Source organism: Sphaerodactylus townsendi, linkage group LG17 (genome assembly GCF_021028975.2).
Source record: "Sphaerodactylus townsendi isolate TG3544 linkage group LG17, MPM_Stown_v2.3, whole genome shotgun sequence".
NCBI lineage: Eukaryota > Metazoa > Chordata > Lepidosauria > Squamata > Sphaerodactylidae > Sphaerodactylus > Sphaerodactylus townsendi.
Genome location: NC_059441.1, coordinates 680,214 through 921,588, shown reverse-complemented (window position 1 = coordinate 921,588; position 241,375 = coordinate 680,214). Strand labels below are relative to the sequence as shown.

The 241,375-nt window shown below is 48.6% G+C and overlaps 4 protein-coding genes and 2 non-coding genes across 10 annotated transcripts; 2 read left to right on the top strand and 4 right to left on the bottom strand.

Moving 5' to 3' along the window:
- The first annotated feature begins 22,025 nt into the window (after positions 1-22,025).
- On the top strand, positions 22,026-124,088 carry ZNF609 (zinc finger protein 609). Of its 4 annotated transcripts, none has more exons than XM_048519651.1 (10): positions 22,026-22,267; positions 43,771-44,650; positions 101,166-101,391; positions 113,893-113,980; positions 115,169-117,566; positions 119,508-119,874; positions 120,778-120,953; positions 121,446-121,527; positions 122,035-122,113; positions 122,529-124,088. In XM_048519651.1, the coding sequence occupies exons 2-9, from the start codon at positions 43,907-43,909 to the stop codon at positions 122,106-122,108; spliced, it is 4,155 nt and encodes a 1,384-aa protein (XP_048375608.1). In that variant the 5' UTR covers positions 22,026-22,267; positions 43,771-43,906; the 3' UTR covers positions 122,109-122,113; positions 122,529-124,088. The 4 variants fall into 4 exon arrangements, with proteins under 4 accessions (XP_048375608.1, XP_048375604.1, XP_048375605.1 ...); XM_048519647.1 differs by having other exon boundaries at positions 121,317-121,527; XM_048519648.1 differs by lacking the exon at positions 22,026-22,267 and adding an exon at positions 24,159-24,285 and having other exon boundaries at positions 121,317-121,527.
- Positions 124,089-125,385: 1,297 nt separating this feature from the next.
- Positions 125,386-146,600, bottom strand: OAZ2 (ornithine decarboxylase antizyme 2). The gene is given in 10 exon segments (XM_048482042.1): positions 125,386-127,504; positions 127,844-127,929; positions 130,097-130,272; positions 131,821-131,901; positions 131,903-131,978; positions 138,460-138,481; positions 138,797-138,853; positions 141,125-141,200; positions 144,442-144,625; positions 146,572-146,600. Coding segments are annotated over 10 exon segments (918 nt in total). The 3' UTR covers positions 125,386-127,373.
- Positions 146,601-179,235: 32,635 nt separating this feature from the next.
- RBPMS2 (RNA binding protein, mRNA processing factor 2) lies at positions 179,236-220,255 on the top strand. Of its 2 annotated transcripts, XR_007243253.1 has the most exons (9): positions 179,236-179,602; positions 202,303-202,380; positions 204,667-204,705; positions 206,083-206,145; positions 207,307-207,457; positions 208,617-208,765; positions 212,555-212,715; positions 216,222-216,290; positions 218,906-220,255. XR_007243253.1 is itself a non-coding variant. In XM_048481922.1 (8 exons), the coding sequence occupies exons 1-7, from the start codon at positions 179,549-179,551 to the stop codon at positions 216,282-216,284; spliced, it is 597 nt and encodes a 198-aa protein (XP_048337879.1). In that variant the 5' UTR covers positions 179,237-179,548; the 3' UTR covers positions 216,285-216,290; positions 218,906-220,255. The 2 variants fall into 2 exon arrangements, 1 of the variants encoding a protein (XP_048337879.1); XM_048481922.1 differs by lacking the exon at positions 212,555-212,715 and having other exon boundaries at positions 179,237-179,602.
- Positions 220,256-227,503: 7,248 nt separating this feature from the next.
- Positions 227,504-234,287, bottom strand: RPS17 (ribosomal protein S17). Its single transcript, XM_048482175.1, has 5 exons — positions 234,142-234,287; positions 230,918-231,069; positions 230,397-230,502; positions 228,511-228,576; positions 227,504-227,630 (listed from the first exon to the last, which is right to left on the bottom strand). Exons 1-5 carry the CDS (start codon positions 234,142-234,144, stop codon positions 227,550-227,552), a joined length of 408 nt encoding a protein of 135 aa, XP_048338132.1. The 5' UTR covers positions 234,145-234,287; the 3' UTR covers positions 227,504-227,549.
- LOC125424785 lies at positions 229,843-229,980 on the bottom strand. The gene has a single exon (XR_007243286.1). It is a non-coding gene; the product is annotated as a small nucleolar RNA SNORA71 (small nucleolar RNA).
- Positions 230,702-230,834, bottom strand: LOC125424786. The gene has a single exon (XR_007243287.1). It is a non-coding gene; the product is annotated as a small nucleolar RNA SNORA71 (small nucleolar RNA).
- Positions 234,288-241,375: the final 7,088 nt, after the last annotated feature.

Genomic DNA, 241,375 nt, shown 5'->3' with positions numbered 1-241,375 from the left:
GCCACCTTCCAATGCCCCCTCAGCCCTTGGCTTTAACATGCACCCTAATATGCTATGCCAGTGGTGGCGAACCTTTGGCACTCCAGATGTTATGGACTACAATTCCCATCAGCCCCTGTCAGCATGGCCAATTAGCCATGCTGGCAGGGGCTGATGGGAATTGTAGTCCATAACATCTGGAGGGCCAAAGGTTCGCCACCACGGTGCTATGCCCATCGGCCAACGAAACTGGAATATTGGACTGGAATATTGTTCCACATTGGGAAATTCATGGACTTTGGTGCCGATTTGGAACTTTGTCCTGCCCTTACAAATTCCTCATGGACTGTAATGCACATAGGAGTTAAACTCCTAAGAAAGGTGGTGTGCGTTGTCATGTTTGGATGCACGTTAACAGCTGTCTGTGTTTACAGTCTTTGTCGTTTGTTATATGTTTCTGTTGCGCCTTTGTATAATAATGGAGCCCTTGCACCTTTCCCCTGTGCATGGTTTGCGAATTTATTATAAGTTGGGTTGGCCAATGGGCATAGTGTATTTTGGTATTCTGTAGTTCATCACATTGAACATAAGAACGAACCTGCTGGAACAGACCAGAGTCCATCACGTCCAGCACTCTGCTACTTGCAGTGGCCCACCAGGTGCCTTTTGGAGTTCCCATGCAGGAGGTGAATGCAATGGCCTGCTGCTGCTGCTGCTCCCAAGCACCTGGTCTGCTAAGGCATTTGCAATCTCAGATCAAGGAGGATCAAGATGGGTAGCCATACATCGACTTCTCCTCCATAAATCTGTCCAAGCCCCTTTTAAAGCTATCCAGGGTGGCCATCACCACCTCCTGTGGCAGCATATTCCAAACACCAATCACGCGTTGCATGAAAAAATGTTTCCTTTTATTAGTCCTAATTCTTCCCCCCATCATTTTCAATGTATGCCCCCTGGTTTCGCCCATTGCCCATATACTATATCAGTGGTGGGGAACCTATGGCATGGGTGCCAGAGGTGGCACTCAGTGTCCTCTCTGTGGGCACGCACACACAGAGTTCGTCATGTGGGTGGCCAGAAAATCACCCCCACACACACATCTAGGCTGGTCTGGCCCGCTGGGCACAACGTGAGCACACCACAGCGAGTAGGGAGGACTCGGCTGATAGGCCTGGTGCCTGTGCTCTGGATGGCTGCTGCCCGAGGTGGGGCAGAGGCAGAGGAGGCGGAGATGCTAGAGAGGTGCAGAATGGTGCGCGCGGGACTTGCTGGAGGCTAGAGCAGGCTGGCCCCTACTCAAGTGGGTGGGGCAGAGGAAGAGGTTGGGGCCGAGGCACTGGAGCGGCGCAGGGCAGAGCAGTGGGTGCACGCAGGATCTGCTGGAGGGTGGAGCAGGCTGGCTCCTGCTGCTCGAGGGGTTGAACAAACAAAATGTGTGCCTTTCCAAACACCTGGGAAACACTCAGACCCAAGTTTTTTGCTGATCGCCTGGGCAGATCAAGCCTAGGCTGGAGGAACCGAGATGCATTTAGGATTTTTTTTTAAAGCACACCAAGGTCTTTGCTACAACTGCTGGTATTTTTTTTTGTTCCTGTTGCATTTTGGGGGGAAGTCAAGTGTTGTGATGACCATGTGAAGGAAAAACCACAGATCAGATGGCTGCTCCACCAATTTAGGTTTCCCGAAGTTATCCCACCCCTTGCACAACATTCTTGCTTAGGATTGTCTTCCTTGACTGCCTTTTTACTTTTATTTTGTGGGGCGTGTGTGTATGTGTGTGTGGGGGGGGGGGTTATTGGGTTTTGGAAAGTGAAAGTTTTGCCCGATTTCCCTGCCAGGCCACCAGTGTGATAATAGTGTAATTATTTCAGGGAGATTATTAGCATTACACCTAAGAACTAGTTTTGGGGAAGCAGTGTAGGTAACCCTGTTAAGCGCTGTTAAACCCCACTGATTTTCATGGGAAGAACTAAAGCACAATCCTTTACCTGGGAGGAAGCTCGGTTGCTGGCAATGGGGCTTGCTTCTGAGTAAACCCTCCTAGGGTCATGATTCACCCGTTCAAAGCGTTGCAAAGTTGCTTCCACCAAGCTTACTCCCGAGTAATGCACACCTCAGAGCCAACCGGTTTTTTTCTAAACTAAAACCACAGTATTCAGGTTAAATTGCTGTGTTGGCACTTTGCGATAAATAAGCGGGTTTTGGGCACTCGGGCTCGAAAAGGTTCGCTGTCACTGTGCTATATTATAGCATTTAACAGGAGCACACCTGGATAAGACTCTGTGCAGCCACAGCATCACTTCAGTATCCTTTCCCTCACCTCTCCACTGAAGGATGCGCACCTTGCTGTGACATCTGGAGTTACCATGGCCACAGCAGCAGCCAGCCCCACCCCCGCTCCCAGCAGGTGTCCGGCCCTTCCAAGTCTGTGCCACCATTTGTCCTGGAGATGCCGTTTGTCAGAATTCTGCCTGCAGGCTCTCTAGTCAAAGACACTCCCCTGCTGTTAGCAATTGGCTGTGGTGTGTTTTGTTGGGTTTCCTTCCACCCCTCCTGGAGCGTGTACAATAGAAGAGGAAGGGGGCCGGTGGGGTTGAATGAAAGTCTGCCTTGGGCGCCACTTGGGGTCCCAGCGAATAAGCATCTGCCTTTTCATCTCCATCACAATCCCCGGGAACATCTGACAGCTTGTCTGCTCTGAGATCAAGGCCAGGGGATCCCTTTCTTTAACCCCCAAGAGGAAGGCCAGAGACACAGAACGGAGAGCTGGGAATCCAGTTTGAACCAGGGTGAGGCAGGGAAGGAGGCGAGCCGTGCCGGTTTCCTCTGCCTTGAAGGTTCCCGAGGGGTTCTTGCTGTCAGTGCCTACCTGCTTTTAAAGGTCTGTGTTAAAAAAAAGAGAATCCTCCAAAGCAACAGAACTGGCACAAAACTCCGCGCAGGGTTTGAAGTCAAAGGAGGCTTTCTTCTTCTTTTGACTTCCCCTGCACTGTACTGGAAGAGAGAACCTCTTCAGCGAGGGGAGCTGGGATTGCCACGTCCCCCGCTGCGCGACCTTGACACCGCCTCTGCTTCATCTCTGCAGTATCAAAGGCCGGCTGGATAGGGTTTTTCAGAACAGGTGTGTGTGGCAGGGGGAGGGGGAGGGGACTCGACTCCTTACCAAAGTAAGGGGTGGGGGGAACGTTCGAAGAGAGGACAAAGAAATACAAGGCGAGAATCTGTGCCTGACCTGATCTCTTTTCAGGGTGGCTTTTGTCAGAAGTATCCCTGTGACGGAAAACCGGCGCAAGCGTGGGCTAGCTTGGGGAAGCGCGAGGGCCAAACTGTACATCTGTAGTGTCTAGTGTCTCTTCTATATTAGTGAACGCTGGGGGTGGGGGGGTAGGAAACCACATTTTTACCTCTTTTATTTCTCCTCTGAAAAGTCGATTGTTCCTTTGATGTTCAAAAGGCATAAAGAACCTCTGTTAGCATCACGAGGTTTCCAAGCAATATTGGCAGCCTTCGCCAAAAGTCTTTTCAAAGAAAGATCAGCTTCCCTCTAATCCATTCGGTGTGGTTGACCAGCCCCAGTTGTTCTACAAAATACAAAGCCTTGTTTCAAAGGGCAGAATGTTTAGAGTTGGATGTCAGTCGTAGAATCATAGAGTTGGAAGAGACCCCCAAGGGCCATCAAGTCCAACCCCCTGCCATGCAGGAACGCACAATCAAAACACTCCTGACAGATGGCCATCCAGCCTCTGTTTAAAAACCTCCAAAGAAGGAGACTCCATCACACTCCAAGGTAGGGCATTCCACTGTCAAACAACCCTGACAGCCAGAAAGTTTTTCCTGATGTTTAGGTGGAATCTCTTTTCCTTCCCCTTGAACCCATGACTCCTGGTCCTAGTCTCTGGAGCAGCAGAAAACAAGCTTGCTCCCTCACCAACATGACATCCCTTCAAATATCTAAACAGGGCTATCATGTCGCCTCTTCACCTTCTCTTCAGCAAACTAAACATACACAGCTCCCTAAGTCCCTCTTCGTAGGGCATGGATTCCAGATCTTTGACCATTTTGGTTGCCCTCCTCTGGACCCGTTCCAGCTTGTCAATCTCCTTCTTGAATTGTGATGCCCAGAACTGTACACAACATTCCAGATGAAGTCTGTGGCCAACAAGGAGCCACCGTAGTGTAGTGGCTAAGAGCAGGTTGATTCTAATCTGGAGAACTGGGTTTGATTCCCCACTCCTCCACCTGAGAGGCAGAGGCTTATCTGGTGAACCAGATGTGTTTCTGCACTCCTACAGTCCTGCTGGGTGACCTTGGGCCAGTCACAGTTCTTTGGAGCTCTCTCAGCCCCACCTATCTCAAAAGGAAAACTCCTGGTGTCCTTTTACCGCTGCTCTATAGAGAGTGTCTTAACCTACTGCATCTGTGTATGGTTCTCCAGTTGCACAGTGGCAGATAGGAAGGCGCTCCAAAGGGTGATCACTACTGCACAGAGGATCATCGGCTGCCCTCTCCCCTCCTTGGAAGAACTCTATAATTCCCGAAGCCTAAAAAAAGCCCAAAATATTCTGAGAGACCCGTCTCATCCAGCACACTCTCTTTTTGAACTGTTACCATCCGGCAGACGATACAGGTCTATCAAAACTAGGACAAAGAGGCTTAGAGACAGCTTCTACTCTAGAGCTGTGGCTATGCTAAACTCTGCGGCTTCATGTTGATTTGTTTGGGACTGTGTAGGGATGGGTGGAGGAAGGGGAAAGTGAGGATGGGGTATGAGTCTGGAATTGTGTGCATCGAGGAATGCTGCTGTAAATTTCGTTGTGCGTGCACAATGACAATAAAATGCTTATGCTTAGGTGTCTGTTGTGGGGAGAGGAAGGGAAAGGAGCTTGTAAGCCACCATGAGTCTCCTTACAGGAAGGAAAGGCAGGGTATAAACCCAAACTCTTCTTCAAAACTATACTACAGCTGCAGCGCCAAGCACCCCAACCAAACTTAACACAGAGAGGCCGCTAGCTGATTTGCCTGAAGCAGAGACCTCTTGGGGAATGGAGATTCCCATCCAGTCTTCCGAACCTTGAACAGTATCTTTTCCAAGCAAACGTGGCTGGCAGATATTTTTCACACAATGCCGGAATGGCTGCTACAGAGCCAGCTTTTGGATTCCACACACTTCGGATATAGACGAGAAAAATCACTTAATTTTTTTCAGGGTGAGGGATAGTTCATTTATTTTGCCTCTGTACAGCTTTGGCATGTTTATGTCTCGTTTCTCGTCAGGTAACTCCAAGGGGGCCAAGATTACTGCGCTAAAAACACCGACAATGGATTTTTGAAGTGCAAATTACAGAACGTTTGGAAAGCCATTAAATAATACCCTCCCGTCATTTCAGAGGAGACAAGTTTTAAAGCTTGTTTTGGTTTTTGCATACGAAGGAGGGGGGTGGGGGGATTGGAATTCAGAAAAGGTTTTGTCAATTAAAGGCTGCTTCGACCGATCAAGGAAAAGTCTCCAATCAGACTGCAAAGTGGCCTCTCTCCACTGCATTCAGTGCTTGAATTCTTCGGCATTTGAATGACAGAACAGGCCTCTTGGTGACAGATTTTAAAAGCTAGGGGAAGAGATGGCTTTCCCCCTACACACTAACCACCTCTCCCCTCCGTGAGCGATTGCCTGAGGAGGTCTTCATTCCCAGGAATGGAAAATAGATTTGCGAGGATGATAAATGGATGGAGCCCCGGGGGCAAAATAGATTCCTGTGCAAAGTATTTTCACAGCTGGGAGCCAATGTGTAGGTATCTCGGCCTATCTTTGCACAGTATGAGGATGACACAGTAGTCAGAGACCAAAGTACTTGAAAAATCAGGAGCAGAGGAATCAACAGGGCCCTGTGCCTGCCAGGAAATATATATATATTGCTTTGCTGTATGATTTGCTATTCCTGATTTATCCAGGTTTTTTTTTTCTTCAGAAGTTCTTACTGGCAAGAATGCTTGTTGCTTATGTTCTCAGATGGCATTGAAAAGCACAATGCATACGAGTTTTAAGCTAGATCCTTGCCCTCTCTCTCTCTCTCTCTCTCTCTCTCTCTCTCTCTCTCAGAACATAAGAACAAGCCAGCTGGATCAGACCAGAGTCCATCTAGTCCAGCTCTCTGCTACTCGCAGTGGCCCACCAGGTGCCTTTGGGAGCTCCCATGCAGGATGTGAAAGAAATGGCCTCTCTCTCTCTCTCTCTCTCTCTCTCTCTCTCTCTCTCCCTCCCTCCCTCCCTCCCTCCCTCCACCATTATACTTCATTAACCACTCAACCCTCGGAGGGCTCTCAGCGGTGTACAGGGCCCATAAACAAGGCTGATAAAACAATAAATATAAACATTAAAACCCAGGTAGGTAGGTAGGTAGGTAGGTAGGTAGGTAGGTAGGTAGGTAGGTAGGTAGGTAGGTAGGTAGGTAGGTAGGTAGGTAGGTAGGTAGGTAAAAAGTTACGGTTCTCTGGCTTCTACGGTATGCTTGCCCTCCATTAGCTTCAGAGACACTCAGAATCATGTGTCATTTACAGTAAAAGCAAAAAGGTTATGAAAGTTCAAGATAGACTTCCTTATACAAAAAAACCCTTTTAAACATTACTTCTCAATCTTGCCAGCAAAGTCAACAACAACCACCTTTATTAGGCATATAAAATAGACTCTAGTACGTTACCAGACATTTGTAATGTACAAAGCCAGAGTAAGATCAAAGCGCAGACAGAGGAACTCTATCTAGCACTAGACGTTACTTACAGAGTTCCGTCACTTGCAAGAGAAATGTTGCTACTTTTTCCAATGCAGTGGTGGGATTCAGCCAGTTCACACCATTATGGCAGAACCAGTTGTTCAAACGATGCTTGTAAACAATCAGTTGTTAAATTATTTGAATTCCCACCACCGGAACCAGTTATTAAATTATTTGAATCCCACCACTGAACGTATGTATTATTTAACAGAAGCACCACGACGAAATTGTCAAGAGACAGATTTCTTTAAGGCCAACCAAGGAGGGAAATCCTTGAAACCCACATATCTCGGACAGTCAAGTGTAATGTGAGCAAGGGTCTCCACTTGATCTTTGCAGTGTCGACAAACCCGATCCTGGAGAGGGATAGATAAATAGCGACCCTTCGTAAGACAGCACGGTCCAGATCTTACATTCTCATCAGCCCCAATATTTTCACAAACCTATATCTAAAACATTTACATGTAAACATTCATGTTGTTCACCGCCCAGAGCCCTTCGGGGGTTGGGTGGTATATAAGTTTGAATAAATTAATAAACAAATAAACATTTTTACCTTCCACTTACAAAGCTATGCTTGTGCAAAACATAAAGCGCTTAATATATTTTTTCTCAGGATGCCATCTCTGCTAAATCAGACATGTAGTTCTTTTTTCTCTGGACACCCACAAGGGGTACATGCGGAACTTATAAGCTTTGGTTGCTGTTTAATTGATCTCCGCCCCTTCCCAAGAGTTGTGGGTGCTGGGAACTTACAAGACTCAAGGTGGCTGACAAGCTCCTTTCCCTTCCTCGCCCCACAACAGACACTTTGTGAGGTAGGTGGGGCCAAGAGAGCTCCAAAGAACTGTGACTAGCCCAAGGTCACCCAGCAGGAATGTAGGAGTGTGGAAACACATAACAGGGATCCACCACGTGCGACTCTTGGGACTAATACCATACAACTGTGTGGGTGTATGACATACATTTACAACATCTCGGGACTGTTTTCCTTTTGCAACAATGTATACGTTGTTTGCAACCATCTGTAAACAGTTGTTTGCAACCATATTGCCATGGCGTGTTTTCCTGTTTGTACCTCGTTCAAATTTGCAAACTGCTTCCAGCGAGCCTGGGAACAGGCGGCATAGCAGTACCCTGAGTTGCAAACGGAGAGGAAAATAGGCAAAAATAGGCCACTTCTGATTGGCCACTGCGAGTAGCAGTGCTGGACTAGATGAACTCTGGTCTGATCCAGCAGGCTAGTTCTTATGTTCTTAAAAAACCCCACCACTTCCTGCTGCAGAGAGTGGGAAATTCCCTTTCCGCCGCTTAAAAAGCAAAACAAACGTCCACTGGATGCCACACTCCTGAAGCCAGACAGAGGAGCCCTCTGTGCTGTGAACGAGAGCGAAGGGACGTTTGGGCACAGAGATGTGGGCCGACCCCGTCGCCCCTTCTCTCCAGAGGACAGCCCGAGCCAAAGCAGTGCCGAGTGCCAGTTCTGCCCTTCCAAAGCGGTGGTGCCAACCCAAAGCAGCGGCCAGCTTTTCAGGAGGATCCCTGCATATTCCTGTTGTTTTTCTTGGAAACTTCCCACCCACCCGGATACACACACACACACCCTTCTGCGGACAGCAGCTCATTCATGTTTTCACCCTCTGGCTCACAGAACTGACCTGTTCATATTTGCTACTGGAGGAGTGGGGGGGGGGGGCCTCAGCCCATAAATTACTGCCTGCGAATCCCTGCCGCGCATCATGCCGCGGGTGATTATTCTGCCGCTAGAATCTGGCTGTGATCCCTCCTGGCCACTTCACCCTGCTGTCTACTCTTGAAAGCTCGCAATTGTTTTGCCTCTGCGGCCTGCCCTCTGAGCAGAGCCGGCTGTTTCTTGCTTCCCCGTGTTTCAGCCGCTCGGCTCCGTCCGTTGCTCACTTCCCCTTCGTTGAGCGACTCGGCTCTGTTCTGAAGCAGATGTGCCCATCGCCTGCCGGCCTCGTTTTCTTCTGGCCCCTTCCGCACATGCAGAATTAGGCATTTTCAATCCCCTCTCACCATTTTTTTCCAAGTGGATTTGGCTCTTCCACACAGTAAAATCCAGCTGCAAAGTGGATTATTCTGTATGTGCAGATAGGGGCCTAGCAGTGGCGTAGCGGTTAAGAGCAGGTGCATTTAGTCTGGAGGAACCGGGTTTGATTCCCCGCTCTGCCGCCTGAGCTGTGGAGGCTTATCTGGGGAATTCAGATTAGCCTGTGCACTCCCACACACGGCCAGCTGGGTGACCTTGGGCTAGTCACAGTTCTTCGAAGCTCTCTCAGCCTTACCCACCTCACAGGGTGTTTGTTGTGGGGGGGAAGGGCAAGGAGATTGTCAGCCCCTTTGAGTCTCCTACAGGAGAGAAAACACAGTGTCCGGACACCATGGATCCCCTGACGCCTTTCCTGGTGGCCCCCAGGTGGGTAAGACCAGGTGGGGTTTTTGCCAGTTAAGCTTCTGATTGGCCGCTGGAGATCTGTGCGGGTTTTTTAAAAATTTGCTTCGCCAGCAGCTGCCACAACAGCACAAGGATCTTCCTTATGTGACTGGAGAACCGGGTTTGATTCCCCCACTCCTCCACCCGAGTGGCTGAGGCTCATCTGGTGAACCAGATGTGTTTCTGCACTTCCTGCTGGGTGACCTTGGGCTAGTCACAGTACTCTCTGAACCAGGGGTCTGCAACCTGCGGCTCTCCAGATGTTCATAAACTACAATTCCCATCAGTCCCTGCCAGCATGGCCAAGTGGCCATGCTGACAGGGGCTGATGGGAATTGTAGTTCATGAACATCTCGAGAGCCGCAGGTTACAGACCCCTTCAAACTCTCTCAGCCCCACCTACTAGTGGCCATGCTGACAGGGGCTGATGGGAATTGTAGTTCATGAACATCTGGAGAGCCGCAGGTTAGACCCCTGCAAACTCTCTCAGCCCCACCTACTACCTCACAAGGTGTCTGTTGTGGGGAGAGGAAGGGAAAAGGAGCTTGTCAGCCGCCTTGAGTCTCCTTACAGGAGAGAAAGGGGGGGGGTGTGCAAATCCAAAACTCCTCTCTTCTTCTGTTGTGCATGCACGGCAGAGGCTTCTCTGCTGGATCACACACCCCTCCCTGTGTGTGTGTGGTGCTTCCATGATGTGATTCATCAAACCCCTGCGAGCTTTCTTTAATGTGCAGCGCCGAAACACTTTGGTACAACCCACAGAGTGGCAAGGTGAAGAATCTCGCCTGCATGAAAGAGGGCGACGCGGTACACATTCCGCCCGAGGTCTCCAGACTGCTGCAAACCTCAAGTCATTCTCCGATTTCTATCACTCTTCTCCAGAGAGGATGCTTGACGTGCCCCTGAATTCTAACAGGCTTGCTATTTGAAGAACAACGGCATCCCCCCCCCCCCCCCCCCCCCCCGGAACACGCCTGTCGATCTGAGGCCAGCCCCGCCACAGAGCATTCGCCGTGGGAGGAATCAACAGAGCTCTTCTCCTGTCGCATCTTCCCATTTGAAGCGTCGCAGGTTTCGTGCTGACAATCTAATTCTGCCACTCTTGGGCTAGGCAGCGTGCGGCTGGAAGGGAAGTCTGGTTTATGAGCTGAGAGAGCCAGCGTGGTGTAGTGGTTAAGAGCAGGTGCGCTCTAATCTGGAGAACCGGGTTGGATTCCCCGCTCTGCCGCCTGAGCTGTGGAGGCTTATCTGGCGAACCAGATTAGCCTGTGCACTCCAACAAACACCAGCTGGGTGACCTTGGGCGAGTCACAGTTCTTCGGAGCTCTCTCAGCCCCACCCACCTCACAGGGTGTTTGTTGGGGGGAGGAGGGAAAGGAGATTGTAGGCCCCTTTGAGTCTCCTTAAGGGGGGGATAGACATCCAAACTCTTCTTCTTCTTCTTCTTGGACTCTGCCATTTCAGACTGCGGGTCAAGGTCTTCTTCTTGAAGGACCCCCTTTCCTTTTTAAACTCTCCCTGCAAGAAACAAGACAAAGCATAATGAAGAGCCGAGTCCACTCTGTCTGGCTTCCAGATTTTCCACTCGCTAGAAGGCCTGGTGCAAAAGAGCTCTTAAAAATGTTCTAGATTTGAACCCGGTGCCATCTTGGAAACCAACAAGATCTTTGGGGGAGAAGCTTTTGAGCAGGGGTCGTCAAACTATGGCCCTCCGAATGTTCATGGATTACAGTTCCCATCAGTCCTGCAACTCGGTCACGCTGGCAGGGGCTGGTGGGAATTGTAGTCCATGAACATCTAGAAGGTCATAGTTTGAAGACCCCTGCTTTTGAGAGACAAGTGTCAAACTCGTGAACCTCCAGATGTAATGGACTACAGTCCCCATCATCCCCATGCATGATGCTGGCAGGGGATGATGGGAACTGTAGTCCATAACATCTGGAGGGCCGCGAGTTTGACACCTATGAGATACAAATACCAAAATGTGGGGTCTGTCCGCTGCGTTCCGAACAGGCACAGTCCATTCGGTCTCCTTGCCACTTCGTGCCGCTGCTTGTGTGGACCAGACTGGCGTTACGTGTGAGAATGTTGCAAAACAAAAGAGACGGAATGTGGGAAAGAGGAATCTCTGCCAACGTCTGCTCACATAACTCTCTGCCAGGGCAGTCAGGGTGGGGCAAGAACAGTAAACTTAGAAACGGGGCTGTGTAAACACAGAAAACGGTACACGGTGCCATGGCAATCCAAATATTATGTTGAGAATGGCGGGATTTTGCGAGCGCTAGGAACTGCGCCACTTGAGCCTATTTGCATCTGTTTTGCATAATGTATTCTGCTTTTGTCAAGAAGGTGAAGTGGCAAAGGTGAAGTCAGCTGCAGCTGCCCCATAACATTTATTCGGGTTTAAGAATGCTTGCCAGAACTGTGCTGAATGTTCGCATGCAAATTCTTGTGGCAAGTAGACAGTCACTTGGGAGGTGGGGATTGCAGAACTTGTGAAGTTTGGGGCTGCGTCTTCCTCTCCCGCCACGTTGCCTTTCCCAGCCAATCCGGGGCCACGTTGAAAGCGTGATGACAACGATATCTTGTCAGGTAGCCTATCAAATGTGGTCACATGGCGGCATCACCGGAGGCAGAAGACTAGCTTGGCCTTCACTCAGAGTGGGGCCCAAGAGAGGGGAGGGGTGACCAAAGCATGGGCTCACAGGATGGTCAGCCTCGTTACCTTGGCAACAGAATGTCCTTGCAAACTTGGTTTTTTACATCCTTTCAAGGTCTTTTTTTGGGGTGCGGGGAAGTAGCACGTACAAGGGTCTCTTTTTTTAAAGGTTGCAAAAATGTCTAGGAAAATCTACCACTAAAATAAGTGGTACCACTAAAATAAGTGTTGCCAGATCTGTGGCTGTTTACCATCTCTCCAAATAGATCTCTCATCCAGCATTCAGTAACTGGAATAGTAATCCAGTGGCCACCTTGGAGAGATCAATCGGCATCTCGACAAAGGTAATCCTTAAGAACCAGGTCCATCGTTTAGGTCGACTTCTTGGGAATGTATCTCCGTGCTGCCTGCATAATCTCCAAGCATCCCTGCTTAAACCTCTCTTTATTCTTGCTGTTGCCCTGGTTTTAAAGGAAGAACGTATTGAGCAACGCCATGTAGGTGTGAGGGTCCAGTTGCCAATTCTTTCTGATGCTAACATCTATTCCCGTGGTGGTGAACCTATGGAATTCCAGATGTTCATGGACTACAGTTCCCAATTGGCCATGCTGGCGGGGCTGATGGGAATTGTAGTCCATGAACATCTGGAATGCCATAGGTTCGCCACCACTGATCTAGGGCCCCTTCCACCCGTGCAGAATAACACACTCTCAATCCACTTTCAGTGCACTTTGCAGTTGGATTTTACTGTGCAGAATTGCAAAATCCACTTGCAAACAATTGTGAAAGTGGACTGAAAGAGCATTACTTTGCATGTGCGGAAAGGGCCTAAGGTGGACCAAAGTTTTTTTTTTTTTAAAGGTTAGCTTAGGGCCAGTGTAGACACTAAAGAGCTTAGCTGTGCAGCTTTGGAAACAGGAAACTTGCCCTAAACAAAAAAGGAAACTGAGATTCTCGGATATATCACCGAAGGTACTTATTTCTATGTTTGTGAAGTGCAGCTGTAGAATATATGCCACGTAATCTACCAAACAGTTTCTACTGTGTACCTTTTACTCCTGTGGAGAGGTTTGTTTCCTTATATACATATTTTAATTATGATATGTAAATAGTAGGACGTTTTGGGGCGAGCTTGCACTGCTATTATTGTTCAGCCTTGTGGCTTTCAAGGGCGATTAGCCAAAGCCCGCCACAGGAAGTCAACTGGGGCGAAATGTTTCAGGTAACCGGGTACTCCATTGCTGGCCTGAAAGCCACCGTTATTCAAAGGAGGACTCTAAACAAATAGCCCGTATGGGATTTATCAGTAGGTTTGATTGTTTGAGCCAGGAGTTAGACAGAGCTACTGCAGGTAGTTCCATTGCTTATCAAAACTGGGTCATCACCTGGAGCTGTGGCGAATGGTCCTCGTGCTTATCTTGTGTACTTGGAAACTTTGCATAAAAATGGCGCCACCTAACCCTCCCCTCCCAAATAGAGATAACAGCCCTCAAAGCCCTTAAGCTTAGAAGAGTGGAATTCTGCTTCGGATGGTGCAACAAATCTTTTGTGTGCCTGTGTTGAAGTGGACTCAGGCTTTACACTTCAACAAATCTCTTTGTCTTTAACGAACCACAAGACAGCTGTTGTTGGTTGGGCTGCAACCGCCTTGATGCTGCAGACCTCTCGTGAAGGTAAAGCCTTCCAGCTGTCCGTCTTAGAAGAAGAGTTTGGATTTATACCCCACCTTTCTCTCCTGCAAGGAGACTCAAGTTGGCTTATAAGCTCCTTTCCCTTCCTCTCCCCACAACAGACACCTTGTGAGGTCGGTGGGGCTGAGAGAGTCCCGAAGAACTATAACTAGCCCAAGGTCATCCAGCAGGAACGTAGGAGCGCAGAAACACATCTGGTCCACCAGATAAGCCTCTGCCACTCAGGTGGGGAATCAAACCCGGTTCTCCAGATTAGAATCCACCTGCTCTTAACCACTACACCAGGCTGTCTCTCAGCATGCTGCTCGATGCGTTGATCTCTGGACGGATCTGGAGCTTCTCCAACTGGCCTTGCCAAGCTGCACCTGAAACCGCTGCAGCAACAGATTTTGGAGAGCCCATTTTCATGAAGCCAGGGGAGCCTTACCCTGTATCGCTCTCCCAGCACCTGCGAAAGGAAGCGTACTGCCAGCTGAAGGAAAGCCAGGCCCAGGCTAATTTACTGAAGTCTGATGAAGTTCTGGAGGGGCAATTAATCTCCCCCCCCTCCCTGCTACAAAGATGGGTCAGGCCTGCTGGCTTCCCTTCCCAGAGTAAGTGGTTTTTATTTATTGCCTCACTGGCCAGAGCAATCTAATCAGCAATCGGTCTTGTAAATCAGGCCATCCGAGATGGCGGGCAGTTGGAAAGAGCTGAGCCAGGGAATGCAGGCGATTGCTCTTCCCCTGCTCAGCCCAGGACCGAGGGGAGGGGGTGGTATTAGCAACAGTGAGAAGCGCGTGGCACAGTGGAACACAACCTTGATGTGGCAGCTGCCGAAAGACTGTGTGTCGGTCACTTGGCTGGGAAATCCAGGAGAGAGGGAGAGTTTGTTGAACTGCTTCCGTGCATTTTCATAGAATCATAGAGTTGGAAGAGACCCCCAGAGGCCATCAGGTCCAACCCCCTGCCGTGCAGCCACAATCAAAACACTCCTGACGGATGGCCACCCAGCCTCTGCTGAAAAACCTCCAAAGAAGGAGACTCCACCACACTTTAAGGCAGCATATTCCACTGTCGGACAGCCCTTGCCATCAGGTAGTTTCTCCTGATGTTTAGGTGGAATCAGAGGTGGGATCCAGCAGGTTCCCACAGGTTCCCGAGAGTAGGTTACTAATTATTTGCGTGTGCCGAGGGGGGGTTACTAGTTGGTCATTTTGCCACGTGATTTTTGCCTTAGTTACGCCCCTCCTCTCAGCAGTAGCGCGCAGAACTTGAAGCAGACTAGCAGGAGGTGCACTTTTGGCGTGGCGCGCGGCAGCTCGCTTCTGCATGCATTCAGCTTTCCTACCCAAGGACTGCATGAAGCGGCCATTCGCCCCCTGCTACAGCCCTACCTAGGGAATGCCCGGCCACGCCCCTGTCGTGCCCCGCCACGCCCTATTGGCGCTACGCCACTGTTTGAATCCCACCACCATGGGAACCTATTACTAAATTTTTTGGATCCCACCACTGGGTGGAATCTCTTTTCCTTCACCTTGAGCCCATGACTCCTGGCCCTAGTCTCTGGAGCAGCAGAAAACAAGCTTGCTCCCTCACCAACATGACATCCCTTCAGATATCTAAACCTGGCTATCATGTCACCCCTTAACCTTCTCTTCACGAAACTAAACATACCTAAGTCCCTCAGTCTCTCCTTATAGACCTTTGACCATTTTGGTTGCCCTCCTCTGGACCCGTTCCAGCTTGTCAATATCCTCCTTGAATTGCGGTGCTCAGAACTGTACGCAATATTTCAGGTGAGGTTTAACCAGCGCAGAACAGAGAGGTTCAACTACATCCCTCGATCTTGACACTATACTTTGATTGATACAGCCCAGAATCGCATTGGCTTTCTTGCGTTCATTCTGGAGAGCATTGTGCTCAAAGGCTTTGCATGCACAAACATGCACAGGTGTCCGATTCTGTCAAGTTGCAGCCAACTAATGGAGATCTGGTAAGGTTTTCAAGGTAAAAGACGTTCAGAGGTGGTTTGCCATTGCCTGCCTCTGGGTCAAGCTGCTACTGTTCCTTTTATGGCTTACGTTTAACCCCTTGTTGTCTGCTTTAATTGGCTGGGGACAGGAGATACCTCTACTTCCTGGTTTTCTGCGCTCAGAATGACTACAACGGATCACGATATCTGGGAGTGCCGGGCATGATGGGCAAACCTGTTAAAAGATAACTAAATCTACATTTGGATCTTGATAGCAGGCCTAATCGCATTATCCGGTAGCTCAAAGTTTATTTTGGAATGGAGTGGTGAGTCAACGTTGGCTTCTTAAGCAAACTGGTCCCCGGTTTTGTGCTGAATAAGGAACGGCAATTAAGGCCCGGCTTCGGCCTCACAGTTAATTGAAGGCCTCTTGTATGAGGTGCGTTTACTTTCAAATCTGTTGAGGATTGCACCTTGACAACCAACTTCTGAACGGGGTTTGCTGGGAAGCCGCTTCTTCTATTTTTAAACAAGCTTTGCTTCCAAGTCAGCATTCTTATCAACAGGCCATCTCCGATTGGGCACGGCTCAGGTTTGTTTTCTCTTGGTGCGGTCCAAATCGAACACTATTTGCTTATTTATTTCTGTTATTTATAGTCCACCCTGCTCAAGGTGGTTTACACATAGTGAGTCAGAACAATCAACATAGTGGGGAAGTCAGTAACCTATACGTCAGGATTTTAGAAACCTGGGACAACCAGAATGAACCGAAGCATGGTGTAAGTATTAACATGACACTCTAAAGTGGATTCCGCACAGCAGATTTATAACGAGTTGCAATTGTTAGAAATGAACTTGTTTTCCATTAATAAAAAGGGGAAATGAGTTCTGGGGTTCTGTGTGGTTTCCGGGCTGTATGGCCGTGTTCTAGCAGCATTCTCTCCTGACGTTTCGCCTGCATCTGTGGCTGACATCTTCAGAGGATCTGATGTAGGAACTCCACTTGCTTTCCTTTCCTACACTGTACTCCTGTACTCCACTTGCTTTCCTTTCCTACCATCAGATCCTCTGAAGATGCCAGCCACAGATGCAGGCGAAACATCAGGAGAGAATGCTGCTACCGTGTTTACCTGAACATAAGACAGTGTCTTATATTAATTTTTGCTCCCAAAGATGCGCTATGTCTTATTTTCAGGAGATGTCTTATTTTCCTGTGTTCTGTTCGTCGGGCATGCTTCCAAACAAAAACTTTGCTATGTCTTACTTTCGGGGGATGCCTTATATTTCGCACTTCAGCAAAACCTCTACTATGTCTTATTTTTCGGGGATGTCTTATATTAGGGAAAACAGGGTAGAACATGGCCATACAGCCCAGAAACCACACAGCACCCCAGTGATTCCGGCCGTGAAAGCCTTCGACAATACATTGAAAATGAGTTCATTTATGACGACTGTAACGTTATAAACACGCCGTGTGGAATGAGCCTAAGTGGTAAAGAAATTACATAGTAGGATCCTACTTACAATAAGCTACATGCAGCAGTACAGTCTCTAAACAGTCATCCAAGTAAGTTTGTGAACAGTTTTGTATAGGAAAAGCCTCATTTGTGCAGAAAAGCTCTTTTGAGTAGTTCAGTTTTGCATGCTTCTTTTTTTACATGCATTTGTGAATCCCAGTGGGGATGATATGTGGGCACAGGGTTGAGGTGGGAGGAGGAGGGTGCCTCATCTATCTAAATTACAGTCTTGGGTTACGAGACTTTTAAGAAGTTTTTGGGTTTGAGAAATGTTAATGTCAGGTTTTTGACGCAATTTTAAGAGCACATGAATGTGCATGGGTTTTAATGCGATGATTTTTAACGTTATTCTATTGTATCTTAGGAGCCGCGTGGCGTAGTGGTTAAGAAGAAGAAGAGTTTGGATTTATATCCCCCCTTTCTCTCCTGCAGGAGACTCAAAGGGGCTTACAATCTCCTTGCCCTCCCCCCCCTCACAACAAACACCCTGTGAGGTAGGTGGGGCTGAGAGAGCTCCAAGAAGCTGTGACTTGCCCAAGGTCACCCAGCTGGCGTGTGTGGGAGTGTACAGACTAATCTGAATTCCCCAGATAAGCCTCCACAGCTCAGGCGGCAGAGCTGGGAATCAAACCCGGTTCCTCCAGATTAGATACACGAGCTCTTAACCTCCTACGCCACTGCTGCTCAGGAGTTCGAGTTAAGAGCTTGCACTGCCACTCACACGGTCAGGAGTTCGAGCCCCCTGTGGGTCAGATATCCTGGCAGCTGGCTCATGGCCAACTCAGCCATCCATCCATTTCTTGGTCGGTAAATGAGTACCTAATTAGCACATAGCTAGGGGGTAAAGAATAGATGGGGAAAGCAATGGCAAACTACCCCACAAAAGAGGCTTGCCTATAAAATCACTGCTCGCAATGGTACCCCAGGGTCGGACGTGACTGAAGGGGAAATTTTACCTTTATTGTATCTTACTGTTGTACACCGCCCTGAGCCCTCCGGCGGAGGGCGGTTTGTAAATACAATGAATTAAACCAATAACCCCCGACATCTGGGCCATCTGTCATCTAAGGGGGGGGGGGAAGGGCAAGGAGATTGTAAGCCCCTTTGAGTCTCCTACAGGAGAGAAAGGGGGGATATAAATCCAAACTCTTCTTCCTCTTCTAACGAGACTCACCATTCCTCCCTTTTCGGGGGGAGGGAACTTTAAAATTAGAATGCTGGACGCCACTCATATTTTCATTTTATTGAGATTTATTGTATAATCATTAGAATCAATTCTTATGGTTTTTATCGCTGCTTTTAAATGTTTTAACTACCTTATATTGTTACTTCTATATGTTGTACACCGCCCGGAGCCTTTCAGGGATGGGGCGGTATAAAAGCCTAAGAAAGAAATAGAAATAGAAATAGAAATAGAAATAAATAAATAAATAAATACTTTGCAGAAGACCAGGAGAGATTTCTTGATTTTGGCCATTTGCAATTCCTTCTCCTCCCCCCACCCCCCATCCTAATTTGCAAAACTGATACCTCCTGGTAAAGAGAAACAGCAGAGGGTAGAGGAGGGGGGAGGGATTGCAGAATCTTAAAAACTAATGTGTGCAATTTGTAGCATAAGAGTCTCACAGTCTGCTTAATCAGGTACATGAAACTTTGCCCTAAACTGATGTGGGGTTTGGAAAATAAAAATTCAGGAGGAAATTCGCCCTCCCCTGGGCATCAAAGTTTACAATGATGTATTTCGAGAGAGGATCTGACCCATCCTTTCCCGCCATTCTGTCTGTGTGTATTATATTACACACACATGGCTGCAGCTCATAGTGTAGTTGTTATTGGAATTTCAATTGTTGTTGGAAGCTACCCTGAGCCCGTAAGGGGATGGGCAGCATACAATTATGATTATTAATAATAATAATAATGATAATAACAGGGATTAGCGTTGAACTAGGAAGTTTGCTATAAAACAGTGGTGGCGAACCTTTTCGAGACCGAGTGCCCAAATTGCAACCCAAAACTCAGTTATGTATCGCAAAGTGCCAACACGGCAATTTCACCTGAATACTGAGGTTTTAGTTTAGAAAAAACGGTTGGCACCGAGGCGTGCGTTACTCGGGAGTAAGCTTGGTGATAATCGGTGGCTTCGCTTTGAAGCAACCGTGCAACTCTTCCAACGGGTGAATCATGACCCTAGGAGGGTTTGCACAGAAGCAAGCCCCATTGCCAGCAACCGAGCTTACTCCCAGGTAAAGGATCACGCTTTAGTTGTTCGCATGAAAATCAGTGGGGTTTAACAGCGCTTAACAGGGTTATCTACGCCGCTTCCCCAAAATTAGGTCTTAGGTTTAATGCTAATAATCGAGCCCAGTGGTCCAGGCCAGCCTAGATGTGGGGGGGAGGGGCGCGATTCTTTTTGCATGTGCCCACAGAGAGGGCTCTGAGTGCCACCTCTGGCACCCGTGCCATAGGTTCGCCATCACTGCTAAAAAACTTGCTGTGGGCCTTGGGCTAGCAATTATCTCAGCCAGTCTTACCCTCCAGGGGTGTTGTGAGAATGAAATAAAGGAGGGAGAGCTGGGTGATCTTTTGCCCTTGATTCTTTCTGAGCCAAACCTACCCCAAAGGGTTATTGAGAGGATAAAAAAGGGGGGGGGGAAAGACTCCTGTGCTGCACTCTGGAAGAAGGGCAGGATTTTTAAAAATGCACGAAGTCGATAAGAAACAGAGGGGCAGAAATGTAAATGGCGCTGCCAGGAAGCGCTGAAATTGCAACAGGAGCTGAGCTGTCTATTGGGAAAACAAGCGTGTTGGGTCTTGGCACCAAAGCAAGAAAACTAGCATCACACCTGCCAAACAGGTCTGTCAGAGGGACAAGATCCAATAGTGTTAAGTATAGCATGATCAGGCACACCATCTGGGTTTGCACACACACACACACGCTTGGCAAATATCAATCAACAAAACAGGGCATCCTTCATCGCAAGGTGCCCTGCAGCCCCCTTCCCTTTGTGATGCAGCCTTCCTCGTTTGCTCGCACCCTTCTTTCGAACCCAGGACCTTTTCAGATCCCTGCTGTCTTTTGTGGGACTACCTGGCACAAGGAGACAAACATAAAACAGGAGTCCTGTGGCACTTCAGGGACTAATATAATTCATTGCTTCTGTGAGTCACAGCTCACTTCAGCCGATGCATGGGAGTGTACCTGTTGATGGCCCGGAAAACAGGAGGAGGGAAATTAAACAGGAGAGAGGGGGCTCCGTGTAAAGTGTCCTGAGTCAGAGGCTTGAATGCAGTACTCTTGGTCTCTTGATGTGACTCTTGACTCCTGAATTGGGGGGGGGGGGGGCTTTGGTGTAAAGTTAGGCTTAGGGTGACCCCATAGGATTTACAGGGCAAGAGATGTTCAGAGGTGGTTTGCCTCTACTTAGCAACCCTGGATAACCTTGGTGGTCTGCCAACTAAGTACTAACCAGGACCAATCCTGCTTAGCTTCTTTTTAAAATAACGTTTATTTATAATTTTGTCATAGAACAAATATACATATAAGACAAACAATTTTGAATAGGTCACTAATTCATAGTATGTTAGATACTGTTCGTTTCTTAGTAGAAACTATTGATCTAAGAACATAAGAACTAGCCTGCTGGATCAGACCAGAGTCCATCTAGTCCAGCACTCTGCTACTTGCAGTGGCCCACCAGGTGCCTTTGGGAGTTCACGTGCAGGATGTGAAAGCAATGGCCTGCTGCTGCTGCTCCTGAGCACCTGGTCTGCTAAGGCATTTCCAATCTCAGATCAAGGAGGATCAAGATTGGGAGCCACAGATCGACTTCTCCTCCATCAATCTGACCAAGCCCTTTTTAAAGCTATCCAGGTTAGTGGCCATCACCACCTCCTGTGGAAGCATATTCCAAACACCAATCACACATTGTGTGAAGAAGTGTTTCCTTTTATTAGTCCTAATTCTTCCCCCCAGCATTTTCAATGAATGCCCCCTGGTTCTAAACCTATATACAAGACAAATACAACATATAACTGAGTAACATAATAAACATTTAGCATTTAATATGACTTCCCTCCGTCTTCTAGCGTTAACTCAAAACAAAATTCATAGTATGGCAAACATACCAAGTCTAGGCTCACCATTACATTTATTCCTGCTTAGCTTCTAAGACAGGGGTCTGCAACCTGCGGCTCTCCAGTTGTTCATGGACTACAAATCCCAATTGGCCATGCTGGCAGGGGCTGATGGGAATTGTCGTCCACGAACATCTGGAGAGCCACAGGTTGCAGACCCCTGTTCTAAGATCTGACAAACCAAGCAAGTGTAACTGCTGTGTTAAGAATGGGATGACCCACAAAGGGGTGGAGACTGAAAGAAGCAGAAGGCTGCAGAGGAAGCAAGGCTGCTGGGCTGGGACCTAGATAGATTATTATAAACTTTTAACACCCTCAAGGCTTCTTGTGTCCAATTGGTGAGAGTTCTTTTGGGGACCTTCACCATCTCAAACCCAGCACACCAAGCCTCCGGAGTCCTCATGAGCCACCCGCGTGCAGGAAGAAATGGACTTGGCATTACTGGACTGCAATGAGCAGGGCTTGAAATGAAACTTAAACAGGACCTTGAATGGTTACGTCAAATATGAATTCTTGATGAGTTTCATACGTTGTTCCAAATGTAGTGGTTGCAAAACTCCTTCCAAGTTCTGCCCGCACTGAACCCACAAGCCGAGGTGACACGAACTTGGGCTTTTCCAGCTCCCCTGGGATAAAATTGGTGCACCCTCAGGATGTGGAAAGAGTCGGGTCGCCAAGGGTTCGAGAACGACTGAATGGATAACATCATCATCCTCAGGATCCGCACTCCGGGTTTTCCCTCCACTCTTTCTCCTCCCCCCCCCGCTCCTTCCTTCCTTCCAGGCGATCCTCCCTCCGCGTTTTCCTTCCAGCCTCACGCCGGGCCTCTGCGCCTGCGCCGCTTCCACGCTCCTCGGTTTGCCCCCTCCCCTTCTGCGCGCGGCCGGCGGACGGAGCCGAAGGGAGCCGAGCCGGGCCGAAGGCGGCGCGAGGACCTCCCTTCCCCCACTCTCCCCCCCCCTCACCTCACCTCGGGCGACGGCGGCGGCCGCTGAGGAGAATGGCGGCGGCGGCGGCGGCGGGGTTGTTGGCGGCGGGAGGGCCAGGCCCGTAGCGGGCGGCGGCGGCGGCTCCATGGAGGAAACGGCGGCGGCGGCTGAGGGGCGCGCCGGTGAGCGAGCGGGCGGGCGGGCGGGCGGGCGGGTCGTGCCGGGGTTGGGCTCCTCATGGCGTGTCAGGCCGGAGAGAGTCGGAGTGAGGGAAGCGGGGGGAAGGAGGCTCTCCCCTCCCCTCGTGGGTACCTCCAAGGAGGGGGGAAGAGTCGGAGTGAAGGGGGGGGGAGGGAGGGAGAGAGTTTTTTCTCCCCTCGTGGGTACCTCCAAGGAGGGGGGAAGAGTCGGAGTGAGGGAAGCGGGGGGGGGGAGAGGAGGAGGAGGAGAGCCTCTTCCTCCCCCTCCCTCCATGGGTACCTCCAAGGGGGGGGGGAGAGTCGGAGTGAGGCAAGCGGGGAGGAGGAGGAGGAGAGCCTCTTCCTCCCCCGCCCCTCGTGGGTACCTCCAAGGAGGGGGGAAGAGGCGGAGGGAGGGAAGCGGGAGGAGGGAGGAGGAGAACTCATCCTCGCGCCCTCGTGGGTACCTGCCTCCAAGGAGGGTGGGGGGCCCCTGCTGCTCCCCCGAGGGCAAATCCGTCCCCCTTTAAGGCAGGCAGGTAAATCTGTCCCCAGACCCACACAAAGCCCCGCCGTGCCATGCACGCCCGGACACCCCCCCCCCCCCCCCCCGCAGCACAGCAGCAGCCAGGCATGCGAGGGCCCCTCTGGAGGGAGGAGGAGGAGGGATGCCCGCCTGCGATGGTCTCTGCCTCTTTCCTTACAGGACACGGGAACGGGTGTGCACACGTGCATGGCGGCCCTGGGTTGCCTGGGGGCGCCCTGAGACATGTGGGGAGGCATGGTGGTTTGGAGGGCTGTTCGCAGGTGGGTGGGGAAGGAAGCCCCCACCCCCACCCCAGGGTTTAGTTGACATGCAGCAGAGCCGGGGTCCAGGAATGGGTTGGTGGGGAAGGCCAGACATCTGTTCCTGCAGGTGACCTCCCAAAGGCACCTGGTGGGCCACTGCGAGTAGCAGAGTGCTGGACTAGATGGACTCTGGTCTGATCCAGCAGGCTCTTTCTGATGTTAGTGTGGAGATGGACCTGGTGGGACCAAATGGCTGACTCGGCAGAAGGCAGCTTTGTGGGCCTCTGTAGCGGAAGGTCTTTGGGTTCGCTCCTTGGTGTCTCCAGTTAAAAGGGTAGGAGAGTGGAAAGCCTGGAACGGTGGTGGAGCATCCAGTTGGCGTCCCGATTCCATCCCTGGTGTCTTCGGTGAAAAGAATCTGGCCACAGACGTCAACCAAAGACTCTGGACTGGAGAGAGGCTGCCAGTCAGAGCAGACATTGCTGACCTTGATTGACCCAGCACTTGACTCAATAGAGGGCAACTTTATGGCCTCTGTAGTGGAAGATCTTTGGGTGTCTCCAGTTGAAAGGGTAGGAGAGTGGGTGATGGGAAAGCCTGGAAAGGTGGTGGAGCATACAGTTGGTGTCCCGATTCCATCCCTGGCGTCTTCAGTGGAAAGAATCTGGCCGCAGGTGATGGGAAAGACGTCAACCAAACACTCTGGACTGGAGAGAGGCTGCCAGTCAGAGCAGACATGGCTGACCTTGGTTGACCCAGCGCTTGACTCAGTAGAAGGCAACTTCAGCTGTCTTCAGGGTTTGAGTTCATGGTGTGGCGCTGTAGTTTGCACACTTCTTGGCCATTAGCGGCTTTGTAAAATTTCCCCTTTTTGTCAAGAAGCTTGGCGTGAGATATGTGGTTCTTACTTCTTTTTAACCCTTGTTGCAGCCCCAAGAGAAGAAGAGGAGTTTGGATTTATACCCCGCTTTCTCTCTTGTAAGGAGACTCAAAGGGGCTTACAATCTCCTTTCCCTCCCCCCCCCCCCCCCACACAAACACCCTGGTAAGAGACAGGTAAGACTGGGAGAGAATGACCAGCCCAGGATCACCCAGTAAAGCAGGGATTTGAGCTCAAAATCCAAGTCCAGCCCCTGGAGTCTTGAGAGCTTCCAGGCAAAGATTCTCTCTGGGCTTCCCCCAACCACATCAATCACAATGCTCAGATCCAACCTGACAGGTGATCGTATGAGGTGTGTATTCATGTAACGATAATATATAGTAATGGCAAAATATATTTTAGTCCTTGCAAAAGTTATGTAAAACCTATGACTATGATGGGTGTTAGCAGGTTCATGCCACTTTTGATTGACAAGCTAAATTCTTATTTTCGTGCTACGTTGTGCAAGAGATGTCATTCAAAATAAAGAGTTTTAAAATAATGCCAAAGAAGTCCAGCTCCAGCGGGCCCGGAGGTTGGTGTGGCCCTTCAGAATTCTGTGCCTCCCAGCAGTTGGGTGTTTTTGTTTCTTAACCTTTGGGACATCATTGCTTGGGTGCACCCTGGTTTGTGTGAACTGAACCTTTATGCTTGTGAGCTGTACACAGCGGCTGTTGTGATTTCTGCACCCCTGGGGTTTGCCGTGATGTATGAACCTGGCGACTTGTATTTGAACGTAGCCGTCAGATTCATTGCAAAATATTGCATCTCAGAGGATGAGATGTGGAAGGGAAGTTCTGCCTATGATATTTGATCAGTGATGGAGCATTCACACATGCGTGCCGCCTTTTGATGATCGTCCATTCATGTGCGTTCCTTGCATGCATGAGCTTCATCTGGCCTGATACTGTAAGTAAGGGGGATATATGTCAAGTTGTTGCAGGTGCTGTAGGCCTGCTTGTATGTTGTTCTTCAGGAAGCAAAGCCGTTTCTGTTCAGTGACTGATATCATAAGTATACCTTATTTAGCACGTGTGCTACTGGAAGGCTGAATATGAATCATGGGACTTTGGACAGAGTTATTTACGATGTGGACAGAAATGGGTAAATAAAGTATTGGTATGAATCATCTTGTTTTGTCACTGAACTCAGTCAACCTCATTGCTTCCTTCATACATAAACGACCCTGAGAACACAGTTTTCAGACGCATCTGTGTTTTCGAGTGTACTGCTGTTTCACATCGTATCAGCTTAGGAGCAGCAGTGGCGTAGTGGACACAAGAGCAGGTTGAAATACAATGCCCAGGAGGAACTGGGTTTGGAATTCCCTGCTGGGAGCTGGAGGAAACATGGAGGCATTGCTGGACTGGGGCACATGCCAAGCTGGAGACCTTGGGCTAGTCACAATTCAGCTGCAGAAATATAAGCCCTGCAGACCTAACAGGGTGTTTGTTGTGAGGGGGAAGGGAAAGGAGTATGTAAGCCCCTTTGAGTCTCCTTGCAGGAGAGAGAGGGGGATATAAATCCAACTCCTCTTCTTTTTCTCCATCTGAGGCATGCCCACCTCCAGAATGGGAGATGTCACACTCTCAGCAGTGCCATGTGAGGGAAGAGGGGAAAGCTACTTAATCAGTTGCTGACAGCAATAGGAAGAAACAGACAGGCAGGTTGAAATGTCCTGGATTATTTTCCCAGGATGGTCTGGGTTTGGCCCTTCAGCGTTAACATTTGCCAACATCTGCATTTGAAATTTACCCTTTTTGGAGTGGTCGCCATGCGCAAATGCATTCAAACCCTTCTCAGAATAGCAGCCGGCACTGCGTCAGAATAATTATTTCTTAAATCTGGTTTGTATCTTGTGTGCCTCATACTAAAGATTTTCCAAGCCTGCACACATCGTGCTTGCCACCTTGGGCTTCCACGGCCCTTAATGCATTGTGAAAGAGCAATCATGACAAATTGACCCTAGAATTTTGTTAAAGACTTCTTGGACCAATGCTGAGATGTCATCCACTAGTTTGTCTGCTGTTTCAGCGCTGCTGTTACCTGTTGTCATTCTTTTGGCTCTCCTTTGAGTTTAAACGTAAGGATTATGCACAGATCTCTCCGCAAATCCTAGGACTGCAACCTGCTTGTGAGATGTGACCATCCCTGTTTCCTGTCGCACAGTTTGTGTGTGATCTGTAAAAGCATACCTTCTCAAAGGTTCTTCCTTTGGCTTTTTTTCAAAAAGCCAGTGTGTGAATTCCCTTGTTCTTATTAATGCATTCCTAAAGGCAGTGAGCCCAATGTCTGTAGGCTTGGGACATCCTTAGTACGGGGCACCCAAAGTAGTACCCTGTTTCCCTGAAAAGAAGACCTACCCCGAAAATAAGACCTAGCATGATTTTTCGGGATTTTTGGAGGATGCTTGAAATATAAGCCCTACTCCAAAAATAAGCCCTAGATTCCCCCGCGCAGCAGATCTGCTTATGTGGGGGGCGCAAAATCGTGGGGGTGAGGGAAGACATCCCCTGAAAATAGTATTGAATGGTGTTCTATAACATCTTACATTTGTCCATAATCAGTCTGGGTTTCATCAGTTTGTCCAGAGGTCATATCAGGCATACTAGCCTTATAGTTTCCAGGACTGTGTTTGCAATTTTCTCGGAAAAAAGAGGAAATTTGCATTAAATATTGCCCAAGCCTTTGATTTAGAGAGAGGGAGAGAGATGTTATGGGTTATATGTTGGTGTCAGAAATTCATAAATGTTATGAACTTGCAGATTTTGAGTGAACACCATCTAACCCCATGGAAGTGCGAGAGGTGGTTGTTGGGCTTCACAGGCTGATACACGGAAAGTGTGAGGTTTGAAATGCAACTGTGTTTCTCTGCGGTAGATTAACTGGCATTTGGAACATACTGCCACATTTCCTTGTCATTTTCCGTCTTGTGTTTATGCAGCCTTAAACCTGCGCATACTTGGCTGCGTCGTGTGTCCCGGCTGTGTTTGGTAGATTCTTGACCTTGGAAGTGAGAGCAAGCAGAATAGGAAACCACCTTTCTGAATGCTGAAAGGTTTCTTGTAAACATGGTATATTTATGTTTTCAGGTGAATTGCTGCTGAAACTTACGAGAAGTGCATTTCTTCTAAGGTCCCTGTATGATGGCATCAGTAGCTGCCTCCTGATCACATGTATGCTCAGTAACAAAAAGAAAAGGAGGGCATGATGGGAACTGTAGTCTTGTGTCCCATGCAGAGGCAGGTGATAATTTCACTTGGATGCACTTCTCATACTCATTGAAGAACAATAGCAACATGCTGAAGGGCAGATCTGGGTTCTCATTTGGCTAGGGTTGAAGCCAGGTGGCTGTAGGGGAGGGTGCTTTATTGGACACTTTTTGGAACACAAAGAGACATATGGCTTTTCTTGTTCTTGGTCTCCTGTGATGCAAGGAAATAATTTACGTTGTTTGAGGGCTCACTGAAGTGTTAGGTCAGAGATATTCTGAGTCCTTTGTGAACCTTACCTCCACTGTTAGGATCAAATGTAATCCTGGAGGGTTTGAGGCTTGCCACTTGTGCTTTACTCTCTTGCAGTTTGCAAAGAATGAGATAGATAGATAGATAGATAGATAGATAGATAGATAGATAGATAGATAGATAGATAGATAGATAGATAGATAGATAGATAGATAGATTGATTGATTGATTGATTGATTGATTGATTGATTGATTGATTGCCCCCACTGCTCCTGCTTTGGCACTGGTACAACAGAGCTCCTCATATTGAGTGGCCTGCTGTCCCCCCCTTCTTGGGGTGGGTTTTTAAATTGAGCCTGGACGCCTCTTGTTTAATTTGCTAATTGTTAGCCGCTGTATAGAAATTGAATAAATAATAATAATGATAGATAGATAGATAGATAGATAGATAGATAGATAGATAGATAGATAGATAGATAGATAGATAGATAGATAGATAGATAGATAGATAGATAGATAGATAGATAGATAGATAGATAGATAGATAGATAGATAGATAGATAGATAGATAGATAATATTGACTGGAGCTGTCAGCTGTTAGATGAGATTTGCTAATGTGTTTTCACTTGCTTGGGCTACCTGTTCCGAAGTGTCACCTTAGCAGATGTTGTGTGGAGAAGACTATTCAATTCCCTGATAATGTCTTTCAAGTGGAGCTCTTGTCAGGGTCTTTTGTTGATCTGATGAAGCCCAGGTGCATCAGCCCTGATATATGCTGCTGAAAAAGAAAAAGATACATCAACATTGTGGGGGCACAAACCAGCGGGGCCAGTATCAGTCGGGGGTCTCCTATCAGCTGCAGATTTCAAACAACAGCAAAGACTTCCAGTGATTTTGAACAGTCAGTGAGTATGAAATAGATTCAGGTTCCAGAAGCTGGTGTTAAGACTAAAAAGAAGGGCGCCTGGGTGTGGAAATTGTCAGGCTGAAAGAGCACTTGACGATCGTTTGCCTGATCCCTGGCTTTTTCCTTCAAGAGCAACGCTGTGGTTTTTCCTCTGTGTGCTTTGCAGTTCGACTGCCAGCATTTCTTCTGTGGAAAGGAAGGTTCACCAGAGAAACAACCCACCCTTGCTGTCTGTGTTGATTCATACTAGGAAGTTTGACTGTTGGGGCAGTGTTTGTTCTGGAGGGCATGGCCTGCCAACAGCTTTTCCTCTGACGGTTGCAAAGGGATGGGCTGAGAGCCGTCGAATGAGGAAAAGGAGATCCCAGAAGATTTGGCAGATATTTTTTTCATGTCTGAAGTGACCAGGCAGATAACAGACCCAGTTTGCTTTGTGGGTTCTGCTTTGGCTGTTGTTGCGCACGATCGGCGTGCCACACAGCCGTTGCCTCTTCCAGTAATTCAGTTAACATTGTTGACGGTGTGAACGTTTTCCTTTTGACATGGGGAAAGGGAGCATACTTCCTTAAGAAAGGTTAAAAACTGAAAAGCGCCAATGAAAGTATAAATATACATTTTAGATTTGACATAAATATTTCCCTCTAAATCCCCTGGAAAGGTACAGGGGGCTGGCCATGAATATATTTTGTCTTGCAGTGATGACTTCAACTGTCTCCTTGCAGTTGAAACCTGGAGTAATTCCAGTGCAAACTACGGCTGTTATTTAAAACTTGTGCGTTCACAGGAACAAAACACATTACCGTCTATTAGTCTTCTTCAGACTGAAGCTAATGCTTAATACTAAGTTCGCTTTTAATAAGATTTGGTTTTATTTCATTATGCATTGTGTCGCAGACAAGCAAGCGTCTGCATTGGCTTTTTATGGTGAAGAAAAGAGTGGCCTATTTGCTTTTGAGTTTTTGCAGTGGATTTCAAGCATGTGTCCAAAACCAGGATTCTACTTCTTCGACTTCTTGTGCTGTGCTGGGACAAGACTTCCACTTCTGGAGTTTCCATTTTAGATAAATGGAATGTGTATCAATGGCTCTAGACCTGGATTATAAGAAGAAGAAGAGGGGGAGGATGATTTATATCCCCCTTTCTCTCCTGCAAGGAGACTCAAAGGGGCTTACAAACTCCTTTCCCTTCCCCCCTCACAACAAACACCCTGTGAGGTGGGTGGGGCTGAGAGAGCTCAGAAGAACTGTGACTAGCCCAAGGTCACCCAGCTGGTGTGTGTTGGAGTGTACAGGCTAATTTGAATTCCCCAGATAAACCTCCACTGCTCAGGCGGCAGAGCGGGGAATCAAACCCAGTTCCTCCAGATTAGAGTATACCTGCTCTTAACCACTACGCCACTGCTGCTCCTATTAGCTGCTGTTGATGTGCCTGTTATTTAACCAGTAAATTAATTATTGCTTATATTTGGTTTTTCTGACTGATGCAGATAAAACTTAACCAACAGCAACAGATTTAATCTGTAGAACTGCAGGCCAGTTTTTGAATAATTCTGCTTTGCTCTCCCCACCCCCCTGAAGATCACGTGCTTTCCATGGATAATTTAGAAGAATGAAAATCTTTTTGCCATTTTGCGTGAGTGTATATGTGTGCCGTCCAGGCATGGCCGACTGCATTTGCCCGCATGGCGACTTTGGTGGTCTCCCATCTAAGTACCAACCAGGACCGACCCTGCTTAGCTTCCAGGATCTGACCAGATCAGCTATTGTAAATGGTAAAACAGTATAGGTGGAAGGCTTTCATGGCCGGATTCAGCTGGTTCTGGTGGGTTTTCCAGGCTGTGTGGCTGTAGTCTGTTCCTAACGTTTTGCCTGCATCTGTGGCTGGCATCTTCAGAGGTGTATCACTGGGACATGGACAGTATATACCCCACTAAATATTCCCTTCTCACTAGACACAGTGTTAACAGACTTCCCTCTGTGATACACCTCTGAAGATGCCAGCCACATATGCAGGCGAAACATTAGGAACAAGATCCACCAGACCATGGCCACACAGCCCACAACCAGTTTAGGTGGAGTTCTCTGCTGAGGGTGGTGTTTTGGCAGTATAAACATTCTCTTGGTGAAAACTTGCAAGAGCTAGGTTACTCACACAGACAAGGGTAGGCTATCACTTGATGAAGTAGAATTATTATGCACATTTGGTGAGAGGCTTCATGTGTTTTGTAACAGCGTATTATTGGCGCCTGTTGAAGATGAGGCACATACCGTGTTTCCCCTAAAATAAGACCTACCCCGAAAATAAGCCCTAACATGATTTTTCAGGATTTTTGGAGGAGGCTTAAAACATAATCCCTACTCCAAAAATAAGCCCTACCGGTAGTTACAGATCAGGATGGTGTGATCCAGCAGGGTGCTCCCTGCCAATGAAGATGCGGCTTGCATCACACGTGACAGGGAAGCAACAGGGCTGCCGAGAGCCCGCCTTAATGAATTGTGAAGGTGCCATAATCCCCCTAAAATAAGCCCTACCCCGAAAATAAGCCCTAGTGGAACTTTTGGTGCAAAAATTAATATTAGACCCTGTCTTATTTTGGGGGAAACACGGTACCCTTCTCTCCTGGGGGATGCTGGTGACTCCTTCCTGCTGCCTAACGTACAGGAAAACTGAGCATGCTCGGTCAACAGGAGCAAGAGCTCTTCCTGTTTCTCCCAGCCTGGCTTGCAAATTTTCACCCTTTGTGCAATGCAAGTGGGTTCCTGGCTCCCACCATGGGTATTTATGGGGCTGCTAGCAAGCACCTGGTTCTGCTTGCGGCATTTATAACAGTGGTGATACTCCACAGATGTTGCCAGTGCTATGCGGTTTTCATAGCGGATCTCAGTCCTCTGACCCTACTCGTACGTCTTGATTTAGCAAGAGCTCTTAGGGAGAGAGCAGCTCTTGATGGGCTTGAAGAAGGGCAGAACAGTGCGCAATTCCAGTATTTGAGGCAAAGAGACATAATTGTGCCTCTCTCTGCCCATCGAGGGTCTGTATTTTTTCCCCCAAACACACAGATAAACTGCCACATTTGAAAAATGTGCAAGATGTGGAGCAGCAATACAGCCGCTTCCGCCAGCGGGAAAGGCAGGCGGGAGCTGCACCGTCTCTGTCTCTTGGCGCTGTTAAATCCAGATTAGAGAGTTGTTTCAGTGCTGCATTGCAGGGCGGACCTGCTGCTCTGGGGTGAAAGGGTAACGAGACCCATTCCATTCCAGCATCCCGGCTCTCACATGACAGCGGAAGAAAGATGGCGAGGGCAGGTAAGTATTCTGCTGTGGCGTACAAAACCCCGTCTAGCTCCAGCCTGCCTCGCTTAATTAGTTATTGAACGAGTGGAGCTGAAGCCATTATCCAATAAAGCAACAGACCCTTCACATCCAGAATTTGGTAATTGTGCTTGTGTGAGTGTGTGTCTGCGGAAGGCAGCGAGGCTTCCAGCGCTGCCCGTTTGTGATCTCCCTCAGGCAGCCTTTGGTCAGGCCTTGCCGCTGCCCGACGGCAGCCAGACCCAAGGCGGCGTGAGCAAGCCGAGCCAGCTTCCGGCAACCTGCGTGAAAGGCCAGGCCGTGAGGTCAGCACAGAGGCAGTCCCCCAGGCGGCCTGGGGCTCTCTTCTTGCAGCTGCCCCAGTCTGTGCTGTCTGCTGGCTGGAGCTGCCGGTGCTGCCCACATGGCTGATTTGGATTGATTCGTTCATTTCGGTCGCTTTTGCCAAGGGTGCTTTGAAGTTGGACTTGTTTGAGGGGGGGAAAAAGCTGTTCTCTGTAATAATTGCTTTTCCCCAGGTGCTCATTGGTGTGGAACAGGCATTTAGCTCCAAATCCGTCAACTGCACCAAGCAGCCACCCAGAATACTAAAATTACGGTTAGCTCAGATAATCTCCAGCACTTCCTTCTCTTCTCATCCCGTCCTTTTGACTCCGTTCTGGGAGCCGACAGAACAGCGAAGCGAGTCTTACTTTTTGTGAAAATAGCACGGGTGGGCGCCGCTGGTTTTGTCGAGCCGGTTTCCAAAAAACTAGGCTGCAGAGGCTTGCTGGATCGCACTCAGCCTAGGATCCTCCTGAGCAGGATTTCTTGAAGGCTGTGAGTCTTGATTCTGTGCTTGCTTCATGATTCCGGGCTTATGGAACCCTTACAGCAGTGAGGTCTAATGGCTCTGAGCCACTGCAATCCCCCCCCCCCCCCCCCCGGCTGATAAGTCACAGCTGACTTATGGCGATCCTTAGCACAGATGGGAACTAGTCCATAACATCTGGAGGGTCGCGAGTTTGACACCTGTGCCTTATGGTTTTCAAGGCAAGAGGCATTCAAAGGTGGCTTGCCAATGCTTGCCTCAGGGTCACGCCCTTGGACGTCCCCCGTCCAAATACTTGCCAGTATCAAAGCTGAGAGATTGGCCCAAGGTCACCCAGCAAGTTTTCATGGCAGAGTGGTGATTTATATCTGGGTTTCCCAGATTCTCACCTGACAACTTAACCATGACTACACCACACTGGCTCTCTACTACAATAATAAAATGTGGATATGTTCAGGGTGGTGTAGTGGCTAAGAGCAGGTGGACTCTAATCTGGAGAACCGGATTTGATTCCCCACTCCTCCACCTGAGGGGCGGAGGCTTATCTGGTGAACCAGATGTGTTTCCGCGCTCCTGAATTCCTGCTGGGTGACCTTGGTCTAGTCACAGTTCTCTCCGGACACTCTACCTCACCAGGTGTCTGTTGTGGGGAGAGGAAGGGAAAGGAGCTTGTAAGCGACCTTGAGTCTCCTTACAGGAGGGAAAGGTGGGGTATAAATCCAAACTCCTCCTCCTCCTCCTCCGAGCCCCTATCTTGGAGACTGCTGCTCTGTCCTGCCATAGCTGAGCACTGTGTTGTCCCCACACCCATCTGCTTTGCATGCTGGATGATCTTCTAAGCACACTTTGTTGAAAGGCCCGATTGGCCAAGTTAAGCCCTTCTGTGCTCGCATGCAGTGGTGATGGATCACGTTGCTCAGCGTTATATAGGTTCGCAAGTTGCAGCGAAAGCTATTTATGCCGTCAGATTCCTGACAGAGACGTTTGCTCTGCAGCGCCTCATCGTGATGCTGAGTTGATGCCGTGTTGTTGGCACTGGTTTTCCGTTGCTTAGGAAAGAGGGCCAGACATGCAAGTCGCATCAATCCGGTCATGGATCGGCTCGTTTGCCTGGCATGCAAACTGAGAGCAGTGGATTATTTTTGGAGGAGCAGGATAACTTCCCAGATTTCACGTTCTGTGCAATTTAGCGAGGTGGGAGGGGTTTGGCTCAGCGTCGCTCCATCTGCACGCAGCCCAGCTGTCCTTGAACACTTATCGAAGTGGCAGGGGACTGGGAAGACGAACCTCCTAACCGCGCGATGATTCAAAGCGCTGACTGGCATCTTTGATTCGAGAGAGCTCGGGCAGAGGGGGGATTACAGAGTTAAACCAATTTGAACGAGGCGTATTTCTCAGCGGACTCGACTTGGCAAATGAAGCCACCCCGGGTGATCAATAGATACCTCATGGGCAATATAAATGGGTATCATCGGCGTCGGCTGTTTCGGTTGCTCAACAGCCACCTCAGCGGTTCATTTTTGCATGGGGTTAGCAATACTTTTTTTTAAAAAGAAAGAAAGATTTCTTGCAGAGGCTCTTGAGGTAAGACCTGGAGGAACGAAGGTCTTTCTCAGCAAGTTTTAGGATGAAAAATGGCACTATTGATGGAGAATTTCGCTGTGTAGCTGCATCCTCCATCTCTGTATTTTCAGGCGTTCTTGACCCTCTTTGAAACAAGGCATTCACTTTGCAGGTTACAGCAGCATTGAGTGTTTCTATCCTTTGTTTCTATCTTCTTGTTCATACGATTGTTTTGCCATGGTGTTTATTTTACGGTAGGTACAATGAAAACAGTTTGTGCAATTGTAACCGTGTTGCTTTAAATTCTGGTGGATACAGATTTGGCCAATCGCAAACGGTTGAGCAACATTTAACTTTGGGTTAGTTGTCAGATACAGGACTTCCGTGCAGGCGCCAAATGTAATGCGCGGTGGCGTTAGAAAGCGCTGTCAAGCCGCAGCCCACTAATGCAATGTAAAATCAAATATACGTTACATAAAAGCTGTAGTTTTTCTTTTCAGACTTTATTGTAGAAAAACCCAGAGCTCATCTGTTCTTGTGATGTCTAATGGACAGCTTTCTTGGGAGGAAAATAAATTGAGTATTGAGCGTGAAGCTGATGGCGGAATTAAGAGAGGGTGGCCTGAGTGGCATGAAGGAGCCGGAAGAATACGTTTCTGCCTTTTAGCCTGTAATGCTAAGATTGGACCAGCTGATTGGATGGCGTGTTACCATGCTGCTGGAGTTCACTTAGATCAGGGGTCTGCAACCTGCGGCTCTCCAGATGTTCATGGACTACAAATCCCATCATCCCCTGCCAGCATGGCCGTCGTGCTGGCAGGGGCTGATGGGATTTGTAGTCCATGAACATCTGGAGAGCCGCAGGTTGCAGACCCCTGATTTAGATAATAACAATAAGGAGAATGATTACAGCTAGGTGTTTCATACAGTTTTATAGGGCTCTACTTGTGGAGTATTCAGTTTTGACCCTGTTTGTTGATGATAGCTAAATTTCAGGTTTCAACATCTGTAGAGTAGAGCCTGGTTAATAATGTTCAAAGACATCCACGCCACTTCTCCGGAGACCTGCTGAAGGCAGCATGCAAAGTAAAGCAGTGCAGCAAACTCTAAAAACAACAGCACACAAATTACCCACAACAAACCATAAAAGACAAGCCTGGCGTTTAAAACCAGCCTATAATAGCAGCCTAAAAATGATAGTCATAAAAGTACCCCCGAGGCTGCAAGCAGACCATGGACACACCTGGGAAACCCCTCAGTTAAAAGCCTGGGTGCAAAAAATGGTTTGGCCTGACTCCAACCGGAGTGGGGGTCAGGTAAGCCTCAAGGGGCATGGCATTCCAAGGGAAATATGCTCCCCCAGGAAAAAAACACACACATCTCTGGTCGCCACCCAACTCACCTCTGCAGATCAGGGCCAAGAAGGCGGGACTTGGGCACTGGAGAACCTGGGAGGAGATGGTTACTCACCTCTGCAAGTCAGGGCCAAGAAGGCGGGACTTGGGCGCTGGAGAACCTGGGAGGAGATGGTTCTTTGGGCATCCGAGTCCCAAGTAGTTCTGGAGTATAAAAGAGAAGCGCCGGTACTAGCATAGAGGAACCTACCGTATTGAGACGAGTCTTCACGCAAGATCTGTTCAGCACAGCAAATGAAACAGAGGAAGAGTCATTTAAGCGTAAGAAAAAAATTAGAATGAGCAAGACCGGATGTATGCCACGTTCCCAGTTGCAAACACCGTTATTCCAATGCCAGAATGTTCACATATTTGTTTTTGTTGGGACAGTTGTGTAACGGTGATGCTGACCTGCTAGGTTTTGGAGTATTTTTTTCCCTAGTCATGGGCACAAGTACATTTAGGCACATATTGCCAATGAACGATTTTGAATTGGGGGGGGGGGGGGGGTACTTTTCTTAAATGTATTAAAATATATTTTCTGAATTTAAGTCACGGTTTCATCTCGGCAGTGGTATTGCGTATACAAACAAATGTTTTTTCATCAGGAGTGGTGGTTGAAGTTAAAGGGTTAACTGTTGATATTCAAAATGTTTGCTAGTTGTGTTTGAACATTTGAACAAATTTGTTCACATTAAAAGAAGCCTGGAAATTAAGTGAGAAACAAACACCTTCTCTAATTAACATTTTTTTCAACAAACTCGTCTGTTCAATGCATGTTTGCATTTTTCCCCCCTGCTCATTTTATGTTTGCCTTTTTGAGCTATTCATTCATTGTCCAGTGGGTGAAAACCAATGTCCTTGGGTAAAGACCTTCATATTTAACATCAATCTGTAGATTATCAGCGGTCATCAGCTTATGCAGTTTATGAGATATCTCAGTTCCAGGGTACAGCCTTCTGAGCCTAAAGATTCCCACTAGCATTTCCTCCCTTCTTTCAAAGATGCGGCAGCACAGCATTCTGGGACCTGTAGTCTTTGTTGGGTTCACCTCCATATTGAAGGCAATAGATGGCTCCATTTTATTCCAGCTGTGTAGCCGTTGTCTCTTGCACAAGTTGCCGTGCTCTGTTTCCTGGGGAGACCCTTACTCAAGGTCTATTTAATTCATTAGATTAGAAGAAAAGTTACAGAGATATGCCCGGCTGCTGACCTCTTGCCCAGTTCTGCTTTTAGATATCTAGCCATTTGCTTGGTAAAAATCTGGCTGCAGTGTTGCAGCGTTTCAGACTCTGTGCCTTGGTCGGAGAAGAGCTTCCTTATTTGGACGGTGAGAAAATGGGGGAGGGCAGATCTGCTAGGATAGGGAGAAGCAGAGATTTCCCACCCCCCTTGGACAATTCCTTGAACCAAAAACAGCGAGTTAGGAAGCTCCTTTGTGCTGGCTGCTCCGTCTCCTGTGCTGGCTGCCAGCTGGCTTTCATTCAATATTGTTTTCATCACTGGAGAGAGAGAGAGAGAGAGAGAGCAAGCGCTACAAAAAGACATGGGAGTTGCTGCTTTTTTTTTTTTAATCCAAGCTAAACAAAGCAGCTGGAGAGAGCCCTTCTCTGTAGTGTGAAGAGCTAAGAGCACTGCAGTTTCCTCTGCAAACCGAGATGCATCCCCTGAGTTTCTTTAGTCGTAAAAGGAAACAAACAAAAAAAAAAGGATCCTGTATAGAGGAAAGCCGTGGGCTGCCTGCCAGCAAGAGAAGGCGGGAGGAGCAGCTGCTCGTGTTTTCATGCTGGCCTCTGGAAAAAAAAAAAGGGCCCTAAAGGGACCGGATGGGGTTAAATAGAGCTTGCAAACAGCAGTACTGGACTCCTTCCGGGCAGGGGTCTGCTCTGCGGCAGACATCTCTGCCCCAAGCTTGTCCTGTTCTGCTCCAATTGTTGCGATTGTCCCCGACTTCTCCTTCCCAAGGGCTGCCCGGAGCCAGAGGGCACGCTCGCGGTCTCGGACTGATCCCAGCAAAGCCGAGCGGTTGCCTCGCTAAAGCAGACCGCCCAGTGCAGGAGATTTTTCCACTGCTCCTCAGCTCGGGCATTCCTGGAAGTTAATCAGGTTGAAAATTACAGTCAGTCATGTCTGGAAGCGACCAGAGGCCAAGCCCACAGCTCTGCCGATCCGAACGCGGCGCACGGGTAGGAGACATTCTGTTTATGTGCTGCCTGGCTGCCAGTGGAATCGATTCACCTTTGAGTGTCAAATCATTCTTGATTAGGTTTTCTCTGCATCACGTTTCACTGCGAAAGGTCAGAAGTAACGCAGGCTGTTGGGGCCGGGCTCCGAGCAGCCAGCGTGTGTTAAAGACACAAAGGGACCTGGCTCCTTAACTGCAAGCGGATCTGTTTGCAGGGCTTTTTCGGCCCGGCCCGGTGAGATTTGTTAACGGTATTTTGATAGGGGCTGCTAGTTCAAAGCGAACTTTCAGATGCGGTGTCTAATGAGGGTCTCCTTCCCAGAACGTGGACATGGTTTATAGAGGTTGGAGCCCTTAATGGAGCTGAATGATTGATGTCTGGCCCTGGATGTGTGCAGCGTTCCCAAGTGAAAAGCCGTCTTCCTTCAGTTTTTCCGTCCCAGGATTTCTCTTAGAAATTCCTCGTTGGCTGCTTTCCAGCTGGACAAGTGAATGCATGTGCTTTCTGTTGTGCAGTGGATGGATTCTGTGTGGCGTGGTGGAAGTGGAGAAGAATGTTTGCCCTTGGACTGGGTTTTCCCCCATGTGCTTTTAATACCTTCTTGGTTTCCAGGTGCCTTCACTTCTCTAATGTATGCTTCAGAAGGGCACTGTGCCAGGAACTGGAGGGCTGAATGGGTTGTTTCAACCATTTTTCCAAGTTTACCACGCAGGGACCTGTTTGAATTTACTGCGTGTCCCAGCATGCAGTGCTCGGCTTGCTATAATTCTGAACAGAGCCATGCACTGGGGTGTGTAGTATACAAAAAGCCGAACTCTTGAATATAGTAGGAAGGTGACTGCCTGTATGGTTTTTCTCTCTCTGAGGTCACCAGATTGATTCGTGCGGCTGGGCCCTGGGATAATGCAGGCATTGTAAAGCAATATAAATTATGATTTTATAGAACTTGCCATCCTGTGAACTGTTTGTTTTGTACGTCAGAGTTTTTTCCTTGCCAGTGGAGTCTGATGTCCCTCTTTGGAGGAGCCTGCTGGATCAGACCAGTTCTCCAGCTAGTCTCGTATCCGGTTTCTCAGGAGCCAACTAGATGTCTTGGAGGACCAAATAAATAGAGCAGTAGAGTTCCTTGCTGCTGCCTCCTAGCATGTTTTTCTCCTCCTATATATGGATGCTTCCTTCTTTCAACATAGCTAGTAGTCATGGGGGTCCTATTTGGGCAGAAAGGTGACCTAAATAAATGTATTTCCCTTTCCTCCATGAACCCGTCTAACTCCCTTTTAAAGCTACCTGTGCTCATGGCTATCACTGGATGCCTGTGTTTGTGTGTGAAGTGCTATCAAGTTGTTTCCAACGCAAGGCGACCCTATGAATCAGGGCCCTCCAAAGCCTATAGTTCACAGCCCTGCTCAGGTCTTGTTAACCGGGGACTGTGGCTTCCTTGATGGAGTCCATCCATATCAAGTTGGGTCCTCCTTCTTTCCTGCTGCCTCCAACCTTTCCTAGCATCGTTGTCTTTTCCAGGGTTAGCAGCAGTGGCACTGCCATGGTACGTGAAAGACCTTCTGTCAGTGTCCCCTTCCACTACTTCTGCTGCCCAGTAATTAGCCTTCAGGTTGTGGTGGGTTTTCCGGGCTGTGTGACCATCGTCTGGTAGATCTCTGTGATACACCTCTGAAGATGCCAGCCACAGATGCAGGCGAAACATTAGGAACAAGATCTACCAGGCCACGGATAGCTTAGTGTGTTGTCTCAGCCGTGACCATTCCATCTTGAGTGACTCTGCTTGGAGTTTATCCTCTTGACAGAGTCTGGTCCCCTTTGCTCCCAGCTTCGCTGACCCACACAAACCCCCTGACCACATGAAGATGTGCATTCAAAAGTGGGGGGGGGGGGGGAGGCTGTCTTGTCCAAAGTAATACCATTGGTCAGTCAGGTTTCTTATTGTGTACTCTGGTGGTGGCTCTCCAGGGTTTCAGGTTGAGGTCTTTCGCATAAAGATAGGGGGGATAAAGGAGAGATGGGGGGATATAACTCCATACTCCTCCTCCTCTTCTTCCTCTAAAAGCTGTGGGGCAGTTTTTGTCTGCTTTTCTATGCAACTGAAGCCCTTGGGATTCTGCCTTTTACTTTATTACCATTTCACCTTTGATATTTGGCACTTCTAATAGGTTTGGGTGGTTTGTTGAAGTGAGCGTGGGAGGAGGCCCACTCGAGTCCAGCCTGGCAACTTAATTTGGTCAAAGAAAGCTTGTGTCTCTTTAGCTTTTAAGCATTCAGACGAAGACATTACTGTATTAGATAATTTAAGCACATTCTTCTGTTGTCAAGATGGTGAGTGACCTAGATTATAGCCTTCTGGAGTTCAGTTTAAGGTAGCCAAATCCTGGTTTAAGGAGTGTCATTGTATATTGCACTTTTGTTTATAAACAAGATGCAGTTGTGGATGTAGTGACTAAACTTCTGATAAATACCAATTTGGACTTTTCGTTGCAAAGTGTTTTTTCCCCCTGTGGAAACTGCATTTGTTTACCAGGAAGGTTTTTCCACCCACTGTTAATGTTGTAAATTCATCAGTCCTAGAATCTATATGTTCAGTCATGGCCGAAGTGCTACACGTCAACTCCCGTCAAACATCACACCTCCAGAAGAGCGCGGAGCCAACTCTTTAATCCGACTTTATAGCAAAGACCGAAGTCCAGGTTTTGAAGGGCCAAAGAGAATTAACTGCCGTTATTCAGAATGACTTGCAGTTATGCTACGATGGCTGGTCACTGGGTTCATTTAATTCATAGCATCATGCTGGCAGGGGATGATGGGAACTGTAGTCCATAACATCTGGAGGGCCATGAGTTTGACACCTGTGATTTAATTAGAAAACCTTACACTTTCATCAACATAGACCACTGCCTTCTGAAACTAGAAGATTTCATAGGTTTTGCAAATGTATCAAAGGAGGAAACAAGTGATTACCCTAAACCAGCGGTGGCCAACCGATGGCGCTCCAGATGTTCATGGACTGCAATTCCCATCAATCCCTGCCAGCAAGGTCAATTGGCCATGCTGACAAGGGCTGATGGGAATTGTAGCCCATGAACATCTGGAGCGCCATCGGTTGGCCACCCCTGCCCTAAACCATTCTTATATTTACAGAATCCCCGACAGTAATTATTGAATACCCTGATGAGCTTGCCCTGCAAAAAGTGGATTCTCTTTGAATATGGCACAGTTGTACTGTTGTGCCCTATATTCCCAATTGGCCATGCTGGCAGGGGCTGATGGGAATTGTAGTCCATGAACATCTGAAGAGCCGCAGGTTGCAGACCCCTGCCCCATCTTGATCCCTTCAGGGAAAAGGAATTCCACGAGGTTAGCGACGCTCCAAGAGCTCTCAGCCTGTGCCTGCTGGGGATTACTTGCTGTGTTTTGGCTCTGCGATGTGCCTCCCGCTTGTAGTTGTGACAAGAACAATAAGATATCAGTCATTCTGTGACTCTGACCTTTCTCCGAACTGGCCCACGGAAGGAGGGGCGGTTGCCGATGATCTGAGTGAGAAGAATGACTGTGTGTCTTAATGAGTCCGGCAGCCAGATCTTTTTAGGGCAAGTAGGTGGCATTAAGCTGCTATGGTTGAGTGCCGGGAGGGGGAGGGGGAAGAACTGCAACCTTTGAAATCTGTCACCCGACTCGGCAGATACGTGTCACCTCCCAGTTTTGCACTTTCTCTGCCGTTAAGATGAGAAGCCAGCCGGTGTATTTGATTTCGGCCAACCCCTCGGCTCACAGGTTCAAAATCTCCATAATGATCTGCCAGGGAGCATGGGGATTGTTAGCAGCGCATAACGGGGGAAGCATAACGGGGGAAGCGGGGGTCTGTAGGGGATTGATGGGGGAAAAAATAGCCTGGCTGCTGCAGTCCACTGCACGAATGGCTCCCTGGCGTTTCACAGCATGCCTGTCCCTGGATGCCCACTCTTGCCTTTTGTCTTCTGGGTTTGTCAAAGAAGGAAAAGAGAAAGAGCCGTGAGCTTTGAGTGCTTCCCCCTCCTGACTGCGACACGGATCATCTGCATCTGGTGCTCAGTGGGGAGAAGCAGAAGACAATAACAATACGGAACAGCCACAGCTGGACGCGCAGCCAGGGGTTTCACAGTGATACCTGACCCTTGGCTGGGGCTTGGCTGGCTATGGGGAATATTGTTTCATGTGCTGATTAGGAGCAGCAGTGGCGTCGTGGTTAAGAGCAGGTACACTCTAATCTGGAGAACTGGGGTTTGATCTTACGTGAGAATGTGCATGGAGACCTAGCAAAGAAACTTTCAAGGTCTTGCCTTGGAGAAGATAGACTGGTGGGATGTGTGTGGGGCCATGACCCAGAGCGGAGCCAGCTGAGCAGGGGAGGGGAGGACTATACTGGTGTCGTGGTTAAGAGCAGGTACACTCTAATCTGGAGAACCAGGTTTGATTCCCCGCTCTGTCCCTTGAGCTGCGGAGGCTTATCTGGGGAACCAGATTAGCTTGTGCACTCCATCATATGCCAGCTGGATGACCTTGGGTGAGTCACAGTTCTTCGGAGCTCTCTCAGCCTCACCCACCTCACAGGGTGTTTGTTGTGGGGGGGGGGGGCAGAAGGGAAGTGAGATTGTAAGCCCCTTTGAGTCTGCTTCCAGGAGACTCCTCCTCCTCCTCCTCCTCCTCCTCCTCCTCCTCCTCCTCCTCCTCCTCCTCCTCCTCCTCTCCTCCTACTCCTTCTCTCCTCCTCCTCTCCTCGTCCTCCTCCTCTCCTCCTCCTCCTCCTCCTCCTCCTCCTCCTCCTCCTCCTCCTCCTCCTCCTCCTCCTCCTCCTCCTCCTGTAAATGTACTTGCCACATACTTGTCTTCAGGGAAATATCCAGTATACAAGAACCTTCTGAGGATTGTGCTTTTGGACTCTTAATGATTGACAGGAATATGGCAGTGGGATCAGCCCTACTCCATTGGCACCGATTCATTTTGGTCATCGGACGCAGGCTATCTGTGCATCTCCGCTTCGCGCTTTTCTGTCTGCCTGCTGACAAACTGTACGTGCCGAATCAGGTTTTTCTTGACCGGTCAGCCTTGAGGTGGGAATAGCTTCATTTGTCCGTTGCGTAGTTTGAATTTGAACTTTGGCATTTTGATTTCATCACGGACATAATGTTGGTGCTCAGAAGGGTGCTGAGCTCAGGGACAACCGCATGGTGGCAATTGTCCCTGCTTGTGGCCACGTTTAACTCCCAAAGCCATTGGAGCACAGGCCCTGTGATGTTGGTAAATATTGCATGGATGCAAGCCTAAGGAGGCATATTTGGAGGTGCTCAGCAGAAGGCAAAGCAATAAGGGTGAAGTCAGGCAAGTTAGGCCACATCTCAAAAAGGATGTCGAAGAGACAGAAAAAGTGCGGAGAAGGGCAACGAGGATGATTGAGGGATTGGAGAACCTTCCTTATGAGGAGAGGCTGCAGCGTTTGGGACTCTTTAGTTTGGAGAGGAGACGTCTGAGGGGGGATATGATTGAAGTCTATAAAATTATGCATGGGGTAGAAAATGTCGACAGAGAGAAATTTTTCTTTCTCACAATACTAGAACCAGGGGGCATACATTGAAAATGCAGGGGGGCGGGGGCGGAGAATTAGGACTAATAAAAGGACACATTTCTTCACGCATCGTGTGATCAGTGTTTGGAATATGCTGCCACAGGAGGTGGTGATGGCCACTAACTTGGATAGCTTTAAAAGGGGTTTGGACAGATTGATGGAGGAGAAGTCGATCTATGGCTATCAATCTTGATCCTCCTTCATCTGAGATTGCAAAGGTCATAGCAGACCAGGTGCTTGGGAGCAGCAGCAGAAGGCCATTGCTTTCACGACTCCTGCATGTGGGCTCCCAAAGGCACCTGGTGTGCCACTGTGAGTAGCAGAGTGCTGGACTAGATGGACACTGGTCTGATCCAGCAGGCTCGCTCTTATGTTCTTAAGTCTAGGTCTGGACTGGTGGCTGCCTAGAACCCCTTAAAGTTCCCCCCTTTGGGTTCTATAGAAGAATGGTTGGGCATAAATAAATAATATGTGTGTTGATGCATGACATTTTTGGACACAGGTTTCCACATAGCCATGGTGTAACATCTGTTCTTGCTCTCCCTTTCAGCAATGATGCTGTCGCCTGGGCGCACCGTGACCTCAGGAGGTTTGAGGACTTAGCGGGAGCTGCTGCTTCATACCCCAGAAGGCTGAAGGAGCAGAAAAGAGAGCCTTGAACCTGGAGGTGGGTCGTTAACTCTAAGATGTCCTTGAGCGGTGGAGCTTCCGGAGGGAAAGGAATAGATGCGAACCCAGTCGAGACATATGACAGTGGGGATGAGTGGGACATTGGAGTCGGGAATCTGATTATTGACCTGGACGCGGATTTGGAGAAGGACCAGCAGAAATTGGAAATGTCGGGCTCCAAGGAGGTGGGGCTTCCAGCGCCGAACGCTGTGGCCACGCTTCCGGAGAACATCAAGTTTGTGACCCCGGTGCCGGGGCCGCAGGGCAAGGAAGGCAAATCCAAATCCAAGCGGAGCAAGAGCAGCAAGGACAGTGGCAAGGCCGCCCCAGGATCCGCTCTGTTCACTGCAAGTGAAGGGACCAGTGGCAAGAAGGAGGCGCAGGGGCGCCCTGGGGACGGTGTGAACTCTGGCGGCCTAGTGGCTGCCGTTGGCCCAAAGGGCTCAGAGAAATCGGCCAAGGCTTCTCGCAGCGTGGCTGGCTCAAAGAAAGACAAGGAGGGCAGTTCGTCCAAGAGCAAGAAGGAGAGGAGTGAGGGGGCAGGGGCTCCGGCAGAGAAGGATCCCGGTGTCCTCCAGCCCCTCGCTTTGGCTGTCAGGGTGGGGCAGTATGACGGGGGCCAAGGATCTGAGCCCGCTGCCGAGCAGCTTGGGAGTATTGCTATTGACACAGGATCCGCACTCAACCCTTTGGGAATTAAGTCGGAGCTGGAAGATGGTGACGGGGAGTGCCGGCAGCTCAAAAAGGTGAAATTGGAGAAGGTAAGACATGGGCTGATGATTGGGCCTGGTTCGAGTGGTGCCGGAAATAAGGGACAGTGCTTGGACATTAACCACCACCACCACCACCACCACCCCCGCCGCCCCGGTCCCTTCCCACATCATGCCTCTCTGTAACCGGGCAGAGGTGTTGCTCCTTAACCCGTGTTAAGCTTGGTTGTTGGCCAGGGGCCGGAACGCGAGGCTGGTTGGATCAATTTCACTGCAGGGCCTCCTGCATTGGTGTGTACAACGATGTACAAGAACTTGCAGAAAGGAACATTTTTCAGGCGGAATCTGCTGCAGAATCTCCTTTGGAAAATGGCTAAAAAGTGGTGTTGGTTTTTATTTGGTTTTTTGGAAGCCAGCAGCATGCCCTGTGGGGCTTTGGTCTCTCAGCAGCAGATTGTCTTAGCCTGCAGCATATATAGGACACAACACATCAGGCGTTGCAGTTTGTGGTTCTATATCAGGGGTCTGCAACCTGCATCTCTCCAGATGTTCATGGACTACAAATCCTGTCAGCCCCTGCCAGCACAGCCAATTGCCATGATGGCAGGGGCTGATGGGAATTGTAGTCCATGAATATCTGGAGAGATGCAGGTTGCAGACCTCTGTTCTATACCGTAAAAACCGGACCCTTTTGCGTCTTAGCTGAGGAGCACCATTTTTGTTTGTTTTGTTTTGTGCTGGTCCCATGCCCGTCCAATTATTCTGCCTGTCTTTTGGTTCGTTCTCTTTCAAAGCATTCTCAGTGGCTGCCAAATCGCCCCTCGTTCCTTGGATTTCAGGAGCTTACAAGTTTTTGTTTTTTTTACGCAGGTGTTAACTTCTGCACTAAATGCTGTATTGAACCCCCACCGATGTGCATGTAGAGAAGCTATGATTAGCTGGGTCCCCAATAACATGCACTTGCCAAAAAACAGACATTTGCAATTAAAACATGTACCTGTGTATATGTGTACTTTGTTGCATAGAGATTTATATCCGTGCAGGAAACTTGACTTCCATGAAGTGACCCTTAGAAGCGTTTCTTGTTCGTACCCAAAAGAATAAAGCGCCATTCTTTCTGACACTGTGCAAAGAACGTTTGGTACATTGAAGCCCTTTTGGTTTACTGGCCTTAGAGGTCTTGCATGATATTCCTTTTCCTTTTAATTTGCCTTTTGGGTTTTTTTTTATTTTAACTGGGGTTTTGTCATCTGAGTGATTCTGTTTTTAACTAGAAGGGGAGGAAATCTTCCTTGGCCTTCATCCGGTAGGCATGGCCATTCTAGCTGCTTCCCTGGGAAAATGTGGTGGAAATGTGGTCCGACTTGCATTCGTTCTGGTTCAGCGGCACCGTGCCAAAAAGAGTGCTGGGCCGGAGGAACTGACCTACAGCTGAAGGATAACAGGGAACAGTTGAGAGAGCCCCATTGCTGGAATCTCTCCAAGATCTGGGAAGTTCGTCTAGGGACAGTTAGAGTTGATCCGATGAATTTTGGTGGGATTCTTGGATATTTGAGGAGGGTCTGGTGACCGCTAGAGCAACAGCCACAAATTTCTTCCTAATTTTGGCTAATTCTGAGATGTTAAAAATTGTGTTTTTCCTTCTGTCATTGTAACCTGCTAGTTGCTCTCCCCATTGATGTGTGAATTCTCTGCCATGTTTGTGGTAGGGTTTGTATGTGTTGCTGGACCGTAGGGATATTTATCTGCTTTGTGACAGTGGCTTGTCTTCCTGGTTGGGGGTTTGGAGGGTACAGAATGGCTTTGGCTGAGAAAAACAGAAGGCATGGACAGATACAGCAGCTTGGTTGCATCACACGTTGTCAAACCAGGCTCCACTGCATCTTTCCAGCACACCTGCGATTTACCACCTGTTCGTACTCAAGTGCTTGTAATGAGGCGCGTAATGAAAGAGATTGATATATTGCACGTCTCAGAACTTGAACAGTGTTTCGTTAAAATATTTTGTCCTCGTAATGTATTACAGTTGCTTGCTGTTGCACATCTTTCTTGTCCATGAGTTCTGTTAATATTGTAGAAGGAGCTGTTCTTTGAAAGGTGGAACAAGCGGCACGCCTAGACTCACCTTCTCTAAAGGTGAGCATCGACAGAGCCAGGTGAATGCTGATCCCCCCTTGCTGTGATCTCACTGTGGTTTCTGTATTTTGGAGCTTTCAGGTTGTAACTTGTTTGTTTGTTTATGTTATTCAGTTTGATATCCCACCCTCCCCTGTCTGAGGCTCATGGCAGCTAACATCCATGTCAAATTCACAATAATAAACCAATACATTCCATAAATTATATAATCACAGTTGAAACATTCTCATAACTACAGGTAGGACCACTGACCATTTGTGTTTTGGCTAAAAGCTGTCATTGAGTCAGATCTCCAGCTTTTATGATGCTTTCACCAAGTTTATTGCTGTTACTTCCAGGATTCAGGTAGGATGGACCCTGGAGACAGATTAGTAAATGCCTCGTCTGACTTTTGCAAGGATTTATTGGCTCATACTAAGCAAGGAAGCTTCAATCTGGAGACATAAACTGGACCTAAAGAAAGCTGTAACCTTCGGTTGCCTATGTGGCAAGAAAGTGACATCTGTCTGCGTACCTCATACAGAATGGACAATACAGGAGTTGAGCCTTTATAGTGCGCAGAGTGGAATCTGGCAGGGTTTTTGAGTACTTGCTTTTAAGCTATGGAGGGGAATTGAAGCCTGGCTTATGCTTTTAGAAAGCATTCCCTTTCTCCAAAGCGCTGTCAAGATTCATCAGACAGGTTCTGAAGGCAAGAGAAGATGGCAAAATGGAGCTGTACACCACTGCAGGTGCTGCAGGAACCTTTTCAGAGCTCATAACTGAAATATCTGCATTTCCAGGGTGCTGGTGTTAGAAGGAAGCTCATTCTTCCTCTTCCATGTGCATTCTATAGACAGCAACACTTTGAGCCGCGTAGCACTTAGGTGGGTAACCTACATGGCACAGTGTAGAGAAGGGGGTGGCGGCACTTGTTGGGATGTTCAAAATAAGGTATAAAAGAAAATGTCCTTTGTATTGTTGAAGGCTTTCACAGCCGGAATCACTAGGGTGTTGTGGGTTTTCTGGGTTGTGGAAGGGAGACTTGGAAGGCGAAAAGGAAAGTGGCTGGGAGGGGGAGGTTTGGAGTGGAAGAGAAGGTAGGCTGTAGGTGGATTACTTGGAATCAGGGTAAAAAGGAGAAAGGTAGCTGAGGAGCTACTCAGAAGCGCTGCCGTCCCTGGTCAGGCAGGAAACTAAAGGAGAGGGGGGTGTCCAGCCCCGCCCAGGAAGTGACAAAATTCTTCATCCTGCCTCCCTGAGCAGCAGCTGGAAAACACCCACACACACACCCCTATTCTCCAGTAGAAGGCCCCTTCACGGTAAGTATCCAATGGACTGTTCCAGTAGCATTTTCTCCTGACGTTTCACCTGCACCTGTGGCTGGTCTCTTCAGAAGGTCCTCTGAAGATTCCAGCCACAAATGCAGGTGAAACACCAGGAGAAAATGCTACTGGGTCACGGCCATACAACCCGGAAAACCCACAACACCCTAAAAAATGTCCTTTCTTGAATTGTTCTTTATTGACATATGACAGAACCAGTTCTCTTGCCTGTCAGGTGTAAGTCCAGGCTCCCTTGCATTTGCATAAAAGTATATTGTCAACTACTTATGGAAGCAACAACCAGGGTCCTTGCCTCTCTCCTTTCTCCAACCAGCCAGCATGTAAAGATAAAAATAGCCCCAACAAATGAACAGTGTGTGACGTCTAGATTCTGAGAGCCTGTTCCAGCTTCTGGAACTAATCCTGGGGCCTGACCGTGGTTAGCTGGGTCTAATTAAACATGGCGCCCAATTATCTTTCATAGTGATGAAAACTGCACAGTAGGAAATATTTGACGAATGGAAGCATCAGTTGTTGCTACTCTCACGTTGGAAAAGTGATATCTGCAAGGTCTAAAAAAATGACTGCTCCCTTAGCAGAAGATGCTGGGCTATTTTGAGTGTTCTTGGGAAAATCCCGGCTCAGATGAAAACCTGCTGTCATCTAACCTCAAATTTCTAGCGATCCCCGGCTAACCTTTACTGCGCTGTGAAAAGTCGGAGGGGAAAGGTTGCAGGGATGGACCGCTCAGATCAGAGCACAAGCTGGAGAAACACCATGTTAAAAAGCCAATCAGGTCACAAACACTTTGTTTCATTTTTTTCCCCCCAGACACCTTTCACCCTCCTTTCTTCCATGCTGAGGACCACTTACAAAATATGTGCCGTAAGGTGTACGAGTAAAAAATTTAAACAGTGTATAGCAGGAAAGTCTCTAGATATAAGCTGACTTTGCCATCCCAGACCTCAAAATCTCACCGTCAGTAATAGCCGCAACAATTCAAGTCTCTTCCCCCGTGCCTCCAAAAAGGGAACCCTGCTCCCAAGAAACAGCCCTTTTGAGATGGGCTCCTAGAAGGTGTTAACTTGGGAGGTTAATTTGACTGGGAGGCAGTTAACCCCAGCGAGTTGGGGGAAGAATCCTGGGATGTGATGAAGAAGATGAAGAAGGTGGTGGTGATGGTGGTGGTGATGGTGGTAGTGATGATGATTATGATGATGATGATTGGATTTATTTCCCCCCTTTCTTTCCTGTAAGGAGACTTGAAGGGACTTACAAACTCCTTTCCCTTCCTCCTCACTGCAAACACCCTGTGAGGTGGGTGGGGCTGAGAGAGCTCCAAAGAACTGTGACTAGCCCAGCTGGCATGTGTTGGGAGTGCACAGGCTAATCTAGTTCCCCAGATAAGCCTCCACAGCTCAAACGGCAAAACGGGAACCAAACCGGGTTCTCCAGATTAGAGTGCACCTACTCTTAACCACTATACTATGTTGACTCTCTACACTGGATTTACCAGAGGGAATCAGAAGATGCAACAAATAGTAAGTGCTACGCCCCATCTGGTTTGTCCTCTGCAGACTCACAACTTCGGTGCATTTGCAGTAACGGGTAGGAATATGGCCAGGAAATGCAGCTGCCCTAGCGTGTTTGTTCACTTCTGTTAGGAACTGCCCTTTTGAGCTCGTTTGGAGCTTGGGGAGGAAAAGCTGTCTTGTAGGAAGGGATCAGACCAGCTTCTGTTGTCTGCGTATTCAGCTTTTTCCCTTCTGTCTGCTTGGAGACTGGCTGGCAGCAGCTGGTGCTCAGAGTGTGGAGCTGCTTTCTCTGACGGCAGAGTAAATGGCAGGTTCTTGCTGCGCAGCAGCAACTTCTGTGGAGCCTGCAGGGTTGGGAGGTTCAGCCCAGCAGATTGGCAGCTCCAGCCGTCCATCATCAGCAGTCTTCTTGTTTGCCTGTCTTGGCTCTGGACAGGAGGGCAGCAGTAAAACCGTGTCTGTGTGTCGGATTCCTGCCACGGTTTTGTTTCTGTTGGGGCTTTTTAATTTTATATTTCAGTTTATATCCCACCCTCCCCCGTAGGGCTCAGGGCTGTGAACAACAAAACGATAAAAACAATCACAACAACAATGCAATAAAAACAGCCAACAACAGCAGCAACAAATGATGAAAACCCACCCCCTTCAGTACCCACGGAAGGCCAAGATGGTAATATGGGAATCAGATACAGCAATCAACCCGGCTGGCCAGATGAAATACAGATACAGCAATCGACCCGGCTGGCCAGATGAAAATGCCTGGCGAAATAGCTCTGTCTTGCAGGTCCTGTGAAAACCTTGTAAATCCCGCAGGGCCCTGATTTCCCGAAGGATCTTATTCCCCTAGGGTGGGGCCAGGGCCGTAAAAGCCCTGGCCCTTGTGGAGGCCACCAGCTGGATGTCTTTTGGTCCCCGGAACCTCCAGCAGGTTTTCCTCCAAAGGACCCAGATTTTGGTTTGGGGGCTTGTCCATTGGCATGAGAAACTGAGACGGCGCTACTCCATACAGAGAGGAGGGGCTTTAGGAACCTTCTAGTTGTTGGAATAATATCTCCTGGTAGTGGAAATTATTCCTGTTCATGATAAGCAGAGTGCACGGGAGGCCGAGAGCACAGCAGAAGCCTTACCTCGTGTGCGTGCGTGTGAGGATCCCATGTGCGTGTAAGCTTGCACAAAGGAAAGTCGGAGTCAGTTGTAGTTTCTAATCTAATAAAAAGAGTATTTATCAGTGAACTCCATTCTGGATAGGAAGGTAGGTAGATAGGTTCACTAATCTATCCTATTCTAGCTGGATGGGGATGGATGCACGGAGCACCCATCCACCCTTTAGGCATGGTGAAAGTCCGATGGAGAAGTCTCGAGAAGAAGGCGGAAGGAAAGAAGTCCCTGAGAGTATCAGTCTAACATGATAGAGTAAAGGTGTCAATCCCTAGGTCCCGATCTAACCATTGGCTATCTAGTAAAACCCCCTCTGTAGGTTGAGGCAGGAAACAGCATAAAGTCCTTCTCTTCTAACACTTGTGAAGGGCTGCAGCCTTTATTCTGCAACCTATTACGCCATGATCAGATGGTAATGGAGAGAGAGAGAGATCCTGAAGTGTTACGCTTAAGACTGTAGCGCCATCAGTCAAGGGCCCGCTTTTGTGCAGCTCAAATTGTCAACTACTTGCACTGCCAGAGTTTGCAGTGGTTGTGTGGTTATCATGTTCCTGCTTCCCATGCATCTATAACTGAGTAGAATAGGTGTCCTACAGCTTGCAGGAGGAAATAGTATACTTTCTACCGTGTTTCCCCGAAAATAAGACCTACCCCGAAAATAAGCCCTAGCATGATTTTTTGGTATTTTTGGAGGATGCTTGAAATATAAGCCTTACTCCAAAAATAAGCCCTAGTTACAGATTCCCTGGCATATCCCTGCCCTGCGCCCCTGCCACGCCCACCCCGGAATGCCCCCGCCACGCCCCCGAACACCCCAGTCCCTGGGGCGCGAAACATGACATCCCCTGAAAATAAGCCCTAATGCATCTTTTGCAGCAAAATTTAATATAAGATCCTGTCTTATTTTCGGGAAAACACAGTTGTTCCTGAAGGGGATGAAGTCCTGGCCATTGGGCCACAAGCATCCTCCTTTGGTAGAAGTGGCCAGGTGTTTGTGAAAAAGTGGTCCAGACAGTCTTGACCCTGCCCAAGAATCACTTTCATGTGAAATGGACACTGTCCTCCTCCTCCTCTTCCTGAGGCTCTGGAAAGGCTGGTAGAAGCAGGAGGGTGCTCTACAGACCTCCTGCTTTTGAGCTTGTCTGCTAGTTCTGTGAGTCTGAGAAGTTTGTACCATCTCCTGAGTGTTTTTTCCTCTTTGTTGTCCTTGTCTGCTGGTTCTTGGAGCACTGGCATCCTTACTGTGTTTGTTGGACCCTTGGAAGCTTCTCACAGCTGCCGGCTGTGAGAAGACCCGCTAATTCAGCCTTGCAGGTGGTTTGAGGGAAAGCAGCTTGGTTCATTCCCCTGAACTCTTCTCTAGCATTGTTCTGTGGAACTGAAGATAAATAGAAGAGGAAGAGTTTTGATTTATACCCCACCTTTCTCTCCTGGAAAGAGACTCAAGGTGACTTTACAAGCTCCTTTCCCTTCCTCTCCCCACAACAGATACCTTGTGAAGTAGATGGGGCTGAGAGAGCTCCGAAGAACCGTGACTAGCCCAAGGTCGCCCAGCAGGAATGTAGGAGTGCAGAAACACATCTGGTTCACCAGATAAGTCTCCGCCCCTCAGGTGGAGGAGTGGGGAATCAAACTGGTTCTCCAGATTAGAATCCGCCTGCTCCTAACCACTTCACCACGCAGTTATAAGAAGTCCTTGGCGAGACGGTCCCCTTGAGGGTAAGCTGAGATGGATCCATGAGCCTTCTTTCTCAGGGGTGGGTTGGGGAAGCACCAAGCGTGGCACCTCGGCCCCAGGGCAGTTTCTGCAGTCATCGACTCCTCCCTCCGTGCCCAGCCAGCCACCTGCTTCCGTGGCTACGGCAGCAGGCCAGCTTGAGCAGTAACGTTGCCAACAGCCAGTGGTGCGTAATCACTGTGCCCTGTTTTCCACGGAGGAATGCCAGGCAGCTGCCATAATAGCGAAGACAACCGTGGCAGCAGCGCAGACTCCTACCGGGAACTGGTTTTGAGCCAAGCAAATGATAAATGAGGACCAATCCAAAATCTTGGCAACTCCTTGGGGCAGCATCCGGGCCGTTCTTGCACTCCTCCTTCCTGCCTTGGCCTCAATGGCGGGGGGTTCAGTACTCACAACCCCCACTTGTCTGGCTGGCAGAGTGGATAGCAGTGATTTTTTTTTCCTACGGAGCTTTTAAGACTATTACATCCTTTTTTTTTTCCACTTCAGGAGCAGCTGGATTAACATTAAATATGAATACATGCATTTTAAAACTGCCACAAACTTTGAAGACTGGATCAGTCACTTTCTATTAAATATCCTGGAATTAAAGTCCACTTTTCTGAGCCAATACAGAATCGTGACGGGGGAAAAAATGGCCTTTTTCAGGCCAAATGTCAAAAAAGAACATGAGCACGTACGAGTAGCTGATAGCGGATGACCTTTTGTGGCGCTCCAGTATCAAACCCGTAACAGTACAAGGGGCCAGGGATTTGCAAGACATTAACAGTGGCAACAATCCAATTTGGGAGGTGCTGTACTGCGGTTCGCTAACCAGGTCATGCCCTGTGCCCACCCAGGGGATTGGGTATTCTCCTGTGTTGCACTCCAACAGCCTAACTGTTTTTTGAGCAATTCAGAATATTTACCAGGCTTATTTCCTAGTCTTTTTATGAAAACTAATTTCTCTGTCCACTATCTACCAGCCCTCAATTGAGAAGAGTTCTGGAATCATGGTTGTCTGTAACAGGAGGAGGAGAAGGAGGAGGAGGAAGAGGAGGACAGTTGGATTTATATCCCCCCCTTTCTCTCCTGTAAGGAGACTCAAAGGGGCTTACAAACTCCTTTCCCTTCCCCGCTCACAACAAACACCCAGTGAGGTAGGTGGGGCTGAGAGAGCTCCGTAGAGCTGTGACTAGCACTAGCCCACTAGCTAATCTAGTTCACCAGATAAGCCTCCACAGCCCAAGTGGCAGAGCAGGGAATCAAACCCGGATCCTCCAGATTAGAGCGCACCCGCTCTTAACCACTACGCCACACCGAGGTGTGCAGAGATGTAAAGGGCCCCGGGGTATGGGGAGGAGTTGCAGATCTCTGTTGGGGTTGGTGGTGGTGATACGCTAGCTACGCTGAAGATCAGCCATACAAGCCTGGTCAGCAGTTAGATGAGGAGTCTCCTGGGGGCAATCTGTGCAGAAGAAAGATGAGGTCGGAATGTAGTACACAATAAATAAAAGTTGCCACAAGCAAATTTTTGTACAGTTTAACCATTATGTTGTAGCTAATTTTTAAAAAGTTTTAAGGACTCCCTAGAGCATTTGGGGGAGCGGTTGTAAACGTGGAACATTAACATTTTAAAGCTGTTTAATTTAATAAAAGGCGTGATATTTTGTGTGCGTTTACTTGTAAGTAAAACGTTCCTTACGCCAAGCAGCCTGACACACACCTGCAGCAAAGTTGTTCATTTAAATCAGTGCATCATATATATATTTTTAAAAAGGAATAAACATCTGTAAAGTTATTAAATGTACATGTTCCTGGACAGTGTAAATGATCTAATTAGTTTGCGAAGGGGGGTGTTTTAGGATTCAATTAAAGAATTAGTATGGATAATTGTTTGCTATACAAAGTGCTATGGGTAATGGGGTTTAAAACCAATGCTTTAGATTAGCCTCTCTTTTTTGCTCCTTGGTTATTTAAATAGGTCCACTTGATCCTGCATTTTTCCCCCCTCATCCAAGAAAACGAAGCACAGGACTATGGCAGCTACACTCAAGGCTCTCTCTGTGATATCCGGAAGAAGGAGCGAAGGGTGAAGTTCCCATAGCGCCGCCTGGTGCTCCCTCTTGCCAGGGCACGGCTGGAGGGCAGGCAGGTGCATTTTGCTGCTTGGCAGCTCTCCCAGTAGTAATTGCTATTCCTCTGAGGTGAGTCAGTGCCTGCAGCAGTTCATGGCTGTTAACATCAAAGTGGGAGCCGAATACGAAAGAAAGTTGTTTGTCAGGTCAGCAGATTGTTTCAGCACACAGGAGTTGGAGCATCTCCCTCGCTCGTTCTTGTCTACCAGCAGATCAGCATCCATTTGCACTCCCTAAAAGCCCAGCCTTCAGAGCATTCTCTCGCTCCCGGAAAGGGAGGTGCTTGGGAGGTAGGTTGTGGGAGAACATAAGAACACAAGAAAGAGCCTGCTGGATCAGACCAGAGTCCATCTAGTCCAGCACTCTGCTACTCGCAGTGGCCCACCAGGTGCCTTTGGGAGCTCACGTGCAGGATGTGAAAGCAATGGCCTGCTGCTGCTGCTGCTCCCGAGCACCTGGTCTGCTAAGGCATTTGCAGTCTCAGATCAAGGAGGATCAAGATTGGTTGCCCGACTTCTCCTTTGGATTGGGAGCAGCAGTGGCGTAGATGGTTAGAGCAGATGCATTCTAATCTGGAGGAACCAGGTTTGATTCCCCGCTCTGCCGTTTGAGCTGTGGAGGCTTATCTGGGGAATTCAGATTAGTCTGTGCACTCCCACACACGGCCAGCTGAGTGACCTTGGGCTACTCACAGCTTTTCGGAGCTCTCTCAGCCCCACCTACCTCATAGGGTGTTTGTTGTGAGGGGGGAAAAGCAAAGAGTTTATTAGCCCCTTTGAGTCTCCTATAGGAAAGAAAGGGGGGATATAAATCCAAACTCCTCTTCTTCTTCTTCTCCTCCTCCATAAATCTGTCCAAGCCCCTTTTAATGCTATCCAGGTTAGTGGCTATCACCACCTCCTGTGGCAGCATATTCCAAACACTTGGGTGCAAGACTACAGCTCTAGCCAGCATGAGAGCCAGCGTGGTGTAGTGGTTAAGAGCCGTAGACTTTGATTTGGTGAACTGGGTTTGTTTCCCCACTTGGTGACTTTGCGCTAGTTGCAGTTCGTTCAACACTCTCTCAGCCCCACCTGCCTCCCAAGGTGTCTGCTGTGAGGAGAGGAAGGAGATTGTAGGTCACCTTGAGTCTCCTTACAGGAGAGAAAGGTGGATTTTAAATCCAAACTCCTCTTCTTACATGTGTGTATGTTCCTCATTAAAAAAACTCCCAAAGAAAACCCATATATGTCACTTTCACAATTGCTGATGTCAGGACAAACAATGCTTGCTCTAAACATGTGGGCCCCATCAAGTCAGATGAGGAAGTGGAGCTGCTCTAAGGGACCCTCGGCTCAGGTTACTTGATGGGGGTGTCCGTGTTTGCAGCGCTGTGCTGATTTTTCTTTGGCTCCAGAAAGCAGGGCCCGTTCCCTACACAGCAACGCTGGGAGTTACTGGAGAAATGCACCTCAACGTGAGAGCTTCCCAGCCGCTGCCCTGTCTTTGCTTCTTCCGCTGTGGTTTCCCTCTCTGAACCACGTTCAAAGAAGCTCCCCCCCCCCACACACACACAGCTGCCTTTGGAGGACTAACGAACCAGAGCGTTCGCTTCCTTGCTATCCGCTGACCCTCAGCCCCGAGCCTTCTATTGCAGGAAGGAGGCAAAAACGTGGCACTCAGCCAAGATGTCAGAAGTTGCAGAGGAGGAAATTGGACTTCCTTGTTTAAACCGTTGACATTTGGCTCCCAGAGAGAGAAGTGTGTGCATGTGTGTGTGTGTGTGTGTGCGCGCACGCACATGCTGCTGCTTAATTGCTAGATTTGACTGCAGTTGCCTCTGGAGGTTGGTTAAAACCGAGCACAATAAAAGAGATTCCTTTCCCCCCCCCCTTCTTCTCAGTATCCAGCGCGTGTGAGTAGGAAGGGGCCAGCTGTGTGCATCAGGGTGGGAAACCTATTTAATATTTCTGTTTTGTACTCCCAATTCAACAGTTGCCGGCCTCTCTCTCCTATGGTAGGGCTATGTCTTTTCAGCCTCAAGTGGAGTCCTTCAGCCGTATTCAGTAATGTGTATTCCTTCCCCCCCTACAATTTGAAATTCAGTTTCTTTGGGAGGTAGCTTGAGATCCCTCTCTGCAAAATAGCATCACTTGTCTTTTTTAATGTCTTCTAGCCTGGATTGATCTGGTTCTGTGCCCGTCTGCATCTTGCCTTCCGAAGTCGTTGCGTCGATGATCTAAAGCATCTAAATGCTCCTAGCAGTCGTTGGAGGCAGATGGCTTTTGTTCTTCTGCTCTTTTTTTCCCCCACCAAGCTCGCTCGCCAACAGAGGTAGAAGGGAGATTGAAGAAGAGTGTGGTATGTCAGGAGACGGAAGGGGGGAAATTTGTGCCCTTTCCCGTATCTGGGAAATGGGCCAGTACTGGGATCACAGTTCGGTTGGCAGGAAAAGCAGAGAATTTGGAAAAGCGAGCTAGCGTAGATGAAATGCACTGGCAGGCGATTGGGGTTTTTGAACAGGGAAGCAATGGGGAGCGCATGACACAGGCAGCTCTGCCTGAAGAGAGAGAGCTGCTCTGCAGATCTTTGGGGGTGGTGGGTGGGGCGCTTTGTTTTCTGATCAGGCCTGCATTCTGTTCCATGATAGCATTGAGTGCAGTTCCAGAGAAGATACGATGACAACCCTTTGGCTTTGGAAAGAACTCTGTCTGCTCTGTGGGAAGAGCACCTGAATCTAGTCCCTGGCTTGCACGGGAGTCTAAAATGTGCCTGGCCCTTTTGGTTGTGGGGGGGTGGGATTGTTGGCCACCCATTTTTTCCCTACATTTGCCTCCCATGCTGCTCCTGCACCTGGCTGTGTCTTCTCCTGCATGCCTGGAACTGCAGGGCTGCAAAACAAAAAGAGAATGCCCTGCTTTCAGAGCAGAGATTCTCTGCTTCTCCCTAGGCAGTTCCGGAACTTGGCAGCAAGAAGGAAGGTGACCGACACTGTGCTCATTTTTTTGAATAGGGAGAGCGTGTCTTTCAGCCTGAAAGCAAGCTACATTCGCCGCCCTGTTTTAAATCCTTCAAGGGGGGGCCCCGGCTCTCCGAATGGCTTTTAGCCTTTAACAGGATGCTCTTCAAAGGTAAAAGGGGAAACGAGAGAGCCCCGCCCGCCTTATCCTCTAAGCTCAGGTCATCATTACCTGGAGACAATATTTCTCAACATGAGCAGCCAGGTAAAGAATGAATGGCAGGCCGCATGCGCCTTCTCTTGGAGGAGACGTTCTGCCATTGTACAGGGATTTGTCGTTTACAGTTCATCATCTGTGTGACACGGAAGGATAAGGTGAGCTTTAAAAGCTTTAATTGTGTATTTGAAGGGCAGTCTTAAGACTGCAAAGTAAGGCTTGTAGGCCCGGCCCTGCTGCAGAGACAGAAAATCTTATTCTTAAGTCCAGGTTGGCAAGGAGCTGTGCTCGTGTCTTCCATTTTGTTTCTATGGAGCGATTGCCGGTGGTGGCTTGTGAAAAACAAAGAGGACTACGCCCGTCAGGTCATGTGGAAACGGGGTCCTGAAGGCATGGCAACGGGAAAGGGAGGCTACGGTTCCTTTGCCAGAGTGTGGTTGCCTGTTTATATGTTCTTAATATACACGCCCCTTTTTATTCTTGTTTATACATACTTAATATACATGCAGGAGCCTTGTGGCGTAGTGGTTAAGTGCTTGCACTGCCACTCACATGGTCAAGGAGTTCGAGCCCCCTGTGGGTCAGATATCCCGGCAGCTGGCTCACGGTCAGCTCAGCCATCCGTCCATTCCTTGGTCAGTAAATGAGTACCTAGCACATAGCTAGGGGGTAAAGAATAGCCAGGGAAAGCAATGGCAAACTACCCCACAAAGACGGCCTAAGAAATCACTGCTTGCAGTGGTACTCCAGGGTTGAACATGACTGAAGGGGAAACTTTACCTTTACATGCCCTTCTTTAATTCTTGGGGAACAGAAATGAGCAGCCGGGGAGATTGTTGAGTGAGCTCATATCTCTACAACCTCAAATACCTCCCGGCGCGACATGCAAATCAGCTTATTCTTGGCGGCACAAGGAACCGTCCCAGAAACATTGTGACTTTCCTACCGATGCGGTGGGAAATGCTTGAGATGCAGCTTGGGGTTTTTTGTGTGGTTTTTTTGTCTGAAGGATTAAAGGAGCGGCATCTGGATTCGATGAGTAAACACAGGCGCGGAGTCAACTGAAACCCGGTCTCAGAGAGGCAATAGAAATATTTCTGGTGTGATGATTAGGCAGATTCTGGTGGGGCTCCAGGAGACAAAATAGCAAGTGAGCAAGCTGTTTTGAGAGGAGAGTTTTGTTGGTAGGTTTGGAGTGAAGGCGTCGCTAAGCTTGTCCCATATACAGTCAAACCTTTCCATAGGGATGGGTCTGGACAGTATATCAAGACAGAACAAAGGAAACGAATGCGGTCACGAGAAAGATCTGTGTGCATGGGTCTTAATCTAAACCAGGGGTCTGCAACCTGCGGCTCTCCAGATGTTCATGGACTACAATTCCCGATTTGGCCATGCTGGCAGGGGCTGGTGGGATTTGTAGTCCATGAACATCTGGAGAGCCGCAGGTTGCAGACCCCTGAATTCTAAACCATTTAAACCTGTCCCTGAGTATTTTTTTTGGAAAGTAAATCTGATAGAAAAATGGCAGCCATACAAGTCGGTACAATTACATACTTCCCAAAGCATTTAAGGTAGCTTTTATGGAAACCTGTTGCAAGTGGTCATGCCACGTACCTGGCAGCAAACGTGAAAACTAAAGTATTCAATCATGTGTCTGATTTTAGTAACAGGTTCCCATGGTGGTGGGATTCAAACTGTGGCGTAGTGCCAATGGGGCTGGGCGGGGCATGACGGGGGCGTGGCTGGGCATTCCAGGGGTGGGGCATTCCTGGGCGGAGCTGTGGCAAGGACGCAGCCGCTGCGCCGGTCCTTGGGCAGGAAACGAATGCACGCAGGCGCAGGCTGCCACGCACGCTGGTGCACCCTCTGCTAGACTGCTTCAAGTTCTGTGCACTACTGCTGAGAGGAGGGGCGTAACTAAGGCAAAAATCACGTGGCAAAATCACCAATTAGTAACCCCCCCTCGGCACACACAAATAATTAGTAACCTACTCTCGGGAACCTGTGAGAACCTGCTGGATCCCACCTCTGAAACCAACCCATCCTCTGAAACTTCCAAAAATCCTAGTCTGTTCCAGTTCCTGTTACGTGTATCCTGTTCTTATCTCGGCTGCTTCATAGACGCAAGTCCTTTTCTGTAATGATTGCCCAGCTTTCTCCATGCGTTCTTCTACTTAGGAACCAGAGCTGCGTAGCTTTGACAAGGTTAGTACATCAAACGCTCCTGGGGCCACTGGAAAAGAACTGCATTTCACTTTTTTTTTTGCCAGCTGCCCCTTTAATGACAGAACGTGAACGAGAACAGCGGCTCGCCTGAACCACATAGCACGTGGTTGGGTTCTGCTGTTCTTTGTTCCAGGGGATCATCCCCTCACATCTGTTCGGCAGATGGAAGTTGTTTGCTTCAGAATGAGCTAACTGTCTTGCTCGTAACAGGGCGCCTTTCACAGGTAAGGCAGCTCCGATGGGAAGGTTCCTGGCGAGGTGTGTCAACTGACCGCCGTCGGGCGGAGCTAAAAGGGCCTCTCTTTGAAACGACGGGCAAGGAGGGTTGTTTTTCTGGGGAACGCGCGTCGAAGAGCGCGGAAAAGACTGGAATAAAATGGTTTCAGGGTCTGTGGTGTTAGATCCCTCCGTGTTCTCCCTCTGGAAATGCAATTGGCTTTATTTGCAGGGCCCTTCCGGCACGGCTAAGCTGCGCGTTTGCAGCCCTGCCACTTCCATCCCTGCATCCCCTCCTCTGCCAAGTAAATCTGCACATGGGAGAAAGGGCAAGGCGGCTTAGTCAGAGTCTCACAGCAAGGGCCAAGCAATTACCTTGAGAAAAAAATGAGAGGCCGGGCTAGGAACATTCTCGCTGGAAGGCCCGGAAAGCTCCATTTTGAAGTCTGAAAGGACCCCGGAGGGAGCGGGTGGGCAGGAAGCCAACTGGCTCTTTTGAGGTGGTGGCAAGCTCATAAATAAGAGCTGGCATGTGGGCCGGCAAACCCTTTCCTTCTCTCTGGGGAGACAGGCTGATCTGGAGAACAAGTTTGGAGGGCTTAAAAGTCCCGTTTGCTATTCTCATGTCTGCTCGCAGAAAGACCTTTCTTCTTGGTATTAACACATGAAGGCGCAGGAAGCATTTATGTATTCAGTATTTATAGCCCCTTCAGAAGTGGCTATTAATCTTCTTTTTTTGAGGGGAGGGGGGAGCGGCACGGAGCCGAGCTTCAGAAATCTGCACCGTTCCATCTGGATGGGACCAGGAGGAATTCTAGCGCTTAATTAAAAACCTGGCCTCTTTCTCAGTAATCCTGCTGCAGATGCAGATGACACAGTTTCTCCAGAAGGGCAGATTGGATGCTGAGGCATGGGAAAAAACGAGCGTGTAGATGCTTATCACGGACTTTCGTGGGATGTGATTGGAGGACCGTTTTTTTGCCAGAGCTTTGATCAGCATACTTATGCATGCGTTCAAGACTCGTTCCTGACTGGAATTCTGCTGCGCTGCCGGCTGACCGGCAGTTTTGTTTATGCTCTGAGAAAGAGCCTGTCAGTGTTCCCCATCTGGTGATTGCAAGAGCAATGAATGCAAAGCTGCCCTAATGGACGCCCGTCTCCCCCAGCACTCCCACATGACATCCATTTTGTCCCACGTTCTAGCTGCAGAAAACGAAAACAGCAGTCGGCTGTCTGGTGGTCGCTACGGCCGCTGTGGCATCTGGAGCTGCTGCCGAGCCCTTCAACCGCTTCTTGCCCTTCACAAAATGGCGACAGGCACGCAGAGCAGGATTTCAGCCCGTTACAGAAGATGGCTTTCGTGTTCCCCGCTCTGCCACTAGAGTTGTGGAGGCTTATCTGGGGAACCAGATTAGCTTGTGCACTCCAACACATGCCAGTTGGGTGACCTTGGGCTAGTCACAGTTCTTTGGAGCTCTCTCAGCCCCACCCACCCCACAGGGTGTTTGTTTGGGGGGGAAGGGAAAGAAGATTGAAGCCCCTTTGAGTCTCCTTACAGGAGAGAAAGGGGGGGATATAACTCTTCTTCTTCTTCCCCTCCATCCTAGAAACTCTTGGCTTCTGTTACCTTTTGGAGTAATGTGACCCACTGTTGGCACCCTTCTGCTGGCTGGATTACTTTTGTTCCTTTTGAGTGTTCGGCAGTGCAGAGAATGCCAGGATATGAGAGAACTTATTTCTTTCCACCAGAGTCTGCAGACAATGGACTTTGGTTGTCACTGTTTTCATGGCAGTCGAGGCATTGTTACTCTGCAGGAGAGGTTCTTGGACCCATGAGGAGGTTTATGGAAACTTGGCTCTGTATCCCAGTCTTGACTAATAGCTGGACCACTCTTTCCCTTGTACTTAACTGTTTTGGAGACAGACAGGTTTCCCCGTTCTTTCAGCAGTTATTTGTTGACACTTCCTCTGTCCTGTTTTGATTAAAACTTTGGCAGATCAAACAATTTTGGAGGGCAGCGTAGATGGACCTTTCTCCCATTTAGGTAACTCCTGACTTTGTCGTCGGCGATCTCACCCAGAGGCACTACGTGCAAGATGTTATAACAAAGCTACATTTGTTCATGACGGGCATGGACATGGCTTCCTGGCCACGCTCATGTGTTCCTTTCTGTTTTTCCCTCGTGCGACGAACACGCTTGAACGCTTCTAGGTTTGGGATGCCTCCAGTCAGATGCCAGTTTTCCATGACCTATGAATGCAGGCGCGGAGACAAATTGGAGTTCATTTCTGCCCCACAAACTGGCTTTTTAAAAAATTAATGGGGAGGAAACAAACGCCAGGGCTTGCATTCAGATGTGGCTGACTGGAATTTGGTTGATGGCTTCCCAAACCTCCATGCATGAGAGGAAGAGGGAGCATTCGAGTGCAGTAAACAAGCCATGAACAGAGGTTGGTTGCAACATCTGAATGCAGCCTAGCTCTACAGCAGGAGGTATGCCCAGGCCGACACCGTTTCCTGTCTTCCTAGCTTCGCCTTAGAGCAGTGGTGCCTTTGGCATTTATAAATCATCATTTTTCAAGGGGTTCATGCATGTTGGAAGTCAGAAAACGCAATCAACTCGAACTGCACTAACCAGAGAAATATTCAAATGGCAACCTGAATGCATCCAATTACTTCAGGGTTCTTAACATCCATCATGGTTTGTGACTGGTGAGTAGCTTTTGATTCCATGTTTGTCGACTTGGAGAGCTAGATTATCCCTATTCTGTTCCCCTAGTGCATAGGTGTCAAACTCGTGGCCCTCCAGATGTTATGGACTACAGTTCCCATCACCCCTGCCAGCATGATGCTGGCAGGGGATGAAGGGAACTGTAGTCCATAACATCTGGAGGGCTGCAAGTTTGACACCTGTGCCCTAGTGGCTAAAGGAAGCAGGTTTTTTGAAGGCTGGAATAAAAAGATCGTTGTGGCTTAAGCCTTCCAGCTGTGAAACGGTCTCTCTTGCTCTGGCAAGGCATCGTTCGTCTGCTTCCTTTACCTATGCTATGTTGGGCAGGGCGGGATAACTAAATCAGCGGCATTGCATAGGCATTCATTTCTTGCCCATCGCTGCCATGTGCCATTATGTATTAAAATGTGCACATAACATGATTCCCAGGACCATACAACCCTGACCCCGTTGGTATTTCCTGCTGGATTGACGTTTGGAATGAGGTGGTGTCAAAATATAAAACCTGAACAATTAGAGGACCCTCCTTGCGTCTAGTCAGAGCACCGCACTCTCTTGTTCTGCCATTTCATTTTTTTTCCCTGATGTGTTCTTAATACTGGTATCTGAGAAATTAGCGTGTGAGAAGTCCTTCAGTGCCTCTGTGGATTATTGCCAGAGCAGAGACTGTTGTGCGGCCAGGGGGCTCTTGTCAGATCTGTTGTGGGGAATGGTGAGTGTGTGCAGACTGGAATAAATGTGCTGTTTGTGTGAGATCTGTTGGGAAAAAACAGCTGGAATAAAGCAGGGTACGTTCGCCTGCCTGGCTGCTGTTGTGCGTTCTTGTTCTGTGGCCAAGAATTTCTAGAAGCAAATTGATCTGTCCTGGAATTGGACTGTAATGGCATTTTAATGATAGATTTATGATTATTGGCAGAAGGCTTCTTAAATGCCCTGTGGATCTGACAACAGCTGGTTCATCGCTAATGGGGAAAATTATTTTTCCTAGAACGAAACACAAATCTCCGGTTAGAGTGATTCCTTAGAATTCCCCCACCCTGTTTCTCCCTGGGAATCTTGTCACCTTTCTGTTTTTAGATCTATTACGTGAGCGATGGTGGAGGTGGGAAGAGACGACCTCATCTTCTGTTTCAGCCTGCGAGATTTCCAAATTTCACCATCATTCTCCTAACATGCATATTCTGTACTTAACGTAGAGCATATATAGTGTTTGTCTGATTTCAGAATTTCCCAAGGTTTCATTGGTATATATCTGTGGTGGCGAACCTGTGGCACTCCAGATGTTCATGGACTACAATTCCCATCAGCCCCTGCCAGTTGGCCATGCTGGCAGGGGATGGTGGGAATTGTAGTCCATGAACATCTGGAGTGCTACAGGTTCGCCACCACGTGTGTATATTGTCGAAGGCTTTCACAGCCAAATTCAACTGGTTGTGGTCGGTTGTCCGGGCTGTGTGGCCATGGTCTGGTGGATCTTGTTCCTAATGTTTCGCCTGCATCTGTGGCTGGCATCTTCAGAGGTATATCACAGAGGGAAGTCTGTTACACACTGTGTCCAGTGAGAAGGGCTTGTTTAATATATACCTCACTAATATATACCACACTTCTACATTCCTGCTGGGTGACCTTGGGCTAGTCACAGTTTGGAACACTCTCAGCCCCACCTACCTCACAAAGTGTATGTTGTGAGGGGGGAGGGGAAAGGAGCTTGTAAGCCACCTTATAAGAAAGTAAGAACAAGCCTGCTGGATCAGACCAGAGTCCATCTAGTCCAGCACTCTGCTACTCGCAGCGGCCCACCAGGTGCTTTTAGGAATTCACATGCAGGATGTGAAAGCAATGGCCTGCTGCTGCTGCTGCTCCTGAGCACCTGGTCTGCTAAGGCCTTTGCAATCTCAGATCGAGGAGGATCAAGATTGGTAGCCATACATCAACTTCTCCATAAATCTGTCCAAGCCCCTTTTAAAGCTATCCAGGTTAGTGGCTATCACCACCTCCTGTGGCACCTTGAGTCTCCTTACAGGAGACAAAGGTTAGGTATAAATCCAAACTCCTCCTCCTCCTCTTCTTCTAATAGGAATGGGTCCCTTTCAAGGAAGGGTCTGTATTTGAATGGCAGAAGGGCTTCCAGAGAGTTGAATTGAGTTCCAGAGGTGTATTTTCTTTAATTTTACTTTAATCAATCTCTTTTTCCAGGAGGAAATGATTCTTAGGGGATCCAGAAGGTGTGACCCAAGCCCCTATCCTTTGGTCCCTCGTGCAGCTAATATTTATTTGGAGTTAAAACAGAAGGAGATTGACTTTACATCAATCTTTGGTACTGTTCGTGTTATTCCTCCCAGGCCCCAAACAGGGCAGGGTGTGGATTTGTACATTCTGGTGTGAAATGAAGTATTCCTGCCAAACCAATTTACTCCCCGCCTCCATTCCAAATAGGCCAAGTGGCAGTTGACAGTCCTGTTCTTCCATGACACTGTGGTTTTGTCAGCCTCGCTCAGACGCTTGTTGCTTCTCACCCGCTAATCTACAGGATGTATCAACCAATCTGCAAGGCGCAGTGTTATCAGTTGGCAGGCCTTGCGCATTATCCTCTCCCCACAGCAAGATTGTCTGGGGCAGTCCTGAGAAAGACTGTGGTGGGTTTTTCTTTTGTTCCTTCTGGTACCCCTTCTACTGCACTACTTGCACCAGGGCCTCAAGCATAAACCGATTAATTGATCGATCATCCACTCCCAATTGTGAAAGGCTTAACAGGCAGCCTGTGTATATTGATGCGTGTATTGCTCTGTGCCGTGCTCACCTGTGGATGAGAAACGCCTCTGGTAAAATATATCTACAGAGCTTAAGCAATCAGGCATTCTTAGGGCACTGAGAATGTTGGTCTTATCTGCGTAGATGGCTTGTTATTTTAGGTCTCCTCCCCTCACCGCATTCTAGAGGGATGTGTAGGTTTCAGCCAGCCCAATATCCAGCCCCTTTCAGTAAAGCAGTTAAGGAGCTGTTGCCATGGCACTAAAATCAGAAGGTGTGTGCGTGTCAGTGGTCTAAAGATCAGCTCCTTGGTCAGGAATTGCTTCTTCCTGGGAAAGAATGAACACCACTCGATTAGACTATTGGCAGATGTGGTTTTCTTCTTCGCAGCCTCTAAAATTTGTTGGGCTACTGCATAGTCCAATCTGGCCAGTAGTCATTAATGCTGCAGGGGCTGGAATAGGGCCCGACTAGGTGGATGCTTTTGCAATAGTGCTGGGGACTTTTCTGTTTCATTAACATAACAGGAACCTAGATTTTTGCATCAAGACAGTAAGTAGCCTTTAGACACCATGCTTCCACTAAGTGTGTGAACCCTGGTATTCAGCCCCTTTGGAAAGGAGTTTGCTGGTGCTAAGCCATTCACAAATCTCCTGTCACCTTTCAGCGAGAAAGAGTATATAAGTCTTTGCCATAGACGGGCAAATTTTGTTAGGCTTTTAACGTGCCACTGGGAAATCATAATTGTGAAATTATAATAGTGTGTGGGATCCATGTTTAATTTTGCACGTCTGCTGTCTTTTCTAACCGTTTTTGTGGCCTCCTTCCTAATGTATGGGCCAGTCTCAGACTTGGCCCACACTACTTCCAGCATCGAAGCCAAGCCAAATCATTCTCTTAAGTCCCTTTAAGCCATCGGCTAACAAAACCGTTCTTAAACTTTTTAGCATACACAAGTCCTAGCTAGGAGGGATTGTGGCTCAAAGACCTAGAGATTTATTGGGTGCTTAGCTGCTGGGTTTTGCCTTGGCAACACACTAAGCTCTTTTGCTGTGCTGTGGGAACATGCCTGGTTCAGTGAATTGTTCAGTTGCCAGCTGTCATGAATTCAGGACTAATGTGGACCTTTCACCTCTGAACTAGCAAGCCCTGGACTTGCCTTTAGTCCCTTTCTGTGACCAAAATGGAAGCAGGAAGTCCTACCAAACAAATACAATAAATTACCCAAGTGCAGCCTCTCCTAATTTTTTTTTTTTTTGCAAGATTGGAAGGGCTACAATGGCCCCTCTTCGGTATCTCAGGAGGAAGGATTATATAGTCCAGACTCTGCAATTCTAATTTCACATCTCTCTTGACTCCCTTTAAGAAATGAGGAAGATCTAGTACCTTCATCATTGCGTGTCTCCCGGAACCTAATCAAGAGATTTGTGTATTGTCGAAGTGTGTAACAGACTTCCCTCTGTGATATATCTCTGAAGTTGCCAGCCACAGATGCAGGCGAAACGTTAGGAACAAGATCCACCAGACCACGGCCTGGAAAACCCGCCAGAACCACAAGATATTTTTCTTCAATTTCAGTTTTCTTTTAATTGACTGGAAAGTGGTTTTGTTTTTACCCCGTCTGTTTTCTTATTTTCTTGGGGTTTAGTGTGTGTGTGTGTGTGTGTGTGTGTGTGTGTGTGTGTGTTTAAAATATTTATATTCTGCCTCTTCTCCTTAGACGCATAGCAGCTGGCAATGCAAACAAGCTACAGACATATAAAACAGAATGTAACAATCAACTACCTATCCAAAAGGAGCACCCAGGATTCATATTTTAGCTGCTTTGTTTGCTCTGTGAACCATTGTTATTTTGCTCCATCCTCTTGTTTTTGAAAATATGCAAATGTCAACATCTAGTCGTCCTGGCAGATGGGATTGTTTTTAGAATATGGAGTGCAATGGCGTTTTGTTGAATTTTCTTCCTGTAAGCCATCCTAAACTCCCTGGGAGAAATGACAATATGCAAAACATGCCAAATAAACAAACGTGCAAGTTGGTACACTGTCACACATTGGTGTTTTCGTTTTTAAAGAAACCTTCCTTGTGTCTGTGATGTTCTGTGTTTCTGCACAGTTGGATGTGAGCTGATAAACGAAGGGAAGGTGGCCCTGCATCACTAATGCTTTCTGACAACTCGCTGAATTCTTGCTGGTGTCAGGGTCAGGCTTTTGAAAGGTCAGACTGAGTGTGGTTTTCCTGAAAGTGCACTGCACTTTTGGTAAATGAGATGGCTTTGGGGGCTGCTCAGGACAGAAGTGAGGCCATTAATTGTGCAAGCTCCTGATCAGCTAATCTTTATGGCTTTGTTCTCGGTTGCTAATAGCCGGGATAGGTGGTGAGTCAATTGGCTGCACTTGCGCCTGTCTGGTTTAACCAATTAAACTAATATTTTAAAAAAGAATGCATGAGGGAATCCTGAATTCTTGGCCCTGCTGGTTGGGAGGAAGTGAGGAGGAAGTTGGGAGGAAGATTGTGTTTGCGAGGCATATTGCCGGCACATACAATATCTGCTTTGATGAGGCCACCACCCAAGCGTTTTCTGCTGCATAAAAATAAATGATTGTGTGTGAACTGCTCTTTCATAACTGTTTGGGCAGCGTTTTTGGTGCTGCGCGTGATAAATCGTCACTCCAGACCAGTCCAGAAAGTGTGGTTTCTCGCTTCTTGAAAATGGTTGCAATTCATTTCTTTGCACCTTATGTGTTAGGGCTTGGCACCTGCCGGAGGAAGCGAAGTCAGCATCACAAAGGATAATTTTTTAAAAATAATTTCCTTTATATTGCCTGTTGAATTTTGGGATTCCTTTCAGAGTCCTAGTATTGAGAGCGTGAGCAGTGCAGAAGCAGTGGAGACTGGTGATGATTTCCTACCAGAGATAAAGTAAAATGAGTGATCCACTACTTTGCGTTGGCTATAATTTTTTTTCTCCTTTCGTTATCTTTTTTGTGCCTTTCTTCAGGTATCCTGGGGAACAGGAGGCATGGGTGCCTGGACAGATAACAAATTCCTCTCATCTCCCCTACAAAATAAACAAAAAGGCTCAGTTTCTTAAAGCCATGTTGATGCCAAGGAATTTGAATACATGCTGAGGTTCCAAACAGGGACTGGCGCATAAATATTTGATGTTGGTTTGCAGGTATTTCATATCGGCGCTGAGGAATTTGAAGCATTTTTCCAGCCCTGCTGTCCCACTCACAGGCATGAAATTACCTGGCACCTTGCTGGCATGCTTGCACGCCTTCACACCCCAACCTGTGCCAAGTTCTTTTCTGAAGAGGCTGCTGCAGTGGTTGTTTGGGAGAGGCTAGGCTGGCCTTCACCCTCTTTCTTGCAGATGAATAAATCCCATTTGCAACAAACGGGTAGAATTTTCCACCTTCTTTGACATCGCTAGTTCTTGCTCTTCCGGATTTGATGCTCTTCTGAGAGTACTTCTTTGCAGAACAAGGGCCAAGTATCCAGTGAGTAATTTTGCTTCTGTTCTCATGGTTTTTCTTTTGACTTTGGGAGGATCAAATTGTTTTCGGTGCCGTGACCTGCAAACGCTGGCTTAACAGTGAAGGATACACAGGAGCCCAAATAAATCTCAAATCAGTTCTCGTTCTGTGGCATGCTGAGCCAATGGAGAAGGACCGTTGTTATCTGTGGCAGAGGCCTGTCATCCCCAGATCCGGACACTCCTGAGAATGAATTAAAGGGGCACATTTTTCTGTGGCTCTGGTGGGCTTGCGTGCGAAGCGGGGCTTTGACAAGCTTTTGATTCCAATCCACTTAGAGCGGCGTGGCATGCAACTTAGCGTGCATAACCGAAGCATGGCAAAATTGCAACAGGTGCTGCAGGAAAGAGGGAAACAGCAGTAGCAGGGAAGCTATTAAACCATGAATGAAGGATTCAGCTGCAGACTCAGGGAAGTCAGCTGACAAGCAGTAATTACAAATGCTTTCCTGTCTGATGTCCTCTGCTCCTTCTTACTCAGTTTGCCCCGGTGGGATCTGGTGCGCGTTCACACGCACGCACACACATGCACACACACATACGAGTCTTCGATTTCCCTTTTTGAAAACTGGCCTTGGACTTTCTAAGAACGATTCCTTTTTGCTGCAAACCATGTAACAGTCCGTCCCTTTGCCAGACGCCACAGCCAGCCAAGAGAGGCCTTTCAGCTGTCTGCATGGCCCCGAAGGAAGTCAAGACCATTCGAGTGCCAGTCTGGGGGATTTTGTTAAGCAGCGGTTGTGAGGTTTTTGCCCGGGACTTTGCTTCATGTGACAAGTTGGAACGAGCTTATCTGGCAAGAAACAGCCGGATCTTTGCCCAGTTTTCCTCGTTTGGTTGCACAGTGATTAGTGATGAATGTTGTTGTGGGCTTCTGAGATTTGGAGGATTCTTTGGAAATATGGAAAGGGCAGGTTCTCTTGGAGGCGGAGGCCATCTTGGTGGTGGTAATTTCCACCCCTTCTCATGGAGGCAGGAAAAAGAATTCCGTCACTTCCTGTTCTGGCTGGGACTCCATTTTCTCCAGTATTTTTCCTGCCTCGACAGGGAGTGCACAGATTCTTTGGGACTCCTCACCCTGACACATTTACTCCTCTTCCTGTCTTGGTCTTTTGTTTGTCCAGGACCCCCTTCTATTCTCCTTTCTCTTTGTGTGTGTGTGGAGGCTTGGGGAATTCTTTTGTTCTTCCTGCTACTCCCTTCCCGCCAATTCTGCCCTTCCCACCAAAATGGCAGATCGAGAGCTCTCCACTCCGAGGGAGACCTTCCACTGCAGGGCTGCAAAAGCCACCACGGCTTCTTCCAGGAGGGGCCTCTCTAGTCAAACTTTGAGCGACTCCCGCGGCGAGAGGAACGTGTTTCATTTGCACCATTCTGCAGTGAACCTTGGAGGAAAATAACGGTGCAGATAAAATGGTGACTTGATGATGAGGGACCACCAAACACAGCACTCAGACACGAATCAAAGAACCCGAAAGGCACTGCAAACTAATTCAGCCAGAAAAATCAGCAATAGCAAAACACATGATAAGTCAACCTGGACACAGAATATTATTTGAAAACACAGAAATTCTGGACCACTCTGACAACCACTACATCAAACTACACAGAGAAATCCACAAGAACATGGACAATTTCAACAGAAAGGAAGAAACCATGAAAATGACAAAACTTGGCTACCAGTGTTGAAAAACACTAGAATCAAGACAGTGATTAATCAGCTCCACACAAACACAGGATGACTATAGACAGTAAACAATCAAAGGGAACAAAGGCCAGGCTACTTCTATTCAGATGATCTCACCTATTGACCTTGCTATCTTCATTGTTACTCACATGCTAATGGATGGATCCCACTCAACACATGTAAATCTAGCTTGCTAATTGCACCCTTTACTTGTTAACAGACAATGGTTCTTTCCCCCACCCTGGACACTCCAACTGGTATATACTCCACTTGCTTTCCTACCATCATATCCTCTAAAGATGCCAGCCACAGATGCAGGCGAAACGTCAGGAGAGAATGCTGCTAGAACACGGCCATACAGCCCGGAAACCACACAGCACCCCACTGTCTTGCATAAAATTTGTGGGATTTCTATTGATTTACTCTACTCACCCTGTCTGTATACAAAACCATATAGGAAAGAAAAGCTACCTCTGGTCAGCAGGGAAGCTTCTAGGGACAGCTTGTTCCAGTTCCAGCCCCATGGCTAGCATGTCTCAACCAGGGCCAGGGCCTCTACGTGGTGGAACGCTCTGTCTGGGGAGACCAGAATCCTGTGGAATTTAATACAGCTCCTCAGGGCCTGTAAGATACAGTTGTTCCACTAGGGATATGGTTGAGGCAGCTGTGGTGAGCCATCACCCTTCCCCATTTTGTCCACCTTGATCCCTCAACTGGGAAATCATAATTGTGAAATTATAATAGAGTGTGGGATCCATGTATTGAATGAACGGTGGGCCTGCAGGAGTTCTTTGCTGGCATGTTTTCAATTTAAAACATATTTTATAAGTGTAATTTTAAAGTATTTGTAACGTTTTACATATTTTTATCCTTGAGCTGTACACAAACATCAGAACACAAACCCAAACGAAATGCAACAGATTCACTGTGATGCGACAACCATACTAAAGGCTGGAGCGAAACAAATACAGTATGAAAGGCGTGCAGGTTAGAACTGCAAAACCTGACTGTGTAGGCTGCATGTAGGAAAATCAGTCATTTTAAGTAATGGCGTCCTGATACAATCTGAGAGGCGGTCGCAGAGCCGCAAACTCCCCAAAGAAAGTGCACTGTATCTTGTTCACACCGTCCTTCATTGGAACAGCGTCCGGATCGAAAGATGGGAATGAGAGAATGCTTTTGCCGGTTGCTTGCACCGTTTCACAGGACGCTGAGCGACTTTGTCAGCTCTCCCCAGCCTCTTGAAGTTGCCCACAATATCTCCGGAGTTCTGTTGCTGGATAACAATTCTCTATCTCCACCAGGCTAATTTGCCCCATAGCAATATATAACACTGGGAGTTTGCAGCTCTGTGACCGCCTCTTGTATTGTAATCGGATGCCATTTTTAAAAAAGAACTGCTTTCCCTATATGCAGCGTACCTTGCCAGGTTCTCCTGGATGGTGTAGGCCATCTTGTTTGGGTTGTTCTCCACCATAAATGAAGGAGGCAGGAAATATATTTTGGTCACTTCCTGTAGGCTGGTCATAGCCGTCTTGGCCCAGTATCTTTCCTGCCTCGTCAGGGAGTGCAGCAAATTCAACAGGCTCTTTGCTTATTAATAGGCTTCATATCCTTTGGATCCCAAAAACTCCTTTCTGTGTCTAACCTGGTTAGGTATGCCATTCTTGTGGAGGAGTGGGGAATCAAACCTGGTTCTCCAGACAAGAGTCCACCTGCTTTTAATCGCTAAACCAGGTCTCGGCTCTCTCGTGGGCGGGTTATGAGGCCAGGAATGAGAAGGTGGGAAAAGCTGAGCCAGGAGAGGAAGCTCTGGGAAGCTCAGTGGCCCACTGGAGTTTGTCTTTGCATAATGTGCAAAATGGCTGCGAAATGCGGCCTGTCGTTCACTAAGCCTTTGCATTTATAAACACCAAACAGGGAAAAAAACATGTAAATGTTTCCACTATTGACTGATGTCCACTCCTTGCATTTGGACAGGAGGAAAGCCAACACAGTGTTACTTTGCAGGTGGACCCCAAAAAGTAAAGCCAGTTTTCAAAAGTCGATTCCACATCAAAGAAGCTTGAGAACCATTCTTGTGAGCACTATGAATGCATTGTTTGCTGTTACCGCTTAACACTGGAGGCATTGTTATATGGGGCAACGAGGGAAGGAGAGTTTGAGTTTGGATTTATATCCCACCTTTCTCTCCTGTAAGGAGACTCAAGGGGCCTTACAAGCACCTTTCCCTTCCTCTCCAAGTTGACTGCTTTCTTTGACACCACCTTGGCTCTGATCCTGATGGCTGCCAGTGCGGACAGAGCCATCCTATAGGACAGTGGTTCACAACCTGGGGGTCGAGTCGCCTAAGACTCTCTGCATCAGTGTTCTCCATCTGTAAAATAGATAAATGTTAGGGTTGGGGGGTCACCACAACATGAGGAGCTGTATTAAAGGGTCGCGGCATTAGGAAGGTTGAGAACCACTGCTATAGGATAAAACAGATCTGAAAGCAGGAAATTAAATTTATCTAAGGTCTTGAGGTTAACCCAGACCTGACCAATGGAAGAATCATGGAAGAAGAAGAAGAGTTTGAATTTATATCCCACCCTTCTCTCCTGTAAGGAGACTCAAGGTGACTTACAAGCCCCTTTCCCTTCCTCTCCTCAAAACAAACACCTTGTAAGGCAGGTGGGGCTGAGAGAGTCCTGAGAGAACCATGATTAGCCCAAGGTCACCCACCAGGGATGTAGGAGTGCGGAAACACATCTGGTTCACCAGCTAAGCCTCTGCCACTCAGGTGGAGGAGTGGGGAATCAAACCTGCTTCTCCAGGTCAAAATCCACCTGTTTCTAACCACCACACCACGCTGGTCCTCAGAAGTGTGACCACTTAGAAGTGGTAGTTTTGTTGCTGTTGAGGACACCGTAGTAAAAAATACACGTGCACTTTAAATTCAGAGACCAAATCAATACAGACTTCCACTTGTTGGTCATCTTGTTGTGTGACAAATATATGAAGGAGATTAACTGGACTTTTTTCCAAGTGAAAAGAGATGCTTGAATTTCCCTTATTTTCCCCTTCAGCAAATCCTTAATCGCTCTTGGAAATTAGAAGAACTCCATCAGAAAGCGTCAAGTGCTCGCCTGCAAGTGAATCGTATCCACTCTGGATTTAGTCGCGCCAAGTCACAGAGCCATTAGGAGAGCCACCTGATTGTGAGGCAGTTTTGTGGGCTGTGTCAGACTGCAAAGGGGGTGTGTGTGTGTTATATTGGATCGAACCCTCATGCGTTACAAAAACCCACCAACCCTCAAGTCTGGCCTCTGGTTTGCTGTTTTATTCTGGTTTTAAATGGAAATGCTTTTTAACTCTTATTGTCATGAAACATGGGGAAAAGGCAGAGTATGGATGTTTTAATAAATACATTAAAATGGATCATGTAAATGGCAGAGTTTGGGAGCAGGGTCTGGGGGTGCCCCTTCGTGGTACGGCCCTGAAAGAGGGTTTTTTTCCCCCTGCGTCAGCCCTTGTCCTGTGATGAACCCCTGCCCATTTCTATTGTCCTCAATTATCCTGCCTTCCTTGCTATCCTGGATGACCTGGCTTTCCTCCATGCAGGTGTCTGATTCATCCTCATTCTGTGGGCTCTGCGGTAGCGCCCCCGCTCCCTCAGCCTTTCTTGTCATCCAGCGTTGCTTCCCAGAGCATGGAGCAGGGTCTGTAGGACACCGTTAAAGTCCATTCTCTGCCCGCAGGAAGCCCATGTTCAATCCCCGTTGAAAGCAAAAGGCTTTCAGACAGCGGGTGTCGAGAGAGACCTTTTCACTACTCAAGGCCCTGGAGAGCTGCTGCCACTTAAATGGATAACGTCAATCCGGATAGCTCAGTGGCCTCGCTCAGTACACAGCAGCTTCATATATTCAGATTACTGGGAGGTTTTCCCCCCATAGCACTGAACTGTCAACAGTGTGTGAGGCGGCCGTGATTCATTTAGGTAACAGCATACTTGGCTTCTCGAGAAACCCTCCGTTCATAAGCTGCTGGGAGGCGGATATTCTTAGGAAAGGCCCTGTTGAGTATTGCGCCTTCCCATTTGCACGGCAAGCAGAGAAGGCCGTAGAAGTGCCTGACACCCAGAGAATCTGTAGGCGGCAGGGAAACCGTGGGCTGCCAGGTGCTGTTGCAACAGTGAAGTTCTGTAAAATCAACCACAAACAAATGATGGGAAAAGATTTGTGATAAGCTGCTTCCAGCTAGTCTTTGCCTGTGGGAAGCCCTGCAGAGCAGCGGGTGGAGCTATGGGCAGTCTGCTCTGTTCTGGCCTACTGTTTCTGGAGAGACTGGCTTGTAAGAACCCCTGCTTGCTTTTTCTGGGTGTGTGCGTGCTTCTTGTTTCTTGACACGGAGATAATTATTCAGGCATATTGTGGCACCTTAAACCTACCTGCTGTTACCTCTGGACCTTTGTCCTCCCAAAATTCGGGAGCGCGGATAGCTTGCGTCAGTCTTGTCAGAGTAACTAACCAGGTTCTCAGTGTCTTGTGAAGTAATATTTTGAGAAGCAGCACAGCCTGGTAAATCCTTCCGGTACGTTTCCTCTCCTCGCGGACGTGTTCCTTGGGTAGCCGCACCGGTCGGCAAAAACGACATTTGGCTGTAGACATCTCCTTGGGCTTTTAGTGTCTAGGATTCATAGCTGGAATGAAGGTTCGGCTGTCATCATCAGCAAGCTGGATTTCCGACTCTTGCCACCGCTGACATGAAATACTGAGGGGAGAGAGCAGGACCCTCGGATTGTGAAAGGTAAAATGCTAGCTTGTGGGCACTGGACAGGACTCCTTGGCTGTCCTTGAGCAACCTCGCTGAGGCAGGAGCAAAAAGGCTGCAGGGAACTAACCTTTTTCGCCTGCTAGCAAGCAGCAACAAATTGTTTGTCATTGGTTTGTTTTTTAATATATTCCCAATATATCGGAAATACATTTATATTCTGCAAAATGTCATAGAAAGTACTGCTGGAGGGTTCTAAAACAACAGGACAGGGGCTGTTCAGTATGACGTCACTAAAATAGAACATATAATAATATACTGAAATATTTGTTAAGAGGAGAAGCATCTCTTAGCATTTTCTTCAACATATGTAGGAATATAGAATATTCACTATTACAGTAGAATGTTAGAAGCGAAATAATTTCACAGGAAAACCCAAACAAGTTCAAACTGCATCAGTATTGTAGAAGATCCAAGTTTTAAAGCTGTATTAACGCACACCTGAACTGTTGCCTTCAGTTGCCTGCAGCTCTTATGACTGCAGGAAAACCACAATAGTCTTATCACATTCAGCAAGACAAACTTTGGTGTATACAGGCTAAAACTGAACACCTTAAGTTCCATTTTCATCACATTTGACTTAGGCCAGTGATGGTGAACCTTTTCTTGACCAAGTGCCCAAATTGCAACCCAAAACCCACTTATTTATTGCAAAGTGCCAACACAGCAATTTAACCTGAATACTGAAGTTTCAGTTTAGGAAAAAACGGTTGGCTCCGAGGCACTCGTTACTCAGGAGTAAGCTTGGTGAAGCAACCATGCAACGTTTTGAATGGGTGAATCATGACCCTAGGAGGGTTTACTCAGAAGCAAGCCTCATTGCCAGCAATCAAGCTTACTCCCAAGTAAAGGATCATGCCCAGGCCAGCCTAGATGTGTGTGTGTGTGGGGGGGTGATTTTCTGCACCCCCCCACATGACAAACTCTGCACGCGTGCCCACAGAAAAGGCTCTGAGTGCCACCTCTGGCACCCATTGCCATAGGTTCGCCACCACTGACTTAGGCAGATTACCTCAGCTGGAGTCCTCCAAGAACTGAGGGTCCAATGATTTACCATATATCATTCAGTCAATAACTCATATTTATTGTTTAAACTTTGCAACCACAGTAAAAAAAAAGTAATTGGGACTATCAAAGAAATATCCTTGGCACAGTGAGGAAATGTTTGTTTTAGAGATATACCAACAGTCTTAGTATCATCCAGCACTGCTTAAAATTGGAACAACAAGGGGCAGAGACTACAGCAATAACGTTCCAAGCACAATTACACCTTTCCGACTTCAGTGGAATTAGAAAGGGGTTACTCTGTTTAAGACTGCCCTCTAAAAGTCTGTTTCTCACTTACTTAAAGTCTGTGAGAAACAGACTTTTCTCTGTGATACACCTCTGAAGATGCCAGCCACAGATGCAGGCGAAACATTAGGAACAAAATCCACCAGACCACGGCCACACAGCCCGGAAAACCCTCCAGAACCAATATCTGTCAAGGTTTCCAATGACCAGATAAGCTGAAAAAGGGTGCCTCCCACCAGAGGTAACAGGAAATTGTGCATTTGTCTCCGCTTTGTGTCCCGGTGGGCAGAATCACCTGCCCATCTAGGATGTCCTGCATATCTCAGAGTGGACAGAACCATGATGGTCAGCCAAATGTCCAACACTGGGATTAATTAAGCAGGTGTATCCTTTGGTTTCTCTGTGATACACTTCTGAAGATGCCAGCAGACCACAGCCACACAGCCCGGAAAACCCTCCAGAACCAGTTGAATCCAGCCGTGAAAGCCTTCGACAATACTTGAAAGATATCTTCGTTTCCTTTGTGGCGCTAGCTACAACCATGAGATAAAGCCGACATCCTCAAAACTCCTCTTTCACAGTAACCACTGGAGATATTCTTATACCTTTGGTGACCTTTTTGACATCAAGAGAAGCCTGTGATTGTTAAATTCCTACAGATCTACCAGCCTCTTCTTTGCTTCTGACAGTAAAGTGTTACTGAGACAGGAAGACCTTTTCTGTAATGAAGTACGGTGTGTCCTTTACGGTGTGTCCTTGCAACAAGCTTTTGCGGTGCCTGCTGTACATCTAACTGAGTTCAGGTATTTGAACTTGAAATGATTCGTTAGGTCAGCTGTGCAGAATCTAGAGCATTACGCCAGTATGATCTGCTGCTCATCTATCGCTTCTGCAGAACTGGCAGGTGATCACCAGGTAGCAAGTCCTGAATATTCCGAAGTGTATGTTGCTAGTCTTCTCCCTTGGAAATCACCTTCCATAAATCAAACGGATCTTTCCCAGCTTCTGTTTGAGTTACTCTTCCAAAACCAAAAGTCAGCGTGAAAGTCGTGGCATCTTCCGTGGATTGGCTGTTGGGACTCCCACTCTCTAGGTGTCTACTTAGCTGCCTACAGTCTTTTGTGGGATGTTTATGAACATTCCAGTGGTTCAGCGGTTCAAAAAAGTATCAGTGCATAAGCAAGAGGAGTGGAGTTAGATGTTGGTGATAGGAAGGGCTCAGCTGAAATGGAATTGCACATCCATAAGAACATAAGAAAGAGCCTTCTGGATCAGACCAGAGTCCATCTAGTCCAGCACTCTGCTACTTGCAGTGGCCCACCAGATACCTTTGGGAGCTCACATGCAGGAGGTGAAAGCAGTGGCCTTCTGCTGCTGCTGCTGCCCCCGAGCACCTGGTCTGCTCAGGCATTTGCAATCTCAGATCAAGGAGGATCAAGATTGGTAGCCATAGAATGACTTCCCCTCTATAAATCTGTCCAAGCCCCTTTTAAAGCTACCCAGGTTAGTGGCCATCACCACCTCCTGTGGCAGTATTGGTCAGACTATGTGTGTAAATGCTTTTTGTGAATATTGTCTGTGTGTGATAGTGATGTTCAAATATAGGCATGTGTTCTCACACAGTATGTAAGTGTTACATGTTAGTAGTTTCAGGTATATGATATAAACGGAATAAGAGTGTGCAGGGAATGTACTAGAAGTTGCTATTCCAAAGCATGTGAATCTCTGCTTGTTCTGGCTAGTCCAGATCTGTATCAGTTCTTGGAATAGACTGCAAATCTTTGACAAAATCTGGACGGTGAGTTCTTTCAGCGTGTCTAAGAACTCTAGTGAAGCTCATACAATTAACCGTTGGAATTAGAAACAAGAACTGCCTAGATTCATTTGCAAACGCTCAATAGGTTGGCGGACACGAATGTTCAGTTTAGATTTATTTCTCTCCCTACTCCCTGCTATATAATTCTAAAATAAATTTTATCTGGGGAGTTTGTTATGCAAGGTTGGCTCTCTCCCCCCCCCCCCTCTTCCTAACAATATAAATTAACCTGGATAAACTTGGGAAACAATTATGCAGATTTTTTTCCAAGCAGCAAGTCCACACAGGTTGTTTGGTTTCATTTGCAATTAATGCTAGCAAATGTCTACAATAATAGATAACTGGGAACAAGGAGGGTAACAGTCAAGTGGTGCAATAAAATATAGTCTCAGGTTGACACTGAAATGATAAACTAGAAGCATTTTTAGGAAGCTACAATGAACATGCTATGTGGATTTGTCACAGAAGAAAAAGGAGCAGATTGTGTTGTCCACACTAGCTCTGAAATTTGCAGCAGTCACATTTTGACTGTTTCATTTGTATTGTAGTTGGTGTTCTCTGCAGAGCAGATTGGTTAAGGTCGCAGCTTGAAGCAAAGCTATAATTGGTTTGCATCTGGCCGGTAGCCTTATATCTTCCGAAGGTTCATTGTAAAACAATGTTCCTGATGCCTTGGTGAGAAAATACCATTTTGTCTTGGAGGCAGAGGGCAGCTTGATTGATGGACGTTTCCTCCCTTTGGATCTGGAAGTTGGGCTAGCAAGATCAGAAAAAGACCTAGAATCAACAAGAAAGAACTGTTTTTAAACTCCTCCCGCTCTCTTAACCTGGGCGGAAAATTTGCTGAGTGGAGATTCTTCCTACCTTTGGCACAGGAAGTTTAAAAGCCAGCCCCGTCTCCCGATCTGATGGGAGGAATCACCTGTCAGTCAGGATACCCTCCTCTACTACAGGAAGAAGGCACATTCGTGGAAAGAACAGTGGTTCGTACATGAGGGGTCATAAACATGGCTTTACTTGATCAGACCTCTGAAGTCCTTCTAGGGTTGAGTTGCAGAGCAAATGACTGACTTCGACAGCTTTTTAAAGTAATTACACAAAATTCATGAAGTGCGGGCCTCTTGGCTACCAGCTTATGAGGGTTAAAACTTTTGTAATCAGAAGAAATATTCTCTGATTGTTAAAGGCTTGGAGAAAACCACCAGATCCTCCCATCTCCACCTTAACATACTTGTGAACTGCACTCAGGGTTGGCAGCTACTGGCGGAGCTCCAGTTGATTCTCTGTAACCCCCTCAAATTTACTTTAGTACTGTCTTTTAGATGGGGCAGCTCGGTGAGAAAAGAAATGGCTGAAGGCTTCCAAACATGCTGGAGCTCTCCCAGAGGGCGAGGAGGGAGATGGCATCACATAGCGATGGTCGAAGAGTCACATCTCTCTTTTTGGTGGTGGGGGTGTAGCTTTGTGCTGCGCATCTTGAAACTGCACCTCACCGCTGCGCACATGTGTTGTTCTAGTCAAATCTGTACGTCTTCCCGCTGCATGGAATTATTTCGGGACACTGCTCTCGTTAGTAGAATGTGTGAAGCAGTTTGTGGACGGGTTCATAACTGGTAACTTCTGGTCTATGCTGGTAATCTCTTAATTTCATAAACACATCACTGGAAGCAGCCTGTGATTCTTATGCACCTGAGACTCATTTCTTGACCAAACCATATAGAATAAAAGCTGGTCCTATATGGTATGGTCTAGACCACGGGTGTCAAACTCGCTGCCCTCCAGATGTTCATGAACTATAATTCCCATCAGCCCTTGCCAGTATAGCCAATGCTCATGTTGGGAGGGACTGATGGGAATTGTAGTTCATGAACATCTGGAGGGCCGTGAGTTTGACACCCCTGTCTAGACCATGCCATATAGGTATGGTATGGTCTTGACCATACCTAAGATGCACCTGAGACTCATTTCTTGAGCATACCATAGAGCCGTGGTGGCAAACCTATGGCACTCCAGCTGTTCATGGACTAGCCATGTTGGCAGGGGCTGATGGGAATTGTAGCCCATGAACATCTGGAGTGCCATAGGTTCGCCACCACTGCCATAGAGGATGAAAGCTGGTATACCTGCTTCAGAAGAGTACATCTGGGACCATAGTACTTCAAAAACAGAGATTTTGTTCCAATTTTAGATCTTAACTAGAGGGCTGTTTTGTGTGGCAGGAAGAGAGAGACCCATCAAAGCCAAGAGCACATAAAATTTAAAAAATAAAGCATCATTTTAATTAGAATTCCCTGTCCTGGCTGTTGAAGAGCCTTTCACTGGAGGCAGCCAGAACAGACCACCTTTTTGAATGATTAGTGAGTATGAGTAGTTGATGTGGCTAGACTCTTTCTCGTTAATACTGGCCCCAAAAAAAGTCAGCTGCTTTAGCGCACTTAAGGGTTTGATGGCTCAGCTCTTAAGGGAGGTACTTTCTTTATGGACCCAGTTTAGGGCTGCCTGGGAGATACACGAGCCGCCCTGTTCAAATTCATTTCAGTGGTGCCTGTGAAGAGGGGTCTAACAATACCACTGTTTCTCAACGTGGTGTAGTGGTTAAGAGCAAGAGGATTCTAATCTGGAGAACCAGGTTTAATTCCCCACTCCTCCACCTGAGTGGCAGAGGCTTAGCTGGTGAACCAGATGTGTTTCCGCACTCCTACATTCCTGCTGGGTGATCTTGGGCTAGTAACAAATTTTTCAGAACTCTCTCAACCCCACCTACCTCACAAGGTGTCTGTTGTGGGGAGAGGACGGGAAAGGAGCTTGTAAGCCACCTTGCATCTCCTTAAAGGAGAGAAAGGTGGGGTGTAAATCCAAACTCTTCTTCTTCTGGTTGTTGTGGGTTTTCCGGGCTGTGTGGCCATGGTCTGGTGGATCTTGTTCCTAACGTTTTGCCTGCATCTGCGGCTGGCATCTTCAGAGGTGTATCACAGAGGGAAGTCTGTTACACACTGTGTCCAGGGAGCAGGGAATGTTTTAGTGGGGTATAAATTTTCATGTCCCTGGGTGGGGAACCAATCAGTAAGTGTTTAGGTGGAACTTACCATGCAAATATGTGGTTGACAGTATAGTATAGAAGCAGAGGTGTCGCACAAGTGTCTGACAACAAGCTGGATTCATGTCCAGGCTACTTGATCTTAGTTAAGTTTGTCGTCCGAATGATGGCCGACAGCCCCTCTCTGGAGACAGCCTTGAATTTAAAATAAAAATGATTCAGTGAGGAAAAGGGAAAGCCGAGTGAGCATCCTTTTCAGAGGCACGCAAGCCCGCAAAGCCTGGTACGTGCACATCATAGCAAGCTCCAGAATTTTAATATTTAATAAGCTGAAGGAAGATGTCTCTTCTTGCCTGAGGGATAAATAACTCTGAAATGTCTTGTCTTCCTCACTTACCGTACCTGAAATGCCCACATCCTCTTCCTCCGAAATCAAGTCTCTTCGAATTTCTGACCTTCTGTGTGTGCAAGATACATATAAACATTGCAATACGTTGTGCTAGCGTGTTCTGTTCAGTCCTCGTCTTGTTAGTTCTGGGAATAGTCTGAGTGACGATATCGCTCAGGATTCTTCCATGGATATTGAAAAAGACAAAAGGAAATCTACAACTCTACAATGTTACATATTTATAATTAGCTTCCAGTTATCATCCTAACTTTCAAGTCATCAGCAGAAAGTAAATAGTAATGTTACGTGCAGTGTTCGTTCCACAATAGTGAAATTATTTCACACTTAAGAAATTATATGAATTAGTGTACTCTTCTAGATAATATAATAAGTCTCTTTACTGTCTTGATTTTAGTGTTCTTAACCCTGTTTAGTATTGTCCTTCGGTATGTGTTTTTTTATCTGTTTGTGAGTCGCCCTGAGGCTGACTGTGGTCAGGAATGGGCAGGGCATAAATACAGTAAAATAATAGATAGATAGATAGATAGATAGATAGATAGATTGATTGATTGATTGATTGATTGATTGATTGATTGATTGATTGATTGATTGATTGATTGATTGGGAAGTAAGCCCCATCCAACCTCTTGGAAGTTGGGTGGGCTCTGGTCAATCTAGTGAAGAGACTCTAGGCCAGTGGTGGCGAACCTTTGGCACTCTAGATGTTATGGACTACAATTCCCATCAGCCCCTGCCAGCATGGCCAATTGCCCATGCTGGCAGGGGCTGATGGAAATTGTATTCCATAACATCTGGAGTTCACCGAAGACAGATCTGTCTTTTACACACAGCCAGCGTGGCCACCGCCTGTGACACTAGCTTCTCTCCAGTGTCAGGCGAAGCTCAGCTCGAAATGGTTATTCCGCCTTTGAAATGTAAATTAGATTTTCCTTTTAATCCATTTGTGTGTCCTCCGACAAGTCTTGAAATAGACAGAGTGTTAATCCAGCTCATTCATCCTACCACCCTGGGAAGAAGAAAAAATCTCGTACCAGGACTATGTTAAGTTTGAGTTCCCTCCAGCCCTGATCACCCTGTCAGCATTGATCAAGAAGCCCCTGAAGGAATACTTATTGTATAAACCTCATTTTCCAGATACGATCCTTAGTGGAGAAGTTCTACTCTGAATTTCCAAATGTATTTGCCATTGCTGCGTGAGAACTGGAACCAGGCTTGTTAACATAAGCAAGCACAACAACAGATCAGTATTTCAAAGGCGCCACAAATCTGACCGGCTTCCAAGAGGAGAGTCGCAAGAAACATTTTAAATATGTACAGTTCATAGATGCAGCGTAAAGGCAAAAGTGAAATGTGACTCTCTAGTTACTTATAACAGTATGTGGCTTAGTTACCTCCAGTAAATAAGAAATCCTGCCTGGACGGTTGCCTGGTTTAAAAGGAATCTAGACACCACGCCCTGGACTTGCACAGATGGGCTAAAATAGCCCCTGCCTCGCTGAAAGCTTGCAAAGGCTGGTCATGTCAGCTAACTGGAAAATGTCCCAAACCCTTGGGCCTGAAATGACCCTTCTCATCCGTGAACTTGATTGGGTAGGGCAGCTGCATTCTCCTCTGTAGCTTAACAGCTCACACAGACGGATCAGCCCGTCAGCAGTGGAGAAATGTTGATAATTCCCTCCTGGCAAAAAGAAATAATCTCTGATTTAAGAGGCGTATAATATATTTCAGCAGAAAGAGCAATAGTCTTATGTTTTTAATCCTTCCCTGTTGTCGTACTCTTGGTGGTAAACATGGTGTTCGCATCAAGGCTAGCTTGTTTACGGCTTTCCTCTCATTCTGGCTGCGTTGTTCATCTTGTAGATACTCGGTTCTTGGCTGTGCTTTACAATAGGCAGTAGAGACAATGCAAAACCTGGCTTTGCGTATGCATTTTTTGACAGCGATCTCACTGTTAACAACTTTTTGTGTGTGTTTATGCATGTGATATTAGCCGTTTTGTGCATCAAAGTGGGCTGCAATAAATCTGTTCAGTCTGAGATTTGACAAGACATTATTGTTAGCTGTTATAGAATCGCCTTGAGGATGGGAAAGTGTTTCAGAGCTATGAACAACTAGAGGATTGGTTCTGGTGGGTTTTCCGGGCTGTGTGGCCGTGGTCTGGTGGATCTTGTTCCTAACGTTTCACCTGCATCTGTGGCTGGCATCTTCAGAGGTGTATCACAGAGAAAAGTCTGTTACGCACTGTTTCTCACCGTGTCTAGCGAGAAGGGAAAGTTTAGTGTGGTATAAGGCGAAACGTTAGGAACAAGATCCACCAGACCACGGCCACACAGCCCAGAAAACCCACCAGAACCAGTTGAATCCGGCTGTGAAAGCCCTCGACATAACTAGAAGATTCTAGGGCACAAATAGAGGGGACCAACAGACATATATTTCCCCCTCCAATTCTGTACTGTCAAAGATGAACCCCTTTCACCTCTTACAACCCCTTTATTTCTGTTTTCAAGGGAAGCATATTCCTAGATAGCAGAGGGGCTAAACATCTGGAGTCTAAAACAGTGTCAGCTACAGTATGAAAAGAGTTTCGGCTGTGGCACCTGGCACCAAACACACAGTATAATTTATATCAGTTGGCTCCCATGAAGAAGCTGGAAAATCCCACCTGTCACCTTACTGCGATGGATTCATTTCAGTCTCTTGTCAAGGGACGCAGTGGTAAATTTTGGGATTCAGGCAGCTCAGAGGCTAGCTTTTGCCTCTTGATATAATGTACACCATCACCTGCCTCCATGTCACACTCCTGGTATTCCTTGGAGGTTTGCCATCAAAATTTTACCCAGGGCCAACCCTGCTTTGCTTCTGAGATTCGACAAGATCAGTCTCAGCCAGGGTTAGCTGATGAACAGACCGGGTTGACTCCTGCAACCCTTAACTGCAAGAATAATTTATTGTTGTTGTTTTTATTATTTTATGAAATCACACCCACCAGATCTTCAGCCTGCCCTTGCAGCTCATTCTTGCTATGGGGCCCATGCCTTGCCGGGCCATCCTATGGCCACTCTAGGCTTATGTTCTCTCTCTTGGTTGATACCCTTTAGCTGCAGATGGTTGCATGGATCACCCACCATGTACACACCAGGAACTGGCCTCTCTTCTTTTGGTATGCTTATGCTCTGTTGTCCTTTTCATGTTCTCTCTTTGGGTGAAGTATCTGGTTTTTGCAGTCACTCCTAACTGACCTTTCTTTTTGCTGTCAGGGCACATGCCTCTTGCCGAGAAGAGGCATTCCAAACATCAGTCCTGCCGTAAGCAGTAATCAGAATGTGCTGTGGAGAGTGTGTATAATTATGGCAAGAAGCATCAACAGGTCGTTCTTGGCTTTTGGTCTGAGCTGGTAAAGTTGCTCCCAGATGCCTCTTCTTTTATAAAACAGGAGCAGAGAGTTTACAAAAATATTCTCCAACGGTCGTTAAGATGCTGTGTGTTTATAAATTCTTGAATGCTAACTGGAATAGTACAAATTAAGATGAAATACCCTTGTTTAGTAGCTTGAATTTCGTAGAACTTAGGAGAGGCATGACGGGAGTTAGAGTCAATCCGGTGCTGTGGGGGTCCCTGCTGCTATAGTCCCTGAGTAGGGGAGGCTTCCCCTGTTTTGGATGTATATGGTGTATTTCAGATCTTTAGGGAGTAAGCAACAAAAGTATGCCAGATCTAGGTGTTTTCCTGCGCTTAGGACAGTGGTGGCGAACCTATGGCACGGGTGCCAGAGGCGGCACACAGAGTCCTCTCTGTGGGCATGCGCAGAGTTCCCCCCCCCCCCCCGCCCCCGGGCTGCTGGGCTCGATTATTAACATTAAACCTAAGACCTAGTTTTGGGGAAGCAGTGTAGGTAATCCTGTTAAGCGCTGTTAAACCCCACTGATTTTCATGCGAAGAACTAAAGGTTGATCCTGTACCTGGGAGTAAGCTCAGTTGCTGGCAATGGGGCTTGCTTCTGAATAAACCCTCCCAGGGTCGTGGCAGTGGGGCTTGCTTCTGAGTAAACCCTCCTAGGGTCGTGATTCACCTGTTAGAAGAGTTGCACGGTTGCTTCAAAGCAAAGCCACCGACTACCACCAAGCTTACTCCTGAGTAACGCACGCCTCGGAGCCAACCGTTTTTTCTAAACTAAAACCTCAGTATTCAGGTTAAATTGCCGTGTTGGCACTTTGCGATAAATAAGTGGGTTTTGGGTTGCAACTTGGGCATGTGGTCTCGAAAAGGTTCGCCATCACTGGCTTAGGATGTTACTGATACCCTGCCCCACATGTGCCTGTTATAATTTCAGTATTGGCGATGGAGCCAAAAGAGAGCTCACGAATGTCAAAGGCCTTGACATACGTGATGGGCAGCACTGAGTGTGGTTTCCTCACCGAGTTCATGCAAGTAACTGAGCTGCTGCTGCTGCTGCATAATCAGGAATCGAAAATGCATGAGGGGATGTACCCAGAAGGCTCTCGCCGTAGCTTGTGGCGTGTGGCGCTGACAGGCATCGATGACTGCTAAGGAGCTGGTCCTTGGCCAACTTCTGGAAAGCCGAAGCGAGAAAGCAGCAGCGAGGATTTATGAAATGCTGCCTTAGCTCGTTTCAAGATGACAGGGTCAGGTTCACTTTGGTCGCTTTTACACGCGCTGCCTTTGTGGGCCGCTTCAGACCATCCCTTTTCCTCCCACAGCGACCCACCATTTCCTGCTCCTTGCATGTATGTACCAAATATCTTTCCGTTTTACCTTAGTGGAAGTGAATGGGAAATAGCTGAAATTTTTATTTGTTAATGTCCTGGTGCAGAGTTGTTCCTGTACAGAGAAAGAATTGGGATATTGCTTCTGGTGGGTTTTCTGGGCTGTGTGGCCGTGCTCTGGTGGATTTTGTTCCTAACGTTTCGCCGGCATCTTCAGAGGTGTATCACAGAGGTGTATCACAGAGGGAAGTCTGACACAGTGTGTAACAGACTTCCCTCTGTGATACACCTCTGAAGATGCCAGCCACAGATGCAGGCGAAATGTTAGCAACAAGATCCACCAGACCACGGCCACAAAGCCTGGAAAATCCACCAGAACCAGTTGAATTCGGCTGTGAAAGCCTTCAACAATAAATTGGGATATTGGTGTTTGCAGTGTGTGTCATTCACGCACCTGTCCCTTCAACTGAAAATTTCCCAGAAGGGATGGATGGGAAATATCATAAGTTATCTATTACGATGTTAAATTTTTGATAAAATCTGGATCACATAGTCTTCCGACTATCTTTGATACGGTTACTTTATAATTTCTTTGCCTTCATACAAATGCAAAAATATCCACCTATACAGTGGGAAAGGAGACTGAACAGTCTTTTCCTTTAGGGGAGACTATGTGGAATAGTCTTAATAGCTGGATGCCATCTATTTTAAATCTGAATTAGTTTTGATAATTGAATGCTGCATTTTAAGTCTTAATTTAACTTTGTATTTTGTTTTTATGGTTGTTGATGTTGTACACCGCCCTGAGCCCTTCGGGGGAGGGCGGTATAAAAATGAAATAATTAATAAATAAATAAATAAATAAATATGGTGTGAACTTATAAAGGTGCTTTACCTATTAGTTAGACTATTGGACCATGTAGATCTGCATGCTTTGACTGGCACCAGCTCTTCAGAGGCCGATTATGCACAACATGGTAGGGGCAAATGTTCGTTACAGCAAGATTTCTTGTACAGACATATTTCTTCAAGCCCCCTTTTAAAGTTTCATTCTCTCTGCAGCAAGTAGGACCACTTTTAACATGATTTTAATTTTGCTTTGCTACTGGAGCAGGCAGATTTGCCAGCCAAGCACAGTTTTTCACCTGGACATCTTCCCTCTGCCCAAAGAAAACCCTTCCCACTCCCTCCCACTGTCATCCACGCCTTCCCTCTCTCCTACTTTCCATGTTGCAGCTCCTTCAAGTGAAAGAAAAGAAACTCACTCACACGGACTTAACCAAAACACACCAACCTCTGCATTCTCTTAATTACACCCATCAAATTATTCTTAAAGGTGCAGATATTAATTGCACTTAATCTTAAAGGCACAGGTCTCGTTACATGCGGGAGTCAAGATTGCTGGCTTAGTTTTTAAGCTGCCCTTTTATCGATTTTATTGTTCCAAAACAAAGCAGTTTTCAAGTAGAGATCAAGGATGGAACCTGGAGTTTTCTGCGTGAAAGCGGGCTGTACCACTAAGCCATGACCATTTCCAGGTAAACACATACTCTATACCAGTGATAGCGAACCTTTTCGAGACCGAGTGCCCAAATTGCAACCCAAGACCCACTTATTTATCGCGAAGTGCCAACACGGCAATTTAACCTGAATACTGAGGTTTTAATTTAGAAAAACAGTTGGCTCTGAAGCGTGCGTTACTCGGGAGTAAGCTTGGTGGTAGTTGGTGGCTTTGCTTTGAAGCAACCATGCAACTCTTCCAACGGGTGAATCATGACCCTAGGAAGGTTTACTCAGAAGCAAGCCCCATTGCCAGCAACTGAGCTTACTCCTAGGTAAAGGATCACGCTTTAGTTCTTAGCATGAAAATCAGTGGGGTTTAACAGCGCTTAACAGGGTTACCTACACTGCTTCCACAAAACTAGGTCTTAGGTTTAATGCTAATAATTGAGCCCAGCGGCCCAGGCCAACCTAGAGGGGGGGGGGTGAACTCTGTTTGCGGTCAAGAGAGGGCTCTGAGTTCCACCTCTGACCACCATTGCTCTACACATATGATCCCCCTAGCATACAGTACTTCTTATCAGTCTTATCAGCACTTCTTATCAGTCTATTGGTCCTTTCAAACAGTAATATCTATTCTGACCGGCAGTGACTCTGCAAAGTATTGAGCCATTTCCCATCTTTGCTACTTGAGATCCTTCATCCAAAGACATTGAAAATTAAAACTTGGAACCTCTGCGTGCAAAGCAGGTGCTCTGAGTGGCACTGAGTGAAAGGGCACATTATGTTGGCTATTACGTCCATCTTTGAAATCACATGTGGAAAAGGCTGCCTCCCAAAGGTACCACTAATGATATCATTAAGTGTAGACAGCTACTTTGCTGGTAGAGAATTCCGCCACTTAAAGACCGGATGTTTGAGGCGGTAGCAACCGCTGCAAGTTCTGTATCTGCTTGCATGCATCCTCATTTCGCATTTCTAAATTTAAGAAGGGAGCATCTGCTGGATGGCCTCATTTGAGTTGATTTACTTGGTGGCTTCACTACGTATGAGTGACTTCACATGAGAAAACAAGTATATCCTCAGCTTACTCCAGGGTTCTGCAACCTGCGGCTCTCCAGATGTTCAAGGACTACGATTCCCATTAGCCCCTGCCAGCATGGCCAATTGGCCATGCTGGCAGGGGCTGATGGGATTTGTAGTCCTTGAACATCTGGAGAGCTGCAGGTTGCAGAACCCTGACTTACACACACACACGCGCGCACCCACACGCGCACACACGGCCAGTTGGCCATGCTGGCAGGGGCTGATGGGATTTGTAGTCCATGAACATCTGGAGAGCTGCAGGTTGCAGACCCCTGGCGCTCTCTCTCTCTCTCTCTCACACACACACACACACGGCCAATTGGCCTTACTGGCAGGGGCTGATGGGATTTGTAGTCCATGAACATCTGGAAAGCCACAGGTTGCAGACCCCTGGGCTACTCTAAGAATGTTAACTATTGCTAGTATGATTCTTTAGAATTGTCTGCTTGGTGGCACAGTCGGTGTTTTGCATTCTGAGTCTTCTAGAATGTATCGCCGTTAATTCCTCGAGTAGCACACGTGGGGGGCAATTACTACAGCCGCCTTAACAAATCCCTGAATTCCTTACGCGTAAGAGCGTGGCCCTTGTGTCTCACCTTGTGCTGTAGCATTATTAATGTGTAGAATTCTTACGGAGATTGTAGCTAGAATGTTAACTACTTCTGGACGCCTTATCCATACTTATTTGGGTTCTTCCTGTGAACAAAGTTGGAATGTTATTTCGAAATCTTCTTTTTTCGTTGGGACTACAGTACATTGCCTCCACGGAAACAGGCCACGTGCTGAATTCATTGTTTTATATGCAGTCTGCTTAGCTCAGTTAGTGTGCAGGATAAATACCTAACTGGCGATTAATTTTACCAGTGGACAGAATGAAGAGTAAAGTCCCAATGTCAAAGTTAAAAGGTAAAGGTAAAGTTTCCCCTTCAGTCGTATCCGACCCTGGGGTACCGCTGCAAGCAGTGATTTTATAGGCAAGCCGCTTTTGTGGGGTAGTTTGCCATTGCTTTCCCCAGCTATTCATTACCCACTAGCTATGAGCTAGGTACTCATTTACTGACCAAGAAATGGATGGATGGCTGAGTTGCCCATGAACCAGCTGCCAGGATCTCTGACCCACAGGGGGCTCAAACTCCTGACCGTGTGAGTGGCAGTACAAGCACTTAACCACTGCGCCACGCGGCTCTCTCTGTCAAAGTTACCTGCTGGCAAATCCAGTCATTGCTTCCTCTGGTCTCTTCCTGTGGCCTAAAATAACGGGATGGGAGAGGAAGGAGCAGGGGCAGGGAAACGGTTTGTAAGCAGGAAATGGGTCCTGCCACTCACTGGCACGGGACGCTCTGTGTGATAGTACCCTTGCCATCTTGCTCGCGAAGATCCAGCAGGGAAAGCAAACAAAACTCCTTAGGGCGCTGCCTTCTCTCCAGCTTTACTTCAAGGTCAAGATCCACCATTGAGAAAACAGTTCCTCCACCTGCCTGGGTACCTGTGTTTCTCACTCTTCCCCGCTGCTGTTTGAAGAAGTGTGGACTAAGCTATAGTATATGGGACAAGAAACGAAGGCTCTTTTTGGGCTCAAGGTCACGTTTGATGCTCAACCCATTTTTCAAGCCCTTGGATGATCGATGCTATCTGACAGCCTTGGACCGTGGAAATTCCTTACACTGTGGCGAGAATTGAGGCGAAAAGTCTCCGGATCTCTTTCTTACTGATCCTTGGTGATATTTTGAGGCTAGAGTTAGGTCAGGGGGCTTCTTCCCAGTTTCGCTTTTCTGATCCTGACCATACAGAGGCATTGCTGGATATCAGTGCATGCGCGTATATCACAACTGGGCCTCCAAGGGCAAGTTAATCTTTCCGTTTCCATTGGCGCATGTCAGCAGGGTCGCAGTAGGCATGTTCCTGGTTGGCTTGTCTCATGTATTAGTTGCAAGTACATGGCAGCTGGCTCATGGTCAACTCAGCCATCCATCCATTCCTTGGTCGGTAAATGAGTACCTAGCACATAGCTAGGGGGTAAAGAATAGCCGGGGAAAGCAATGTCAAACTACCCCACAAAAATGGCTTGCCTATGAAATCACTGCTTGCAGTGATACCCCAGGGTCGGACACGACTGAAGGGAAAACTTTACCTATGAACATGTCAGCGCTTCAAAAGGCATCACATTCTACTAGTAAATGCTAAGATACGCTTTTGCCTGCCACATCTTCCTGAAACCATCTTTCCTTTCTGGCAAGTTGCTTAAAGATGCTGAGTATCTTTTTTTCCCCTTCCCGCTGTGGTGTTTACTATTATAAATTCATTGGATTCAACAAGATCCCACACGAGGTTAGGGGGTGTTTAAAAACGGAGCATTGCTTGTTTTTAATATATTCTCGAACACGTTTAAACAAATCTGTCCCTGGTCATTCTTGTGTTGCTGAGGTAGCATGTAAATTTATGTAAATGCATAAGGAGGGAGCATCCTTTTCAGCACACCTGTTTAGGCCAGATGTGGATCAAGTTTGTAAGCTATCACTGCGTAATTATCTCCTCTGGCTGGCTGCTGTCTTGCATGAAAAGATGAGGGCCTCTTCTAGGCATCGTCTACATAACTGGCAGAAGACGGGCTCATTTTGTTTTTGTGCATCTGAGTGAAGTGATGTATAAACGTCCAGCGGCCTAAATGCTAGATGTTTTCTTTATCTCGGATTGCTTCCCTCAGAGTTCTTTCTGTTGGCAAATGGTTCAAAAATTCCCCACGTGTTTCAAATATTGGTCTCTTTTCTGCCCTTCGAGGCAGCTCACAGCAATTTGAAGTCATTTAAACAAATTAAAACTACTGGAACGAGCGAGCAGTAAAAGGCAGACAGCAAAATACAGCAGAGACATTATCAGGTAATAAAGTCAATGGGATGTTCAATCGCCCAGCCCAAACTCGGACTGAAGAAGCACCTAAAACAAGCAGTGGGGGAAGCTGAATAGGGCACCTGCAGGAGGCAGTTCCAGAGCCTAGTCAGAGTGGTGTAGTGGTTAAGAGCAGATGAATTCTAATCTGGAGAACCGGATTTGATTCCCCACTCAATACACCTGAGTGGCAGAGGCTTATCTGGTGGACCAGATGTGTTTCCACACTCCGACATTCCTGCTGGGTGACCTTGGGCTAGTCACAGTTTTCTCCAAACTCTCTCAGCCCCACCTACCTCACAAGGTGTCTGTTGTGGGGAGAGGAAGGGAAAGGAGTTTGTAAGCCACCTTGAGTTTCCTTACAGGAGAGAAAGGTGGGGTATAAATCCAAACTCTTGCTCCTGCTCCTGCTCCCTCTACTACTACCACTACCACTACCACTACCACTACCACTACCACTACTACTACCACTACCACTACCACTACCACTACTACTACTACTACTACTACTACTACTACTACTACTACTACTACTACTACTACTACTACTAGCTGGCTGTTAAACACGAAAGCTCAGATAAATCCAAAATAGGTTCCGTTTGGCTTCAATACTTGTGGAAATTTGATCCCAACTGGTTCATTTCAACACCTTCTTTGATTCATCAGTAGCCATTGATCCCAATATGGAGGATTTTTTAAAAGTATATAAAGCCCTGGCAGATATACATGGGGAGATTGTTTTCAGTTTTGCATTTTATAGGGAAGCTATTTCATGAGGTTGCATATCCCCACCCCCCCACCCCCAGTTATGCCTTCTATCTGTGTTCATATAACACAGAAATCTTTAAGTGTGAAATGACTGGGAATCTTGCTCATTACATTTTGAACTGTCTGTGTCTAAATATGCATGTTGTCTAGGTAGTTTTGTCGTTATTGCAGCACCTCTTGTTATCCACCCCAGGGCTTGTTGGACAGGCAGGATATACATATTTTAAATAAATAATAAACCCCAAGATGCGTGTCGATTGGTTGGTTGGCTAGCCACCTGAAGCACGCCACTGCCATTTGCTCATGTTGCGTGAGCAGCAGATGGGATTTAACCTGATCCTTGACCAGTCTCTATTATGTTTGCAAAACATTTACCACGTGGGGGAAGCTTCCTTGTTATGGTGGGGAGCAATTAAGGAAAATTTGAACAGCTGCTTTACATGGTATGTCAAAAATGACCTCCTGTCTATGTCATCCCTGTATCGGAACAGGCATGTGGACAGGTGACGACACACGTGTTTTGCAAGCATGGCTGTCACCCATATGTTGGGACAGTCGCCGGGAGGTGCAAGAGACCGATTGAAAATAAGTGGATAAAATAAGATTGCGAAATAAGCGCTGCTGGAACCGTCCGTGTGATAAATTAAGCAAACGTTTAGGAGCAAGAAATCTGTCAGAACGCCACGGAAGTCAGAAGAGAGATGGGAACGCAAATATTTACACAGGCTGAGTCTGGAGGGTCTTCCGTTAACGGTGGTCCCTTGCTGAATAGGGAGAGGCTTCAGCAATTCAGCCTACAGCAGAGATCTACCCAAACTCCATTGAAGCCAGTGGGTTTACAAGGCTGTAGCTCCACTGACGGTTGGGACTGTAAGGAGACCTGGAAACAGGTGTATTGGAGGGGGGCGGGGCACGCACAACTTCTGGTCTCCTGTCAGATCTGCCCAGAAACGTGGGCTTTGGAACAGTTGCTTGGGAGCCTTGTTCTGAGCTGTCGAGCTTCTGCCCTCGCCGGTAGTTTCCGTTGCACGTCTGGCTCTGGCAGGCCATCTGTTCAGATCCTGCGCCGGGGAGGCATTATTTTATTTTATTATTATTTTTGCAGAGGAGGAGAACAGAGTGTATAATTACCACCCGTCGGGAGATGAACGATTCCCAGTTTTTCTCCTTTCCTCAAGCCCGTCTGCCTCGGCTTATGCCGACTAAATGCCCTGCTCTTGTCTGCGGCTCAGTTAACGTGTGGAGATTCAGAGCTTTGCCAGTGGGAGATGGGCAGCTCTGAAGAAGGCGGGCAGTGGTCCCCCCCCCTTTTCCCCCCTTTCCCCTCTGTCTTCTTTGAAATGTGATCTGGGCAGCAGGGTGTATTCTCTTGTGGTTTCTTCAGGAACTGCCTCTCTCAAATCCCCCCCCCCCCCAATCTCTTTAAAAGCCGCAGGAAAGACTGAGCCAGGCGCTCTCCTCTTTCTCCCCTGCTTTCTTGTGCCCCGGCAGCTGATAAACGACACCACGTTTGTTCCATCGCCGAGTGAAATATGAAATCCCATAAAGCCACCTCGCTTATTAGATGGTTCTCAGCAAGCTGCTTATTATGCTCTGTGGCATAATGCAGATTACAAATGTGACCAAATGATAATTAGCAGAGCTGGAGCGGCAATTAGCGTGCTTCTGCTGAGGGCTGATTACCTTTCAAAGGAGGAGGCAGCTGAACAGTTTGCAAACCTGCGAATACCCCCGGCCCTTGCCTCTGAACATACCAAGAAGGGCCCTGACTCAGCCTCTGGGGCTGGGCTGCCGCGGACCAGTTTGTATCTTCCAAGATGAATCGACTGTCCGTGCTGCCCTGCCAAATGTTTTGCTTTAACATTTAAGAGGATGAAACATCTGCACAGGATTAGGGAACAGGGTTTTCTGGAGCATCAGGCTAGCTCCAGAGAGTAGCCGCTTGTGGTCATCGATCACCTGAGCTGTTCCGGTTCAGGGGGCCTTGATCCCGGCTGGTTGTGCTGGATCCCAATCCGGAAGCCTTTCAGATGGAATCAGTCCAAATGGTGGAAATGTTAGGTTGTGCAAACCATATTTGATGGGAGTGTAGACCGTGCTTTCCTAGAGCTGACGTCAAAACCATCGCTAAGGATAAGAACCTAAGAAGAGCCCTGCTGGATCCGACCATTGGTCCATCCAGTCCAGCATTCTGTCTCTCTCACCCTGTGGCCAACCAGTCACTATGGAGGACTAACAAGTGGGCAGAGAGGGCAAGGCCTTCCCCCAGTGTCACCTCCCAGTGCTGGCATTCAGAGGTATCCTACCTTTAAGCAAGAATGCTTCCTTTGGCCTCTATGCTTAGTAGCCATTGGCAGCGCTCTCCTCCGTGAATCTGTCAAATTCCTGTTGTTGTTTACATTGCTTATAGCCCATTTTTTCTCACTGGGATTCAAGGTGGATTGTACTGAGTCACTACAATCACCAGGATGGGATATCCCATAAACAGTGCAACAGGATTTGTTTTGCAAGCCCAAGATTTTGCCGTAGCTTAGATTGCTGTGCCTTTTCTAAACACACGTCATCTCAGATGGTTTGCTCAAACGAGAGGTTATATTGTCGCCACCAAAATCCAGACAACTGTGGAGATTCAGCTAAGGCCGTGGTGGCGAACCTATGGCACTCCAGATGTTCATGGACTACAATTCCCATCAGCTCCTGCCAGCATGGCCAATCTGAAGTGCCATAGGTTCGCCACCACTGAGCTAAGGCATGACGAATTAGCAGAGTCTTCAGGCAGCCTGGTTTTTTACCCATCTAAGAGCCATTTAGCTGTCATCTCAGAGTCCTCCTTTAGCATGAAGGCAGGCAAATCTGCAAGCTTCCTTAAATCCACTCACCAAGGAAATTCCTTGTCTATTTGCTGAAAGGTTCTCTTCAACACATGAGATTCCTCTTCCCCCCCAATGTACATTCAGAGGACTTGTTCTGTTTGATGTCCTGTGAGGTGTTTTTGTCTGTCTGTCATACGAGTGCCATCCAAAATGGCAAATCCTCTGCACGAGTCAGCTGGCATCGCAAGGAGTGCTCCTAATATAAAGGCAGTGCGGTTTTCCCCCTTTAAGTTCCCTTTCAGTGTTTTATTATACATTAAAACAACACTAAATATAAAATGTAGGATTCATAGAATCATAGGCTCATAGAATCATAGAGTTGGAAGAGACCACAAGGGCCATCAAGTCCAACCCCCTGCAGTGCAGGAATCAAAGCACTCCTGACATATGCTGATCCAGCCTCCAAAGGAGGAGACTCCCCCACTCTCTGAGGCAGTGAATTCCACTGTCAAACAGCCCTGACAGTCAGGAAGTTCTACCTAATGTTTAGGTGGAATCTCTTTTCCTTCACCTTGAATCCATTACTCCGTGTCCTAGTCTCTGAGGCAGCAGAAAACAAACTTGCTCCCTCTTTGACATGACATCTCTTCAAATATTTAAACATGGTTATCATGTCACCCCTTAACGTACACTTCTCTAGACTAAACATCCCCAGCTCCCTAAGCCTCTCTTCATAGGGCATGGACTCCAGACCCTTTACCATTTTGGTTGCCGCTCCAGCCGGTCAATATCCCTCCTGAATTGCGGTGCCCAGAACTGTACACAATATTCCAGGTGAGGTCTAACCAATGCAGAACTGAGAGGTACAATTACATCCCTCGCTCTTGACACTATACTCCTATTGATACAACCCAGAATTGCATTGGCTTTCTCGGCCGCCGCATCACACTGCTGACTCATATTTCGTTTATGGTCTACTAAGACTCCCAGATCTCTTTCGCATTCCTCGTGACAGGAAATGTAGACTAAATATTAAAAAGGAGGTCGCTTCTTACCAAAGACAGACGTTTTTACAGACCAAGCAATTTGTAAGAAAAGAGTGACTCAGCATCAAATATATATTATGGTGGGCTGAATTCTTAAGTGGGGGGAGTGGAGGAGGCTCACATAAGGCATTTGAAAAGCACAATATATTTATTAGATTCACCACATTGATATCAGCTCAGACATAGGGGTTCTGATCCTCCCCAACACTGTTTGGAAACAGAGGGGCGTGTTTCGGACTTGCCCGCCGGTTCCCTTTTCCATTTCCTAGCTTCCTCCGAACAACCAACGAACCAACCAAACTGGTTTACTGACAAACTGGTTTAATGTGGCAGGCAGGAGTCTTGTTAGGTCGGTTGCACGAATGTGTACTGAGCTGGTGGTTAGGCCTGTATATGTAAATCGCAGGTGCTCAGACAAAGAGAGTTTGCCTAGCCTCCTCCTCTGCAGGCTAGTTTCCAGCATGCAGAAATTTGTTTTCGTGAGAGAGCGCTCCATCTTGTGACCCCCCCCCCCCCCGGTTGCAGGTTGAAGCCGTGCAACCAAGACACGGGTTTCCTGCTTCAGGGAAAGCCGTGGCTCGGGATATGCCGCCTCCTGTGCGGATCTGTCAGCTCAGTCACTGCCGGTTAAACTGGCAGCCAGTATTAAATGTTGATCAGATTAGATTTGCTTTGTTCAGCTGTCCAGAGCGAGGACGTACATGGGGAGGCAAATGCGGGTGAGCAGGCAAAAGACACTCTTTGCGTTTTTGTTCTGCTGTGTTAACATGACTGGGAGTGAAAAATCCATCCCCAGAGCTCGGCGTAGCCCCCGTTCCCAGGCACCGAACCTTGCCAAAGGGGAGGCAGCTGTTTCCCTCAGTTATTGCTTTTTGTGACTGGGGAACTTTAATGAGAATTGTGTGCGCTGGAGGGTAAACGCGAAGAGCACCTCTTGCCTTGCGAACGGGGCGCTAAGCTGGCGTCGCTGTCGCTCCTGCCATTTTCTCCTTCGGTGTAAAGACAGGAGAGTCCCCCGAGGATTGGAAAAGACTTTCTGTAATGCATCAGCTGGTGGGCAGCGGAGCTTTGCTCTGGTACCGTAGCAGGAATAATGTAGAAATGTAGTTCTTGCTGGGAGGAAGAGAACATCTCTCTAGGGATGGGTTCTCGGTCTGGAGGCAGGATTCTGGAGGCAGGATGGCTGTCTAGCTTCTGATCTCAAAAGGAGGAAGATGCCTCTGCCTCCGTTTTCTTCCTGCCTTGGGACTTGCTTGCGTGGACCTCTGCTTCTCTAAGCTGGGCATGGCCACCTCTGGCTTTCCACCAGTGCACAGGTGTCAAACTCGCTGCCCTCCAGATGTTATGGACTACATGCTGGCAGGGGATGATGGGATCTGTAGTCCATAACATCTGGAGGGCAGAGGCACCTGTGCACCAGAGTCTCTTTAGCTCCTTCCCTTCTCACCGTTCTCCTCTCTGCTCCTCCATGAGTTTAAAAGGAAAAGGAAGGAGCTGTCTTTTAGTTCCTGAGGCTCAGTGGGTAAGCATGCAGAAGACCCCAGGTTCGGTACCTGGCATCTCCAGGTTAAAAGATCAGGTAACCGGTGATGTGAAGGGCCAAGAGCCACTGCCACTTTGAGTGGACAGGGCTGACCTAGATAGCCAAATGGTCCAATTCAGTATTTGTCAATATTGTGTGTCCGTATGTGTGTTCGCTGTCATGGGAGATGAAGTGGCTGCGGTGAGGCAGCTGGAACTTCTTCGCAGGGAGCCATCTCCTGATCTGATAAAGTTCATGTTCACACATGATCAAAGCCCTGGGGAGGCCCCATTCATCATTGGGTAAAGGAGGACATGGCAGAACCCCAAGATCGTGTCGTCAGCTGACACCTGTCCAGCTCAGCCTCCAAGGGAGAAGCAACCAGATCAGCCAGTAGGATTAGGAGATTGGTGCAAAGGATCGTGGGCATGGGGACATCTGGCATTAAGCCAGCAAACAGTAGGCAAGAGGTGGCAGAAGGAGCAGGGGCAAACTCCAGGGTAAATGCCGCCCCCTTGATGTATTTCTGTCCCCACCACAATGTCAGGCTACCTGATGCCACAGGTGATAGTTCACACGGTGGCTCAGCATCTGGGTCCCTCTAGGGCCATGCAGAGAGGCAGCTGCTAATGGGAGGAGCTTCACCATCCCTTCCTTATTCCGCAGAAGAAAGAACCAATCTCAATTGGCTACATAATCTCTCCTCAGATCCAAGGAGCACTCTTGCAGGGATAAGGACCCAAGTCTTGGACCGCTGAAACAGAACAGAAGACTGTCCTGCAGACTGAGGAACCCCACTTTTCCAGGGGCACAACTCAGGAACAGAGTCTAGCCAGCGTGGTGTAGTGGTTAAGAGCAGATGCACTCTAATCTGGAGAACTGGGTTTGATTCCCCACTCCTCCACCTGAGTGGCAGAGGCTTATCTGGGGAACCGGATTAGCTTGTGCACTCCAACACATGCCGGCTGGGTAACCTTGGGCTAGTCACAGTTCTTCTGTGCTCTCTCAGCCCCACCCACCTCACGTGGTGTTTGTTGTGGGGGGGGGGGAAGGGAAAGGAGATTGTAAGCCCCTTTGAGTCTTTATGATCACATATCACCAAAGGGACAAGGGTGCTGGGTATCTCCTGGCACGGGAGATTAGTGGTGTCTACTTCTGACACATCTGAAACTTTGAGAAATCTGCCTGCTCACCTGCAGGACTGCTGTCCTTGTTGGGTAAGCAGGCAGATTTCCTGAAGTGACATCTTGAAGGTTTTCCGTTGGTTGCCCACGTGTCTTGGTACCAAGCAGCAAACCTCCCCAGGGTAATTCTGGAGACGATAACAGACAGGTGGTTCTGCTTCGGAACTACCTGGTGTTTTAGAGGGGCGGAAAAAGCCAAACCGGAGACTTGCATACGGCGAAAGCAGCCAGCACCATCCTGTGGCTGATGCTTTTTCAGGGCCTTTTCCGGGGCTGCAGGATTTGCTTTCGATGGCGATTACTTGGATGGACTAGCATGGTAATTCTGCTTGGGGCAGAGAGGCAGGTGGACGTGGCTGTGGAACACTCTCTCCTTCTTATGAGTTACATTACCCTGGGAGTGTTGGTGATTCTCCTGTTCTTTGGGATTAAATATTATTTGCCAAGGATAGTTCCTGTTTTTGGTACCTGCCCTTAATGGTAATTATAATTCCTATTTTCTCCCTATTTTTGCTTATTGGAGCTGCTATTACAAAATGCTGTTAGTGTGAATTGGTAGCTCAGTTTGTTCGTCAGAGTCCATTCTCTAGGGTTCCCCAATACCTCGGGGTCTGCAACCTGTGGCTCTCCAGATGTTCATGGAGTACAAATCCCATGGCCAATTGGCCATGCTGGTAGGGGCTGATGGGAATTGTAGTCCATGAACATCTGGAGAGCCACAGGTTGCAAACCCCTGCCTCAGAAGTAGTGGATGCATATTTATTATCTATTTTGTTTATGTACAAAATCTGCATGTCGCCTTTCTGCCCAACCAGGGCCCCCATCTTGTACATATAAGTGCATTAACATGAAGCATGCAGCTTGCCATTGCTAGTGAGACCTGTTGTGGACATGGCAGGGCAGCCATGCAGGGCAGCCATGTTTTGCTAGCATATATCTGAGTACAAGCACTTCCTGGCCTTTGAAAGCAGGGCAGGACAAGCGACATTGCATTTAACGAACATAGCAAGCAGTAGCTGGAGTGCAAAACTGGTAACGCCAGAGAGAGGAGAGTGGAAAATGGATTAAATGTGATTCGAACTTCCGTGCCAGAAATCTGGCTGTGTATGAACATTTGAGCAGATGGCTGCAACAACATCTCCAGCTATCTGGGCTTTGGAATATGCTGGATTTGCAGTGGCAGTTGGAGATGTCAGCAACCCCACTGGATCCTGTTCTCCACCAGCAGATTTATTAGATGCAGTTGTGCCTACCACAGACCAAGCCCGTTGCCCACAGAGGCCTGACAAGCCAAACCATCCCGGTTTGGGGGCATTTCTGAAGCTGCTCCTCACTTGTATGACTACCACATTTTCTTTTTGTCTTTTTTTCCAGATGGAGTCTCCTGTGTCCACCCCCGCAGTGCTGCCGCTGCACCTCCTTGTCCCCGTTGTCAACAGCGATATCTCGTCACCATGCGAGCAGATCATGGTACGCACTCGGTCTGTGGGGGTCAACACCTGCGATGTGGCCCTGGCTACCGAGCCGGAGTGTTTGGGCCCCTGTGAACCTGGCACCAGCGTCAATCTGGAGGGAATCGTGTGGCAGGAGACGGAGGACGGTAGGTCCCTTCAGCAGCGTCTTGTTTTAGACCACCATGGGTCAAACGGTGCCCCAGATACAGCGTCTCGCCCTGCCCCATATTGGTGCGGTCCATTGCACAAAATGAAAACATGCCTCAGGGCACTCTGCCATCTAGCGCTCTGTTCTTGGTCTGGGCTATGTTGCCGCCTGCGAGATCTGCTGCAGTCCAAACCCGATCAGGCCCCTCTCCCTGTACCGAGTCAGAGCATTCCCAAGAGCAGCGGTTCTCAACCTGTGGGTCGCGACCCCTTTGGGGGTCGAATGACCCTTCCACAGGGGTCTCCTAAGACTCTCTGCATCAGTGTTCTCCATTTGTAAAATGTATAAATGTTAGGGTTGTTGGACTGCTTAATATACTCTGTATATAGTATCTTTTACATAGAGCAACTCAATGGAAAAAGCCTTCTTTTGAAAGAAACAGCTGTGTGGAGTTTTTCTTCATGAAGGTGGGGGTTTGCTGTACATGCCCACTTGTCTACTTTGAGTAGTACCGCTCAAGTCTGCTATCAACCACAACATGAGGAACTGTATTAAAGGGTCACAGCATTAGGAAGAAGAAGAAGAAGAGTTTGGGTTTATATCCCCCCTTTCTCTCCTGCAGGAGACTCAAAGGGGCTTACAATCTCCTTGCCCTTCCCCCCTCACAACAAACACCCTGTGAGGTGGGTGGGGCTAAGAGAGCTCCGAAAAGCTGTGACTAGCCCAAGGTCACCCAGCTGGCGTGTGTGGGAGTGCACAGGCTAATCTGAATTCCCCAGATAAGCCTCCACAGCTCAGGCGGCAGAGCTGGGAATCAAACCCGGTTCCTCCAGATCAGAGCGCATCTGCTCTTAGCCACTACACCACTGCTGAGAACCACTGCCCAAGAGGCTTTGGAAGCATTGCTCTATGATTGCATTCTTCCTCTTCCACCACTGGCCCCGCCCCTTCTCTGTCTGCCCCACATCCAAGCACCTGGCTCTTGAGGTCGGGAGCCACCCCGGGTCTGTGCAGTTGGCTGTTTCCACTTTAGGCAGCCGCTTTGATTTGCTGACTTGGGCCCCGAAGTTTAGGCACGAGAAAGCCTCTTTTAATTTTTTTTTTCCAGTGGCAGTGTCTTGTTCTGCACTTAAGGACCGGAGGGTGCATCTCTTCATCTAAAAGCTAAGCTTTTTACCTGCTCGGAGTTTGAAATCTGAATTATTTGCCTACTTCAATCCCTTCTATTCACTACAAAGTGAAAAACAAGCCTTGTTCCAGGTCTTTGTTCAGGTCTCTTTTAAAGTTCGCCAGCGCCGCCGACAAAGTCGACGTTTGCCAGATGTGTAAATGAGCTCTCCCTGTCTTGGGATGACTTTGTTTTCCGCTGGAAAAATAAAACAGGTGCGTTTTCCCTCCCTTTAAAGCTTCTGTGCTCTCCCTGCTGCCAGCACCGCCCCATCCGCTTTGCTCTTGAAGAGACGTGATTCTCCCAGGCAGGCAGCCAGGAGGACCCGGGAGGTAGTCAATTATCTTGAGCGACTGCGATGCAAGGACAACATCTTGCTGAGATGCAAAATGCATCTCCTTGGCCTGTTACGGATCCTTCTTGATGCGATGCCAGACAGGCTGGAGTTGACAGGTTCTAAGAGGTTATAATTTGACAAGACACAGAGAGTATGACAAGTGCTCTCCGCTGCCTGCCGCTCCCCACCTGGGCATTTTTACCTACTCATGCAAAATCATACGACTAAACAGCAAGTCAGGGATTTTGCGCCCCCCACATGATCCAAAACCGTGTGCCCAGTGTGTGGCGCACCCCCTGTCCCCTGGTAGCTCTGCCTCTGACAAGAGAGGAACATAATAACTACCCTCTTGATAGCTTAGCTGGGCTTTGAACAAGAATTTAGATTTGAGCCTTCCGTGTTCAGAAGTGGCCGTTTCCGAAGCTTCGGTCCTGCCTACTAGTCAAGAAGAGCAAAGCAAAAGCCATGACTGGGTTATCTGAACTTGGGTGTCAGCTTCCTCCCAGAAAATCCCGAGCCTTCCTCATCTCATCCCCAGCCTCTGAAATAATCAAGAAAAATGGTTTCATTTTTCACACTTTCCAGGCAGAGGTATGAAGGTGGCACATGGGGGAGGGGGGATGCCCTTGGGAACCAGTTTTCTGGGGGTGAAAATGCCACGAGAGAATCTTGTTCTTCCAGAGGGCTGACAATGACGCTGCATCTCTTGGGCTGTGCTAATGCCCAGTTAAGCCACCTCGTCCTGCTTGCAGCCCGTGTTCTTGGAGAAAGCGACTGCGAGAGGCAAATGGGGTGTGACACTGGTGCTGCGCCCGCTGGCTGCCGTCCCTCTCCCTGTCACGCTTTAATGGTTTTTTGCAGCCTGCTGCCCCACCCCCTCCCTTGCCGATCTGTGCCTGTCCTTTCACGTTAGCCCTTCGAGAACAGCCATAATTTCAGGTCTTGTCGAGGAGGCGTCCTGCGATTCCTGCCGCTCTAGCTATTTTTAGCCTGCACTCATTCCGTGAATGTGTGCAGAGGTCTTGCCCGGCAGGCCACTCTGGCTGCTGCGTGGACCCTGCTGTCAGAAGCTGTTGTCCTTCCTGTGGGAGGTTGTGCATCGTTTAGATATAAACTATCTCGCATCGTTCGGTGCGCAGGGCCTGGTTGGTATACTGGGCAAGAATGTGCCGCCCCTCCCTTTTAGTCAGGCTGAATGGATTTCACTGGTTGAGGCATTTCATTTGTGCAATTCTGAGCTTGAAAACTGCATATGGCAGGGATTCATTCTCATCATCCCAACAAAAGGAAGAGGGAGGAAGTGATCTGTTCCCTGAAGAATCAGCAGCCGGGACCTACTTCTTCCTTAGGAGTTTGACGGACAAGCACTGTGCCTTCTCATCAGATTCCTCCAATTTTGTCCAACCCACCAGCTGAGATCCTCTTCTCAAACCCCACCTTCTGCACTCGGACCTGCAGAGGTCGGGCCAGCGATGGGTCCTTTCCATCCTCCCTCCAGAATCCTTCCTCTTTGAGGCACACCTGGCACCTGTTTTCATTTCTTTTAGCCGCGAGCCCAAAATATCTCAGTTTTCCCATTCATTTAGCTGAAGGATTCCTTGTTTTTAGCTGCTTTACAGTCTGCTTTTAACCTGAATGTTTTATAAATATCATTTCAGACGTCCCTGTTTGGTGCGCTCCTATGCCTTTCGGTGTTTTTTTTACTGGCATATTTTTACCGGCTGTGTGTTATTTATTTATTGCCGGAATTACTTTATTGGTGTTTTTATTGGTGCGGCGTGTTTTTGTTTTGCTTGGCTTTGTGTTATCGTTTTAACTGTGAGCCATTTTGGGCAGGACAGGCACGTTTCTGGAAATAAATCAGCCTGTATCCCATTCAGTACTACTTCTGCCCTACTCACCCTGCCGAAACGTTGCTAGCTGCTGCCAAGTTGGGGGAAAGTCATAACTGTTCTAATAGCAGCTGGGCAGGGAAGGGCCCCAGTGCTATTTCATAGAGCAGGGACAGTCACCCCATGTGATCGTCGCAAGGATTGCTTGGTGTGAGTAGGTGGCAAAGAGGAGAACCGCCAGACTGCAAATACCCACCGCGCTAACCTGGCTTGCTGGGATCACTGCATGAGCCTATCCAGGTTTTTTCTGAAGGGACTTCTTATGCAGAGGAAACCCATGCAAGACTAATGGTGGGACCACTCACTCCCTTGCCCGGGGCAAGTGAGGAATTCTTCCAGGTGGCTCAGCCGGGAAGTTTGGGTAAGCGAACTTGGAGTGACTTCACTTCCTCTTTGGGGGCTCGGGATGTGCTGCAAATGATACATGCAGCTATTCCTGGCTTGGGGTTCAGGTTATGTGGCCGTAAGTCTCTCTCTTTCTGTACCTGCTTGATAGCCAGTGTGTTCATCTCCTGGGCCTGAATGGAGAGACTGCAGTTCTCCCTTAGGGGGAAAGTCACCAAGGCTTCAGAGGAGAACAGATCAGAATGGAAGCTGGTTCCACTGGGACACACAGGGAATGGGGTGGTGTTCCCCCTAATATCCCAGATCCCTTTCTGTGGCTCACAACCCTTGTGAGAGTTGGACCGTCCTTCCTGTCTTGGGGTGGGGGGCGGGGCAGCTAGTTTGGGGACCATCTGCTCTTTCGATCCCATTCGGCTGCAGACTCCACGCTGCCGCTTGTCCTGCCTGCCTTTCTGCAGGGCCCCCGTTGTGTAAAATATTTTTGAAGGACATTTTCAGTCAGCCGTCTTAGCAAGCTCCCTCATTCTGTCAGGCTTAGAGTCCGATCTGCTGGGATCATTAGCGAATCTAATTATCCTGGAATGTGGCGCTGCAGCCGATGCCCGGATCCTTTTTCCTCTTGATGTGATTGATGCCACCTGGAGTAAAGCCTGGCGACGGAAGAGAGAAAGAGACTCCGCTCTCCCCTGACTCGCTTGGGGGTGGTGGTGGTTGTGTGTGACCGTTGCAGCCAACTCTTTCAGCAGAAGCTTCAAGCACCAGCTCTGTTCACCTGGGAAATATCACAGCCAATAGCAACAATGCTGGGAGCTAAAAAAGCCATTGTCTGACATGGAGATCTTCATAGCAACAAAGATCACTGCATGGCAACGGGTAGTTGCTGCACAAAGGAAACGTCAGAAGCATATTCCTCCAAATCTCTCTCCCTTCCTTTTATCTCGTGGGGGTGAGAGACACCCCGGCTGGCAGTATTCTTTTCTTCCTTTTCTTTTTTGTTTCAAGAGGTGTACATTTTCCCTGAAAGAGGAGAGGCCGTTCTCTGGAGTCTCCGGATGGAAATGAAAAGGGAAAAAGGTGACGCCGTTTCGTGGAGGACCTTGCTGCATACAGAGCCTCCGCGAATGGTGCATAATTCAGTTTTAGACTCTACGAGGAAACGCAAAACTTCGCGGCTGGTTTGCAGCCTGCAAGTTGGGAGAACGGATGCCATTTTTCTTTTTCTTTTTTTAAAACCTGCCTATTTCTAGCCGTGGCAACATTAATAGCTTTTGCTGAAACGCGATCTCCCTCTTTCCTCCCTGCCTGTGAACTTCTAACGGTTTATGAGCATTGAAAATGAGAACGGGAGAGGTCTCGTAAAAGAGGGTTATTTGGAGCGGGAGGAGAAAAGATTCAAGCAGCCGCGTCTTTTCTTAGGTTCTGGGGGGATCATGGACCAAATTATGGGAGATAACGCACTCTCATTACTGGAACTGGGGATGTCATTTTAAAAACAAATCATTTGTACCCCACCTTTGTATCCCAACTGCACACCCAAAGTGGCTTAAATTGTCCTCCTCTCCTTGATTTTACCCTCACCCCGTGAGGTAGGTTAGGCTAAGACAGTGGTGGCAAGCCTATGGCACCACAGGGCTGAGAATGTGACTGACCCAAGACCACCCAGCAGGTGTCCACGGCACAAGTATTGATCCAAAACAAGTTACAGGCAGTCTCTGTCTGCAGGCTTATAATCACAGGATGTCAAAGAAGAAGAGTCTGGATTTATAGCCCACCTTTTCTCTCCTGTTAAGGAGACTCAAGGCGGCTGACGAGCTCCTTTCCCTTCCTCACCCCACTACAGACATCTGGTGAGGTAGGTGTGGCTGAGAGAGTCAGGAGAGAACTGTGACTAGCTCAAGGCCACCCAGCAGGTTTCCGTGGCACAAGTACTTATCCAAAATAAGTTACAGGCAGTCTCTGCAGGCTTATAATCACAGTCTCAGGATGTCAAAGAAGAAGAGTCTGGATTTATAGCCCACCTTTCTCTCCTGTAAGGAGACTCAAGGCGGCTGACGAGCTCCTTTCCCTTCCTCACCCCACTACAGACATCTGGTGAGGTAGGTGCTTGAAGCTTCGTGAGAGGGAGTCAAGGAGAGAACTGTGGCTTTCTCAGCTCAAGGCCACCGGCAGCAAGGTTTCCGTTGGCACAAAAGTACTTATCCAAAAAAAATAGAAGTTTACAGGCAGTCTCTGCGGGCTTCTATAATCACAGTCCCAGGATGTCAAAGAAGAAGAGTCTGGATTTATAGCCCACCTTTCTCTCCTGTAAGGAGACTCAAGGCGGCTGACGAGCTCCTTTCCCTTCCTCACCCCACTACAGACATCTGGTGAGGTAGGTGTGGCTGAGAGAGTCAGGAGAGAACTGTGACTAGCTCAAGGCCACCCAGCAGGTTTCCGTGGCACAAGTACTTATCCAAAATAAGTTACAGGCAGTCTCTGCAGGCTTATAATCACAGTCTCAGGATGTCAAAGAAGAAGAGTCTGGATTTATAGCCCACCTTTTCTCTCCTGCAAGGAGACTCAAGGCGGCTGACAAACTCCTTTCCCTTCCTCTCCTCACAACAGACACGTGGTGAGGTAGGTGGGGCTGAGAGAGTTCTTGAAAGAACGGTGACTGGCCCAAGGTCACCCAGCAGGAATGTAGGAGTGCAGACACACATCTGGCTCACCAGATAAGCCTCCCCAGCTCAAGTGGTAGAGCGGGGAATCAAACCCAGTTCTCCAGATTAGAGGACACCTGCCCTTAACCCTGCTGGCAAGGATGAGGCAGACGCATAGGCTAAATTTTTAGAAAAGCTTGAGTGGTCTAGCAGAAACAATGGGGAGGTAACGGGGGGGGGGGGGGACCTGCAGTCCTGTATTCCACGATGTCAAAGATATTATTCAGCAGCAGTAGCCACACTTGCGTAGTCCCATGCCACAAAACATCCACAGGCGGAGAAAAGGGTACATTTTCCCAGCAACGTAAAAATGTGATTGAGTGGCAGGGAAGCGCACGAGGAGTGCTTCTGTGGGGGGGAACATGTCAGGATCCACAGCTCCCCGATGTGACATACCCAGTGCAGCCGAGACACCCAGCAGATATTTATTATGTAGGAAAAAAACAGTGGTCTCGAAAGAGCCTGGCAATCATCGTGGGTCATAACCGCAGCCTTCTTTGAATCCGTAAACGGCTGCAGTTTGTCGTCTCCGGCAACCAGCCTGCGCCAGCTCAGTGAATCCTAGCTCAGCAACCAGCCCGCTGAGTGATTTTTTTAGACAAGCTGCTGCATCTTTCTGTCCCTGTAACAGCCCCCTACTCCCTGCTTTGCAGAGTGCTAGGTGAGAGCTAAGGAGGAATACAAAATGAAAGGGGTTGTGCGGGAAGGTGCGCAGCTCCGCCGCGAAGCCTCTCCTTCGCCAGCGTGCTGTTCCGCACGCCTTAATCATAATTGGCTCCGGATTAGTCGAGCTTGCCAAGCGGGGCCCTCCCCCCTCCTCTGCCTCCCTTCCCCCACCCCCACCCCACCCGAAAGAAAAGGTTTCTTCTTCAGAAGCAGGTGGGTTAAAAAGTCTGCTTTGCAAATCATCTGGCATTCCATGAAACAGTTCCCCGTTTGTTTGCTGGGAGGGGACATTTTTTTGCGCGTGATTGATGGAGGTAGGTTAAATCTAGGACACAGAGTGTCAAGTAGGAGTTACAATTAGTCTTGTGCTTTGTTTGGTTGCCAGAGCAGCAGGCAAAGGAGGGCGGGCAGGGGAGGGGGGGGACCCAGTTCAGCCACCGCTGTGGTCTCTGCTTTTACAGAGCTCTTCATCTTTCTCCTGTGATCATGGCAGCAGGCAGGCTGCCAGAACGTCCTTTCTAATCTGACCTGCCAGCTCGGAGATGGAAGCAGCTGCTGGCGCCGTGCCACGCAATTAACTTGTAAGGCTCTGCAGGAAAGCGGCATGTGAAGCCCAAGCATAAAGGCCTTACAAAACACACACACACACACACACACTTCCCCTTGAAAGAGCTGTGGAACCTGTGCCCGCCGGTTGAGGGTGACACCTGCCGGAAGGCGGATCCCAGAGTCTCAGGGGAATGAGAAGGGCCAGTCCAAGATGCGGCAGGGGAGCCCGCGTGGCTCTAGTAGGCAAAGCAGACCGAACGCCCTTGTGTTCCATCAGTGGGGAGGGCATGCGTTCCCCTCCACCCAGGCACGCTCTGCATCTGAGATGAGCTGGACGTAGAAGTAGCTGGCTGATCTGGGATGTGAATGTGTAATTGCTCCTTTCCCTGCAGTTCCAAGCAGCAAGGGCTCTTGAGTTGCTGGCACTTCAGTTCCTGCCTATAAGAAGGAGCATACATTCCCTCTCCCACGCTTGCCAAGGCCGTGCTGGCCTTCTGCAGTTTTAGGGGCCCACCTTCTGCAACTGTCTGGTACTTAAATGTTTGCCCTTAGAACTTGCTGTGGCAGAGAATGGTGTTTTGCACCAGCCTTCTAGAAATGTTGCATTTCTCACGTCACCCATAGCATCTGGCCCCATGTCTAAGGTGTGTGCATGGGATGGTCTCTTCCCTCCTGCTCGAAAAAAAAATACAATAAACCCCTACTTATTCACACTTGCACACTTTCCTACAGTGTATAGGTGTTGCTTAACAGTATGTAAGCAGTCAGTATAGCTATCACAGGATGCACATCCCATGTTCTTGAAAAGTACTATGAGTTGCTGGAACTTTTTTTGTCTGGATGGAGTGGAGGGACACATGTGCACCAGGGACACATGTGAACGTTAAGAGGCCAAGTGGGCCTGAGTTTGAGGAATGTATACTTTATGTGGACAGCGTGCTTGTTGTGTGTACAGTCACCCTGCAGCACTAAACACTGAAGAATTGTAGAGTTGGAAAAGACCCCGAGAGCCATCCAACCCAACCCCCGGCCATGCAGGAACATACAATCAAAGCACTCCTGTCAGGTGGCCATCCAGCCTCTCTTTAAAATCCTCCAAAGAAGGAGACTCCAGCACATTCCAAGGTAGTGCATTCCAAAGAACCATGGGGGGATACGCATCTCTAAGAACTCTGGGGAGCCTCCGACTGGTGTTTAGAGTGAAAGAATGTGGACATTTCCCCACAGCAAGGAAGGTAAAAAGGTCTCACGTGAATCCCCCACCTTTAGGCATGGCTCTGCACAACATCTGTTCAACAACATTCCCTATTCTAGGAAAACAAGGGAACCTTGTAAATATTTGCAGTCTTTACTCGAGTTTATTTTTTGTTCAGCTTGATCACTTGCTATTGTGTTAGATTCTCAAAGGTTGCTTTATTTTTATAGGTTTTCTTGCTACCAGGGTACGGTTTTCGGGTATCCGTTTGGTATTTCTTTCCTTGTCATATTTAAAAAAATACTTTAGCTAGGATCCCAAGCAACGCTCGCAGAACATTTGGTCACTGTAATGTTCTACTGGAGGCAGGGGACATCTGGATGGGTGTTTCCCAGCTCATTCTCAAGGAGGCAGGATGTAGAATTTTGTGACACTTCCTGCCCTATTCCTCCAGTAGAAGGCCCCTTCATGGTCAGTATCCAATGGACCGTTCCGTTTACACAATGCAGTTGCGGTTAGCTCTGCCCTTTGCTCAAGCAGTCACACTCTTAAGCTCCCACAGTCTCTTGCACACAAGGTGACATGCTACAAGATGCATGACCTGCCAGGCTTTTTCGGGATGCGCTGGCACCAATGGTGAACAAGCAAGTGAAACGACGTCACAGGATCCAAGCTCTTTTCCCTAAATAAGCACTTAACACATTGACAATCTAGTTTTTAGGTTCAAGAAGCAGGAAAACAGTTAAGGTTCACATTTGGGCCTGGTCCAAGGGAAAAGGGGAGGTGGGTGGCTTTGCAGCATCTGGGAAATTTGGGCCACGATCAATGCATCCATCTGCTGCTGGCGGTGCTTCCCTGGGCTCCCTGAATATTCATCCTCACAGTCGGAGCAGCACTGGTATCTGCCTGGCCTCACCTGCCTTTCTGCCTCAGATTACTGTCTGATGAGGTTTTATCTCGCTGGGAAAAGGGCACCTTGCTTAATGGGTCTGATACGTACGTGAAAATAGCGTTGCACTCTTCGGAGCAGGTCATCCTGGGGAGGGGAAGTCCCACTTGAGCTAGCTCTGCTAATGACATGACATTATTTAGCATAATTGTTTTCTGATGGACATGGGCACAAGCCCTCTCTCTCTCTCTCCTCTCTCTCTCTCTCCTCTCTCTCTCTGTGCAAGCTGAAACCCATATTTGTGTCGTGCACCGAGGAGATTCAAATTCTAGGCTCAAATTTAAATTATGCAGATGTGTCTGCTTTGCATAGAACAGTTCCATTTGCTTTCTCCGGAACCTAATTATCGGAGGCTTTGCAGCACTTGGAGTCTTCTGGCAAGGAGCAGAGGCAGGGAGGAGGCATCGGTGTGTGGGAACGGATCTCTTAATGAGGTCCTGGAAAGCCGTGCCTTGTGGGGAGGCATCACTTTCTTCTGCTCGCTGGTGTCCTTTACGTATGTCGCCGGCCCGTTCTGTTCGAGTCGCTGTGAAGGCCAGAATCAAACGCATGCTATGTTTTTCTTCTCCATTTCCCAATCTGGCAATAACTGAAAATCGTGGACGGCTGGATTCTGCACAGAATTCTACATGTGCAAAATTTAGAGAAGAGATAGCTTGCCTTGAAAACTCACAGCCACAGGGGAGCGTTTTCATAGGTGCTGTAGCGTAGATAAGCTTTCACTGTGGGAACCAACATTATCCTGATTTTTAAGTGGCACCTGAGGGATATCTGGCAAAGCAGAGCCAAGGTGGGTTCCAGACATGCAGGTGAGCTCAGAAATAGCTGTGAAAGGGATTTGCCTCGTTCTGCCTTCTCTGTTCCCCAATATCAGGGCCATTTGCACTATCCAATCCGAGTAGTTCCACAACCTTGCTGTGTCAGAAGAGCTCTCACCAGATCATCCAGCCTGACCCCGACAGACCACCAGTCCCATTTAAGCATCCTCGTTCGGTCTCGCTTCCACAGCATCAAGCTATACAAATAAAACACAGCGTTCCCATCGGTCGGCTAAAGGGACAGATTCCCGGTTCCCAGGCTTTGAGTTTCAGTGGGTCCTGGACTTTACTATAAACACTGGAGCCTTTGTCAATTTGAGAGAGGTCTGGGATGGGTTGAACTGTGATTGACATCTCCACTGGGGACTTCGGTCTAACTCTAAGAAGACATGTTGGGAACTCTGGTTCTGTTGTTGGACTTGTGAGCTCCATACCTCGGCCAGCTTGGTGGTTTCACACGGAGAGAATGAGATGTACATGTCGGAAAGACAGTGCTGTCATTCCTATTAAATCTGCAGTCGTGTTCAGAGGCAGACGGTGGCTATAGTTGTGACTCTTCCCCTCCCACCCCAAATCTATCAACGTAGATCAGCTGAGGCCCAAGACTGCTGTTTGTTTGAGTTCCAGAGTTACCCTGGCCGTCTCTCCCCCAAGTTTTTTTCTTGATCATCTTTCTCCCACTAGCACAGGAGTCGGCAACCTTTACCACCCAAAGAGCCATTTGGACCCGTTTTCCACGGCCCCAAAGTTCTACCGAGCCGTGTGGAGCCGCCTCCGGTTCAGCCCCTCCACTCACCTTTCCTTCCAGCACTCCTCTGGAGGGACACGCCCATGCTACCCTCCGACCTCCAGGCCATGCAGAGCCGCAGTATAAGGCTGAAAGAGCCGCATGTGGCTCTGGAGCTGAGGGTTGCCGACCCCTGAACTAGCAGAACAGGATGGAGAGACTTCCATCCCTCATCTGTCTTTCAGAATAAGCTTACTCATTAGCAGCAGCACGGTGACATTTTGATGGCCCCATCCCCCTCCATGGGTGCCTCCAGAAGTCGGAGATTCAGAGTGGAGCGCCAGCGTTCTTTGTTGTCTCTGTGTCCTCGTGCCCATGGGATCTGTTACTCAGAGCATCCCTTGGGAATTCTGTAGAATCCAAAGAATGGAAAATCCCATTCCTTCCTTCCAGTCTTGCTCCCTCATCAACATGGAGACTTTCATGAATCTTTTCATACGGTGGCTGAAGAAATCGAGTGGCTGGCAAAAGAAATGTGGGGATACTGGACTGCAGTACAACAAAACTGAAGAACCATTGCTCTAAAGCACAGGTGTCAAACTCGTGGCCCTACAGGTTATGGGTTACAGTTCCCATCATCCCCTGCCAGCATCATGCTGGCAGAGGATGATGGGAACTGTAGTCCATAACATCTGGAGAGCCGCGAGCTTGACACCTATGCATGCGTTGGTTACAAGCGTGTGCAGTTGATGCAGATCTGTCTTCTGTGCGAATTTTGCTCCGTTCTGGTTGTTTGGGATGGTTTTCAAGAATCCTTCAGCCTGGCTTGTAGGGGGGGAAGTCATGAGCGCACGATGAGCATACAGTGTGTTGTGTGTCTGTTTTGCTGACTGGGAGTCCCATCCTTGATGACTGCGCTGAATGGGGCTGCATGTATCGCAACCTCGCAGGGAAAAGTCTTCACCTGCATTCATGGTCAAAGAGCAAAGAAGATATGAAGCCTCGTGAAGGTAGTCCATGAGTTCTTCAGCAGGCTAGAGTGGCTGCATCCCAGGGCCTTACTCTGTTCCTGCACTCGTTCAGACCTGTAGTAAATAGTAGGTTGGGGCAGGGGGAGAGCCACGTATTCACCATCTCCTGCTTTGCTCCCACAGGTATGCTGGTGGTGAACGTCACCTGGAGGAATAAGACGTATGTGGGGACACTGCTGGACTGCACGCAGCACGACTGGGCACCACCCAGGTAAAACACAGAGCTGAGAGAGACAGTCCTGCCATTTGTGATTGATACCTTTACTCCGCATAGGCCTCTCATTGACTACTTTCCATGTGGAGTCCTGCCAGAGAAAAAGATGCATCGCTTCTGGACTGCCTTGAGAGTGTGTTGGTGTATGCTTTCCTCTTCCCCTTTCAGCAAATGTCCCACTCCAGGTGGTTCTCTGGACAATCTGGACAAGCGAAGCACCTCCGTTGTCGGCAGGTTTTGCCATACAAACGCTTTTTCTTTAGGCCCACTCACACTCACAGTCTTTGACTTTTCATTCAGAGTCGTTCGTTTTTGTTCTATGACCTGTTTCTGGGGATTCGGAACAAGCGGTAGGCACAGGTAGCTGGCTCAGGTGAACGAGTGCGTGTTTTATTCATCACGTGCGTGTTTTATTCATCAAACGTTCCTGCAACCTTTGAGTTTTAGCAATACAGTGGAACCTTGGTTTTCGTTGGTAATCCATCCAAAATGAATCGATGAAAACTGAAACCGATGAAAATCAAGGCAAACTTTTCCATAGGAATCAATGTCAATCCAATTAATCTGTTCTAGGCACTCCAAAAAACATACCAAAAACACATTTTTGGTGAATAAACATAGTGTTTAATGCTGAAAACAGGAACAAACAATAACACTAGGACCAGCTTCAGAGCCAGTGGACCAATGTCGCACCAGAAAGCTGTCCAAAGAGGTCTGTTTCTGATGCCTCTTTAAGATTTGTCTGAAATGGGGCAAGACATTGTCATTAAACAAGTTGCAGACATGGCCTACAACAGCTTTGTCCAGGTGATTTTTCTCCACAAACCCCTGCACCTGACTGCAGATCGATGAAAACTGAGGCAAATCGATAAAAACCGAGACACATTTTTCACTGAAAAAAACGATGAAAACCGAAACCGATGAAAACCGAGGTTCCACTGTACATATTAAAAGCTGAGAAGGTTCTAATTAGATTAGACCTCCAAAATTAATCGCCAGAACCTTACAGCCTCCCTTTTCTTGCTCTTAAAACTGCACCTCCTGTTACGTGCCCTCTCCAAACAACCTGACCCGGGTGCATTCAGCAGTCTCCTTTCTAAGCCTAGGGGACAGGGGACAGTTGTGTTTCCCATTCTGTGCTCACTTCAGAGCAGTCTGGTTAAGTTCTGTTCTGTTACTTCCCAGGTTTTGTGATTCTCCCACCAGTGATCTGGAGATGCGGAACGGTCGCGGGCGGGGCAAGCGCATGCGTCCCAACAGCAACCCCCCCATGAACGAGAGCACGGCAGCCTCAGAGAGCAAAGGGACCAGTAATAGCAGCAAGACGCGAGCAGGGGCCAACAGCAAGGGGCGGCGGGGGAGCCAGAACTCTTCAGAGCATCGGCTCCCGCCCGCCGGGACATCTGAAGATGTCAAGGCCAGCCCCTCGTCAGTGACCAAGCGGAAGAGCAAGCCCCTCTCTGACCTGGAGGTGAACTCTAGCTCCGAGGACTCCAAGGGGAGTAAACGTGTCCGCACAAACTCCCTGGGCTCGGCCGCCACGCCGTTGGTGGTTGCGGCGGTGGCCGCTGCGGCGGCGGCCACAACTGTCAAGTTGGAACCTGCCATTTTGGACAGGAACTGCCCCTCCCCTATACTGATTGATTGTCCCCATCCCAACTGTAGCAAAAAATACAAGCACATCAACGGGCTCAAATACCACCAAGCCCACGCGCACACCGATGACGACAGCAAGCCCGAGGCGGACGGTGACAGTGAGTATGGAGAGGAGTTGTCTCTCCCAGCAGACCTGGGCAGCTGCAATGGTGCCTCCAGCAGCCAGAAGGGATCTCTGTCGCCGGCTCGGTCGACCACCCCCAAAGTGCGCCTGATGGAACCTCACAGCCCCTCCCCGTCAAGCAAGTTTAGCACTAAGGCCCCTGGCAAGAAGAAGTTGGGTGGCGAAGGAGACCCCGACTCGGGCGCTCTGTCCAACGACGGGTCCGAAGACGGCCCTTTCGCCGCTGACGAGACGAGCAACGACGGCTACGACTCCGTGGAGAAGCGGAGCAGCGACAAAGAGAAGGCGAAAAAGTCCGTCGGTATCAAGTCGGAGAAAGGGCCGTCTTCCAAGAGCATCAAGTCCGCGCGGCCCATCGCCCCGGCCATCCCGCCGCAGATCTACACCTTCCAGACGGCCACCTTCACTGCAGCCAGCCCCGGCTCCTCTGCGGGCTTGACCACCACGGTAGTCCAGGCCATGCCCAGCAGCCCCCAGCTGAAGCCCATCCAGCCGAAACCAACTGTGATGGGAGAGCCTTTCACGGTCAGCCCCGCCCTCACTCCTGCCAAGGACAAGAAGAAGAAGGACAAGAAGAAGAAGGAGCCAAAGGACATAGAGAGCCCCTTGACTCCTGGGAAAGCGTGTCGGCCCGAGGAAGGTAAGAGCCCCTTCCGGGGAGAGCCCGTGGACCTGGGGGCTAAGGGGGAGAGCCTTCTGAATGGCTCCTCTGACCCCCACCAGAGCCGCCTCGCAAGCATAAAGGCCGAGGCGGATAAGATCTACAGCTTCACCGACAATGCCCCGAGCCCCTCCATTGGGGGTGCCAGCCGACTCGACAGCACAGCCTCCGCGCAACCCCTGACGCCCCTCCACGTGGTCACTCAAAATGGCGCCGAAGCCAACTCTGTGAAAACCAACAGCCCTGCCTACTCCGACATCTCTGACGCGGGGGAAGACGGGGAAGGCAAGCTAGACAGCGTGAAGGCCAAGGACCCCGAGCAGCTGGCGAAGGACGGGGCCAAAAAAGCCCTTTTCCCCTCTCAACCTCAGCCCAAGGACTCTCCCTATTACCAGGGTTTTGAGGCCTACTACTCGCCAGGGTACGCGCAGTCGAGCCCCGGCCCCATTAACCCCAACAGCCAGGCCAGCGTGGACAGCCAGGCCCTGAAGCTGAAAAAGGACGAGGAGCCCCCAAGCCCCGAGGTGAAGGTGAAGAACGAGGTTTGCGAGGAGAAGAAGGCGGAGCTGGGCCCCTCCAGCCAGCAGCCCTCGGTCATCCAGCAGCGGTCCAACATGTACATGCAGTCTCTCTACTACAACCAGTACGCCTACGTGCCTCCGTACGGTTACAGCGAGCAAGGCTATCACGCCCACCTGCTGAGCACCAACCCCACGTACCGGCAGCAGTATGAGGACCAGCAGAAGCAGCGCCAGAGCCTGGAGCAGCAGCAGCAGCAGCAGCAACAGCAGCAGCGGAGCATAGACAAGAAGGTCGAGCTGGGGCTGAAAGAGAGGGAGGCTGCGCTCAAGGAGGAGTGGAAGCAGAAGCCGTGCCTGCCTCCCACGCTGACCAAAGCCCCGAGCCTGACGGACCTGGTCAAATCGGGGCTGAGCAAGGCCAAGGACCAGGGGCCCGACGGGGCCAAGTCGGTCATCATTCCCAAGCTGGAGGATTCCTCGAAGCTCCAGAGCCAGGCGTCCGAGAGTCTCAAGGGGAAGCTGAGTGAAAGTAGCCATCTGGGCAAGGAGACGGTGGAGCCCAAGGCCAGTTCGGAGTGCGGCCGGCAGGCCGAGGTGGACCCGGTGCTGTGGTACAGACAGGTGAGTATGGGAGGAGCGGTGGGCGGTGCAGTGGAGGCTTCCAAGTGCCCGAGGAGAGCAGCAGTGGCGTAGTGGTTCAGAGTAGGTGCACTCTAATCTGGAGAACCAGGTTTGATTCCCCGCTCTGCCACTTGAGCTGTGGAGGCTAATCAGGGGAACCAGATTAGCTTGTGCACTGCAACACAGGCCAGCTTGGGCTAGTCACAGTTCTTCGGAGCTCTCTTAACTCCACCCGCCTCACAGGGTGTTTGTTGTGGGGGGGGGGTGAGGGAAGGGAAAGGAGATTGTAAGCCCCTTTGAGTCTCCTTACAGGAGAGAAAGGAGGGATATGAATCCAAACTCCTCCTCTTCTTCTAAAGCGGCTGAGCGGCTGTGAAAAGAGCACTCACAGTGGTTGGGAGGGCAGGAAAGGGGAGCTGCCATGATGGTCGCTCAGCCTCCTGGGGTTCCTGGTGTGTTTGATTGCTGCAACTATATGTAGATGTGTTGACAAAGGCTTTCAGCCACAGATGCAGGCAAAACGTGAGGAGCAAAACCTACCAGGCCACGGCTACAGAGCCCAGAAAACCCACAATACCCTGTACGTAGATGGCTAGGGCAAGTCCACATAAGAATCACCCAGCAGCTTGACTCCTTCTCCTAATGTGTATCCACTCCTGTGTTTTTTTTAATTATTATTATTATCGTCTGACCCTAAAGGGCTGTGGCAGATTTCTGGAAAAAGAAGTCACTGCATCCTGGGTTACACAGTCTACACAGCTTAGTTCTACACTGTCTGCCTAGACCAGGGGTCTGCAGTCTACAGCTCTCCAGATGTTCACGGACTACAAATCCCATCAGCCCCTGCCAGCACGGCCAACTGGCAGGGGCTGATGGGAATTGTAGTCCATGAACATCAGGAGAGCCGTAGGTTGCAGACACCTGGCCTAGACTATTATGGCCTTGAGACCCGGTTCATTGGGATTACATTTAGCTCTCTGGCTGAGTCACCCACATCTTAGACTCCTGCCTCTCAGCGCCCACAGAGAACAGCCGAGAGCTTTGGAAGACAATGAACCAGTTGCACGGCTCCGTTGGGGGCGGGTTATAGCAGGTTTGCTCATGCAGGATGATGTGGGGAAGGGTGATGTGGCGAAGCCAGCCCAAATCCTCGCCCCACCCCCCACTCATGCCTTGGCCAGAGTCTGAGCATCTGTAAAGCAGGAGACGAATGGGCAGCCTGTTAACTGCATCACATCAATTGACACCTTTTGGTCCCCGAGCCAAAGTGCCACAGCAAGACCAACGTGTCAGACTGAGGGCGTGTCTCCGGGGAGCAGCGAAGGCTGTAAGTTGTGAGGCTTCTTCATGCCTCTGGTCAGAAGGTCCCCAAGGGGCCCACATGATTTGGCGTCCTGTCTGAATGCAGCAAGATCTTCCTGCCCCCAGTGCTGCAGCCAGAGTTTCCTCCTTTTGTGCAGTGGTAACCAGTTTAGTAAAAATGGCCGGGGGGGGGGGGGGGGGCTGTGAAGTATATAGCACTTTCACACTTCCTAAATAATCCACTTCCAAGCTACTTTCAATTATTTGCATGTGGATTTTGCTGCTTCACACAGAAATCCTGCAACGTACACTGAAAGTGGATTGGAAGTGCATTATTCAACATGTGTGAAAGTACCTACGGTTGATTTTACAGATGCTGCCTGTACCTCTTTGATGTGTGTGTGTGTGTGGGGGGTCTGTAACCTACAGCTCTCCAGATGTTCAAGGACTACAAATCCCATCAGCCCCTGCCAGCATGGCCAATTGTAGTCCATGAACATCTGGAGAGCCGCAGGTTGCAAACCCCTGGTTGTACCTATGAGGGTCATATTGTTGGAAAACCAAAGGGAGACTTCGGGGGCTCCAGTAGCATTCCGTGTATTCTGAGCCCCTGCGTGACATCACTGTCTGTTGCCACAGGACACAGAGCCCCGCATGTGGACCTACGTTTACCCTGCCAAATATTCGGACATCAAGACGGAGGATGAGCGGTGGAAGGACGAGAGAGACCGGAAGTTAAAGGAGGAAAGGAGCCGCAGCAAAGAGTCGGCCGCCAAGGAGGACGGGAAGGACGGCGGGGGCTCTGACTGCAAAGGGCCCTCCGGCGAGGAATCCCGCATGGTGGCCAAGGAGCCCAGGCCCAGTGTCCACGTGCCGGTGTCCTCTCCGCTCAGCCAGCACCAGTCCTACATCCCCTACATGCACGGCTACTCCTACAGCCAGTCATACGACCCCAACCATCCCAGTTACCGCGGCATGCCCACCGTCATGATGCAGAATTATCCAGGTATGGGGTCGGGGGGTGGGGGGGCGAGGGGCTCCAATCAAAAAGGGCAGGATGACGGCTTTCTGGCCTCTCTGGCGAAGGGCTCCGTGTTTCTCGCTTTGGAACTGGATGGGCATCGGGGCTATTTGAAGGCTGGGGCTGGGAAGACTATAATCTGAAGACCAGTTGTGATTCTGGGAAATCTCCAGGCCTCACCTGGAGGTTGGCAGCCCATACTGTGAATCAAAAGTAAACTGGTCTATATTTGATGAAGGGCTTCAGTGGATGTGAAGGGCTTGTCTTTGGCAGGGATTGCGGTAGAAGGGCACTTCTTGACTGTCAGGGCTGTTTGCCAGTGGAATTCACTGCCTCGGAGAGTGGTGGAGTCTCCTTCTTTGGAGGTTTCTAAAGAGAGGCTGGATGAACATATGTCGGGAGGGCTTTGATTGTGTATTCCTGCATTGCAGGGGGTTGGACTGGATGGCTTTGGGGGTCTCTTCCAACTCTATGATTCTATTAATCCTTGTAACCTTAGAAGCTTTTTCCAGCGGTTCTCTGGTTTCTGAGTGGTGTGGCTTAAGGCCGCCTCGTGCAGCGAGGTCTCACGAACCTTCCTATGTATAAAAATAGCTTCTCCTGAAGGTGGAGGGCATCTTGCTGCTGGGTATTTCTCGCCTTTTACTCAGGGAGGCAGGAAAAAGAATGCGCCACTTCCTGTAGAGGCTTTGGACTCCATTTTGTCAGTATTTTTCCTGCCTCTACAGGGAGTGCAGCCAGGAGATCAGTTCTACACAGGGCTCTTCCTTCAGCCTGTCCTACAAAATGATCAGCGATGAGGACTGTTCCCTTTGTGAGCCCCCCCCCCCCCCCAATACTGGGATGAGCAGGAAGTCCTGACTCTTGCATCTGCCCTCCTTTCTTTAGGTTCCTATCTGCCCTCCAGCTATTCATTCTCCCCGTACGGCAGCAAAGCCTCCGGGAGCGACGATGGCGAGAAGTCCCGGGCCAGCCCCAGCATGGGCTGCAAGTCCAGCTCCGAATCCAAGGCTCTGGACATCTTGCAGCAGCACGCCAGCCACTACAAGAGCAAGTCCCCAACGGTAAGTGTGTGTGTGTGTGTGTGTTGGGGAATGACACAGTGTCTGTCTTGCATTTGGTTGACGCGGAACTTTCCAGTAACTAGTGCCGCACTTGCTAGGTTGACTCTGAGAATAAGCACGTACGTCGGGGGAATGGACTGTTCTGCTCATGAGTTCCCTGCTCGGGCGTTGCAAAGTCTGTAGGAGAGAGGCCAGCAGGGGGATTTTTGGGAGGAGGCTACCACTGGGGAAGCCCTGCAAGAGCCAGCTTGCCACCGCGGCTTTTTTTTTTTTTGGCAGGCAGGGAAACAGCCAACTTCCGCTCGCCCCACCAGTTCACATGTTTGGCTTTCACGTGCCCGTCTCTCTCTGGTTAACTTCCAGATAGGCGAGAAGACTCCTCAGGAGCGCAGCGGCTGTGGGGTGGGAGGAAGCAGCGCAGGCTGCAGCAGCGTAGGGGGCACCAGTAGTGCCGAGAGAAGCGTTGACCGGCCCCGTTCGTCTCCTTCGCAGCGCCTGATGTCCACGCATCACCACCACCACCACCTGGGTTACTCGCTGCTGCCAGCCCAGTACAACCTGCCCTATGCAACAGGTGAGAGCAGAAGAGCGGGGGCATTTGGCAGGGGGAGGGCTGCGGCTGCCAGCCAGGTGCTTCTTGGCAGCCTTGGGTCTCCAGTCTTGCTGGAGCCAGCCCTGCACGTTCCTCTTGGAAGCATCCTGAAACGTGTCCATTCTAAACTTGTGCCTGGGGTCAGTTCAGCCTCTTTCTCTCTCTCTCTTTGGCTCAATTGCCCACTCTGGTTCTTCTCCAGCCTGGCGTAGTGGTTAAGAGCAGGTGCACTCTAATCTGGAGAACCGGGTTTGATTCCCCGCTCTGCCGCTTGAGCTGTAGAGGCTTATCTGGGGAACCAGATTAGCTTGTGCACTCCAACACATGCCAGCTGGGTGACCTTGGGATAGTCACAGTTCTTTGGAGCTGTCAGCCCCATCCACCTCACGGGGGGGAGGGGGAGGGAAAGGAGATTGTAAGCCCCTTTGAGTCTCCTGCAGGAGAGAAAGGGGGGGTATAAATCCAAACCCTTCTTCTTCTTCTCCACAGGCCTATCATCGACAGCCATCGTGGCCAGCCAGCAAGGCGCTGCTCCCTCCCTATACCCGCCACCCCGGAGGTGAAACCGGTAAGGCTGCCATCATTGGATTGGGGGGGGGTCGTTTCTAGCCTGTTTTAGATCTGCAGCAGTCAACCACGAGATTGCTCCAACATGATCTGAAACCCAATAACACTGGATTGGAGACGGTTGTGATTTAGATTGGCAAACAGCATCTTGCAGGAAAGCAACCGAGCGAGGAAGGACGTCTCAATTTTCGTTCCCACAGTTCCCAGCAGCAACAGAATCCTGTGACCCCCGTGGCCTTGGACTCTCACCTCCTCCTCAGCCTGCATGATTCGGAGTCTCTCTGAAGAGCTGTGGAAGAGACAAAGCAAGCGGGGAATAATTTCCCAGTTACTGTTGGTCTGGCACCACCCTGTGGTCGAAACGCCGAGTGCCGGGGGCTGAGTTTGTTTCTTTCTCTCTTTCCTTCCCCCCACAGGATGTGACGTGACCGGATAATCGAGGCTGCCCCCAAGTCATGTGACTGGCTCACGTGAGGAAGCGCTGGAAACTGCGTTAGACATCAGTTGAATGGTGTTGAGTTGTTCTGCTTGACGATCCTGCTGTAATGTGAGGCAGGCCGCCGCCCCTCCCCCCCGTTTGAACACAAGCTGAGCCCCCTCCCTCCCCGCCCGTATGTGTTGAATTGTGGAGCTGGGACTTGTGGAAAATATTTATTCACCTGACTTGTGGGAGGATGGGGCGGGGGGGCAAGCGGCCTGTGTTCCCAGAATTCCTCTGGAGAGCGGGGACTGTGCGCTGGTAGGCTCAGCAAGGTGGCATCACGGGACATTTGGAACATTAGGGGACGTGGGCGAGTCTGCCCGGCTCTCTGGCCGCAGCTTCCCTGCTCCTGAGACGGCTTCTCCACAGAACATGGGAAACGGTCCAGGCCGAGGTATTTGTACCAGCGAGAAGCGATTGCCTCACGCAATCAGGCTGGCGGGCTTCTGTAAAGACCGCAGGGAAGAGCTGCTTCTGTCGCCTGAAGCGGGGAGAGGATCGGGCAGCGGGGAGAAGCAGCGGGCCGTCACGAGCGCGAGCTGCCGACGACGCGCCCCCTGACCCGGAACAACACTGAAAACTCTCTGTAGCACTTTGCCTTCGGGACTGCTGCTCCCTCCTCCCGTTTCCCCGCCCCGGGTCCTCTTTTCCATGTGTTTCTTTGTAAAGAGCTCTCCCTGCAGGCGGGACGTGTGTATCGCAGCGGCAGATGCCTCTTTGCTCTGCAGCACAAAAGTGTGTGGCATCCAGTTCCGCCTAAAAGGGGGGCCTTTCGGCAGGCAGGCCCTGCTCCCGCTGGGATAGGTCGCCGCCGCCCACCTGGTGGCCCCTCTCTCCACTCTGCCGGAAGGCTTTCGGCTGCGTACACTTCCTGCCTTCTCCAGGTCCCCCGCCCGTAAGCTAGTTTCCCGAATGCAGACATGTTCACCTGGGGCCGGATACATTTTGGGCAAGCAGTTCTTCCTTCTTCACGTCTGTCCTTCTTGCAGGAAGCAAACGACTGGGTGCCAGGGCAGATGTGATCTTAGCAAGGGAGCGGAGATGGGGTAGAGGCAAACTGGCTGCCCAGCTGATCGGCAACTGTGCCGTAGCTGCAGGCGGCGCTTGCCGGAGCAGACCCCCTCGTTGAAGTCAGTCGGGGATGAAACTGCTTGGGCTAACCTCCCCGTGGGCTTTGCTGCTTCCGCTGCAGGAAAAGACTGCCCGTGCCTCGCAGGCCGATGGTCAGCCCCGTGCCATTGTTCCTTGCCGAAATGGTCCACCTGGCACCCTGCCCACACTAAAGGGAGTTAACTTCCCGCCCCCTTTACTCTCCCCCAGCCTCCCCTCCTGTAGAGTGACCAGCCGTGGAGGTTTTTGAGGAGCTGGACGTGTGTGCCCGTCCCGACAACGCAAGCTCCCAGCTCAGTCCTTTCTGTTCCTGTCTGTACGTTGTGTGAGGCCACACCTCTGCCTCCCAGACTTTGTATATTCTGTAAAAAGGAATTGTTTGAAATCTGTTGTCTGTTTTTGTTTCTTCCCCAGCTTGGGGGCCCGTAGCCTGGGCAGGTAAGAGAGGCTCTCCCAGTAAAGGGAGATGGCTCTTCTCTGTTGCCTGCCACCATCTTTATTTCACTGGGGCCCCTTTTGCCAAAGCACCCGGTGACCTCGTCCCCAGGAGAAACGTATTGCAGTCTGGTTCTGGTGGGTTTTCCGGGCTGTGTGGCCGTGGTCTGGTGGATCTTGTTCCTAACGTTCGCCTACATCTGTGGCTGGCATCTTCAGAGGTGTATCACAGAGGGACGTCTGTTACACAGTGTCTAGTGAGAAGGGAATGTTTAGTGGGGTACATATTGTCCATGTCCCAGGACACAGTGTGTAACAGGCTTGATGCACCTCTGAAGGAGCCAGCCACAGATGCAGGCGAAACGTTAGCAAAAAGATCCACCAGACCACGGCCACACAGCCCGGAAAACCCACCAGAACCAGTTGAATCCAGCCATGAAAGCCTTCGACAATGTATTGCAGTCTTTTCTCTTCCCTGAGAATGCAAACTGCTCTCTGACTTCTGCTTTCTCACACCTGTACAGAGGAGAAACGGTCCAGTCCTGTCCCTCTGCCTGAAAAGAACAATTTCTTTTCAGATTACAATATGCTTGGGGGGGGGGGGGATACGGAAGCACTTGCTGCACAAAAAAAACCCTAAACTGGCATGGGGCTACCTGGTCACAGAACAAGCTGCTTACCTGTAACTGGAGCTCATAGACCTGTGCAGTCACACACACAAGTTTTAAGCATTCCAACATGTGTGTGCCATAAAGCGCACAAGTTGAAGATTTTTTAATTCCCCCCTCCTCAGCGTTTTCCTATCGAGAGGGAAGTAGGGAACCAGCTATAGTTGGTGACTGATCCTCATAAAACAACAGCACCAGTACAGGATTAGGGGGAAAAAATAGGGAAAATTGCTTGCGCAGCTGCTAATGATGCAATCTGCAAAATCACCAGTAGAAGAAAAGTCAGTTGCGTGTTTACATTTGGAGACAGATAAGTTTGTTTTGTAGCAAGCTAAAATATGGGCTGTTTCTTGATTGGTGCCATGAGATATTTAAGAGGAGGTAACAGGCAAGAGACGTCAGGGAGGGAATCCCTGGTACTTGTAATGGCTGCTGCAAGCTGATCCCACGTGATCTGTAGTGGATTGGCCAGATTGGCTGTTCCCCCAACCCACGTGGTCCCGTGTCCACTTTCAGCAGGAAGCCAGAGGGCAGAAGACAGTAAAGGCACTTCAAATTTCATAAAGTTGGAAATCTGAATTGTAGTAAGACTAACGTTTACTGCTTATACAGTAGTCAAAGGATGGGGAATTATCCAGCTGGAGAGGGTGGGGAAGAGGGGTGAACTACAGCATGAAATGACAGGAAATCCTCCGTACATAGTCAGACAAAGCATCCCTTGAATGGCTGACAACCAGAGATGAGGACCGAGACATTTTGAAGCTGCAAGATTAACGATGAGTCTTCGGAAGGACGCTCCGGTGACAAGCTAGATAAATGCAGTTCAAAGGTACAGTCAGCGAAGAATCGCCACTTACAGAAGCGTCACTCACGTAAATACCTAAAGCCAAATACAAAAGAGCCATCGGAACTCAAGGGAGTAACAAAAACGCCAGGAATATGTTGTTGAAAGGGGGGGGGGGGCCACACACGCCATGACACAGAAAAAGGAAATGGGAGGAATAACACCGTGAATGTCAGGAAGTGAAACCGAGGTGCTTCGGAACAGTTCACCCGATGGGAAACCACCATGGCGAACGGTCGTCTGCCCTGCTGTGGCTCGAAGAAAACCTCTCTCACACTTCGGCAGGCGAACAACAGTCTTCTCACAGCTCCTTAGCAGATCCAAGAACAGCCTTCTAGAGCAATTTCAGACTATTCCTATAGTTTTGATACTCTCTGACAGCGCAGCGGCTGTTGCCGGCCTAAAAAAAAGTCCCTCTGGCACGAAGCCGCATACCAGTCACCACTTCTGTAAAAGCAGTGAAATAAGTTTAGCCCTCCTGCCTGCCCCGCCAGCTCAATCCAGTGCACATAATACGTGTGAACGTTACTTTGCATGAGGTCACGCGATTGGCTCAAGACAGAGCCTGTTTCGCAGCGCAGTTTCCTCTCAGGAATAGATCGGATCCTCTTTGCTTTTCGTACCAGCCGCACCCTAGATCTAGTACAAGAAATGACCACATCAGCGGAAGAAATTGCAAATGGCGTCTGGTCCCCATCATTCAAGGTCATTAAAAGGTTTTTGTCGCTGTATTGTACACGCGCCGTGCACTTCTGTTCTTGCAGACCAAAACGGCCACACTGAGGACAGAACATGCTCTTGGGAACTCTCTCAGCCCCACCTACCTCTCAAGGCGTCTGTTGTGGAGAGGCAGAAGGGGGAGCGATTGTAAGCTGCTTTCGAGATCTCTTACAGTAGAGACAAATCACTGAGTATAAATACAAACTCTTCCCCTCCCCCTCCAAAAGAAATAACTCCACACTCCAGCCCTGTCTCACAGCAGACGGCAACTCTCCTGTGGTCACCTCTGAGGATGATGCCTGTGTGCTACGAGGCCATGTTCCACGTCCGCTTAAAAAGCAGGCCCGGCTTCCCGGCTTTGTTTGAATGCCCCTTTTTTTTTATTGAAAGCTGCACTAACGCAGAGTTAATAGTTACTTACTGTAAGGCTAGCAGAGCACAAAGCTGTCGAGAACCCAAGCCCCCCCCCCCCCCCCTCGGTTACCCTGATGCTGCCGTCGCCGATTGACTAAACAGGGCTCACATTCTTCGCGCCTCTAACACTCCAAAGCATCCCGTCCCCTGCTTGAGAGTGAGGGGAACGCTGAAAGAAAGATACATGTAAAACGAGAGCCAAAACGAACAGAAAAGCCCAGCACTAATTTTAACAATCCACAAAGCCTGTCTGTCCCCCCTTCTTCGCCGGCGAGCTCCCTCCTCACAGCCCGGTTGGACCGGGGGGGGGTCTCCACGAAGCCAGCCGGCGGACCACGGAGCTGTCACGAAAGGGCTCCATTTACCTTCCATTTACGATTGTGCGGTTACAATGTGCAGACTTTATATTATTCGCTAGGTAACACATTTCAATGGAAAAGTCAACTCGGGAGATATACAGGTCACTCTAACAATAAGAAATACAGTTTCAGTCCAGGAGAGTTTTGTTTTTGCTTTCCTCAGAAAAGGGGTCTGAGCCCCTGCTCTCCTCCGAAGCATGTTCAGGTCCCTCTGAAGTGCTGCACGGGGTCTAGTCGTCGTCGGAAGAGACCTGATCCAGGGGGTAGACCATGAACAACACATCTGGTCGCGGCGGGACACAAGGGTGCCCGGGCCTCACACTCTCAAAGCCCAAAAAACTGAACGTTTTCAGTAATGGAGCTGTAAAGACAAAACGCCGGCATCAGGAAGGACGAGTATTTGAACACCCTCCAGTGCAAAATCCATGAGTCCAGCTACAAGCCAAGGCCAACTGAATAATATTCCAGAAACGTGCAAGTTGTCTAGTCCCCAGAGCTGAACATTCTGTTTATCTCATTCATCTTACATAGAGGGGAGGCGGCGAGCAACTAAGCCGAAACTACACCAGCCCCCTTTCCCCAGGAAAAAAAAAAAAGCAAGAATCCCAAATTCTCAAACTCGGCTCCACAGCTCATCAGGTGGGGGAGCTGAAAGCGCAGCCTGGTTCTCCTTGGGTGGAATAAAGGAAGAGGCACTCACCTCTGTCTTCTCTGCTTTTGCGGAAGCAAATGAAGACATAACTTGCTTTCATTTTCTCTTCAGCAAACTCCAACAGTGCTAATAATCTGCCAGGAGGGGGGAGGAAAAAGAGGGTATCAGACGGCGGCCGCCTTTTGCGGGCACAGTCAAGCTTAGTGCACAGGTCACACGAAGCTGCCCTCTACTGAATTAGCCCTTGGTCTATGGAGCTCGGTATTGTCTACACAGGCTGGCAGCTGCACTCCAAGGTCTCAAGCAGAGGTCTGTCACATCACCAAGTTCCTAAGATCCATTCCACTAGAACAGGGGTCTGCAACCTGCGGCTCTCCAGATGTTCATGGACTACAAATCCCATCAGCCCCTGCCAGCATGGCCAATTGGCCAACAGGTCGGAGAGCCGCAGGTTGCAGACCCCTGCATGACTGGAAGATGGCAAGCCCTTCCGCATGTAAACTAGCAGCTCTTCCACTGAGATACACCCTCAAGGAATGCGTTGGGCCAGGGTCAGTTTCTGTCTCTTGCAACTGATAAGGTGAAGTAGTGTGCGTGCAAAGAACCATAGAGTTGGAAGAGACCCCAAGGGCCATCAAGTCCAACCCCCTGCCATGCAGGAACAGACAATTAAAGCACTCCGAACATATGTTCATCCAGCCTCTGTTTAAAAACCTCCAAAGAAGGAGATTCCACCACTCTCGGAGGCAGTGAATTCCACTGTCGAACAGCCCTGACGGTCAGAAAGTTCTCTCTAATGTTTTGGTGGGATCTCTTTTCCTGCCCCTTGAATCCATTACTCCGTGTCCTGGTCTCTGAGGCAGCAGAAAACAAGCTTGCTCCCTCTTCGACATGTCATCCTTTCAAAGAGGATGGTGGCGATGCTAGGGGCAAATCTAAAACGGCCCCTATTACTTTTGTAGTGGCAACAAGTATAAAATCCTGGCCAGGTTGCATAAAGGAAGACGGCAGAATATTGAGAGCCAGGATTAAAAACGCCAGTCCCACAATGAGGTTTTGGTCCCCAAGTCGATCAAGAAACATACCCCCTTGCTACAGGATTGACAATTTTGGGAACAAAGTTTCTGGGCCCCAAGTTCTCTAAACAAGAATGGAAGCATATCTGGTTTGTGTTGGTCTCTCCCATTTAAGCTAACGTTTCTAATGAGGGAGAAAGACAAAGAGATGGGGTGAATGCAGACAAATGCCACCCATCCCAAAGACAGGGCATGAGGTATACAGACACCCCAAGTCCGTCTGCTCTGCATCAACTTTTCCCTGTTTTTGAACTGTGTCCTCAAACAGCCCCACCGCTCCGTCTGAACAAGGGTCTCTCGGCAAGCCAGTCAAAACTGTTTTTAATCAAGACCCGACGAAACGACGCCCCGTGCGACTGGAGAACCACGGCAGGCGAAAATTAGCTCGGGCCTCGGCTAATATGCTTGTGATCCATTTTAATTAGAACCTCCGCCGCGCATCTTTTAGACAGCTAAAAATAACCAGTTATGCAATTGTACTTAACCGGTGCTTAGGGTGGAAGTGCTAATGCCCAAAAATCTGTCACAAGGAAGAGACAGGTGAGGTGAAGAACTGAGGGAATGCACACGTGATTCTCTATTGGAAAACGGAGACAGAAGACCCGTGGCAAACACCGGAGGTGGATCCAAAGATGAGACTTGAAGGACTGGGGGAGGCAGGTTGTTGGCTTGGAAACCAGGACATTTTAAGTGGTCACATACTGGCCTAACCCAGCCTAAAAAGATCAGGACTTCTCTCAATCAATTTTTCTGCACTTTGCTCCCGTCGTGCAGCCGCTGCCCGCCAATCATGCAGAAAACTCCCTCCATTGATCCCAGTGTTTCCCAACCTTTTTGAGGTCAGGGTACCCTTGACCTCACTCTTCATATCTCACGGTACCCCTGCCGCCACCCTCCACCTTCCCCTCCCATTGCCCCTGCTTGCCACACCCCCCACCTTCCCCTCCCAGGGTGAAGGGAAGCACTGGGGGTGGTGGTGGCTGCTGACCTTGTGGCAGGCCCTGCCCCATGGGCCAGCTCCATGTCCTTGCTGGCTCCGGTGGGAGACACCACAAAATGGGGGAGGGGGGGCGGTAGTGTTGCCACGGTACCCCTGGGACATGCTCACGGCACCCCAGGGTACCAGGGAACCCTGGTTGAGAATGGCTGGTTTATCCCAACTAATTTCCATCACAGCTACTTCTCCGCGCTTTCGCTTGTTTCGCAGCCGAGTTCAGACGCTTACCCTTCTTTGCTCCCGTCCGCTAATAAACCATCAGGGATTTCCACAAAAAGACTCTGATCGGACAGCACTGCATCCCAGGAAGAGATCTTGACTTCCGTCACTTTGTACTGGAAGTGGACAATGTGTGGTTTCCCATCATGCACTGGAAGATCTTGGTTAACAGTGAGCTTCTCATCCTTCGGGTTTTACAGAACCAAAAAAAAAAACAAAAGAAAAAAAACACGGTGTGTTCAATCACAGGAGGAGTTGCTACGATTAGCATTTTTCCATTCGCTTCATTTACAAGGCTAGCTACCACCATTGCTTATATTTATTAAAATGTTAATCCCGCTTGCTGTTTAGAACCGCTGAGAACCAACAATGCTCCTGTTCAACTGAAAAGTTCTCTTGGTTACAGGCCAAGTTAGTTTAACAGCCCGATCTAGAGTAGGCTGGAGGGCCGGGACAGCACTATTCCTGCGCTGCCCTGGCCAACTAAGGTTGGCCCCACCCCCCCAGCCACGTTTTTTGTGATGGCAGGGCTGGATGGTGGCAGCGGCTTCCAGGTCGGGCGTCACGGAGCTGCGCCACACCCAGCTGCTAGGGTTAAAGCACGTGCCCGCCACGAGTTGGGCACCCGCACCAACACAAGAGTTTGCCGGTTCCAGAGAGAAATTGGGCTGCCCGCCATTTTTGGCGCGAGAAAGGCCTATTTATCCCTCCTTTCTGGCTGCAAGACAATTGTTTGTTCTAACAGCCAAGACAGTGCTTGTAAAAAGTGTTATGGAAACTCAGAGCCCAGGGGAGCAGAGCGGTCAGGTGATTGCTGAGAGCAACCCAGGGTGGGAGAATGGGAGCGTTGTTGTTATGTGCGCTCCGAGCCAGCGTCAACCGACTTGCAGCAGAGAGCCGTTTCCCTGTTATTTTGAAGAGAGGTGCCGCCTAATAAAAGCAAGCACCATAAACACTCCAGGGTCCTGAAAAGGGTTCCTGGAATCCCTTATTTCCAAAGGTGCCCAACACCGCCACACTAAAAATTAGTCAATAGCAGGATCCAGCCATACCAGGGGTCTGCAACCTGCGGCACTCCAGGTGTTCATGGACTACAATTCCCATCAGCCCCTGCCACAGTGGCAGGGGCTGATGGGAATTGTAGTTTATGAACATCTGGAGAGAAGAAGAAGAAGAGTTTGGATTTATATCCCCCCTTTCTCTCCTGTAGGAGACTCAAAGGGGCTTACAATCTCTTTTCCCTTCCCCCCTCACAACAAACACCCTGTGAGGTGGGTGGGGCTGAGAGAGCTCTGTAGAGCTGTGACTAGCCCAAGGTCACCCAGCTGGCGGGTGTGGGAGTGCCCAGGCTAATCTGAATTCCCCAGATAAGCCTCCACAACTCAAGCGGCAGAGCTGGGAATCAAACCCGGTTCCTCCAGATCAGAGTGCACCTGCTCTTAGCCACTACGCCACTGAGCCGCAGGTTGCAGACCCCTGAGCTATACGCTACAAAGTCCGTGTGTTTGCTGGGAAACAATCCAAGGATTTTATGCAGAGTAGAAATTCTGGGCCTTCCAGGTGCACATCGGCTCTTTTATTTTTGCAACCACCGTATGCCGGAAGTTGTCGCTTTCGTCCGTTTGCAGGTTGGCCCCGCAGAAGGCCCTGCTCCGAAGACCGAAGCTGCTGTTCGCATCCAGCCTCCCCCCACCTCTGCAACCGCTTGTTAAGAGAAACCAAACGAGGCTCACCTTATATATCAAAGCTGAGGGAGAAGGATCCCTGCCAACCCCTCGCCCACCGGGGATCTTCGACAGTGGGTGAGGGGCATCAGGAGCACCACAGAGGCCCTGGGACAATGTGCCTGCAGCACTGGACTTGAGGGCAGTTACTCAAAGGCAAAATACTACTGCAAGGAGAAGAGAGAGAAAAAAGGCACGTGGTTAGACGTGGGAGCCCTGCTGGTTGTCCCGGCTGAGTCTCTGCACTAGCTAGTCTTCTAGCGTCGCCTGCGTACGATCCATTCTGAGCAGGAAGTCCTCAGACACAAGCCAACAAAAGCCAGGGAGAGAAGAGAGTGCAGTGGAGAAGGCTGGGGGCGTAGCAAACTCCTCTGCTGGCAAGAGGCCCGGGCGACCAAGCTCATGAGCACGCTTTTTCAATAAACATCTAGAAATAGAGCGACAGATTCTTGAAGGGGCAGGGTTGGGTTTCGTGTTTTCAGACGGAGCGACGAGGGTGGCAGAGGTTCCTCAAAGCACTGGGAGTAGATTGTTTTAATGTCTGCGCGGGGAGGCTGCAACCCTTGAGGGAGCCTGTGTGTGTCTCTGCGTGGGCCCATTCCAGCCCCCACGGAGAGAGAAGAACGAGAGCAAACGGAGAGACGCATGCCGGGGCTTGCTTGCAGGGTTTCGGTGAAGTGGTGGAAAGCCAGCTTGTAGCTCTCCCACAATTGAGACGCACCGTTTGCCTCTCTTCTTACTTTATAGGAGACAGCAATTTTGGCCCGGCTTATGATAAAGGTATAGTTTCCTCTTCACCCTGGGGTGCCAAAGCAAGCAGTGATTTTATAGGCAAGCCGTTTTTGTGGGGTAGTTTGCCATTGCTTTCTCCGGCTATTCTTTACTCCCTAGCTATGAGCTAGGTCTGTGGTGGCGAACCTTTGGCACTCCAGATGTTATGGACTACAATTCCCATCAGCCCCTGCCAGAATGGCCAATTGGCCCTGCTGGCAGGGGCTGATGGGAATTGTAGTCCATAACGTCTGGAGTGCCAAAGGTTCGCCACCACTGACGCTAGGTACTCATTTACCGACCAAGAAATGGCTGGCTGGCTGAGTTGACCATAAGCCAGCTGCCAGGATATCTGACCCACAGGGGGCTCGAACTCCTGACCGTGTGAGTGGCAGTGCAAGCACTTAACCACTACGCCACGCGGCTCCCTTGCCCCACAAAAGGGAAGCTCCCAAGGCAGATAATGCAGCCCGAGAGAGGCCACAGTTGTGAACAGAGACAGATGTATCCAACAGATAATTTAATGCATTTCTGGCCAAAGGTGCCCTTAACTGTGACAATTTTATATATTTACAAGCACACAGTCCATGACGGAGAAATGCACAAAACACTCCTCCAAAGACATGCTACTTTGGTCCTAAAACACACTGGGTTCTTTGTGGAATATATTTTTTTTATCTCTCCACCCTTCTACAGATCTTCCTATTCTTCTCCTTGCGTCCGACGACCCTGCTGCCGTCACTAACGCGATCAGCAGCTGGCTTCTTGGCATTTGTGCACGGTGAAAGTCCCTGTAATTATAAACAGAATTTCTTCCCCAGTCCCATCCATGTCTAATCTGCAAGTTCAAAGATATGCATTTTGTGCGTTACTGAACATGGTCCTTTGATACAAGAGCATTTATAGTTCATTGAACGACTACCGTATGTCTAACACACGCCCTTGGACCCAGGCAGAGCATTCTACAACAAAGGCAGTCCAGCTAGCTGAGTTCTATGGCGGAGGAATATACAGCCCTACTAACATCTTTTTCTGAGACAGACTACACCCGTTACCCCACACTGTGACAAGTCTATTGGAAAAACGTCAAAGGTTTAAGTTAAGATGCAATTCACCAGGTCAAAGTTTCCGGGAAAGGAATACCGCAGCAACTAACACAGTATTAGCTGAATCATAGAGTTGGGAGAGACCCCAAGGGCCGTCAAGTCCAACCCCCTGCAATGCAGGAACACACAATCAAAGCACTCCTGACAGATGGCCATCCAGCCTCTGTTTAAAAACCTCCAAAGATGGAGACTCCACCACACTCCAAGGTAGTGAGCCCTAACTTGTCAGAAAGTTCTTCCTGTTTAGGTGGAATCTCTTTTCCTTCACCTTGAACCCATGACTCCCGGTCCTAGTCTCTAGAGCAGCAGAAAACAAGCTTGCTCCCTCACCGACATGACATCTTCAAATATCTAAACAGGGCTATCATGCCTTAACCTTCTCTTCACCAAACGAAACATCCCCAGCTCCCCAAGTCTCTCCTCGCAGGGCATGGATTCCAGACCTTTGACCATTTTGGTGGCCCTCCTCTGGACCCATTCCAGCTTGTCAGTATTGAAAGAAGAAAACACTTCACGCAGCAGAGGAGGTGGGCAAGCAGCTCACAAAAACATAAGCCGCAACAAAATCAGACAGGCTTTCACGTGTCCCGAGACTGTTGGTTCCACATGTCACATCTGGAGCCTAAACCTCAAATATATCGGGCTTCCCCAACAGGAATGGGGTTCCGTGCTACAGCAAGGTTAATTTCTGCCAGAGAACCGCCAAACCAATTCCCAACACATCTGTGTTAAAGGCAGCCACAAAGACTCCGAGTCAACATGTTCCAGCTGGACAAAAGGAGCCTCGGCCTGCTAAACGGCACTAGCTTCCAGCTCCGCAGCCCATGCGTCCCTGAACGGCAACCATCAGCGATATTGTGCAAAGTCGAATGACTGCACGTGCCCAAACCGGGGCTCACTGAGAAAGCCGAATGGCCGGGTTGAAATTGGCAGGCGCCTCTAACTGAAGTTAATGTGCCTGCGTGGGCCAGTCCAAAGCAGCTGTACTGAAGGATGCCTGGCACTGTGGCTCGTTCATGAAGCTGGCCGGCCTGCGTCAACCGTATTCACTGGAACAGTGAACTAAAGACGCAGGGCTCTGCCGCTCCGCTGGGTGGAGGAGACAGGCGTGGCGAAACGCTTGGCACGGCCTTCCCTGCCGTCCCTCTTTGGCCTCCCCAAATACGGCTGGCAGATGTGTTTTGTTTTCTCCGACCAACAATGCAGCATTATCATTGCTGGAGGATGTTTGAATAATCAAGTGTGGCGCTGAAAATCAGGATTTCCCCCCCAGGGAAAGCAGTTCATTCTGGCGGCAGCGAGCCCCACAAAGAGCTTCAGAGGGGCAGAGGAGTCCCCTCTGTGACTAAATTATATCAGGATATTGGATGTTTAGACAGGTATGCATATAGATGGCCCCTCATCTCAATTCTGCATCGAGAAACACCAGATTCTGCAACTGGTGTACATCGTGCGCCTTTGCTTGTTTTGTAGGACCTGGTCCGTTTCAGGTAATCATTGGGGGGGGGGTGTGTGCTATGAATAGCAATGAAACCTCCCCCCACCCCCTTCCAGCACGTTACACACACTTCAAAAGCACGGAAGCTAAAACTCGCAAGGAGACGGCACTCTGTGCACAGTACAATACATTCTGCATCTCTAGCCGCAACTGCAGAATTCACAGTTCTGGGCATGCTCGGTGAAGAGGAGCCGCACGCCACCCTCACAGGAACGTTGTGAACTTCTGTGGAAGTGGGGTTCAGCCAGCAATCTATATCTCGCCTGCCTCTGCTTCCTGCCACCTCTGTGGCACATTCATCTTTGCAAAAATGCAGGAACAAATCGCTTTGCAACTCTGGGGGCTTTGTGAATTCAAGGGAGTCTTTATTTATGTTGTTTCAGAGGCTGGTCTGCAGTACAAAATCTAGATTTGAGTTTCATGGAACTTCAGAAACTAACAAGGTCTCCTCGGTCTCTAAGGTGCCAACAGACTCAAATCTAGCTGTTTTATTTCCTTGTTTTATTTGTACTGTACCTCTCTCCCTAATGAAGTCCCAGATGGGCATATATCACTCTCTTCCATTTTATCATAACAGTTCTACCACATGGGCCCAAGATCACCCAGCAAGCTTAGGTGGCAGAGTGCAGATTCAAAGGTAGTTTTCTGTCATCCTAATATCCGAGTCCAGTGGCAGCAGAAGAAGAAGAAGGAGGAGGAGGAGGAGGAGGAGGAGGAGGAGGAGTTTGGATTTATATCCCCCCTTTCTCTCCTGCAGGAGACTCAAAGGGGCTTACAATCTCCTTGCCCTTTCCCCCTCACAACAAATACCCTGTGAGGTAGGTGGGGCTGAGAGAGCTCCGAGAAGCTGTGACTAGCCCAAGGTCACCCAGCTGACGTGTGTGGGAGTGCGCTTAGGACCAACGAAGTTTTATTCTTGATACAAGCTTTCGTGCGCACGCACGCTTCTTCAGATATCTAAAGAAGCCTGCACGCACATGAAAACTTATCCCAAGGATTAAACTTGGTTCGGTTTGAACCTGATGTGTTTCCTCACTCCTACATTCCTGCTGGGTGACCCTGGGCTAGTCACAGTTCTCTCAAAACTCTCTCATCCCCACCCACCTCACAAGGCGTCTGTTGTGGGGAGAGGAAGGGAAAGGAGCTTGTCAGCCACCTTGAGTCTCCTTACAGGAGAGAAAGGTGGGGTATAAATCCAAACTCCACCTCCTCCTCCGGTGCCACTGGACTAAAACTTTTTTCTGCCCAACACAGCTAACCAATATTACATTCACACCACTACAACTACCTCACTCAAAGGACAGTGATGGAAGATAATTTCTTTGGGAGTTGTGCCATGCTCACGGCAGACTTCTCCCCCCCCCCTCCCCCAAAATCCTGCAATGTCTGAGCAAGCTGGCCAATGTAAAGCACTATCCGTATGATTTGCATGTAGATTTCCTCTGTCTTACTTTAATTTCCGGTTACAAGCTTCGCATCCCCCCCAAAATAATAATAATAATAATGCGCCGTTCCGAAAACACTAGGGCAGCACTTGAAACATCTTTGAATTGACAAAATTAACATCTGTCAAATTCAGAAGGGAGGCCCTGCTGGGATCCGCACAAATACTACACCGATGCATTACAACTTCCTAAGCCTTTGGGTGAGGCTCGAATTGTAATGAAAGGCCAACAACCAGCTAAAGATCTGGCAGCTGTGAAATCTACAACAACAACAACAACAACCACAATAATCATCTGCACTTTGACCAGAGATGACAGCAATACAGTGGAAACATGTGTACATCACAAGAAGCAACTAGTTTCCCCAGTCCATCTTCAACTCCCTGGAAGGAATGTCTCTTGAGACTTATACTACACGGTGAAGAAGGAGGAAGAGGAGGAGTTTGGATTTATATCCCCCCCCCCTTTCTCTCCTGTAGGAGACTCAAAGGGGCTTACAATCTCCTTGCCCTTCCTTCCCCCCTTACAGCAAACACCCTGGGAAATAGGTGGGGCTGAGAGCTCCGAAAAGCTGTGACTAGCCCAAGGTCACCCGGCTGGCGTGTGTGGGAGTGCATAGGCTAATCTGAATTCCCCAGATAAGCCTCCACAGCTCAGAGCGGGGAATCAAACCCGGTTCCTCCACCTGCTCTTAACCACTACAGTCAACGACCAAATATTATATTGCACTGTGCTCTACTGAATGAGAGCAGCCCATGCTAATCCACCTCCATTATCTCTTGCATGGATAAGGGAATGAGAAAAATCTCAAAGAATGATCGCTAGACAATTATTCAAATCATTAAAAATAAAAACCAACACCCTAAAATAATTGGATGAGAGCAAAAATCAGGCCACACTACGCTTGGCTAAATGGCTGGGTGGATTTAACCCAAATGGCAATCAACTTGTCTGATACAGTGGCCCAACTTGGGGGGGCCTGAATGTTGCTTTGCTAATGAAAGTCTTTCCTACCAGAAAGCAAGAGGGAACAATCCCAAAGCTCCTAGTCGCAAGCAAAGTTTGGATAACTGGGTCAGTAAGGACTGGTGAATTAAAAGCCTGGCCCAAAGATTGTTCATATCATATTAACTGGGGACTAGCAAGTTGGAGCATCCAGGGGAAACTGTACTTCGCATGGACAAAGGAGTCCTTAAGAAAAGAAAAATTAAGTACAGATTTCAAGGGAGCTTCATTGCTAGTGTCGAGATTGACAGCCAGGGGAACATGTATTATCTGAGGCTTGTATTATCTGAGATTTTTAAGAAAACAGCAACTGCTGGTGATCTTCTACCGCTGTGCCATAGAGAGTGTCCTGACATACTGCATCTGTGCATGGTTTGCCAGTTGCACAGTGGCAGATAGGAAGGCGCTCCATAGGGTGATTACTGCTGCCCAGAGAATTATTGGCTGCCCTCTCCCCTCTTTGGAAGAACTCTATAATTCCCGCTGCTTAACGAAAGTTCGGAATATTCTGAAAGACCCGTCTCACTCTGCCTACTCTTTTTTTGAAATAGTACCATCTGGCAGACGATATAGGATCATTAAAACAAGGACATCTAGGCTCAGAGACAGCTTCTATTCTAGAGCTGTAGCTATGCTGAACTCCATGGTGTCGTGCGGACGTGGTTGTGTAGGGATGGTTGGAAGGGGGATTGTGGAAGATGGGGTGTGAGGACTGCAGAAATGTGCCTCGGGGGATGTTTGTATTTTCGTTGTGCGTGCACAGTGACATTAAAGTTTATCTTATCTTATGTGGACCAGGAACCACTTGAGTGGACTCACATACCTCTCCCCCCTCACTGTTTCCCCTAAACCCCAGAACCACAAACGGCAGAGCTGGGGCCCAGACCAAGTGAAGGAGTGCACACCTGGTCAATTCAAGGTGGCATGCATATTAGTCCCATGAGGGTGGAGAGCATCATGTTCCCTAGATAGATCTTTGCAGGATCCAGACCCCAACTCTGGTGACAGGAAGGGGCAGGACTTCTCAGCTTCCTAGATAAACCTTCAGTTGTGGCCTAGCACTTCACGGTTGAACATCCTCCCAGCCCAACTTCTGCTTAAGGATGCCAACAGGAAAAACTCAGCTTGGCTGATCTCCGTAGCCCAAGGGACCCACCCACCCGCAGTTCTCACTGCCTCAGTCAGAACTTCTGCTTCTACTGTGACACTAATGATCACTACGAGAACAGAGCAAGTACAGAGATTTCTGAACGCTTTGCTAAGATTAAAAAGCAGCTGGGGAGAATAGCCAATGTTGTGTCTCAAAAAACGGTGACATTCAAAGAGTTCTACTTGGGCGCTCGAGCAGTGTTCAAACAGGGGGTTTCATTAGTGCAACAGCCACTGATAAATTGATAGCGCAACTGAAATGCAACGGAGGCTCTCCTAGATATCTGGTTTTTGCTTCTTCTTTTTATTGCAACTGCAAAGGATCAAGGCTGCAGGAAGGATACTGGCATGCTGTTCAGCGCAAAGTGTTATTTTATTTTAAAACGGGCTCAGTCTGCCTTTCCTGTGGTCTCCTCAAGAACAGCTGCAGGGATGAGTCGAAGGAACCTGAAATTATCTAGGCAGAACAAAAAGGAACCCCAATCTCAAAAGTGTGTAATACTCTCAGCTGTAAGGTTAGATGTTCTGAGAGCTGGGGGTAACCCTGTGGTAGTCTGCAAATGTTTGTGCAGATGCATGCCTACACACAAATACACATGTATCCCAAAAGTACAAGAGGTCGCAGAGAAACCATGTCTGATTTTGCGAAAAAGCTGGCTTTTTAACTGAGCTCTCAAAAGGTAAGTTACGCAACTAAGTAGAAGGCATTTTTTTAGATTGCAATAAAACTTTGCCTGCAGTGCACCTGATGATTTCACACCAACCACAACGTTAAAAAGGTCTAAAATTAGTAGGCCGCGATGCTTTCAAGAGTGACGTATGCAAGACAGCGTGTTCATACGCTGTAGTGAATGTTAAGAGGATCACTGGGCCCTGCCCGCGCCCCGCCCCCCCCCCCCTTGCTGACCTGATTTCTAGACGTCTAGATGGATGGAATTACCTCACTGTTTATGTAACACCAAAGGCCTTGAGTGGATTTTAGAAAACAGATCCAGATGAGTGTCTTGCGTACACCCATATTTAAGTTTAGCAGTCAGTCACAGGGGTTCCAGCCAGCGGTACGCAGACAATAATATTAAGCTGCTGTGTTTGTTTGGTTTTTTATTGTTGTTTGAAAACTCAACACACATTATGTCTTGGAAGCAACCTCAGAAAACCTTCCCCGGGAACAGCAGTAAACAAAAGTCCTTCCTGTTTTGCAATCCACTAAGATTTTTCAAATATCCCTCTAAACCACAGGTGTCAAACTCGTGCCCCTCCAGATGTTACGGACTACAGTTCCCATCATCCCCTGCCAGCATGATGCTGGTGGGGAATGATGGGAACTGTAGTCCATAACATCTGGAGGGCCGTGAGTTTGACACCTATGCTCTAAACCAGGGGTCTTCAAACTATGGCCCTCCAGATGTTCATAGACTACAATTCCCATGAGTCCTACCACTTGGCCATGCTGGCATGGGGCTGATGGGAATTGTAGTTCATGAACATCTGGAGGGCCATGGTTTGAAGACCCCTGCTCTAAACGTTTGCCGGCTCAAGTGACAATATGACTTGCAAGCACAGATCCCCAGGATAAGCTTTAGATGATTCAGCTCCCAATCGAAAATGTGTTTGTTTTGAGGAAACAGGAACTGTATTTATTTTGTTTTTGTTTTTTAAAAAAAAAACACTGCTCTTAAAGCAACAGTGCTGAGGCTAAAGTTTGAAAGCTGTGTTTGTGTTTAACAGATCTGTACATTGTTTACTAGCAGGCTTCTCAATCACTCAATCTCCTTGGGCCTTGGAAACTAAGCAGGGTCAGCCTAGTTAGTACTTGGAGGGGCGACTATCAAAGGAAGCACAAGAAGACAATGGCAAACCACCTGTTTGTCTCTGGCCTTGAAAACCCTACAGGGTCGACACAAAACTACAAGCATGACACAGGGAACAAACTGGAATGGAAAGCTAGATCACTGTGCCCCGGGTTGCTCAAAAAACCCCCCACTGAAGCGTAGACTGTGCAGAAACATGTTTAAAGTGCAGTGTGATGAGTTTAAAGTGCATGAATGATCAGGCTTCTTTCATACATAGTCTTATTGCATTGCACTTTAAACATATTTCTGCAGTGGATGATTGAGCGGTTTTTTTGAGCAGCCAAGAGCACAGTGATTTAGTTTTGTAATTTTTGTAATGGTTTTATCTTCTGCACGCTGCCTGGAGCCCTTCGGGGGGTGGGTGGTATAACACATCTAATAAATAAATAAGCAATCCAACCTTAGAGTCACCATAAGTCAGTTTTGACTTAACGTAACTTCCCACAACCACCAACCCTTCGTTCTAAAGCACTAGAAAAGGCGTACCTCTGCAATTAAACTGCAAAATGACTTCCACCGACAGAAGCAAGTAAATAATTTGAGACAGGCGTCCCACGCGGGGCTGCGGCAGAAAACGGGAGTTTAGTGCCACCTTTAAGTAACAAGCATAAATGCTGGGGGGCTACAGCTGACTTCTTCGGATGTAGTGATGTAGACAGATGTTTTACATAGAAGGTATGAAGCAAGCAAGCAAATCGTCCCTGGGCCACGAAATGGAGGAAGCAAAGGGTGATGTGCAAGATTGAGAGCAGCAGTGGCGTAGGAGGTTAAGAGCGCGTGTATCTAATCTGGAGGAACAGGGTTTGATTCCCAGCTCTGCCACCTGAGCTGTGGAGGCTTATCTGGGGAATTCAGATTAGCCTGTGCACTCCCACACACGCCAGCTGGGTGACCTTGGGCTAGTCACAGCTTCTCGGAGCTCTCTCAGCCCCACCTACCTCACAGGGTGTTTGTTGTGAGGGGGGAAGGGCAAGGAGATTGTCAGCCCCTTTGAGTTTCCTGCAGGAGAGAAAGGGGGGATATAAATCCAAACTCTTCTTCAAACTCTTCATTGAAATCCAATCAAGAATAACAGGCCCCATCTTTTTTGCCCTCAAGTCACAGCTGACCACGCAAAGTTTTTAAGGCAAGACACGGTTTCCATCACAAAGTTTTTAAGACAAGACACGGTTTCCACGGCTGATGGGAATTGTAGTCCATAACATCTGGAGTGCCAAACGTTCGCCACCACAGCACTAGGACCACCCCTGCTTAGCTTTTGATATCTGACAAGATCAGGCTAGTCTGAGCTATCCAAGTCTGGTAACCACACACTAGCTTTATTAATCTAGTTAACATTTGCACTGAATGGGGTGGATGGATTTCCCTAAGGTAGTTCACATCTAGCAGAGCTAAAGAGCTCTTTTTCTTTTTCAAGTAATTGTGCTTGGGATAGTTTGGCGTACAAGTGGTTGGTGAAAACAGGATCCTCGGTTAGTATTCTTTGCAAAACAAATGCAGGTCTCTGCCCAGGATAATCAATTAGCCACATGGTTTGGGGTGTGTCGATCGCAGGCAAAGTTTCCCTACAGGTTATTGCGACGATAAGCAAATTCTTTCTTTAAAAAACACCCTCTGTGGACCGGAAAAAGGAGTAGAAACCTCTTTCGTTTGGAGCAGTGAAGAATGCCCCATTTTTAAACAACTGATGTTCTGCAACCCCCATTTCTTTCAAGAAGAAACTCCATCATTAACACCAATCTGGAACCTGGGGGGGGGGGGGGGGCAATGTTAAATGGCTTATGTTTACCTATTTAAGGAATCTGAACCCCACCGGTCTATCCAAAATATCCGATTCCCAAGAACCTGAGTTTATTAAAAAAAAAACTTTCAGAAATTTCTGACTCTAGCACCAAATCCCAATGGCGAAAATATTATAGCCTCCAAACCCAAATCGTCCCATAATCTATGATTTCCACCTCGCGTCAAAGGATTGCAGGGGAGAAACACAAAAGGCGACAGTCTGTATTCTGACAGTCAATTCATTAAACCTTGTACAGGGGTTGAAATGGTCGCCTCTGAAAAAGGACCCCGCTGACAGGAAGCCATTTCTCAGAATGATCTCCATAGACAAAGGGGTGCCAACTTTTCATAATGGTGGGATGCTGCGATTATTCCAGCCCAGTTTCCATAACGCTTATGGGTAAACCCACCCTCCGGATCACAGTGGAGCCTTATTTCTTTTAAATTCACACCAAAAGCACCTGTTTATTTTGGGTGGGTAGCCTGACTTAACCTACAGTAGCAGAATTGGACTCCAGCAGTATTTTAAAGGTCAACGACATTTACTCAGTCTTGTTTTCGGAGGTCCAAGGGCATACTCTGGATTGCAGCCCGAACCGTCCAGTTAACGTTCTCTGTGACCACTTCCCAGAGGCAGAAACACACAAGAAGTGGGCATGTGAGCCAGAAAAGCAGGCTTCTTTCAAGCCAAGGGGTTCACCGTTCTAGAACTCGGTATAAGGAAGTTACGTGCACGCAACTGTTATCATCTGCCCTACCCAGCTTTATAAAATGCTCGTCGCGAATTATTTTCCTGTAGAGCACCAACAATAGCTCGCGCACCCACTCCAAGATGCCCAGGAAAGCCTGGCCCTCCCTGAGCTCCAGATACGAGGCCACTCCGCCGCACGGCTACAGCTAGCAGAGTGAACGCTCCCCCTATTTTGTGCAGGGAAAAAGCCTTCTCGAGATAGCAAAAATAAACAGGATCCGAGCAGACTGATTTCTGTTTGTATCCGACAAACTGATACGACGCTTATGCACTAGAGGGCGGGGTGTGTGTGTGTGTGTGTCAGTCTTTAAAGCACTACCGGCCTTGAATTTTGTGGTGCCACTACAGATTCAGAGTCACCCGCCCAAAAGAAAACAGGTGTCGAAGCCGCTGTGGAGGACCAACAGCGTTTTGTTTCGTGTAAGATTTTGCAGACTAGCAGCACCCGTCTCGGCAATTCCGGCCAAAGCTGGCTGTGGCCTGAAAAAAGCTAAGCAGACATTTTAGAAGCGGCCCTGGCAAAGGGACCTCAGGGCTGCTGTCCAACCTGGCAATGCTTTCCAAAATATGCCATGCCAAGAGGGCCAGGTGGGCATTGTGAGGCCACCTGTGGGGAAGATCTGAGCGTCAAAGCCTGGGTGTGTTTACCAAGCAGGCCAGCACCACCATGGATTTGGAGGGGGGGGGGTGTTTCCCCAGAGTTGCCCCTGGCTCTCCCCCTCCCCAAATGAACCTCCAAGCCAGGTCAAGAGAGACACAGGCCAAGAGTCCACCTGCGTGCAAGAAAAAGCAACCAGATTCTCCTGACTAGCAGGATCAAGGGGGGGGGGGAGATCAGAAAGGAAAGGGGGGTGCATGGGCGGGGAAACTAAGGGGGGAGGGAAAGAGCCCCCCCTTTCCTGGGAAGTCCCAGCCTCCATTTGAGGGCTGGAGCAACTGAGAGCAAAGCAGGCGTCGACGTGCACTAGCCACCGGGCGCGCGCACGCACGCCCCCTCCGACCCCCACTTTTGCACAAGCGCGTGCAAAACGCTCCCCCCCCCCGGTCATGCAAAGCTGGGTGTCTGCAAACATTAACACCCCCTCCCCCATTTTATTTCTGTCCTCTCCTTTCTCTCTTCCTCATACACCCCCCCCCCCCCCCCGCGGTCTTTGTGCATCATCCGGGTCTTTTGCAGAGGGGCGGGGGGGGGAGCGGCCCCGATCCGGAGGGGAGAAGGCCCCCTCCTCCTCGCAGGGCAAGAGGGCCGCCGCCGCCCCTCCCTGAGTACCTGTCCTGGGTGTTTATCATCCTCGGGGCTCGGCAGGACGGACGGGGGTCGGGGGAGGCGCTCGGTTCCGGGCCTCTCGGCAGCTCCTCCCTTCGCGAGCGCCCAGCTCCGACTGACGGACCGAAGCGCAGGCCCCGCCCCCTGGCTCATCTGCATAGTCACGCCCCCTCCGCCGCCAGGCTGCCTGGGAAACAGACGCTCGAAACAAAGGCAGACGCGGAGGAGGGAGGCGGGAGAAGCAGCCGGTCGCGCCCTCCGCGGGCACTGCGCAGGCGCGAGGAGCCAGACGCCGTGCGCTTGCGCGGTGGGAGTCTCGGGAAGATGTTGGCACGTAGTGTGCGCGGATGTAATATATGTATACACGAGATGTGTGTGTGTGTGTGTGTGTGTGTGTGTGTGTATCGTGTACATATATATAATATATATGTATACACAAATATATGTGTGTGTATATGTATATATATGTATGTATATATGTGTGTGTATGTATATGTATGTATGCATGTAACGTGTGTGTATATATATTATATATATGTATACACGATTTATATGTGTGTGTGTATATATGTATATGTATATATGTGTGTGTGTATGTATGTAACGTGTATATATATTACATCCGCACACACTACGCGCCATATATATATAGTGAGAGAGAGAGAATACTTAAGATACATGTTATATATATGTGTGAGTGTATATATATATACACAGAGAGAGAATAGTTAATATACATATAGTATAGAATAATATGTATATAAACTTACAGATTATATACATTCACAAATACACACATGCAATACTTATGTAAGTATATATAAATTTATATATGCTTAATATACACGTAATAGAATACTTATATGTATATAAAGATAAGTTTATATATTGTGTATACACAAGTATGCGCACACGTGTATACACACACACACTGATATACACGCAATACAGAACACTTATGTGCATATAAACTTATATAAATTTATAGTTTATATACATCACAGGCTTGGAGAAGCCCTATGAGGAAAGGCTGAGGAAACTGGAAATGTTCAGTCTGGAGAAGAGTTTGGGGGGTGACGTGGTTGTTTCTCTTGAAGTATTTTCAGGGCTGTCACTTAGAGGAGGGCAGGAAGCTGTTTTTGTTGGCAGCCGAGAATAAGGCTTGCAATAATGGGTTTAACTGACAGGCAGAAAGGCTCCGACTGGATATTAGGAGAAATATTTTTACAGTAAATGTTGTGCAAGGGAGGGGGTGAGCTCCTGATTGGCAGTCTTTAAGCAGTGGCTGGACAGACCCTTGTCTGGGATACTCTGATCCTCCATTGAGCAGGGGATAGGACCCTTCCAACTGTATGTTTCAAGTGCAAGCAAACAAAAAGCCGGTTTAGCGTGAGCGTGGGGGGGTCTTTGGGAGAAAATGCCAGGCGCCTTTTCTCGTTGCAACTGTTCGCCCACGGGCCAGCCCTCTTGGCTGCATGATTCTCCGCAGGAAACGAAAAAACAAACTGTTGTTCCAGTTCAAAAGAAGCTTGCCATCGGCCTTCCCATTCCCTCCTCGTTTAACGTTTCTGCTAGAGGAAGGAATCTATTTATAAGATTCAGGAAAAACAAAGCCAGACTTTCCCACAGCGCACTGCTCCTCTGGCTGATTGTCAGAGGGGAAGCCGGAATGTGGTCGGCATTATTTTTAGGATTCGCATGGGAAGAAAAGCTGCTCCGCTTTCAACGCGAGGGCAAATCGGTGCGCAGGAGCACTTAACCGGCCAGAAGGGCAGCTCCACATCATGTAAATGTTTTGCCACAGGAGGTGGTGATGGCCACTAACCTGGATAGCTTTAAAAAGGGCTCGGACAGATTTATGGAGGAGAAGTCGATCTATGGCTCCCAATCTTGATCCTCCTTGATCTGAAATTGCAAAGGCCTGAGCAGACCAGGTGCTCGGGAGCAGCAGCAGCAGCAGAAGGCCATTGCTTTCACATCCTGCATGTGAGCTCCCAAAGGCACCTGGTGGGCCACTGCGAGTAGCAGAATGCTGGACTAGATGGACTCTGGTCTGATCCAGCAGGCTAGTTCTTATGTTCTTATGCTTTCATGGGGAAGGAAGGCCACAGGTAAATCATGTATGAGATGCACCTCTGAGCTGTGGCTATGCTGAACTCCATGGTGTCCCCTTGATGCGGCTATGTAGGGATGGTTGGGATTGTGGAAGATGGGGTGTGAGGACTGCAGAAACGTGCATCGGGGGATGTTTGTTTGTATTTTCGTTGTGTGTGCGCAATGACATTAAAGTTCATCTTATTTTATTTATTTATATATTAGATTTTAAACCGCCCATCCCCGAAGGGCTCTGGGCGGCGTACAGCAGGCCTGCAACAACAATACATAGTAACATTAAACACAGCAGGCTAAAAACAACATTTAACACATAAAAACGAAGGTAATTTAAAACAATTTACAAATCTATAACCATAAAGCACAGCAGCAGCAATAATATATGGGGCTTCTGATCCTGCATCGGAGCGTGCCGGGAGGGGATAAGAACATGTAAGAAACAAAGCCACAAAATGGGACTGTGAATCCTTTTCAGACCAGAGTCCATCTAGTCCAGCTCTCTGCTACTCGCAGTGGCCCACCAGGTGCCTTTGGGAGCTCACATGCAGGATGTGAGAGCAATGGCCTTCTGCGGCTGTTGCTCCCGAGCACCTGGTCTGTTAAGGCATTCCAATCTCAGATCAAAGAGGATCAAGATTGGTAGCCATAAATCGACTTCTCCTCCATAAATCTGTCCAAGCCCCTTTTAAAGCTATCCAGGTTAGTGGCCATCACCACCTCCTGTGGCAGCATATTCCAAACACCAATCACACGTTGCGTGAAGAAGTGTTTCCTTTTATTAGTCCTCATTCTTTCCCCCAGCATTTTCAATGGATGCCCCCTGGTTCTAGTATTGTGAGAAAGAGAGAGAAAATTTCTCTCTGTCAACATTTTCTACTCCATGCATAATTTTATAGACTTCAATCATATCCCCCCTCAGCCGTCTCCTCTCCAAACTAAAGAGTCCCAAACGCTGCAGCCTCTCCTCATAGGGAAGGTGCTCCAGTCCCTCAATCATCCTTGTTGCCCTTCTCTGCACTTTTTCTATCTCCTCAATATCCTTTTTGAGATGCGGCGACCAGAACTGGACACAATGTGTCTCGATGTGTCTCGATTTAATTACAACATTTCTTGGTGGTTCTCACCCTAAAATGATCACAGTTTGCGACTAGCCCAACAGCCTTAGAAAATTATTTTTTTCAACCAAGTCAGTAGGAGGGAAATGAACAGTTTGATCCTCTTTGGGCACAGCTGGGAGAAGACAGTGGTGCGTAAAGGAGAGCTGTCCTGGGGAGGCGGTCCCCACTTATTCCAGCAACGGTGTAGCTCTTCCTCCCCCCCCCCAGACCCCGTCACAATTTCCAAGAGTCTCTTCCAATGCCCTGGCATCCTCCCAAGAGCTGTCGCAACAGGAAGGGCAGCAGAGCGTGGGAACGGAGCCTGCGAGGCAGCTCCTTGCAGCCGCCAGAAGCATCTGCTTCCCGCGCTACCCGCGTTCCCCCCAAACCCCGTGCAGCACGGAAACCAGAGACAATATGCTGGGGGTGAGCCAAGCGCCGGGGGTCCCAAACAAACGCACGTGCCATACACCCATGCGTTATACTCTCGCGCGCATGCTCACCAAAGGCCGACTCACCACATGAACGCTCACCGACATGGGGATCAGTCGGGTAGCAACGGTGCCCTTGCTTTATGTGATCCAGAAAGCTTTGGGGTTGCCCTGGACAGGCCAGATTGCAACCTGCAGCTCTCCAGATGTTCATGGACTACAAATCCAATCAGCCCCTGCCAGCTTGGCCAATTGGCCAGGGGCTGATAGGAATTGTAGTCCGTGAACATCTGGAGAGCCGCAGGTTGCAGACCCCTCGGTCAGAACATGCTGTAAGCTAGAAATTCAGGTTGCATTCCTGAGAGAGTGGATGAGTCGCACGGTTCAGTGGCAGAGCATCCCCTCAGCATCCAGAAGGTGCAGGTTCAAGTCCTAGCATCTCCAATTAAAAAGGTTGTAGTGGAGAGCTGCTGTGGTGGAGTAGTTAGGAATGGGCGGACTCTAATCAGGAGAACCAGGTTCGATTCCCCACTCCTGCACATGTAGCCGACTGGGTGACCTTGGGCCAGTCACAGTTCTCTCAGAACTCTCTCAGTAAACATGGAAGCAGGCAGTGGCAAACCATCTCCAAACGTCTCCTAGCCTGAAAACCCTGCAGGGCCACCCTAAGTGAGTGGGGCTTGATGACCCACACATACATATACAGAGATGATGTTCAGGCGGGTCTCCAGAGTGGTGTAGTGGTTAAGAGCAGGTGGATTCTAATCTGGAGAACCGGGTTTGATTCCCCACTCCTCCACCTGAGTGGCGGAGGCTTATCGGGTGAACCAGATGTGTTCCTGCACTCCTGCTGGGTGATATTGGGCTAGTAGTCACAGTTCTTTCAGAACTCTCTCAGCCCCACCTGCCTCACAAGGTGTTTATTGGGGGGAGAGGAAGGAAGGAGCTTTTAAGCCACCTTGAGTCTCCTTACAGGAGAGAAAGGTGGAGTATAAATCCATACTACTAGTACTACTACTCTTCCTCCTTTTACTTCTCCTCCTCCTCCTCCTCCTCCTCCTCTTCTTACTTTTGGGAAAGATGCCGGGTTGAGAATGGGTCCCAGCTGCCCATCTCTGCCTTTCTGTGTCACACATACACACACATGCCCATTTGTGGCACCTTAAAGAGCAGCGGATTTACTGGGAACTAACTTTTGTGACCTAGCGGTGAAAAACCAGAACGCAGAAAAACCCATTAAGTAATGCAGTTTTGTCGTCTGCCACAAGGTGGCAGCTTTGGGCTGTTCAAGGAGGACACTGGGCTGGTCCAGGAAGGTGTGGACGCTCATGAAGACGTGGAGCTAGGGCAGGAGTCTTCAACTTGCAGCTCTCCAGATGTTCATGGACTACAATTCCCAATTGGCCATGGGGCTGGCAGGAGCTGATGGGAATTGCTGGCAGGTGCTGATGGGAATTGTAGTCCATGAACATCTGGAGAGCTGCAGCTTGCAGACCCCTGAGCTAGGGAGAGGACCCAAATCTCAGGCAAGAAGGGGGGCAGTCCCCACACCTGCCTTTGCTAACCGATCATACCAAAATTAAAATGTTGAAAAAGAACCTGTGTAATGTGGTGGTGCGAGTACCAGAGTAGGTTCTGGAAGACCCAGGTTTGAATCCCCGCTCCGCCACAAAAGCTTGCTGGGTGGACCTTGGGTCACTCACACCCTCTCAGCCTAACCTACCTCGCAGGGTCGTCGTGAGGATGAAACGATAGGCTGTTTTGAAAAATATGAAAAGACGTTTTGGGGGGAATTCAACCAGAGATTGGCCATTCGTCGGAAGTGAATTCACAGCATTTTAATACACATACGCACAATTAATCCCTCGCATCAAGGAAATGCCTGCTGCCTATACCTCGTGGAAAGCCTGAGTGACACTTCTCAAAGGGAAGGTGAGGGCAAGTAAACCAACAGTTTGGCCCGAATGCCTTCTGAGTCCTTGTAGCTCAGCAGCAACAAAACCAGTGTGAATTCATTCCAGGTATTGCGCTGCGGGGGCCGTAGCCTTGATTCTCTTTTGCTGGGTCAGTGGTCTTCAGGATGGTGGCAGAGTTTCTGATGAGAGGGCGGCTCTTAAGAAAGTCTGGAGGAGGAGGAGGAGGAGGAGGAGGAGGAGGAGGAGGAGGAGGAGGAGGAGGAGGAGGACGAAGACGACGACGACGACGACTTCTTCTTCTTCTTTGGATTTATACCCCACCTTTCTCTCCTGTAAGGTGACTCAAGGTGGCTTCACAGGACTATCCAACCTCAGGGCAGTCCCAGGAGGAGGAGGAGGAGGAGGAGGAGGAGGAGAATAGGAGGAGGTGGAGAGGGAGAGGAGGAATTTGGATTTATACCCCACCTTTCTCTCCTGTTAGGAGACTCAAGGCAGCTTACAAACTCCATTTCCCTTCCTCTCCCCACAACAGACACCTTGTGAGGTAGGCGGGGATGAGAGAGCTCCAAAGAACCATGACTAGCCCAAGGTCACCCAGCAGGAATGCAGGAGTGCGGAAACACATCTGGTTCACCAGATCAGCCTCTGCCACTCAGGTGGAGGAGCGGGGAATCAAACCCAGTTCTCCAGGTTAGAATCCACCTGCTCTCAACCACCACACCACGCTGGCTCTCAGCAGGAGCAGCAGCAGAAGGCGCCTTGGTCTCCCGCCCCGCTCCGGCCTGCCTTGAAGCCGGCATCACACTCCGTCGTCTTTACTTGAGCAGAAAGCAGAGGGCCTGCTCAATATTTCATGGCCATCTCCTGGGAACAGCTGCCAGTCACATCTCCTCTCAACGCGACTGTGGTCAGAGAATCGGAGTCGGGATGCCGGCCTCTGTGTCACAACTCTGGTTTTCCTTGGAGGGGGCCCGTCCAAATATTAACTCCTCTCAGCCCGGCTAACCCTGACTCCAAATCAAAGCCTCCCTTCCTTCAGTCGCCCTGTGCGGCCCCGAATGAGGCCATCACCCTCTTGAACTTTGTACCCTCACCAGTTGAGTGAATGACTAGTGCAGTGATGGCGAACCTTTTCGAGACCGAGTGCCCAAATTGCAACCCAAAACCCACTTATTTATCGCAAAGTGCCAACCCGGCAATTTAACCTGAATACTGAGGTTTTAGTTTAGAAAAAACGGTTGGCTCCAAGGCACGCATTACTCAGGAGTAAGCTTGGTAAAGCAACATGCAATGCTTCAAATGGGTGAATCACAACCCTAGAAGGGTTTATTCAGAAGCAAGCCCCATTGTCAGCAACCGAGCTTACTCCCAGGTAAAGGATCGTGCCCAGGCCAGCCTAGATGTGTGTGCTGTGGGGTGATTTTCCACCCCCCACATGACGAACTCTGTGCTCGCGTGCCCACAGAAAGGGCTCTAAGTGCCACCTCTGGCATCTGTGCTATAGGTTCGCCACCACTGGACTAGTGGATTTATGGTCACAGGCCTGTGACACCCATCTGGGATTCTCCGCAACCATCCAGGCTCTCTCTCTGGAACTGAACCCTGACCCCAGACCCCGGGCATCTGCTGCCTATGGGGACCTCTGTTGAAATACCAAGCACCTGCTACCAGCCATAGATTCCTGCAGCTCTCAGTTTCCCCACGTCAGCCAAAGATCTGGCTGCTCCATTTTCCTCCAACAGAGGACAGCAGTGCAGCTATCCAAGTTCCGGACTGTCCATTTGCATACCTTTGTTGAAGAAGAGGAAGAAGAAGACTACTACTAGTAGTTTTGAATTTATATTCCCCCCCCCTTTCTCTCCTGTAAGGAGACTCAAAGGGGGTTACAATCTCCTTTCCCTCCACCCCCCCCCCAACAAACACCCTGTGAGGTAGGTGGGGCTGAGAGAGCTTTAAAGAACTGTGACTAGCCCAAGGTCACCCAGCTGGCACGTGTTGGAGTGCACAAGCTCATCTGGTTCCCCAGATAAGCCTCCACAGCTCAAGCGGCAGAGCGAGGAATCAACCCCGGTTCTCCAGATTAGAGCGCACCTGCTCTTAACCACTACACCACGCTGGCTCTCTTGATTATTGATGGGTCTCTATCTTATTTTTTCTTCTTTTTGTCCCTGCAGTTCAGCTTATGAAGAATCAATCCAACACGCGATATTACACTGCCCGTTACACAGTTTAGCCAGGAATAAATATCTAAACCCGTGGCTAAAACCCCGCCATTGATAATACTGATCTATCAATTGTGGTAACGATGCTGGATTGTGGTTCTGCAAGTGGATTGGAAGCGCCGGCTAACTTTTTGTGCTCTGTCATCAGCAAACGGTTATAACTGTCCTGGAGATTGTATCATTACACTGAGGTCGCCATCGTTGCTGGTATATTGCTGCTGTTGTTTTAATTATGCCATTAAAGGTTATTATTATTATTTATATAAATTATCAAGATGTTATAGGGTGCGGTTTACAAGGCGTGGTTGTGAATGTTTAACATTGTTTTAATGTATTTAATGTTTTAATGTATTTTAATGTTTTAATGTCTCAGTTAGTAGATAAATGCCCCTTTTCTACTAACTCTGTAATTTATAATGCCAATAAAGGGTTTGGAATTGGATATTATAGGGGTTTTTTTTGTTTTCCTATCAATGTATTCTTATTCCATTTTTCGATTCTCTCCACTATATATATATATATATGTATGTATGTATGTATGTATGTGTGCGTGTGTGCGTGCGTGCGTGCGTGTGTATACACACACACACACACGCGCATACACATACACATACACATATACATATACATATACATATACATTTATACATACATACATATATAAATATATATATATTTAAAGCCCAGCCCATGGGAGAGGTCCGGCAAGAGCTGCAGAGACCAGCCCCGTGGAAGAAGTTGTGTGGACTATGCAGGGATCCTTCTTTCTTTATTTTTGCCTAGAGCAGGTTGTGGGGCCGGCCGGCGGGCGATGCCGGCCACCAGCCTGGCGAAGGAGAGGCCCTGTGCCTTTAATGGCCACCAGCTGGAGAGAATTCCCGGCTCTGGGAAGGCGGCTGTCGCTCCGTGAGGTGAGGGCAGCTGAGAGCAGGGTCTAAGTGCTTTGCAAACCGCTGGACGCTGATCGGATGTGACGGCTGCAGCCAGGCGTGCAGGTGGCTGGCACTCAGCCGCTGCCTCTGGGGTGGGGGTGGGGAGAGGTGAGCCTGCAAAAGGGCTGGGGGGGGGGTGGAGGATGCCGCATCAGCAGCTGGCGGGGGGGGGGTGCAGGGCTTGGTCCTGCCAGCACTCACAAAAGGGCCGGTTCCTTCCCCTCTAGCCAACTGGCGATTGACTCTGCTTTGGTCCAGTCATCCCCCAGGGAGGCCTACCCTTCTGTGTAGGGTTGCCAGGCTCCAGGTGGAGCCTGGAGATCTCCCAGTGGCGTACCGCCCTGGGGGACATATGGGGTCAAATGTCCCTGGGCTGTGGCCATTTAGCCACGCCCCCCACGCCCCTCCTTCTTTCCCCTTGGTCCATACAGTGACTTCAATACCTGGAGTTGTCAAGCTTTGGCATTATCTCCCTTACAACACTGTGTTTGAGCAGCAGTGGCGTAGGAGGTTAAGAGCTCGTGTGTCTAACCTGGAGGAACCGGGTTTGATTCCCAGCTCTGCCGCCTGAGCTGTGGAGGCTTATCTGGGGAATTCAGATTAGCCTGTGCACTCCCACACATGCCAGCTGGGTGACCTTGGGCTAGTCACAGCTTCTTGGAGCTCTCTCAGCCCCACCCACCTCACAGGGTGTTTGTTGTGAGGGGGGAAGGGCAAGGAGATTGTCAGCCCCTTTGAGTCTCCTGCAGGAGAGAAAGGGGGGATATAAATCCAAACTCCTCCTCCTCCTCCTCCTCCTCCTCCTCTTCTTCTTCTTCTTCTTCTTCTTCTTCTTCTTCTTCTTCTTCTTCTTCTTCTTCTTCTTCTTCTTCGACACAAGTTTCCCCCTGGAAGAGAAATGGAGAGGGAGAAGGGGAGGGGCCCCCCAAAACCTCAGCCTCACTGAGTGACTGACAACCCTCTCACTCTCCACTGGAAACAACACATTACAGACGCAGCTGCCAGAGTGACAGGCCAGACCTTTTATGGAGGTGAGGGCCCTGCCAAGAGCCCTTATCTGTCCCCCTGGGAAGGCAGCCCCCTCCCCTTGCTGCCGTGGCTAGATAGGAATGCCCTTGGCATGCCCCCTCTCCCTCGCCCACAGCAACCGTGTGGCTGCGGAGGTACAAACAGAGGTGGGATCCAGCAGGTTCTCACAGGTTCCTGAGAGTAGGTTACTAATTGTTTGTGTGTGCCGAGTGGGGGTTACTAATTGGTGATTTTGCCACATGATTTTTTTTTGCCTTGATTACGCCCTCTCCTCTCAACAGTAGCTGCAGTGAACTTGACCCGGCCTTGATCTAGCAGGAGGAGGAGTGCACCAGCGTGCTGGTGGCAGCCTGCTTCCTGCGTGCATTCGCTTTCCGCCTATGGGACCGGCCTTGTGGCTCGTGCATACCACAGCCCCTACCAGGAATGCCCTGCCCGGAATGCCCGGCCACGCCCCCCCATCAAAGTGCCCGCCCAGCCCCATTGGCGCTACGCCACAGTTTGAATCCCACCACCATGGGAACCTGTTACTAAAATTTTTGGATCCCACCACTGGGTATGGACCCTGCCCTGCTGGGCTGAGCTCAGAAGCTGCTTGGAGGAGGACTTGTTCATGTTTCAAAGGGAGGGGAGAACAGCTGGGTGACTGATGTGTGGGCACCGTGGGCATCAAGGGAACCTGGTGACAGCTTGGGCTTCCCCCCGACCCACAGTCCTGCTAGAACCAGGGAAACCTCACAGGGTGGATACAAGGCCAATGACGGACAACGGTCCCTCGCCATAAGCCTCCTGCTCCCACAACCCCCCATAGAATTATATGACACATTCGAGGACCGCCAGGCATCAAATCCACCTCCGATCCTAATGAGACGCTGCTTTGAATGGGAAATAATGTCGTCACCTTCCTCTGTGTCGTGACCCTGGATTTCCTTGGAAGTCTCCCGTCCGAATTCTAACCGGGGTTGACCCTGCTTAGCTTCTGAGATGTGGTGAGATCTGGCTGGCCCTGGGAAAATCCAGCTTAAGGTGCTCACAAGATGCCCTGTATAAAATAGAGTGCCACACATTTGCGTGTGTGCATGTCCTTCGTATGTCAAAAGGGTACACAGAGAGCCAGCGTGGTGTGGTGGTTCAGAGCAGGTGCACTCCCTGTCTGGGAGGAGCAGGGTTTGATTCCCAGCTCTGCAGCAGGCACAATGGAGGCTTATCTGAGGAACCAGGTAGCTTGTGCATTCAACCCACGCCAGCTGGGTGACCTTGGGCTAGTCTCTGGATTCTTTGGAGCTCTCTCCGGCCCCACCTCTGGGGTGTATGTTGTGGGGGGGGGGGAGGAAACGGAGATTGTAAGCTCCCTTGAGTCTCCTTAGAGGAGAGAAAGGGGGATACAAATCCAAACTCCTCCTCCTCCTCTTCTTCTTCTTCTTCTTTGAAAGTGAGCAGCAGTGGCGTAGGAGGTTAAGAGCTCGTGTATCTAATCTGGAGGAACCGGGTTTTGATTCTAGCTCTGCAGCCAGAGCTGTGGAGAGACTGCATCTGGGGAATTCCAGATTAGTCTGTGCCACTCCCACACACGCCAGCTGGGTGACCTTGGGCTAGTCACAGCTTCTCGGAGCTCTCTCAGCCCCTCTACCTCACAGGGTGTTTGTTGTGAGGGGGGAAGGGCAAGGAGATTGTAAGCCCCTTTGAGTCTCCTGCAGGGAGATATAGGCAAATCCAAACCTCCTCCTCCTCCCTCCCCCTCCTCCTCCCTCCTCCTCCTCCTCCTCCTCTTCTTCTTCTTCTTCTTCTTCTTCTTCTTCTTCTTCTTCTTCTTCTTCTTCTTCTTCTTTTTCTTCTTCCTTCTCCTCCTCCTCCTCCTCCTCCTTCACATACTTGGCTATTACTCAGGCATGTAGTTGTCAATCTAATTTGTGCCTTTAAGAAGTGTGTTTGAATGTTCAAAGTATGTGCATGCCCAAAGGGGAAAAAAGGTCATGGCACTGCCAAAAGTCACCTGTACCACAGCAGACCCAGGTTTGCCCCTGAATGACCAACCCTCTGATGCAAACCCACACAAACCCACACAACACACACGCTAAAACATCAGCTCTGGAAATTCATGTGAGCGACCTGGGATATCTAGCAGGCCTTGCACATTTAATGCAGCAGAGTTTGCTTTCAAGGACACATGGGGCCAGAAATGTTCCTTTCACAATGCGTTACCAAGAGTTGCTCCTATCAGAGGAGAAGAACATAATGGAGCGTGAAGCCAAGAAGGGGGAGACAATAGCAGAGGGAAAGGGGGTCGGGGCTTTCGTGGTGCCTCCTCGTCCAGCCGTTCTGTCTTCTGCTACGGACTGGTCAGCTTGGCCGGGCCCGGTTTTGGGGAAACGGCTCGGTCCGGTCTCTAACCGTTCCTACCAAAATAGCATCTGCCTCCAGGACTCCCATGCCTGCACGCACACAGCAGCGCCTGCCCTGTGCTCCTTTTGTGTGTCAGCCCTCCAGTGCTGAGATTGTTCCTCAGCCCCGACGATGAAATATTTAGAGCAACGTAGAGCGATTTCATGTTCCAAGCAAGGGGAAGCGATGAATATTTCACAAGCCACACATCACCACAGATCCTGCCCGACAACACGAAGCTTCCTCGGAACACAACCAGGACGGTCGCACGACCGTTTTTATCCCATTCCTTCCGCCTTCTCTTCCGTTCCGCGATCATTTGTTTTGGGAGGAGAGGTAGGTTTGGTTTGGCCCCCAGATGCTTATCCAAGGCTCTTCCGCACATGCAGAATAATGCACTTTCAATCCACTTTCACAATTGTTTGCAAGTGGATTTTGCTCTTCCGCACAGTAAAATCCAGCTCCCAAGTGCACTGAATGGGAACAAGTACAGTTAGAAATTTTCAAAATAATGTCTCGTAACCAATTACGGCAAGAAAGACAAATCGAAATGATGAAGATGTGGTCTGAATTTACAGATTGGATGAGTGAAATTGGAGTCAAAGAAGAAAGATGGGAGAAGAGGCTACAAAGGATGAACTTGCTGCTGCTTACTTAAGCGATGAAGAAAGAAAATCCCTAGGGGAGGGAAGAAGAAGAAGAAGAAGAAGAAGAAGAAGAAGAAGAAGAAGAAGAAGAAGAAGAAGAAGAAGAAGAAGAGGAGGAGGAGGAGGAGGAGGAGGAGGAGTTTGGATTTATATCCCCCCTTTCTCTCCTGCAGGAAAAGGGGCTGACAATCTCCTTGCCCTTCCCCCCTCACAACAAACACCCTGTGAGGTAGGTGGGGCTGAGAGAGCTCCGAGAAGCTGTGACTAGCCCAAGGTCACCCAGTGGCATGTGTGGGAGTGTACAGGCTAATCTGAATTCCCCAGATAAGCCTCCACAGCTCAGGCGGCAGAGCTGGGAATCAAACCCGGTTCCTCCAGATTAGATACACGAGCTCTCAACCTCCTACGCCACTGCTGCTCCTGGGAGGGGAAAAAGGGGGGGAAAGGTATAATTTTGGATAAAATGTAAAGTATGCAATATGTTTGTAAGAATCCGGTCCAAATGTACCAATAAAATTCTTCAAAACAACATCAACAACAACAAAGTGCACTGAAAGTGGATTGAAAGTGCATTATTCTGCACGCCCAGAAGGGACTGGAGTGCCAACTACCCATTCCGTTCCTAGAGCTAAGTTGTTGATTAAAAAAAAAAAAAATTCAAGCAGCCAATTCTTTGTCCCTTGATCACTTTCAAAAAGTACAAACAAGAGAAGGTTCTTGTGGTGTGGTTTATTGACTTTATTGGACCAAGGGACTCACTGAGCAGAAGAAGGCATCTTCACGTATCCCATGTGTCCAACTTTCCATTTCAAGCTTCTAGTATGTAAACGTTGGCACAGTTTTTTGTTATCGGGTCAGAACAGGGGTCGGCAACCTGCGGCTCTCCAGATGTTCATGAACTACAATTGCCACTATCTTTAAGAGTGCAATGTCAACGTTAGCCTTAATAAACTCAAAAATACACACGTTGCACTCTGGCTGTGTCCAATCTTATATATCAGAATGAATATGCATAATTCTGATTTCAGTATATATGTATCTGTGTAACTTTGATTTCAGATATACCCATTAGAAGCCTTAAAGAACTGTTGGAAGTTGATTGAACATACTGACATACTGAGGGAGACGCATGAAAAATGTTCTATACGCACGAGACGTTTTTATGTAGAACCTACAGAATTGGAATATGGACTATATGGAACTGAAGCTTTGGCCCCTTCTGCACACGCAAAATAAAGCGTTTTCAAACCACTTTCACAACTGTTTGCAAGTGGATTTTGCCATTCCGCACAGCTTCAAAGAGCACTGAAAGCAGTTTGAAAGTGCATTATTCTGCATGTGCGGAATGAGCCTTTTTTTGTTTCTGAAAAAAGAATTGAATGGACTAAGTGATTATTTATGTTTAGTTATAAGAGTTGGAAGACTTATGCTGTATCTTTAAGAACTTTGTAAGAGAAATAAGGAAATGTAAATACAAATAGAAGTTGATTAATTATATGTAAGATCAGTATATAAGATTGGACACAGCCAGAGTGCAACATGAACTACAATTCCCATCAGCCCCTGCAAGGAAGCTCGGTTTTTGTTTTGCGATTATGCTTTGGGCCTAGAGTGGCTCAGATGAAAGGTTCAATGGGCAGGCAGGCCTCAGCTAGAGACTTACTGCCTCGGCGGATCGTAAGGTTGTGGCAGAAGCCCGTACCAAACGCGTACAAAAGCAATGAAGTTCTTTTGTGCCTGTGGGGCTTGAATCATGAGCTAAGTTGGTTCATCAAATAAACAGATGGCGGAGAGAGTGGACGCAAATGAACGCAGCTATTTCCTCTCTGGGTTTTTTTGGCTTCCAATCAGAAAACGTTCCTGCTGATGACCTCAAGGAGGGGAGGGGGCCACAGTCCTTTCACAATGACTTCGAATAAACTTTGGCAATCAGTAATCCCTGGCACACAACTTCTAAAGCCAGCATGGTGTAGTTACGAGCAGGTGGATTCTAATCTGGAGAACTGGGTTTGATTCCCCACTTCTCCACCTGAGTGGCAGGCAGAGGCTTATCTGGTCAACCAGATGTGTTTCCGCATTCCTACATCCCTGCTGGGTGACCTTGGGCTAGTCACCGTTCCTTCAGAGCTCTCTCAGCCCCATCTGCCTCACAAGGTGTCTGTTGTGGGGAGAGGAAGGGAAAGGGGCTTGTAAGCCACCTTGAGACTCCTTACAGGAGAAAAAGGTATTGGATCAAATTATGTTTTAACTCTGATGTGCACAGTTTAATATACACTGCGCGCCCAGACCTATTTGCCTCAGAACGGTATCAACTTCTCAAATCAAAAATTTACTCAATAGGTTTATTACTTGAAGATCTCTGTATGCTGACACCCGGAGAGATTTTCCGAACCTTAAAAAGCAGAGTTTTAGAACAGGAATATCATATCTTGTTGGGGCAAGCAAATAAATCATGCTCACCCCTCTCTGTTGGAATAAAACAGGAACAGGGGCACATAGCCAAGTATCTTGAATTATTAACCCAACAGAGATGGATCATCACAAGGGCCAGATCCAATACCTTCCCATCGGCCATTACAAAGGGTCGTTACTTATCCATCCTTCTCCAGGATTGGGTTTGTCCACACTGTAAAAACCAAGTGGAGACTCTTGCTCACATTATTCTTGACTGTCCGAGATATGTGGGCATTAGGAATTTCTCTCCCAGGCTGGCCCTAGACAAATCTGAAAGAGACTCTGACTGTTCTGTTGTGCAGCTTCTGTTAAACAATACAGATGTCATGCTCTTGGAAAAAGTAGCAAAATGTCTTTTACAAGTGACAGAACTTTCTAAGTAATGTATACTGCTATATACAGTCTTCCTGTCTGCGCTTTGAATGTACTCTTGATTTGTATTTCAAAAATGTCTGGCAACGCTCTAGAACCTATTTTAAATGCCAAATAAAGGTGGTGGTTGTTGTTGAGAAAAAGGTGGGATAAAAATCCAAACTCCTCCTCCTCCTCCTCCTCCTCCTCCTCCTCCTCCTCTTCTTCTTCTTCTTCTTCTTCTTCTTCTTCTTCTTCTTCTTCTTCTTCTTCTTCTTCTTCTTCTTCTTCTTCTTCTTCTTCTTCTTCTTCTTCTTCTTCTTCTTCTTCTTCAATATGGAGGTTTTATTTTTGCTGTCCCAGCTAACTTCAGACCTGTCCTGCAGAGATTTATCTAACCCTCCGTTAAAGCCATCGAAACTCTCAAGTAGTCACAAAGTTGGTCCTCCTCCTGCGAGTAATAATACTGACCTTGGATTGTCATCTCCTCTGTTTTATGATGGGACGGCCTCTCCCCACATCTTGTTTTTCTGCCAGGCAGGTCCCTTTGGCTATCTTTCGGCCCCATTGGCAAAGGAGTTGTTTTGAAAAGATCCTTTTCACCAAACTGCATATTTTCTTTCTCTTGGAAGAAGGTTGAAGGTGCAGATAGCCAGGCTGGTAGCCAGTGGTGGGATCCAAACATTTTAATAACAGGTTCCGACGGTGGTGGGATTCAAACAGTGGCGCCGCCGCACTCACGCACCTCCAGTCCCTATTGGGCAGGGAGGTTGCTTTAGTAACCCCTTCTCGGCACTCAGAAAAAAATTAGTAACCACTTCTAGAGAAGTGGTGAGAACTGGTTGGATCCCACCTCTGCTGGTAGCCCACCGAACCAGGCAAAAGAGTCTTAAGGAGTTAAAGCACTGGAGGGGGCGGGGGGAGAAATTTGTTCCTGGCTTAGGAGAGAGCTGGCTGGTTCCCTGAATCTTTCCTTCTATAAGCTCCCTCCCCAGAGGTTTGGGCTCTCCCCTGTGTCTCTTGGGGTTGACTATTTAAGGCAAATCTCTCCAGACTCTTGACCTGTCTCCATCCTCCTCCTCTAAAATAACTTGTTGGGAATAAACACAGCCAGAGGTGCAGCCCTATAAATCAAATATTCCCGGGCCTTGGCGATCCAAAAGCACAGACGGAAGAGGATATGCGTTCAGAAGTTTGCAAGGCAAACAGGACTGTGTAACCATGCCCTTTCCAGTCCCTCGCTGTCTTACCAGTAGGCAAATGGAGAACAGGTGAAGAACTGAGAAAACCCGGGGGGGCGGGGGCAAGCTCTTTCAAGGAGACTGTTTCACCTCCCTAACCCAAGTCTAGGTCACGTGTGCCACAGGTCCACATTTTCTAGTGCAATATAGTCCTGCAGAGTTAAGGTCTTATTATTTATGAATTTGGCATTGCACCAGTGTCAGGGAAGGGTATATTTTCCTAAACCACAGGTGTCAAAGTCGTGGCCCTCCAGATGTTATGGACTACAGTTCCCATCATCCCCTGCCAGCATCATGCTGGCAGGGGATGATGGGAGCTGTAGTCCATAACATCTGGAGGGCTGTGAGTTTGACACCTGTGTCCTAGACCTATGGAGGAGGAGGAGGAGAAGAAGGAGGAGGAGGAAGAGGGGAAGGGAGAGGAGGAGTTTGGATTCATACCCCACATTTCTCTCCTGTAAGGAGACTCACGGTGGCTTACAAGCTCCTCTCCCTTTCCTCTCCCCACAACAGACACCTTGTGAGGTAGGTGGGGCTGAGAGAGTTCCGAAGAACTGTGACTAGCCCAAGGTCACCCAGCAGGAATGTAGGAGTGCGGAAACACGTCTGGTTCACCAGATAAGCCTCTGCCGCTCAGGTGGAGGAGTGGGGAATCAAACCCGGTTCTCCAGATTAGAATCCACCTGCTCTTAACCACGACACCATGCTAGCACCCGTGTCTCATAATGGGACGAAGGTTAGAAGGCTGTTGGGCACAACTACGTCTCCCCTCCCTTTTCTCATACGGCCTCCTCCCACTGCTATATCTCCCTCACCCCATTACCAGTGGGATCCCCAGCCCCACGCTGGCCTCCTGAGATGACACAACTTAAATAACACTCTTCGCATTTTGAAAGGAAGTCTTTCTATCGCGACTTCTGCTCTGCATCCCGAGCCAATTCTATCACAATTCTTTCCAGCCTTCTCTTTCCCAGACACCGTAGGTCTCATACGTTGCTCTGCTGTGAAGATACCAAGCAACCTGCCTCTCGAACGCAAGCAGTTATTTTTGCTCGGTGTTATCTAAGCCTCGTGGTCGACCAGTTCCTGCAGCATCCACTGCGGAGGCCTTTTGGGGAGCAGGGCATTCTCGTAGCAGGCTCGTCTTTAATTGCACAGTTTATTCCCGTCCTCTCGTTTCCCCGGAGCTCAGTTGCTAGGGTTGCCCCTTCCGGAACTATGGTTCATTTTGCTTCCTTCTCCTCCAATTTGTTAATCCCTTGTTAGCCACGTGGCAGAGGAAAGGCCTTCCGAGTTCAAAAGGATACCTGGTGATGTCCGTTACAAGTCAGATTACGTCTCTTCAAGGGAATCGTGAAGTTCTCCAAGGCTGAATCTGCTGGTTGACCAGCTATGTACGCTCCTGTTCTAGACAGGCTGGAGGAATTCAGGTTCACAAGATCTGCCTGGGTGCAAACCCTGGGGCAAGGCGAGCCACGTTGGGAAAGGTCCACGCAACTCGCAGCAACGATAGCAATGGCTATAAACTCACTGATCGGACCCCAGAGATTCCAGTCTAGCACTGGCAACCAGCAGGAGCCTTTATGCAGTGGCGAACAACGTCCATTTATGATGTGCAACATCACGATGACGCTTCTGTTTTTTTTACTCAGAATGGCGCTCTAGGAATTTGCTCATCTCTATGGTTTCTATCACAGAGAGGTGTGAATTCCCAGAGCGTTGTGAGGTCACTTTCTGGTACAAACTAGACACGATGTCGCATGTCATTGCATGAGATTCCTCCTTGCCCCTACCCCTGACTCTGGCTGGAATGAAGAGCCCTAAACTGAGCTTGGAGCCCAGTGGTAGAAACTTTCCAGCCACCCTTGGGAGAGCAGCAAGACTCTGTAGTTTGCCAGCCCTGCAGAGGGTACTTAGCAGAGCCGGCTCCTTGCTGTTAGTGGCCTTCCAGGACAACCCCCTGCCATGAAATACCCAGTCAGTTAAAAGGCTGGCCCACCCCTGAATGTTGGGCACAAATGCAGAGAGAGGCTGTCTGTGATGATAAGGGACAGGTGTTTTACAGGGCTTAGTGAAGAAGACGAAGAAGAAGAAGAAGAAGAAGAAGAAGAAGAAGAAGAAGAAGAAGAAGAAGAAGAAGAAGAAGAAGAAGAAGAACAAGAAGAAGAAGAAGAAGAAGAAGAAGAAGAAGAAGAAGAAGAAGAACAAGAAGAACAAGAAGAACAAGAACAAGAACAAGAACAAGAACAAGAAGTAGTAGTTTAGATTTATATCCCCCCCCTTTCTCTCCTGCAAGGAGATTCAAAGGGGCTTACAATCTCCTTTCCCTTCCCCCCCCCCACAACAAACACCCTGTGAGGTGGGTGGGGCTGAGAGAGCTCCGAAGAACTGTGACTAGCCCCAGGTCACCCAGCCGGTGTCCGTTGGTGCACAGGCTAATCTGGTTCACCAGATAAGCCTCCGCAGCTCAAGTGGCAGAGCGGGGGATCAAACCCGGTTCTCCAGACTGGAGTGCACCTGCTCTTAACCACGACACCACGCTGGCAACTTCCTGAATGTGGAAGTCACCTAAGAAAATTCCCCCAGGTCAGATTGGCTGGAGTGCTTGCCTTTGGGAGGTATCGGGGGGGGGGGGGGGAAGGGGTGTTGGGGTTTGCCTCTCTCTGTAGAGTAGTTTGAGAAGCCTGTTTGTCCGGTCTGGAATTGTTTCTTGCGGTAAATGTCTGTTGAAGCATTATGAATGATATTTAGTTGATTCTGCTATTAGCAGTGGACTTGCATACGAATAGCCTTGCCTGGCAGTAGGAGGTTGGGCCGTGTGGAATTTCGACCTCTCTCAGTGTGATGGCGACTAGCAGCAATTAAAGTGGATTAGACGACTTCTTTTTTTTAATAACATGCATCATCCTTTGGAAGTATTCTTAACTTGCTGAGTATCACGATGGAAATGTTTTGGTGGACCTCGATAATGTTTTGGTGATACCCTGAATGTCTCACTCGAAGCCTCTGTTTGCATGCTGAGCCCAGGTGTTAGGGCCACCAAATGATATTTGCGTTTGTGGAGGAATAGTTTATTATCAGTGACAGTACAGGCACTAGCCAATAGGTGCTTATAACAACAGCACAGCCACATACCAAGTAGCACGTCAAAGTACAGTGGCTTGGTACTTGGGGAAAGAATTGCCTTCTCTCGTCATTCATCTTAGGATGAATTGTGAGTAACAGAGGATAATAAGACATGACATGTTCAATATGTAGATTGTCCACATCATGGCCAATATTGTGTTGATCAGGATTGCCAGCCTTGTGTCTGCAAATCCTTTTGGAGGCTGAGCTTGAGAAAGGAAGAGTCTTCCAAACACAGCGATAACACTTTCAGGTGATGGCTCTGAAGAGACACCACAGTCTTTTTTGTTTGTTTGTTTGTACGAACCAGATCTCATATGGCCAGGTCTCATTTGACAGAGATTTCTACCAAGCCAGAGTCAAATCTGGGAAAGCTCTGTCTCTGGTTGAGGACAACGAGACACTTCTTGAGGCAGGGACCACCAGCAAGTTGTTCCTAGTGGAGTATAAAGCCCTCCAGGGCTTGTAATGGGAGAGGCAGTCCTGCAGGCAGGACACTCTAGGAATTCTTTATTCTATGGTAAGAACACAGAGATGGGGGGAATTTTCTAGAACACTTCAGACGCTTATGTCATCGTCCGCCCTTCCCATGTTTTCGTGGTGGGGGAAGACGGCTGCCCAGTCGGAAGGGGCAGCAGTGGCGTAGGAGGTTAAGAGCTCGTGTATCTAATCTGGAGGAACCGGGTTTGATTCTCCACTCTGTCGCCTGAGCTGTAGAGGCTTATCTGGGGAATTCAGATTAGCCTGTGCACTCCCACACACGCCAGCTGGGTGACCTTGGGCTAGTCACAGCTTCTCGGAGCTCTCTCAGCCCCACCCACCTCACAGGGTGTTTGTTGTGAGGGGGGAAGGACAAGGAGATTGTAAGCCCCTTTGAGTCTCCTGCAGGAGAGAAATGGGGGATATAAATCCAAACTCCTCCTCCTCCTTTCCTCCTCCTCCTCCTCCTCCTCCTCCTCCTCCTTCTTCTTCTTCTTCTTCTTCTTCTTCCTCTTCCTCTTCCTCCTCCTCCTCCTCCTTCTGCTCAAGTGGTCAAGTGAGGGCAATTGAGGGCTGGGACAGGGGTTGGTCCAGTGCTGGCAGGCAAATGGTAAGTGTAGGTTAGACCTCTTTGCCCTTCCAAGAAATCAGTGTCTTTCTTCAGCGATGCTGCCCACTGGCTGGGGAAATTTCAGTTGCCACCTTCAGTGCTTCTGATTATCTGGAAGCTCCATGGATCCTTCCACCACTCCCCTTGGGAAGGAGTTCATGGGGCCAACCAGCGGTTGACGGTGATCAAGAGAATGAGGCGAGTTGTGTGGGGAATCGGCTTCCTCTGAAGTGCAGCACAGAGGGAAAGAAGGCCTTCACCAAACAGTATGTAGTGCTTACAGGCGACTTGTAATCAGAGGCGTATCTAGGGAAAATGTAGCCCGGTGCAACATCTTGAGTTTTCCGCCCCTTCCGAATGGGCAGCCGTTTTCCCCCACCACGACCAAACAACTTTTTTTGCACCAGGTCTTGAAGTCAGTGTATGGCCCTGGGGGGAAGGAGGAGGGGTGTGTGGGGCAATTTTCCACCCCCCAACTTGACTAAATGGCTGCAGCCCACGGACATTTGACTCCAAGGAGCAGCAGTGGCGTGGGAGGTTAAGAGCTCGTGTATCCAATCTGGAGGAACCGGGTTTGATTCCCAGCTCTGCCACCTGAGCTGTGGAGGCTTATCTGGGGAATTCATATTAGCCTGAACACTCCCACACATGCCAGCTGGGTGACCTTGGGCTAGTCACAGCTTCTCAGAGCTCTCTCAGCCCCACCCACCTCACAGGGTGTTCGCTGTGAGGGGGGAAGGGCAAGGAGATTGTAAGCCCCATTGAGTCTCCTGCAGGAGAGAAAGGGGGGATATAAATCCAAACTCTTCTTCTTCTTCCATGTGTCCCCCTGGGCGGTACATCCCTGCTTGTAATTGTACAGTAGGTTTGGTTAGGACCAATAGATGCGGATTCAATATGGTGTAAATAAAACACAGTTGCGAAGGCCGAAAGAAGCTGGCAGCTACAAACGCAGGGAGATCTGGAAAGCGTCAACTCTGCCCTGTCACCACAGAGTGCTATAGGATGAAGGGAGCTCGTGTTATCGCATGGCAATTCCTAATCGCATGTCTGCCTCGGCAGGAAAGAATTCAGCCCAGCAATGGCGTGACCTGCCAACTCTGCTTCCCATTTAGAGGGATGAGTCGGCGTCAAACAACCCTCAGTTCTGGGTTTTCCCTCTTTGAGAAATCAGCTCCGGGGGGTACCTGTGGGATTTATTTTGGCAACTGGAAACCGACTATTAGTTCCCACAAAAGCACATGAAGGAGGACCTCTGGATGGTTCTGGAGCAGCAGTGGCGTAGTGGTTAAGAGCAGGTGCATTCTAATCTGGAGGAACCGGGTTTGATTCCCCGCTCTGCTGCCTGAGCTGTGGAGGCTTATCTGGGGAATTCAGATTAGCCTGTGCACTCCCACACATGCCAGCTCGGTGACCTTGGGCTAGTCACTAGTCTACGAAGCTCTCTCAGCCCCACCTACCTCACAGGGTGTTTGTTGTGAGGGGGGAAGGGCAAGGAGATTGTAAGCCCCTTTGAGTCTCCTACAGGAGAGAAAGGGGGGATATAAATCCAAAACTCCTCCTCCTATTCTTCTTCTTCTTTCTTCTTCTTTCTTTCTTCTTCTTTCTTTCTCTTCTTTCTTTCTTTCTTCTTTCTCTTCTTCTTTCTTCTCTTTCTCTTTTCTTTCTTTTCTTTCTCCTTCTCCTCCTCTTTCTTTCTTCTTTTCTTTTCTTTCTTTTCTTTTCTTTCTCCTCCTCCTCCTTCTCCTCCTCCTCCTCGTCCTCGTCCTCCCTCCTCCTCCTCCTTCTCCTCCTCCTCCTCCTCCTCCTCTTCCTTCTCCTCGTCCTCCCTCCTCGTCCTCGTCCTCCTCCTCCTTCTCCCTCCTCCTCCTCCTCCTTCTCCTCCTTCTCCTCCTTCTTCTCCTCCTCCTCCTTCTCCTCCTTCTCCTTCTCCTCCTCCTCCTTCTCCTCCTTCTCCTCCTCCTCCTCCTCCTTCTCCTCGTCCTCCCTCCTCCTCCTTCTCCTCCTCCTCCTCCTTCTCCTCCTCCTCCTCCTTCTTCCATCTTTCAGTTTGTTCCTTTCTTTCTTTTTAATATGCCCCATGGCTTGCAATTCTTTATTAAATGTGGCATCCAATAGGCATAGCAAAAGTGGATCTGCTATGGAGCCACACGATATTGTCCAGAGTACAATAGCACATGCAGGTACGCAGAATGAAGCTATGATAGGCTTTGGAAACATGAATATAATAAAAATCTTGCTAGTCAAGCAGATAGTGGTCTGTCTCTTACAACATTATAGATACGTTCCCACAGTAGCCAACTAAATGCCCTGGTAGACCCTCAATCAAAGGCAGTGAGTATAAAGTTGTTGCTCCAGAACAATTAGTATTATTATCATGAGGGGGGAAAAGGACTAGACCTGGATTTTTTATTTATCTTTCCATGTATGTGTTGTTTAAATGTGTATTTTAGAAAAATCATGAGGCATTGGAGAGAATAAAGTATGTTTTATAATGGCTGGTGTCTTTGGGGATGCCACAAGCAAGGTAGCCACACTTATGTTTCTCTCATCTAAACTTAGATGGCAGAAATGTTGTAGTATAAAGGTTAAATTATAATCTGCAATATCGTACACATTTCTTAGCTCTTCAGCTTTTGTTCTTTCATTTGTATACAAGGTTTAACTGTAAATTGTGTGTGTTTTATTTGCTGGTTTCTTGTTGCCTTGTTGGCTATCAAATAAAGATGGACTGACTGAATGTGTAAAATAAATAAAAATTCTCAACAAAAACAAGACAAAAATAAGAGTCTCTCCGCCACCAGTAGTGGCTCCAAAAAAAAGACTCTGCCTCTCCCTTTCTTCTCTTCAGTGCTGCTCGAGAGAGGTGACGGGATCTTCTTCACAGCTGAGGTGATCGAACTGCAAAATGTCACTGCTAATCTCCATGGAGGGCTGAGGAAAGACAGCGGCATCTGCAGTAGCTCAGAAGATGACATTGGCGTGGGCGTGGAGGGGGGAGACGAGAGTCGGAGGGAACCACGGCGGCCGTGGCCGATTGCTCAACAGAACAATCCGGAAAAGCCTCCTCTGCAGCACCGTCGTCGTCCGCTGGACGTCCATTCCCAGGGTGGACTGAGGGACAGTTGGATGTCAAAATGGAATACCAAAGTTGGAGATGGACGAGGCAGAAACCCAAGCGAAATGCCCATAAAAGCAGATCTGCGCTCCCTTCATGAGTGCTGAGATAACCTCCTTTTCCCTGGTTTATTACCCCCTCAGAGGCCTGGGCAGGGTGGGAGGAGAGAGAGTTGAAACGCTGGTCAGAGAAGAACATCAGCAAAATATTTCTGGTCAACGAAGCCCTACGTATGAGAGAGCACCGACCCCAAACCGGACTGGTGTTTACCTCAGATCCAGATTCATAAATTGTTAGGCCCCGGATTGTCAGTATGTCTCCGTTTATAGGTTGTTAGGGGTGCCATCCTCCAGGTGAGGTCTGGAGATCTCTCAGAATGGCCACTGATCTCCAGACAACAGAAATTAGTTCCCTTGGAGAAAATGGCTTCTTCAGGGGATGAGCTTTATGGTGTCACCTCCCCGCCGAAGTCCTTCCCCACTCTCAAACGTAGTCCTTCCCAGATCCAGCCCCAAATGCCCAGAAATATCTCAATCCAGAGTGGGCAACCCAACAGATAGCAGAAAATAACTGTGGCCTTTGGCCAGACACGATCTCACCATGCCACCTCGTCCACCCAGACATAAAGTCAACCCGTGGTTTATTGAGTTTGGTTTGTAAAACTGGGATTTGGCTCACAGATGATGGTTCAAATTCTGCCTTGTCTTGGTATATGCTGGTTTAGTTGTCTTAGGTCCGGCCAGACATCTCCATCGATGGGATATATTTGTGGACCTCACTGGGGGCAAACCGTGGTTAATTAAAACTAACTGTGGTTAACAAAACACCTTTAAGCCATGGTTACATATCCTGTTTAATGCCCCTTAACTAACCATAATTACTGGGGTGCTGTGTGGTTTCCAGGCTGTATGGCTGTGTTCTAGCAGCATTCTCTCCTGACGTTTCGCCTGCATCTGTGGCTGGCATCTTCAGAGGATCTGATAGTAGGAAAGGAAAGCAAGTGGAGTATATATACTTGTGAGTAAAGGTCAATAGGTGAGGGCATCTGAATAGGAGTGGCCTGGCAAGTGAGTAACAATGAAGTATGTAGCATGTGAGTAACAATGAAGATAGCAAGGGCAATAAGCGAGGGCAATCTGAACAGAAGTAGCCTGTCCTTTGTTCCCTTTGATTGTTTACTGCCTATAGTCATCCTGTGTTTGTGTGGAGCTGATTGGTCACTGTCTTGACTCTAGTGCTTTTCAAAACTGGCAGCCAAGTTCTGTTCATTTTCACAGTTTCTTCCTTTCTGTTGAAATTGTCCATGTGCTTGTGGATTTCAATGGCTTCTCTGTGTAGTCTGACATACTGGTTGTCAGAGTGGTCCAGAATTTCTGTGTTTTCAAATAATATTCTGTGTCCAGGTTGGTTTGTCATGTGTTCTGCTATTGCTGATGAACCATAATTAGTTTACTGGTCCATGTTATCAGTCAGTCACAAGCCTTTATTGGCATAAAATAAACATACAAAATCAGCATACAAAATTTGCCCATTATTGCTCACAATTATAGACACTGGTACTAAAATACTAAAAATATATACATGGTCCTTCTGTAACTATAGGACATTCCTTCAGCTAAGTTAACTCACTTAAACGTCATCAGATACTGACAGAAGCTAGCAAAATTACTGCTGGCTATATGTGGTCATAATACATAGACATTGGTTGGTATTCATCTAGACTTACGTCTATTATTGTTAGCAGAAATTTTGCTACATTCTCACACACTGTGGGATCCATGTTGTTCAAAAGCATAGGTATCTTAAGAGCATCAGTTAGATTGTTATACAGAAATGGGATAAGTGCAGATTGTGACATTCTGATTTTTGCAAACCTTACACAATGAAAGAGGGTATGATCGAGTGTCTCCACCTGACCCATATTGCATGTGGTCCATGTTATATGATCCTAAACATAAAAACAAGCTGCCAGTCCTTATCATTTCGATCCGTTTCATCCTCAAACTGACAACAGACCCACGAGAGAAGGTGCTGTTTTAGGTTTGGTTTGTGGCAACTGGTTTTCAAACCCGAAAGAGAAAAAGGTTCCTATTGGGAGTAATCTTGGCTCAAGCGATCAAGAGTTGATCCAGTTTGATTGAGCCGGAGTGACAGCTGGAATTAGAAATGTGGCTGAGGTATTTGGGAGTTTTTTTAACACAGATTTTGTGAAATGAGGCAAATCACTTGATGAGATGAGATAAGGTGGAGAAGCCTGCTGTGTTAAGCGAGAATTGGGATTCCTGTTTGGGTTGGATATTTGGGGGTTGGGGGTCTGAGGAGGGTAGATTTGGGGAAGGGGAAGAAACTCAGCAAGAGCTCCAGGCCATAGAGTCCACCCCCAAAACACCTATTTCCCTGGGAGCAACTGATCTCTGAAGTCTGGAAATCTGACGAAGGTAGCATGAACTCTTGAGAACTTATGCCCTGAAAATATTTTGTTCTGTGATGTGCTGCTAGAGGTGAATCTAACTGGAAACCAGTAGTAATTCTGGGACAAGTCCAGTCTTCGTACAATAACAAGCGAAGTGTGAAACAATGGCAAGTTAACAAATAACGTGTTCACACTGGGAACATCTGAATGGTATGAATAAATCTGAATTTTATATTAATATAAGTAGTCTAATACATAAATGAAATCCATGAGTTCAAATCATTACGTCAACATAACTTGGGCTCTCTGCCAAACTTTATAAGTCGTTTTATCAGTTCTAAAAGGTAAAAATAAGAGCTTGATTGCCAACAAGGTTGGATTTGAGGATTTCTGCCTGCTACTTCTTAAAGGGTTAAGTACCCCCAAAAAAGACTTTATACCACATTAAGTAGACACATTTCTTATGATGCAATATGACTCAAGTCATGCTTTGAACATTATGCGACTTGAAGCTTATAACAAACAACTTGATTGCCAATAAGTTTGGATTTGAGAATTTCTGCCTGCCACTTCTTTAAGGGTTAAGTACCCCCCCAAAAGACTTTATACCACATTGTTTAAGTAGACACATTTCTTATGATGCAATAAGATTTGTTATTTGAGCAGAAGACTGTGAATTATTTGCTTTATTTTTTTCCTTTTAAAACTGATAAAACTACTTATAAAGTTTGGCAGAGAGCCCAAGTTATGTTGTCTTAATTAGTTGTACTCATGGATTTCATTTGTGTATTTGACTATTTATATTAATACAAAATTCAGAGTTATTCATACCATTCAGATATTCTCAGTGTGAACACGTTATTTGTTCACTTACAACTCCAGCCCTCACCTGCAGGTTGGCAAGTGCAGTTCCTGTGTTGACTAGCAATATCGGTGAGAGAGCACATAATACCTGTGCTACCGAAGCTGTATTGGTTACCAGTGGAATTCCAAATCAGGTTCAAGGTTTGGGTTTTAATCTTCAAGGCCCTGAACCATCTGGGGCCCTCATATCTAAGGAACCACATCACCCCATCTTGCCTGTGGAGGACCCTTCGGTCCTCTGCAAGTGGCAGGTAGTGGATAACAGCAGGTGTAACTCTAATCTGAAGAACCGGGTTTGATTCCTCAGCCTGCCACTTTGAGTTGTGGAGGCTTATCTGTTGGAACCAGATTAGCTTGTGCACTCCAACACTTCCCAGCTGGGTGACCTTGGGCTAGTCACAGTTCTTTGGAGCTCTCTCAGCCCCACCTACATCGCAGGGTGTTTGCTGTGGGGGAAAAGAGATTGTAAGCCCCTTTGAGTCTCCTTACAGGAGAGAAAGGGGGATATAAATCCAAACTCTTCTACTTCTGACAGTAATTTCTTTGTGGTTGCTGGCTCCAAGGACATTAGGTTCCGCCGGCATCTATAGCTGGCATCTTCAAAGCCATGTCACAATAAGACACGCCTCTTGCTGTGACATGCCTCTGAAGATGCCAACTGTAGATGCAGGGGAAATGTTGGGAGCAAAAACTACCAGACCATGGCCACACAAACCTGGAAAACCTACACCTCCTACCCCCCCCTCACCCCCCCCATCTCCCTACAGAGCTGGAACAAATCAATCAACTAATGCTCCACTTAGACAAGGCTGACAATAATCAACAGAACTTTCAAAACTATAACAGCATAATTGTTAACGTCAGCTGGACTTGAATGAGGAAACATCTGCTACGCATTGTGATATCGCTTCCCTACAAGCCATTTCAGGTTACAGACCAGAAAGGGGGATTAGCCAAAGTTTTCCTCCCCAAATTCCAGCATGGTTTCACTCACAGCCACCCTTTGACCTGCCCGAGCTATAAATACTTCCAAGTCAGGCCTGGTTTCTTTGCTGCTGGAGGAACCGCCAGCTTTTCCAGCTCTCTTATCAGTCCCGCTGCATTTAGCCGCCCGCCACGAGTGCTGGGCTCAGAGGAAGCCAAAGGCTGGATAGTCTTAAGGTGTCAAATGGGATGTCTGTGTTAGCTCCATAGCATTACTCAACTCTAGCCTGGCTCCTGAACGCCCCTATGGTCTTGGGATGCATGCAGAGGTGGGATCCAGCAGGTTCTCACCAGTTCCCAAGAGTGGGTTACTAATTATTCGTGTGTGCCGAGAGGGGGGCTACTAATTGGGACGGCTTTTCCATCTCCACCTGCTCTCCCCCCTGAAGAGGCTGCATCACTGCCTTGAACGGAAGTTCCATATAGCAATGGCGACTAATCATGTCACTCCCTGAACTGGGTTAATCCCTTTCAGGTACTGCAATTCATGGATTCTCAGCCTTTCGTACCTTTTATCTCGCCAGTCTCTATCAAAGAACCTGTGTGTTTCATCATTGCTGTGTTCAGATTTGTGAGTTGGGGCCTTTTCTATAATGGGATGATGATTTAGAAATGATCTGGTGCAAAAAAAATTGGGGGGGGGGGTCGTGGTGGGGTGGCTGCCCATGGGGGGGGCATTCAACTCAGGTTTTGCCCAGGGTTCAGGTTTGCTTAGATATGCCTCTGCCCCCTTTGCTGAGAGGGGGGCTGGCAGGCAAGGGAACCTGTTACTAAAATTTTTGGATCCCACCACTGGATGCATGGGTTGTGATTGTCCTGGGATCAGTTGCTGACTTCTCCAGTTAGTAGGATCAGAGAAAAGGTGATAGGAAAAACCCGGAGCCTAGACAACTCTCCCTGTGACCATACCTGTCAGATAAGGTTGTGATGTGTGGGTTGGGAAGTTATTTGAGATTTGGAGTTAGAGACTGAGAAGGGTGGAGTTTGTGGTCTGTTTCTTATTTCATTCGCACCCTGCCTTTTCCTCTAATGGGGACCCAAAGCAGCTTCCGTTATCCCGCTTTCCTCCATTGTATCCTGACAACACTCCTGCAAGGTAGGTTAGGCCCATGGTCACCCGGAAAACGTCCACAGCAGAGTAAGAATTTGAACCCGGACTGAGAGCCAGTGTGGTGTAGTGGTTAATCAGATAGCTCAGACCTGACACAGGGTCACAAGCTGAAGCTTTCTCTCAGTCCCACTTCATTACAGGGTGGCTTATTGTGAGGGGAAGGGCAAGGATTGCAGCCCTTTGAGTCTTCCAGCAGAGAGGCAAATCCAAACTCCTTCTCCTCCTCCTCCTCTTCCTTCTCTTCTTCTTCTTCTTCTTTCTCTCTCTTCTTCTTCTCTCTTCTCTGAGCAGATGCTAATCTGGAGTAGTGAATCAGGGTTTGACTTCACTGCCACTCTGAGCTGTGGAGGCTTGTTTGGTGAACTAGATTAGCTTGTGCACTCCAACACATGCCAGCTGGGTGATCTTGGGCGACCCACAGCCCCACTCACCTCACAGGGTGTTTGTTGTGGGGGGAGAAGGAGATTGTAAGCCCCATTAAGCCTCACAGGGAGAGAAAGGGGGATATAGTCAAAAACTCTTCTTCTTCTTTCTAGGTTCAGATGTAACGACCTTAGATGGACCAAGCACCCCACCCTCAGCCCCGCCAGTATGGCCAATTGGCCAGGCTAATGGGAATTGTAGTCCATAACATCTGGAGTGCCAAAGGTTCGCCACCACTGTTCTAGGTACTAGACCAACACTCAACCACTATTACACACTAGACAGTGTTGTGAATAGGGCTACCACATGCATGAGTTCATGTGTCTTTTTGCTTTTCTAGTGAATCAGAATTCATATATATTCAGAACTGGACAGAATATATATATTTTCTGTCCAGTCATGCATGACTTACAGGGATGACTAGTGGAGTTTTTAAGACAAGAGTCATCCCAGAGTGCCAGCAAAGAAACTCACCCCCTCCGTGCCTGCTGCGGTATTGACCAGTTGATGTGTTTCTGCATCAATGCGTCTCTGGCCTAGTTCTCACCAAGGTGATAAACCTATATCTTGTACCACTTCAAACTGTGGGGGGCCCTCACGTGACTAAATGCTCCATCATCAGAAATAGTGTGTGTGTGTGTGTGTGTGTGTTTCACTACGGGAGGAGGAAGAAGAAGAAGAAGAAGAAGAAGAAGAAGAAGAAGAAGAAGAAGAAGAAGAAGAAGAAGAAGAAGGAGGAGGAGGAGGGGAGTTTGATTTCTATATCCCCCCCCCCCCTTCTCTCCTGTGCAGGAGACCTCAAATAATCTCCTTGCCCTTCCCCCCCCCTCACAACAAACACCCTGTGAGGTAGGATGGGGCTTGAGAGAGCTCCAGAAGCTGTGACTAGCTCCAAGGTCACCAGCTGGCGTGTGTGGAGGTACAGGCTAATCTGAATTCCCAGATAGTTTCCACAGCTCAGGGCGGCAGAGTTGGGAATCAAACCCGGTTCCTCCAGATTGGGATACTAATGAGCCCTTAACCTCCCACGCCACTGCTGCTCCAGGAATTTGAATTCAAGGAAAATAACTCCACAGCGGTAAGTGCGGCTGTTTGTGCACACAACATGGCTCTTGGTCTGGGAAAGTGTCATCGAATGCAGGGGCCAACCCATGGTGACCCCTCGTGAGGTTTTCGAGGCAAGAGACATTCAAAGGTGGTTTCATGCATTGACCTACCAGACAAGCAACCCAGGGCTTCCTTGGTGGTATCCCAATCAAGTACTAACCAGGGTCTACCCTGCTCAGCCTCTGAGATCCTACAAGATCGTGTACCTTCTTGTAGGAGCCGGTATACTGTAGTGGTTAAGTGCAGGTGCACTCTAATCTGGAGAGCCGGGTTTGATTCCCCGCTCTGCCACTTGTGTTGTGGAGGCTTATCTGGTGAACCAGATTAGCTTGTGCACTCCAACACATGCCAGCCAAGGGACCTTGGCTAAGCCAGTTCTCAGGCCTGTCAGCTCCAATCTAATCACAGGGTGTTTGTTGTGAGGGGAGAAGGGAAAGGAGTTTGTAATCCTTTTGAGTCTCCTTACAGGAGAGAAAGGGGGTGGGGATATAAATCCAAACTCTTCTTCTTCCATTTTATTCTCACAACCACCCTTTGAGGTAGGTCAGGCTGAGAGAGTGAATGGCACAAGGACACCCAGCAAGCTTTTAAACCCAGGTCTCCCAGATTCTTATCCAATACTCTTAACCACTATACCCTTATAATTAATGCACTATAATGCTATTATTTATTATAATATAAATCATATTTAAAGAATGATTGGTCAAAACATGGTGATTGAAGTGTGCAAATAGCAGCTTGTGGATATCATTATATAACCCAAAATGGGAATCTGTTTCTTGGGTTTGTATGTGAGTGTGGGTTACTGGTTAATAGGGACGGAAAGTATTCTTGGGACTAGAGGGTTCCCATATAAGACTGCTGGAGTGGTGCAGAAGAGGAAAGCAATTTTGTCCTTGGGGCCATTGAAATTCATATTCTTGGAGAGGCGGGGCAAATAGGAGTCAGCCTCGGTCTGGTGCTATTTCAATAGTTAGCAGCAAATCTGTGCTTGTACCCATTGCACTTATAAACATCACCCCATCACGGTTTCCCTGGTGGGTACATATTTTTGGTGGTATCTCGAAAAAATTAATCCACACCTTACATTGTACCAGTCCAGCTGAAAATATAAATATTTCATTTTATTGCCTTAGCTCAAAAAGGCTATAGCGAAACAACAGAAATTAAAAGACGGGAAACAAAACAAGGCAATCCAAAGCCTCGTGGCATCTGATTTTCAAGGTATCAACGTTTGAGAGTCAAGGCATCCTTCTAGACACCAGTAGAGCAGAAATGGAGATATCCGTGTCCTTTTATCCTAGTCAGAAGGGGGGGGGGGGAGTATTGCAAAGAATGCTTGTAGGATGCAAACGTCCAGTGCGTTTTGCAATCGGCAGAGGGGAAATGCTGCCCCCCCCCCCCGAAAATTAGCATCTTAGTGAGATAAGAACCCTAAATCCCTATTCAGGCCTGGGGGGGGGGGGTACATTGTTCTAGACCTGTTAATTGAGCAATCCCCCACAAAATATCCATTCGAAGATTAAAATACATGATAAGCATTTAAAACATAACCGAGATAGCTAAAAGGACAGAGTTAACAATAGCTCGCCAGTCCTATAATAATGAGTGATCTAGTATCTAGCTAGTCAAGTATTCATTGACAAAACTTGGCTGCATCTTTATAACCAGGGCTGCTAGCTTCTCCAGTTGCAGCATCACCCGTTTATCTCTGCCTCCAAGGAATATTGCCATATTTTCCCGGTTCGAGAGTCGAGACCAAACGTTTGCAAGACGTCTTCCAACATCTGCATGAACCTTTGTGGCGGTTCTCGATGTTTAATATCCTAAATGCATTCGTTCCAATCCTGTCCATATAAGAAAAAGTTAGTAAGGATACGGTCTTGTCAATAAATAAATAAGGATAAACCTTCAACGGACCTATGGGAGCTGGGCTCATATGGGGGTCTCATGATAACGACCACTCAGTGTTGCCAATTGTTAAGCATCAAGGCGGAAATATAGTGTGTGTGTGTGGGGGGGGGGGCAACCCTTCAAATTCGGGGAGCAGCGAATTGATAGGAATCCTGATAAAAAGAGCCGATCTTGCCCTGTTTAGGATTGATCTGCGCGCCATGTAGTCGATGCGCAAGGGAGGGGGGCGTCGAAAGGGGACCCACTCGGATCTGGGTTTCCTGGTGGCAATTCGGGCTTGCAACCTCGAGCAAACGAGATCCAGAATTGGCAGACACCCCCCCCCCCCCCCCGCCCGCGAACACAGATCTTTTTTGCGAGCCGGTTACTAGCGGTGGGAAATTACGCGCAAAGAACCCGGCGTGTCCTTTTCCATTCAAGGACGAGAGAAACACGCGGAATTGTTCAGTTCTTTTATTTTTAACGTGGAGAAAATAAGATGTCTCACTTTTGGGAGAGGATTTGGGATGGAGGGGGTGTGTGTCTCGTGTCCTTTTTGGCTTCATATGGGTTTACACACACACACACACACACAGGTCCCCCCCCCCCCCCGTGGCGCCCGCCCTACTAGTTCACACGATCCCAGCCTGCTTCTACGCCTTGGAGGATTTTGCGGAGTTTACAGTTGCGCCGGGTCTTTTCACCTTAGCGTGTGAATGCGGGCTTTCGGACACGTGTCAAGTCCTTCTCCAAATTCCTCTTGCTCATCCGCCTCTCTCTGTAGCCGGACAGGATTTCTGGCGCCGGCAGAGACAGCCGCGATCAACTGTTGCCGCGCAGCAAACTGGGGGTCCCTTCCCATGCCTGCACCGGGTAGATCTGAGAGCCCCCCTCCGCCCCAAGGAAACCCCCATCCCTAAGCTTCGGGGAAACCACGCATCTGGCCGTCGGGGCAGGATCCCTGGCGCGTATTCGTTGCGCAGAGATTTCTTTCCCCCGTGGACGACCGTTCAGACGCGCACTCGCCTTCCCCCCCGGGCAGCCTGGAGTGGCACAGTCGTTCGGATGCGTGTAGCAACCAAAGCTCGAGAAGGCCGCCAGTGCCGCTTTTTTTTGGGGGGGGGGGGAACCGAACCCTACACGAGTCCCCCCTTTGCTGGCTCCCCAACACCCCCCACCCCTTTTCTCGCCTCCATGGCAAAGCCCCCGTCGCTCCCGCCCCCTCGAACCGGCCGCGTAAACGAGCCACGGCGGCCAACTGCTCGCAGAGTCCCATTTCCACGCCGAATACCGGATTTGGGGTTTCTCTTTTAAAAACGAAACGAAACCAGGCGCCGGGGTTGAACGTACTCAGTCTCCTGTGGGCCGGGTCTCTGTGGCCAACGGGGAGAGACACGCCTCAATCCGACTTCACCCTATTCCCTCCCCCGTCGCCGCCTTGGCTCCGGAGCGCGCAAACCTTGCCAACCGGCGCCGGAGAATGCGCGCCTCCCGGGCGGGCGAGCTCCCCACGCCTGACCAGATCCGAATCCCCCCCCCCCCAGATCCCCACCCCCACTGGATCCCCACCACCACACACACACACACACAAAATCCTCAGGGGGGGAAAGGTCAAGAAAAGCCCCGCTGGCCCTTTAAGAAAGTTCACTCGGGCAAGTTCATCAAAGTTTAAAAAGTTTCGCGGAAGAAGAAGAAGGGAAAAAAAGGGAAGAGAGGGGGGAGGGGAGGAGAAGGAGAGGGAGGGGGGAAGAGCCCCAAAGGCGACCCCGTCGAGGGCGGGGATTGGCTGGCGGGTTCCCCCGGAGACGGTGATGCAGGGCGGGGGGCCGGCCCTGCCCAGCCCAGCCCGGTGCTGGCGGCGCGTGCAGGCAGAGCCCGGCCAGGCAGCCAGGGAGGGGGCCGCGCGGGGCCCGGCAGCAGCTGCAGCTCGTTGCCAGGCCTTGGCCGCTCATTGGCCGGCTGCATGGGCGCCCCGCTGAAATAGGCGCGCCGCCCCCCCTCGCCCACCTGCACCGCGCACCGCACGCGACCCCCCCTGGCCCGGCCCGGCCCTGCTCACCCGCACCCACCCGCCCCACCTCTCCCACCCCACCCAGCAAGCGAGTGAGGCCAGGGACCCTCAAGAGACAAGGACCCCCCACCACAGCCTCCCCCCTTCGGACCCACCATGAGCAACCTGGCCAAAGAGAACGAGCACAGCAGCAACAACCTCGAGGAAGAGGTAAGGGTGGGGTGGGGTGGGGTGGGGGGTCCTTGTCTCTTTTTTTGAGGGGGGGTCCCTGGCCCTTGGCCAGGCTTGCATGGCCGGCGCTTGGTTTCAGGGCTGAACCGACTTGCCTCAGCTTCACACCCCCCCTTGATGTTGGAAGGGTAGGAGGTGGGGGTCATGGCCCCTGCTGTGGAGGAATGCTGGACTTCTCAGGGCCTGGCCCTTTGCAAAGGCTTAAGGGCAGTGGTTCTCAACCTGGGGGTCTGGACCCCTTTGGGGGGTCGAAGGACCCTTTCCCAGGGGTCGCCTAAGACTCTGCATCAGTGTTCTCCATCTGTAAAATGGATAAATGTTAGGGTTGGGGGGGTCACCACAGCACGAGGAACTGTATTAAAGGGTCGCGGCACTAGGAAGGTTGAGACCCACTGCTTCTTCCCAGCCTTCATTCGCACCCACCCAGGTTCCCAGCCCAAGAGATGGAAGGGGCTTTGGGAGGGCTGAATCTGGCCGCGCTTGCCCACAAAGACCTCCCTCAGCATGGCGGTGTAAGTTTTTCTGTGGTGGGGCGGGCAGGATGCAAAAGCCTTGGGTTGGGGCGGGGAGTCGTCCGTACCTTTTGAGAGAGGTGCGCCAGGTGTTTCTTTTGGAGTGCTTCTGGTGTCCCAAAAGGGCTTTTGTTTAGCAAGACCGGGGATGTTTCTTGATGGCTTTGCTATCCAAACATCTGGCGCGTTTAAGTGAGCAACGGATAGCCGTGGACCCGGGGCAGTGATAGCATTGCAAACTGCCCCGTGTCTGCTCAAGATCTATCATCTTCTATTGGGGAGTGCGTGGATGCGTCCAGTCAGCTTGGGGGAATCTCTGGTGTGACGTCCCTTGGGAAAAAAAGGAGCGCTATTAGTATCATTCTTCCCACCTCAAGTCGCCCACTAGGGTCTTTATTTTTTCTTTGGTATTGGGACTGTGGTGCAGTGTTGGTGGTATTAGAACTGTTATATGCGGCTGGAGCTGGGGAATAAAATTTCCAGGCTAGTGTTGCAGAGGCAGGAAGCCCAACGGGGTGGTCGCTCATGAATTCTGGACTCGCCCTTTCTCTGTCCAGTTAAGTCTTAACACCGGAGCACCTTAGAGACTAACAAGGCTTTCAGGCTATCAGCTTTCAATCACCAAAGCTCTCTTCTTCAGGTATTGCTCTCTAAGGTGTCTTTGAAACCACTTTACTAGCCAGAATCCCTTGAATTGGGCTCTGTGGTGTCAGCTCCTTGCAAATAGGGCCAAAATTCTTACGGAACAACCAGCGTGGACTTCCAAATATCACAAAGTCTGCCAATTGTCGTGTAGCGTTGGACGAAATTGCAGTTTTGTGCATCTTGCTTGTGCCCTATATCTGCGCAGTGCAGGTCAAGCCGTTCATATAAGGCTGTGTTGCCTCCATTTTGCGCGTGTGGCTCTCAAAACACGGTGCGAACCCCAGCTCCTTTGAGCCACAGCGGATCGCTCGGTTCTCCTTCCCCAAAATGGCCGTGTAGCTTTATTGGTGCAGAATGGCGGGCGCCTCTGGTCCCGATTCCTTCTGAGTTGGCTAAAGACACACGGTGCGATGCAGCAATGGTAGTGATCTTTGATTAGGTAATTTCAGTGCTTGAATCCTCAAAACATTGGTGCATATCCCCCCACCCCCTGGGGTCTCTCTTGAAGCCCTTTGTACGAAAGGGGTTATTCCGTAGGGTGTCTCTTCTATTCCTTTCTTCCACCATATATTGGAATCTCCCTAAGTCTGCGGAAGAACATAGCAGCAATATCCATCCTGATGAACTGCATATCTTAATATGGTCAAAACAACTTAATTTGAGGCTTGCATGCTTATCTCTGGCACATAAGATTGGGTGGGGCTTCTCTTGGCGCAACCTGGAAATCACCTTGCTTCTGAAGTCACCTTTACTATCACCTACTTTATCCGTATACCCAAAGGAAAAAATGTCACGCTGCTCCTAGAGTTTATCAGGTTGCTGTCTGCGAAGTGTCCGTGTAGATCCATCAATTCCTGGGATAATTGTCGCATGGTTGATTAAGGGCGGAGGCCACTAAATTATTTGCAGAGTAACGCCGTGTTTAGCACTGGAGCGCCGCATTGCAAGCTTGTGCCGCATGATCCCCTAATGGGTCTTGCAATGTGTGCGCTGTTGGATAAAAAAACTCCAGGAAAAGGAAACAGAACACGGTCTTGTGGTGGTTACGATGCAGAATGCCGTTCTGTGGTTTTCTGGCGGCCATTGCTATTTACGCGGAGGAGTTTGGTGCAGTAAGGCAGCGCTGAGCAGAACGTTAATTGCAGCATACCTGTAGATCAGGTGGGATTCTTGTAAAGAACACTGGAAATAGAGCTCATTCAGGAATTTGGTAGATACCTCAGGAATTGGCTCTATCACTTCTACCAGCATGGCCAATTGGCCATGCTGACAGAGGCTGATGGGAATTGTAGTTCCTGAACATCTGGAGAGCCGCAGGTTCCCTACCCCTGGTCTACCTTATGTGGTGCTTAATGCCATTAAGTCATGCACTCGCTCCTAACTAGCGTCAACGAATTCTGAATATTCCACGCTTGCTTTAGAAATGTAAAAGTCATTGGCGGACTGTGGAAATTGTGGTAAAAAAATAAACAGCCACCCGAGCCCACCCTGTGGGAAAGACTGTGCTAGGGATATTTCCTCCCAAATAATTTTTAATTGCAATGAAGGAAGCAGAGAATTCTTTCTGTTGGTCTCGACCTTGCTCAGGGTTAGTTAACGCTTAGTTCTGGGTGGGATAGCCATGTTAGTTGGCTGCAGCCAAAATAAATTGGGGGGGGGGGGGTGTCTTAAGGCAACTTTAATGAGCTGTCGTTAAACCAGATTAAGGAAGAGGCCAGTGCTGGGCATAATTCAGTCTCTGGTGGAGTACTTCTAAATCTGATGTCTGCCGCACACTCTTAAAGGTGTGAAGAATGTAGCCGTGGTAATGCAAGAAGCCAGACATTTTAAGCGTTGATGTGCATTTTGGAGTACCATTCTGCAAATGAATAGAAGTTCCTAGATGAGGGATTGGTCAGAAGATTTATTTATTTTTATTCCTTCGTTTGAACCCTGCTTTTCCCTCCAACAGCTTACATCCTTCTCCGCTCTACTTTTCCTCACAACAACCCTTTGAGGTAGATTGTGTTGAGAGTGTCCGACTGGCCCAAGGTTAGCCATTGAGCTTCCACGGCAGAGGAGGGATTTGAGCTTGGGTTTCCTGGATTCCAATTGGCCATGGTGGCAGGGGCTGATGGGAATTGTAGTCCATGAACATCTGGAGAGCCGCAGGTTGCAGACCCCTGTCCTAGTCGGACGCTCTAATACCAAGTCTGTGTGCATCTCTGTTCTCTATTATATCTGGGGTCCCCTGACATCAGCGGGACCCACCGTTCCCCCCTTTTCTGGGGAGGGTTTTCATGGGAGTTTTAATTGCAGGACGCCACCAGTTCTCTATTGATCGCTGTATTTTAAGAGTTTCAGCATTTATGTGCATTGGAGCCTATATTGTTTATTTATAATTTGTGTTTTGCTTATGTGCTCCATTGGTTGTATTGTCATGTTATGTTGTACACCGCCCAGAGCCCTTCGGGGGAAGGGCGGTATATGGAAAAAATTAATAATAAACAAATAAATAAAATTGTACTGAGTCAGTTTGGACTGGCAGCTCTTCTCCAAGGTCTTGTGAAGAGAAGGATCCTTACCAAAGCTGCCGAAGTCTTTAGTTGGAGATGCTAGAGAGGCAAGGAAGACCCACCTCCACTGACCCACAGCCCCCCCCTCCAATTGCAAAGCACCATTTTTGTATGGGAGAGGTCACAGGTTTGACCGTTGGCATCTCCAGTTAGAAAGTAGTAGCTGTGGGAATGGCTTCAACCTGAGACGGTAGAGAGCTGCTGCCAACCAGAGTACAACCACAGAATCGTAGAGTTGGAAGAGACCTCAAGGGCCATCAAGTCCAACCCCCTGCAATGCACAGTCAAAGCCATCCAGTCTCTGTTTAAAAACATCCAAAGAAGGAGACTCCGCCACACTCTGATGTAGTGTGTTCCACTCTCTAACAGCCCTGACTATCAGGAAGTATTTCTTCAGGTTTAGGATGTGGTTCTCAACCTTCCTAATGCCTTCCTGTATCCTTTAATACAGTTCCTCATGTTGTGGTGACCCCCAACCCTAACATTTATCCATTGTACAGATGGAGAACACCGATGCAAAGAGTCTTAGGCGACCCCTGTGAAAGGGTCATTCGACCCCCAAAGGGGTCGCGACCCACAGGTTGAGAACTGCTGGTTTAGATGGAATCTCTTTTCCTTCATCTTGAACCCATGACTCCTGGTCCTAGTCTCTGGAGCAGCAGAAGACAAGCTTGCTCCCTCACCAACACAACATCCTTTCACATATCTAAACATGGCTATCGTGTCACCTTCTCTTCACCAAACTAAACATCCCCAGTTCCCTAAGTCTCTCCTCGTAGGGCATGGACTCCAGCCCTTTTCCCATTTTGGTAGGCAGTGCTGACCTTGATAGACAAAGTAGCTGAGTATAAAACTGCTTTCTGAGTCTCCGCTCCTGAGCTATAGCTCCTCAATTTGCCACACGGGTTTAAAGGGCAACGTAACTTCAAGGTTTCAGTTCATAGGCTAGGAACAAGACGGCTTCCAGCATTAAGCAAGACTAGGCTACTGGCTATCATTCTAGACCTATAACAGCGTCCTCTCTAAAAGGTGATGGTTATTAGGCTGCCTCCAATTGGAAGAGCTGAACTGTTGGACTCTTGGTGTGCAAAACCTGACCACTGAGCTATAACCCTTCCTTATTCAGTGTGATTTGGCAAGTACCCTTAAAAAGAAAAAAAAGCTGTTCCAAAAATAGACCCCCAAACACGGTTCACTTGAGAGTGCTAATGAGCACAGGGCTTGACTGTTGTTGTTTTTTAATCGAGGCCTTCCATCCCTCTCTCCCGTGAGATTCTATGGTCATTTAGGAGTTGGGTTCCTCCCCGGCTAAAGCGAATTGAATTCGCCACCCTCAATGGTGGCTGTGTCAGTTTGATCTTTATGCCGGGGTAGAAGATGGGGTGATGTTCAAGGGGCCAATTTATTCTACCCTTCTCAGATTAGAACTGTTTTCCAGGGAATTACAATCTCTTTCGTCAGCATGGCCAATTGGCTACGCTGGTAGGCTGGGATGGGAATTGTAGTTCCTGGAACATCTGAGAGCTGTTCCCACCTCAAGCTGTATTGAATAGGGTAATATATATGTCATGTAATATACCTGTCCCTATGGTACAAGAGAATATCATGGGAAGGGAAGGAATGAAGACCCTCTCCCTAATTCTAATCTGGAAAACCAGGTTTGATTCCCTACTCCTCCACCTGAGTGGCAGAGGCTTATCTGATGAACCAGATGCGTGTCCACACTCCTACATTCCTGCTGGGTGACTTTGGACTAGTCACAGTTTTTCAGAACTCTCTCAGCCCCACCTGCCTCTGTTGTGGGGAGAGGAAAGGAAAGGAGCTTGTAAACTACCTTGAGTCTCCTTATAGGAGAGAAAGGTGGGGTATAAATCCAATTTTTCTTCTTCTTCCTCCTCTTCCTAACACTGCTTCAGACTTCAAATGCTATTGTCCTGAATTTGAGTCATGCTAATCCTTTTAGGGATTCAGGGTGTGATTAACCAGATGCTGTACTTGCGTGGTCCTCGGCTTTGCAAGACCAGGAGCCCACTGATAACATTGAGATGGTAGTATAGAACCCTTTGAGGCGTAACTGGAAACCATGTGACCTCATGACAGGAAGGGGAGGAGCCTGAGTTATGACCTCACCATCAGATAAGGGATGCTCGGCTCTTTCAAGTATACTGGGACTGCTGGAGAGGCCATGGAAGATGTCCTAACTGAGGGGCAAGAAGGTCTCTGAGACTGCCTGCACTATAGTCTGACTCGGAAAAAGATGTTAGCAGGGTTGTATATTCCTCCACCACAGAACTCAACGTGCCGGACATTTTTTTTGTTGTGGAATGTTCCACTTGGGTCCTAGTGTCTACCTGGTCCTGCTCTCCACACCCCCCCCCCCCCCTTCATTTGAAAGTTAAAATACTTTTTGTATCAAAATACTTTTACATCTTGCGGCAAGCTACCATGTTCGATAATGCACAAAATAATGGTTCTGACAACGGCAGTGTTTGGGAATGTATTCTAATGCAGAAGCATGCAATTTTCTTGACCTCTTCACCTTAGCTAGCTGTACTAACATCTTTTTCTGAGGCGGAGAATAGGAAAGAATACTCTCCATGACTGACTCTTCTGATGCTTCTTTTAGGAGCCATGGTGTTATACGTGGATATACACCTATAGTGGGATTCCTGGGAAAGGAACTGTGATAAAATATAAATATTAGGTGCCTTAACTATCGAAGAGCCTACATCCTACTCCGTTACAACGCCCTTTCGTCTAACTATACCAACGGGATTTATAACAAGGTACCAACTGAGGGTAGAATTTGCAGTTGTCAAATAGGAGGTGTTGAAAACTCGGAACATATATTATTTGAATGCTCATACTATGATGAGATACATTGGATGCTTCTGTCCTTTGACCAGACAAACTCTCCTTTGGCTAAGAAAGAAAAGGTTAAAATACTGTTATCAGATACCAATAAAAATCTAACGTATTCTGTTGCCAAGTTTGCCTGGATATCAAGTAAAATCAGGAAGGCCCGACAGAGCACTACCGGCTCTGCCAGCTAATCCTTATTATTAATTATTATTATTAGACTGACATTCCACTCATTATCTTGAGCTAATGTTCTGAGTTCCTGAGGCCTATTATCTGCACTTTGTTAACTGTTTTAATCTGTATATTTATAATATCTGTAAATTTTATGATTTTAATTCTTGTGGATCTTGCTGGTCAATGACCGTAAATAAACGATGATGATGATGATATTAGGTGCCTAAACTATAAATATTCTGAGAAGGTTTAGCTGTGGAACATTTTGTTGAGGGAATCGGATCTGATCGCTTCCAGCTCTTACGCTGGTGTAGTTTCTGGCCAAGCGTCGTGAAGATGGTTCGCTCTGACTTGGGTGCAAACCCATCCTTGGTCACGGTGAAGCTGAGCTTGGTCTAACAATGTCTGGGTGGAAAGTAGCGAGGTTGAACGCCCAGACTGCTTCAGTTATAGAGACATCTGAGGAGACCCATCTATTCTAACCATGTGATTAACTTAGTATATTCCTGTGGAAGACATCAGAGGAATTTGCAGAAGTAAAGCAGGTCCTTTTCCCTCAGGAAGGGGAGAAGAAGGATGGAAAATTCTAACAAGGAACAGTCCTTGCTTCTGTTGAGAATTGAAGATTTGGCTGCCACAATTTTTTTATGAGAAGAAGAAGAGTTTGGATTTATATCCCCTCCTTTCTCTCCTGCAGGAGACTCAAAGGGGCTTACAATCTCCTTGCCCTTCCCCCCTCACAACCAACACCCTGTGAGGTAGGTGGGGCTGAGAGAGCTCCGAGAAGCTGTGACTAGCCCAAGGTCACCCAGCTGGCATGTGTGGGAGTGTACAGGCTAATCTGAATTCCCCAGATAAGCCTCCACAGTTCAGGTGGCAGAGCGGGGAATCAAACCCGGTTCCTTTAGATTAGATACACAAGCTCTTAACCTCCTACACCACTGGTTGTTATTTGTGGTGGGTGTTTCCTGTCAGCTCTGAATTGATCTTGGAAGCCTAAGTAGGGTCAACCCCGGTTAGTACTTGGATGGGAGACCCCAAGGAAGTCCAGGGTTGCTCTGCTGAGGCAGGAAATTGGAAACCATCTCTGTTCATCTCTTGCCCCAACGTGGGTGGCTCAGGTTAGCCCAATCTCATCAGAATTCAAGATCTAAGGAGGGCTGGCCTTGATTGGTACTTGGATGGGAGACCACCAACGAAGTCCAAGGTTACTACCTGGAGGCAGGTAATAGCAAACAACCTCTGTTCCTCTCTGGCCTTGGGGTCCCCATAAGTTGCTTGCGAGTTGAAAGCACTGTCCACAACCAGATCAGATCCTCTGAAGATGCCAGCTACAGATGCAGGCGAAACGTCAGGAGAGAATGCTGCTAGAACACGGCCGTACAGCCCGGAAACCACACAGCACCCAACTGTCCACAACCATTTGGCAGAAGGCAGGTTGTCTTGGGTAGGTGTGCTAGGAAGTCAAGAGAGGCTTACTGTTGACTGCAGAAACTTCCTGCGTTTCTGGTGGTGGTATAAAAATGTGGGTGTGTATTGAGAAATTGGGTCCCTGGATGTGCCACAAAGCAAATTCACAGTTGCATCACCGTGTGGACATTTGGTACTGCTCGGTCTTCAGGGTCTACTAGCCAGAGAGTTGAGAAATAGCAAACACCTCTGAAGATGTATTGTCGAAGGCTTTCACGGCCCGAATCACTGGGGTGCTGTGTGTTTTCCGGGCTGTATGGCTGTGTTCTAGCAGCATTCTCTCCTGACGTTTCTCCTGCATCTGTGGCTGGCGTCAGATCCTCTGATGATGCCAGCCACAGATGCAGGCGAAACGTCAGGAGAGAATGCTGCTAGAACACGGCCATGCAGCCCGGAAACCACACAGCACCTCTGAAGATGTTACTCTTAACCGGGGCTCTTATATTTAAACAAACCTGTTGCATGATTGAAAGACGGCATCTTTTCCTCCCCATCAACTGGACTTCATGGCGACCTACATCCTTCCTTGGTGTGACTGAAAGGCATCCTTATAATCTGCACTGTCTCCTTCCAAGTGTGGACAGAGGGCACCGGAGCGGAACCAGCCTGCCAGAGCCTTTACGATAAACTCCAGAAAGACTGGAGCCTGAAATAAAGGGTTTATCAGTACCAGTGTGCAGCCTGTCTTTCCTGAACGCAAACTCATGGTGAACCGCAAGCTTGGCTTCCGACTTTATAGTCCTGGGGTCTGCAAATTCCATTACTTTGCCTGGGGAGCAGCAGGTGGACCAAACCCCGGTGTGAAACATTAACCAGGTAAACTGTTGCCGCCTCTACTGGTGGAGTAATAAAACAGAGGTGCCCTTGGCCCAACCTACAAGTGTCAACTGAAAGGTTGGGTCTTGCAGCAAGTGAATTATTTTCAGTATTGGGAGGTTGGACACATTGTCACGATCTTGCCCTGGATTGGGGTTTGCAATCCGGCATTTGTTTGTGGATTCTTTTCCCATCCAGCACTCCAGCTTTCTAAGTTTCCTAAGCTTTTATTTCAAGTGACAAAATCTTAGTACAGTTCTCTTAGCAAAATAAGTTCCTTTTAAATGTCATCGTACCAGGGGAGCCCCTGGTAGAGAGATGCTTCCTAGTCAAACCCCCCAGGTGGAATGTTCAATCCTTTGTTTTTACCTTCCCTGCCACGAGGTAAATCTATGCTTTTGAATTCTACTGGTCAAATTTGAATGGCATTTCCTGGGATCAAAGCTCTTTACCATCCTTGTGTGACTTCTTTGTGTGACTTCCTTGCTTCAGCAATAAACTCTTTCCATCACAGACATCTAGGCCAGGGGTCTGCAACCTGCGGCTCTTCAGATGTTCATGGACTACAATTCCCATCAGCCAATTGGCCATGCTGGCAGGGGTTGATGGGATTTGTAGTCCATGAACATCTGGCGAGCCGCAGGTTGCAGACCCCTGATCTAGGCGTAAGAATCTGGAGGGGGGAGACCTGATCCCTTACTTTTCATATAAGTCAGAGTATTTGTCACTGTTGGTGGTAAAAATGCTGTCAAGTCGTGGCCGACTTATGGCAACCCTGTAAGGTTTTCAATGCCAGAGACATTCAGAGCTCGTTTGCCACTTCCTGCCTCTTCATAGCAACCGTGGACTTCCTTGGTTGTCTCCCATCCAATTGCTAACGAGGGCTGGACCCAGTTAGCTTCCCAGATCTGAGGAGACCGGACTGGGCTGGTCCATCAAGGCCATGGCTTTCTATTGTTGTGGTAGGGGGGGCAAGCATGAAAACCAAAGGTTTGTTTTGCAAGCCCCCCTGCAACCCTCTCCCAGTCCTCCTGCAGTTCTCTTCCAAAGGGACTCTCATAGTTTACCTTGACAAGATCTGATCTGAGCAAGTTCCTGTTAGCTAGGTGTGGCTTCCACATGGCACCGCCAGTTACCTTTGTCTATATTTGGGATGCTGACAATAATACCTGGCATACAGGAAACGTCTTATGCACTGCCTACATTCTGTTAATGCTTTTATCTCAGCCTTCCAGCTCGAGAGCCAGCGTGGTGATGTGGTTAAGAGCAGGTGCGCTCTAATCTGGAGGAACCGGGTTTGATTCCCAGCTCTGCCACTTGAGCTGTGGAGGCTTATCTAATGAACCAGATTAGCTTGTGCACTCCAATACATGCCAGCTGGGTGACCTTGGGCTAGACACAGTTCTTTGGAGCTCTCTCAGCCCCACCCACCTCACAAGGTGCCTGTTGTGGGGAGAGGAAGGGAAAGGAGATTGTAAGCCCCTTTGAGTTTCCTTACAGAAGAGAAAGGTGGGGTATAAATCCAACTCTTCTTCCTCCTCCTCCTCCTCCATTGAAGTTCAGGGCTTCTTCCCTCTGTCATCCTCACAACAGCCCTGCGCGGTAGTCCTAAGGTGAGCTTCACGACTGAGTAGGGATTCGAACCAGTTTCTTCAGTTGTAGTCTAAGCTTATACTATTCCTCAGTATTTTTAATGACCCTGTAAGCCATGCTGGTATTGTTTCCTTCCTGTGAGCTAATGATTGCCATCTATAGAAACAGAATTCATTGTTGATGGCTAAAAGGTGAACTCAGCTGCAATAGGCATGATTTACTAAAATGTGAAATAGTTGGCTTATTATGTGCTGGGAATTTTAGGTACTGCTGCCTGTGTTTTTTTATAGTGTACTTGCAGACGAACCCAGACTGAAAGAGGTAGTGACCATCCTCAGCAATCTGGTACAGAAATATTCCATTTCCAAATGCATACTTCCCAGAACTCTTGTTTCTGGATTTTGAGGGCTACCTCCCAACTGAGGCATTTCCTTGGTGCCTTCTAGATTTTCTAAGGGGGACAACTCAGTGTTAGAACTATGCTACTGAATAACATACAGTTGGAAGCCATGATATGTCTGACAGCCACCGTGGTGTAGTGGTTAAGAGCAGGTGGATTTTAATCTGGAGAACCAGGTTTGATTCCCCACTCCTCTCCCGGAGTGACAGAGGCTTATCTGGCGAACCAGATGTGTTTCCACGCTCCTACATTCCTGCCTGGTTACCTTGGGCTAGTCACCGTTCTTTGGAGCTCTCTCATCCCCGCCTACCTCACAAGGTGTCCGCTGTGGGGAGAGGAAGGGAAAGGAGCTTGTAAGCCACCTAGAGTCTCCTTACAGGAGAGAAAGGTGGGGTATAAATCCAAACTCTTCTCCTTCTTCTTCTACATGTGTCATGTCAAAGGTACACAACTGAATTCACATTGGGGAAACTTACCTGAACAAGTACCTGTTCCTTTGGTGCTGCCAGGCAGAGAAAAAGCATCCGGTTTCCCTTCCACTCCCTTCTGCCAGCAAAAAGGGCTTGTGAGCTAATGTCTTTGGCACCGTATATCCTAGGGTTTGTGGAACAAGAAAAGGGACAGCTCCCTTTTCTGTGGTGCTATTTCTGCTGGCGAAAGTAGAATGGAAGAGAAACTGGAAGTTCCTCCTTCCTTTGCAACATTTTCTTTCAGTGCTGAGCAAGAGCGTGCTTTAAGGTGAGTTTCCCCGGCACGTGACTGACCTCAAATCTGGTCATGTATCTATGACCCAACATGTTTCAGGTGCATCATGTAGCTTGGCCCTATTATTATTATCATTATTATCACTATCATTATTATTATCACTATCATTATTATTATTATTATTATTATTATTATTATTATTATTATTATTATTATTATTATTATTATACACATAACAACACAGCACAAGCGTCTGGAATTCATCTCTGAATTTCGAGTCCTTCCCAAGGACCTAGGATATTAGAGGTATTTGCGTAGAATATGTGCAGTTCCTAGAAGTGCTGATTTCTGCAGCATGTGGACTGATGTTCTGTCCAAGTTTAGGCTTTCCAGATGTTTTTCAAGATTTCTTGGGATTCCTCCTAGAGCATCGACTACTAGTGGGATTACTGTTGTTCTTTTTTGCCACAATCGTTCAACTTCAATTTGTAGGTCCTTGTATTTTGTGATCTTTTCCAGCTCTTTGTCCTCTACCCTGCTGTCAACTGGCACAGCAGCATCTATGATCCAAACATGTTTTTTCTCTACCACATTATTATTATTACTATTACTAATTCAAATTTATATCCTGCCCTAGCTGCACAGGGCTCAGAGTACAGTGAGGTTATTATCTAAGATGTTGCATCTACTTTTAGGCAGAATCTGTGCTGTCTTGGTTCTGTGAAATTAACTATGAAGCAGCAATGACTTGGAACAAGAGCAGTTAAATGTATTGTTGAAGGCTTTCCCGGCCGGATTCTACTGGTTCTGGGGGGTTTTCCAGGCTGTGTGGCCGTGGTCTGGTGGATCTTGTTCCTAATCTTGTTCCTAAAAGAGCAGTTAAACTTTTTTTTAACTTTCAGGTGGTTCAGAGTGGTGTACACCTGCCCATTCCCATTTCTCTTCCCTTCCACTGTATCATCACAACATTCCTGTGAGGGGGGCTAGACCAGGGAACTTCAACCTGCGGCTCTCCAGATGTTCATGGACTACAATTCCCATCAGCCCCTGCCAACATGGCCAATTGGAGGCCATCTCTTAGTCTAGCCCATCTCTTAGTCTAGCCCAGGGGTCTGCAACCTGCGGCTCTCCTGATGTTCATGGACTACAATTCCCATCAGCCCCTGCCAACATGACCAATTGGCCATCTGGAGAGCCGCAGGTTGCAGACCCCTGGGCTAGACTAAGAGATGGTCACTGGTCTAGGATCCTCCAGTGAGTTTTCTGCCTCGAGCAGGGATTGGTTTCCCTAGTCACATGACACTCTTTTTGGTAACCACAAAGCTGGTCCAGAAGCAAGCGGCAGAAATAGTTAACGCCCTTTATTTTGCCGCATGTTAACTCATGCAGTAATTCTGTTCAGATTACCTTGTGGGCCTGATCTAAAATGTTTTCGTGTTTGGAAACGTTTTTGCGACAATTGTTTTGGTATTTCTTAGGCGTCCTGGACCAGAGTATCTTCATTTGCTTAAAAAAAAAAAGAAAGAAAGAAACGGGAAGCTTGAGAGCTAGTAACAGTTAGATTTAGGCTAAAATGACTTTGGGCAACCAGTCGGTATTTTTCTTGAGCACTTCCTGCAAAATGCTGAGTAAGAAACTAAACTTGAATGACTTTCCTGTGGATTCTTATTTTTTTTTTAATTTTACCACGGAGCTAGCTAGTGGAACTTGTTTCAACCTAATGCATTCCGAGCAACCATCGCCATGGCAGGCGATGTGCCAATTTACCTTCTTGTTGGGCATTCATGTATCTTCACATAATGTGCGTGAGCGAGCCTTGATATCACAGCACAGTCTCGGTGGCAGCTGAATTTTAACTTCCCTTTGATCCGCGGGAGTTTCCATAACTGAACTGGCTACCTCGCAAGCTTGTTGCTTCTGTAGAACCTCTGAATGTCAGATGCGGGGAGGAAATGATAGCCCCTCCCCTGTTTGCATCTGAAGCAGAGAGTGTTCTCTTTCTGAAACGGAGCAGGTGAGAAAAACCAGACTCTTCTTCCAGTTTGGCCCGGGCTACCGTGCTCACGTGCGAAACTTGGCTGCCTCGTCAGCCCTGGCTTGAATAAAGGCATCTTGGCAAGATAGTTATAGGTTTGTCCACCAGAATCAAGGAAGTTTCCATCCAAATGGATCGGTCTACTTCCCTGTGCTTTGTAATCGTTCCCATGCTAATCTGTAGCAGCGTTACGAAACCGGAGTACAGTGGCATCTTGAAATACTAAATTTATTCAACGTGAGTTTGTGTAGTCTTCCAAATGTCCCTGGACTCCTATCTCATAACACACAGGTGTCAAACTCGCGGCCCTCCAGATGTTATGGACTGGAGAGCCACGAGTTTGACACCTATGTCTTAACACTATAAGAAGAGGAGGAGTTTGGATTTATACCCCACCTTTGTCCCCTGTAAGGAGACTCAAGGTGGCTTACAAGCTCCTCTCCCTTCCTCTTCCCACAACAGACACCTTTTGAGGTAGGTGGGGCTGAGAGAGTTCCAAAGAACTGTGACTAGCCCAAGGTCACCCAGCAGGAATGTAGGAGTGTGGGAACACATCTGGTTCACCAGATAAGCCTCTGTCACTCCGGGAGAGGAGTGGGGAATCAAACCTGGTTCTCCAGATTACAACCCACCTGCTTTTAAGCGCTACACCACGCTGGCTGCCGATTTGGAAATGGATTGTAGCATTGTGGCGAGCGGAAGGCTTCAGTTCCGCCTCTCTTAGTGTCAAGCTTTTATGAATCGTAGGCATTCCTGAAAAGTGAAGCCTTGCGCATTGGTTTTTCCTCTTTTGCTTTTGGAGCAGGGATAATTTGGGCATTGACCCCCAGATGGGTACCTGCCAAACAGCCCTTCATGCTAGAGATACGATTTACCCTCTCATCCACACTGAGGTGGAATCTAGCATCCTAACCGAGAGGGCAAAGACGTCTTGGTTTTAGCAGGGGCAGTTCGGTAACAGGCACTGTGCATTATGCAATCAAACGTTCACCATCTCTCCCCCTCCTCACCTCTCTTCCCTGGCATTCCTGCAAACGATGACTATATATGGAGAACACGAAGGGTTTTGCTCTCCTTGGGCAGAGGGTTGCAAAGTCCTAGAACGGACGAGCGGTCTTTAGAAGTCCAATCCTTCATGCAGCGTCTTATCTTGACTTTGTACTGTTGTCTATGCCAATAAAGGCTTGCTACTGCAGTCTTACCTTGACTTAAAATATATGTGCTACAGCCTTGGAGACATGGTATATGGGGGTGTTCTTCTCAGGATGATCAAGATGCCCCCGTTCTTTGAAAATAGCTTTGCCTCTGAGCAAGCAAATTTGGAAGGAAACTACTTCTTAGTCAAGGGGTTTCCTTCCAAATTTCTTGCTCAGTTTTTTTTAATTTTCCTGCTTTAATGTATGCCTCATTACAATGTTGTCATCTCCTTGGGTTCTGTTTCCCCCAATTTATATGCTCGCTCCTGATTGGGGCAGAGGGGAGCCAAGTTTGAGGAGGGGAGCCCCCCACCCAAATTACTTGGGCCAGTAGGAAAAATCTAAACAACTGATTTGCAAGTGAGTGTGATGCCATGCATACCAGGGCAAAGATCCCAACTGCTGATTCCTTTGGGGGAGACAGAACTAGCTGACCTAGAGAAGGAGAGGTTCTGATGGAAGACTCCCCAAAATTGTCAACTCAACATAAAGGTCAGTAAAGTGGCCGTAGCCCTGCAGAAGTATCTTAGGGCCAACACTGTCTGAATTTATCAGACCCCTCTGACTGCTTCCTCTCTCTTTAATAAATGAATAATATACAGTAAAGACTGATCTATTAGCCTTGGAGATAATTAAATGTGGCCATCTGTATCTGTTTTTAGGATGTAACATAATAATTTCAGTGTATTTGTTCTGTGGTATTCATAGGTTTTAGATTATTTTGGTTTTGACTTATTATTGTAAGCTGCTCTGAGCCCAGCTGAGGGAATTGGACGGGGTAGAAATGTAATAAAATATAAAATAATATAAATATAATAACTAAAATAACTAAAATTAAAAATAGCAATCCCATACGGTTTTCAAGGCTAGAGACACTCAGAGTGGTTTGCCATTGAAATTCCGTGATGATTTCCCATCTAAGTACTTATCCGGGCCAACCTTGCTTGCCTTATTCACTACAGTCTTGTTCACCCAGAAATTTCAAATAGGCTGTTCTTAACTACCCTGTTTCCCCAAATATAAGACATCCCCTGAAAATAAGACGTAGTAGAGGTTTTGCTGAAGTGTGAAATATAAGGCATCTCCCGAAAGTAAGACGTAGCAAAGTTTTTGTTTGGAAGCGTGCCCGACGAACAGAACACAGAAGAATAAGACATCCCCTGAAAATAAGACATAGCACATCTTTGGGAGCAAAAATTAATATAAGACACTGTCTTATTTTCGGGGAAACGCGGTACTCTGGTTTTCCTTGCGCAGAGGATTTACGCTTGAAAGATACATGATGAAATCGACAACGAAATTCTGAACCTTAATATATAGCCCAGAAGAGAAATTCTCAATAAGATCTCTGCATCACGTAGCTGAAGAAGTGAGCTGTTGTGGCTCACGAAAGCTCATATTGAGATAAATATTGTTTTTGAAGTGCTACCGGGCTTTTGTTTTACTTCAGCAGGTTAACACAGCTGATTATACAATTGCAATTCTACAGAGGTGAAGCCGTGGAGGGCTTGGAGTGAGTTGAAACAACCCCAAACACCCTTTTCCATCAGTCTGTTCTTATCTTTTCCTTCGCAGCTGCCATTTTCCTGCACGTCCACCCTGATTCCTGTGCATTTCTTCATTCTTTTTTGCCACCTCTTATTGCCAAAAAAGTAGTGGATTGGATTGTAAGTTCGTCTGGGCTGTCATACTTGGTAATCATGTGGGCTGGATAACACTTCATTTTCAGTTCTGGTCGCCACATCTCAAAAAGGATATTGAAGAGATAGAAAAAGTGTAGAGAAGGGCAACGAGGATGATTGAGGGACTGGAGCACCTTCCTTATGAGGAGAGGCTGCAGCGTTTGGGACTCTTTAGTTTGGAGAGGAGACGTCTGAGGGGGGATATGATTGAAGTCTATAAAATTATGCATGGGGTAGAAAATGTTGACAGAGAGAAATTTTTCTCTCTTTCTCACAATACTAGAACCAGGGGGCATTCATTGAAAATGCTGGGGGGAAGAATTAGGACTAATAAAAGGAAACACTTCTTCACGCAACGTGTGATTGGTGTTTGGAATATGCTGCCACAGGAGGTGGTGATGGCCACTAACCTGGATAGCTTTAAAAGGGGCTTGGACAGATTGATGGAGGAGAAGTCGATTTATGGCTACCAATCTTGATCCTCTTTGATCTGAGATTGCAAATGCCTTAGCAGACCAGGTGCTCGGGAGCAGCAGCAGCAGATGGCCATTGCTTTCACCTCCTGCCTGTGAGCTCCCAAAGGCACCTGGTGGGCCACTGCGAGTAGCAGAGAGCTGGACTAGATGGACTCTGGTCTGATCCGGCTGGCTTGTTCTTATGTTCTTATGTTCTTTAAGATCTGTCTTTGGTTTCAGAAGGCAGGTGACCGTTCCTTATTCAGAGCGTCGTTTTGGGAGGTCCTTTTTGACGTGACACTTGGATTTCTGGCCTTGAAACCAGCCCTGTCATGGGGCATGTCGGCCCGTATGCATCCTGCAAGACACCAGAACGCTTTCCCCGATAGCTCAGAGCCCGCACTTCCGCTCCAGCCGGAGTGTCCAAGCACCGATGTTAGAACGGCCCTTTTCCTTTCAAGAGGAGGAAATGTTTAAATGACTCTGTGCTTTTTATTTTCCACTCAGTGGCGGGGGAAGCCCGCCGCCTCCTCCTCCCGAACTCTTTGCAGCTGGATTCCTTCTGAGCTTTGGCAGAAGCGCCCATAAAAGGCGCCGCCTTGCAAAACAAACATGCTCCTCCGATATCTAGTGCTCGGCTGTGGGGCCCCCTGCAAGCCGCTAGGGTGTTTGAGGGTTCTGGAGGAAGAGCACCCACTCAGTCTGGGGCTGGTACCCAGGACAAGTTAAAATGTCTTTCAAACCTGGCTGCCTGGCTCCCCTGGCACCAGCTGGCAGGGTGGGCGACTGAACAGTGTTGCAAACAAGGTAGGGAAGAAGAAGAAGAGTTGGATTTATATCCCCCCTTTCTCTTCTGTAAGGAGACTCAAAGGGGCTTACAATCTCCTTTCCCTTCCCCCCCCCACACAACAAACACCCTGTGAGGTAGGTGGGGCTGAGAGAGCTCCGAAGAACTGTGACTAGCCCAAGGTCACCCAGCTGGTGTGTGTTGGAGTGCACAAGCTAATCTAGTTCCCCAGATAAACCTCCAGAGCTCAAGCGGCAGAGCAGGGAATCAAACCCGGTTCCTCCAGATTAGAGTACTTCTGCTCTTAACCACTACGCCATTGCTGCTAGGGGACTCTGATATGTACTCTGATATGTACTCTGACATATCAACAGAAGAGCATTTGCTTTGCACACAGAAGTTCCCGGGTTCAAACCCTGACACCTCCAGTTTTTTTTTAACCAAGTGTTGTATAGTGGTTAGTGTGTCGGGCTAGGATCTGGGAGACCCAAGTCTAAAGCCCCAGTTTGCCCGGGGACGCCTGCCTTCTCACCTTAGCCTACCTTGCAGGCTTATTGTTAGGATCCAATGGAGGAGCTAGTGCAGGGGTAGGGAACCTGCGGCTCTCCAGATGTTCAGGAACTACAATTCCCATCAGCCTCTGTCAGCATGGCCAATTGGCCATGCTGGTAGGGGCTGATGGGAATTGTAGTTCCTGAACATCTGGAGAGCCGCAGGTTCCCTACCCCTGAGCTAGTGGTTTAAGGTTCTTCGGGACGCTGTTGTGGAGAACGCCAGGGTGTGTGTGAACTGAAATAAAGTTTGATAAGAAAGATCCTTCCTGAATCTCCAGGTGACCATTCTCAGTATGAACCACAGTGCTGGGATTCTGGACACTCTGTAGATGGCTTGTTCTTGGTAAGGAGGTATCTGTGGGATGGGGTCTACAACTTAGAGCTCTATTAGATAAATTATGGATTCATACTTTACTCGCCCCTGCCAGCATGGCAGGGGCTGTTGGGAATTGTAGTCCATGAACATCTGGAGAGCCGCAGGTTGCAGACCCTTGGTGGGATAAGTGTTAACGTGGAGCTCTTAGGAGCATCCATGAGTGATAACCTGTGGCAACTAGATATACTTGCTGAATTTCAGTGCTGTTCCTATTCAGTCCACAGAGGAGCATTCTTGGACCCACTTATCAAGAGTTGACATCTCCCAGTAGCTGTGGAGGATGTAAAAAACCCCGCCTTTAAAACAGGGGCGTTCACCTGCCCCCTGCTGCTGTAGGTGGACTTCTCCATCTCCGTTCACAAAGGCCGACGTACGTTGGCACAGCGGTCATGAAAAACCAAGGGGAGAAGAGCATAATTTGTAGTCTGGATGTGCTTGTGTATCCTCTGTCTGTGGGTTCTGTGGGGCAGAACTTGGAATGAGTTTGCAACAACAAATTTTAAAAAAAACAAAATGGTTTACTTTCTCGACACATATAACATATCACATCAACATTTAACATCACACTTCAAGGTCCTGTTCAGGTTGCATTTTCAAGTCCTTCTATTTACAGTCTACTGATACTGCTAAGTCCAATTCTTCTTTGCAAGTGGGTCGGCTCCTGAAGACTCCAAGGGCTTGATGAACAGGATTCAACATGGTGAAGGTTTCCAGGAGAACTCTCACCCATTACAAACATAACAAAACCCAAGTCTGGTAGCCTTGTCTCCTCCAAACTACATGAGCTCTGCAGCCTTCTGCTGCTTTGAGTCTCCACCCCTTTCTGGGTCAACCCATTCTGAGCATGGGGGTTATACTTGCTCTACCCAAAGAGGCTAGTAAACTGTCAGCGATCGCAGCCCTCCCTACAGATGGGGGTGGTGGCTTCTTTTGTGGGTCTGTTGGTCCAAAGTCACCAGGAGTCCACTTCTCCTGTTCCCAGGTGGGTCCTGGACTGCAAGGCAGGCTTTATTCTACTCAGGCAAACAGACATTGGATAGGCATCTTGGTGCAGGGAAAAAGACAGCGGTATTTATCATGAGTGAACCTGAGTTCTCCTATGGCAGGGGTGGCCATCGTGTGGCGCTCCAGATGTTCATGGACTACAATTCCCATCAGCCCTTGCCAGCATGGCCAATTGGACGGCTACCCCTGTATGGGTTTGAGTACTTTTGTATAAGAGTTTTTGTTCCGAGGACATGAGAACCCTGCTGTGTGAAACCAGCGGTCCACCTAGTCCAGCATCACGTCTCACGCAGTGGTCAGTCGGTTCCTCTGGATGTCCAGCAACTGGACGTAGAGGATGCCTTCCCCTAATGTGGCCTCCTGGTGCTAGGATCCAGAGGTTTACTCTAGAAGAGGGGTTAGAACTTCAGGTGTGGATTCAGGTGTCCATCAAGGATTCTGGCTAGTCGATGTCAGATGTTCACCGAGCCTCAAATTCCTGGATGTTGAAATATCTCCTCTTTGGGTGTGGCACAGAACACCTGCGCTGAAATACCTGGAAAGTTCTGCTCCCTCCAAATTGCTCAGCTGGGTCTTTGCATTCTTGAGCCTCTATTTCTGCATCTCACCTTTCTAACCTCCCGCTGGACAGGTACCAGTAAGGTGCAGGCTTTAAAGAGGCCGATCAGCTCTCTGTTCCTAGCTGTTCAGCAGTCTCCCACCCGTAGCCGGCTTAGCACCTTCCAAACAATTCCCTCCTTCCTATAACTTTTGTTTCCTTTTGGTGTTACCGCTTGATCTTTCTCCGCGGCCTTATAAGTCCTGCGGTGTTGCTAAAGTTTTCTCGTCACCGGAGCCGGGCATTCCTTCAGGCTGTCACAGGAGGCTCCGCGAAGCTGCACATTTTATCCCCGCGTATTCTGAGATCAGCCTGCTCCGGGAAAAAGGAAAAAAACAAACGCAGCAGCAAAGGCCTGGCTCGGCGTGTCCAGGAACACCTCGGCTGAGCTGTCCTCTTGTTTCGAGGCTAGATGTTTTGGCAAAACAATCTCTGCTGGGCAAACTTGGTTGCGCTTGTTGCCGTGCTCCTTCCATGGCACTAGGGAAGGAATACGGTCAGGAAGTTGCCCTTGGCTTCTCTGAGCCAAGACACGCAGAATCTGCCAACTACAGATTGGCCAACTGGGCCTCAGTACTGAGCACTGCTTTGAGCGTTGGCGTGCCCTCTTGGTTTGTTCCACTCTATAGCCGTTCAGCTACTCTTCCATCGCCTGTTTCTCGGGTGACTGCAAACAAGCATCCCTCTGGAGGTCTTCTGTTCAAGCATTGGCAGCCCTAAGCCTGCTTCATCAGCATGGTGTAGTGGTTAGAGCATTGGACCAGGAGCTGAGAGACCCAGGTCCAAACCCACTCTTGCTGTTGAAGCTTGCTAGGTTCTCTTGGGCATGTCACTCTCACTCAGCATAGCCTACCTCCATGGTGGCGAACCTTTGGCACTCCAGATGTTATGGACTACAATTCTATCAGCCCCTGCCAGCATGGCCAATTGGCCATGCTGGCAGGGGCTGATGGGAATTGTAGTTCATAACATCTGGAGTGCCAAAGGTTTGCCACCACTGGCCTACCTGATGAGTTAGTTCAGGGGTCTGCAACCTGCGGCTCTCCAGATGTTCATGGACTACAAATCCCAGCAGCCCCTGCCAGCATGGCCAATTGGTACTAACCTAAGTTCTGCTATGGCAGGAGTGGATATCCTATGGTACTCCAGATGTTCATGGACTACAATTGTAGTCCATAAACATCTGGAGAGCCGCAGGTTGCAGACCCTTGGGTTAGCTACTGCAGATGACTGTAGGAAAGGAGAACGATATAAGCATCTTTGGCCGTCCATTGGAGTGAAAATTGGGGTATAAATATATAAATCAGTTTCAGAAAGGCAGCTACAGGATACGTCCTCCAACCATACTTGAGGAGGAATTGTAGTGATGTCCTTGAGGAGGGATGCCTCTTGATCCTGAAGGTGCGAATCTGTGTCCAGCTATGTTCTTTAGTTTGGGAGGGGGAGGTGGCTCAGTGGTAGAACATTCGTTTTGCACCCAGAAGGTCCCAGGCTCAATCCCAGTGATCTCCAGTCAAGAAACCTGTGGAGCAGGGGACGTGAAAGACCTGCAGATCTGCTGTCAGTCAGAGTAGGCAATACTGCCTGAAATAGGTCAAAGTTGGTTCTTGCTCCCTGGAAGACACTTTCATCCATTCAAGGGTGCTGTTCCCATATTTGGTGCTGAGGAAGCGACTGGGCTTAGTATTATCAGTAAATTTGAAGGAAGGGCTATATAGTTTCCTTGCGTGAAAAAGATCTCAAGTGATTCCCAAGTGTTAGAATAGTAGGGAAAGAACGAGAGCAAAGAAGGTTTCTAAAGCATCACTAGAGGTCACCTACATGGTCTTCATTAATCTGTGCACATTTCTGGACAAAGGGACTAACCAGTGGTGGGATTCAGCCGGTTCGCACCACTTTGGCAGAACCGGTTGTTAAAGTGGTGCTTGTAAACAACCAGTTTGTTACATTATTTGAATCCCACCACTGGAGCCAGTTGTTAAAATTATTTGAACCCCACCACTGGTACTAACCCTACCTGCTTTTTAAAAATACTTGGTGGGTATCGGTGATCTTGAAGGCTCAAGAGTTGGTCAGTGAGGCCTTCAAGGGTTCTAGATGTTTGCCCTGAGCTTCACGGCTGGAGGAAAGAAAGATGCCCCCTCCCCTTTTCAGAATGCTGACCCTCCCCAAGACAATTCTGGGTGCCCTGAAGAATCTCGTGCTGCGACCCAGTTCACTGTTCTCTGAATCCACTGAGTGTTGTCACGTCTCTCCTAGGTACGGACACTCTTTGTCAGCGGCCTTCCTGTAGATATCAAACCCAGAGAGCTCTACCTGCTTTTTCGGCCGTTCAAGGTGAGTATTAGCGACGGAGAATCAGGCTCAGCCAAATGTGTCCGCCTTAAAGTCCCTAATGGGGGACGTAAAACCATTTAAAATAAATTAAGGAATGTGTGCCTCTTAACAGTGCCGTCCTGTATATATACGAGGAAGCAGATCCATTTAGAACCAACACTTATGATTGCAGCTGGAATCTTAGCATCTGGGCTTTCTTCTGCCCTGAATAGCATTCCTCTTTCAAAAACGAGAAACGACGGCCGTACTAGTTCTAGGTTAATTTTATATTTATTATGCAGCTGCACATCCAAAGGTGGTTGAAACATTGGCCCAACAGCTTCTGCGCTGCAGCAGATTTGCGCTGCAGATCCAAATATATTAGTATGTACCCTCTTGTTCAATCTGAGTTACCAGATATGGTTAGATTATCTCTACTGTTGAACTGCCCTGATTCTGGTTTTTGTGAGAGGTTGTTATGTTATTCTGGAGAGAGTTGAGAGTATTTAACAGCATGTACGTATTATGGTTCTTTTTGGTCTTCGCTCCTATTAATGTCGTATTTTATATTTGTTGTCTGATTATGCCAACAAAAGCTTATGTTATGTTATATATTTATTGGAAATATCTTAATGCTGCCTTTCCACCCAACTCAGACCCCAAGTCAGCAAAATAACGCTAGCCATAATAATGCTAGGAAGAGCCAAAGGCCATAGAGAAAAGAAGAAAACCCAACACGAGATTAAGGAACCCATGACCCTCCGTTTGCAAGGCTGTTGACCGCTGCATGTTTTGGAGGTCATAACTGGGTCTCCGTCAGTTAGAAGCGACTTCGACAGTGCTTAACGCACACACAAGGCAGCCAAAAAGGAAAGGCATTAACGCTGTGTATAACTTTTTAAAAGTTGTGCGTAAACAAAAAGGAAGGCCGGGTGGGGGAGCACAAAACAGAAAAATGTAATGTCGAAGGCTTTCACGGCCGGATTCAACTGGCTCTGGTTCAGACCACGGCCACACAGCCCGGAAAACCCACCAAAACAGAAAAAGTCTTCCCCCGCTGGTGAACGACGTTGATAGAGGGGACAGATGCGCGTCTCAGATTAATCCACCCTTTATTAGTGGCGAGGAAAATTTCTAACCCTACTGTTGCCATACGTTTTCTTCTTGGAGATTACAATGCCCATACAACACGTATGGTAGCTCTATACCTGACAACCATTTTAAAGTGCTAATTTATTCCCATTTTATTACTTTTAACTGTATTTTTTTAAAAAAATAGATATTATACCAGTAACTAAACCAAATTGGTTCATTATTATTTGGCACAGAATCAAATTTTAAATATCAAATATGATACATAAAACAAACGTAGAACTTCTTATAAAAGATAGGTATCTTCTCCAATCTGTCTAATATTCGGCATGGCAGGATACCTATTGCTGTATTATTTTGCTTTTATCTTGCTAAACAGATCTATTTTTATTGCAAATTTATATTAGATTGTATTTTTACATTGATGTGTAGGGGTATTTACTGTCATTTGCTCTGGCTATTTCTTTAAAAAAAAATCTGAAGTGATTTGAATCCCTCGAAGTCAACTGTCAAGTTATGTGGACGATTTCCTTGCTACTGAACTATACTTGAGACTGCAGAATGTGTCTGTGTAAATCCTGATCTATCTATGCCTATTAAAGGTTAATAAAGATAAAGATAGAGGGGACAAAGAAATCTCCATGAGGAGTGAGCTCCATAATTTTGGTGCCACAACTGAGAAAATCCTGTTCCCCGGGTAGAATCATAGAGTTGGAAGAGACCCCCAAGGGTCATCAAGTCCAACCCCCTGCAGTGCAGGAACGCACAATGAGAGCCCTGAAGATGTGTAGGTGTGAGGAACACAGAGGAGTCTTATCAGCTTCCCTACTTCCGGTTCCTCACGCCGTAACGCCATTCCCTTGAATGATAAGCTTCGGATCTTGCAATTGAGGCAGCTGAGGTTGGCTTAACTACCTTGCCGAACTCTCCCGTGTGACTGAATGGAGTTGGGTGGGCAGCCAGGTGTCCACCACCAAGAGGGTCTCCGCTAGGACGGGCAAGAGTCATTGTTGTTCCATGGCATGGGAGCAGGTGAACAACGGGACAGCGTTGTTGACGCAGCAAGTGCCGTTTGCCCTGCCCGCTCTGCCGGGCTACAAAACTATTTCTGGCTTCCTCGTGTGCCATTCAAGGCCACCGAGCGGCCCTTCCAGCTTTTCTTGTCCTTTTAAGGAGTTGGATCACTTAACTTTTGCTGGCTGCTTCTTCTTCCAGGGTTATGAAGGATCGCTGATCAAACTAACGTCCAAACAGGTAATGCCTCCAACTTCTCTTTGTGGCCGCTGCTTGTAATTGCCGAAGTTGTGAATTGGGGTCAGAGGCAGGGGGTGGGATGCAATTTTCCTCGTTTATCCCTGTGTTGTAGTCTTACTGTGCAATCCTAAGGAATATTACTCTGGTCTAAGCCCACTCATTTCAGTGGGGTTATGCTGGAGCAACTTGGCATAGGATTACACTGTTATGGCGGGTGGGGCTGAGAGAGCTCCGAAGAACTGTGACTTGTATGCTTGGGTGTGATTCTTGCTCAAGAACTGAAAAAGGAGCACCCAGTCCGAGTACTGTACACTGGGGGAGAACTGCTTTCTAATCGAAGATGGGGCCCCTTCTTCAGAGGGGAGGGGGTGCTTCGAAAGGGAGGTGACCTCCTTGCCTTACTGTTGCATTCTCCAGAGGGTAGGGTATCACCCTTTTATTTTGGTGGTCTTTTACACGGGCCAGCGTGGTGTAGTGGTTAAGAGCGGGTGGGTTGTAATCTGGAGAACTGGGTTTGATTCCCCACTCCTCCACCTGAGTGGTGGAGGCTTATCTGGTGAACCAGATGTGTTTCCGCACTCCTCAATTCCTGCTGGGTGACCTTGGGCTAGTCACAGTTCTTGGGAGCTCTCTCAGCCCCACCTACCTCCCAAGGTGTCTGTTGTGGGGAGAGGAAGGGAAAGGAGCTTGTGAGCCACCTTGAGTCTCCTTACAGGAGAGAAAGGTGGGGTATGAATCCAGATTTCTCCTTCTTCTCCTCTTCCTCCTTCTCCTCCTCCTTCATTTGCCATGAGCTGGGCCAGAGGTTTAGTTGATCATGAACTTCTGCCACCTTCTCCCCAGAGTAATAATAATAATAAGAGTTTGGATTTATATCCCCCCTTTCTCTCCTTGTAGGAGACTCAAAGGGGCTTACAATCTCCTTGCCCTTCCCCCCTCACAACAAACACCCTGTGAGGTAGGTGGGGCTGAGAGAGCTCAAGAAGCTGTGACTAGCCCAAGGTCACCCAGCTGGCGTGCGTGGGAGTGCACAGGCTAATCTGAATTCCCCAGATAAGCCTCCACAGCTCAGGCGGCAGAGCTGGGAATCAAACCCGGTTCCTCCAGATTAGATACACGAGCTCCTAACCTCCTACTCCACTGCAGCTCCTGTGTCATCCTCTACTACCCCTTCCCGTGGCCTTTTGACTTGGGAGGGGCATGGTTGCCTATGTTCTGGCTTATTTGCCAAGATTGTAGTCTGGAGATGGTGGGAAAAAGGATGCAAAGGACCCTTTGAAAGGGTGGGGGGCCTTTGGAATCTTCCTCGCAAGTCTGGAGGAGTTGTGCGTGTATGTATGGCTCATGTGGTTTGTTTACCTTTTTTCTGTCCCCTAGCCGGTCGGCTTTGTTACCTTTGACAGCCGGTCTGGTGCCGAAGCGGCCAAGAACGCCTTGAATGTGAGTGTCTCCCTCCTGCTTCCCGTCGTTGCTGTTAACATTCAGGAGTCACCCCCAAAAGCCATCCTCCATCTAAACTCTGGGGCGCTTCCATGCGTGCCGAATAACGCCCTTTCGACCCACTTCCCAACGCGCTTTCGCAGTCGTTGCCCGTGGATGCCGCCATTTCACAGAGTTGCAGCGTGCATTATTCAGCGTGCAGTGTGTCTGTAAGCTGCAGCTTCATATCCAAAATGGAATGCTCATGCTAAAAATGTGATGCTGGCTCTGCCGTCGGACTCTCCCCGGTGCTCTGTGTTCGGAACGCGCTTGGCAGGCCTTAAGTGCTTGCTGAACACTAACGCGTTGCCCGTTTTGTTGGTCCCTTTTTCCCACTCTCATTTTTTTTTTAAGTACAAAAGCCTCCCCCAGGTTGTCTGGGAACCGGGTGGGTGTTTTAGTGACTCTGCTGGAGGGGCGGCCAAGTATGCAACCATGCACCGCCAGGATTTGGTTCAAACATGCAGAAAACCATTTCCTTCCCCCCTGGAGAAGAGATCTCATGTTCTGCTTTGCACATGGGTTGCTTCCAGAGGCTCCACGGTTCCAAAAATGTTATTAGTCATGTGAATCTCTCCTCGATGGCATGTTCTTTCTGTAGTGGGGGGGTGGGGGGTCAGAAATATGCACTGGTGAGAGGTGGTAAAATCCTGAGGCTCTGTCACTTCAGGCTGTGGGTGATACTACTTCCTCCCGGTGGAAAGAAATTCCCTGCAAGCAGCACAGCAGAAAGTAGGACGATCTAGAACATAGGTGTCAAACTCACGGCCCTCCAGATGAAATGGACTACAGTTCCCATCATCCCCTGCCAGCAAAGTGCTGGCAGGGGATGATGGGAACTGTAGACCATAACATCTGGTGGGCCACGAGTTTGACACCTATGATCTAGAACCTCTAACTTTCTACATGCAGGATCTCTTTACACCGGGAGCATTCAAAAAAACTTGTTCTTACTTGCAGTCCGAAATGGTACAGTCCCCCTCAGGGCTGTACCACTAAACTCTGTTGCATGTGTCGGTCGGCTATCTGGAGGGAGAAGTGACAGGGCGCCACACCATCTGCTTCCCCAGTTCTTGTTTTCAGCGAACGTGCCTCTTTCTTCTTCTGTTTCCCTCTCTGCAGGGCATCCGCTTCGACCCAGAGAACCCCCAGACGTTGCGGTTAGAGTTTGCAAAAGCCAACACCAAGATGGCCAAGAGCAAACTGATGGCGACGCCAAATCCCACCAACCTCCACCCTGCCCTGGGAGCACACTTCATCGCACGGGATCCTTGTGAGGAACTTAGGCGGGGAAGGGGCGGGGGATAAATTGAACTGTCTCTCTTGAGCTTTTGTGATGCTTTGTAAAGGGGGCAGCCTATCCCTCACTGTGGAAGTGATGCAAAGTGCGGTCAAGTTGAAATTGACATATGCTGTCAAGCTGACATTGACATATGCTGTCAAGCTGAAATTGACATATGCTGTCAAGCTGAAATTGACCATGCTGTCAAGCTGAAATTGACCATGCTGTCAAGCTGAAATTGACCATGCTGTCAAGCTGAAATTGACCATGCTGTCAAGCTGAAATTGACCATGCTGTCAAGCTGAAACTGACTTATGCTGTCAAGCTGAAATTGACTTATGCTGTCAAGCTGAAATTTGACTATGCTGTCATGGGATTTGTAGTCCATGAACATCTGGAGAGCCGCAGGTTGCAGGCCCCTGTGGAGACCCCACAGAGGTCTGCTCCTTCCTTCTTTTGAAGGAGAGGTGCTTGGCGTTGACGCTGAGACTTTGGGCCAAGAAAGTCTGTGCCCTCTTGCTGATAAGTCAAAGAAGAAGAGTTTGGATTTATATCCCTCCTTTCTCTCCTGTAAGGAGATTCAAAGGGGCTTACAATCTCCTTTCCCTTCCCTCCACAACAAAGGTGGGTGGGGCTGAGAGAGCGCTGAAAAACTGTGACTAGCCCAAAGTCACCCAGCTGGCGTGTGTTGGGAGTTCACAAGCTAATCTGGTTCCCCAGATAAGCCTCCACAGCACAAGTAGCAGAGTGGGGAGTCAAACCCAGTTCTCCAAATTAGAGTGCACCTGCTCTTAACCACTTCGCCATTGCTGCTCCTGGCCTGTGGCCTGGTGCTGAGTACCAAGCTTGCATTCAGTGGTCATGGAAAAGAATGTCTGGGAATACTGGTGAGAACAGAGACTCTGCTTTGGTGCCGGGTAGGAGGCAGAACTATGGGCCCAGCATACCAGCGGGCCTCCCCAGCTATAGCTGCATCCGGAGCCCCCTTGGTTCTGTGTAAGCAGTCGTAATCAGTGGCTTGCAAAGTGCTGGCAAGGGGGGGGGGGACCTTTGCTAGATAGGCCTGCATCTGCCTTTAAGCTGTCTCTTCCCAGCGCCGTGCTCCTCCTCACAATGGATTTTGCCGCTTCTCCCCCTTCTTCATGTCTAGACGACCTGACCGGAGCAGCCCTGATCCCAGCGTCTCCGGAGGCCTGGGCTCCCTACCCGCTCTACACCACGGAGTTAACCCCTGCCATCCCACATGCTGCTTTCACATATCCAGCTGCTGCCGCCGCCGCCGCCGCCCTTCATGCTCAGGTGAGGTTTTGCATTGCCTCGCCCTTTCTTTGGGAGGGGCAGGAAGCGGAGTCTTTTCCAACGCCCCCAATCTCTTGGGAGGCCTGTGCCCGCGGGGCTTGAAAGCGCTGATTGCCTCTCTGGAGTGGAGATTGCTCAGTGCTCTGCACGGCACCTGAGTTGCCAGTCCCGGCTAGGCTAATTTGGCTAGCCCAGGGGTCTGCAACCTGTGGCTCTCCAGATGTCCATGGACTACAAATCCCATCAGCCAATTGGCCATGCTGGCAGGGGCTGATGGGAATTGTAGTCCATGGACATCTGGAGAGCCACAGGTTGCAGAGCCCTGGGCTAGACCCAAATGGACTATGCCCCTTTTTGATCTGGGAGCTATGATGCCAGGGAACTTCTGGACTCGGAGCCTGCTTAGATTTTGATGAGCTTCCCCAGGTCCATTTCTGGGCTTTGGCAAAATAAGACTTTTGGGCTGGGCCGTCCGACCCCAAAAGAGCAATGTGGGTCCCTCCTTTCTTAATATTGCCCCCCCCCCCAATAGTTCCTTAACTATTAGTAACAATACAGGTTTGAATCGGCTTTTGAACGGGCTCTTGTGTTGGCGGAATAAGGAACAGGACTCGGTCAGTTCTGAAGGATTCCAGACAAATGCAGAACTTGAAGGAATTGTGCCTTTAGAACAGTGGTGGCAAACCTTTGGCACTCCAGATGTTATGGACTACAATTCCCATCAGCCCCTGCCAGCATGGTGTCATAGGTGTCATAGGTGTCAAACTCGCGGCCCTCCAGATGTTATGTAGTCCATACATAACGAGTTTGACACCTGTGCTTTAGAAGCACAACTGATCCGAAATCAGGCCCTCGAAGAAAAGTGCAGCTGTTCACCTTGGCTTTTACAGCGCTCTTGATCTCACGGGTACCCATGGTATCCGCCTTGTCCTCCCAAAGGGATATTGGGGCAGCCCAGTTGCATTGCTGCACGGAAGCAGGTTTTTCCAGGTGAATCCCTCCATCAACCCTGTAGGTATACACCTAGTTGTATAACCCTTGGCCCACTGCTGAGGTGGTAACAAGGAGTGTCTCATGCCCGCAAACAGTATTTTGAGATTATAATGCTCACAGAGGAAACCAAACCTGGTTACATGCAAGGTACAGAACTCCAACTTGAGACAGACTCGCAAAAGAATGCCCACACGGGTCAGAGAGATTTCTCTCATCTCCGGAGACAAAAGCACGGTGCTTACTGCGTCTGCTTTGAGATCAAGTCCTTTCGTTCCTCTCCACCCCCCACAAATGCTTCCTCTTTAAACAAAACGTGTTACTCATAAAAAGCTTTACGGAGTTAAACATTAGTTTGCCTCTTGCTTGCGGAGCAAGTGGCCGCTTAAAAACTCTGCTTGGTTCATAGGCTGGGATCCTGGTGTGTTAACAAATGGGTGGGAAGGTTGAAGAGTTAAAGACGCTTTCCCTGGAGTACAGAAAAGGATCCTATCTTGATGAGATGACTGGCTAAGCCCTGTGACTAAAACTACCAATAGGCCGCAGTGCTACACCATATGGTGAATGTGCTACCCCCAGAATGGCCTGTAAGCATCCCTGGGTCCACACTACTGCCACATTGGCCATTTGCTGCAAACAGCTGGGGGGCAGGAGCAGTGGTGGGATTCAGTTGGTTCGCACCACATAAGAACATAAGAACAAGCCAGCTGGATCAGACCAGAGTCCATCTAGTCCAGCTCTCTGCTACTCGCAGTGGCCCACCAGGTGCCTTTGGGAGCTCACAGGCAGGAGGTGAAAGCAAGGGCCTTCTGCGGCTGTTGCTCCCGAGCACCTGGTCTGCTAATGCATTTGCAATCTGAGATCAAGGCGGATCAAGATTGGTAGCCATAGATCGACTTCTCCTCCATAAATCTGTCCAAGCCCTTTTTAAAGCTATCCAGGTGAGTGGCCATCACCACCTCCTGTGGCAGCATATTCCAAACACCAATCACACGTTATGTGAAGAAGTGTTTCCTTTTATTAGTCCTTCCATTCTCCCCAGCATTTTAAATGGATGCCCCCTGGTTCTAGTATTGTGAGAAAGAGAGAAAAATTTCTCTCTGTCAACATTTTCTACCCCATGCATAATTTTATAGACTTCAATCATACCCCCCCTCAGACCTCTCCTCTCCAAACTAAAGAGTCCCAAACGCTGCAGCCTCTCCTCATAAGGAAGGCGCTCCAGTCCCTCAATCATCCTCGTTGCTCTTCTCTGCACTTTTTCTATCTCTTCGATATCCTTTTTGAGATGTGGCGACCAGAACTGAACACTGTACTCCAAGTGCGGTCGCACCACGGCTTTATACAAGGGCATGACAATCTTTGCAGTTTTATTCCCAATTCCTTTCCTAATTATCCCCAGCATAGACTTTGCCTTTTTCACAGCTGCCATGCATTGAGTTGACATTCCCACTTCGGCAGAACCGGTTGTTAAAATGGTGCTTGTAAACAACCAGTTGTTAAATTATTTGAATCCTACCACAGGGCAGGAGCCCCCAAAAGTGCGTGCAGCCCTGCTCAGAACTGGTGATTAGACAAAATCACTTTGTATTCCCCCCGGGTCTGTCTTACATGATGGCTATTGTACTGGGTTCATCCTCAAGTCACCTTGCGAGAACATCTCCGGGGTCCACCTGCCCTTTGCCCCTTTCCTCTGCAACAAACCCCTCTGTAAACGAGCAAATGATAGCTCATTTCCAGGCAGTTAGATACCAGCCTGTGGTCTCCAGGAGTTTTTCCAGATGTTTTCGATGGACTACAATTCCCATCAGCCCCATGCTGGCAGGGGCTGATGGGAATTGTAGTCCATGAGCATCAGGAGAGCCACAGGTTGCAGACCCCTGAGCTAGACCCTCTTTTTGCTAGCCTCAGTGAGGGGAAAGAACCTCCAAGGCATTGAAATTCATCAGATTTAGGTTTTCCAAACTTCAAGATATATAATACTATTAGGCTCAAGGTTGCTGACAACATATTCCGTTCCACATAAAACCAGTTTAACTACAGATAAAAACATTTAAAATCATTCTAAATGGGATGGCACTGATATACACGTAATATGAAGGCGGACAGACTGGTGGAAAACCCGGAGCTGTCCCAACCAGACACCTGGTGGAACGGCTCTGTCCTACAGGCCCTGCGGAACTGCATCAAATCCTGCGGGGCTGTGGGGGTCTCACTGAACAGAATGTTCCACCAAGTTGGGGCCAGGATTGAGAAGAAGAGGAGTAGAAGAAGAAGAGGAGGGGTTTGGATTTATCCCCACCCTTTCTCTCCTGTAGGAGACTCAAAGGGGTTTACAATCTCCTTTCCCTCCCCCCCCCCACAAGAAACACCCTGTGAGGTGGGTGGGGCTGAGAGAGCTCCGTAGAGCTATGACTAGCTCAAGGTCACCCAGTTGGAGCGCACAAGCTAATCTGGTTCCCCAGATAAGCCTCCACAGCTCAAGTGGCAGAGCGGGGAATCAAACCCCGGTTCTCCAGATTAGAGTGCACCTGCTCTTAAACACTACGCCGTTGCTTCTCCTGGCCCTGGTTGAGGCTAGCTGGACATCTTTCAGGCCAGGGGACACAGGCAGGTTTTCATTTGCAGAGCCCAGTGTGTTCGCTACTGAATGTCAACACCCTCCCAGCAGAAGGGGCTACGAAGAGTAGCAGGGTGCTGTGTCTAGTGGCACCTGCCAAAGCAAACTCTGTTGCCGGCTGGGGGCGCCCCCTGTTGGCCGGCCGGCGGTTGAAACGATGCCTCCTTTGATGTCTTCAGCGATCTGCAGCCAGGATTGCGGGTGCAGGCTAGCCCCGAAGGCCCAGAGCTGGCCCCGGAGGCGGGACCGCCCTAGCTCAGCCCGGAGTGGAGTTGGCTGCAGAGCTACTTCATTCCTAGAGTCCTTTTAAAGGCTGGTGGGCCCCTGTCTGGAAAGGCTGGTAAGGCAATCTCTCCTCTATGCCACTGGGCACGATGTGGGGCAGGGCGGGGGGCAATCCACAAGCTTTGTTTTGAGGGGGATGTTTGCCCCTCTTCTTCCTTAGCAACCCAGTGCATGGGCCTCACGCTATCCACACCCCAGGCGAACGAAGCGCCAGGCATTTCTCTAACCCACCTCTTGCCAACTTGACACACGACACGACGAGGGCACCGCAGCATGGCACCGGCTCTTGCTCCACGCGGCTCCCTCTGAGCGGCGGTGGAGCGGTCCCGTCTGGGGTGTGGCGGGGAGGGGGAGAGGCCCTGCCGCGGGGTGCCACGGCAGGGGGTGGAGGGGGGGGTCTCCTGGCCACCTGTGTTTCACTCCACCACCATCACCACGGGAGGAGGTGGCTTGTACCAGTAGCAAAGACACATTTTTTGATTCCCCCCTTCCCTGCACAGTCAACCTGGCACACGTCTGCCACGCCGCAGACTCCTGCAGTGGAATACAACAAGTTCTCTCCTTCCTTGCCGGAGTCTGGAGAAATCCTCCTTCCAACACACGCTCTCTTTTCTCCTCCCCGAGCCGAGTCCTGACTGTCTCCCCCCTCTTCCCCTTTTCTTGCCTCCAGATGATTATGAAAGGAAACGTCATGAGACCTAAATGGGTGAGAGGTTTTGGCTGGGTGGGGGGGTGGCTTACTGTGCAACCACACGTGGTTCGTCTGCCGTGGACTGTGATGATGAGCCGGGTTGCCAGTTCCGGGTTGGGGAATACCTGGAGATTTGGGGAGGGTGTGGTTTGTGGAGGGGAGATACTTGAGTGGAGCAGCCATTTGCTCTAGGTCAGGGGTAGGGAACCTGCGGCTCTCCAGATGTTCAGGAACTACAATTCCCATCAGCCTCTGTCTGGTAGGGGCTGATGGGAATTGTAGTTCCTGAACATCTGGAGAGCCGCAGGTTCCCTACCCCTGCTCTAGGTGAACTTACCCCCTTTGCCTAGCGACCAGTCATAATGAAGGTATCCAGCCACCACCTGGAGGTTGGCAACTAGTGGGAGGCTGGATTCTGTTGGGAGCAGGCCCTATAGCAGGGGTCTGCAACCTGTGGCTCTCCAGATATTCATGGACTACAAATCCCATTGCCAATTGGCCATGCTGGCAGGGGCTGATGGGAATTGTAGTCCAAGAACATCTGGAGAGCCACAGGTTACAGACCCCTGCCCTATAGATTAGGGCAGACTGGCAATTCTGGATTGAACTGTGGAAAGCTGATAATACCATATAGGTAGAATAAGATTGGGGGTTATTCCTTCTACTCCAAGCAGCAAAGCCCCAAACATCTGCCTGTCTCAAGCAGCTATATCTTCTGTCCCAGCAAGCGGGCATTTCGAGCATCTCAGCCCTCTTCTTCCTTTCCTCTAGCTGGATCCACGGCACCCTCCAGCCAGGGCGAAAGAGCAGAGAGCGCAGTCCGGCAAAGAGGGAACTTCCTGTTCCCACCCGGCTATCGGGGCAGGATGGATAAAACTGATTCCAGATGTGCGGGGGAGAGGGCTTTGGGAATCTGGGAAATGCTTACAAACTGAAGTATGGGGGGGGAGGATTATGGGACGGGGGTTGTGGAAGATGGCTATCTGGGTGGCTGTCAGTCGAGAAAAAAAACAGTTGCAACCTTGCGTGAAGGCGAAAAACCCGGGAGAGTGATTGAGGCGTTGAACGTTGATCAGGGCAGACTCTAGAGAAAAATCTGCATTTTTATGCTAGCAGAGCAAGGTTACGCCCTCTCTTGTGAATCGTCCTACGTTGTTAGGCTCACGACTGTTTTGATAGATAGATAGATACCCTGTTTCCCCTAATATAAGACATCCCCGAAAAATAAGACATAGTAGAGGTTTTGCTGAAGTGCGAAATATAAGGCATCTCCCGAAAGTAAGACATAGCAAAGTTTTTGTTTGGAAGCATGCCCGACGAACAAAACACAGGAAAAATAAGACATCCCCTGAAAATAAGACATAGCACATCTTTGGGAGCAAAAATTAATATTAGATAGATAGATAGATAGATAGATAGATAGATAGATAGATAGATAGATAGATAGATAGATAGATAGATAGATAGATAGATAGATAGATAGATAGATAGATAGATAGATAGATAGATAGATAGATAGATAGATAGATAGATAGATAGATAGATAGATAGATAGATAGATAGATAGATAGATATTGGGTGTCATTTATACTCCATTGATGCAGTTTTCAACTCACAAATCCCAGGAACGGCATCTATTTTTAAGAAACTTCTATTTTTTGTTTTGTGTGGTGAATTGGCCAGCTGTAGTTTTTTTTTTTTTATTTTGCTTACAGCAAAGAACAACAACGTTGGGAACTGGAACTTTTGAAATTCAGTCTCCTCTAGTAGATGTATTGAGAAGCTGCTGGGAAGTTTCTCCTGGGTTTATTGTAGAGTCAGTAGAGAACAGTAGATTCCCCCCACAAACTGCATGTAATGTGGAGCGTATGGCAAAAGAATCAATGAGTTTGCGCCATTTCTCTCTTCCCCTTCACCCAGAGGGTATGGCTGCGAAATGCAGTCTTTAATAGAGTAGAAGAAGAGTTTGGATTTATACCCCACCTTTCTCTCCTGTAAAGAGACTCAAGGTGGCTGACAAGCTCCTTTCCCTTCCTCTCCCCACAACAGACACCTTGGGAGGTCGGTGGGGCTGAGAGAGTTCAGAGAGAACTGTGACTGGCCCAAGGTCACCCAGAAGGAATGTAGGAGTGCGGAAACACATCTGGCTCACCAGATAAGCCTCTCTGCCAATCAGGTGGAGTGGGGAATCAAACCCTGTTCTCCAGGTTAGAATCTACCACGCTGGCCATTTCTCTCTCCTCCCTCACCCAGAGGGTATGGCTGTGAAATGCAGTCTTTAATAAGAGTACAAATTGGATACAGAATGAAATTTCTGCAGTTCCTTAACGCTACCATCAGCTGTAGGTTGCATGGAAAGAAGTGATGGCAGGTGGCCCACAAGAGACGGCCACCATCGCTAGGACGTCTTGCAGCAGCCTCAGTCTAGCTGTGAACGCGACTACCTTTTGTGATGTGTGAGCCGGCAGTCTGGGTAGATGCAATTAGTCCCTCCCCCCCCCCACCCCCGGTGGTTTCTTAGAGTAGTGCTTTGGGATCATGCCGGAGTTGGGTCAGCTGACTTGTTTCTTTGTGCAGAAAAGGGCCTGGTCCGTTGCCAACATTAGATGGGGCTGTGTTGGGCGGGGGGGTTGGGGGGTTGGAAGCCTTCCAGTGCTCCTATCATAGGTGTCAAACTCACGGCCCTCCAGATGTTATGGGCTACAGTTCCCATCATCCCCTGCCAGCATCATCCCCTGCCAGCATCCACAACATCTGGAGGGCCGCGAGTTTGACACCTGTGTAAGATAGTTAGGAAGACCTAAGCGGAGTTACTGCCTGCATTTTGCCACAGCCGGCCTTCTCTGCCACATTCTTTCTCTGTCTTCCAGATGCGCTGGTATCCTCCTTCTGAAGCGACCCAACAAGGATGGAAATCTCGCCAGTTCTGTTAGTTTTTAGTGAGTATCTCTCTTGCGACGAGTCTCTGGTGCACGTTTCTGCTTAAGCTTTGGATCGTTAGAGTTTTGGGGCACTTTTGGGCTGTTCCTTTTAGAACCTCTGCTAAATCTGGTCAGGCCGCAAACTTCAGACCCTTTCCCTCTTGGCTGGTTCAGCTAGTCATGGCAAACTGAAGCCGACTTTGTTTTCCTGGCAGAGACCGGGGAATTGCAAGGCACACGTCCCAGTCTTTTCCCCATGTGTTCCACATGGCCGGTTGTCACTGCACAAGTAGCTGAACAGCCTCACCTTGCCGCCAGGTGGTTAGCAGAAGATTTATTTCCAGGTGCAAGTTTCTTTAAGCTCCAGTTTTGCAGCCTCCATTTTAATGGGAGTGTGAATGCACACAAAGTGCCCTTCTACTGTGTCAGACCATTGGTCTGTCTGGGTTAGTATTGTCTAATCTGATTGGCAGGAGAAGCCTTTTCCATCAGCCACCACCTGAGACCTTTAAATTGGGAGATGCCAAGGATGGAACCTGGGACTTTCTGAACGCAAGGCGGATGCTCTGCCACTGAACCACAGTCTCACCTTTAATGTTGACCTTGGACTGGAGAGGGATATGGAGGGTTTAAGTATGTGCGACTACCGTGTCTGCTTGTGACTTGCCCATTGCAAAGTGGCCAGAGTCCAGCCTCCCTTTATTGAAACAGCGGAATTGGTAGCCGATCCCTTACCCCCACGAGGCAGCTTGGAAGGAGAATCCTGTCAGGATGGAGACAATCACCTGTCATTTATCCTACCTGGCATTCCTTTCCCGCAGAGGCTTTCCTCCCATTGGGCAAAGTGGGCAGTTGCCCAGGGCGCCCCCTTGTGGGGGAGGGCACAAAAACTGCAGGTTTGTTTGTGGGATTTTTTGTATTGTCAGTGTTTTTCCGTTTTTGACCTGTACAGGGCGCAGTTTTTAGGCTAGCAGCACCAAAATTTCAGGGATGTTTCAGGAGACTCTCCTGATGCTGTCACACAGGTTTGGTGAGGTTTGGTTCAGGGAGTCCAAAGTTATGCACTCTCAAAGGGGGTGCCCCATCCCCCATTGTTTCCAATGGGAGCTAATAGGAGATGGGGCTACACTTTTGAGGGTCCATAACTTTGGACCCCCTGAACCAAACTTCACCAAACCTGGGAGGTATCATCAGGAGAGTCTCTTACTGATACCACCCAGGTTTTGTGAAGTTTGGTCTGGGGTCCAAAGCTATGGACTCCCAAAGGCAGTACCCCATCACCCATTGTTTCCAATGGGAGCTAACAAAACCTGGGTGGTAGCATTAGGAGAGTCTCCTAAAGGTACCCTGAACGTTTGGTGCTGCTAGCTTAACAATTGCACCCCTGACAGCAGGCACCCCCCAAATTTCCCCAGATTTTCCTTTTAAATCCCCCCCCTTTGGCATGGATTTAAAGGGAGAATCTGAGGTCCCCAGTTTAAACATTGAAAGTGATGCTGTTTCTGGGTGGGGGAGAATCAACCCCAATATAGCATCACTTTCAATGCTGTTTGAACTGGGAACCCCAGATTCTCCCTTTAAGGTGGATTTAAAAGGAGAATCTGGGCTCCCTAGTTTAAACACCATTGAATATGATTCTGTTTGGGGGTGGATTCCAGCATCACTTGTTTAAACTAGGGAGCCCAGATTCTCCTTTTAAATCCACCTTAAAGGGAGAATCTGGAATTCCCAGTTTAAATAACCTTGAAAGTGATGCTGTTTCCCACAATTGGGGGGACTGGATACAACACCATAAAATGTTTTCATAGCAGTAATAAAACATTTTGAAAGCATTTTTGAAAATGTTTTTTTTTAATTATTTCTGCTGTGTGGCGTGGCCTATTGCTGTGTTCAGATTTGTGGGTTGGGGCATGTTCTATAATGTGATGGTGACTTTGAAACGACCTGGTGTAAAAAAATCATTGCTTGGTCACGGTGGGGGAGGGCGCCAAACTCCAGTTTGCCTAGATACGCCACTGGGTGTAGCTACAAGGGGGCCGGGGGTGCGCATTGCACCGGGCACATGCCTGGGGGGCATCAAACTCAGGTTTTCCCCAGAGCTCCAGTTAGCTTTCCCATCCTCAAAGCAGGGTCAAGGAGCAGCAGTGGCGTAGGAGGTTAAGAGCTCGTGTATCTAATCTGGAGGAACCGGGTTTGATTCCCAGCTCTGCCGCCTGAACTGTGGAGGCTTATCTGGGGAATTCAGATTAGCCTGTGCACTCCCACACACGCCAGCTGGGTGACCTTGGGCTAGTCACAGCTTCTCGGAGCTCTCTCAGCCCCACCTACCTCACAGGGTGTTTGTTGTGAGGGGGGAAGGGCAAGGAGATTGTAAGCCCCTTTGAGTCTCCTACAGGAGAGAAAGGGGAGATATAAATCCAAACTCCTCCTACTCCTTCTCTTCTTCTTCTTGTTCTTCTTGTTCTTCTTCTTGTTCTTCTTGTTCTTTTTCTTGTTCTTCTTGTTCTTCTTCTTGCTACCCTGGAGGGGGAGTGGAGAGAAGGTGACCTTTCTGTGTTCCTTAGTGGACAGGGAAGAGAGCTAACTATTTGCTTGCTAACAGTAACCCATTTCCTCTCTCTTTTGCTTTCAAGGGACGCCTCTCGGCCCACGTTCCCCCTCCCTCCCCCATGGAGCGATATGCCAGGGATGAAGCAGCTGTGGATCGCTGGAAATCCTCCTCCCACCCCCCACCCCCAAATCCTTTCCCGTGGTCACCGGAGAAGGTGCCTCAGTGCAGTAACCCACGCTTCTCGCAAACGAAGCCGTGGGCTTCCCCATCCAAGACTGTGAATAGCAACAGCCCCCACCCCCTACTGTGGACTTGCATGGTCTGTATTTTGCCTGCCTGTCACTCCGCTTAAGTCCCAGCAAACTCCCGCTGCTGGGGGGCATGTGTTGGTGTGTGCCCCCCCCCCTTCCTTTTTTGCTACACTGAGGTTGAGTCGGAGAGACCCGATCTTGGCGGTAGCCAGGTTTGTAGTTTCCCAGCCGGGCCGCTGGCATGCAGGGCGGTCTAGCTGTATACAGTGCAATATCCAGGCCTTTACGATGCTCAATTGTGTTTATGCAGTTCCGCTGGAGGAAGCGAAGAGACAATCGGTTTTGCATGTTTTTTTTTCTTTCTGGCATGGATTGACAACACTTTAACTTGGTGGGTGTGTAACGTGTGTGCTTGTTTTCTAGCATTCGTATAACCACAGCAACAGGTTCCGGCCTAGCTATCCAACACTGAAGTTTTTTCCCCACAACTTGCTTCCGTGAAAAACTAGGCATCTGTCTTGGGTTTCCCGCCCTCCTTCCGTGTTCGACTTCAGAATATTGGGAGGGATTCAAATGTGCTGGATTTTGTGTCCATTTTTTTTTCTCCTCCTTCAGTTCAAGCCAGGGTAGTTTTTGTATGTGCGTGTGTGTTGTTTTTTCTCTCTGTCAGACTTCTATATATAGAACAGCTGTAAAATATTTAACTTCCCCCCCCTCCCCTCACATCCCTCTCTTGATTGTTGAGGTTTCAGTCTTGCCAAATAATACGCCATCCTTGCAGGAATACCGAACAAAAGATGTACGAGTATTTTTGTACCTTGTGTAATAAGGAAATATTTATGCCTCATAAAAAAAGATTTTGTGTGGGGTTTTTTTTGTGTGCAATTAATTATTAAAGAGAAACTGTAATCTGTAAGATAAGTTTAAATGTTTAGTTTAAAAGAAAAAGAAAAGCTTGAAGAGGAGAAAAACGAAAAGAACCTTTCTGTAAAACGGTTATCTGTCAGGCATAGTAACAAGAGATTTGTGCCCTTTTTGTTGACCTTTTATTGCTTGGTATTGGAAGTGCTTTAAGTATTATTATATTGGACCATGGCTGTCTCGCTTGTATTCGGATCCTTGAGAATAAGTTGCTATAATCCTATGAATGTGAAACTGGATAATATATGAATTGTACTCTCTGGCGTGTTGCAATTGTTCTTTTTTCTTCTTTATAGTTTCAAAAATAGAAACTGGGTGATAGGGTGCCAAGGGAACAGTATCAAAAAGAGAAAACAGATAAGAACTAGCCTGCTGGATCAGACCAGAGTCCATCTAGTCCAGCCCTCTGCTACTCGCAGTGGCCCACCAGGTGCCTTTGGGAGCTCATGTGCAGGATATGAAAGCAATGGCCTGCTGCTGCTGCTGCTGCTCCTGAGTACCTGGTCTGCTAAGGCATTTGCAATCAGAGATCAAGGAGGATCAAGATTGGTAGCCAGAGATCGACTTCTCCTCCATAAATCTGTCCAAGCCCCTTTTAAAGCTATCCAGGTTAGTGGCCATCACCACCTCCTGTGGCAGCATATTCCAAACACCAATCACATGTTGTGTGAAGAAATGTTTCCTTTTATTAGTCCTAATTCTTCCCCACCCAGCATTTTCAATGAATGCCCCCTGGTTCTAGTATTGTGAGAAAGAGAGAAAAATTTCTCTCTGTCAACATTTTCTACCCCATGCATAATTTTATAGACTTCAATTTTATAGACTTCAATCATGGCCAATTGCTGGATCAGACCAGAGTCCATCTAGTCCAGCATTCTGCTACTCGCAGTGGCCCACCAGCTGCCTTTGGGAGTTCACATGCAGGAGGTGAAAGCAATGGCCTGCTGCTGCTCCTAAGCACCTGGTCTGGTAAGGCATTTGCAATCTGAGATCAAGGAGGATCAAGATTGGTAGCCATAGATCGACTTCTCCCCTGTGCTAGCACTGAGTCATTACTGACCCATGTGGTGACATTACATCACAAAGTTTACTAGGGTGGTAAACAAAGTTACTTTGTTTGCCGGGTGGTTTGCCACTGCCTTCCCCGGTCATTTACGCTTTCCCCCCACAAGCTGTGTATTCCTTTTACTGACCTTGGAAGGATGGAAGGCTGAATTTACCTTGAGCTGGCTACCTGATTCCGAATCCTACCAGGTTGAATCCAAGCAAACTGTTGCGTCCAATTATCTTTTCTGCAGAGATAATGGTTACCATGTATATCATGGAACCTGCATGGAAGATACTGTGTTTCCCTGAAAATAAGGCAGTGTCTTATATTAATTTTTGCCCCCAAAGATGCGCTATGTCTTATTTTCAGGGGATGTCTTATTCTTCTGTGTTCTGTTCGTCGGGCATGCTTCCAAACAAAAACTTTGCTACGTCTTACTTTGGGGGGATGCCTTATATTTCGCACTTCAGCAAAACTTCTACGTCTTATTTTCTGGGGATGTCTTATATTCGGGGAAACAGGGTAGTGGGTGGAAGAGTGGCTCTTCAAGGGAATGGGGCGATATTGAATTTTGAAAGCTGGCTGGCTGGTTTCACGGGTGGCAACCTGTCAAGTGGGTGCTATCGCCTCTGTGGCAACCCGAAATCTGCTTGCTGAGCATGATTTCATGGGGCACTTCAGGCTGCTACAAGGGGCAGGACTGGCACTCCTCAGATAGAAGTCTTTGCTACCTGCAGAAGGGTTGCTCCGGATCTGGCTAATGGTATATCCCTAACCTCCATGCTCCATCCTTTATCTTGGGGCAGTACCACTTTACAATGCTGCGTGGGGGGAGGAATGCATTCCTTAAGACCAGGGGTCTTCAAACTATGGCCCTCCAGATGTTCATAGACTACAATTCCCATGAGCCCTACCACTTGGCCATGCTGGCAGGGGCTGATGGGAATTGTAGTCCATGAACATCTGGAGGGCCATAGTTTGAAGACCCCTGCTTAAGACTATGCCACTGAAAAGTAACCTCTCCACTAGTTAGGAATTCTGAATGTTGATTAAATTGTCCCCATCAGTGCACCAAAGCTTTGGGGTTTCCTACAACAGTATTTACCCGAATACAAGAGGTCATTAGGGTTATTGCCCCTGATGTCGTTCACTGTGAATCCCATCCCAAACTTCCAAGCTGTCCTTTATGAATGCATCTTTGGTCTATCTCTACCGCTCTGCCACCCGGCCTCTCTTTGCTGGGGCTGGCAGTTTCTCATGGGCCTGACGGGACCGAACTGGGGCATCTGCTCCATTAGGCAGGCCTCTTCCACACACACGTGGATTCCAAGAGACAAGGGCTGGCTTAATAAATAAATGATAACAATTAGCCAGTCATCTTGAAACGAACAACGGGCTCAATGCAACAGCATTCTACAGCATAGGAAGAAATGTCTCTTCTTATTGTAAGGAGGGCGTTTCCCCCCCTGCAAGGGAGTCAGAGGGGTGTAGTAGCTAGCATGTCACACTGCGGTCTAGGAGCCACATCGAGGAGCAGCAGTGGCATAGGGGTTAAGAGCAGGTGTACTCAAATCTGGAGGAACTGGGTTTGATTCCCCGGTCTGCCACTTGAGCTGTGGAGGCTTATCTGGGGAATTCAGATTAGCCTGGGCACTCCCACAAACGCCAGCTGGGTGACCTTGGGCTAGTCACAGTTCTTCTGAGCTCTCTCAGCCCCCACCCACCTCACAGGGTGTTTGTTATGAAGGGGGAAGGGTAAGGAGTTTGTAAGCCCCTTTGAGTCTCCTATAGGAGAGAAAGGGGGGATATAAATCCAACTCTTCTTCTACTTCCATTTCACACTAGGTGCCCTGGATATTGAAGTTGTCCTGGTGTTTGTGAATTTCAGTGGCCTCTTTGTGCAGTCTGACATAGTAAGCTTCTGAATTGTCCAGAATTTCAGTGTTCTCAAATAAAACATTATGTCCAGTTTTGTTTAACACCTGTTCTGCAACTGCAGATTTTTCAGGATGGTTAAGCCGACAGCAAGTGCGCTTTCGTGGTTCCTGTATATCACGGGTCTGAATGCTTTCGCGCTTTTGTGTGGTTCCTATGTAGACCCTTTTCCACAGCTACAGGAGGTATGCAATATACTCCTGCAGAAGTGAGGGGGTCTCTCTTGTCTTTTGCTGAGCCGTAGCATTTGCTGTGTATATTTCACCGGTGGGTTTGAAGAGATGGTCTGTAGGTAATGCTTTTTTTCATCAGTTTCCCTATTTGATGTGTGATTCCCTTGATGTATGGTAGAAATATTTTTCCGATGGTGGGCTGTTTCTCCTCAGTCCTCTGGGTTTTTCTTGGCCTTAAGGCTATGTCAGACTACACAGGGAGGCCACTGAAATTCACAAACACCAGGACAACTTCAATAAGAAAGAAGAGACGTTAAAAATTAGCAAAGCCTGGCTCCCAGCAATTAAAATGGACTGATAACCCCATCAGCAAATACAATGCACTTCAACCACACCTTTGCATAGCAAGTTCCACCCAAACACTTAATGATTGGTTCCCCACCCTGGGTTTTCTTGGCCTTAAGGCTATGTCAGACTACACAGGGAGGCCACTGAAATTCACAAACACCAGGACAACTTCAATAAGAAAGAAGAGACGTTAAAAATTAGCAAAGCCTGGCTCTCAGTACTTAAAAAATGGACTGATAACCCCATCAGCAATACAATGCACTCAACCACACCTTTGCATAGCAAGTTCCACCCAAACACTTAATGATTGGTTCCCCACCCTGGAACCACACTAAACTTTCCCTTCTCGCTTAGACACAGTGTGAAACAGACTTTTCTCTCTGATACACCTCTGAAGATGCCAGCCACAGATGCAGGCGAAACGTTAGGAACAAAATCCACCAGAGCATGGCCACACAGCCCGGAAAACCCACCAGAACCAGTTGAATCAGGCCGTGAAAGCCTTCAACAATACACTCCACAATTTATTTCCATCAGCTCATTTCCTTGCTAAGCTCTCCCCAAAACGCACTCCTCTTGCCGCCTGGGCTCCTGGCCTTCCCCGCTTTGTGGGGGTTGGTTCGCCCGCACCTGCTTCGGACTCCATTCTGATTCCAGCGATTTCCTGCCTCCTTCCTTGTCTGCCAAACTAGCCACATTATTTCTGCTTTGCTCACCTGAGCATGCATGGGTCCTTGGGGAACAGCTGGATTCGGGGCGGGGAGAGAGAGAGAGAGCAGAGAGCACCCTGCCTGATGAATTATAGAGGAGGTTGTTTAAATCCCGCATTAACAGGGGCAGGTCATGAATAATTCGCAGCCATGCGTGCTTGCAGAGGGCCCTTGCGCATGCGCGCGCATCCCCTCATAATTAAAGTAGGTCACCGCAGTGGCAGCAGCCTGGTCCCAAGATGTACACATCCAGACATAGTGATATAAGCACACACAGTTAGCAGATAAGTGATGCTCTTCTTAACGTTGGATGCGTCATGGAGATGGGGTTGAGCATAATATCAGCATACAGTTCTATTCTCACAGGCTTACTTAAATGGACATGACACCTCCATGAGCAATCCAGCATAGGGTAGTGGTTAAGAGCAGGTGGATTCTAACCTGGAGAACTGGGTTTGATTCCCCACTCCACCTGAGTGGCGGAGGCTTATCTGGTGAGCCAGATGAGTTTCCGCACTCCTATGTTCCTGCTGGGTGTCCTTGGGCTAGTCACAGTTCTCTCTGAACTCTCTCAGCCCCACCTGCCTCCCAAGGTGTCTGTTGTGTGGAGGTGAAGGGAAAGGAGTTTGTAAGCCACCTTGAGTCTCCTTACAGGAGAGAAAGGTGGGGTATAAATCCAAACTCCTCTTCTTCCATGATTCTTCCATTGGTCAGGTCTGGGCTAAGGTGCTCTCTGACTACAAGGCCTTAGATAAATTTAACTTTCTGCTTTTAGACACTGACTCTTTTTTAACCTATAGGATGGCTCTGTCCGCACTGGATGCCATCGGGATTAGAGCCAAGATGGTGTCAAAGAAAGCAGTCAACTTGGAATAACTTCCCATTTAGTACCCTCAACAGGGTTTTTAATACCATCTATTTAACTACTGGGAAAGACTCTAAAGTGGGAACCTTGTGATGGCTGATTTTATTTTTCTGTTAATTTATATTGTGTTCTATCAATTTATTTATCTTTTTTTCTTTTTATATTTTACGTTGTGAAGCCTTTGGCTATCTTTCATCTTTAACGTCAAGGCCTTCTGCCCCCTTATTGCTGGAATCTCTGCAGAATCCTGAAATGATCCCTTAATTCAGCTACAGTAAGCCAAGGAGGGGCTTTATTTCTAAATGATAGACCTCTTGAATTTCAGAGTTCTGGGGCTGGGCTGCTGGGCTCTCCCAGCAAACTGGTGTTCCTCTGAAAACACAATGGACCCCCCCCCCTTTTACACTGACCCTTGTCAAAGGCAAAGAGCTTGAAGCAGAGGATGGAAGGAGGGGACTGTCTTTCCCCTCCCTCTTTTCTGAAGCACATGATCCTAGCTGAAACTCAGCAGAGGGAATCTGGGATGGATCTCTGGTACTATCTTGGGGGTGGGGGTGGGGGTGGGATGGGACTCACTTAGAATCCAGCACAGGACTGAACCACTGATGCTTGCCCTTTAACAAAAGGAACAGAGCCAAGCCCAGCAAAGCAGGAAATAGGAAAGAGATCGTTGAGAGATACACGGTCTTTAGATATATAAACGCAATGCCTGGTTCCCACCTGAAAGATGGTGCAAACAGAAAGACTCTCACTTCTAGCCATAGAACGCCCTGTTGTAAACCCTAGCCAAAAGGAAAAAGCACAGATAATATGAATTAAATATACAAAATGAGTAGAAGTCCTGCAAAACTGGTTTGTCTCGTTTTTTTTAAATGCCACATTTCTTTGATGAAGAGTAGTTTGCATGTATACCTTGCCCTTCTCTCCTGTAAGGAGTTTCAAGATAGATAAGAGCTACAACCAGGCTATCCTCTTTCTCCATGCCAATAATATTCAAGGAGTGTACCAGGGATGAGGAACAGTACACAACCTAAGATGGGGTTTTGCACATGCCCGTTCTCTCCTGGTTTCAGTGAGAAGCAAGAAGGACTTTTCTGCTTTTTGTTGCAAAGTCAGGCGAATGGAAGGCAGCCGTTTCAAAGCTCCCGTATGTCCTCTAGTGGTCAGTCCTGTTGATACAGTTAAATGACAAAGAACCCAACGGCAGGAGATGTTACACATCTAGGCCAGTGATGGCGAACCTTTTAGAGGCCGAGTGCCAGGGGCGGAGCGAAGGGAAACTGCACCTGGGTCATGTGTGCGCCCTGTGCCACTTTCACGCCCCCGCCCTGCCCTGGAATGCTCCCGGAATGCCCCCGAAACACTCCTGCCCTGCCCCTGGAACACCCTCTCCACTCCCCCGTAGGGGCACGCGCCCAGTACGTCATGCACCCCTTGCCCCCTTGGCACTATGCCACTGCCAAGTGCCCAAACTGGGGCGACAGCTCGTGTGCCCACAAAGACGGCTCTGACTGCCACCTCTGGCACCCGTGCCATAGGTTCGCCACCACTGATCTAGGCTGCCCTCTGAATAGCAGCGGCACAAAAAGCCCATACATGCCAAATTCATGGGAATAAAAGGTTGCCTATTTTTACCCCAGAGCCGCTCTCCCCATCTGGAATGGAACATGGAATAATTATTCAGAAAAAGGAAGCAGGGGAGCAAGTCAAAAAAGATGCCCCCAGCTGCCCCAATCAGAATCAAGACCCGCCCCGCCCCATGGCTGCTACTTAGAAAGAACTGCTTATTGGCAGCTCTGACTGTAGAACTCTCACCTCAAGTATTTTACTCGTAAGGAAGTTTTAAAAACTGAATACCCTGAAAGGGGGGGGGAAGAGAAGAGTTTGGATTTAAATCCCCCCTCTCTCTCCAGAAAGGAGACTCAAAGGGGCTTAAAAAGTCCTTACCCTTCCTGCCCCCGCCCCCAACAAACAACCTGTGAGGTGGGTGGGTCTGAGAGAACTCCGAAGAACTGTGACTAGCCCAAGGTCACCCAGCTCATGTGTGTTGGGAGTGCACAAGCTAATCTTAGTTCACCAGGTAAGCCTCCACAGCTCAAGCGGAAGAGCGGGGAATCAAACCCGGTTCTCCAGATTAGAGTACACCTGCTCTTAACCATTACACCACTGCTGCTCTCAGACGTCCCAACCTGTTAGACGCTTGTTCTGGGTCTCTGGAGCATCCTCTTACACAGTATTGCAGAATGAGATGGCCTCCGGCAAGCCGCTTCTTGGTCTCAGGTGTCATCTGCAGTACGCAGGTAACAAGACCTTCTTTACCTGCCACCCCAAACCCGATCTTCACACAGATACATGGCAGAGTCCTATCACCACACCCCAAACCGAGATGATCGAAAGTCATGCAAAACAGTCACACCAGGGGTAAAAGCTTTGTTTCTACATATTTATTGGAAAAGTGACAGAATAGCAATGGTTTCACATGGCACCTCTTGGGGTTTTGAAGTTCATCCCTACGGTGGGCTGTGTGACCTGCAAGTTGGACAGGCTGCCAAAGTCCTGGAAGTAAAACAGCACAGAGAGCTGTCAGCGCAGTGCCTGGAAAGCACACTGCAGCGTGACAGCTAGTAACACCCCCCCCCCCGTCCTCTACCAAGATAAACAAAAAACAATATAAAAGTCATTGGAATCAAGCAACCTGAAACCACTGGATGTTGTGGGTCTCTGAAGATGCCAGCCACACATGTGGGCGAAACATCAGGAGAAAATACTACTGGAGCACGGCCATACAACCCACAAAACCCACAACACCCTAGTGATTCCGGCCGTGAAAGCTTTGAACAATAACCCGAAACAGCTTCGGATGCCTGGTAGCAAAAAGGCTGGTACTAGTAAACGCCCATATGCCACATGGCGCACAGGGTCACCATTAGACTCACTGACTCCCTTTTCCTGCTGCCCCCCAAGTTTTTTTAGAAAATGCACGGGACCAAGTCTCCCAGCAGGGTTTCCGACTGGCTGTGCAGATTTAAACATTAATACTTTTAGCAGCAGCTGTTCACGGTCCCGGTTTTCTTCTCCTGCTTACTTCTCTTTCCCAGTGGACTTTTAAAAATTATTCCTCTTCTGCCCAGCACCTGAGCTTCTCCTGTGTGTGTGGCTCTGCCTCCTGGGGCCACCCACCACCCTGTCTCAGAATTCCAAAGGTGCCCATTGGCTCAAAATGTTTGGGGACCCAAGTTCAAGGTTTCTTAGTATGGCTGAGCTACCCAGGGACACAGTTAGTCCCACTGTTGTCTGTTGAACACCAGCCTCTAAGACTATATTCCTGACGCTCCTTCTGTGACTACAGCTACTAACAAAAGAGGCTGGCAGCAGTTCTGGGGAGTCTGACCACAAAAGGGCCACCCCACCAGCAACCACTGCTGTCCCCACTCACCAGCAGCTTCAACATTTCCTTGGTGTCGGGATCTACTTCAATGATCTCCTGATCCAGGGCAGAGACCTGATAAGGATCAAAGGAACAATTAACTGGACTGGTCTCAGACTACACACTCAAAATACACGTTCTTTACACAGACCTGCACATTACACAACTTGTGGTGTGGGTCACCCGTTAAGCCAGGTCCTTCACAAATACTGGTCCCATAGTGACCACGTGTAAGTGACAATGGGAGAAAAAAAAAATAGGGGGATGCATTGCTCCAAAACAGCATGCAGGTATGGCTGTAAAATTCCCCCAAAGTTTCCAAAAAGATTCAGTTTGAGATGTTGTACTAGTGGAATTCTTTCCTTCATGTGCAGTTGAGCATCACTCTGGGTCCTGGGCGCACCATCTTCACAAGGCCGAACTCCGTTCTGGTTCATTCGCCCCCTAACCATGAAGGGAACTATTGAAGGCATAGAAAGAGTGGTTCCTAGTAAGTCTCCATCTGTAGAGTGACTAGACCAGGAGTCCCAATGTGATACGGACACCAAGGCACCTTTCCTGGCACCCACCAGGTGTGGCTTTTGCTCAGCAAGGCCTCTTACTGGCCACTGGAGATTTAACTGGCTATGCAGATGTTTAAATATGTTTATTGGACCACAGCTGCTACTGCAGCACTAAGATCTTTATTATGTGATTAAAATTTAAGCTTCAGCAATATTTTTTGCAGCTGGCTCTACTTTGTGTAGTGGTCATTTTGTGGCTGCGCGCCCCATGCTATTTCAGAATTCCAAAGATGCTCCCAGGCTCAAAAAGACTGGGGATCTCTGGACTAGATAAAAACGCACTCAGCTCTAGAAGTTTGCTGCAGCATGCATTTACCACATTCTGATCTTCTCTACAAAAGCCCATCATGTGAAGACGTAGAGGGCTAGTCAAGTGTAAGCAGACTGCAAAAATCACAGAGCGATCTGCCAAACAAGGCCCCAGACTGATTGGTCTTCATTCAGGTTAAATTTAGAGTAGGAACAATAGAGGCAGAAAATAGGCCCTCGTTCCTCTGAGGCCCAAGCAATTTGCCACGCAGACAGACAGAGCAGGGCGTAAAAGCAAACGGAATGGTAGGCTAGTTTGACAGAAGTCCTAGCCTAGAATCTAGTCACAGGCAGCCAGGAAAGTGCCTAACTACAACCAAAGCACAGTAAAGCTCAGAAGAAGAGTGATACATTTACAGAGCATCAAAGCTATTGTGCCACATCCACTTAGGAACACAGGGCTTTCTGGAGATGTCTCCATAGAAGAGATGACCGCAGGCGCTATTACGCTGGGCTCAAAAAATGGGGCTGTCTGAAAAGCCCAGGGTTTGAAAGGGATGGGAAGATACCCCCCAAACACGGGAAAAGCTTTCAAGAATTCTCTTCCTGCACTATCAATGACCGGGCCACGAGCAAAACAAGGCCACAATCACTTTCGAATGCAGGGTTGAAGAGGTACCGGCCATCCCTTTGTATGCAAGAGTGAAAAATGCAGTTCTTTCTCTGTACTGTTGGAAGCAGCACTAAAGTCACCTAATAGGTCCTTGTGGAAGCAAAGATTTGTGCTCAGATTTAAAGTTCAACAGGCCATTTCTAGCTTCACGCTGACAGAGGCGCATTCACTGGAAAGGTCTAAGAATCCAGGTTGAAGAGTTTCTTTGCGTGCAATCACAGGTGAGCCATCAGCAACAGGCTCCTTTGACAGCTATGTTTTGGAGAGCAGATGACTGGCAGGTGAACTATAACAGACAAAGAAGTTGGCCTTTTTTTCAAAATAACATGTGTGGTTTCTCAAGCAGCAGCGTTGGGAGGGCAGGCTTCCCCACATACCAAGAGAAACCCTCTTGGGATTGCAAATCTTACCTCTGGAACATAGTTATCCCTTCTCTCTCTTTCCTCCTCCTGCAGCTTGATAGAGATACCTCTGACTGGTCCTCTTTGAATGCGCTTCATCAGATGAGTGACATACCTGCAAAGACAATTTCTGAGTCATGGTGGCCGACTGCTCCTTTTTTTCAGGGGAGGGGTGTTGTTGCTGAATGCTCACGCCAAAGCTGTGCTCAACCCCAGACTTGGAATCACAGCCTAAGGGTCACTTGGGTACGATGTCCTGTAACCACTGCAGTTTTGACCATCTGGTTAGTGAATGAGCACCCTTTAAGAAGCGGTGTCTGAAAAGCTCAGGGTTTGGCAGGGATGGAAGCGGTCCCTCCAAACACGGGAAATGCTTTCAAGAATGTTCTTCCTGCACTATCAATGACCAGGCCACGGACAAGACCAAAACCACTTTCGAATGCAGGAGCTGAGGGATTAAGGAAACCCTCTAAGGATTTGGACAGGTAAACTCACTCGCTTGTGTAAGCAGCAGCAAACTGCAGACCTACCCAGCAATCTTGTTGCGCAGCTTTTTGCTAGGGATGATGGCGATTTCCTCACAGACGCGCTTGTTGGTGTGGAAGTCGTTCCCAAGGCGGGTGTAGTACTTTTCAATGATGACCCGGGCGGCCTTTTTCACGGTCTTCGTTCGCACGCGTCCCTAGGAAATCCACAGATAGAAGGAGCAAGATCAGCAGTGTGAAACAGAATTAGTGTTGTCATTTGCTAATGGGCAGGTGGTGTCTAGATCTTTAGTTTGTTCTTGCCGGGCCAGAATGACAGAGACCCTCAGAAGAGCCCAGGGTTTCTTATGCTGATCTCTCACACTTAATTTTGACAGTCAGTTCTTTAATGATAAAACAGTTATAGCCTCCTGCTTTTTTCTTTTTTTGACACAATGCTACCAACTCATGGCAAAAGGCCACACAAAACTCCATTCAGGAGGGAAAATTCTCCCTGATCAAAGAAGATGAGTCTGGATTTAGATCCCCCTTTCTCTTCTGAAGGAGACTCAAAGGGGCTTACGATCTCCTTTCCCTTCTCCCCCCACACAAAACAAACACCCTGTGAGGTAGGTGGGGCTGAGAGCTCCAAAGAACTGTGACTAGCTCAAGGTCACCCAGCTGGCATGTGTTGGAGTGCACAAGCTAATCCAGTTCCCCAGATAAGCCTCCACAGCTCAAGTGGCAGAGCAGGGATTCAAACCCAATTCTCCAGATCAGAGTGCATCTGCTCTTAACCACTACACTGCGCTGGCTTTAAAGCTGCTCACACAGCACCACAGAAAGGCCTGTATAGAATTACCACCCTCAATTATTTATGAATTCCTGTAAGAGTGCCTGCTCACAGGCAGCATCTCCAATTGTAACCGGAAGGTGCGCTGCTAGTGGCAGTTTTATTCCTGTGTGTCACATGGACTTATCACCCCCTTGATTTACTCTTTTGAATTCTTGATAAAGCAATGCCATCTTGTCTCCTGCCTTTCCAGTAGCAATTCAGCGTGTGCATGTTTTCATGCCATCAGATGCACTCAAATGGAGAGGAGACAGAATACAGCGTTTTGGGATTTTAAAATTTCCCCCTGCATTAGAGCAGAAAAAAAGATATCTGACCCAACTGGAATTTGCCACAGACTACAGCCGATCCACTCCAAAAACCCTTTCTATATTAGCCCTGTTCATAAGCTATAGCGAATAAATGCCCATACTGTGACAATATGACTTGATTTTTCTTTATACTTGCATTCAGTAAATCTCCTGTGACATTCAACGCATGTATGACTGCATGTTTGATTGAAACCCCACATTTATTAGTCCACACCTTCGTGGTAAAGTGAACACAGGTGGGCTCCTTCTCACAACCAGATGCAAGGCAACATGTGAACAGGATTTTCTCTGCACAGATCAGTAGTACCAATTCTGAATGGCAGCATCTCTAACAGGGTCCCACCACCCACTACCTGATCCTGTTGAACTGGACCCTGACCCACAGCTCTGCCACTGAAACAAAAACATGCCTCTGAAAGCCTGAAAGAACGTGGTCCTTTCTGCAAGGATCTGACTTATTCTAGCATCCCTCACATGTTATGATGAACCCACCCAAGTACACCCTGTGTACGAGGACATCTATTTTTTAAACGGACCAAAAAGGGCTAATTTTACAAATGAGACCGAAGACCAGGATTTGACACATTCTGTGGTTGGGGAGTTCTATGTTTGATTTAGGGTCTTGACGTTGGTGCACATCTGTACAACCACATCTGTAAGACCACATTGATGCGCTTAATGTAAATTGAACAATATATTTATACACTGTAACGTTTTCCACAAATATTTGAAAATACAAGCGCGGTGTGTCTATGTAGCAATACTTTGTACCGTTTTCTAAAAGACAGAGAGTTCTTAGCAAAGGTTTTGAGATATACGGCTGCTTGCACTGTTAGCTGCCTTCAGTGCAATTGTGTTTTGTATATTTCATGGTACGCTGACACCTTAATTTGTTGGCATGGTCTATTCGGGAGTGTTGTGGGGTTTCTGGGCTGTATGGCCGTGTTCCAGTGGCATTTTCTCCTAACGTTTCACCTGCATCTGTGGCTGGCATCTTCAGAGGATCCTCTGAAGATGCCAGCCACACATGCAGGCGAAAATGCCACTGGAACACGGCCATACAGCCTGGAAACCCGACAACACTCCAGTGATTCCGGCTGTGAAAGCCTTCGACAATACGTGGTCCATTCTGTCCCTCGTGTGTGAAATCTAACATGAGAAATGGTGATCCCGGGGACAAAGGCCAGTTGCTTGTCCTCAACTAGAAGCAGAGCCTTCTTGGCTCGTGGTGGACCACTGCGAGTAGCAGAGTGCTGGACTAGATGGACTCTGGCCTGATCCAGCAGGCTCTTTTCTTATGTTCTTATGGCTGTGGCCTAGCCTGGTGGAACTCTTGTCAAAGGAGACCCAGGCCACTGAAGATCTGGTTCGGTTCCATGGGGTCAACAAGAGCAAAGTGCCCCACCAGACAGCTGAGGACAGCAATGGTTTAATTATTATTAAATTATTCATTCAATTTACTAACCCGCCCCCCCCCCCCAAGGGCTCTGGGCTAACGAGGGATGCCAGCTTGGATCATGCGACCCCCTCCCCAGTTTGCCAGGCTGTCACTCCCCATCATTTGGGCTATTGCCAGCTATTGTACGACCCAAAGCCTATACAGCACTTTAATACAGATTTTTGTTGATCCCTGTGGGCTTGGGGTACAGTTTTATTTGCACTTTGCGTCATTTGGCTACCAGGTCTTGCTCGTCATCTACTACCTCTTTCCAACTGCTTGGAGCGGGGGTCTTCTGCAAGCGAAGGGCGGAAAGCTCCACCTGCCGAATATCCGCCTGTCTGGCAGCCGCTGTAGAAGCAGCGACGCTTGCCATAGAGGGGGGGGCCTAATGACGGAGGGACGCCAGCTCCTGCCTGCCTCGCCCCTTCGTCCTTCGTCCCCCTCCATCCTCAAGCACTGCTCAGGGCCTACACGCGGCCTATAAGCCTGCCTGGGAGTAGTCGTCTCCCCCCCCCCACCCCCCGAGGCAGAGCCGGGCCTGCGGAGGCAGAAACGACCGTCATCCGCTGCGCCCCCGTCGGGTCCGACGACCCCCGCCTCTGCCGCCCCCGAGCCCGCCCAGCGTTTCCTTGGCAACCGCCCCACAAGCACGGATGGCCCCGGATTCCGCCGCTCTCGCACTCACCATGTCGGCGGCGGCCGGGTGAAGAGGGCGCAGAGGCTGCCGGGAAGAGATCTATAATGTTAGGGCGGCTAGAAGGGGCGGAAGCGCGCGGCTCACACCGCCCCCTGGTGGCGAAGAAGGCGCTGGCGCCTCCTAAGAGGAGGAAAGAACACTCCACCTTTTACCAAAGAGGTAAGGGGGAAAAGGCGAACGCTTCAGTTCAGGTTCTTATTGGACTTCTCCCTGTGCGGGGCAAGAGGGGTGGAAGGCCATGGGAAGCCCTGCTGCGAGTCTAACTAACCCTTGGAGGGGAGCAAGAGGCAGAAAACAAATACCTTCCCCTTCCCTTTATTTTTGTACCCCTTTCCCAAGAAGTTCTGGGCAATGCATATGATTCTCCTCTTCTCCATTTTCAGTCTAAGACCAGAAAATATTTATTTATTGTTTATTACATTTAACAGATCGCGTGCTAAGGCTGCCGGAGAGCGTTGTAACGGTCACCAGTATGTGTTCGAGATCGTGGTAAGGCTACCGGACAGCGTTGTAACGCACTCCGAGATCGCGGTAATGCTTTCTGAGAGCGTGCTAAGGCTGCCCAAGAACGTTGTAATGCACCCAAGAGCGTGATAATGGTCGCCGGAGAGCGTTGCAACGCACTCGAGAGCATGATTATGCTGCCAGAGAGCGTTGTAGCGCTAATGAGATCGTGCTAATGCTGCCGAAATCGTGCTAAGGCCGCCGGAGATCGTGGTAATGCTTTCTGAGATCGGCTGCTGAGATTGTGCTAAGGCTGCTGGAGAGTGATCTCCAAAGATGTACTAATCCTGTGAGAGTACTAACTCTGCCGCTTCCGTTAGCATGATCTAGGGCAGCCTTAGCACGCTCTCGGGGAGCCGTCCGCAGTGGCTCCCCTGCCCGCAGGGGCCCCGACACGCCACATTATAGCAGCTATAACCTGAGAAACGCCACTTGGGGGGGGGGGGGGCTTGTAATTCACACCTTTGGCCACTGGAGGGCAGCAGCAGCGCCCCCAGCGGCTCCCCTGCCCAAAGAGGCTCGGACACGCCACAACCTCGACGTGGGGCCTCGTGCGAAGGTGGCGCCCCAGGAAGGGCTCTGGGCTCCGTTGTCCAAACGGGCTGCCCAGCTCCAAGAGGCCTGGGAAGATAGCGGAATCCCCCCATAACCTCCACGTGCGGTCTCGTGCGAAGGCGGCGGTCAGCGTGGCGTGGTCCGGGGGAGGGACGGGATTCTCCTCAGCTGCGGCACCCGATCAGGACGGGGGGGGGGGAGGGGGGTCCCGGGGGAGCCAGGTGTTTGAAGCCAATGACGGGAGCCCCTCCCTCCCTCCCCGTCGCCTCCGGGGTGACCAGCCCCGAGAGAGCGCGCCGATTGGGCCGCCGCCCTTCCTCCTCCTCCTCCTGCCGCTTGATTGGCTGGCGGGGCAGTAAAGGCGGAAGCGTCCACGGGGTCCCAGCGGGGAGGAGGCGGGGGCCCTTCTGCAGGGTTGGCAGCGGCGGCTGCTGCTGCTGCTGGAGGGTCGTCGTGGTCGGTGGGGGGACTCTGGCCGCCCTGCCTCGCTGGCCCTGATGGACGGGGAGGGGCTGCCGGTGGCAGGGGCGTAACGAGGCAAACTGGAGCCCTGGGCAAAACCTGAGTTGGATTCCCCCCCCCCCCCCCAATGGGCGGCCACCCCACCAGGATCAAAAAACATTTTTTTTGCGCCAGGTCATTGGTGCCTGCAGGGGGTGAATAGTAAAATGTATCGGCACCAAAATGTCAGGGTCTCATCAGGAGACTGTCCTGACGCTACCCCTCAAGTTTGGTGCAGTTTGGTTCAGAGGGGCCAAAGTTATGAACCATCAAGAGCAGGGGTAGGGAACCTGCGGCTCTCCAGCTGTTCAGGAACTACAATTCCCATCAGCCTCTGTCAGCATGGCCAATTGGCCATGCTGGTAGGGGCTGATGGGAATTGTAGTTCCTGAACATCTGGAGAGCCGCAGGTTCCCTACCCCTGATCAAGAGGGTAACCCCCATCTCCTTAGCTCCCCTTGGAAAGAATGGGGGATGCTTTGAGGGTCCATAACTTTGTCCCCCCTGACCCAAACTGCACCAAACCTGGAGGGTATCATCAGGGCAGTCTCCTGATAAGACCCTGAAATTTTGGTGCCGATACGTCCAAAAATGCACCCCCTGCAGGGCAAAATGTGAAAAAAACAAAACAAATAAAAACGGATTGCTCACATGCCCCCACATAACTCAACATTTCGATGCAATGGCCCAAACTGCCCAATGGATGTTACGCCCCTGCAGGTGGGGCTGAGAGAGTTCTGAGAGAACTGTGAGTAGCATTGGAACACCTAATATCTGGATGGGCAACTTGCAAGTAATATCAGGAGTCATGAAATGGAGGCAGGCAATGGCAAACCACCTCTGAACATCTCTTGTGTTAAAAATGCTACCATAAATCAGTTGTGACTTGGCAGCGCACACACAAAAAAGCAATAAATTGCTGGATTATCCTACCTACGTGAATTAGCCAAACCACTTGCAAATGATTGCTATAGCACAGCTGTTGTGCAATTTCCAGCGGTAAACCCATGCATACTTATGTGACCCTTGACTATATGTCCACTGTGTTGTACATGCAAGAGGTGGGACAGAAATAATAATTTTGGAGGATGTTATCTGGCAGTACACTCTAGAAAACAGCATCTTCCGCATCACAATGGTCCCTGGGAGCTTCGACTTCCATGTAATATACTCTACCTGCATTTTCTTCAGGTTCACCTGCAGATGTGGAGGTGTTGGGAGAGCTGTAGTATTGACAACAGGGACAGCCAGATGCACCTGCAAGCAGGAGAGAGGCCGGCACAGGGGGGTGGGTGGGGAGAAAGCTGAGCACAGGTAAACAGAAAGGCCGGTTTCCTGAAGTTGTGAATTAACGTATGCTCTTTAAAAAAGGTTAGTTCTTTTCATATCCTGGGTATGTCAGCTAAACTGTCACAATCCCTGAGTAACAGCTCACAAGACTCTTACCTCAAGATTTTAACTCTTAAGAGACCTGGATGTTTACTGATTGATTTAATTTTATCACCGCAAGTCACAACATACAATTGATCGTACAATCATTAAAATCACTTAAAATATAAATCTCCATATAAATATTAAAACAACACGTTCAGCGCCAGATAGATGGCAATAAAAATAGACAAAAAGGGATGGCAATAAAAATAATTGATGTATAATCTCCCCCCCCACCACCACCACCTCCTTTGGTGGTGTAGCTCAATGCTAGAGCATCTCTGCTTGGCATTCCTAATGTGCCAGGTTGGCTCCTTCAGATGCCAAGTTAAAAGGATCAAAAGTAGCCGACGTTTCTCAGCTTGTGACTGTGGGCAGCCATTGCCGGACTGATAAAAATGGACCCGCGGCCTGATTCTGTATAAGCCAGTTTCATGTAATATTTTGTGCAAGGATTGTTGGGTATAAAGACATAGGCCCCTTCCGCACACGCAAAATAATGCGTTTTCAAACCACTTTCACAACTGTTTGCAAGTGGATTTTGCCATTCTGCACAGCTTCAAAGAGCACTGAAAGCAGTTTGAAAGTGCATTATTCTTCATGTGCGGAATGAGCCATGGAGGAGGAGGAGGAGGAGGAGGAGGAGGAGTTTGGACTCTGCCACCAAGTCCAATAAGCAATGGAAATTTCTACTGCAACGGTGCAGTTTTCAAGCAACACGCACTTGCGGACTGCCCAATTCCCGGATGGAAAACAGACTAACCTTTCTGAAGGAAGGGCAGGGTATGCAAATTTAATTAGGGAATGCATCTTTTAATTTGCTAATGAATTAAAGTCCTCCTGATTTACTAGAGAGTACCCTCACCCCAATCAGGCTTTTAAAAGTGTTCAATAAAAACACCCCCCACCCCCACCCCACCACAGATGTGGAAGACCCATTCGCTTCAAGCCACGTCAACTGGAGGCCTTCTCATAAAATTCTTGCTAACGCTCCATGACACGTATCACATCAAATAAGGGCTACACTCCCTCTGCCACCCCCTCAGAACCACTGAGGCTCCGTTCACTGCACGAATGTCAATGAATTAAGCCTTCTTGCATCTGCATACAAGTAATATTTCTTGAATGGGGTGATAGCTCTAATGTGTAATGCACTTATGGCCACGGGTCAGATGCTGCCACCAAATGGAACACAAAGGCCACGTTCCCGTGGCTGGCTGCTTTTTGCTGGCCTTGTGGGTGCAACTGAGGCACAAACATTAGGCGTCCTAACATTAACTCTCGGAAGCCTCTCTCATACCTTTCTGCGGTGTTCCTGGTAATCGGCTTTGGCCCATTTCTCCTGCAGGTACCTGCTGGCTGCAGGAAAGAGCGGCTGGCAGGCTCTGAACATACCTGTTACCCTCCTCCCTCGCTCCCAAGTCAGCACAGGCAGGCCGATGAAAAAGGCTGGAACAGACCCAGGTGGGAAATCAGCAGGTAGCTTCACCGGGTCCTAACCTCCACCTGTCCAACGATCACAAAGGTGTCCGTCGATTGTACTGCTAGCTGAAAACTGGAGCGATGTGTTAGCAATCCAGCTAAGGCCATTGAGAGGCCAGAAATACTTATCCCACTCATTTCCACAGCAGGCAGAAAATAAAAGCAGGAGGACACATTTGGGATAGAACAACACTTTTATTTTCAAAATGTGTGCCTGTCCAAAGCAAAGTGTCTCCTTAAGGTTTACGGAACATGCCACTCTTTCCATACCATATCATGCATCCGGTTTCTCTTCAATGATGATAGGAGAAAATTTGTACCCACTAGGCTGAAGACTAAAAAATCCCAAGGAATTTTATAGCATCATAGCAGAGTCGAAAAATTATTTCAAAGCAATTTTGTACAGTACAGGTACATAGGAACACAGTAATTATTTTTATCTTTTAAAAATCTTTTTAAACACAATAACACCAACAGCTAGCCAGAATAGATAATTACTGGCCTCGTGAAACCTTCAAGGCTGTTCTGTAAAAACAAAATAAAAAACATGTTACACAAAACATCACGATATACAGGGAACACCAATTCCAAAACATGAAAATACTTACAAGCAAAGAACAGGGATTTTTTCCCTCAATGCTCTAACATATAATCTACAGAGAATGATAAGACATTATTAACGAGGCCAGTAATTATCTAGATTCTGGCTCGCTGTTGGTGTTATTGTGTTAAAAAAGATAAAAATAATTACTGTGTTCCTATGTACCTGTATTGTACAAAATTGCTTTGAAATAATTTTTCAACACTGCTATGATGCTATAAAATTCCTTGTGATTTTTTAGTCTTCAGCCTGGTGGGTACAAATTTTCTCTTATCATTGTGGGTGTACCTTCCCCTTAATCTTTAGTCTGGTTTCTCCTCGGCACGGTTCCTCCCATAAAGATGCTGCAAAACTCATTTACATCCCTACAAAGGCTCTCAGGCCCCCTCCAAGTTGCAGTACTTCGTTCATTATTCACATGTCCTCCAGAAGGAAACTTGATCCACCCCAGAAAGGTGCGTGGAGAAGAGGCTACAGGGGTAGGCCCGGTCACAAGTCCTCCACAGTACGCCCCGCCAATTTTAAGCGGACTTTTAAAAGCTAGAGCGAGTTTAGTTTCAGAGGCTGAATGCAACAGATTGTTGTTCTCAGTTCTGTGCAGTATGACCCGTAACCGAATCCAATGGATGCTAATTCTAGCCATGCTTAAGTAAACTGTAAAAAGAACCTTGTGATCCCAAAGAGAGATGTGTTTCTGTGGTCTTCATGGATAAAACCAACTCAGAGTCTGTAAAGCTTTACACCAACCTAAACTGCCAGCCAATTTATACTAGTGAGGAATACACAGTGACAAATGTGTCTGGTTTCTCAACCGCTGGATGCTTCAAGCTAGTTTTAATGGAGTAAAAGAAGGGCCAGTCCAGAGGTGGGATCCAGTAGGTTCTCACCAGTTCCCGAGAGTGGGTTACTCATTATTTGTGTGTGCCGAGAGGGGGTTACTAATTGGGTCTGCTTTTCCGTTAGAAATTCCATTAGTTCCAAAAATCATAAAGTCCTGTTGTTTCCTATGTGGCTGGTTAGAGAAGGTAGAAAACAGGATAATTCTCCCTGTTGGGCTGTTTTAAAAACATGTTTTAGAAATAGGGTAAAGTTCCTTGTTTAAGGAAAGTCTCCTTCTTTTGATTTCTAGAAACAAAATTAAGTATTTGGAAGTATGAAGTATTTGACAGGCAGTCAATTAGAGGAGAAGTAGTTGTTTCTGTTGGCAGTAGACGATAGGACTTGCTCTAATGAGTTTAAATTATGGACAGAAAGATACCAGCTGGAAATTAGGAACTTTTTTTTACAGCAACAGAGAAATTATTAATGCCCCGCCCCTGGAATGCACGCCCCCCCCCTGCCCCCCCCCCCCCGTCGGTGCTACGCCACTGTTTGAATCCCACCACCACGGGAACCTGTTACTAAAATTTTTGGATCCCACCACTGGGCCAGTCCAAGTGATATTTTGGATGGTTGTCCATACCCAATGAGAGTTTACCTTAAAAAAACCCCTTCGAGCACTTTTCAGTTGGCTTTTTACAGAACAATGCATTGGGCTACAAGTGCAGAGAAAAAGTAGGAACTCTGATTATACTCTGCAAAAGAAATTTTTGTAGTTTTAGCCCCTTCATTGCATTGCAGTGGGGTACGGACCAGGAAAAATTCTGGTAGACTTGTTTTTCAGTTTAGAAAAAGGATGGATGAGTTCCTTAGAGGAAAAGTGGTTTATTCACCCAATCAAATTTAGAGCAGCCAGGTGACAACAGAGAGGAAATCCAAAGAATGTTGGGAAATGATTTCTAGAGCTATTTCTCAAGGAAGGAGTGTTACCTTTCTCCCCTGAAATGTCTCCTGTTGAACAGTATACTTACTTCCCGGGGATACTCAAGAATTTGTTTTCAGTGGTCATAACCTCTGCAAGGTCTAGTCTTTGCTGGATACAGGAAAAGGAATGTTAACTCCAAACAAAAAGAAATAGTTGGAAAAGCTAAAGGGGACCTGCACATCGCATGGTAAAAATTTAGATAGGTTTGATAAATGGAATGCTATTCTGACTAGGATGGTTATTTGAATATTTGTAGGATTTGTTACGGAACTGAAGATGAACTTGAATAATGTTTTAAATTTTTTAAAAATAACATACAGAAAGTCTTTGTGGCTACTGGAATG

Coding starts and splice junctions, on each gene's coding strand:
- RPS17 (XM_048482175.1), bottom strand. Junction 230,503..230,917: donor CTGCGCAACAAGATTGCTGG/GTAGGTCTGCAG, acceptor TTGTCTTTGCAG/GTATGTCACTCATCTGATGA. Junction 227,631..228,510: donor AGGAAATGTTGAAGCTGCTG/GTGAGTGGGGAC, acceptor TTTTACTTCCAG/GACTTTGGCAGCCTGTCCAA.
- RBPMS2 (XM_048481922.1), top strand. CDS start 179,549: ATGAGCAACCTGGCCAAAGAGAACGAGCACAGCAGCAACAACCTCGAG. Junction 204,706..206,082: donor TCAAACTAACGTCCAAACAG/GTAATGCCTCCA, acceptor TCTGTCCCCTAG/CCGGTCGGCTTTGTTACCTT. Junction 206,146..207,306: donor CGGCCAAGAACGCCTTGAAT/GTGAGTGTCTCC, acceptor CCCTCTCTGCAG/GGCATCCGCTTCGACCCAGA.
- ZNF609 (XM_048519647.1), top strand. CDS start 43,907: ATGTCCTTGAGCGGTGGAGCTTCCGGAGGGAAAGGAATAGATGCGAAC. Junction 101,392..113,892: donor GTGGCAGGAGACGGAGGACG/GTAGGTCCCTTC, acceptor TTGCTCCCACAG/GTATGCTGGTGGTGAACGTC. Junction 120,954..121,316: donor ACAAGAGCAAGTCCCCAACG/GTAAGTGTGTGT, acceptor GTTAACTTCCAG/ATAGGCGAGAAGACTCCTCA.